The sequence below is a fragment of the Dreissena polymorpha genome, chromosome 16, assembly GCF_020536995.1.
Source record: "Dreissena polymorpha isolate Duluth1 chromosome 16, UMN_Dpol_1.0, whole genome shotgun sequence".
NCBI lineage: Eukaryota > Metazoa > Mollusca > Bivalvia > Myida > Dreissenidae > Dreissena > Dreissena polymorpha.
Window position 1 is genome coordinate 49,007,301 of NC_068370.1, and position 254,204 is coordinate 49,261,504.

General features: G+C 36.7%; 7 protein-coding genes, 2 long non-coding RNA genes and 1 other non-coding gene across 17 annotated transcripts; 2 read left to right on the top strand and 8 right to left on the bottom strand.

The window, feature by feature from the left end:
* Positions 1-8,133: 8,133 nt before the first annotated feature.
* On the bottom strand, positions 8,134-8,205 carry Trnac-gca (transfer RNA cysteine (anticodon GCA)). The gene has a single exon. It is a non-coding gene; the product is annotated as a tRNA-Cys (tRNA).
* Positions 8,206-10,442: 2,237 nt separating this feature from the next.
* On the bottom strand, positions 10,443-12,647 carry LOC127861836 (enhancer of split mgamma protein-like). The gene is made up of 3 exons (XM_052400516.1): positions 12,597-12,647; positions 11,572-11,667; positions 10,443-11,063 (listed from the first exon to the last, which is right to left on the bottom strand). Exons 1-3 carry the CDS (start codon positions 12,645-12,647, stop codon positions 10,443-10,445), a joined length of 768 nt encoding a protein of 255 aa, XP_052256476.1.
* An 11,414-nt stretch (positions 12,648-24,061) lies between these two features.
* Positions 24,062-83,146, bottom strand: LOC127861610 (intraflagellar transport protein 172 homolog). The gene is made up of 43 exons (XM_052400260.1): positions 82,964-83,146; positions 77,665-77,808; positions 76,738-76,850; positions 76,290-76,395; positions 75,859-75,938; positions 74,085-74,172; positions 73,424-73,638; positions 72,709-72,832; positions 71,641-71,898; positions 71,026-71,079; positions 70,033-70,222; positions 68,994-69,058; positions 67,099-67,146; positions 66,531-66,698; positions 65,381-65,517; positions 64,662-64,769; positions 63,819-63,996; positions 63,254-63,331; positions 62,602-62,682; positions 60,261-60,356; positions 58,510-58,660; positions 57,713-57,833; positions 56,611-56,755; positions 52,209-52,298; positions 49,139-49,236; positions 47,869-48,004; positions 46,521-46,637; positions 45,882-46,024; positions 45,295-45,453; positions 44,277-44,457; positions 43,543-43,652; positions 36,420-36,555; positions 35,705-35,803; positions 35,221-35,330; positions 34,687-34,750; positions 34,283-34,486; positions 32,314-32,424; positions 29,938-30,153; positions 29,637-29,696; positions 28,078-28,176; positions 27,605-27,758; positions 25,713-25,804; positions 24,062-24,865 (listed from the first exon to the last, which is right to left on the bottom strand). The coding sequence occupies exons 1-43, from the start codon at positions 83,006-83,008 to the stop codon at positions 24,776-24,778; spliced, it is 5,262 nt and encodes a 1,753-aa protein (XP_052256220.1). The 5' UTR covers positions 83,009-83,146; the 3' UTR covers positions 24,062-24,775.
* On the bottom strand, positions 49,776-51,436 carry LOC127861627 (uncharacterized). Its single transcript, XR_008040300.1, has 2 exons — positions 51,001-51,436; positions 49,776-50,699 (listed from the first exon to the last, which is right to left on the bottom strand). It is a non-coding gene; the product is annotated as an uncharacterized LOC127861627 (long non-coding RNA).
* A 2,240-nt stretch (positions 83,147-85,386) lies between the features above and the next one.
* LOC127861611 (E3 ubiquitin-protein ligase Topors-like) lies at positions 85,387-104,933 on the bottom strand. Its single transcript, XM_052400261.1, has 7 exons — positions 104,797-104,933; positions 102,279-102,900; positions 101,258-101,808; positions 100,348-100,537; positions 95,388-95,656; positions 95,041-95,112; positions 85,387-91,275 (listed from the first exon to the last, which is right to left on the bottom strand). Exons 2-7 carry the CDS (start codon positions 102,896-102,898, stop codon positions 87,860-87,862), a joined length of 5,118 nt encoding a protein of 1,705 aa, XP_052256221.1. The 5' UTR covers positions 102,899-102,900; positions 104,797-104,933; the 3' UTR covers positions 85,387-87,859.
* Positions 104,934-104,970: 37 nt separating this feature from the next.
* Positions 104,971-183,119, top strand: LOC127861613 (uncharacterized). Of its 4 annotated transcripts, none has more exons than XM_052400263.1 (22): positions 104,971-105,223; positions 122,609-122,770; positions 134,350-134,566; positions 134,684-135,328; positions 135,811-135,929; positions 138,103-138,180; positions 139,639-139,733; positions 144,890-144,988; positions 149,606-149,626; positions 157,151-157,211; positions 158,523-158,590; positions 159,745-159,820; positions 166,234-166,339; positions 168,202-168,295; positions 168,608-168,752; positions 169,836-169,916; positions 170,361-170,582; positions 172,318-172,380; positions 174,012-174,230; positions 175,319-175,381; positions 175,868-176,247; positions 178,355-183,119. In XM_052400263.1, exons 3-22 carry the CDS (start codon positions 134,368-134,370, stop codon positions 178,368-178,370), a joined length of 2,850 nt encoding a protein of 949 aa, XP_052256223.1. In that variant the 5' UTR covers positions 104,971-105,223; positions 122,609-122,770; positions 134,350-134,367; the 3' UTR covers positions 178,371-183,119. The 4 variants fall into 4 exon arrangements, with proteins under 4 accessions (XP_052256223.1, XP_052256226.1, XP_052256227.1 ...); XM_052400266.1 differs by having other exon boundaries at positions 179,100-183,119; XM_052400267.1 differs by lacking the exon at positions 149,606-149,626.
* A 15,328-nt stretch (positions 183,120-198,447) lies between these two features.
* LOC127861618 (dnaJ homolog subfamily B member 5-like) lies at positions 198,448-202,289 on the bottom strand. The gene is made up of 2 exons (XM_052400276.1): positions 201,321-202,289; positions 198,448-201,083 (listed from the first exon to the last, which is right to left on the bottom strand). The coding sequence occupies exons 1-2, from the start codon at positions 202,125-202,127 to the stop codon at positions 200,850-200,852; spliced, it is 1,041 nt and encodes a 346-aa protein (XP_052256236.1). The 5' UTR covers positions 202,128-202,289; the 3' UTR covers positions 198,448-200,849.
* Positions 202,290-202,492: 203 nt separating this feature from the next.
* LOC127861620 (ribosome production factor 1-like) lies at positions 202,493-218,200 on the top strand. The gene is made up of 9 exons (XM_052400278.1): positions 202,493-202,688; positions 210,215-210,271; positions 210,843-210,920; positions 211,460-211,555; positions 212,437-212,590; positions 212,980-213,062; positions 215,312-215,490; positions 216,530-216,656; positions 217,297-218,200. The coding sequence occupies exons 1-9, from the start codon at positions 202,560-202,562 to the stop codon at positions 217,336-217,338; spliced, it is 945 nt and encodes a 314-aa protein (XP_052256238.1). The 5' UTR covers positions 202,493-202,559; the 3' UTR covers positions 217,339-218,200.
* Positions 218,201-220,937: 2,737 nt separating this feature from the next.
* LOC127861615 (cell division cycle protein 20 homolog) lies at positions 220,938-251,837 on the bottom strand. 5 transcript variants are annotated; one of them, XM_052400270.1, is made up of 10 exons: positions 251,602-251,820; positions 251,102-251,412; positions 248,833-249,090; positions 246,736-246,867; positions 243,911-244,107; positions 243,169-243,263; positions 231,524-231,761; positions 223,807-224,001; positions 222,535-222,652; positions 220,938-221,866 (listed from the first exon to the last, which is right to left on the bottom strand). In XM_052400270.1, the coding sequence occupies exons 2-10, from the start codon at positions 251,343-251,345 to the stop codon at positions 221,682-221,684; spliced, it is 1,662 nt and encodes a 553-aa protein (XP_052256230.1). In that variant the 5' UTR covers positions 251,346-251,412; positions 251,602-251,820; the 3' UTR covers positions 220,938-221,681. The 5 variants fall into 5 exon arrangements, 3 of the variants coding, with proteins under 3 accessions (XP_052256230.1, XP_052256231.1, XP_052256232.1); XM_052400271.1 differs by having other exon boundaries at positions 223,876-224,001; positions 251,602-251,804; XR_008040296.1 differs by having other exon boundaries at positions 221,718-221,866; positions 223,784-224,001; positions 251,602-251,837.
* Positions 231,794-243,162, bottom strand: LOC127861629 (uncharacterized). Its single transcript, XR_008040302.1, has 2 exons — positions 242,215-243,162; positions 231,794-240,144 (listed from the first exon to the last, which is right to left on the bottom strand). It is a non-coding gene; the product is annotated as an uncharacterized LOC127861629 (long non-coding RNA).
* Positions 251,838-254,204: the final 2,367 nt, after the last annotated feature.

Sequence of the window (254,204 nt, forward strand, 5' to 3'; positions counted from 1 at the left end):
TATCATAATAAACAAGAGTATTCTCAGTAAATGTCAATTTATTGTGTTATATTATTACTTGATGTAAATTCAAAATTTTCAAAAGTATATTGCGTCGAACAATTCAAAATGTACAGTATAATTGTGTTGTAATGTTTAACTTCTGACCTAGTTATCAAATTATATTCAACTGTCGAAGCAACATCGAAAACCAACAACGATAACACAACAAAATCAAATATATTAACTAATTTTGTATTCAAAAATAGTTAAATGGAACTTTAATCAAGATGCATTTATAATTTGGAGCATATCAATATTTAATTCATTTTACCGAAAATATTACATAAAATATATAACTCATGAAATGATGAAATAAAGAAAACATCGTTTTTGTAACATATATTTAAAACATGTACTATGTTTAATGTTTACAAACATACTTCTACTGATTGATATATGCTCTCTCCGAGCCTTTTTGAAGGTAAAGTAAAAACATTAAAGACACTGTTAAGTTTTTATCTATATTTTTACATTAAAAAATTCTTAATGGTTGTCCCTTAAAGATTGAGTCCATTTAATTACGGTTTTGAATACATACTTTTGTGCATATTTACGAATATAACGCACACGAGCAAACATTGTTACTTTTAACGTGTATACTCTCTTTAAAATAACGCTATTTAAAATGTATCATCTCTTTGATTAAGAATTCGTTTTGTGCGAAGGCTACACTAATATTTTACTGATATTTTAATTAGATAATAATAAACATAATTGTAACTTAATTTAGTTGCGTATGTGTATCTTTTCAGTGTTGATTGTTTGAATTAATTGGTTACTGATTGATCATACGCTTAAAGAAAAACTACTGACTCGTTTGACTTTAAGTGCCAATACATTGTTTGTCTCGTTTTCGATTATAAAGGAAAACTATGTGAGGTTTTGAACAAGATTTAACGGCACTCGTGTCTTTAATTGAAGACGTGAGCAGTTTGTATTTAGGAAATTAAAAAAAAATCGACATACACAATTTATGAACATGTATTTTAAAGGAATGAAAGCTGTTTTTTAAATGTTTTATCTTGTAGATATGTAATTAATCTTGCATCACGTCAAATATTTAGTAAATGTCTTTAATAAGGAAAGGACCGGCAATACCCGGCTTGGCACTGGAAACAACCGGGACTGCACCGGGAACAACCGGGACGGTACCGTCAGAGCACCGGTTTACTTATGTAACGTAGCTATAATGGGACTCTGCCGGCCTTCACCGGGGCTCCACCGGGGCGTTGCCGTAGCTCTGCCGGTGTGTGTTTGGGCCCCGGTGGAGCTAAGGTGCCGTCCCGGTTGTTCCCGGTACAGTCCCGGTTGTTCCAGGTGCCACGCAGGTCGTTGCCGGTCCTACCCGGTGACTCCCGGTTCATCCCGGAGGTATTAAACATTTTAATACTTTCCCGGTGGAGCCCCGGTCGTCCACGGTTCATCCCGGTGGAGAACCGGTTCATCCCGGTAGGGCCTCGGCTCATCCCGGTAGATGCCTGATCACGCACTGGGGCTCCGCCGGCATTATAGTGAGACTGGGCCTTAATCGCATTGTAACACGAGGTAAATTTACCGGCCGTCATGTACGCAGTTAACAATAACCTGTGACAGAAACCCACTGCCACACCTTTACAACAATATATTGATTATGCAATTGCGGATTTGTGCCATTGGGGTCCTACTTTCCACACCTTACGGCTGTTACAGGTGTGGATTTTACAGGTACAATCATGTATACGAACATGAAATTCACCTCAAAATTAGTTGACGATAACCGATTTTCAAGAAAATCGCTTTGATATATACAATGTAAAAATCAAAATCCGTATGAGATAAATAATGATCGAAGTTGGGACATGGGATTTACTTTGACATAAGCAGAGTTTCGAGATAAGCGAGTTGGGGATAACGAGAATCGAATGTCATTTGATAAAGAGTACCGTATGCTGAAAACCTATCGTCGGTCTCTATCAAAATGAACGTATAAGGAATTGTCACGAGGAGAAGATGAGTCATTTTTATTGAGACCTACGACATTAGGTTCTCGACTCTCTACTGTCATCTTATATATGGATTTTCGATTTTAATCGTTTCCTTTGTCCTAGTCGTGAATGTAATTATATCATAATACTGTGCATTACCATGTCGACTGTGCGCTTCGGATCATGTTGTGCCGTTGTTACTACCTCTGTCTCAAAGGAAATATCCAGCCACTCCATGACTCTGTATTAATTTTTTTTTCTTTATTTTGCCTTTGAGAGATAACCAATACGTCTTCTGTGAGAAACGCATGCACGCTAAAGCGTTGTCGTAGCGAGGCATATACGTATACTGTCAGAGACATGATCATGCCTTATTATAATATTTAGCCTTTATCTCTGATAACTGGGTCACCCTACACATTTCTAAACACACCAGTGGCTTAACAATACATAGATCAATATGGAAATTGTTAAATTGTGTCAATTAAACACAGTTGTAAATCTTAATTGCATTTTTTAAGTGAAACTTGACTTCGGTAAATCAGCGGTATATTTCATGTTTAACAGCATAAACCAGACACATCTTGGATTATAATTTGATGTAACAGACCTATGAAATGACATTGTGCTTAAATTCAGAGTTTTGTTATTACAAAATCATAATCTTACATGTTTTAAACACAATGTTCGACTAATCCGTTCTCGATGTCATGTGTATTTAAACAATGTTTTCGTAGTAAACCATATACTCGACGTCGTAGCGAAACGGACTACGCTTTGACCTCGTCAGCCCCCAGTGGTTGTACACAAGTTTGTTCGAAGATATCCTTTGGTCGAACTAATCGAAACAATTGGAGACATCTTTGGTGTATAAAAGGAAGATGACGTCATAAAACTGACGTCACTGTTTCTGGCTGGAGTTGAAAATAAGTGATTTTCGGTACCTGTACTTGCTTTGTCTTCATTTGGATTCAGTCTTCTTTTCTTTATAAGCGTTTGATAAAGATGGTTAGGCAAATTATTGGCCGAACTGACGTCTGTTTCCTTGCAAGCTGATAAGTAGGTCATGACCTCTCTGACACAGTCCTTGAACCAATGACTGAAAGCTGCAGCCTACGTAACCATTGTAGCTGAACGTTGCTGTTGATGAACCGTTGTCAAGTGAAACACTGTGAGCTCGAGAATATCGGCCTTGTCTACACGTGTCATAGGTGCGACCTTAAACGACACCGGCGGTTTAAGAAAAGTTATTGTATATAACAACATGATATGTATACAATTTAATCGCAAAAACGAAAAATGACAATAGTGTTGTTTTCTAAACATATTTATGATTTATTTATAAAAAATAAGAATTTTTAAGAGCCTATTATAAACTTAAGTGTCCACATAAAAATCATTTACGTTTATTCAATAGTGTTATTGTTAAAGAGACCGTCAACCAGATTGACGAAAAAAAGAAAAGTTCTAAAATACCGTATTTTTTACAATATTGAAATAATATCACGACCAGTATATTACATTACTTGAAAAAGTTGTTAAGTTTTCATATTTTCAGTACATTCGGTAATAAAATTTTAGTGGGTATGTGTACCAGCTAGGTAACTACCAGTTTACTATAAATAACGCAAGTAGATTGATTATCGTCGTCACATGGTAAACCAAGGAATGCAAATTGTGCATGCGTAGTAAATTGTATATATTTTATATATAAAATGATCAATCTACTTGCGTTATTTATCGTGTGTATATATTTATGTCACCTATTTTCGCTATGTACTATCGATTTCACATCGCGAATTTTAAATACCGAATATACTGAAAATATGTTTTTTTTCAAGGAATGTAATATACCAGTCGTAATATTTTAATCAATTTAAAATCTAACATATTTAAACCTGTTCGTTGATTGTATCTGCTATGAGCAGCTTCACTCGGTCGATACTTTTGTTCATTCTCTCCCGTCGCTGTTTCTCCACCAGCGGCTTCCGGATCTTTAAACAATAAAAAGTATGATTGTTGCTTCATAAAGAATGGACAATTAGAACCATAGCTTAAGAGGCATTTATAATTCACAATCATATTAAAGTTGTATTCATGGCACACCAGTACTTAAATATATGGTAAACAAGCATATTCCATTTTTAAATTCTGATATTTCATTTAATTGTCATGCTCAGAAATAAATTAGTAAGTTGTGTGTGAGTTTTTAGAAAATACAAAAATGCAATGTTAATAAATTTTATAGAGTGCAAAATTGCATAATTTATTAATCCCACGAACTGGTGTACCTTTCTGAGGATGCTCTGGTCGCAGTTATTTGAGCAATATAGCATGAAAAATTATCTTACAATAAATTTTGTCTAGGGAAATATCTTGTAATATTTGGATTTATTTCAGCTTTTTGTATCACTATTGATAATTTTTTGTTTAAAACTTTGGGTTTGAATCCAAATATTCTGACGAATAAAGCTGCAAACTTGTCTTTAATAGGCACAGTTAACACGTGTTAATTATAAGCACGAGTAAATAAGTAGTATATGACACGTAGACATCCGTAATTATCAAGTTGTAATGTATGTATGCCACGCACTTACTTAACTAATTAAGTTTTAATTAAGCAATTTTCAATCACTTAATTCACACATGATAATGTATAGCCACAAATTTGTCCAAACTCAACAAATTATCGTAAATTATAAGGAGTTATTTAAGTAATAAATTAGCGGTTTATTAATATACCATTCGCAATTCTAATGTCCGAGCCCATTATTAAATAATATCAATTGAACCTTCGATGATACCAGTGAAAACAATCAGGTTGTTCTACATAACTAGAAGGGCATTCAAGAAGTGCAGTTAACGGTGATGAATAATACAAACACAATTATATTTATAATAAAGAATTGTGTGTAATATTTTTTACTGAACGGCAATATTATTTCGACTATACGCACGTTTCTGGGGGTTTTAGATTTATTATTCTGATCTAGACATCTCCAGTGTTATTCGCGTGTGTAATAAATTTTAGTTTTAACATGGTATAATTTTGATGAGAATTAATGAAACCGTAAATACTTTATTTATAACTTATAAGAGCAAATGGACATAGAAAAATTAACAGAACTGAACATGCTTTTCATTATGACTTGCACAATGTACCTCGTCAGAATAACAAAACAAACAAAGCATGATTTAGAAGATTCATCATAATATAACATATTTTAAGGAGCTTTATTGGGAACATATTTGTCATTTGACCTGTTTTCCATTGATCTATGACCTTGTTACTTGAAATGTACTGGAAAGATCTGTAAGATACTGCATGTTCTGTGATTTAAATGACATTGAGGATGAATATCATTTTGTTTGTGTATGCCCTAGGTAAAATGAATTTAGAAAAAAATACATAAAAAACAACTATTATATCAAACCATCTGTTTATAAATACTTGAATTTGTTAAAAACGGTGGATAAAATTGAACTTATTAATCTGTCACTGTTTGTCAAAAACGCGCTATCTATACGCTCAAGACTGATAAATGATATATCATAAAATATTCATCTCCTGTATACTTATGATGTATGTAACATATTTCCAACTGCATTTGTAACAATCTTATTTTAAAAACCACGAGTTTTGCTTTTTGTGTTGTTGTTTTTTTGTATTAAACATATTTGTTCTTATTATTTATTTTTGTATAAAATCACGTGACAATATATATGTGCGATTGTATATATATATAGACGATGTACTTTGTATAAGTCTTGAATAAAATTTTTATCTGTCTGTCTGTCTGTCTGTCTGTCTGTCTGTCTGTCTGTCTGTCTGTCTGTCTGTCTGTCTGTCTGTCTGTCTGTCTGTCTGTCTGTCTGTCTGTCTGTCTGTCTGTCTGTCTGTCTGTCTGTCTGTCTGTCTGTCTGTCTGTCTGTCTGTCTGTCTGTCTGTCTGTCTGTCTGTCTGTCTGTCTGTCTGTCTGTCTGTCTGTCTGTCTGTCTGTCTGTCTGTCTGTCTGTCTGTCTGTCTGTCTGTCTGTCTGTCTGTCTGTCTGTCTGTCTGTCTGTCTGTCTGTCTGTCTGTCTGTCTGTCTGTCTGTCTGTCTGTCTGTCTGTCTGTCTGTCTGTCTGTCTGTCTGTCTGTCTGTCTGTCTGTCTGTCTGTCTGTCTGTCAGTCAGTCTGTCTGTCTGTCTGTCTGTATGTCTGTCTGTCTGTCTGTCTGTCTGTCTGTCTGTCTGTCTGTCTGTCTGTCTGTCTGTCTGTCTGTCTGTCTGTATGTCTGTCTGTATGTCTGTCTGTCTGTTACAATTTGTAATTGGTAACACACCATCTCAACGTGGTTATCGTGTATGGCAAGTATTTGGAAACTCTGCTGATAGATAATACAGCTGTGATTCGGACCAGTTGTATACAATTTCCATTTTTACCTTTGGTTAAGATCGTGAAGGACGGTAATCGGCAGCGAAAACGTGTATTTGTGTCTACTCAAACTAAAATATAAACATTTTCAAAACATGATATTTTTGATTGCGTGGTCTACGAGAGATTAACATTTCCGACAACAATTTATGACGTACGAGATAACATGCGTGAGAAAGGACGGGCGTACGGACAGAAAAGTTAATTACTTATTACCTTCAAAATAGTACACACTATTCTTGAAACAGTCGACAAATACAGATACCTTGGTATACTGTTCAACGAGAAAAATGACTATACCCATAATTGTGACACTTTAGGTAAAGCAAGCTGGGCGCGCATTAGGTAGAATTATTAATTAAGTGCATCATCTAAAGGACTTGGGTTTCAAAACGTTGGATAAACTATACAGCTCTTGTGTCATACCGATTATGGATTACTGCTCTTCAGTTTGATATAAACAGTATCAACCAATTGACAACGTCCAACACAGAGCCATGCGGTATTTTCTCGGCGTTCACCGTTTCACGCCAGTTCTCGGAATGATCGGAGACACCGGATGGATTCCAAGTGTATACCGACGTTGGCTTTCCATGCTACGGTACTGGAACAAGCTCGTATAAATGGACGATCACAGAATCACCAAGAAGGTGTTTATTGCTGACTATAATAGTCACACGGAAAAAAATAACTGGACAAAAGACTTGAAAATGGTACACAGTACGATCGGTCTCGCAAACAATTTCGAAAATAAAACAGTGGTAAATATTTCACAAGCAAAAGATCAAACGCATCTTTATTATGCCAATAAATGGAGCCAGGATATTCAGCATGTTCCTAAATTAAGGACTTATCGACTTTTTAAGAGCACATTCAAGACAGAGGAATACATAACTTAAAAAAGAATGAACGATCAATTTTGTGCCAATTAAGAATGGGTATACTGCCATTACGAGTTGAAACTGGGCCATTTGTAGGAGAACGTTTAGAACAGAGGACGTGTAGATTGTGCCACGCTGATAGTATAGAAGATGAAGTACACTTTTTGTTTGAATGTGATACTTACAATGATTTACGGCACATACACTTGGCAGATATATCACCTGAGCTGACGAACCACAATTCTATTAGTAAACTTAATATACTTATGTCTTTATGTCCGCGAAAACTAGCTAAATTTATTGTAAAAGCATATTTAAAACGACGAACTGTTATCTATGCATAGTCCTTAATTTGTATACACTCGACATTAATTCCTGTACACAATCTTTCTTTCATATTCATATTCGTTATATATTATTCATATGCACCAGTGAATGTGGTGCTATTTGTACATATTTTGAAATATTCTTACTTACTATTCTGTTTTTGTGACTTATAGGCCCATCGGGTCGGATGCAAAGCATATTTGTATAGATATTAATATGATGTTCTGTTATATTGCACATGTCACGATAATAAACAACTTACTTACTTACTTATTTACTTTTATTTCCGAGCAATGCAAGGCACTTTTGCAGCAATTTTACAAAACAACATTCACAAACATTTTCACAAAAGAAATGGGCATATTTTATATATAAAACGGTACATTTTATTAATAAAACAACGTCTTATGACAGCAAACGAAATCTATAAGTTTTTTGTTGTTAAGGTACTCATGACAGAAATAGAACAATGGTGTCCGCTTTCATGAGCGTCTTAAAAATAAGGGGACACCCGGATTCGAACTGGGGACCTCTCGATCTGCAGTCGAATGCTCTACCACTGAGCTATATCCCCATATTTTAATATGGACAATCGGTATGGATATAACAAACGTTGATTTAGGTCTACGTTTTAAACCTTTTCATTGAACAATTAGTGAATTATTTAATGAGTTTTAAATACGCGATATTGGTGTGCTAATACTTTTGCGAATGTTGTTTCTATCGTCTTTTATTTAATACATTAACGTAGGTTTTTTTCAGTGGTCAAATGTTAAAAAAACACAAACTAAAAAACTAATTTCGATGAAGTAAGCTGAAGATTTAGGCTCAAAACATAATGTTTTGAAATAGATTATTACTTATTGCAAAGTGCGTACAAGATAAGTATTGATGCAAAGCATCAAAGGGCGTCAGGAATTTCAGTGTAAAAGGCACTCAATTAAGTTACATGGAACGATTTTTTTTTTTCTACTGTAAATATTAATATATTGGCCGATTATTTTAAACAAAATAGAAAAAGATACTGGAATAACCATTATCTATGATTTTGTGTTATAACCCCCAAATAACCATTATCTATGATGTTGTGTTATAACCCCCAAATTACCATTATTTTACTGGCATCCGTGTGCAGTTTTCATTAATGGAACAGAACTGCGTAGGTTTTAAAAAATCTGCTTCATCTTGTAAGCGTAATTTCATATTTTTCTCAACTCAAAAGGGGAGATGATTCTGAACTTATTCTTACGTTGCTCATATACGATAGGGGTTGAGTACTCATTGATATGAAAACACTGTAAACGTTTTAATGTGTTTACAACCCCCCCCCCCACCCTCTCACACATATATTTCATGGGCATAATAAAAACAAAAAATGGTTACAATACAACAGCATATTTATTTAAACTAAAATGTCTACATCAAAACAAAAAGTTAACATAGAACACAAATAAAATAATTTGATTCTACTGGGGCTTGAACCTTGGGCCTCTCACATGTGAAGCAAGCGTGTAACCACTACACTACGGAACCCCTTGAAAAATCACCTTCTAACTAAGATATCAATAAGCTATTAAAAGCTATTAATAGTCGGTTTAAATGTAAACCCGGAAGTTTAAACGCTGGATAGTGAGCGGGGTTAAAGGTCCATACCAAAGGGTCCATACCACTGGCAAGATACGGGTCAGGCCTGCGGACTTCTATATGTGGTTCTTAAAAAAACTGTAGAAGGACTTGATAGTAAGGAGACTGGGGTGCTGTGATGGTGCTCCTCATTGATAAGCGGCTGCTTCGTTTATCAAGACTCATTATTACAATTCAAAATACGTGTCGCGCTTCGCGCTCTATAGCGCCTTTATTAGTAACTAGGTGGTTGCTAGGATAGTGGAACGAAGAAGTTTTGTTTTTATACAAACCAGAAAGCTTCACCGGTTCGCGTATTTGCCCAGTCCCTGTGATAGTTTATTATTGCCCAGTCCCTGTGATCAGTTATTAATTAAAACAACTAGCTTTGCATTAGTGGAAATAAATGTTGTAGTAAATGTAAACGGCACAAATGAAGTACTTATTTACACTAATTAACACAAAAAATCACCACTATGCAAGATATTCTGACAACAATAATATATATATTGATCCTTAAAATAACTTCTCCTCCCATAAGCGAACAAAAACGTATTACATACTAGTCGCCGCACTTCTGTGCGACGCCAACAAATGTCCGCGTGTAAGATAATACTTCACTTTGTGTTTTTTATTTGGTATGATGTTCCTATTCTAGATTTATCCCATGTTCTATTAAGAACTCAGACTAGGATGTAATCTTCTGATGCAAGATTAACTTTTGTATCATCAAGATTTGTCATAGTTTTCTATTTTCTGTTATCCTATTTTTATACTTCCAAAAATAATGTCTATATTCCACCTCAGATATTCTATAACATCAAGATTATTAAAATATACTATTTGAAAAAAAAATCAAAATGTGAAATCACAAAGTCACAATGTTAATCTTTAAAAAAAAATGTCTTGTTAGAATTAAAACACTTCGCTTAATGCCCAATTGTACCATATTGGTTTGTAAAATTGTAGTCATTTTTATGTTGATTTAAAAAAATACATATAGATATTAATATTGCCAATAAGAATTTCCTGTTTCGTGCATATTGTAGATAGGAATAAAATCCGCATTGACAATTCTGAAAATCAACAAAAACAAAATCAGTATAGTATTAATTAGTTTATTGATCAACCTTGAAACAAACAATGCATACAAACTTAACAGAAACAAATCATATAACAGTCAAATGTCTATAATTCGAACGGTCTCCAGAAAGAGTCCCTTATCACGTGACCAACTTTGTCATCTTGTCCGTTGCCAATGGCGACAACATCTTCTGATCCGGATGTTGCGTCGAAACTGGTAGCCATGGAGACGTCCATGCTGGAATAACATGAGTCGGTACTGCTGTCGTAACGGAAACTCATGTCGTCTCTTGTATTTCCTGGCTCTGTTGTGCACATCTTTGTTCGAAGAAATCCGTTGATTGAGCTATTTGAAACAATTGGAGACAAGTTTGGCGTATAAAGAGAGGGTGAAGTAATAAAGCTGACGTCATTGTTTCTGGCTGGAGTCGAAATGAAATTATTTGCGGTACGTCCACTTGCTTTGCCTTTGTTTGGATTAAATCTGATTTTCTCAGTAAGCGTCTGATGAAGATGAGCACTCAAATTATAGGCCGAACTGACGTCTGTGACCTTGCAAGCTGATAAGTAGGTCATAACCTCTCTGAAACAGTCCTTGAACCCAGCATTGTAGGCTGCAGCCTCCGTAGCCATGGTAGCTGAACGTTGATGATGTTGAACCGTTGTCAAGTGAAACACTGTAAGATCGAGAATATCGGCCTTGTCTACACGTGTCATGGGGGCGGCCTGGAAAAATATATATTTATTATAATTGTTATTAGTAACAGTGTAAAAAAAATACCAAAATAAAAATGAAACAAATCTACTTGAAACTAGTTTTGAATGTGTTGTTCTTTATATATATTTAATATTGGGGTGTATACAGGTATCGGATGTAAGCAAACCTTTTTGCGGACATCAAATCACACTGTTTTACGGGATTGAAGTGTAATTTTGTAACGGATTCTGACATATTACACAGAATAAGCATAAGCATATGTCGTTATATACAAACATGTGAACAACTTCTAGCCATTTATCAAGTTGGTCATGAGTCATTGGCAGTTTTTTTTTGCAGAAGTGCCGAGTTGAATGGTACACATAATATTAAGATAAGACAACCCATTCACTCAGTTTCGAATTTGTAAACTTCTATGATACGTACACATTATCAAAACGGATTCTAGGTATACAATTTTGTTGTTTGAACCATATACGAAATTCATATTAAGAATTTATTGAACGTAAGTCATACCTGTTCTTTGATCGTGTCCGCTATAAGAAGCTTTAGTTGGTCGATGCTTTTGTTCATTCGCTCTCGTCGCTGTTTCTCAACAAGGGGCTTTCGGATCTGAGAAGAGAAAATAATGAGCATTTATTTAGTAAAAGTGTGCATGTTTGTTGGATTCTTCCCCGTTTTAAATATTTAGTTAGTCAGTTTAGCTAGCGGATAACATGTACCTATCAATTTACATTTGCACATGCATATTCCTGTCAATTACAACTTTCCTACTTGAATCAGAGGCAGGTATAGAACGGTCTTAGAAATACTGCCATGACCAATCTATGTTGTGTGGCCGACTCGGGAGTAGGGCTGGTGAACCAAGGATTGACAGTCCATCTAAGACACGGAAAATTGAAGTGTAAGTTCATGCTATAAAGATTTCATGATTTAAATCATTAAAAGTTATTCTAGTAGAGCGTTCGATGTTTGCCTTTATAAATGAAAACTGAACAATACAAGAATATCGTCCAAACAAATGAATGCTTAAGTATACATGTATACAGTCCCGTTCTAAACAACAACATTTATTAGGTCTTAATCACACGAGTGATTTTTAGCCAAATAAATTTAAAACACGTGTAATGCATTGATTTAAGGAAGCATGAAAATAAGTGAATGATACAATTTAACAAAGAGTTTATTGATCAGTAACAAAAGTAGTATCACTTTAACATTTATAATGACCATTATTCGCCAAATACTGAGGTAATGATAAAAGTTTTCAAAGAATTCACTGATTAGTAACATATGCAGTTTCAATTAAACATTGATATGGAATATTATTCATAAAATTCCGACAACAAATATTTTGCATAAAAATATCACATCATTTTTCCGTAAAAAACAGTTTGCATTAATTTATTTTTTTACGATTTATTATTTCTATATATTTTGTGTTCGCGTTTACATATACAATTTATTTAACGTTGGCCACCTTTGAAGTGGGTTTTAGGTATACAGTCCCGTTGTGATTATTTTATGAAAAGATGCCTTACCTTTCTTAAGTAGCGAGTAGTATCGTGTCGCTCATGCTTTATGGCAGCCATTACGATTTTCTCTGAGTGTTTACCAAAAAAGTGTCTTGTATATAATTCATGTAAGAATTGTTACAGCAAATGAAGTGTAGAAGTCGGTGCACTGTGTATAGCTTGTTGATATAATAAAATCTATAGATCTCAACAGAAATATTTGTATAGTGCAAAACTAGCAGGCCTTATATAGTCTTTTTAATAGAAGTGTGCCAATAAAAGACACGAGTTAATCGCTATTAACACCTTGCGTGGACATCCTTAATTAGCGAGACACGCATGACAAATTGAACACTTAAAGTTAAACGAGTCAGTAATGTTTCTCAAAGTATGACGCAATTACAAACAATTAATGGTATCAATAAACTACAAATTAGTATCATAATAAATTAGAGTATTCTCAGTAAATGTCAATTTATTGTGTTATATTATTACTTGATGTAAATTCATAATTTGCAAAAGTATATTGCGTTGAACAAATCAAAATGTATACAATAATTGTGTTTTAATGTCATGCTTCTGTCCTAGTTATCAAATTATATTAAATTGTCGAAGCAACATAAAAAACCACAACGATAACACAACCACAATCAAATACCTTACAAAAAAAATATCCAAAAAATAGTTAAATGGAACTTCATCCAATATGCATTTATAATTTGGAGCGTATCAATATTTAAATCATTTTAACGAAAATACTAGATAAATATTACTTATGAAATTATGAAATAAAGAAAAACATAGTTATTTGTAACATATACTTTTTTAAACATCAACTACTGCTTTTTAATTTTTACATACATACTTCTACTGATTGTTAAAAGCTTTCCCCGAGCGTTATTTGTAGGTAAAAGTAAACATAAAAGACACTGTTCAGTTTTTATCTATATTTTTATATAAATATTATTCTTATTTGTGGTCCCCAAATATAGGTTGAGCCCATTAAATTATAGTTTCGAATAAATAATTGTTTGCACATTTACGCATACGCACACGAAAAAATGTAACTCTAACGTGTATACTTAAAATAACTCTATTTAAAGGAACCTTTTCACGTTTTCGCAAATTGACAAAATTAAGAAAAAAGTTTATGATTTGCAAATTTTCGTTTTATTTATGACATTTGCGAGGAAACAGTAATACTGAACATATACGATGCTCTAAAATATTCATACATATTATTTATTATGCATAATTTAACGAATTAAAACCTGAAAATTATAATGCGATGCAAACGCGAAACGATTAAATAATTAGGAGAGTTCTGTAAGTATCCTTATATTTTGTGACATTACGAGGATTGCTTAATATTAAGTATAAAATACACGAATCACCATGTGAGCACGAATGGCCGAGTGATGTAAGTGTTATACTTTCACCAAGGGTCAGTGGTTTGAGCCCAGTTGAGGATTATGTTTTTTATTTCTTTAATTTTATTCTTGTTTTATACGTGAGCTATTTAATTCCATTGCTTACATTTGTTAATGTCAAGCATTTAATGAGAAACTTCAATAAAAGCCAAAATCTGCGAAAAGATCCCTTTTCCTCTCTGTCTGTATGTTCGTATGGCAAGTTGTAAAGTTTTAGTTAAATGCATCGTTTTGTTTCGTTTATTGGTGAAAACGGTAAAATCGTTCCCTTTTAACTTTGATTAACTAAGTTTTACATTATGTCATAAGCACAATGATAAACACATATTAAATAGTTCGGATCAACGTTCCACACGATTACGAGAATTTCTGATCAAAAACAAATTAACGGCTTTAAAAACAATGAGCAAACGCGACTTTACATTTAAACCAACGCAGAAAACACTGGACTATGTGATAATTGGTGATTGGCAAACTGATATCGTAAACTACAATAACATAGTAACCGAAGACTGTTGCTCAGTGTCGGACCACTTCCCTATAAAAACTGTGCTGAAAATACCTGTCACAAACTTTTGACATTAAAAGTGATGATGTAATTGCATGGAATAAATGTACCCGTTTGAATTTAAACAACTATGAAGAACTATTAAAAGCATATCTCTCGTGCATTAATACATGCCAGCTACAACCACATTCGACAGACATTGAAAATCTGTACGAGCATATAGTCAAATGTATGAAAAGTGCATCTCAAGCTTTGCCAAAAAGCAAATTTAACAAAAACGCTAAACCGTATTGGAATAGCTCTGTAAAGGAAGCCCACAATGAACAACGCCGAGCGAGAACAAATTGGATCGAAAATGGAAAGTTACCCGGCAGAAACAATCCGTACTTTAAACAATACAAGGATTCAAAACGAAAATTTATTAATTTACAAAAGAAAGCCATAGCCGATACAAATGAACTGTTCTACAGTGAACTAAACACGGCTGCCGATAGCATGGACATGCGTACTTTCTGGAGAATGGTTCGCTTGAAACAAAATAAAACAAAAGAGACTATAAATGAAATAGAAAGCGGCAGTAGTACCCTACGAAACCCAAATGACATTACAAGTACCTTCAGTTCATATTATGAAGACGTGTTTACTCCTAAATACTAAAACGTTCATAATACCTATCTTCATGCTGAATTGGACAATAAAATACAAATATTCTTGCAATCAAATGACTTTTCGAAAGATAAGTGCCTAGCCAAGGATGTTTCAATTAATGAAATTGCGGAAATAGTGAAAACGCTTAAATTGAAAAAAGCACCTGGACACGACAAACTAGTTAGCGAGCACCTAATACATGGCGGGGATTGTCTGCTCCATTACATCAAAACACTGCTCACTCTGATGTTACAAGCGACGTATGTTCCATCTGGATGCAAGATTGGAATAATCATCCCTATTCTCAAGGAAGGGAAACCGAAAACTAAATGCAGCAGCTATCGCCCTATCACACTACTTCCGGTTTTATACAAACTCTTTGAAAAACTTCTCCATTCAAGAATAAGCAAGTGGTGCATCGACAATGAGAAAACATTTCCGAACCTTCAACAGAACGCCTACCAAAAAGAACTGGGTTCGATCACCGTGTCGTTCAACTTACAGGAATGTATATATTCCAATATGGAATACGACTCCTCCTCGCACGTGGCACTGCTGGACACTTCCGGTGCATTTGACAACGTCCTTCACAACGCATTATTTTTAAAACTACTAGAATTTGGAATAAAAGGAACAACGCTGCGGACGTTAATGAATTGCTACACGGACATAAAAAGCGCAGTTTGCGTTAACGGGATACTTTGCCATTTCCGGTGCGACAGGGAATCAGACAAGGCGGGGTCTTATCAACTTGGCTGTACCTCCTATTTATAGACAAGCTTTTGTGTGATCTGGAGTCATCTGGATATGGAACCACCGTTGGCCACCTACAAACCGGAAATCCAACCCTAGCAGACGATCTCACGCTCATTTCAAGCAGTGCTAAATCATTGCAGCGCCAGCTAAATATTGTAAATATTGTAACGAGATATGCGAACACATGGGAATATAGACTTAAAGAAGACAAATGCATGTATATGGTCTGTGGAAAGAGTAGAGTCTTGCCACAGACTACAGTTAAAATCTACAATAAAATACAATAAAATACTGCTCCCCGCAGAATCAACAAAACACGTAGGAATAAAGCTTCACAGATCGCTGAAGTCGTCACACGCAGTTGACGAACGAATACGGAAAGGTCGATCATCGATGTATTCCCTATGACAATAAAGGAAAGCAGATTCGACATTAATCCGCTAAAAATGGCCAACATCGTGGATAAGGTATCCATCCCCACAGCACTGTACGGTTCGGAACTCTGGGCATCACTGACGAACTATGATGTCCTTACACTAGAAAGGTTTCTGAGATTTGCAGCAAAAATGTGTCAAAATTTGCCAACGCGCACAAGAACTGACATGTCATTAAGCTTAATCGGTTGGCTACCAATAATTGCGAAAATTGACTCAAGAAAACTGATGTTCTTCCATAAACTTTGTTGTATGAACAGTAAATATCTCACAAAACAACTATTTGAGTACCGACTAGCGCTTTTTAATATCCGGGGCAAATCATCACAGCAAGGGTTTATACCAGACATTTACTCAGTAATGGAAAAGTATAGCCTTTTGAACCATTATTCAGTTTATCGCGATTCCAGTATTATCCCTCCTAAACTGATGTGGAAACGTATTGTAAACAATGCGATCCGCAACTATCACACAGAGCTGTGGACAGTGCGCGTCACAGGGAACCCAGAATTTGCGCGATTTAGTGTCGTCCATCCTCACATCAGGGCCGCCCGCATCTGGACCGCGGCGAGGACACCTCGCGAAACATCGGAAGCCTCGGCAGCTGTGCGTGTCCTAGTAAACACGCGGGAACAACCTTCCGGAAACAATTGCAGACACTGTGGTCACATAACCCTAGACAGCGACACTCATGCCATCGCCTCGTGTCAAAGATTAATAGACTATAGACTGACAATCCTACGAGCGTGTAACATTCTACCCAATACAAACTCATATGATATGGTGACACTATTGCTATCAGCGGCAAACACCCTCGATGACGAGACAACCAGGAGTATATGTAACTTCATTCATATGTGTGTTACGTAAAATTAACTGTAATGTGCCTTAAAACAAACAGACGTCTTGTGGATCTCTTTATATATAATATTCATATGTAAATTATGGTTTATGTAAATAGTACTTGATTCTATATTCATATATGTGAATGTATATTTGCTGCTTTTTTATATTGTATGTTTCAAAATCACTGAGAAGTGGAAATAAAGAGTATATGACGTATTGCAACGTTTATTTATTTATTTATTTATTAATATTGGTTAATGTATTACACCATATAAATTGTGAAAACAAAACATATTCCACCTGGTATAAAATATTTTAATTAGATAATAATTAAAATAATTGTAACTTAATTTAATTGCGCATGTGTTTCGTTTATTTTTATTAGAAACTGTTATTTTTTATGTTAAACTTAAACAAATATATAATATGTTATGAATCAGTCAAATCTTTGTTAACTTCTACCATTACTTATTTTTAATAATTATTATCATCCATGTCACCACACTTGTGTATTTTTGCATTTGGCTTAGAAGCAATTGTAATGCTTATTTAATAGCTAATAAATGTTGTTGTTGTTTCAAGGTGTGTTTTTTTATAATTAATTGGTTACTGATTGGCCACACGCTTAACGATAAACTACGTACTCGGTTTACTCTAAGTGTCAATAAGTTGTTTGTCTCGTTATCGATAATTAAGGAAAACTATGAGAGGCGTCGAAAAAGATTTACCGGTACTCGTGTCCTTAATTGAAGACCTTAGCAGTTTGTATTTAAGCACAAAAAAATCATGTTTACGACTCACACTTTGTCTAGCTGCAACTGATGTAAATCAACGCAAAATAAAATGACTAACTATATTATACAAATATAAAATATCGATACTCGATAGGTAATTGAGTTGTACATGAAACTTCGACTTAAGTGATACACGTTTCGAACCAATAGTCATCAGGCCCGTACCCAGGCCATGGGCCCGGCCCCCCCCCCCCCCCCAGCTGGCTGTCGAACTATGATTTTTTTTTAATAATCGGCCCACTGCAATTTTTTTCTCGTGCAAGGGCCCACAGTACGCTTTCCCTCAAAACAAAAGAGCATCTATGTTTAATTGTCCCTGATAAACAAGGGGATAAACGCTTGCCAATCGAGATAAGCCTCTAGGCAATGTTTTCTTATCGCCTTGTACACATCCCGATCAGACCCCCATTGTGATCATGAATGTTTCATCTATCGATGGTTGATGTAACATGTATTTTGATACGTGCAGCGAATGGAAGCAACTGCTACAGGAGTTCGTAGACTATGGTCTGATAATTGCCGACGCAAGTTTTTTTCATCCTGTGAAAAGGCCCTAGACATGTTTGTCCCTTCTAAAAGTTTAATTGTTTTTTTAACATTTTATTGGGAATTTTTAAGTCCCAATATATACTTTTTGCATTGAGAATAGGGCCCTGAATTTGAACCGGAACAAAAACACTGACAAAGGTATTAAAACTGAGTATTTATAATTTTATAATTTTTGAAAGGAAATCACTGAAAAAGACTACGATGAGATAGTTACCATGTTTGTTTAAAAGAAAAACAGATTCATAAATTTGCCGAGCAACAGATAAAATTTGGCAGAATTCAGTTTTTAAAATAATTGAGGACCGAGAATTGAGTAATATCAACTTATTAATGGCTCATTGGTAAAAAAATGAAAATTGAAACAACAAATCGATCTCATTATATAAGTTAACCTGATCCAGTGTAGAAAGATATTGTATAATTAAATTATCTCTTTCCTTGAATTTGTTTGATAACAGTAAAATATGTTAAATTGATTATTTAAGACTTTCATTATTTCACCCAAAAATTAGGCGTTTCGCGCAATTTTTTCCTCAAAAATGGCAAGGTCTTTCCCAAAAAATCAGATTAAAAAAAACCTGTGACGTTATTGATTTGTGAAAAAAAAATGATGGAAGCAATACGAGAGTTGATGTGGGTAATCGTCAGTTTCAACCTGTAAGTTTCGGAAATCTAAAGCTTTTAATATTGTTGTGAATTCACACCAATGTTTAAAGCTTAAGACTTCCGAAATGTGCTGATTTACTTGTTATTTTCCATTAATTCATATCACAAAATACGTTTTTTATAAGCATTAAAATTCACCTTGCAAAGTGCCAAATAAACAAAAGTATATATAAATGGAGGGGGGACCCCTCCCAAACCCTCCTCGGTTGGGCCCCCCTGTAAAAAAATCCTGGGTACGGCCCTGGTCATGATGGTTGTGGTATAGCATGTTGGGCACGAAACAACAAGTATTTTTAAAAGGTAAATTTAGGTTCCGTTTCTCAACAATTTATAGTATACTCGTTCCGGTTTACCTTTGTCACTACGCTAAATTTTCATACATGAAACACAGATACTCTTTCCGCCTTGGCTCATGACAATCTGTTTAACGGTCATCATACCGGGCGGGTGGAGTTTCCAACAGATACTCTGTTTGGAAGAGCACAAGACCGCTGATTAGAATGTGTGTGTGAGTTACATGCCGGATAGCTGGAAATTGTGGCAATGATAAAGGTTTGCTCCAACGTTCCATCAGTCTGAACAAAATTAGATACTCGTGATTGGACACATCCAGATTGTCACGCGATACAGCGTTAGGGCACATGGAGTTCGAAAAATTAGAAATACACAAACACACAAAGACACCAGCAGCAGGGAGGGTGGTTTTCAAATCTCATGATGTTTTGTTTTATGAAGTAGAAATTTGCCTGTTGCGCACAAAAATATGCAATTGAATTATTAATTGTTGCTTCTTTTATCGGCAGGTAAAACATAGAAAAATGAAACAACTTCTTTAAAAAAATGTCTTCATACTATTACTCAGAGATCACCTCATAGCGATAACTTCTTGTTAAGAACATGACATAAGCTTTTTGTGAGAGTTTCATTATTTATAGGTTGAAATAAAGATTAATAAAAGTGTGTCTTTAAAGATCCGGAAGCCGCTGGTGGAATAGCAGCGACGGGAGCGAATGGACAAAAGTATCAACCGACTGAAGCTGCTCATAAAAAATTCTATCAAAGATCAGGTCAGTTTATTGAGCAGTAATTATTTATGCATATACCGGTACATTTATCTGCCTATAGCAGGCGCAACTGATCGGATAATAAAACGTTAAATTATATTTGAAAATAATTAAACAATTTCCGCAAGCTTAATTTATATATGTCGCAGTTTAAATCCACCTTTCAGAATGTTTTTTCAATAATTTTCGAGTAAATCGTCTACGAAATGTTTCTTTTCTATACCTTTTTCCAGGTCGCTCCCATGACACGTGTTGACAAAGCCGAAATTTTCGACCTCACAGTGTTTCACTTAACAGCGGTACAACAACAACAACGTTCGGTTACCATGGATACGGAGGCTGCAGCTTACAGCGCCGGGTTCAAGGACTGCGCCCGTGAGATGACCTTCTTTAGCGCTCACAAGGTTACAAACTCGTGTGCGATTCAAGGACTGATTGACCATATTCATATAAAGCGCACGCCGTTGGTTTCTAGCGCCGGAAGTCGTCAAATGTATACGCAAATAAAAGTCAATGACGTCACAAACATGGCGTCATACTTGTCCTACGCGCCCACAGTATCGCCAATTACAGCTCACTGTGTCGTTGTCGACAGAGAGTTACGTTATTTCCGAATCATAATTTTTTTCTAATGGGCATGATGTCCAAATGGGAAACGCGATCAATGCTTCTTTATGGCGACCGTTTTAAGTTGCAGAAACGTTTTTGTTGAAATACCTAATTGTTAAGTGTGTTACATAATCAGATATGTGAATCAATAATAGTTAATTTAAACACTCTTTTCTTTTTACTTAATTGGATGCTCCTCAATAGTTCTATAGATCTGCATTCCTTTACCACTAAGATAATTATTTTGACGAGTTTGTTGTCCTTTAGAAAGTTTAATTTACTAGTAATTAAAGACATTTCTTACTAGATTCAAGTTTTAAAGGCACATTTGCAAGCCGCAGATACTGATGAGCAGCAAACAGCATAAAACCTGAACAGTCATTATACTGTTAATTGCTTTGAATGTTGACTTAATTTTACATTGCTTCATTAAATGAACTCAAATGCAACACCTAGAATGAGACAATACGCCTGCGTTTAACAAAAGGAGTGGTCGGATATTGCTATTTATCACATGCTATACCCTGTTTCCCATGTAATACAACCATTACATATTTTTTTATATTACACATGTGTTATACAACATTTTTAAGCGTTTTCATTGGCTTAGTTTTCGTTTATTGACCAATCGCATTTTGTTATTTTGCTGAAATGACGTTGTAACGTAAAATGAGTCACGAAATGTAAACAACATTCGGGATTAATCATTATGTTTGCGTAAATATTTATTTAATTTGCTCATTTAAAAGCATGTGATAAACAAGATGGCCCTATTTCGCTCACGTGAGAGGAGTCGGTTCATTCAATCTTTACCAAATGTCAAACTTGACCTAGATATTGTCCAGACAAACATCCTGGTCAAGTTGCGTCATTATTTCATCTGCGAGTCATGATCAATGTACCTATGAAGTTTCATGATCGTAGGCGTAAGCATTCTTGAGTTATCATCCGGAAACCATTTTTCTAAGTTGAGTCACCGTGACCTTGACAGCCATTGTGTGAATACGTTTTTTGGCACTGTGACCTTGACCTTTGACCTAGTGACCTGATTATAAATAGGGGTCATCTGCGAGTCATGATCAATATACCTATGCAGTTTCATGAACCTAGGCATAAGAGTTCTTGAGTTATCATTCAGAAACCATTTTATTATTTCAGGTCACCGTGACCTTGACCTTTGACCTAGTGACCTGAAAATCAATAGGGGTCATCTGCGAGTCATGATTAATGTACCTATGAAGTTTCATGATCCTAGGCATAAGCGTTCTTGAGTAATCATCCGGAAACCATTTTACTATTTCAGGTCACTGTGACCTTGACCTTTGACCTAGTGACCTGAAAATCAATAGGGGTCATCTTCGAGTCATGATCAATGTACCTATGAAGTTTCATGATATAAGGCATAAGCGTTCTTGAGTTATCATCTGGAACCATTTTAGTATTTCGGGTCACCATGACCTTGACCTTTGACCTAGTGACCTGAAAATCAATAGGGGTCATCTACGAGTCATGATCAATGTACCTATGAAGTTTCATGATCCTAGGCCTAAGCGTTCTTGAGTTATCATCCGGAAACCATTTAACTATTTCGGGTCATTGTGACCTTGACCTTTGACCTAGTGACCTGAAAATCAATAAAGGTCATATACGAGTTATGATCAATGTACCTATGAAGTTTCATGATCCTAGGCCCAAGCGTTCTTGAGTTATCATCCGGAAACCATTTTACTATTTCGGGTCATCGTGACTTTGACCTTTGACCTAGTGACCTGAAAATCAATAGGGGTCATCTGCGAGTCATGATCAATGTATCTATGAAGTTTCATGATCCTTGGCATAAGCGCTCTTGAGTTAACAACCGGAAACCATCTGGAGGACGAACAGACCGACATGAGCAAAAAAATATACCCCCTCTTCTTCGAAAGGGGGGGGGGCATAATGAAAAAACTGCCCCCCTCCCAGCAGCCATGTTATTCAACTGACCGGAACCATTTTTTAACTCAACTCTGGTATCAAGGAAACAAATGTTCTGAGCAAATTTCATGAAAATTGGGCCAAAAATGTGACTTCTACTGTGTTCACATGTTTTCACTATATACATATAGAGAAAAATGCCCCGCCCACTGGCGGCCATGTTTTTTTCACCGATCCGGACCATTTTCAAACTAGTCCGAGATATCAATAAAACCAATGTTTTGACCAACTTTCATCATGATTGGGCAAAAATTGTGACTTCTAGAGTGTTTACAAGGTTTCTCCATAGCCAAATAGGGAAAACTGCCACTATATACAAATAGAGAAAAATGCCCCGCCCACTGGCGGCCATGTTTTTTCACCGATCTCGGCCATTTTCGAACTCGTCCGATACATTAATTGTACCAATGTTTTGACCAACTTTCATGATGATTGGGCAAAAATTGTGACTTCTAGAGTGTTTACAATGTTTCTCTATAGCCAAATAAGGAAAACGGGGCAGTTTTCCTTATTTGGCCCACTGGCGGCCATGTTTTTCAATGGATCGGAACCACTTTTGAACTCAACCAAGATATCATTAAGACAAACATTTTGACAAAGTTACATGAAGATTGGGCATGAAATGTGACTTCTACAGTGTTTACAAGGTTTTTCTTTTTTTTTAACCAAGTGACCTAGTTTTTGACCCGGCACAACCCAGTTTCGAACTCGGCCAATATTTCATTGGGACAAAGCTTCTGACCAAGTTTCATGAAGATGGGACAAGAAATGTGGCCTCTAGAGTGTTTACGAGCAAATGTTAACGGACGGACGGACATACGACGGACAAAGACCGGTCACAAAAGCTCACCTGAGCAATCAGGTGAGCTAAAAAGATCTGACACTCGTCATGTCATACCATATTTTATTAAACTCGTCCGGGAAATTCATTAGTAAGCTCGCCAAAGGCTAACTAACAAAATTCCTGCACTCGTTTAATAAAATACGGTATAATATGACAACTCGTGCCAGACCCTATATTTATCGTCTACATTTGAGTGTGATATCATAAAAAATTATTTCTTGAAGTACTCATTTCATATAATTGATCCATACAAAAATGATTCACTTTTTAAACAGCCTCGTACCTGATAATGTTCCCATCATTAAACAGGCAAGCTCCAAATTACAATGAAAGGACTCATACTGCAGTAAAAGTAGAATAACTAAAAAACCAAGAAATATATTTATTCGGATAGCAGAAACATACAAAAATAATAAATACAGCTATTGAGAAAATGAAACATACAAAAATAATAAATACAGCTATTGAGAAAATATATAATCTTGGACGGAATGTGATCGAAATTTAAGTTATTATACTTTGTTGCTTCAAAGGTAAAAACTTTAATTTAATATACAAACAAAAGCACGGTATCATGTTTATCAATATTTCTTTAACATAAGAAAGTCCTGTTCTGGGGGAAAGTACTGGCAAATACATCCACCATAACACTCTGGACTTGTAAAATAAATGGATATTTATAACAATTGTCATTAAAACATGTTCTTTCTTAAAGAAATAGTCACACCATTCATTTGTATGATAAATAGTAGATCTTAGATAGAACTATTTTCAAGACAGTAAATATCACAAAACAAAATAATCAGCAAACAAAAAACAACCACTGTGTTGATAAACATATAATCAATAATTAATGTTTGACCAAATTGTACCATTTTATGAAAGATGTATGCACAACCACTATACTTGAAATTAAGAATATTCACTTAAGTGTGTTATTTCTTTTTTTGTCACTACAAAAACTGCATGTAGCGTAGAATGAAAGTTCAAAGCATGTTATCTAAAGAGCAGTTACTGCTGTGTAATTCAGGATTTGTTAAGTTTTTTCTATGTATTTTTTCCAAATGTTCTCTGCCAGAGACATCTACTGGAATGAATAGCTGGGGTTTGGGGTGGCCCCACACCATGTCCCTATGAACTTCAGCACATCCTGCAGCTCGGAACTGTGTGAAACCTGGTTGTAAGAATATCAGATAATGTTGGATACGAGCCTCGTTCTGTGAAAATGGGGTTTAATGCATGGGAACAAAGTGTCGCCAGGCTAAGCAGCCTATCATCTGGGTAAACACATGTTGTGTTTTTTTTTACATACATGCTTTATGTTCCCCAATCAATCGGTAAAAAACAACTGCACAGAAATAATTTCTGTATTACGCTGCTCCCTAGTGTTCCAATTCCGTATTACGATACTAGCCAGACTACTTTTAATGACTCCACTTTGAATGCAGAAAGTTATATGAGCATTCTTGGTTAATTATTAACGCTTAAACTCATTTTTTTTACTTAAATGATTCAAAGTTGTATATAATAAAAGGAATATTATGCAAGTCAATTGTTTGTATGAGTCTCGTAGCTTGCACTATTTTGTATCACACTCGAGGCTCGGCCTCTCGTGAAATACGTCATCACACAAGCCACTGGACTGATACAAACACATGGAACAATTGACTATATATATTCTGTATGTATGAGTCCCCGTTTCCCAGAGTAGGGCTCACATCATTCTCAGCCCCCGTAATGTTACAGGGAGCTTCCTAAACTGTTGTGGAGAACCAGTGTTGTGCTTTTGTTTTATTTTTAGGACTGACAGTTAAACCGTTGTATCTCCTAAACATTCTTCAAAAGTTTCAGTAGTTTTACATTCAATACTTGATATGCTTGGTATCTTTTGCTAAAACTATACTAGTATTTACTTCCAGTAAATAGCAACGATACAGCATTGAAAAGGTTCAGAAAGTACCATGTTCATTGAAACAATTTAGAACTAGATGTAAACAAGTTATGACAGACGACAGACGTACCTTGGTTGCCATGAGATACTTGTTCCAGTCATCCTTGTTGGCGACCTTGCCTGGGGACTTGAACTCCATTTTGTCTGTCAACACTGGATAGCCTGGAGGAGACAGAATAGTTAGCACTCAGCTGGGTTTTACATTATGCATTGATCACAGATTATTTGTCATATTTATTGCCAATTAATAGATTAAAACACTCAGTGCTCATTTCATCAGGACTTTTGAGTTTTCTAATAACCATTTGTATGAGTTATTGCCTAAAGCAAACCAATTTCCATTTTACCTAAAATAACCTTTTTACATAATTTGAAATGTACCATGATAAAATAAAAGCTGCGCCATGAGCGCATGATACGCCCGTCGTTCGCCAATGAAGTAGTAAGGTAATAAATAACCCTTTGAATCATTTTTTTACTTCAGTTTATTTGTATTTGAATACATGGTTTATTTTATAAGTACATGAGCATGGAAATCACGAAATTTTGACGAACAAAGTCCCATAACTCTGGAACGACAATTCAGAATTCCGTCAAAAACGAAAGGGGATCAGGGTTTATCAATATTAAGATTGTGTTGAAATTTGAAAAAAATCCATCGAAGGACATTTGAGCTACAGTAGGACATTCAATGAAATCACGAAATTTTGACAAACAAAGTCCCATAACTCTGGAACGACAATTCAGAATTCCGTCAAAAACGAAAGGGGATCAGGGTTTATCAATATTAAGATTGTGTTAAAATTTGAAGAAAATCTGTCAAAGGATATTTGACGTAGCGTACGACATTAACAGACGGACGGACGGACGGACGGACAGACGGACGCGGGGTATACCATAATACGTCCCGTCATAGACGGGCGTATAAAAAATCCATCGGGGGATATTTGAGCTACGGTAGGATACATGAACAACAATAACATTTAAGGTCACAGTGACCTTGACCTTAGAATGAATGACCTTGAAATGACCAGTGGTCATCTAAGTGTGCTTGCAAACCTTCATGTCAAGTTTGAAGACTCTATGTCCAAGCATACCAAAGTTATAACAATTTTAACATTTTAACATTTAAGGTCACAGTGACCTTGACCTTCAAATGAATGACATTGAAATGACCAGTGGTCATCTTCTAGTACTGGCCAATCTTTATTTCAAGTTTGAAGACTCTAGGTACAAGCATACCAAAGTTATAACATGAAATAAGAACTTTAACATTTTTACATTCAAGGTCACAGTGACCTTGACCTTCAAATGAATGACCTTGAAATGTCCAGGGGTTACTTACTAGTTCTGGCCAACCTTCATGTCAAGTTTCAAGACTCTAGGTCCAAGCATACCAAAGTTATAACAACTTTAACATTTTTACATTCAAGGTCACAGTGACCTTGACCTTCAAATGAATGACCTTGAAATGTCCAGTGGTTACTTACTAGTTCTGGCCAACCTTCATGTCAAGTTTCAAGACTCTAGGTCCAAGCATACCAAAGTTATAACAACTTTAACATTTTTATATAGCTACAGTAGGACATTCAATGAAATCACGAAATTTTGACGAACAAAGTCCCATAACTCTGGAACGACAATTCAGAATTCCGTCAAAAACGAAAGGGGATCAGGGTTTATCAATATTAAGATTGTGTTAAAATTTGAAGAAAATCTGTCAAAGGATATTTGACGTAGCGTACGACATTAACAGACGGACGGACGGACGCGGGGTATACCATAATACGTCCCGTCATAGACGGGCGTATAAAAATGCGTATGCACAATTACATAACATAAGGATGACATAAATAAGCCAATTGAGATTTTAAGTTAGTTTTCAACCTTTACTTTGTAAAATTAGGTATGACCAAGACTTTTGATAACACGTAGTTATTATGTCCTGAGTAATACTTTTACCTGTGATCACACATGGCAGGGACTTGATGCCAGAGTCTGCAGCCACGAGGGAGGCAGCATAACAGCCCCTGCTGTCTGTGGGCAGCACCTGCTCTATCTGCTGGTCCATGGAGATTGCCAGAACCCACTCACGGATCTCCTCATGCTGCTGAGACTATAAATAGAAATCAGGGGCTATAAATAGGATGGGCTATAAATAAGATGGGCTAAAGCCTCTATGAACAGAACAAAAGTTAGCTATCAAAAGAATTATTGGCAATAAGTTATAGACTGCAATGGGTAATGTACCCAATGTACCTAAATAACATCAACGCCCAAATATTAAGACCCTGATATTAATGCACCAATATTTTGGTAGTGCAGTGTTTAATGGTAATTTAAGAGTCAAATGCGAAACTACTGTATGTCATGTAGAGATGTTAAGCTCATACAACAGTTTCCCTTTCTACCCTCGGTACAGAAAGCTGCCTTACAGAGAGATGAGGTTTCTCTGGCAGGGGTATCTCAAACGGGATGTCTGTGTTCTGGAAGTCACTGTGGTCTATCATGTCAAGGCTGCCTTCCTCTATGGCCTGTAGCAAACACAAACATATCATGAAACAAGAGGGCCATGATGGCCCTGAATCGCTCACCTGACAAACCTTGCTACATCAATATAAATTCTATCAGACCCATATACAATCCAAAGCCAGATTTCATTAATTAATACATTCTAACAAAATTTCATTAAGACATGATGAAAACCGTGACCTCTTTCATCTACACAAGGTTTTACTAGAACTGGCCCAATGACCTAATTTTTTACCTTTATATACGATCCAAAATCATATATTATCAAGATAAACATTCTGACCATATTTCATTAAAATCAGATGAAACTATAACCTCTATTGTCTACACAAGGTTTTACTATGATTTGACCTAGTGACCTAGTTTTTGACCACAGAGGACCCAAATACAATCCAAACCCAGATTTCATCAAGATAAACATTCTGACCAAATTTCATAAAGATTGGATGAAAACTGTGACCTCTATTGTCTACACAAGGTTTTTCTATTATTTGACCTAGTGGCCTAGTTTTTGACCCCAGATGACCCAAATACAATCCCAACCCAGATTTCATCAAAATAAACATTCTGACCAAATTTCATAAAGATTGGATGAAAACTGTGACCTCTACTGTCTACACAAACAAATTGTTGACAGACGCACACATGCACGCACGCACGCACAACGGATGCTGGACATCACACAGTCACAAAAGCTCACCATGTCACTTCATGACAGGTGAGCAAAAAAAACTCACTAAACATGTGTTTGTCTCAAACCTCTTCACTAATTGTCAAAAGAACCTGAACCAAATTATTCAAAATAGCAAGTTCACATGCTAATTAACCCTTTACCACTGAGATATGTATTTTGACACAATTGTAGTCCTTTACAAAGATTTTCATTAAACACCTTTCTTACTTAATTTAAAATTTGAAGGCTTCGTTTCCAACCCTGAGATACTGATGAGCAGCAAACAGCATAAAACCAAAACAGAGTTGTTCTGGTTTCACTTTGCTACTGAGTGGGAAAGGGTTCATATATCTGTAAAGTTTCATCACTCTAGCAGCAATAGTTATGGAGCTGCATGTGACAAAAAATTCAACAGACAGATTAACATTAGGGTCACAACAAAAAACATGTTATTTGAACGCTGGCTTTGATACATAATTGAATGAAAATGAAATTCTTTCAAAAAATTGAGTGTACATCACTGGTGTTATAGAGTTGTATAACAAAATACTTTCTATCTTGGCAATAATAACTTAACAAATAAACTAAAGTACTCATTTTATAACGAACAATAGTTCTAGTTTAATCATATTTCATTTGAAGACACCAGCTTATCATAAGTTATGTATGCATGTTATGCATTAATCAATCCATAAAAAGCAACTACATTTTTTCCCCTTTTATTTCCAACATTTTTGTTTGATGACAACAACAAATAATTGCATGTACGGTATGCATATTAGACCCTACCTCTGACACGTCCAGGTATCTGTTCAAGAACACAAAGGCCATGTTGTCCCAACCTATTGCCTGTAAATGACAAAATCAGAGTGTATTTTATGGAAAAAATTATCACAATAATTTTCAATTATCATAATAACTTAAGTAATCAGCATATAATGTGTTGTTGCTGTAAAGACATCAGCGGGGGGGGCCTTTTAAGATTCAGAAGGAGTCTGAATTTCGGCCCCACAGTAGACAAAAAAAGGTACTGGTTATGAAAAACGTGCAAAATAAAAAATTGGTCCATCCTTCTCAAACTTCAACTCACCCTGCACATCATGCCTGCCTCAAAGAAGGCCTTGTCGGCGGGGACGATGTCTGTGTGACGTAGCAACGACACCGCCAACTTTGTGGCAATGGAGTCCAGGGACTTGTGGGCCATGGCGGAGGACCGTGTTGCATAGTAGTGAGAGATCAGCAGATACTTCTCAAAGTCCTCGTGGTCTGGACCATTGGCTTCCGGGGACTTGCGAATGTTCTCAGTCTGTTATCGGTACAGTAATTATATGAGTCTTAACATTTTAGACATGTATTTTATTGCATTTATGGTACAAAACTGTAATGTACTTCACTGAATGCTAGGTTACAACGGGAAGTAATCCAGAGGCACAACCAGCTATCTCCTACATAGAAACAATATATGCCTCGCTCTAGCGAAACGGGGTTTAATGCATGTGCGTTTAATGTCGTCCCAGATTAGCCTGTGCAGTCTGCACGGTCTAATCAGGGACGAAACTTTCCGCGTAAAATGGAATTTTGCTCAGAAGAGACTTTCGTTAAACAAACAAATCCCAAAAAGCGAAAAGTTTTGTGTGACACTCATGTGACTGTCATAAATATACAATATATACACTTATATATATATACAGGGCTTTTCTTTGACCCGAGCTCCTGGGTTTTGACACTTGAAAATTACAGAAGACCCTAGTTTGACTATTACGTCATGCGTCATATTTGACCCGGGAGAATATACCGACTTGCGTCAACGAGATCAAAAGTTGTTAAGACTAAGTGATAATTGGCTTGGGAAGGAGTATCTCTTTTGGTAGACGCTAACCGTTATCGCCGGTTTCCAATCATTAAATCACAAGTCCGCCCAGTAGGCAGAGTTTAGCCCATTGAGAAATCTAGTAATGACCAATTAAAACACTGCTGGTTCGATGACGCGTGTATCAACGTTCATTACTTATCTGAGCTTTTGTTAGCAGCTGTTTGCAGAAAAGACATGTATTAAACCCACCAAAACAGAATGGACTCACCCGCATCTGTTTTAATAAAATATATAATACATGTAATAACATCCATATCCACGATACACTGTAAAGCATATTTTGAGAAATACTTCCACAATATGTCAGACTGTATTCCCAAAGCTGAATAGCTCTACACCCAACCCTGTTTTACTTCATGTTTGCTCCGTTCAAAGACGCGCGAAAGTTATGCTGGCATATGTACTGTCTACAACGTCACATTACACGCTTTGTATAAGAGTTGCTAAAAATAACCATAGAACCGGTATAACTGATCTTGTGGCAAAGTGACAAATCTGGATGCTGCATGTGCTTATTGATTACAACATAGGCGTAATAATTGACCATTTGAGACGGCATAGAAACGGCGTGTTCGTCGCACGTCGTCGGTAAAGATGGCACATGAAATAATTAAATCCGGATTGGAGCCGTCCAGGCAGGGTCGATTTTGAGATTAATGTTAATCCGATGAATTAGTTTAAGGCGGGGGAGGGGAGTATTTATTTCTGGCACTGACATGAGCAGTAAATGACAAAACATCTTTGCTTCTTTCCGAAAACCGAACCATTCTATGAACGTTGCTTATGTCCGCCATCTAAAAATTATCTATAAGCAAAGTAAAGCACTGCAATATCATATTTTAAAACAATATGTCAACCGAAATATATATTGATTGCGTATTTGCTAGGTTACTTATAACTGGCTTTCATTTTCTGCAGTCAAACAAAATGCATATTTTATTTTATGTGCAAAAGACATATCTCCACATGTTTTCGGACAGTCGTTTTCGGATACGGTATGGTTCGCCGATTATAATTTATTTTCAACGATCTTTATAACATTTTTATAGAATGACGAACATACATGCGGTAATATGGATGGTCTGATTGATAAAATTTCGCATTGTACTCACAAGAAATTGCACATAGAAAGAAAATAAAAAATAAGAAGCTAGGGCTCGAGGGGCTCTGCCCTCTATTCCCTTTATCTTACGGTCTCAGACTCTCTGCTTAATTTTCCGGATTTCGAATTTGGGACATTTGACACCCCTGATATATATTATGTCAGTACCAGTGCGTGTGTTTTTTTTCGTTTTGATTTCACTATGCTCACAATGTTGGTCACAATGTATGTTGACATTGTGTCTTTTATTGACAGGAATATAAGAAATAAATGTTTAGATATATGTTAATTTGTTGCTTTTTATATATTATATCTCAGTAATTTGCTTAAAGTACAAAAGATCATTGACTCTCCTGCGTTATCATTATGACTCATACAAATTTGATTTTGACTCTTGAAAATATGATCCCAAAAGTCATTGACTCTTGAGATTTGAGGTCTAAGGAAAGCCCTGTTATATATATATATATTAATGTAGAACATGTGCTCACCAGGTCATGCATCATATCTCTGAGATCTGCCCATGTCCGGAAAGCCTCAGGTTTGTTTAGATCCTTCATGTTGATCAGGTCATTGAAGATACGCTTGTAGATATTGAAGTTCTGAAATAAACACAAATAAATAGACAATTATGCTGCAATTTTTTTTTTTTTAGAAAATCATGCACCAAGAAAAGCCTAAGTCTAATTAAATAACAAGAGTGCCAAACTGTCACAAGATACGCCCGTTCGAAGGTTTTGGACACCATGCTCAATGCTTGAAATGCACTAAGTGACCTCGAGACCTAGTTATTGACCCCGCATGACCCATATTTGAACTTGACCTAGATATCATTTAGACGTAACATCTGACTAAATTCGGTGAAGATCAGATGAAAACTATTTCAATTAGAGAGCGGACACCATGCTATATGCTTGAAATGCACTAAGTGACATTGTGACCTCGTTTTTGACCCGGCACAACCCATATTTGAACTTGACCTACATATCATCTAGACACAACTTCTGACCAAATTAGGTGAAGATCGGATGACAACTACTTCAAGTAGAGAGCGGAATCCATGCTAAATGCTTGAAATGCACTAAGTGACCTCGTGACCTAGTTTTTGAACCCGGCATGACCCATATTTAAACTTGACCTACATATCATCTAGACACAACTTCTGACCAAGTTTGGTGAAGATCAGGTGAAAACTACTTCAATCAGAGAGTGGACACCATGCTTAATCATTGAAATGCACTAAGTGACCCTGTGACCTTGTTTTTAACCCAGCATGACCCATATTCGAACTGGACCTAGATATTGTCTAGACACAACTTCTGACCAAGTTTGGTGAAGATCGGATGAATACAATTTGAATTAGAGTCCGGACAAAGTGGCGCCGTTGAAAATGCACTAATTGACCCTATGACCTAGTTTTTGACCCGGCATGACCCATATTCGAACTTGGCCTATATATCAACTAGATGCAACTGCTGACCAAGTTTGGTGAAGATCGGATGAATACAATTTGAAATAGAGTCCGGACAAAGTGGCCCCTTTGAAAATGCACTTATTGACCCTATGACCTAGTTTTTGACCCGGCATGACCCATATTCGAACTTGGCCTAGATATCAACTAGATGCAACTGCTGACCAAGTTTGGTGAAGATCGGATGAATACAATTTGAATTAGAGTCCGGACAAAGTGATGCCTTCCGCCCGCCGCCCGCCCGCCCGCCCGCCAAGGGGTTTCACATAATACGTCCCGTATTTTATACGGGCGTATAAAAAGCCTTGAGCTTATAGAGACACTCTCAAGACCGTTTCTTGGGTGGGGCCAGCACTTGTGATCTTTGAAAGATCTTAAGAACGTTCTCGAAGTGGGGATCAAACCGTGATCCAGGATGGGCTAAATATCTACTACAACATTAGGACCTTGAATGTTCAATAACTGGTAGAATTGACTATAAATGATCAAACTACTTATCATATGAAGATGGAATTAAAGAATCTAAAGAATCGGTTACTATAGTAACATGGAAAAAAACATAGAGTTCTAACTTTAAAGTTTTGGAAATCATGCGACAGGTTCTATTGGGGTTGAGAAAAATTAACATAACCGTATTTAAAAGTGAGTAGGCTTCAAGAGATACCAGAAGTAACCATAATTTAATAAAGACAAAAGCCTTCTTTATGAAATAGCAAATGCTAAGAATATATTACCCCTATTATTAACCCTTTCCCACTCAGAAACAAAGCAAAAATAGCTATAAACAACTAGCATAAAACAATAACAGCCTGCGAGTTACTCCCAGTCTGTTCAGATTTTATGCTATATGCTTGCTCATCTGTACGTTTGGGTTGGAAATGAAGACTTGAAAACTTGAAGCTAGTAAAAAAGTCTTGAATTTAATTTGATTTTCCAAGGGGCCAAAAACACCTCAAAATGTGAGCAGTAAATGGTTAACATAAACTCACCTGTGCATTAGCCGGGGCCCCGTAGCGCACGTATTGGTCCATGGCCCGCAGTGTGTCACCTCCCTTGATGAGGTGGGTGGCGTACAGGGCCACATACTTGTGCAGAACCTTGGGGTTCTGCTGTTCTGCCGTGTCCAGGGCCTTCTGCCACTCCCCCTTCTCAATGTACATGTCCATGGCTCCCACCACGTCCACACTGGCCAGCTGGGTGAAAGAGGAGGGCAGAGAAAATGTAGTTATTGGTAATTGTTTTTGGCAGCTACTGTACTTAAAGTAAAATCATGTCAAAATGGTTTTTTTTACAATTAATAGGAGAAGTACATTGTCACTACAACAAAATCCTCAGTGGATATAAATGAGATTTTACACCAAAATCAACTGATAACATCTAAGCATGCACTCACCACATCAGCCCTGCCCTGGCTCTTCAAGGATTCTTTGTAGCGCTCCTCCACATACGGCTCATACCTGTAACACAGGCACAAAATGATTCATACAATTATATATAAGCAACGTCATGCAAAAATGGGTCTTAAGTATCTGCAGCCAGAGAAGCTCCCTACCAGCCTGTGCATCTCGGCAGTCTGGTCAGGAGCTACCCTGTCGACTAATATGACTACAAAACATTGTGTGATTTTCATAGCAGACAGCATTGCCCCTTACCAGACTACAGAATTGCGCAGGCTGCCCTGGAGGTAAGCGGCACTATGGTCACATATGGCATAAGACCCAGTTTTGCATGACACGTCATCATATTGCTGATAGAGATTATCTTTAAGCTAAGTTTAAAGAATATTTGTTATTGGAACATTATTAGGGGCAGTGACCACAGTCACAGTAAGTTTGTTTTAACAGGAAGAATGGTCACTTTTCTGGAATACAGGTGAATACAGGTGACATAGAAAACCCAACTGTAGTTTCAGAAATCAAACCCCTACCTTGGTTCTAGCTCCTTGGCAACCTTTCTTGCCTTGTTCCACTCCTCGGCTGCTATGAACATGTCAATGGCGTCCTTTGTCATGTCCACATTCAGGTACAACTCTGCAGCCTGAAAATATATGGAGAATCTTGTCTGCTAACACAAATTTATTACAGATTATTTCAAACAACAAAATGAATATAATAATAATACGGTTTATCAAAGCAATCATAAATAATAATAATATGGTTAACCAAACCGATCATTAAATAGTGTTTTGCTTTGTTTGCATATTAAAATAATAATTTCATTTTATATTTTCTAGTTTTACCTGTAAACAAAAAAGTACTGAACAGTAATTCAAATTAGGATTAAACTCACTAATTTTGTTTCAATGTTTCATGTCTATGAATATAATAAGTATCTTTTCTCCACATAAGTTGATTTTCACTTGTTAAAATGTTTGTTAAAGCCGCAGATCCAAATATAAAGTGTGGACTTACTGATGTGTACTTTTTCATCTCTACCAGTCGTGGACAGACAATCTCCACAACCCGGGTGGCCTTGTCCTGTCCCAGAAACTTGATAGCCAGGTCAGCCCCCTGGAGAAATGGGAACAGAAACATTACAGTAAAGGTAACACCACAGTCAATCATATATCACGTTCTCCAGTTGAGGACAGAGCATCTCCAAAACACAGATGGCATCTTCGAGCCTATGTGACTTGATAGCAGGGTCAGAACCATGGGAAAATGAGAAGAGAAACAGTGGAGAATAGGTTACGACACAGTCAATAATAAATCATGTCCCCAGATGAGGAAAGAGCATCTCCAAAATCCAGATGGCATTTTTGAGCCCATTGCCTCATGGGAAGAGCTCACAGGAAGTTTGGTGAAAACACCATAAGGTGGGCACACAAGTTCCAAAACTAATTAATACTGTTTGCAAATAGCTGTACATCAACAACTTTGCAATACTTACTGAATTATTATCAGCCTTGCTCAGGGAAAATGGGGCTTCATGCATTTGTATAATGTGTCATCAAAGATAAGCGCGTGTAGGACAACACTTACCTCTTTCATTGTTAATTTCGTTGAAAGGAATCTCTTCTTAGCGAAAATCAAAGATTTGCACAGGCTAATCTGGGAGGTCTTTTACGTACATGCATTAAACCCTGTTTTACCAGAGCAAGCTCATCTAAATGTTACAATGTCCTACCTTCAGCCAGCACTTTGTGAGGAGCTCCTTGTCGTTGGTTAGTTCAGTGGTGACCTTCAAGTAGCACTCCACTGCGCGGGCGTACTCCCCAGACGACTCCCACTCTCGGGCCTGCTGCAGCATGGACTCTGAGCCCCTGGGAACAATGAGAGAACATTTGAAACTTGTTAAGGAAGAACTGGGTTAAATGCATGTGCATTAAGTGTTGTCCCAGGGATGACATTTCCGCCTCAACTGGATTATTGTTAAGAAGAAACTTCCTTTTAATTAAAAATTCAACAAGGGCTGTTTGTAAAACAAATTTTCTTAAGTAAAATTCATTTTAATTATTAAATACTTACCTGTTATCTCTAGCTTACCCCTTTCCAAGGTAATTATTTCATCCGGAAAATATTCAAGCGCTGGGAATCGTCCACCTCTATAAGAATCCAAATCAGGTTAAACATAGTACAATGCAACCTAACAGGAAATCAAGAACCACAACTCATCTTTCCTTTACGCAAACATAAAAAGGCGATGAGCGGGGTGGGAGGTGGGACTTACCGATAACAGGTAAGTATTTAATAATTAAAATGAATTTTACTTAAGAAAATTTGTTTTAATATCATAAATACGTTACCTGTTATCTCTAGCTGATTTTGCAGCTGCGGCGGGAAGGTTCGCATATTTTTTCCCATCACAGCAAAACCCATATAGAGGGTTTACAGCCAGAGATAGTAGAATCAAGTCCTCTTATAATCTTTGTTAGTACAGTATAGTACTTAATTCTCGGATGGCACCAGTGTACTTACGCCATAGAAGAAACTACAGTTTGAGCCACTACAAGAGGACCCAACTTATACAAATTGTCTTGTTGGCACTCAAGAGAACGAAGATAAAAAGAGGAGAAGGTGGTCGGATTCCTCCAGAAAGCAGCTTGAAGCACTTCAGATAGTGGGGTCTGATTAATATAAGCCCACGAAGCCGAAAGAGCTCTTAATTCATGCGGTCTTATCTTAAACAGGGATAAATCCCTCGATGAAAGAGAAGAATAAGCTTTCCTTATAGTCGAGGCTATCCAACGAGAAATAGAAGCCGCAGACACATCGCCCCCCCCTTTTAATGGAATGAAAAGTCTCTTGCGAGAACCTCGAATAGACTTTACCTTTTTAAGGTAGAACTTCAAAGCCCTGACCGGGCAAAGGAGTCTATCATCCTCTTCATGTCCACAAGTTCTAGATAGACTTGGAACTTTGAAGGGTTTGGAAGTCATAGAGGGGAGTTGATTTTTAGCAAGGAATCCTGACTGACACAACAATGTAACAGAACCATCAGAAGAGTCAAAACGAAGATGACTATCCTCGATAGAAAGAGCATGAATTTCACTTCTCCGTTTGGCTGAAGCCATAGTAAGAAGGAAAACGGTCTTCCATGTTAGGAATTGTAATGAAGCCTGATCAAGAGGTTCATAGGGAGCCTTAATAAGGGAACCAAGCACACAAGCTAAATCCCATTTAGGAGCAAGTGTACGAGATACAGGACGACTAAGTTCCATAGCTCGAACAAGTTCTGAAATAGCTGGATCAGCACAGACTTGTGAAGACTTAGTGAAAGCCAATGTATGCGAAATCATAGATCTGTATCCTTTGATGGAATTAAGAGAAAGTTTCTTATCATCAAAAAGATAAATGAGAAAATCCGCTATTCGTCTAGCAGAGGGATTGAGGGGATTAATTTTCCCTCGAAAACACCAATTGGAGAAGAGTTTCCAACGAGCATCATAGACTGCTCTGGTGGATTTTCTCCTTGCCGAAGCAACGAGGGTTGAAGCCCTGACAGAAAAACATTTCTTCTGCAAAGATTGCCTGATAACGGCCAGACGTGTAAGTGGAACATTTTTGGGTCCGCATGTAGTCTGCCGCTTTGAGACAGAAGATCTGACCTGTGAGGAAGATTCCTGGGATAATCGTACAGGAGACTGAGAAGATCGTTGAACCAAGATCTTCTGGGCCACCAAGGGGCAATCAGGAGTATCCTGCAAGAGCTCACCCTGATTTTCCCCAATATTTGGGGAATTAGAATGGGTGGGGGATAGGCGTAAGCGTCCAGTTGGTCCCATGCGAACGAAAGCGCGTCGATTGCCCACGCTGCTGGATCGTAAACTGGACTCACATACAGAGGAAGTCTGTGATTGTGTCTGGTTGCAAAAAGATCGACCAGGGGATAACCGAACTTGAAAAAGATCTGGTTGGTCACTTCTTGATAAAGTGTCCACTCTGATGGAAGTAACTGGTGTTTGCGAGACAAACCATCCGCCAGGGCGTTGAGGCGACCTGGTATATATTTTGCCAGCAGATGAATGTTGAGTGTTTTGCAAAGAACAAGTAATTTTCTGGTTTCCAGATACAGGGATTGAGAATGTGTCCCCCCCTGTGCCTGGATGTAAGCCACCACAGATGTGTTGTCTGTTGACACCATCACACAAGAGTCTCGAAGATGTGATTGGAAATGAGATACAGCTAGAAATACTGCTCGCATTTCTAGATTGTTGATATGAAGGTGAGATTCCTGATGAGACCACAACCCTGAAATTATCAGACTGAGAGGTTCCAGGTGAGCACCCCACCCTTCCTTGCTCGCATCCGTTATTAGATATAATGACGGTTGCGGAGGAAGAAGGGGTACTCCTGCCAACAGAGTCTCCTCGTCTAGCCACCACTGAAGATGAGACCTTAAGGAGGGAAGGATTGGAATCTGTGTTAATAGATTGCCTGGAGACCATTTCCAACAAGCTGAGAGATAGTGCTGAAGAGGACGTAGGAAGAGACGTCCCAACTGCACAAAGTCTGCTACTGAGCTCAGGATACCGTTGAGAGAGAGGAATTCTTGAGCTGTTATATGAGATTGGGACAAAACCCAGTTGACCTTCATCAGAAGGTCTGATATACGTTGAATAGACACTCTGACCCGATTGATGTGGGTCAAGAAATTCATTCCCACAAACGTAAAGTCCTGTGAAGGAATGAGGTCTGATTTGTCTGCATTGAGAAGGAGCCCTAACGAGAGGAGCTCCTTCCAAGAGAATTCTAGGTTGTACAGAAGCAATTGACGATCGAGCTGGTGTAAGAGCCAGTCGTCGAAATACTGAAGAAGAATAATCCCGTGAACTCTGAGGTGTGATCCGACTGCCGACATTAGTTTGGTAAAAACTCGTGGGGCTGTCGCCAACCCGAAAGGCATAGACCGGAACTGGTAGACTTGGCCTTGAAAGGCGAATCGCAAGTACTTTCGGTAGTTGGGATGTATAGGAACATGGAAGTAAGCATCTTCCAGATCCAAAGACACCCCCCAGTGCAGGGGTTTGATGGATTCCCGTATGAAAGAAGGAGTCTCCATTTTGAAAGTTGGTTTGAGGAGATACATGTTGAACACTTTTAAATCTATTACTGGTCTCCAGGAACCATTTTTCTTTTGAACAAGAAAAAGACGACTGTAAAATCCTGGAGAATAAGGATCTTGAACCCTTTCTACCGCCTGTTTTTCCAAGAGCCCGAGAATGGACTCTGGAATATGTGGATGCCGAGATACCAGCTCTATAGGGACGCGAGAAAGTGGAGGCCTTTTTTCGAATTGAAAAGTCAGGCCTTTGTCACAAGAGAATGAACCCATGCGTCTGAAGTAATTTGAAGCCATCGATTTGAGAAGTGGAAAAGTCTGGCCCCGACTGGTATTTCCGGCATCGGAGGTTGTGGCGGTAGAAAGGGAAGGGACCTAGGGCTGATAAGCAGGAGGTGCGCCCCTGCCGGTAGAAGGTTTGAAATTCCTCTGTCCCGGCTTGGGTTTGCCCTTTTTCCCAGAATCTTTATTAGAAGACTTGTGTGACAAAGAAGGTCTGTTATAGGAAGACTGCCTATTAGGACCTGACCGTGGATTAAAAGAAGGCTTTTTAGAGAAAAGGTTATTTCTCTTAGCCGTCTTGAATGCTGGAACTGCTGGTGGCCTAGAAGCAGGATGCTTAAAGACCCCTTGGCGTTGTCCAGAGTTGTTTCTAGCTAAAGAAGCATGAAGTTGGTCATCCTTGTCAGCTGTGATTGCTTCTTGTATCCTTCCACCAAAAAGAAACCCTGATGTGAGAGGAGCTGTTCTGAGCGAGTTCATACCAGGTTCCAACAGAAAATCTTTAGGTAAAGAAGTAAGGATAAGATCTCTACGAATCCTTAGCATCTCGGACATTGAAGAAGCAGAAGTGTGAGATAAGGCCAGTGTGGTCCGTGAGAGATGAATTAACAAATCACGGAGTTCCTCCGGAACAGATTCCGACCAATCACACACCATTTGTAAAATTGTCGCTAGCATGAAGTCAATTTGGTTAGTCAAACCTAATGATCTACGTTCCCTCATTTCCCAAGTTTCCAACATTGAAAACGGAACAGAAACTGAATTGGAACCACTTGGCATTACAAGAGATAGCTTGCTTATGTCCGGATCTGGAACCGGAAGTTTTGAAAAATCCAACCCAGATGTTGCATGTGGTACAGGAGGTTTGTAACTTTTACTACCTTCCTGGTGTTTTGGATCAGCTAGTTCCTTAGGAATTTTCCATGTTTCTCCTCGTTTTGGAATAGTCTTAATAGCTGATTCCAATGATTGAAGAACAGATAGAACAGTAGAACCAATGGGAAGTCGTGGGTCAGGACGAGCCGTCGACTTAATAACCCTGTTGGGATCAAATGTACGAAAAAGTTGTTCTGTCACAGAAATCGTCGCATTTGAAGACAGTTTAGCAGGTCTTGGACAGTAATCTTCACCAAGAGTACGAAACATCAGTTCATAGATCTGACCAATCGGAGCTAAATATTGATCCGTCTCAACATTAGATTCTGCATCTGAATCAACCTCACTCTCTACAACACCAGCGGTTTGTATAGAATCAGCAGGAACAGAAGTGAGAATATCTTGTACCGGATTGTAATTGTCTGGTAACAGCGAATGATCATCCCCGACGTCAGTAAACTGATAATGTAAACCGGAAGAAGGTAAATTATCAGCATTGACCGGTACAAAATGTCCCGCCGAATTCTGTATCCATAGTGTATCAGGATTCGACAGGGTAGCTGTAGGGGGTACACGACTAGATACTGTAGATGATACCCGTGGTGTTGACACTGACGCCGTAGTAGTGAGATGAGCTCCTGAAGATGCAATACGTGTGGCAGTCAACGTTGGAACCGACACATTTGGCATGGAAACATGCGATTCCATAACGGAACACGATGGTGAACGACTATACGTATGGTAAGTTCGATGCTGTCTACGTGAACGTTGCCGACGTCCTCGTTTCCTGCAATGTCGAGATCTGGATCGGCTGCGCTGTCGAGATGTGGATCGGCTGCGATGAGATCGAGATTTTTTGGAATACCGTCTCCGTGAGTGACGACGTGATCGCTTATGAGCGCCGCGACGATGATAACTGCTCGACGAAGAAGAGCGTGTCCGATGTCCACTCCTTGATGAAGACGATGTATTCGACGACGAATCGGATGTAGAAGAATACGCCGATGATGAAGACCGAGTTCTTCTTGACCGGCGATTGGTGTTATCGGTGACCGGACCGGTGATCAATGACCGGACCGGACCGGACCGGTGACATGACCGGCCCGGACCGGTGACATGACCGGTGACCGGACCGGTGACCGGCCGGTCATATTATGACCGGTTACGTAACCGGCCAAAGACCGTAGAATGGCGGCTGCCATGTGGTCTGACATTGATCCAGTCGTTCCATGATCAATGTCGCCGGTATGCATGGTGTGAGTCATAAGATCTGATGACGATCGACTGACAACAACACCATCTTGCCCGGTACCCAGTGACTGACAAAACTGCTGGTCATCCTTGACCAGTGGAGTCACTGGGTAATCAACGTCGGATGGAGGTTCGTTGCGTTTGCGGCTGATCGACGTCCTCTGGCGACCTGCTTTTGTCCATACGTCGTAAGCCCACAAATCGCAAACCGCACATTTGTTATTAAATGTGCAACCGGTACATGCCAAGCAAGTATCGTGGGAATCCCACCTTGCTTTGATATGACCACAAGAACCTCTATCCTGTAAGTTCATTCTGAAATAAAAGAAACAGAAAGAACCTACAAAAGACAAATTAATGATTATAAATTCAAATAAAAAGTTAAACCACAAAATGTAAACACAAAGAACGCTGTCCAATTGACCTCAATTACTTATTGGGGAATAGGCACGAATTCCTCGTGGTTCACGTGCTCATGACGTCATGTACATGAGCGACGATGCAAACAAAGAAACCCAGCAAAAGCAGAAATATGACAATTACTGCAACAAAAAGTATAGAAATATAAACCGAATGATACAAATAAAAGATAAATAAACTTTATCCTTTTAAACTCCGCCAAAAACACAGTGAAAAGAACACATAAGTCCTGAGCCTAAAATAGGCGTGCACATGGTTTTATCCGGAAAGGAAAGATGAGTTGTGGTTCTTGATTTCCTGTTAGGTTGCATTGTACTATGTTTAACCTGATTTGGATTCTTATAGAGGTGGACGATTCCCAGCGCTTGAATATTTTCCGGATGAAATAATTCCCTTGGAAAGGGGTAAGCTAGAGATAACAGGTAACGTATTTATGATATTAAAACATGCATTCCCCCCATATGGGCTGTCAGTTGTAGTGGCAGCCATTGGGTGAATACGTTTTTTTTTACTGTGACCTTGACCTTTGACCTAGTGACCTTTTGTCACTGTGACCTTGACCTTTGACCTAGTGACCTGAAAATCAATAGGGGTCATCTGCCAGTCATGATCAATGTACCTATGAAGTTTCATGATCCTAGGCCTAATTATTCTTGAGTTATCATCAGGAAACCATTTTACTGTTTCGAGTCACTGTGACCTTGACCTTTGACCTAGTGACCTGAAAATCAATAGGGGTCATCTGCCAGTCTTGATCAATGTACCTATGAAGTTTCATGATCCTAGGCCTAAGCGTTCTTGAGTTATCATTTCCAAGGATTGGATCAAAGTCCTCCCATGAGCAAGATGGGCACCAATCTAAAAATTTAGAACAAGAAAAAATATCAAATGTTACTCAAGTCTTCAGCTAATGCCCTACCTGGTGGACTTGTCAGTCATCTCACGGTCATACTCGTCCTGCAGCTGCTGCAGCTTGTGTGGCACGTACTCCTTGCAGACCCGTAGAGCGTCCTGCCACATGCCAGAGTCCTGAAAACAACACACAAAACACACTGTGAACTTTTATGGGTTTTTTTGTTTCAAGAAAGACTCCTCTAAAGCAAACTCCAGTTTAGGCAGAAAGTGTCATCCCTGATTAGCCTGACTACTCATATGGTAAATTTAGTATCATCAACATTCCTTTGTATAAAATAAATCATATACACCTCTACAGTTCATAACTTGAAATTACTTAGTTCATCTTCTGCATGATTTAACACAATCCTTATCAGTAAAAAGCAATTTTATACAGCCTGCAGTATTTATCCGTCTGTTCAGGCATAAGATTTCAGATTGTTTTACGTTTCTTTAAAAAAAAAACATTTACATATTAGGAAAAACAGGGCTTATTTAGTGATTACAGTGTTGTTCCAGATTAGCCTGTGCAGTCAACACAGGCTAATTAGGTACAACAATTTCCCCTTTTTGGGGTATTTTTCGTGTCAAGAAAGTATCTTTTTAGCAAAAATCCAGTTTAGGCGGAAAGTGTTGTCTGTGATAAGCCTGTGCAAACTGCACAGGCTAATCTGGAACCATAATTTAGACACATGTATTAAGCCCTATTTTCCCAAGAGCAAGACTGCAATACACTCAAATGCATAGTTTCCACAGTACCCTGTAGTACTTGACAGCCAGTTCTGGCCTCTGAGCTCGGAGCAGGTAGGTCTCCGCCTTGGCGTACTCTTTGGCCTCGAAGGCAAATCTCGCCTGCCCCACGAGAACATCGGCCACTGAGTCCGGGTCGTGAGCCTCTGCTACGCGCTGGGCAGAGTCCCAGTCCTGGTTGTGCACGTACCTGCAGTCAGAGGAATCATGCGAAATGAGAGCTACTTTGAGTCTCATTCTTAGAAAACCGAGCTTAATGCATTTTGCCTGTTATATCTGCATGAAGAAAAATAAATCTACGTACATTTCTATCTGATCTCAATTTGTTAAATCAATTGAACCTCATTTTGAGAAAAATATGCCTTAATGAATGTTCAATAAGTGTCATCCCTGATAAGCCTTTGCAGTCCCCACAGGCTAATAAGGTACAACACCTTCCTCCTAGACTGGCGCACCGTTTTGCAGAGACTTCCTTAAAAACGAAAAATTCAATAAAAGCTGGGATGACACTTTGTGCACTTGTATTTAGCGCATTTTTCTCAGAACTTACCTCATTTGAATAAAGAAATAGGGATGGGATAACATGTCTATATGGGCCTTTTTGCTTAATTAAAATTACAAAATAAGCCTTTTTTGTTAATTGCATTATGCTGGAGAAAGAGGGGTTTAAGGGAAAATTTATGACTTCAGAGAACTTTCTCTAAGAGAGGTAGTGTTCACTTCCCATAAAAAGAGAAAACGATTTATTGTAACCTAAATATGCTAACATTTGCAGTCCAACATCAATACTTTTGGAGTTATACATGGCACAAATCAAAAGGAATTGTTTACAGTTTGGAAAAATGAAAATTTTTAAACAAAACATGTCACAGATTCAAAAACAGAATGTATCCATTATATTCAAACAACACAAAGAACACTCCTGCCTACAAAAATTGTTAAAGATAAATTATAAACAGAAGGCATCAAAAGATTTTGCAGACAACCAATTAAGGCCATAAACATTCAGAGCAGATATGTAACACACATGAGAACCGCCTCCTTTGGTTTCTTTGCGTTGATGAACTCTGCTTCAGCGTCTGCAAACCGCCCCTCGTCCTCCAGGTACATGGCGTGCTTGAGGAAGATCTCTGGCAGCTTCTCCTTCATGGCAATCTTAGACAGCTCAAACGCAAAGTCAAACGCACTGAAAACAAACAACGCAAAGTCACCCGCACTGAAAACAAACAACGCAAAGTCAATCGCACTGAAAACAAACAACGCAAAGTCAATCGCACTGAAAACAAACAACGCAAAGTCAACCGCACCAAAAACAAGCAACGCTATGTCATATTCACTGAAAATACAAAATAGACAAATCTAATGCTCTGAAAACAAAGCATCACCAGAATAGTAATGAACAAGCTCAAACACAACAAAGAAACTCATTGTGACAGGAAGATCATGTTTGAAATTTGTTCATTTTCATGCTTATCATTATCTTAGGGTTGGAAATGAAGCCTTAAAAACTTGAATAAAAAAATTCCTTTCTTTCATTTGATTTCCTATGGGACTACAAACGTGTTTAAATGTGTATTTAAGCGGTAACAGGTTAAACAATAGACTGATATTCACCAGTTTTCAGCAGCATAATCGATGGCGGCATCTAGAAGACCAAATTTGTTGAGGAGTTTCACTGCCGAGTCCCCTCCTAGGCTCTTGGCCCATAGGTAGGCTACCTGCTTGCTGGCGTTTGCATTCCCCTGGGCTTTGGCAACCTGAGTTGCAAGAAGAAAATTACAAAATGAGCCGTGTTCATGGAAAACCAGGCATAATTCATGTACATAAAGCGTCGTCCCAGATTAGCCTAATCAGGGACAACACTTTACGCTTTTATGAAACTTTTTGTTCAAAAGAAGTCTTTTCTAAACAAAAATACATTTTAAGTAGAAAGTGTTATCCCTGATTAGCCTGCGCACAGGCTAATCTAGGAAGGCATATAAACATAAGGGATTTCTAACGAAACTATCATACCTAATTTTTATAATTTTTCCAGTAGTTAATTGATAATTTCACAAGTTTTGAACAACTTTACCTCTAAAGACCATATATCAGTGTCTTGCACAATAATAATAAAGAATACAATTAACACATTTTTATTATACAGGATCCTGTATCATAAATACCACAACATGGGACAAACTCCTGTGATCATGTGTTTGCTGTCCCATTTTCCACATCAATGCCATGAACTCTCTGACCACTTGTACTCACCCTATGTGCCTCGTCCCACATGTCCTGTGAGCGGTACATGTTCACAGCAGCCTTCCAGTCCCCAGACTCCACGTAGTACTGCTCTGCCTGACGCAGGTTGCCCTCCCCTTCACACTCCTGCAGAACATGAGCAGCAGTAAAGTATATGAGCCTTGTTCTGGGAAAACAGGGCTTATAGCATGTGCAGGATTGTTTTCCAACATAAGCCTGTGCAGTCAGAGACAACACTTTCCACAGTGTGCAAACAAATATCCAGTTTAGGCTGAAAGAGTCATCCATAATGAGCCTGTGTGGACTGAACAGGCTAATCTATGATGACACTTATGCATTACGCCCTGTTTCCCAAGAGCAAGGATCGTATGTCCAGTTATCTTTTTTACTTTGATTTAAAAGGACCAATTGCCAGAACCATACATCATTCCTCTCCACTCACAAATATTTGAGAACTTCAAGAAACTAAGTGGGTACATTGACTTGACTGTCTTCTCTTTTTTTCGCAACGATTTTTGTTACACCAATTTAAAAAATATCCTTTAGTATCCTTTATTAATGTAAGAAATGATATTTAATTAAATTTGTAATTAATTAAGCTATGTGTATAGCTGTTAAAAAATATAATAAATGTCTTTATACTTTCAGAATTTACCAAACAATTTGCTATTAAGAAAACAATTGGTTTAAAGCTATTGACAGAGATATTGTGTGTACAGTAATTTATGGAGATTGGCCTGCCTCTGAAGGTGTGGTTTTCATTAAAAAAAGCAACCTATTAATAAATTAACATAATTTTTATTTATTAAGTTCACACTTACACATGAGTTATAAAACAAATAACAAACTCATACTCAGAAGATTATAAAAGCAAACTCGGCTTAACAAGTCACACAATGGTATTACTTTTCAAAACACCTATGCTTTAACCAATCTTTGACTTTAGAAGAGCTTTAGGCCAGAATATTTCAAAGTTCAACTCTGAGATTGTGTGTGCCTATGTTCCAGCCCCCTACTGTGGACACAGTGCAGCTGACCCATTTCAGCTGAGATCTATACACTGCTGAGATTGCAACAGTCCTGGAGAGCAGTGGTTTTATAAAGACCCTGCTATTTTTCCAAAATATATAGCCTTGCAATCGGAAAATAGAGCTTAATGCATGTGTGTAATGTGCGTAATGTGTTGTCCCAGATAAGCCTATGCAGACTAAACAGGCTAACCAGGGATGACACTTTACAAGCATGCATTAAGCCCTGTGTTCCCACAATGAGGCTCATATGGGATGAAACTTTATGCACATGCTATGTCCACCATTTTCATAAAGAAAGTCTAATATAGATGTGAATTCCCACTCACCTTGGCCAGGTGGATGTATGTGTCCTCTAGCAGGTCAGGGTGGTGCACTTTCACAAGGCGCACCATGTCGCTGTACATCTTCTGCTTCTTGTACATCGAGATGGCCAAATCGGGCTCCTTCACTGCCACAAACAATCTGAAAAAGACAAGCCAGGCCGATGGATGAAGGTACTACATGGATTTTAAATATACAAACAGTCTGTAAAAGGCACGCTGGGTCAGTGGATGTTAGTTCTTAATTGGGTAATTAAAAAAACAACTTTCAGTACTTTCATTGAAATACTTAATTTTGATTTGATCATCCCACAATGTGATCTGTCATTAAGACCCCAACTAAACCCACAGTGAAAGCAATTAAACTCATGACTACCACTACCGTGTGCATTCAATAACATACAGCATGAGTTTCCCACAGTAATATAAATGTTAAAAAATTACAGTAAAATTGGATTTATCAGCTGATTTATTTACACAAAAAATCTCTCAGCAATATAACTGGACCTACAAAATGTACAAAACTTTCTTTCTAAACCTTTCTGAACCAGCCCCAATAAGACTGCTCCCCTCTTTTCCATGCTTTTTAATAGTCTTAAACCACAAATCAAACACAAAGTTTGTAACAAAAATGACAAAAGCAAAGTCTTTTATCATACATTATACAAAAATACACAAATTTAACTTCCAACAAATATTCCATATTTCACAAATCCACAATATTATATTTTAACAAAACAAGAGCACCGCATAACGGGTGCCAACGCTAGTTTTTTTTTTTAGAGGTCACAGTGACTCAAAAATGGGTGTTGCATGTAGAACTCATCAAGGTGCATCTACATATGAAGTGTCAAAGTTGTAGGTGGAAGCACTTTGATTGTAGTGACAAATGTCAAGGTTTTAGCACGACGCGGACAGGGGACGATGAGCTGGCTATGACAATACCTCGGGTTTTCTCTGAAAACAGCCGAGCTAATAAAATGAATACAAAGAGCTCGGGTATCCACACAGCCACAGCTGATGAAAAATGAATTCTGCACATCAACACTTCAAATTTGGTATTTGTGGTTAGGCACATCAGAAATGTGGAAGGACTTTACCCTACAAAGTTTAAATATTTCAGACTGACCAACCGACAAGCCATCTGACATAACGATTTTTAACATTTTATGCGGACTGACCGAACAAAAAACCAACGGAAAGAGTGACCAAAATATTCCGCTCTTAAACTGCGTTGTTAGAAACGGGTCAAGTCACTTCAATGTCAAAGACATACTTCTCTGCCTCCCTGAACTTGCCCTGTTCTTCCAGCTGTCGGGCCTGAGAGATGTACATGGCAGACACGTCATCAGACTTCATGTAGCTCGAGGCCATCTGACAGGAGAGAAAATTTGTATTTTTTTTTTAGAAAACTGGTCTTAATGTATGTGCGTAAAGTGTCGTCCCAAATTTACCTGAGCTGTCCACGCTAATCAGGGAGGACACTTTCCCCCTAGACTTTGTTAAATCAAAAAATATCAAAAAAGCAGAAAGGGACGTCCTTGATTAGCCTATGCAGATCAGGAAGAATAAGAATGAACATTTCATTTCAACTCAAACAAAAAAATTCTGCATCAGATTTTTAGGATTTGTCAGGTACAATATTGATATATGTCTACCATAAAAAACTAGAGGAATTCAGTATTTTCAAAAATGATAACAAACATCTCCTTTGAGGGACTTTTGCCCACTTGCTGGTTTATTTGCACTTAAAGGGATCTTTTCACGCTTTGGTAAATTGACAAAATTGAAAAAAGTTGTTTCAGATTCGCACATTTTCGTTTTAGTTATATTTGTGAGGAAACAGTAATACTGAACATTTACCATGGTCTAATATAGCCATTATATGCATCTTTTGACGATTTTAAAACCTAACAAGAGTTCCGCGGTCGGAGATGACCGCATTGAAGCCGGATTTTTGATTTAAATGACAGGAAAGTACCTTTCGTGTTTTTGTCAATGCAATACTTAAATTACTGAAATATTGTTCAAAGGTCAAAATGAAATGTAAGTACTTTTCAAGGCATGAGCAAACCTTGTGTTATGTTTTGAATGCATGCATATACATGAACAACAATAACATTTAAGGTCACAAACTAGGTACAAGCATACCAAAGTTATAACATGGAATAAGAACTTTAACATTTTTACCTACCAAAGTTATAAGAACTTTAACATTTTTACATTCAAGGTCACAGTGACCTTGACCTTAGAATGAATGACCTTGAAATGACCAGTGGTCATCTAAGTGTGCTTGCAAACCTTCATGTCAAGTTTGAAGACTCTATGTCCAAGCATACCAAAGTTATAACAATTTTAACATTTTAACATTTAAGGTCACAGTGACCTTGACCTTCAAATGAATGACATTGAAATGACCAGTGGTCATCTTCTAGTACTGGCCAATCTTTATTTCAAGTTTGAAGACTCTAGGTACAAGCATACCAAAGTTATAACATGAAATAAGAACTTTAACATTTTTACATTCAAGGTCACAGTGACCTTGACCTTCAAATGAATGACCTTGAAATGTCCAGTGGTTACTTACTAGTTCTGGCCAACCTTCATGTCAAGTTTCAAGACTCTAGGTCCAAGCATACCAAAGTTATAACAACTTTAACATTTTTACATTCAAGGTCACAGTGACCTTGACCTTCAAATGAATGACCTTGAAATGTCCAGTGGTTACTTACTAGTTCTGGCCAACCTTCATGTCAAGTTTCAAGACTCTAGGTCCAAGCATACCAAAGTTATAACAACTTTAACATTTTTATATTGAAGGTCACAGTGACCTTCACCTTCAAATGAATGACCTTGAAATGACCAGTGGTCATCTGTTAATCCTGGCCAACCTTCATGTCAAGTTTGAAGACTCTAGGTCCAAGCATACCAAAGTTATACCATGAAATAAGAACTTTAACATTTTTACATTCAAGGTCACAGTGACCTTGACCTTCAAATGAATGACCTTGAAATGACCAGTGGTTACTAACTAGTTATGGCCAACCTTCATGTCAAGTTTCAAGACTCTAGGTCCAAGCATACCAAAGTTATAACAACTTTAACATTTTTTATATTGAAGGTCACAGTGACCTTGACCTTCAAATGAATGACCTTGAAATGACCAGTGGTCATCTGTTACTCCTGGCCAACCTTCATGTCAAGTTTGAAGACTCTAGGTCCAAGCATACCAAAGTTATACCATGAAATAAGAACTTTAACATTTTTACATTCAAGGTCACAGTGACCTTGACCTTCAAATGAATGACCTTGAAATGACCAGTGGTTACTAACTAGTTATGGCCAACCTTCATGTCAAGTTTCAAGACTCTAGGTCCAAGCATACCAAAGTTATAACAACTTTAACATTTTTTATATTGAAGGTCACAGTGACCTTGACCTTCAAATGAATGACCTTGAAATGACCAGTGGTCATCTGTTACTCCTGGCCAACCTTCATGTCAAGTTTGAAGACTCTAGGTCCAAGCATACCAAAGTTATACCATGAAATAAGAACTTTAACATTTTCGAGCACGCCGCCCGCCCGCCCGCCCGCCCGCCCGCCCCCCCCGCCCGCCCGCCCGCCCGACAACATCAATCTATAAGCCGAGATTTTTTCGAAAAAAATCCGGCTAAAAATTATAAAGCGTTGCAACGCGAAACGATTGAATAGTTTGGAGAGTTCTGTTTTTGTCGTTAAATTTTGTGAAACTACGAAGATTGCTTATATAAGGTATAAAATACGTCAAGTATGTGTACTCAGCGGAATAGCTCAGTAGGCTAAAGCGTTTTTACTTCAGGACTCTGGCAGGACTCCAGGGGTCAGTGGTTCGAAACCTGCTCCGAGCAATGTTCTTTTCCTTTTTTTTATTTTATTCTTGATTTTTTACTGGAGCTTTTACGATCCAATGTTAACATTTATCAATATAAAGCATTTAATGAATAAGTTAAAAAATGCCAAAATCTGTGAAAAGGCCCCTTTAACTCACTTTGTTTTGTGCTAACAAACAGCAGTTCATTTACGTCTTTACAGTCTGTATTTTTTAAACAACACTTATAAAGTATAAAGCAAGCTGTATTTCAACCTTGTTAAAACAGTAAACATGCAGTTTAGTATGGTCATTATTATTAATTTATTTCCAAAACATTATTCAATGTTTTGTGTGTGAGTATTCCAGGTAAGTTTTGAATACATAATCCAAGGCTCATGGTTTTAAATGTTAAAAGCCTAGCTTTAAATCTTATATGTTTTCAAAACTTACATAGTATTCTATCTATATACACATTCACCAATCCTGGCCAATTACCTTGTGTGCCTGTTCCCACTTGCCCGCCTTTGTGTACATCTCGACCACCTCTCTAGTATTGCCAGCTTCTACGTACAGTTTCTCTGCTGTCTGGAATAGCATTCATCCTGACTATATTCAAAGCTCACGCTAAGGCGCGTACTTGGTATATTGACCAATCAACAGGTTTTGATTGACATTTCCTTCCACATTAAGACAGCCTGGACTTCACTTATTTACAAAGATGTCTTGTAAAAACATTTGTATACTTTACAATTTTGTTGTTGGAGATTGACCTGAAAATTTTCAATCCAGTCGTGGTCCCTCAATTCCAAGCTTAGCATTGATTAATATATGTGAGGGTAAAACACCATATCCATGCAGTTGCAGTTCATAATTTTTCTTGATTAGTAGTAAGCAATTTGTTTTCTAAAAATAGCGATTGCAAGAGCCATGTTTTGTGGCAATTAAAATTGATTTATAATGTTAATGTATTAAATGTAAACTTTAATAAATACACATGCTTTTTATCATCCTAACATCTTTTTTCTAGAACAGTAAAATTAACTTGCATTTTGAGTCTTTAATTTGAGGTTAATTATTTTTTATTATTCCATATTGATTAATCCAATTGCATAATGATTAATCCAAATGGCATAGTGATGAATCCAATTGTTTTAATGATTAATCCAATCAGCATAATAATTAACCCAATCTGCATAATGATTAACAAAATCTGAAAACAAGAGGGTCAAGATGGCCCTAGTTCTCTCACCTGAGAGGAGTCGGTTCATGCAATCTTTACCTTGTGTCAAACATGGCCTAGATATTGACCAGACAAACATTCTGGTCAAGTTTCATCATTATCGAACCAAAACTCTGGCATGGGAGTGTTTTTGTTTTTGTAAGATTTGAAATGGTGACCTATATTTTGAGTTGACCCCCCAAACATCAAACTTTGCTTACAAGGATTTTGTATTATATAATGAAAATTTGGACAATCTAAGGGCAATAATTATGGCATTAATTATGTGATTTTGCTCATCATCAAATTTGACTGAGATCTTTCAGCAACTTTGATAAAGACTGCTTGAGAAATGTGAATGCTAGAGTGTTTACACACCAAATGTGGACGGACAGACAGCGGACAAAGACCAATCCTAAAACCTCACCTGAGCAATCAGGTGAGCTAAAAAGTGTGTTTCACCGATCTGAGCCATTTTCCAACTTGTCCAAGAAATCAATAAAACCATTGTTATGACTAAGTTTCACGATAATTAGGCAAAAAATGTGACTCTTATAGTGTTCGATCACAAGGTTTCTCTCTATATAGTCACATAAGGAAAACTGCCCCACCACCCTGGCAGCCATGTTTATTGACCCATCGGGACCATTTGCAAACTCATCTGAGATATATATAAAACAAATCTATTCACCAAGTTTCATGATGATTTGGCAAAAAATGTGACTTCTAGAGTGTTCACAAGCTTTTTTTTACTATATAAATATAAGAACTGCCTGCCCCCCCCCCCCCCCCCCCCCCCCCCCCCCCCCCCGGCAGCCATGTTATTCAACTGACCGGAACCATTTTCCAACTCAACTCTCGTATCAAGGAAACAAATGTTCTGACCAAATTTCATGAAAATTGGGCAAAATATGTGACTTCTAGAGTGTTCACATGTTTTCACTATATACATATAGAGAAAAATGCCCCGATCACTGGCGGCCATGTTTTTCACCAATCTGGACCATTTTCTCACTCATCCTACATATCAATAAAACCAATGTTTTGATTAACTTTCATGATGATTGGGCAAAAATTGTGACTTCTAGAGTGTTTACAAGGTTTCTCTATAGCCATATAAGGAAAATTGCCCCGCCCACTGGCCGCCATGTTTTTCAATGGACCGGAACCACTTTTGAACTCAAACAACATATCATTAACACAGACATATAGACAAAAAAGATTGGGCATTAAATGTGACTTTTACAGTGTTTACAAGCTTTTTCTTTTCTTTTACCTAGTAACCTAGTTTTTGACCCGGCATGACCCAGTTTCAAACTCGATCGAGATTTCATTGGGACAAATCTTCTGACCAAGTTTCATGAAGATCGGACAATAAATGTGGCCTCTAGAGTGTTTACCAACAAATGTGGACGGACGGACAACGGACAAAGACCAGTCAAATAAGCTCACCTGAGCAATCAGGTGAGCTAAAAACAAGAGCTGTCACCATAGGATGACATATGCCCCCTATAAATGCTTTGATAGAAGTTATAGCATTTTTCGAAACCCTAAACGCAGATTTCGAAACCTAAACGCAGACCCTATGTTCAAGGTCAAGGTCACAGGGATCAAAATTTGTGTGCGTATGGAAAGGCCTTGTCCATATACACATGCATACCAAATATGAAGGTTATATCTCAAGGTACATAGAAGTTATGAGCATTTTTCGAAACCTAAACGCGGACCCTAAGTTCAACGTCAAGGTCACAGGGGTAAAACTTTTTGTGCGTATGGAAAGGCCTTGTCCATATACACATGCATACCAAATATGAAGGTTATATCTCAAGGGACATAGAAGTGATGAGCATTTTTCGAAACCTAAACGCAGATTTTGAAACCTTAACGCGGACCCTATTTCAAGGTCAAGGTCACAGGGGTAATAAATTGTGTGCGTATGGAAAGGCCTTTTCCATATACACATGCATACCAAATATGAAGGTTATATCTCAAGGGACATAGAAGTTATGAGCATTTTTCGAAACCTAAACGCAGATTTAGATGGAAAGGCCTTGGCCATATACAATGCATACCAAATATGAAGGTTATATCCCAAGGGACATAGAAGTTATGAGCATTTTTCGAAACCTAAACGCAGATTTCGAAACCTAAACGTGGTTCCCTTAGTTCAAGGTCAAGGTCAAGGTCACAGGGATTAAACATTTTGTGCGTATGGAAAGGCCTTGTCCATATACACAGGCATACCAAATATGAAGGTTATATCTCAAGGGACATAGAAGTAATGAGCATTTTTCGAAACCTAAACGCAGATATTGAAACCTAAATGCAGACCCCAAGTTCAAGGTCAAGGTCACAGAGCTAAAAAAATGTGTGCGTAAGGAAAAGCCTTGTCCATATACACATGCATACCAAATATGAAGGTTATATCTCAAGGGACATAGAAGTTATGAGCATTTTTGGAAACCTAAATGCAAAGTGTGACGGAAAGACGGACAGCCAGAGAGACGGACGGACGGACAGTCCGATCAGTATATGCCCCCTTACTTCGAAAGTGGGCATAAAAACATCCAACCTCGAATAACAATTAACACATAAATGAAACACAACTACACTGTATTATTATGAAAACATTAATAATCAAAGGGGAGTAACTACTGTATTCTTTAATGCAATATTTAGAAGAGAATTCTCACATGTTACATGACCTTAATTCATGATTGTTTGCAAGCCTTTTTACTATATAAATATAAGAAAAACTGCCCCGTCCCTCTGGCAACCATGTTTTTCAACAGACCCGAACCATTTTCAAACTTAACTCACGTATCTTATCAAGGAAACAAAAGTTCTGACAAAATTTCATGAAAATTGGGCCAAAAATGTGACTTCTAGAGTGTTGACATGTTTTCACTATATACATATAGAGAAAAATGCCCCGCCCACTGGCGGCCATGTTTTTTCACCAATCTGGACCATATTCAAACTCGTCCGAGAAATCAATAAAACCAACGTTTTGACAAACTTTCATGATGATTGGGCAAAAATTGTGACTTCCAGAGTGTTTACAAGGTTTCTCTATAGCCAAATAAGGAAAACTGCCCTGCCCACTGGCGGCCACTTTTAAACTCAACCAACATATCATTAAGACAAACATTTTGACAAAGTTACATGAAGATTGGGCATGAAATTTGACTTCTACAGTGTTTACAAGTTTTTTCTTTTTTTTGACCTGGTGACCTAGTTTTTGACCCGGCACAACCCAGTTTCGAACTGGACCAAGATTTCATTGGGACGAAGCTTCTCACCAAGTTTCATGAAGATTGGACAATAAATGTGGCCTCTAGAGCGTTTACGAAAAAATGTTAACGGATGGACGGACGGACGGACGACGGACAAAGACCGGTCACAAAAGCTCACCTGAGCAATCAGGTGAGCTAAAAAAGTTTACCAATCTGCACAGTTATTAATCCAATTGGCATAACAATTAATCCAACCGCATTATTATTAACCGGAAGCGCATAATAATTTGCCAAATTATTAACCCCATCTGCATAATGATGAGTCCAATCGGCAAAACAATGAATCAAATCATTAAAACTACAGGTCTTAAAATATACGTAATGAGAGCAAACAGTTGAGTAATGTATGCTCATTTACTGGAGTTTTTTTTCTGCTAATTACCTCATACTCTCCGATAGAAGCATAATGGTCAGCAATCTTTTTGTAGTATTTTGCAGCAAGCGAGGAGTCCTGTAGCTCCAAAATCTGTACAGCTTTGGACCACTGGCGTGAATTAATAGCCGCATCAACTGCCTTTGGAATGGACCTGAACACAACATTTCCACGTCACAAAAACATGTTCATGGAATTTTCATAAAATATTAACAGTATTAAGCTGTCTTATATGTATTTTTACACCTGAACAGAGATTTTAAGATGTCATTTTAAACATTTTTTATTAACCATTTTTCAAAATATTGTTTGTTTTTTTAATTTAAACCTTTTTATTTTTCAAAACCTCCGCCGCTCAAAAATCAATTTCCCTGGGTAGAACCAGAACTTTGTTTCCAACAAGATCATGTAAATTATCCCAATAAGGGAATCAAACCTGGGACCCCCGATCTGGAAGTAAACTGCATATCCTCTATGCCTTTGTGACTTCAAAATGCAAGACTTTCATAAAAAGGGCAGTCAATAAGTCCAGATAACCAATTACACAACTCTAAAACAATTTCTCCATGGCATGGCATTTTATTCTACTTTAGCAGCAGAAAAATATGGCCCTTCCCCCTTAAACATTTCTTTCAAATGATGCAATATTCAAAAACTTTGACATTACCCTGAAACAAGAGATGTGTTTGTCAGAAACACAATGCCCCCTATTGCGCCGCTTTGAAATACAATTTCAATACATCATTTGGCAGGTTTAGAAATTATCTCCCTTTTAAAGCTTACTACTTCCCTTGGATTGTATTTTTTTAACTTTTGACCTTGAAGGATGACCTTGACCTTTCACCACTCAAAATGTGCTGCTTCATGAGATACACATGCATGCCAAATATCAAGTTGCTATCTTCAATATTGCAAAAGTTATGGCCAATGTTAAAGTTTTCAGACGGAAGGACGGACAAACCGTTCAAATGCTTTATGCCACCCTACCGTGGGCCTAAAAAACCTTCACCTTCCACAGTTTTGTTGACAAATTATTCTCTATATCAAAAGGACAAGCCATTTAATCCAACTCAATAAAAACAGCCCTGCAACTGGACAACCCACTACCTACCCTGCCTCGATAAAATGGTTGATGGCAGCGTCGAGCTGTTTCTGAGATACCAGATAGTCTCCCCATTCCTCCTCCAGCTTCACGACCTCAGCAGGGAACGCATACCTCGCCAACTCCACAGCTGAAACAGCAATACAATGGCTGGAATTAGCTTGGTCTGTGGTTTGTTTTGTAGCTGTGACAGTGTTTAACATTAATACAGACATATACCAGCTTTCAAGTTAAGCTACTTAATTTTGCAAGTGCAAGTTTTGGACATTGATTTGTTTTATTGATTGTAATTCACACACTTATCCAGTAATTTACCACTGAACCTAAATTAACAAGAGATGTGTTTGTCAGAAACACAATGCCCCCAATTGCGCCGCTTTGAAATAAAATTTCAATATATCATTTGGCAGGTTTAGAAATTATCTCCCTTTTAAAGCTCGTTACTTCCCTAGGATTGTATTTTTTGACTTTTGACCTTGAAGGATGACCTTGACCTTTCACCACTCAAAATGTGCAGCTTCATGAGATACACATGCATGCCAAATATCAAGTTGCTATCTGCAATATTGCAAAAGTTATCGCAAAACTTTAACCAAGGTTAAAGTTTTGGGACAGAATGACAAACAGACAGACAGGCCAAAAACAATATTCCCCTGATCATTCCATCTGGGGGCAAAAAAACTTAAAGGTAGGGGGAGAGCAGCAGAAGAAATTATTGCATGAAGCGTTAAGGATCAAATTAAATAACAAAATGTCTTATAATGAATGTTGAAATTGTTCAACAACTGATGTTACCCCAAACCTACCCCTCCTGTATGCCTTTCCCTTCTTGAAGCAGCTCATGGCCTGGGTGGAGTCTCGTATCTTCTCGTACATGTCTCCAGCCCTCTCGTACAGCTCACCCTTAATGAGGGCCGAGGCAATACGGCTTATGAGGTCAGTGTTGGACATCAGTTCCTGCATTTTGAAGACAATAATGTCATGTAGATGCTTTGTCCCGTGGTCATACAACAGTTTAACCCTTCACCACTAAGATAATATTTTTGACGCATTTGTAGTCCCATTAAAAGTTAAATTTAATTGAAGACCTTTATTACTTAATTCAAGTTTTAACGGTTTTATTTCCAACACTTAGATACTGATGAGAAGCAAACAGCATAAACCTGAACAGACTGCGAGTTACTCGCAGGCTGTTCTGGTATTATGCTGTTTGCACATAGCCATTTTCACTTTGCTTCTAAATGTAAAAGTAAAAGTTACTGCTGGTGTCATTATTACCACTTCCTAGGGAGATGATTAAAACATGTAGCAAGTGATGTGCTTGCTCATAATTGTGAACGATTTTCAACTCGCTATAGTTAAATTGCCTAATCAAACGCAGAGTTACTGTCTTACAAATATCTAACCGTTGACCTCTAGGTTTGACCTTGACCTATGAACCAAAACACAGATTTGGTTGCAACATGCAAATGCTGAAAATTTGTCAATGTGGTAATTTGTTTTGCAAACACATACACTCCATTATTGAGACAGCAATCTCATGCTAAACGCAAGCGGGCACAACAATAAATTGCCATTTTAGTTCAACATGAGGGCCTGAAAGGCCCAAGGTATCCCCCGCAACATATGCTTTGTTTGAGGATGGGTGCAAATTGGACAGATGAACATAATGATAGATGGACGGACGGAGGACAATAACACAAAACTAAGACAAACGAAGGTTCTTAAGCACAAAAGTGCCGGACGGACAGCCGGACGGACGGACAACGCCAAAACAATATCCTTCCGCCTCTGGCGCGGGAATATATTCATACCAAGTTTCAAAGAAATCCGCCAAAGCGCTTCCAAGATATGGCTCCGGACACAAAAATGCCTATAGTAAAAAGCATTTTTTTCAAGATACAAAGGGCCATAAGTCTGCTTTTAACAGATGGTGTACAATGCCATTTGGCGTGCATCATCCTCTTATGCATATATATACTCATACCAAGTTTAAATGAAATCGGCCAAAGCACTTGCAAGATATGGCTCCGGAAACAAAAGTGCCTATAGTAAAAAGCATTTTTTCAAGATACAAAGGGCCATAAGTCTGTTTTTTATCAGATGGTGTACAATGCCATTTGGCATGCATCATCCTCTTATGCATATATATATACTCATACCAAGTTTCAATGAAATCCGCCAAAGAACTTCCAAGATATGGCTCCGGACACTTAAAAGCATTTTTTCAAGATACAAAGGGCCATAAGTCTGTTTTTAACAGATGGTGTACAATGCCATTTGGCGTGCATCATCCTCTTATGCATATATATACTCATACCAAGTTTAAATGAAATCCACCAAAGAACTTCCAAGATATGGCTCCGGACACAAAAGTGCCGGCCGGACGGACAGCCGGACGGACGAACGGACAACGCCAAAACAATATCCCTCCGCCTCTGGCGGGGGATAATAACTGGCTATGTTCACTTTTACCATTGTAGATAGTTAGTAATTGAATAAAGGTTACAAAAACTCCTCTCCAGATTATGCCGCCCCAGTGGCCCAGTGTACTCACATCTCTGCTTGTGGCGAGGCGTGCAGCTCTGGCAGGCAGGCCGGCCTTCATGTACAGGTTGATGGCTGCCAGGTAGTCTCCCTCCCTCTCCTTCAGCTGTAACACAGCCAATGTGAGGCAGGAGATTAAACATAGCATCCCTTTGAGTCAATCTTTAAAGAGTCAACCTTGACCTATAGGCACATGTCTCTGAGAGTGGCTCAGATTGTGTGGGTGCTTTTCTATGTTCCTTATTATTTTGACTCTTAAATTGTCAAAATTAAGTCCAAATATATATATATATATATATATATATATATATATATATATATATATATATATATATATATATATAAATCTGAGAGTAAAAGGGTCTCAATTAGAATTAAAACAAGGGCTGTTTGTAAAACATGCATGCCCCCCATATGGGCTGTCAGTTGTAGTGGCAGCCATTGTGTGAATACGTTTTTTGTCACTGTGACCTTGACCTTTGACCTAGTAACTGAAAATCAATAGGGGTCATCTGCCAGTCATGATAAATGTACCTATGAAGTTTCATGATCCTAGGCCTAAGTATTCTGGAGTTATCACACGGAAACCATTTTACTGTTTCGAGTCACTGTGACCTTGACTTCGTGACCTGAAAATCAATAGGGGTCATCTGCCAGTTATAATCAATGTACGTATGAAGTTTCATGATCCTAGGCAGGTTTTTTTGGGGGCCCGATTTTATAGCCAAAATTCGGCTATATTCCCAATCGCAAAAAGTATACTTTTTTCTTTACCAAATTTTCAATTTTCGAAGTATAAAAAGGGCACATAATTCTGCCAAAATGCACGCCAGAGTTATCTAACTTTGCCTGCCCAGTCCCCTAATGATAGTAAGTAAGTGTACCAAGTTTGAATGCAATAGCTTTGATACTTTATGAGAAAAGTGGACCGAAACACAAAACTTAACCGGACGCCGACGCCAAGGTGATGTCAATGGCTCATAACTTTTTTTTCAAATGACCTTGACCTTTGACCTAGTGACCTGAAAATCAATAGGGGTCATCTGTGAGTCATGATCAATGTACCTATGAAGTTTCATGATCCTATGCATAAGCGTTCTTGAGTTATTATCCAGAAACCATTTTACTATTTTGGGTCACCGTGACCTTGACCTTTGACCTAGTGACCTGAAAATCAATAGGGGTCATCTGCGAGTCATGATCAATGTACCTATGAAGTTTCATGATCCTAGCCATAAGCGTTCTTGAGTTATCATCCAGAAATCATTTTACTATTTCATTCACTGTGATCTTGACCTTTGACCTAGTGACCTGAAAATCAATAGGGGTCATCTGCGAGTCATGATAAATGTACCTATGAAGTTTCATGATCCTAGGCATAAGCGTTCTTGAGTTATCATCCGGAAACCATTTTACTATTTCGGGTCACCGTGACCTTGACCTTTGACCTCAAAATCAATAGGGGTCATCTGCGAGTCATGATCAATGTACCTATGAAGTTTCATGATCCTAGGCCTAAACGTTCTTGAGTTATCATCCAGAAACCATCTGGTGGAAGGACGGACCGACAGACCGACGGACCGACATGTGCAAAGCAATATACCCCCTCTTCTTCGAGGGGGGCAAAAGAAAGCTCTGCTGGCTGCATGTAGTTTTCAAGTAGATGCATGATATTCCAAAGACTGGTAGAAGGATTTATGTTTTGTTCATACTAAAGTTTCAAAAAAGTTGCCATGTATTATACAATTTTGGGTCAATATACCAGGGGGATTAAACCTCATCCAAAGTGCATCACTTTATTGTTTCAGAAAGGGTTCGGAAGATAGGAAACACAAATTAGAAATCGTGGATCATATCATTTCAAGTCTAAGAACAAAGCTAGATTGACACAAAATATAGTGTATATCATATTAGTGTATTGTTTACATGCTTGGGTAATGTTAAACACTAGAAAACTTTTAACTCAATAAAAATTTGCACATTACAAAACTAAATTTTGAAATGGTAATTGAAGCATACAAACCGTGCAACCACATGTAAGTCATACCTCAGTTTAGTACCATCACTCTGGCAATTAGACTGTTAAACCACTATGGAAACCACCAAACCCATCAGTCCATCACTATGGCAACCAGACCATGTAACCTCCATGTTAACAATACAACAGTTCAGTCACATAACTTAGTTAACAAGACCATGTAACCATTATTGAAACTGGACAACATTTCTGTCAGATCACTATGGAAACCAGACAATGTGACCCCCATGGAAACCAGAAAACAGTTCAGTCCCATTGGTATAGCAACCAAACAGTTCAACAGTCCTGTTACTATGGTTACCAGGGCACTAACCTCTCCAGCAGTTTCCTCCTGGCCAGTCTCCATCAGCCACTGGTGATAGTTGCGTCTCAATGTGTCCAGCTCAGGGTGGCTCTGTAAAGCACAATAAGCATGTACATGAAATTGGAATAATTCACAAGTTGGCTTAACTGTAGGTAAATAAATTTGTGTTCAACATTAATTACCAGAATTGAGTTTTAAAGATTACATGCTGTCAGATAATTTGGTTTCAAGCCCCGAATTTGATAAATTAATATCATTAGTGCCACATATTTAAAATTACAAAAACTCCTTATTTTATGATATACCAATACAATGTTAGCCTAATTATATTCTAGTTAGTCTTTTTTTAAACAGAGTTTGCTTAAACAATATATTTGGATCCAGCTTCATACAATTCTCTGGCATTGATTTTCAATTTCAGCTGACATTGATAATAACTTAATACATCTACTTTAGATGGGTGTGTTTCTCAAAATATAGTGTACATTGTATATTAGGAAAGTTCATAGCCAGCCATATTAAATCTATGTTATCAAAATATATTTTAAGTTAAACTCAAGATTGACACAGTAAAACTTATTGCAAGCCATCGTTCTCCCCCTCCCCACCCCTGAAGTACCTTAGCCTGCCCCCTCTCCCTGTTGTAATGGACTTAACCTACCTTGGCCTCTGCCACCTCAATGGCCTCATCCCACATGTGCATCTCCTGGTACATCTCCATGGCCTCATCTACATGGTTCTAAATGCATATTAACTCACTGTCATTAAATGTGCGAGACACTTGCATACATTCACTACGTCTACCAAACAGTGCAACTAAATGGTAAAATAATAACGTAATAATACTCTTTTGAGTTAGGCCTTGTTGAAAGTTCATTTGTTACTTAATGTATTAAATCTGGAATCAAATAACATTAAAATACCAATTTTATCTTACTTAATTTTTATATATTAGATTTTCTTCATCTAAAAAATAAAATTATGTATTTGATTCACTGCAACATCTGAGAGATACTGTATGAGCCTTGTTCGGGGAAAACTTGGCCTAATGAATGTGCGTAGAATGTGCGCTTTCCGCCTGTACTCGGTTGTCGTTTAAAAGAAACTAAACAAAAAATTCCATAAAAGCATAGTGTCATCCCTGATTGTGCACAGGCTAATCTGGACCACACTTTAGCGCACAAGCCTATGCCCAGTTTCCCCAGAACTAGACTGATATATCATACCTGTTCCAGATAGATGCTCTCTGCTTCTTTAAACTTCTTCTCCATGATAGCCAGTCTGGCTCTCACACGGTAGTTGTTGAAGCCGTTCCCGCCCATGGTCTTTGCCGCCTCCTCTGCAATCTTGAATGTTTCCTTCATGAAGCGGGCCTTGGCTACGTCTCCCAATGCAGCATAGCATCTGAAATAAAAAAACATTGGTATATTTTTTTTATTTATCAGTCAGGGACGACACTTTCTGTTTAAATTTACACAAAGTCTCTTCTTTTCAAAAATCCAGTCTAACCGGAAAATTAGTCCCTGATTTGCCTGTGCGGATCGCAGAGTTCAATCTAGGACGACACTTTCCACACATTCATTAAGCCTGGTTTTCACAGAGCGGTGCTAATTTATAAGTAAATGAAGGGACAAATGAATTGATTTACAGTGAATGCTGATTAGGTGCATCAAAATATAAGTGAGGAACTACATTACATGGCAGTCAGCCTGAGTGAGTAATGTACAAACATACTCGAAAGAATCTACACAAATAGACAAAATCTTTCACCAAACCAGAGCAACAAAATGTAATGTTTACAAAGGTTATTGTAAACAACCAACTTGCCATGCTTTTTTTCAAAAAATTGGTATGTTATATAAGCCAGAATGGCTGTGTGGTTAAAAGATCTTTTCCTTTATGACTCAAATGATAACTAGTCATGTAATTATACTTGAACTTCTGAGTTTCTGTTTCTATTATCAAATATTTTTCTGTAAAATTAAGACATTCAATTCCGTCAAAATCAATCAAACAATCTGTGAACAAGGCCCTTAAAGGTCTAGCAGCTGAACTTATCAAGCACTGACCTCTCAGCAATGTTCAGCTGCCTATCCTCCATAGCCTGCTTGCTCAGGGACTTCCACATGGCCTCTGTCTCTGACGACATCTCCAGGGTCTCCAGGAACGCTACGGCCCTGCATGACACAAGTACAAGAATGCCATAGGTCAAGTGGCAAATAGAAGAATGCAATTTAAAAGATGGAAATTTTGCTTCCAAATATTAATCTAGCTATATGCAGCAGCTCAAAGAGACAGAATAGTATGGAATTAATTAATTGTGACGGAACCATTAAAACAATGCTTAGAAATTAAATTTTTCATAAACAACCCTCCCATCTTTAACCCTTATAGCGCTGGAACTGAATTTTAAAGGCCTTTGCAAACAGTTTGGATCAAGATCAGATGCCACAAAACGTGGCGTCTGATCTTATTCCAAACTGTTTGCTATTCTGATAGTGGTCTTTGAAAAAAAGGGAAAAAAATGATGATTTTAGAAATTCAGCAGACACCAATTTAGCAGACGACAAATATCCCAGCATGCAAAGGGTTAAAATGTATGACCTAAAATGATTAACATTGACATGGATTTTTATAGTGTCTGCCAAGTAACTTAAAGGTCTCAGATACCATCACCACTATTGTAGCATTTTCAAGACATACAGGGACTCCACAGTTTCTAAAGAATCCAAATTGTTTCAATTCAATCAAGCTTTAAGATGAATACATCAAAACTGAAGCTCCTTACCTTTCGAGATCTCCATCATCAGTGGCCGTTCCAAACTCAATCAGGCCCTCGTCCAAGGTGTAGGAGATGGAGCTGACTCCTTCATTCACTATCACCTCCGTCTTGCCCTCTGTCCTCTCAATCTGAACTATCTCACCCTAGAAAAGATTCACAGGCATGCCTCTTCAACAAAACATGCACAGTACTTTTGGATTCACTAATTATTAAGGAGTTTTAATCTGTTGCGCTTTTTAGGCACTCCACTGTAGAGCCAATTTATGACCACACTGACCGTTTAACCTAGTTCATGCAAGTGACTATTTATATCAGACAAACACGTATAAAGGACTGCATAAGATGGTCTGTTATGCCAGATATGCAAACAGATGGACACAAATAAAGGCCTACATAAAATTGTCTTAATATGCAAAATGTATAACCTATCAAGTTATTCCCAGTAGTTCCAAATATCAACAGCATAAAATCCTAGCTGAAAAATTGATTTATCATGCATACACTTTTGGTTGCCCTGAACCCTTATATCAATTGTATCATGCACAATAATTGCTTTGCGGATTTTCTCTTCATTAATTATCACTGTTTCAGGGTGCTCAAACTGAATACCGATAATGTTTAATATCATTACATATGTACGCTAAGTTTTGAAAAGGTTACGTTTGGTCTTCAGTAACAAAATTTAAAAAAACCTGAATAAGTTACTACATAAATAAATAATAACATGTTCCCAAACTTAATTAGACCTTACTCGTGATGAAACATGGTGATCTTCATTGATGTTATACCAGGGCAAATATCTACAAAGCTCGTAAGTCATATCTTAACTTAAGTTAGACTTTAAGTGAAAATTTTGAATTCCATTTCTACAGGGAACTCTAATGTTGTGCACTCAAATCTGGTAAAGCAGCAGGGTATTTTGAACCTTCAACAGCATAATAGCATTAAAACAAAAAGTTCAATTTAACTAAGTATAGACTTAAGGAAATTTTCAATTTTAAGGAATTTACTTAATTTTTCACTAAGGAGCTTTGTGGATATGACCCCAGATGCAGAGATTTCCCTTGTTCTGGGACCAAAATTCAGACCAAACTAGAGTGAGACCATGGTGACCCTCTATAGAGCTTCAAGGTTGTACAAACTTTTTCAGACCTACCTTGAGAGGGAACATGGTGACCCTCTCAGGGGCCTCGATGTTGTACCAGATGCAGAGATTTCCCCTGTTTTGGGCCACAACAACGTCGCTGCCAGGCACCCACTGCACGTACGAGCAGTAGTTGAGAATGGTGGACCTCTGCTGGGACTCCACATCATACAGGTTCAACTGCACGAGAAACATGGGGCGAATGAACATTTGAGCCTTGTTCTGAGAAAACTGGGCTTAATGCATGTGCGTAAAGTGTCGTCCCAGATTAGCCTGTGCAGTCTGCACAGGCTAATCAGGGACGACACTTTCCGCCTAAACTTGATTTTCGGTAAGGAAGGACTTCCTTGAAACTAAAAATACCATAAAAGCGGAAAGTGTCGTCCCTGGTTAGCCTGTACGGACTGCACAGGCTAATCTGGGACGACACTTTACGCACATGCATTAAGCCCACTTTTCTCAGAACGCGACTCATTCTGGTTAAATTGTCAGAGAAATATGACAAGTTACAAGATATATTAAAAGATCATCTGCTAAGAACAGCAAAAATTATTGTCTACTTGTAGAAGAAATCACATACCCTGAGGCGTTTGTCTCTGAACAGAAGCTTATGACCGGTTTCATTCAGCTGAAAGAGAATAGCCAGTGTAAGAGTAAATAAAGTAAATAAAGTAAACACCATTGATAACAAGAGATTGCCAAGCAATATGGTCCCTTACCAGTGAAACTCCACCATTGTCAGTAATTTATTTTTATTTTTTTTACATTTGTTGCCATAGCAACCACAATTTTTGACATAGGAACAAAAATGAATTGACATGCATAATCTCCATATTGCCATCTGTCCATTTTGCAAGTTTCATGAAAAATATAAGAAGTTATCGCAGGATCGAGAAAAGTGTGACAAACAGACTGACACACAGAGCACAAACAATAAGTCTCCTCCGGTTTCACCGGTAGGGGACAATAAGCTGAATTTATCAACTGATTTTTTAAATGGCTATAAACTAACAAAATTTTGTGAAAACCCAGGTTCTGTTTAAGCTTCAACCATTGGACATAGACCATTGAATTTGATTACTTGCTATTCAGGTAAATACACATACAAGTTGTAAAACACTGGAAAATACAAACTTCTAAAATTGCAAAAGAATGCTTCTTTTTTTTAATTGTTTAAGTTGTTGAATCAAACAATTTCTTTCATTTTTTACCAAAAAAAAAAGTCCTATGTATTTGTAAAAACACCAATTGCAGGGGTTTTTATCTGATTTTGGGGAAAGGGCCTGGCCTTTTTTGAGGGGAAAAAAATCGCGCGAAACGTCGAATTTTGGGGGAAAAAATTGTGCGAAAAGCTGGATCTTGGGGAAAATAAGCAAAGTCTAAAATAATCAATTTAACATATTTTACTGTTTTTAAAACAAATTTAAGGCAACAGATAATTTAATTATGCAAGATTTTTCTAGTTTCTACAGTGGATCAGGATAACTTATACATTTAAAGGAAAAAAAAAAAAAATAAAAAAATAATGAAATCTAGGGGAAATTTTACCAGCTGATGGGAAAAAAATCTGAGGGGAAAGGGCCGATTTTCGGCGGGTCCCAAAGAAGGAAAAAAAACCTGAATTGTGATATGGCAATTGGTTCATTCCAACTGGGACAAAACAAATTATAGTTGCAGGCTTGGCGAAATTGGAAAAAATCTGCCGGTCATTCGGACAGGCATTTCAGATTATGTGCCGGTCCGTAAAAAATTTAGCCGGACCGAAAAAAACAACATAAAAACGACATATTGGATGATGACAAAATATGTAACAGCTAGGGCATATAATTGGTCTAACTATATTTAACTGACCAATGATATCCATTTAGGCATGATAACAATGTAAACTAAAGTATGAACAAGGATCGAAAATAAAATTGCGGCTAACGGACCCTAACTTGTACAATGTAAAATGATAACTTTTTTTGAGACCTATGATGAGTGCATGTTATAAAGATATCACAAGAACATTGTTTATTTTGAATAAACAACATTTTAAAGCCATGCATCATAAAGAAATTCATATTTAAATGTCCTTATCTACTCGAAAAATATGTCAAAGCTATCAAGATCTTTTTTGTTAGAACGCAGTTGCCGATTGTGCTACTGAGTTTGAAGTAGGTGTTGTGTAACCAGTTGGATTTGGTAATTGTACGTAACAAACTTATTGCAAACATCAAAACAATGAGCGATTTCATTTTCATGATGTAGTAAGCGGTTTCCTCTTCAAATTTTCAACTTTGAAAAAAAATGATTTGTTTGCATTTATTTCACATTTTGCCGGTCGCCAGGACCAACATTCTTGTTTAACCTGTCGGACCAAATGGAAATCTGCCGGTCAGGACCGGCAATTTCGCCAAGCCTGTAGTTGGTATTGTAAATGGGTCTCTTTGACAGAAATAGTTTTCTAATGTAAGGCGCGATTGCTTGTCATACCTCCAGCCAGTCAATCTTGGCCTCGTGGTTTATCTGGCCTATGTTGATTCCACTCACAAGGTCCACTGAAATAGAACAGGTATATGGATTATTATTTCATGGTTAAACATGGACATTTACATGTAGCAGTAAAAAACTAGAAGTCTTAGTCCTTACAAGATACAGTGAATAAAAACCTAGCACGCTATTAACTTCAGTTATTAACACTATTAGAATTATAAGAAGCATAACTAAAAATATTTATATAAAAAAACATTTAAAATAAGTTGAGTAATTGTGTAGAATAACCCACTGTTTAATAATGTTCTGTTTTATTTAAATATACATTTATATCAGCAATTATCTACTGCTTAGGGGGTTAACAAAAACCCACAATGGGAATGAGGAATGCTGGGTAAAGAACAAGCAATTATCTACTGCTCGGGGGGTTAACAAAATCCCATATGGGAAATGAAGAATGCTGGGTAAAGAACAAGCAATTATCTACTGCTTGGGGGGGGGGGGGGGTTAACAAAATCCCACATGGGGAATGAGGAATGCTGGGTAAAGAACAAGCAATTATCTACTGCTTGGGGGGTGAACAAAATCCCACATGGGGAATGAGGAATGCTGGGTAAAGAACAAGCAATTATCTACTGCTTGGGGGGTTAACAAAATCCCACATGGGGAATGAGGAATGCTGGGTAAAGAACAAGCAATTATCTACTGCTTGGGGGGTAATAAAATCCCACATGGGGAATGAGGAATGCTGGGTAAAGAACAAGCAATTATCTACTACTTGGAGATTAACAAAATCCCACATGGGGAATGAGGAATGCTGGGTAAAGAACAAGCAATTATCTACTGCTTGGAGGGTTAACAAAATCCCACATGGGAAATGAGGAATGCTGGGTAAAGAACAGTTTTTTGGGTAACAGTGCATTATTTTAAAGAATTATTCTAAATGAGATGAGGCCATATAAAGACTTCAAGGATGGAAGGAACAAAAGCCTAGTTCACACAGTTTTGAGCAATTCACTCCATATCAAGCTTGCCCTACTGATAGCGATGGTTTTCAGGTCCATCAGGTAGGCAATCTTCTTGTTGTCAGTCACACCCCGCTGCTTCCTCTCATTCAGCCGCACGCTTATCAGGTGCGGGTTCATGAACTCCGTACGAACGCACCCGAGAATCTCGTTGTTGCCGTACTCCACAAGAGTGAGCTCTCCCGCGTTGAAGATCATGCAAACCTAAACAAAGAGTGAGATTTGTTGTAGGGGGAATTCTCTGAGATGCTCAAACTATCATTAAGTAAATCAGATGAAGGCCATATAATTTAACAAATTTACCATTTGGTTAAATAAATGTGCGTTTGGTGACAATTTATTTTTTCATAGAATCCCATGAATTATTTCAAATAAAAATGATGCCATTTTGCATCTTTCTCAAACTAAATGTCTATGTCTCTAACTCAAAAGGTATACATGGAGTAAACATCGGCATACATTACATTCTAAAAAAATTGTAGATTTGAATTTTATTTCTAATTTAATATTGGTTAAACAAAAATAGCATGGCATATGAAATATATGCAGTATGCAATATTTCTGATTATACTTAAGAAAACTTGATCTTCTAATCTTGGCTCATTTCAAATAACGACTAAAACATACTTGGGAAACTTAAATCAGTATTTATAAGGATGGGCCTTATAAAATTCAAAATACGCTCGCACACAGGCAAGCGTCACACATGAACACATACAAACCAACAAAATATTTTATAAATGATTTTTCCTTGGTTAACCCTCTTCCACTAAGAAGCAAAGTGAAAATGACTAAGTGCAAACCGCATAAAACCAGAACAACTTGCGCGTAAATTGCAGTCTGTTCAGGTTTTATGCTGTTTGCTACTCATCAGTATCAGAGGGTTGAAAATGAAGCCTTTAAAATTTGAGTCTAGTAAGAAAGGACTTTGATTAAATTAAACTTTAAGAAGGACAACAAATGCATCAAAATATGTATCTAAGAGGTAAAGATTTCCAGGTACTTACACTCTCATTGTCGAAGTAGTACTTCTCATTTCCACCAGAACTCTGCCATGGGACCTGCAAGGCAGACATGATGGCAGTTCAGTGTATGTTAAAGTAATGTACATGACAATACAGTGTATACAACTTGTTAAATAACAAAACCAAGAAAGTACATGAAGAGCTTCCTGTAATCTGGCTAAACCAGAACTTATCACTACCTGTAGTAATATGTAGAAAGTTGTAAAAATGAAAAAAGTCCATAGTGATTCCAGTTTACCCACACAAAAACAATTTCACTTTGTTACAGGGGAAAATGACTTATTCAATAAAAGCATTACAGTGATAGTTTAATAATAAAAAAATTAAAAAAAATAAAAACAACAATAAACATAACACTTCATGTATGATTGATCTAATCAGCACCAAACATCTGTCATCAAAATGAGCAGTTCTATCAAGAAGCATGTAGTCATAAATTATGACTCGAGTGCAATAATGTTACAAACCAACCCATTCAAAACTGATAATCTTAGCAACTTCAGATCAAAATTCACCAGATCCAGGCTTGTGGGCATGTGCTTATTATGATCACTGGGTCCTAATAAAGATATAAACAAAACACCACCGCTTTATTACCTCACTGAGCTTGTTGTGCTGCAGATCCCCAAGCAGGATGGTGTCCGACGTGTGGGACACGAGGTATCGGTCCTTTCCCATGATCCTCACTTCATCGATCTCGTACCCATAATGAGACTTGAGCACAACGCGCATGTTGCTGCTTAGGTTCTTAACAATGACCTGGTTGGGGCCCACGTGGGTCATCTCAAACTTGTTCTTGTAGATCGTACGCTTCAGGCAGCAGTCAAAGAGCTCCACGCCTCCACACAGTGTGCCCTATTAATAGTGAAAATAAGGACTTAGATATGTATTTAGATATTACATGAGTTAAATGGAATTTATCGGAAAGAATTTTTTTTTGTATATCGTACGCTTCAGGCAGCAGTCAAAGAGCTCCTCACCTCCACACAGAGTGCCCTATTGTTGGCAAAAATAAGAATGTGAGTTAGCTAGGTAGGCCATTCTTGACTTTAAAGGTATTTTATCAGACTGATTATTTTTATATCCATAGAATTGAATTCAGGTATGTTATAATTATTAAATTAAACAAGGCTGGGGCTATCTTGCTACATAACTGAAACTCAAATCTACTACCAGAAAACAACCCTGTGACTTCAACTTACAAAACTTTTTTTTTCCACAAATCTGATGAAATCAACACAAACTTTACTATTATAAACAAAACAAGACTATTGTCAAACAATATGGTCCCCTACCGGTGAAACTCCACCAATGTTAGATTTCATTTTTTTGTTGCCATAGCAACCAGAATTTGTGAAGTTGGAACAAAATGAAATGACATGCACAATCCCCATATTGCCATCTATCCATATTTCAAGTTTCATGAAAAAATATGAAGAACTTTTAAAGTTATCGCAGGATCCAGAAAAATGCAACTGACTGACTGACTGACGGACTCACTGACAAACAGAGCGCAAACCATAAGTCCCCTCCGGTTTCACCGGTAGGGGACACAAAAAAAATAAAGAGAATATTTGTGAAAAACACAAACCTTCGTTAAATTTGCTTTATTGAAAAGATAAAGCAACGCTCTTAACTCATACTGCACAGATATGTTTAACTTACAATTGTGACCCGAGCTCCGTCCTTCTTCCAGGCCAGTGCAGTGATGGTGTACAGGTTACGAATGTCCTTCACCTTGGGGTCATCCCACATCTGGCGACGTGGACTCCAGTTCAACACCCTCAACCTGGCAAAATGATGATTGAATAGCTTATATGGCAACTATCCAACAGTTAGCTGTCATTCAAATAACAAATTTTTGGGAAACAACTACAGTTCCAACACATTTTCATCCAGGGCTTTTTCTCCTTATACAACAGTGGCCGATTAAAGGCTTCTTCCCAATGAAAAGCATGTAGTTTTCTACTAAATGAAACTTTTACCAGCTTTTTTCATTTTTCAAATTAGCTATTGCAGCTATATTTTCTTACAAAATCAATACATTTGTAGCCCAATTCCCAATGAGCAGGGAAAAAGCCTTGGTCAGTAAGCACAATAGTGCCACATGCACTTTACAAACATAAAAACTTCTATCAAATGAACTGCTTTCGTTTTCATGACATGGTATTCTGAACCAAGAGATCTAAAGGATCGAAGTGCACTAGTGCAGTTGCTTGCACTGATTATCCTAAACACTGTTCATGAAAACCCTAATAAACACCTTTATATATAATAACGTGTCAAACAAGCAATTGAATATCAATCTACATGTATCTGAAACAAGAAAATTTTGAACAACAGTTCAAAGCTCTGCAGAACATTAAATAGCCACACCAACCTGTCATAACTTCCGACCACAATGGACTGCCCACTGGGGCTACACACAGCCACAGTGAACTCATGCTCATCATCATCACGACTGTAGTCAAAGTGCTGGAAGCTCCGGCCTTCCCGACCGTACGCAATTATGCGCTTGTCACAGCCGGCAGCCACTATGGCATTCTGGGAGTAGGCCAGGGCGTAGGGAGGGCAAGGGTGGGTGCTGATCTTACCCTACAAGATACAATTAAACATTTTTATTTAATCAAAATGCTTTTATTTTTGGATCTGTTGTTGTATTTTACATCATTGCAGTCATATATACCAGCGGTTTGGTATCATGATTATGTAAAAAATTACCTGGACCAGTTTACAATGGTTTACTAGATTCAAATGCAAATAATTACTCCAATAACTGACAACAGACTTAATTGAATAAAGGGAGAAGAATTGCAGTATTAATTTCTTGTTTTAAATGACAAATCAACAAGCGAGTTATATGGGCAGACTGGGGGCATAAGTCAAAAGTCAGAAATTGCTATCCCTAACCCTTAAACAATCCTTAAATAATCCTTAAAAAAATAAAAAGACTTCTATCAACTGAGTTACCTGCATCTTAAACAAGTGTGTGAACTAACGATGCATATAATTTAAAAGAATATTTTACCAAAACCAAGTACCTGCTGGTCACCAGTGCCTTCATCATCGAAGAAGAATCTCACAATAGACCCGTCAGCATGACCAGATAAAAATCCTTTACCAGAAGGGCTGGAAAACAGGGCATGAATAGTGATGTTTGATGCCTGGCAAAACTATTTAGGTACCGCAAAAAATCAAACATAGATTATTTTCAAGTGCTAGGAAAATAGTAAAAGTCACTATAAACAAAAAAACATAAAACAGGTATTTTCATTTTGTTTAGACCAATACAAATTATAGTGAAAGTTCCATAAAAATGTATGAATTGACATAGCAACTTTAATGTATCAGATTTAAGTCAGATGTAATATTTCATTTCTATGAAACTAGAGCTTTGTCACAGACGTGACGAATACCCCCACATGCCGCATTTACACATAATATTTTGCATGTCGTCTTCACAAAAAACAGCGGACACCATGCTCAATTTTTAAAACGCACTAAGTGACCCCTTGACCTAGTTTTTGACCCAGAAAGGCCCATGTTCTAACTTGGCCTTAAGATCATCTCCATAAAACTTCTGACCAAGTTTGGTGAAGATCGGATGTATACTACTTGAATTAGAGAGCAGACACCATGCTGAATGTTAAAAAACGCACTAAGTGACCCCGTGACCTAGTTTTAGGCCCGGAATGGCCCATGTTCAAACGTGTCCTAGAGATCATTTAGATAAAACTTGTGACCAAGTTTGGTGAGGATTGGATGAAAACTACTTGAATTAGAGAGCGGACAACATGGTGAGGTTTAAAATGCACTAAGATACCCCGTGACCTAGTTTTTGACCCGGAATGACCCATATTCAAACTTGACCTAGACATCATCTAGATACAACTTCTGACCAAGTTTGGTGAAGATTGGATAAAAACTACTTGAAGTAGAGAGCAGACAACATTGTGATGCTTAAAACGCCCTAACTGACCCCGTTACCTTGTTTTTGACCCGGCATGACCCATATTCAAACTTGCCCTAGACATTATCAAGATACAACTTCTGACCAATTTTGGTGAAGATTGGATAAAAACTACTTGAATTAGAGAGCAGACATCATGGTGAGGTTTGAAACACACTAAGTGACCCCGTGACCTAGTTTTTGACCCGGCATGGCCCATGTTTGAACTTGACCTACACATCATCTAGTTACAACTTCTGACCAAGTGTGGTGAAGATCGGATTTAAACTACTTGAAATAGAGAGCAGACACTATGCTCAATGTGTAAAACGTACTAAGTGACCCCGTGACCTAGTTTTTGACCTGGCAAGGCCCATGTTCTAACTTGGCCTTGAGATCATCTAGATACAACTTCTGACCAAGTTTGGTGAAGATCGGATGGAAACTACTTGAATTAGAGAGCGGACAACATGCTGAATGTTTAAAACGCACTAAGTGACCCCGTGACCTAGTTTTTGACCCGGCAAGGCCCATGTTCGAACTTGGCCTTAAGATCATCTAGATATAACTTCTGACCAAGTTTGGTGAAGATCGGATGAAAACTTCTTGAATTGGAGAGCGGACAACATGCTGAATGTGTCAAACGCACTCAGTGACCCCTTGACCTAGTTTTTGACCCAACAAGGCCCATGTTCGAACTTGGCCTAGACATCATGTAGATACAACTTCTGACCAAGTTTGGTGAAGATCGGATGAAAACTACTTGAATTAGAGAGCGGACACTTAGTACGGACAGACCGACCGACAAGTTCACTCCTATATACCCCCCTAAACTTCGTTTGTGGGGGTATAATAAGTCACCGTACTTTGAAGCCAGAGAGACGACATATGAGTCGGTGCCATAGATGGTGGAAGACTTGTTGGTCTTCGTGTTGGCTGCTCTAACCTGCAAGACAACAAAACACACATACACATTTTTTTGAATTGTTTTCTAATAATGACAGCATGCATACGTTTTGGCTTTCATATAATCCAAAAAAAACATATAAAACCAACTGATTAATTTACAAATATACCAATACAGAATCATTCGTCTTAAAAAAAAATCAACATAAAATTGAATGATTTCTGGATTAATCGGTTAAATGATAAGGACAAAATATCCTAAGCAAATTCAACTGCCACATTACTAGTACCATAGTTAACAAATGAAGCATCAAACTTTGTAAGACAAATTAATTTCTTACAGACAATTCATTTCTTGTATGATAAGACATTATTGATCAAGATCATTTACCTTGCCATCAGCAAGACCAAATACAATGGCCTGCTCAGGAGGCCAGATGAGGCAAGTTACAGCACTCTGCTGGATGAACTTGTTACAGATCACCTTCTTCTCTCCCCTTAAAATAATAAGTTTAACATTGGTTTGTAAAGATTGATACATGCACATTTTACAAGATATTAATTTAATACAAAATTATATTATATTCATCATAAATGTTGAACAGTTCGTGACAGCTTCATGCACAAATCTTTTTGCAAGGAAATAACTATTTGTTTCTTATTAACGGTTTAATCCTTTTTTTCTATCTACAGACTAGATAGATGGGCATGGCATGTGTTCATTTCTATAACTCTACACAATATTTTAGTGATAAAATCTATAAGGATAACAAATCTAATGTCCATACTCAATCTGTATACTTGAGGTATGTAGCATTGATTTTTAAGCAAATACATACCAGTCATCACCAACTTTGTAGACATACACAATGTTGTCTGTCTGTCCAATAGCCAGCTTGGTGGAGCAGGAAGAAAAGGCAATGCCTTTTACTGTATAGCTACTTTTCCCATACTGAAATAAAAGAATTTATATTTTAAGTATGATAAACATTTATTCCTTTATAATTGACATATCTCTAAGATTTGATAGGTATAGTGTATAGCCCTAAGAATAAAGAAAGTTCATTCTTAAATATTTGATGGACAGGTCTTGAAACACCATTTGTTTTCAGGCAACTGTGTTTGTGAAATGTATACTCTTTCTGAATGGTAATGAATGAAAAATGCTTAAGGATGACCATATATGAAGATTGCATCATTTTTTCATTTTTAATTTCTTAAGACACAATAAAAAAAATTATATCAGTATTTTGATTTTATTTATAATAAAAATAAAAAAACTTTATTAAGACACAGTAAAGGTGTCTTGAGTTCTTGTTTGTTTCGGATAACTCAGTCCATTTTTGTTAATTTTGTGACACGCAGAAGGAATTCCCTATACTGTACTGTTAAAAAATATTATTATTTTACAATTATTTGGAAATTCAATCACTGCAGGTATTTTATACCCCAATATGACTATAAAACGGGCAAAACTTTACAATCTGAACAAAATTTTAATAGCCTCTGGCTTTGACTGTAAGTTTTTGGCGCAGACTGTGACATGTAACTTTTTTGGTCAAGACAAGTAAAACTTGAGTGGAACAGTCCAACCTCAAAGAAGAGTAAAAAGTAGATAATGAGCCGTGAACATTGATCGCATTCCTTTAAAAAATTGGAAAAATATGTTGTATTTACCATGGCAAATGGGTCCTTATTAAGGACCTAAAAAATGGCTATTTGTAAAGGTAATAACACAAAGATTGCGATTTACGATATACACTTACCTTTGCATCAGCAGGCTTCAAAGAAAACTTATCACGTTTTTCTCCCTGCTCATCAAACAGTAATATAACTCTGTCTGATGTACACACTGCGAACTTCAGGTTGTTAGGAGCCCAGGCCAATGCACATATCTTAGCTGCTCCATCCTTAAACACAATTTGAAATGATATACTTGGTTGCCTATTAAGGAAATGTTAGTGAATAATAATTAACAAATACAGGTTGGCTAATTTTTGCCCACAAATGCTACACTCCATATCCATTTAAACTTTTTTTCAGGCTGACTTCTTACACAATTCAAGAAAACTTTTCAAGTACATGTTTGCTTAATGTAAGGCTTGAACCCCTGTTGGAACACCAACACAGCTCTCTACTAACTAAGGCTTACTGGGCATATGGGTGTTAATGTTGAAAAATTACTTTTATATTGTTGTGAACTTATATGGCTGTCATTGGGATCAATATGATGCCACAATTTTGTTCAGGTATTTTTTTATAACTTCATAGCGTATCCTCCAGTGACCAATTATTGATATATTAAGAAAACGAAAAACAAATTTCTTAACTTATCCAAACAATTCAACAACAAACCATTGACCTTCAAAGATTTATTTAATTCCTGTTAAATCCATGTCAAATAATTATGTTTATTTATTTACAGCATATTTTTACCATTCAAACCCAACAGTTACATACACACATGACACTGCAATAGCATTTACTACTTGCATGACCTATTTATCGTCACATCACACAGAAAAAGGGAGTACTTTTAAAATTGATTCACTGAACAAATTTATATAACCTTAACAGGTAATTAAACTTTTGTATAACTTCTCTTAATAATTCAACAAGTTTATGTTTAAAATATAATGATCATTCTTCTTTTAGCAACATGGGCACATAAAACTGCTTAAGAATTTCATAAACACAAATGTTTCCATATGTTTTAAGTATCAAATACATTTGGGCATATTTGACACAATTAAAAGTCCTTTACAGACTTTAGTACATAATTTCCAATTGAGATGGGGGTATTCCCACTGAACATGCATGTATCACCTGACATGAAGTTTGCGCATAGTTCTTATGCCAGAATGATTTCGTGCAACATTTTCTGAAAATCTGGAAACAGTGAAAGTAATTTCTTTTGAAAATATATCAAACATTGTGTTTACACTAATGCAGTTGTCTGCTAAGCTTTGAAATGTATGTGGACATTTAATGAAGAGGACTTGTAAAATGTATTGAATATGGATAAATTTGGTTATTTTAAAGTAAGATTTTGAAATGCAATAAATATGCCTATTCCTCATTTTTGTTGTGTTTGTATTTTTAATGGTAGAAATGGTAAAACAAAATACTCGGACTGCACGAGTGTGACTTTATCATGAGAATCAATTATCGGTCAATGAATGATACTAATAAAATTTAATTTATTACAAAGAACTGAAGAAGCTTTAAGATAAAACTTGGACCATCGTGCAGATTTAAAAAAGACGACAATTAGTTGAAATGGAAATATATGTTTCTTCAATGTTGTCGTGCAACATTTTGTCCACAGGCACAGGAGCCAGTAAAAAAAAAATAAACAAAAATCAGTATATGTAAGAAAAAGGAATTCATTTTCCTTAAATATTTTGTTTTTTTATTTATTTATTTTTTTGACTTGACCCTGTGATTTTGTCCAACTCACACACTGTCGCTTACCTAAATGCAGCACAGGGACACTTAGTCATTTTTACCAGACGCGCAAAGAATTTAGAGATACTTTTTATATAGACTAAATTCTTTGGAACGTCTTATCGGGGAAAAATCAAATATGTGTTGGACACCTGAAAGTTTAAATTTTCACCAATTTGCGTACAACTGCAAAATAACATTACCAACTCATAAAGTTTTAGTTCAGAAATCCATTTTTACCTCAAATATCCTCGAATTGAAGTTAGAAAGGCATAAAATCTTGAGTTGAACTTTTGCTTAAATCGCATTACAATCACTGACCCCTCGACATGTTATGAAATTGATTTAAATATCAACCAAACAGAATAATGCATTACAGTGTAACTTGTACGCGTAATTTTATTTAACATGACCTTTAAACCCAACTTTTACCTCTTAGTAGATCTAGTATGCTCATCTTTTTCGATTTAATAAGCATATGTTCAAAACAGATATGGTGCAGTTTCTATTCACTCTTCTTTATTTCATAACTTGCAAATTTTTAATTGTCTCTTTAGAAAAAATCAAAAATGCTCAATTAATCCAGAAAAGTAACATAACATCGCTTTACTATATAACGCTCTGCGCTCAAAACAGACGAACCCAAACTGTATTTTCCGCAGTTTATTCTTCACATTAAAACCAGATGCTTTACATCGAGGCCTAGTTGCAATAATTCAACTCTAAGCTTTATAGCCTAATGGGCTGCTTCGAGTTGCAATGCGCTGTCTCTTGTCCATGGGTGCAAAATGTTATCAAAAATGCAAGGGTTAAGAAACACTGAAACTGCAAGAACTTATTAAAGTTCACCTTTCTAAACCACAAACTCATCCAAATGGTACCATTAAAGCAAGAAATAATTGTGTGTTTTTTTTGTTTTGTAAGTTGTATCCGCCATATTGGAAAATTGACCCAATATTGGTTAGGTAGCAGTACACCAATATTTTGCACGTCGGGTTATGTGCTCCAGCCTATAAAGTCGATAACGATGTGGTATTCGATACAGAATACACTGTTTCAAATTTAAACATAAACATGTCAGCAAAAAATTGTGTTGACACATCATCGTGTTGTTATAGGGTGCATGCAAAGGATAACATCCGTAGGTTGCCATTCAGGTAAATTTAACATGTTTATGAAGTTCATTCATTATTTTCCTCAATTTGTCTCGAACGACGTCTGTTAAGTGAAGCGCACGGATTCGCTGCGCTGAACTGCACCCATGTTTATGAAGGGGTGCATATGGACTGCCAGAGCCGCCATAGCAAAAATTATCAAAGGCTCTGGGAGTCCGTTTATATCCTTGAGTGACCCAAATCGACGCTGCCCTAATTCGACGCATTTTTTGTTTTGCCTCTGTTTGATACATAAGCGACATCTGTTGACGTCATACAATAGCACATGGTACTCTACGCACATTTTACTATAGTTATTGCTTGTTATGTGGAAAATAGCAGGTTTAAAGGTAAGATATGGTTGATCGGTTTGCAATTGATGGATTTTTATCTATTTTACTTAATGCAAAACTTTTGAACACTTTACACCCAATTGTCTTTGTTAATAAGACCGTGGGATAATGCATCGGTTTCGTCTGCAAAAGTTCACTATTTCATTCATAAGTCACGTGACTACCATTTGACAAAACATCATATAAATAGATTTATTTTCACTATGAAAAGGTGTACGCGTAAAATTTTATTTGAAGTCCCAGCGATTTTCCTTGTCCAATTGGGAAAAGTACCCGTACCGGTCCGATTGGGAAAAATTGAGTCGTGAAAACCTCAAAATTGGGAAAAATCGAGTCGTGAAATCCTGAAATTGGGAAAATCGCGTCGTGAAGTTTGGGTCTTATTGAATACATCATACAGTTCATACTTAATTGAACATACCCATTTAAATAATCATTTGCAGGCATGCCTTAATGACCATTAAGTTATAAAGTTTATATAAATAACAAAATATTATAAAGAACACACCAAATCAATTACTAGTTGTTTTAATCTCTTTTAAAGCAATGTCTCTCTCTTTCATTTTTGTGAAAATTTCAACAATCTTTGATGTTTGATCATCACTCAGTTGCTTGCATCCCTCCCTGCACAGCATCATTATTGCTGTCAATGTGTCCTGTGATAGATGGTTCCGATTGTTTTTTTTGGCATAATATTTGCTATTATGACTCATTTCAAACTACGATAAGGTTACAAACCGACGTAAAACAGTACGCTGGCTACCTGGCAAAAGAACCGGAAACAGTAACAACTCTATTGATTGAATGCGCTGAATAATAAAACCCGAAATTAATCGAGCGCGTGGTTACACACAACTATACGATTTTCTTTGTTCAGTCGCCGAAAGTTGGTTTTTTACGAAACTTTCTATCGTTTTGAGAAAAAATTCGGACGCTGATTGGGATTTTTCCAGATGCCGATTGGGAATTTGGGAATTTTCGCTCGATTGGGAAAGTACCGTTTTGGGAATTTGGGAATTTTCGTTCGATTGGGAAAGTAACGTTTACCGGTACTTTATAAAGAAGGAGGAAAATCGCTGAGTCCAGATATGTTTTTGGTTATGCTGTAATACAATTTTAACTATATGTAGCAAGTGTTTATGTTGGTAATTGCATATTATGTTTATTACTAATTTTTATTTAATTAATTATAAGTGCAGGTTCCACAAAAGAAGTACGGGTTATATTCACATATCTAATATCTTCCATTAACACAGCTTATGACAGGGTTGCTGACACAGGCCCCTATTAAAACCACTGCCAGACAGAATGGCATCACACAATTAAAAATCTTAATTGATTTAATTAATTTCAGTTTCATATTACTTTTACAGTAATTATAAATTTAAGTACAACCACCATGAGTTAATATTTTATTCATTCAGTCTCCAGAAGAGTGATATTAACATTGAAATCATGTAACCAATCAGATGCGTCGTTTTAGGGCACTCTCAACAGATATGGCCGCCGTTACATAGACTTGGGTCATTTCGTTTTTCAACGAATTTTTGTTGATAACACAATCAATTGAATTTAAAATGTGTACATAAAAGGTACATGTGTAATGAAATAACAAAATTAATTACATAAATCTCTATATTGAGCAACAAAACTTCAACAAACTGCTTGTATGCGTCGAAATTGGGCACTAGAGGATATGGACTTATCGAGGCCGTGTTATTGATTTATATCTACACAGCGAGCGAATCAAGAGATATTGAAAATTTGAATAGTGGTTGGATTTAAATTGCTCAAGCGTGCAAAAAGCAAAGTGTCATTACATAATTTTTTACAGAACATTATCGAGAAATGAATTATCTACACAGGTATGCAAATATTATTGCAATCCATTGATATTAAGTGTCTGATAGTGGGGCTTGAATGTTGCGAACAAAATCCTTGCGAGACAAAGTAGACAAAGAAGGAAAACTCTCCAACATTGTTTTGATTCTTCCCCGGTTGTACGCACCAAATATCACCAATATAAAAAGTATCTTAATATTTTAAAGCTTCAACAAGTTGGATTAAGGGACACGGAGTCTAACAGTGTCAATTTAGTTAAATTAACATACCTGTGGAGGCAGCAGCGTACGCATATGCTTTAATTGCATACTCATCTTCGAACCTTGTAACTGTCAACCTCATGCACCTTAGAAATATGAATAATCAATCTAAATTTAATATTTCCTTCTCACAGACAATTTCTGATGTTTGGAATGTCAGTTTTACGTGTTAATAATCCGTATATTCGAATCAGCGTTTGTATCATAAAGATAAAAAATTATTTATCATATATTGTTTTGCAGCACAACGTGTAAATATCTTATTAATATCAGATATTTAAATAAACAATTTCGCGAACAACATCGAAATATATAATACGAATATCTCTCAATGACGTTGCCAAGCGCTATAATAAACAACGGGCACCTGCTTGATAAGCGCGAGATTCAAAATGAATATTATTGTTAGCGCGTAGTTAACACAGGTGGTTAGCGTGTGGCTATGATATTAATTAGTGAAAACATCATTTTGAATAATAAATTATCATATTATAACGAACAATCAACTTTTCTGAAAAAAAAATCACTATCAAATATATATATATAACAAGGTATCCAACTCAAAATCACCCGAAAACGGGGTGCATCGCTTTGAACAGCCATAACTTCATCGATTGTGCAGCGATTTTAACGATCTTGGTCTTATTCAAAGCAGAAATGAATTTCCTTTTAGAGCATTTCTATAAATCTGTTGGTAGACCTTTAGTAAGCAAAAGTGTATGCCACCATTCCCCCCCCCCCACCAACTCGACTTGCAGAAAAGATCCAGTTGATGTTAGATCCGTTGATTTGAGTCATAATCCTGTATGATCATGTGATTTCCCCATGCATATATTGCGCTGTAACTGTGACTTCGTTATTTGGTAGCGGATCCGTGGTCTAGTGGTAACACACTGGCTTCACAATCCAGAGATCGCTGGTTCGATCCCCCGCTGCACCTAACCCACTAACTCGTCTTTCGCATGAGACGTTAAACCGAGGTGCAGTGTACTAGGTGCTATACACCGGGCACTTAAAGACCCAGGGTCACCTCTGGAACGGGGTGTCTCCTGTATCTTGCACTATCCCCCGTAACCAACTAACACGTCTTTCTGGGGGCGATGGCCATATGGGAGACAATCCCGGTGCACTCGATAAAAAGAAAAACAACAACAACAACCTCGTTATTTGACCAGACGACATTAATATTAATACGCATCTTTCCTTCCACCAACGAAACCAACTACCATGATCACAGGTCAAAACGTTATCAAACCTTTGCGAAGGAACAAATTGCCAGTTACAAACCCTCATTCCTTGACCTGTTGAACTCAATCAATATGCGTCATTCTGCCATACCAAGTAACCACCATACCTTAAATGATCGTTTATCAAAGCATTCTCCTGAAGTCATGAAAATACCAATTTCTTAATACACGCTCATGTGACCTTGATGATCATGACATTAAAATAAAATCGTCATTATACTCCTTTCATGAAACCACCCTACCAATATGCGTTATTGTATGTCAAAGCGTACTCAGAAATAGTGCCGAAACAAGTTTCGTTTTACAATACCATGTTGCTTTGTCCTTTAACCTGGTGACCTCAAGATCATTAAGTGTCTTCCTATCTCTGATGTAACCTCTATACCAATTTGTATGACCCTAGCTCGAAATTATCACAGGACATGGTAAGGAAACAAATTTAATGCGGCAAGCCCTGTAACCTTTGACTTCAAAATCGATTAACACTTTCCTTTGTTCCAATTTGAAGGTTTTACGTAAAGGTGTTCACACCACGTCTTGCATAGTTACAAAACCCTGTATAACCACCTGCCAGTTAATGTCAAAGCTCTGACAGAAAAGCAAAATCAGGAAATCAATATGATTCCACATTTTTGGACGTACAAGCGTTTTGACGGACATACAGACACATGCTTGGCTGATTACATATCTTGTCTGCATGCATTTACCTTTATATTCAGCAAGGTTATGATTATTTTTCTCCCTATAATAATTCACGTAACAGAACACATACTACCCGGTATATCAAACATTATCTCTGATTTTGCCTGATGCAGCTTCTCCTTCACTTCATCAGGGCAGTCAGTAACATTGTTGCCCTCTTCAGAGTCCTCCTGTTCATATACCACATCAGAGCTTGCCAAGCAATGCCCAGACACATGCAAGTCCGACTGGGTCATGTATTACTACTGTAATTTGTCTATATGATATCTTGTTCTGCAGTCCATTCTTTATGAGAATGGTGGTCAGAGTGGTCAGAAACTTTGTTCTAATGATTTCTCAACCGAGTTCGAAAATAGTTTAAATCCTTTCAAAAACAGGGGAAGGGGCAGTTTTCCATATATGGCTATTATTAAACCTTCTATTGGCAACATTTAATGTTCAATCTTTATGAAACTTGGTCTCAATTAAATAAGCAAACTAACATTGAATATATTTTTTTTATTGATTGTTTATAACAACATAATTAACTTTTTCAACAAACTGGGAGATGTGCATTAAAACATCACTCATCTTTCAACAGAGAAAAATAGCATGATTTATGACAAAAAAGGGGCAATATAATTATAATTACCTGTATCAGCTCAATGCAGTCTATTTATTAAATGCATTACTTTGAATTATTAGAAACATTAATAAATAAAGTTAAAAACCATTCTTAAAAAAAGATGTTTTACCATAATATAATTATTCATATCATTATTCAATTTATGAACAGATATGGTTGTTCAAATGCAGACTGTATATATGCATAAAGACATTAAAACAAAAATATCTGGTAAAAAAAATCTGCTTTACCTAGTACATTATGTACACTACTAAAATTTACAACTTACTGGCCACAGACTAAAAGTGATTTACACAACCTTTCAATGCATTCATATTTGTTCTGCATAAGAATAAACTGATATTTTTTTCTCACTTTCACATTTTCTTCCATATTTTTCCCATTTTTCATATTTCCCTCATATATATTGTTTTCATTTTTCTGACTATTACTAATATTGATAAATTCCGTCTGATGCATTACATCATTTGGCAACAGATGAAGTCTGGCAAACTACTGACAATCTAACGGTACATTACATAATATGTGATATGTTCATGTGTTTTTTTTACTAAATGCATATGACAAGAAATAAAAAGGAATGAAATATAAATACCAAATGCATAAGACAAGAAATAAAGAGGAATGAAATATAAGCAATACCGGTAATAAACAACAAAAGCACAACATGTAAAAGAAATTACATTAACTTTTAGTTACCGTACTAGTACAGACATTATTCAGTTTACACACATTTCATTGCTTATGGCGGCTACACAACTCTATTTTTTATTAACTTGCAGCATAACTTAAAGATAAAAGCCTGTACAATTCAGACAAACCACATGAACTGTAATTTATAGAAGATCTATACAGTTTTCCGAAGACTCATTCAAGATACCTAACAAATGGAAACAAAAAATAAAATGGTGTGCATTTTTAAAGGAATATTTAGGTATTATACTATTAATAGAATAAAATCACTGCCAAGTTTGTGATTGGTCTGGTTTTTCAATGTTTTCATTAAAAAACTTAAAAGATAAATTATTTGAGACAGAGAAAACAGTGACCCTTCAATCATTCATGACAACATGGCAGATAGTGTTAATGACCCGCACCATGCAAAAATGGGTCTAATGCCGTATGTGGGCAGTCAGTGTAGCTTCAGACCAGCCTGAGCATGTGCCAAGTCTGGTCGGGAGCTACCCTGCCTACAATAAGACCACAAGACCTTATAGCAGACAGAATGGCTCCTTACCAGACTGCAACTTGTGCACATTGGTCTAGAGCTGCTCAGGCCGCACATGGCAAAAGAAACATTTTTGACGACGCTGGTCATGAACGGTTGATATAGATATGTGAGGCTGATTAAAAGGTTCCCATAATGAAATAAATGTATAATAACAACAGATGATACAATTCAATTTCTAACACTAATATTGATTACAGCAAGTCAATCATTTGAAGAAAGTCACGTTGTGTGATTGTTCACTATTGGTAATGAAATGCAGATATTTATTCTAGACTCAACTACATCCACACATAGCATTAAATTGTACTGGTCTGTATGCTTAAATAGGCATCAACACACATTGTGTTTAACATCATCTTCATGGAATGGGCTGTATGCTTAAAAAGGCAACTATGTATGGTGTTTAATATGTACATGTTGGTATGCATAAAGGGCCAAGGGGCAGTTAAAAAACTTATGGATCAAACTATGTTTACTATAAAAAAAATTCCCTGTTCTATATTATGTATTGTTCATATTTTTTAATACTTGGAAAGCACATTTAAAATGAATGCTAGCTAATTGTTCAGCAAAAAATTGCAACCTAATAGACATAAGCTAGTAATAAAGTACATAAAAATGGTTTTGCAACCTAAACTGTAGATAATTAAATAAATTTTAATTGATTGACTAATGTTTGTCTAAAAATTTGATGGTTTCAGAATGTTTTTCCATCCTTAAATGTGAAACTTTCCATTTAATAAAATTATGTTAATTACATAGCGTTTTATTGTACTATCAAAAAGGAAGACAATCGTTATACAGAAATGAACAACACAATTTAATTGTACGACTACACAGCTTCAAAGAATGATCGTAATAATAACTGTTTAACTTTAATAATATTATTTAATGTCCTCAGTCAATCATAGCACACCTTTTTATAATCACATGTCATGCTGAAAAATAACCATTTCTGAACAGTTGAATGTTATCCAAAACACACAGTTCTATCAGCTAATTATCTTGAGACACATGCTATTTCAAGCTTTGAACAAAAAAAGAGAAGAAATCCTTATCAAAACATTTTTTTTCAACAATAACAATATATTGGTATCTTGTTATGGATTGTCCAGTGGCCTACTGACCCCCATACCAAAGTATCCCTGGTCAGAGTTCTCCCTTTCATCCATTTGAGAATTCCCCGCATCATCATTCTGTGGAGATGGTATCCTAGGAGCATTTCTTAACAAGTCAAACGAATCAAGTTGATAGGGACTGTCAAAATATGGGCTTGCATAAGAATTTCCCATCTCACTTTGTGCCTTGTCATTTTCATTCATTTCAGAGTCATTCTGGGAAGGTGTGCCTCGTGGGGCATTTCTTAGTAAATCAAACGAATCCAGTTGATAAGGACTCTTGTATTGTGAGCTTGACTGAGAATATGGGAGATCAGTTTTGTCTTGTTCATTTAATTCAGAGGTACTTGGTTCAAAAGTTTGGGAAATGGCGTCACTTGGCTCATTTCTCTTTAAGTGAAAAGAATCAAGTTGAGCTGATTGCTCCACACAGGAGCTTTCATGAGAAGAGGTCCTGTCAGAGTGTATATTTTCACTTTTGTCCGATTCACTATCCTGAGGAAGGGCACTTGGGGCGTTTCTAAGTGGGGCATTTCTAAGTAAATCAAAAGAATCCAGCTGATAAGGACTGTCAAAACATGGGCTTGGCTTATAAGAATTTGGCTCCTCCATTGACTCTACATCCACATTTTCAGAGTTTTTGTCGTGTTCAGCTTCTGAGAGATATTTCTTATTTTCAACATCTGTTTTAGAAGGAGAGTAATCTACAGTCTCAACATCTAGAGTAACTTCATCTTCTGAATACCTTAGCACATCAATATCTGGGTCATTGTGTTCATGATCAGTATCCGCATCTTCTTTGTCAGACTCGTCCAATACTTCAAATGTTTTGTGGCCCTCCACAAGTGAGCATTCGACATCAGAATCTTGTTCAGATAAATCATCAGATTTGGGACAACTTATTCTAGTCTCAACTTTACTTACTTCAACTTCATCATCACTGCTTATCTCCTCTCCTTCAATATCTACAATGTCATCCGACAGTTCACCAGCATCAACATCATGAACTTTATGGAACTTATTGTTTTCTGTGAAAAATTCTGCAGATTTTGAAAATGATTTCGCTCTATGACCATTCTTACTAAGTGTTTTTATATCAACTAAAGTCTTTCTGCTGTTATCAGAAGTAACTTTATGCAAATTATCTCCAAGTTGCTCTATGTCTATAAAAGGTTCCTCCCCATTAACAGACAAACTTGTTGAGCTTGTAAAATAAGCAGGAAAATCTTGTGACTTGCGATTTGTTACATCTACAAAAGGTTGTTCTGAATGTACATGCGAACTTGCAGAGCTTGTAAAATATGAGGGATTGGGATCTGGTGATGTCCTATTTGTTACACCTACAAAAGGATCCTCTGCATGAACATGCAAACTTGTCGAGCTAGTAAAATATGCAGGAATAGTCTGTGATTTCCTTTTTCTTACATCTAATGAAGGTTCCTCTATTTCTAAAGGCAAGCTTGTAGAACTTGTTAAATACGCTGGTATATCTGAGGGCTTGCTATCTGATTCACCTATGACGTCCACATCAGAAACATCAGAATTTTCTAAGTTCTGTTGTATTTGTCCAATTTTGTCAACTGTTCCCTCCCTAACAAGTGAAAAATAACCTTTTGATTCACATTCTTTTCTGCTATCCAACGCTTGTGAGGTCGAAGATGAAGGAATTTTTCTTGCTGGACTTGAGCTGTCATCGTGTTTTGTATCTTCAGCCACAAGACGATTGATCCTTTCATCTGATCTTTTAGAAAAACTTGAAAACGACGGCAACTGCTTTTCACTGTCCACAATGTCAGAGCATGACGTGATATCACTAGACTGGATATTGTCATCTTTTTTTTCAATCCTGTTGTCAGAATGGGAAGATTCAGAGAGAAGTTCAATTACTGGCAAAGGAATTGTTGATGTCCTACTGCTTTGTCGATCGCTACTTTTTCCTGTGTTCTTATGACCATATGGGTGTTTTTTGAAGCGTTTCATATTAAACACTTCATTTGGATTTACAAGTTTGTTTGGATCTGTGTTTAAAGTCACTACTTGCTGTGCAGAGTTCCCTGGAGCTTTCTCATTTTGATTAAAAAGTGAACCAATGTAATCACTGTTTTGCAGAGCATTGTTTATGGCTTCTAACTCCTCATCAATAATTGCTGCTTGAGAAGCATTGATCTCTTCAAAAGTCATTCTAGGACCACTTCTATCCAGAATGTTTTCATTGACAGTTTGTTTTGATTGAATCCTGTCTCGATGACCACTTACTTGAACCTTTACTGGTCTACTTGGCGACAGTTCTGCCCATCCTTCTAAAATACTGTCAGATTCAGAATCACTTGTGTAATTTAAAGTATCTGAATGAGGTAATTTGCTTGACTTGAGAGTAGATTTTTCTGCACGGTGACTTTCCTTTTCAGGAGATTGATGTTTTCGTTTGTGCCTTGATTTCTCTTTATGGTCTTTTTTCTTTTTTGACTTGTTCCTACGGGAAACCGAACTTCCTTCAGAACTTTGGTAATAATCCCTGGATTTGTCTCTCTTATGTTGTTTGTGTTTCTCTGAACTTTTGTCTTTATGCTTCTTGTTCTTCTTGTGCTTTGAGCTCGTCTTTCTGTACTCAACGATTTCAATACTAGAACGGCCAGATTTCAACCTGCGTTTACTCGATGTTATTGAATAGTAGCTCGAGTCACTGTCATGGTTGTTGTCTGATTGTCTCATCTGTAAGCTGGAACGGTGGTCCTTGAGGTATGGTGACTGATTTTTCTCGTTACCTTTGTATGCAAACTTTTTATGCTGATACCCCGAAGTTTGAATCCGTATTCTCAGCGGAGATTTAGATCTAGACCTTGACCTATAAGGAGATTTGATCTGTATTCTCAGAGGAGTTTTTGATCTAGACCTTGACCTTTGCCTATATGGAGATCGAACACTTATTTGTAAAGGTGGGGTCGGTCGTGATCTTGCAGCATATCCTGATGGTGATGTACTAAGTGTCCTTGAGGGAGACCTACTTTTACCACTTTTTTCTCTAGAATGCTTCCGTTTTTTAGAATGCCGGTCTCTTGATGACGTTGAGGACCTATGCCTCTTTCTTCTTTCTGAATCATGTCCACTCTCTCTTCTTCTTTCAGAATCATGTCCACTGTCTCGCCTTTTGTGCTTCTTCTTTTTCTTTTTCTCTGTCTCCTTTTTCATGTCATCATCCACGTGTCCCATTCCTGTGATGATCACATCAAAGTCGCTCTCCTGTCCCGATGAGAGCTGGATGGGACTACGTTCAGTCCATGGCTTCTCCACTTCAATTATCTCCACGTCGCTGCTGTCCGAGTCCGATACTGTATCCCCCTGTGATGTTGAGGGACCTTCTGCAATGGACTGAATATGTGCCGGGGAGCCTGGTCGGCCTGAAAAATATTGAGTGTAAACTTTCAAACTAGCATTTACAATTTCTCTGTTTATCACTATTTGCAGAAACTTTTAAACCATGTAATAGGGTAAAATACATAAATTGACAGTTCTCAGTCAAAAATTATATTATGAAAATAAAAGTGGTTATACAACCAATTCACACATAAAAGAACTGGGATATTAGTAAGTTTGTAAGGATTAATATGAACAAGGGCTGTTTGTAAAACATGCATGCCCCCCATATGGGCTGTCAGTTGTAGTGGCAGCCATTGTGTGAATATGTTTTTTGTCACTGTGACCTTGACCTTTGACCTAGTGACCTAAAAATTAATTGGGGTCATCTGCCAGTCATGATCAATGTACCTATGAAGTTTCATGATCCTAGGCGTAATCATTCTTGAGTTATCATCCCGAAACCATTTTACTGTTTCGAGTCACTGTGACCTTGACCTTTGACCTAGTGACATGAAAATCAATAGGGGTCTTCTGCCAGTCATGATCAATCTACCTATGAAGTTTCATGATCCTAGACCTAATCATTCTTGAGTTATCCGGAAACAATTTTACTATTTCGAGTCACTGTGACCTTGACCTTTGACCTAGTGACCTGAAAATCAATAGGGGTCATCTGCCAGTCATGATAAATGTACCTATGAAGATTCATGATCCTAGGCGTAAGCCTTCTTGCGTTATCATCCGGAAACCATTTTACTATTTCGAGTCACTGTGACCTTGACCTTTGACCTAGTGACCTGAAAATCAATAGGGGTCATCTGCCAGTCATGATCAATGTACCTATGAAGTTTCATGATCCTAGGCCTAAGCGTTATTGAGTTATCATCCGGAAACCATCTGGTGGACGGACGGACCGACCGACCGACATGTGCAAAACAATATACCCCCTCTTCTTCGAAGGGGGCATTATAAATCAAATGTATTGACCTCTAAATAAATGTTGATTACAGATGGGTGCAAATCCCTTGATGTAACATAGAATCCTAACAAAGGGCAATAACTCTTATTAACAAGAGCACCGCCTTGTGGGTGCAGACCGCTCGTCTATTTTTCTTTTAAAGGTGAAGGGACCTATCTCAATACTTCAATCACAAAGGAGGGAGGGGTGGGGTGGAGAGGGGTGTATAGTGTGGGTGTGTGGTCATTTTTTTGCATTATCTTCCAAAAATAAGAAAAACAATGCAAAAAAAAAAATTATTTTTTTGGGGGGGGGTTGGGGGGTATTCTTGGGTGGGATGGTTGGACGGTATTTCAAAAATAAAATAATATTTTATTTTTTTTAACCATGTTTAAACAAGACTATTGTCAAGCAATATAAGTCCCCTACCGGCTCCACCATTGTCAGAAATTCCACCATTTTCAGATTTTTTTAAATTTTATTTGTTGCCATAGCAACCAGAATTTTTGACGCAGGAATAAAATGAAATAACGTACATAATGTCCATATTGCCATCTATCCATGTTTTAAGTTTGATGAAAAAATATTAAGAACTTTAAAAGTTATTGCAGGATCCAGAAAACCACCATTTCAGCAGTATTTCTAGTCTATTTGTTGCCATAGCAACCAGAATTTTTGACGTAGGAACAAAATGAAATGACGTGCATAATGTCCATATTAACAGCTATCCATGTTCCAAGTTTCATGAAAAAATATCACGAACTTTTAAAGTTATCGCAGGATCCAGAAAAGTGTGACAGATAGACAGACTGACAGACGGAGTGCAAACCGTAAGTCCCCTCCTGTGAAACCGGTAGGGGACTAAAAAAAAAAATTGGAGGGGGGGGGGGGGGGCGGTGGGGGGAGGGGGTAAAGTGTGAGGGTGTAGTCATTTATTAGATGATTTAAAAAAAAATGAAAAAAAATAAATTATTTATTTGTTTGGGGGGGGGGGGGGGATTCTGGGGTGGGGGGGGGCGTGGGGATGGTTTGGGTGGAGTCTATTGTGGTATGTCAGGTAAGAGTTGTTATGTCATGTATCAATCAAATCTAATCATAAATAAAGAAGTTATGGCAATTTTAGCAAAATTTAATAATTTGACCTTGATAGTCAAGGTCATTCAAAGGTCAAGGTAAAATTCAACTTGCCAGGTACAGTACCCTCATGATAGCATGAAAGTATTTGAAGTTTGAAAACAATAGCCTTGATACTTAAGAAGTAAAGTGGATCTAAACACAAAATTTAACCATATATTCAAAGTTACTATAAGTGTTGCAAGTATGAAAGCAATAGCTTTGATACTTTAGGAATAAAATGGACCTAAACACAAAACTTAACAAAATTTTCAATTTTCTAAGTATAAAAAGGACACATAATTCTGTCAAAATGCCAGTCAGAGTTACAAAACTTTGACTGCACAGTCCCCTTATGATAGTTAGTAAGTGTTGCAAGTATGAAAGCAATAGCTTTGATACTTAAGGAATAAAATGGACCTAAACACAAAACATAACCAAATTTTCTATTTTCTAAGTATAAAAAAGGCACATAATTCTGTCAAAATGCACGCCAGAGTTATCTAACTTTGCCTGCCCAGTCCCCTCATGATAGTAAGTAAGTGTACCAAGTTTGAATGCAATAGCGTTGAGACTTTCTGAGAAAAGTGGACCTAAACACAAAACTTAACCGGACGCCGACTCCAAGGTGATGACAATAGCTCATAATTTTTTTTCAAAAAATAGATGCGCTAAAAAGTGTAGGGTTATGTTTCTTGTGAATGGAACTCTCCTCATTGGTATCCATACACATGAAGTTCCATGTTGAAATCTTGTATCATATCTGAGATATAGCCCTGACAAGTTACATCATTAGATAACAATAAGTGGAAATACATTTTTTTAAGAAAGTGTACTGTTATTGCTCTTTTAAATGGCATTTCTCCTCATTTCCTCCTCATAAATATCTATACACTCATGAAATTTTGTGTTGAAATCTTGTATTCTATCTGTCAGAGATACAGCCCTGAAAAGTGACATCATAAAAAAAAACACCAGAGAAATAACTCTTAATTAAGAGAGTGTAGGTTTATGGTTCTTGTGCACGGTACTGCTTCTCATTAACATCTATAAACCCATGAAGTTTCATTTTGAAATCTTGTATCGTGCCTGTGATATAGCCCTAAAAAGTTTCATCATCAAAAAGTTTCAAGTAATGGTTCTTTTGCATGGCACTTGTCATTATTGATATCTGTACACCTTAAATGTTTCATGTTGAAAATGAATCATAGTTTCAGAGGTAAAGCCAGACTGATAAACAGATAGATAACGCAAAAGCTATATGCCTCCACCAATGGCGGGTAAAATAATTGTAGAAAACAAAAAATGTCACACAATTCAATTTTTATGTCCCCCGGTCAATACTGGGGGACATATTGTTTTTGCCCTGTCTGCTGGTTTGTTGCTTTTTTGGTTTGTTTGCGTCAAACTTTAACATTGGTCATAACTTTTGCAATTTTGAAGATAGCAACTTGATATTTGGCATGCATTGTGTATCTCATGGAGCTGCTCATTTTGAGTGGTTAAAGGTCAAGGTTATCCTTCAAGGTCAAAGGTCAAATTTTGCAATAGAGGATAGCAACTTGATATTTGGCATGCATGTGTATCTCATGGAGCTGCACGTTTTGAGTGGTGAAAGGTCAAGGTCATACTTAAAGGTCAAAGGTCAAGGGTAAAATATATGGGGGGGGGACATACATGTAGTGTTTCACAAACACCTTTACTTTAAATTCACCTACAAGTCAGTAATACCTACCTCCGTATGACACTGTAGGCTCACTCAAGCTTCGACTGCTGGGGTTTGTCAACCCAAAATTTCCTCCTCCAGCTACAAAAGATTATAATATTTTTTATAAAATAAAAATATACAAAGATTCGATAAAGTAAGGTAGTTACCACGACCACAAAAATTCCTTTCCATCTTTATGGACGCAGTTTCTAAGCAAATGCTTCAATTTTCTAAGCCTTGAATTAACTTGTATGTCAGCAATTTATTTGAAAAGACTCCCAGCTCACAAAGTCTACGCCTTTATTAAATAGTATGATGCCAAGCAGAAATATGGTATTAAATGAACAACGTAACACATTTGTGTGCACCCTTACCAAAAAATGAAGAGGTTCTATTGAGAAAGAATTGAAAAGAATCCCATGGGTTGAATGTGTTGCTGTCTCGTGAAGACCTATCCACTGGTGGTGTGCGGCGATAAGACAGACCATGGTTGTTGGGTGACACGCGTCCATACGGGCTGGTAACCCGTGGAGATCGAGCCTGTACCACTGGGCTGTAGCTGGGACTGATGGGAGGGGAGCTGGAGGGGTTTACAGTAGGGGAATCCCAGCCAGACGCTGATGGTGGGGCAAATAGATCAGATCTGTAAATACAATGAAAATACTTCTTTAAATACAGGGCTTGAAATTAGATATGCATGCAAAGTTACAATTTAGAAAGCACTGTCGCAACACCATGAGCTCTACAATTTGTCCGTTAGGATAGTAAAATGTACTCCTGTCTCTCATCTGATATATTGACTACAAAGACATATATTGAAGTTGTATTTAGTAGCTACATTATATATGTAAACTCAAACCTGAACCTTTACAAATATAAACAGGACATAATTCTGCTTATATGCAGATAAGAGTAATAGAACTTGGTCAGTCATCTTACCCAATGACCACAAACCAGATTGAATATCTGTATTAGAAACAGTGATATAGAGAAGTTGTATGTTTACCTTAACACATTTTTTTAAGTACAAAAAGGGATATATTTCTGCTAAATTGCACAAAAGGGCTACGGAACTTTGTCAGAAACCTCACACAACTATCCTGAACACATGTCGGAATTTTAAGCGGAATATCTGATGTAGCCACAATGACATTGAGAAGAAACACATTTTCCTCATTAACCAAATTTCAAAGGACAAAATAAGGTATTATTTTGCTACATTGCAAGTCAGATAATATAACTTGGTCAGTGACCTCACACCATGACCTCATACACATGTTTAAAGTTTCAATGGAATACCTGTAGTGGAAACAGTGATATGGAGAGGATGCAGGTTTTACCTTAACAAGAGCATCATGTGGACGCCAACCTTGACATTTCAGTGAGAAATGTAGCTAGGACTAGTAGGTGAGCAGTCTAGCTAAAAATGTGCATGAATTGCTATTAACCTTTTAAATATGATTGTCAGGTGTAAAATACCATTGACAAAGGTCAGGGATGCACTACCTTTTATTATAAAACTATGCACTGTCAAGGTATATTATGCAAGTATTCTGATCCTAAACTGCTGTAATTTGACAATTGAGCTAAAAGTCTTACAGTCTCATAAAGGCTTACAGTCTCATAAAGGCCATTTGTTAAAACTTATCTTAAATGCATGATGGATAAGTTATAATCCACTTCTGTACAAACGGACTGATAAACTGACACACACACTTACGAGGCAGAGTGATAAAAATATAGCCCCAAACCTACTGAGCGTATAATAATGAGCCTTATTTAAACAAGAGGGCCATGATGGCCCTGAATCGCTCACCTGACTAACCTTGCTTCATAAACTTAAATTTTATTAGACCCATATACAATCCCAAGCCAAATTTCATTAATTAATACATTCTGACAAAATTTCATTAAGAGGTGATGAAAACTGTGACCTCTTTCATCTACACAAGGTTTTACTAGAATTGGCCCGGTGACTTAATTTTTGACCCCAGATGAACCATACACGATCCAAAATCAGATATTATCAAGATAAACATTCTGACCATATTTCATTAAGATCATATGAAAACTATGACCTCTATTGTCTTCACAAAGTTTTTCTAAGATTTGACCTGGTGACCTAGATTTTGACCCCAGATGACCCTAATACAATCCCAACCCAGATTTCATCAAGATTAATATTCTGGTCAAATTTCATAAAGATTTAATGACTGTGACCTCTACTGTCTAAAAAAGTTTTTTTTAAATCTGACCTAGTTTTTGACCCTAGATGACCCAAATTCAATCCCAACCCAGATTTTAACAAGACAAACATTCTGACTCTATTTCATTAAGGTCTGATGAAAACTGTGACCTCTATAGTTTACACAAGGTTTTTCTATTATTTGACCTAGTGCCTAGTTGCTGACCCCAGATGACCCAAATACAATCCAAACAGGGCTCCCCTGGCCCAAAAATTTCTGTAGCCAACTTTTTAGCCAAATGGAATTTTGTGTAGCCAAATTTTAGAAACTGTAGCCAAAGTTTTAGCAAAGCATTTGCAGGGGTCAAAGTTGGATATTTTGAAAATCCTGAACTTAAAGCTGCGGGCCAGGGGGCCGCAGGGCCCTCAGTGGGTCCAGGGGACAAGGGGGCCAGAGGCCCCCGCAAGCTCCTGGATTCGAAGCATTAAAAGGGTGCCTGTACCTGTTCTGGTGATTCTATTTTCTTAAAAAAAAAACATACACATATATTTGAAAATCTTCATGTATTTGATAAGGAACACACAAAAGTTAGTCAAAAGGCAATTCATTCACATGCACCCACTGTCTGGCATGGACTCGACTGCAGGTGTTGCTTTTGAAGAACCGGGTCAAACCTGTAACAGTCGTTACAAATTATTATATTTTTCACACATACTTTAAAAAGTCAATAATACATGTTTAATAAATGCAGAATCAAATGTTTGTCACCATTTATATTCACAGAATCATGCTTCCAGAAGCCTCCACATTCACCCAAGAAAATTGGGTATGGTGGCTTCTGCTCAACAGTTTAAATTGAAAATTTCAGCATGGGTTCCCCTAGTTTTTATCCCAATCGTTTTGTTTCAATGATAAATAATTGTATCCCGGTGTGACCCAAATTCGACGATGTAATGGTTACATGAAGCAATATTTAGCAAATAATTAAAGAAATAATGAAATGTTAAATAGCACAAAATAATAATTTAAACTCGGCTGTATTACTTTGAAATGATTCCAAGACAATAATCATCCATTTAATCGATAAAAATTGAACATCGTCGAATTTGGGTTACGATAGGTTGCCCATATTTGTTTTACAAAAAGTAAAAAAAAAACATTTCTTGCTGCTGGGCTCATATGTTGGGGACAATAAAACATTTTATTTAACTAAAAAAGACCTGTCCCAGTCAGCAAAAATGGCGTATTTGATCGTATTTTCAATTACTGTTAAAATTCTTTTCCTGTTTTATGCTTTATTCAAAGGTCAAAATATTTTAAACGCTCACAATCAATGAATCAAACGTTATTAATAAAAAAAATTGTCAAATTTGCTAGATCTATCTTGCTGATTTTTGATGCAAAAAAAACTAAACAATAAACTTGAGCAACAGAAAATACGACCAAATTCGGGGTGTTAGTTTACAAAAAATAAAAACCCTACCTGGTTGGTCTTGAGGGTTCTTATATTCTTTATGTGATTAGGGTCCTCTGCGTGGAAACGAAATGCCTTCTTCCCACAAGACTGATAATTTAGGGTTTTCTTACAAACTTCTCAAATCGCTTTTCCACAGGCTTCCACTTTTATCAACCATTTCCCTCACGCCCGTAGACTACAGCGTAGTCTTTCTCGTGTAACCATTCCCAGCGCCACTTATTTCATGCACCTTCAAGATCTTTCACCTTATATCCAACAGGCAAGTATCTCGTTGCCATTTTTGTCAACTTGAGTCTAAACACAGCTTCCCATTCGGCATTAAATATATGCAAAAAGTACTCAAATTGATTTAAATCGGCAGCAATCTTTAATCTTTAATCAGATGTAATTGTTTATTTAAGCCGCTACGATGTACAATTTGTTTTCACATCAGTAATTTGTCTCGATGACCGGTGTGTATGCCGACTGCGTATCAATTTTTCAGCTCAATAGCACGGCGATGTATTGAAGCACAGTCTACAGCTTAAAGCGGTTAATATCTGGGACTGCATGTCAGGAAAAAAATCAATACCGATATTTTGCATTGTTCAATAATTAAGCAACGATTAATAACACTTATCCTTTATGGATTTTCATGAAATAAAAACCATAATAAAGAAAATTTTATTCTCTTTAATCTGATTTTTAAATTATTATAATACACTTAGTGAATAAATAAATTATGCTGTTAAAGGTTTTTCTATTATTTGACCTTGTGACCTAGTTTTTGACCCCAGATGACCCATATACAATTCCAACCCAGATTTCATCAAGACAAACATTCTGACCAAATTTCATAAAGATTGGATGTAAAATGTAACCTCTATTGTCTACACAAGGTTTTTCTATTATTTGACCTAGTGATCTAGTTTTTGACCCCAGATGACCCAAATACAATCCCAACCCAGATTTCTTCAAGATAAACATTCTGACCAAATTTCATACAGATTGCATGAAAAATGTGGAAGTTTTCACAAAATAGGCAAAAACGAATAAACATGCAAAGTTCAACGAGCTCCTGCGGCCATGTTTTTTGACGAATCAAATTTCTTTGAACAACTTTTTCAGGGGAGCCTTCAAAGGTCATCCCTGTGAAATTTTTTGAAAATCTGATGAGCGGTTTCTGACAAGAAGATTTTTTAAGGTTTTTACCATATATGGTCATGGCGGCCATCTTGGTTATGTGATCAAAATTTTTTTAACAATTCTTTTGTCCCATGACCGAGGGATGCTCCACATGAAATTTAGTTGAAATTGGCTCAATGGTTTAGTAGAAGAAGATGTTTACAAATTGTTTACAGACAGACGGACGGACGGACGCCGGACGCTGAGTGATCACAATAGCTCACCCCGAGCTTTCGCTCAGGTGAGCTAAAAAACAAAGCTAAATGCAAACGCGTTAAGTGTCATCACAGATTAGCCAGGGCAGTTAGAACAGGCTTATCTAGGACGACACTTTCCACTTTTATTGAATTTTCCTTTTTAAGCAAGTCTCTTGTTTAAAAAAAATTCACTTGAGTGGAATTCACAGACGTACATGGGACAACACTTTACGCACATGTGTGTGCAATGATTTTCCAGAGTGAGGCTCTATATAGATTGGAGGTCTTGAATGGGTACCACAACCCTTACCTGTGGCCAGTAGCAGCAGTGGACAGGTCATCCTGGCCACTAGATCTGACCATGGGGGTGTATGGATTGTACATCCAGTTGCTGTGCCTTAGATAGTTGGGACTTATTGAGCTGGGTCCTGGCCGCACTGGCGGTGGGGAACTTGGCGGTGGAGGAGACACAACAACCACATCGCTGTCATTGCCATCATCTGTTAGAAGAAGTTGACAGTTTAACGTGCTTTTGTTTAAACAGCACTAAACTCTTTTTTCAATTCTCAATTCTTTAGATAACAAAATATAAGATTTCAGCAACTATGGGTGCTTAAGCTGAATATATTCTAGTTGTTCCCACACATTTTTTGAAATTATTTTAAATCACCATATTGTCAAAATTTAGAGGTTGCGTTACACAAAGTAATCAGTCTTTTTTTAACAATATTGACCATACGCATTCTAGTTTGCTTACAAAAAAGATTAAATTAAAAAATTAACTCATTTTTACAATACATGTACATTCTAATTGTTCAGCTGAATAGAGAAATGAACTTATATTTCAAATCGTAAGATTTTTTTTAATTTTGCAAACTTTCAATTTGGAATATTAGACTGTCATTTGGGGAAATTTTTTAGATTGGGAATGGGGTCTTAACGCAACCCCAAATTTGACCCCAGAAAACACCTTTACAAAAGCAGTGAACTACCGAACATGATCATTAATTTGACCTTGTAATAAGGCTTTTTACCCAGATCCACAGAACAGTTTCAGATGAGTTCATCAAAATATCTGATATATTATTTTAGGTAATTAACATCAAATTAACGACTAAAAATGACGAATATGATCAAGCTTATCAATATCAATAGGACTCTGTAATAAAATACGACGTACTATTAATACTTCAGAAATAACACACTTAGTGGTTTCTCACCGGCTTGGTGGTCTGACTCAGATCCTGAGTCAATGTTTGGCTCATTGCCTTGCTCGTAGGCAACATGTCTGTCATACGCTGCCATGTGGTATGGAGATCTTGCAAAGGCCAGAAACTCTTGCATGAATCGTCGAGTGTTACGACCCGTGTATGGATACAAATGCTGATAAAACTCTTCACTCTCAATGGTATACCTTTTGATCAGACCAATTATCATTTCAAGCACAAAGGCCACCTGCGAGCCATGGCTATGCAAAAGAGCGTTAAGTTCACGATTTAACCAAGGCACTAGTCTGTGTGTCTGTGCGGGATTTTCACGATAAAAAGAAGGCGATGTTTCCCGAACTCGTCTGCGGGTGTTAACTTGGTCTGTGCGGAGCTTCAACCTCTGGGTGTAAACATTCCTCCTGAATTCGCTATTTGCTGGCTGACGAATCCGTCGCCAGTTTGGAATCGGTAGATGAGACGACGGTCGTTGTAGTAAGCGGCTTTCAATCTCATTATTGATGTTGTTTACTAGGTGAGCATAACGGTGATCAGTAACAGTTGTCCTGTTGCAAACAAGAAATTTTAAATTATTGAAACTGAAACTGTACTGGCATTATCAGGGCACTAAATTTGCAATTCACTCTGAAATTTTGGCCTTCCCCAAACAAAAACACAATATCAGTTTTCCTATACAAAGACATAAACAAAATCGAGTTACAGTTTCCTCTTAATTATACAAGAAATCCTCTACCATGTTTTTTTGCGACGTTACAACAGTTATTGATGAAAGGTCAAAGTAATATTACTACAAGCATATTAATTAGAAATAGTTTCCCATGATGATTTTACAAACATGATGTAAAATGTATCCAGCTGAGGCCTGCAGTTGGTATCCAATAATAAAAGTTTTGTTGAAATATCAATAAATCATTAATGAAAATTGGTCTCCAACCAAACATATACAAACAATATGAACAAATACAAGCTGATAACATGCATAAAATGTGTATATCACTATGACAGTGTAACATACCTGTATCTGAATCGAACCCCTGACGGAAGAAACAGATTTTCCAAAGGGTTATTGAGACGTCGATCTTCTGGCTGAGGTAAATGGTACTGGTCATAATCCTCATAGGAGCGAACATTATGAACGATACTCTTGAATGTCTGTTTGCAGAGTGGACACTCCGCCTTTACTTTCGACCACTCCATGAGGCACACAAAGCAAAACATATGAAAGCAGCTATCGGTGAAAGACTTGTTTTCCAATTTTCCCAGACATATGGCACAGTTGGGCTCTGGTGATGATGTCCCTGACCTTGCAGGGGATGAAGCAGAGCTGTTACTTCCTACCGGGCTTGATCTTGCGTTGGACTTTCCAGAGACTTCACTGCTTCCAGCGCCGACATTGTTATTAGCAGAGTCGATGGGCAGGGATGGCATTGCTGTCACACTTCTGGATGATTTTTTAGAGTTACTTGGCACTGAATTGTCTGCTGAACTGCTCGAGGCCAGGCCATGAGGAATATCTCTACTAGAAGTAGAGCTAGAAGGCAATGAAGAACTTTTAGAAAGACTGGTAGGATGTCCGTCAAGCTGAATCCTCTTTTTACGCGCACTGTATCGCTTCTTTTGTTTTCTTTGGTCCATTTCTGAAATGGTACAAAGATTTTTCAAAATGAACGAGTATTTAATTAATTGAAATTCATTTAATATATTTGGATAAACTTTGCTTCTTTTGGATCCCAAGTTGTTGTTGAGTTCAACCAGAAGTCGGTTGATTTTTTGTCCAACTAGTTAAGAGACAAATTCAACAAACTAATTTGGTTTGCAAATAAGTTTTTAAAAGTTGGCAGTTCAGACAGTTGTATACAAACTTTGTTTTTATCTTACTAAAGAATCCAAACTGCTAAATTCCCTCCAACATTACAGGGAAACCAAAAATTTTAACTGATTCTACAGTTTGGTTTGCTGGTTGAAAAGAGAAAGCTACAACTGTTCTTCTTGCAAGGTCACAGGTTGTGGCTTTTTTTAAACTCCATGTAATTTTGTTTGCTATGTCTTGTTTTGATCTAATAACATCATGTTTTTTATTTTCATTTTATATCATTAGCAGCCATAAATTGGCATGCATGTTAAAATTGCTTTTGTTGCGCTACTTTATGTTGCTCTTCTAAATAATTTTTATTTGCTGTTTCAGTTTGTAATATTTAAAGTATCTTAATTTTTGCTGCACAAGTAATGCATATATTTGCCATGTCTTTCCATGTACTTAATGTTTGTGAGAGTGTTTTTACTATTTGTCAGGCCATTTGGTGCCATTCTAAGTTCAGCATCAAATAATTTATTTTTGTAGTGTCAGCATACTATATTCTAATTTCTAAATGTTTAGGTAATTTGATTAATTAATTTATGTGTACCTACCTTAAAATGAGATCAGCATTTATTATTTACTTAAATATATATATTTTTAAATATAACATAATTCTCATATAATTATCATCCCTCATTATGTGTGTCTTTATGTTTTAAATAACAATGTCCTTTTTATGACACCAATTTTTTTGTTTCCACAATGTTATGCATGTTACGTGATGTTATTTGTACATGGGTTGGTAAAAAGCTCTACATACATGTAGCTAATGTTGTTTGTTTTGGGCGTTACAACTGTAGCTGTTGGGCGATTTGTTAACCATCTTTCAATCCCCAAAACGACTTTCTGCCGAAATTCGATTTATACTGATATATTATATTGGTTTTTGTTTTGCGAGAACAAAATAGCCTCTTGGCACAATTACCACTTACCTCCTGTGCTAAAAATATTTGTTTGACCAATAAACAGGACTGATATGATGTGACTTAATTATCTGTTGGCAGACAGAAGGCTGAGTTGTTAAGATATGTGGTAACGCCTTTTAAAAAAGGTCAAGTAAAACAAGACTATTGCCGAGCAATAAAAGTCCCCTACCGGCTCCACCATTGCCAGAAATTTCACCATTGTCAGAGAATATTTTTATTATTTGTGGCCACGCGCCCTTCACCTGTGATCCAGTATATTTCTTAACTAACACCCAACTGATCGAGCACCTTTTTTACAGTTATCACTTTCACCCCTAAACCAATAGGCGCCGGCACAAAATCTTCTATTTAAAAAGAGTGCTGTATCCGATGAAGAAAAAGAAGGAAAAAAGGTCCAAACACAAAACTATCACAACATTACGCAACTCGAGGATAAAATGTTCCAATTAATTTCTTTATTCCCACGAGTCATGAAAATGATACAAGATTTCATGACACATGTAAGATACACCATCAAAGCAAAGTATCAACTAATGATTAAATGACAAATTCTACGCATCTGTTTTCGTTCTTTAGCGTCTGGGCATGAGAACTGACCTTGTCATGTCAGAGTCTCATAAGTTAACCAAATGACCAACCTGCCACCCTTGAAATTTACATACATGTATTACATAACTGCAAGTATAATTCAACAGGTTGATTTTGCAAGAAACAAAATATATATATTTTGCAGTATGTTGTAGTTTTACCTTTTCCGAATGTTCAAGCTATGACGAGTTTCACCGTCCTAGTTTTCAGATAATTGTTCTGACATTTTCTTGTCGATGACAATATATATTTTCATGTCATACCTTATGATTGGCTATCACTTAACTTATTAACCAATCAAAACAAATGTTTCTTAAATCTTGAACTAGCCTTTATTGTATCCCAAAATTAGAAATCAATGTTTGAATTGAAAAGGTTTTCTGTTTTAAAATACGCATTAAATGTGTTTAATATAAGTTAAAATGTGTTTTATTTTATCTAGAAAGTGTTAATTGGTTTAATGTATAATAGCTTCTCCTTAGAAAACAACAACAACAACAACACATAGGGTCTAGCAACACATACGAAATACATCAGTCTGAAGACTAAAAATAGTTAAATGGAACGTAGACATGTTGCATTTACAAGGTATTTGTTATTTTAAAATGTTTTTTTATTTTTACGGTGATTAAGGTAGGTGGTTGAATCACCATAACGTCGCTGTCGTTCTCAAAACTCGTAGCTACATGATGCCAAGTTTTCAGGAGAGAGAAAAAACCGTCTCATTTTTGTATAACGATGTTTTAGAAATAGAAATTCTGTAAAAATACCAAACAAATGAAGCTGCAAAAAATGGTATAAGCCGTAGACGCGTACGTCATACTGATGTGCAGAAATGGTAGCTACGATATTTTGTCACCACAGTTGTGTCATTTGTATGAGCACGGAGCGTCCGTGGTATGAGGGCCCACAATGCGTCCTGATAGGAAACCTCGTAGTTGCAAATATAAAAACGTTTTTGTCAAATTTGTCCAAACGAAATGACGTACCTATAGATAAAATGACGTCGCTTCGACTTTTCGCCGGAAAAAAAGCCAACAATAAAGCTACAACATTTCGTCACGTGCATTTTTCAAGGGCTCTGATTGGCGTAGAGCTACCAGATATAGCACAAAACACGCGCCAGACTTCATATATTCGGAAAAGACAAAAAAACATTTAGCTAAAATGTACAGCCGAATTTCGGCTGCTTCTAAATCGCAAAAATACACGTTTTTTCCCAAAATTTTTCCCAACTTAAAAAAAAAAAAAATAAAAAATTTTTTTTTTTTTTTTTTTTTTTTAGAAAGAAGTCTCATATAACTTAATTATGATTTCTTAAATCTAGGTCTCAACTTTATTTTTTAAACATCTTACAAAATATATAACTTGAATTTAGTCATTTTTTCCATAAATCATTCCCAAACTTGCCACTTTTATTGATAAAAAAAAAACAATTTGACCAGACTCCTTTTCTAGAAAACTCCCTGAACATGCACTTAAACACAATATCACTTCTGTTACTTATAATCCTATTTATAATGCTTAATTTTTCCCAATTTCATGGTTTATTGCGCTATTTTTCCCAATTTCACGGTTTATCGCGCTATTTTCCCAATTCAAAAGGCACAGGCTGTAACAAATTAAAGCAAAAAAAATCACTGTACGAGGTTTGTGAACGACAGCGACGATAAGCTCTCAGATTTGTTTTCTTTATTGTTTGTGTCGCGTTTACCAGTAAGCTCTTCTGCAAGTTCAGGTGGAAACAAACAGTGCATACAAAACTGAATACACGGCTAAAACACGGTATTGGTGCTCATAGTAGTCTCACTCACCAAAAAAATTGAAATTGTAGATACAGCATTTCCTTTGTGTTATTTTTAAAGCTCAATGTATCCCCTACTCAAATCAAGTTGAATTTTATTTGATCATGCATGCATTATTTTTTTATCTAACATTTTCATCCTATGGTATAATACAAGTTACAGACACTACACTAGTCATATAACATGCAAGAAAAACATAGCAGAACTTCAAAACTTCAGATATTTTCACTTGAACATCAACTACAGGTTATAAACTGTTGAAATAAAGCAAAAAACCAAAAGTGATTACTATCTTAACAAAAAAAAATCAAAGCATTTATTAATCAGGTATCAGACCAAAAGAGAACCAAGCAAGAAACTTTTCTATAACTTTTATTATAGACCCACAAGGCATAAAGCATTAAAAAATGCACTATAAAAGCAAGTTTACATAAAAACAGTGACTTGAACATTATATCAAATGATTTTTGATCTGTTAGAATTTTAGTTAAAACACATTTTTTGTGTACCTCACGGACAATATAACATCTTACGCCCCAAAAATAACAAAATTCAAATTAAAAATAAAAGACAACAAAATCAGTAACAATACATTTTATTACAATTAAATCGGTAACTGAACATAGCGTTCCGATACACGGTACGGGCCAATACAGACTTTAGAGAAAATGCAAATGGCTGCCGCGATGATTCAAAACAACTGACAAGTGTCCAACTTGGCTAGCATAAGCCCAGTAAACTCGATATTTTGAAATTTTGTGTTTATTTTCACCAGTATCTCGCTTATAAGACGCGACCCCAACTGTAACTTATTAATTTAAATCTCAAAAATGCGTCTTATAAGCGCACATATACGGTATTCTTGAAAAGTTGTTATCACCTGATTGTCTGCGCGCGACGTCGTTAAATGCCATATAAATTGGCAATTATAGTATACGTGTGTAAGCGGCAACACGATGCCAACATGCAAACAAACAACAGCAAAATCAATTCTCAGTTTGAAACTGTCAATTGTTTAATTAACACACTGCCGATTACAAATGCTATTTGACAAGTTTGTATCACCTGATCGTCTTTGTTGCACGTCGTTAATTTTCAATTAAGACATAATTGGCAATTAAGGTATCCTCTGAAATAAGTTACCAGTTTGCAACTGTCGATTGTTAAATAAACACGTTTATTCAGACGACCCACTAATGCCGATTACACATTATTTATTAGGGGCCAACAACGACGGGAGCAAAGAGCGACCGCATGCAATTATCCGCATATGGCTTTCTTCTTGAAATGTGATTTCGATCTGCGCTTCGGAGTCTATCAGTCTATCACGCGATTGGCTAATTTTATGAAAGTAGGCGTTACCTATTGTTGATAGACAATGGGCGTAAAATTTGCATAATCTAGGTAATAAAACTAAACGCTTTTAAAATATCTGCCTATAAGATTTCAATACCTGTCAAACAATACAATTAAGATGAATGACACGATCAATTTTGCTTGTGCATTGATATTACGAACGTAATATGTTTGCAATTGTTTGCAATTGTTAGGGCAAATGATTAATACGCAATTGTTAGAAATTTTGTCAATTTGATAATTATTTTTATTGCATGAATAATACTTGAAAATAAATTAAAACCCACTAAAATATCATAAAATAAACAAATATTATTTACTTTGTTGTTTGATTGTTTTATTTTTCAGACTTGAGTGAATTACTAATTGTATGCAGCGCGAGTTTGAAAAATTCTCAATGTTTTACTAATTGATGATTTTCTTTAACATTCTGCCATTTTTCGGCCGATAAATAGGGCAAAATTTGACCGCGTCTTACACGCGGGTCAGTCTGAAATCCACCCATAAAAAGGCCGAAGTTGGGGTGCGTCTTATAAGCGAGGGCGTCTTATAAGCGCACGTATACGGTAATTGAAAAAATGACAGTTTATAGAAAGCTACACTATGAAGACAATTTATTTACATTATTATGATAAATATTTCAAATTTCAGACAGAAAATGTCTAAATAATGCACCTTAGACATCAGCAATGTAATACAAAATACAATTTTGTTTCATTTTACTCACATAAAACAAAAAAGGTTTAAGGCTTACAGAAGGAAGTTAGTGGTTACAGACACTACGAATTTTAGCGTAGCATAATCAAAATGGTAGATACATACCTGAGCCATTACAAGAGGTTTGCTCTTGTCTTCTCTCCATATTAAAGGGTTGTATCATCGTAAAGAACACAGACATATTTAGATAAATCATTTTAGAAAAAGAAAATCAGGTTATATTGTTCCTAAATAAATTGTTCATAAAATAATTCCACAAGAATGCTTACAATATTTAATCCCAAGAGGTCTTGCTTTACCTTTATTGCACATTAATCTATTGCACAATGTATGATGTAACATTCCAACATAAAAGATGGAAGTTTCTCATAAGTAAAACAAAATATTTATGAGAAATAGAACAGGGATTTTTTTCCTTCATTTTTTACACATTTTTGTAGTGTCTGTAACTTTTTTTTATTGAGTTGCTGTTTTTTAATGGTACAATACAGCACCACCAATTTTGGCCAACTTGGACATCACATGGATGCACATGAGCCAATGTAGGATTTATACTTTTCCATAATGAAACAATAAAATTATTGCCATATAAACTTGTAAAGGTTACAGACACTACAAAATTTAGAACTGGAAAGCTTGACAAAGAACAAGCTCTCATTCGAATATCTTTGCTATAAATGTGATTTAAATGGTTTAACTACTTATTATAATATACAGTCGAGTTCTAGATGTCAATAAAAGTTATTATTAATGTCATTTTGTACACAATGTTGGCATATAACAACAGATTAGTGTTTGAATTTCAGTGTTGAAACAAAACTTCTACTGACTGTATTTTGCTTATAAAATCCATAATATTTTACCGATTTCTTTAATTCAAGAAGCAACATTTGCAGGATAGAATTCTTAATAAAACCAGACCAATAAATGCACAATTTCAGTATGATATTTCGAGAATTCTCTATTTTATATTCAAGCTTTTTTCGAGTGAGACTGCATAACGCTCAAAAATGGCCATTTTTAGCTCATCTATTTTTTGAAAAAAAATTATGAGCTATTGTCATCACCTTGGCGTCGGCGTTGGCGTCGGCGTCCGGTTAAGTTTTGCGTTTAGGTCCACTTTTCTCAAAAAGTATCAATGCTATTGCATTCAAACTTGGTACACTTACTTACTATCATGAGGGGACTGGGCAGGCAAAGTTAGATAACTCTGGCGTGCATTTTGACAGAATAATGTGCCCTTTTTATACTTAGAAAATTGAAAATTTTGGTTAAGTTTTGCGTTTAGGTCCACTTTTCTCAGTAAGTATCAATGCTATTGCATTCAAACTTGGTACACTTACTTACTATCATGAGGGGACTGGGCAGGCAAAGTTAGATAACTCTGGCGTGCATTTTGACAGAATTATGTGCCCTTTTTATACTTAGAAAATTGAAAATTTTGGTTAAGTTTTGTGTTTAGGTCCATTTTATTCCTTAAGCATCAAAGCTATTGCTTTCATACTTGCAACACTTACTAACTATCATAAGGGCACTGTGCAGGCAAAGTTTTGTAACTCTGACTGGCATTTTGACAGAATTATGTGCCCTTTTTATACTTAGAAATTGAAAATTTGATTAAGTTTTGTGGTAGGTCCACTTTATTCCTACAGTATCAAAGCTATTGCTTTCATACTTGCAACACTTAAGAACTATCCTAAGGGGACCCTGCAGGCAAAGTTATGTAACTCTGACTGGCATTTGGACGGAATTATGGGCCCTTTATACTTAGAAAATTGAAAATTTGGTTAAGATTTATGTTTTGGTCCACTTTACCCCTAAAGAATCATAGATATTGCTTTCATACTTGGAACACTCACAAACTATCATAAGGGTACAGTAAAAGGACAAGTTGCATAACTCTGGTTGTCATTGTTACGGAATTATGGCCCTTTTTTGACTTAGTAACTTTTAATATATGGTTAAATTTTGTGTTTCGATCCACTTTACTTCTTAAGTATCAAGGCTATTGCTTTCAAACTTCAAATACTTTCATGCTATCATGAGGTTACTGTACCTGGCAAGTTGAATTTTACCTTGACCTTTGAATGACCTTGACTCTCAAGGTCAAATTATTAAATTTTGCTAAAATTGCCATAACTTCTTTATTTATGATTAGATTTGATTGATACTTTGACGAAACTACTCTTACCTGACATACCACAATAGACCAATAGACTCCACCCAAACCATCCCCCGTGCCCTCCCCCCTCCCCCCTCCCCCCCCCCCCCTAATATTTTTTTTTTTTTTTTTTTTAAGATCATCTCTCAAATGACCACCACACCCTCACACTATACCCCCACCCCCCCCCCCCCCACCCACCCCCCCCCAATTTTTTTTTTTTTTTTTTTTTTTTTTTTTTTTAAGATCATCTCACAAATTACCACCACACCCTCACACTATACCCCCCCCCCCCCATTTTTTTTTTAAAACGGTTATGTTTGAAATACCGTCAAACCATCGCACCCAAAAAATACCCCCCCCCATCGCCCCCCCCCCCCCCCCCCCCCCCCCCCCGCCCCCGATTTTATTTATTTTTTATTTTTTTTTCGCTTTTTTGGAAGATAATGTAATAAATGTCCACAACCCCACACTATACACCCCTCTTCACTCCACCCCTCCCTCCTTTGTGATTGAAAATGAGAGTCCCTTCACCTTTAAAAAGAAAATAGATGAGCGGTCTGCACCCGCAAGGCGGTGCTCTTGTTAGAGCTTGTTTCCATGCATATCTCAAGAATGGGTTACACAAATCTCTTGAAATTTTCAGGAAAGTAAGAGAGGTATATGCCAGGCTTACCAATCTTTAATATTGGTTCTTATTGTGTTTACTTTTTCTTTTTCATGCATATAACATGAAAATTCCCTTATGAGCACCAATACAGTGTTTTAGCCGACACTGTCTGACACAGCTTACTTACCTGACAACCTAACGGAATTATTGTCGAGTTGGGACAAATAATTCTGGAATATTGAAATTAGACCATGTTACACGAGATTAGGACAATATGGGCGATATTTTAATAATAAAATATCGTGCATCGCTTTGTTTGCCACACAGTGACCCCGTCACTTCTTGTTTCATGTGTCTTCCTTTGAACGCAAGACACAATATTTTGCGTGATACTCAAATCGGCACACGATATTTTGCACGATACACGAAGCGACACACAATATTTTTCGCAATACATGATATTTACCACGATATATCGCCTTTAGGGCTACCTACACAAGGGTGATATTTCGTGGTACATTCTCTCGCGTAGGTTTTTGTATCGCTCAAATATTGTGTGTCGCTTCGTGTGTGTTGCGCAAAATATAGTGTTTCGCTTCGTTTGTTGTGTGTCACCCTTGGTGAAAGAAGGGGAGATTAAAGATAGCACTATCCTTAGAAGTAATATAGAATGGTTCATTTTGGGTGATTTTAACATCTGTCAGTTGAAGAAAAAGAACAGTCTTCTTTCTAAGTATAGTCAATTGCTTAACTTATTCACTCTTACACAACTGATAACTGATCCTTCAAGAGTAACAGACACCACTCAGTCTTTATTAGACCATGTTCTAGTTAGTCATACAGATAAGATATCTCAGTCTGGCGTACTTCCTTTGAATTTAAGCGATCACTTTCCGATCTTTTGTACTAGGAAAGTGAGGAAAGGGAAATTATTTAAACATAACACTGTCAATGTTAGATGCATGAAGAACTATAATGCCGACGATTTTAACACAAAGTTAAAACAAAAGGATTGCGATAAAATGTTTACTTCCGAATCTACACAAGAGTCTTGGAAAATATTTAGAGACACCTTTTTATCAGTTTTGAATGAGGTTGCACCAATTAAAGAAGTGCACTTAAAACAACAAACAGAACCATGGATTGACTCACACATTTTAGATCTAATAAAAATAGAGATCAATATATGTATAAATTCAAGAAATATGGGGAAAAAGAATTTTATAAACAATTCTGTTTTTATCGAAATAAAGTCCAAAAGGCAGTTAAAAAGGCAAAAGCAACCTATATCCACGAGCAGCTAGAAGAAAGTTAACACAATCCAATCACTCTGGGCTCATTTAAAATCATTAGGATATAGTGACACAAGTAAATCTTCACCAAATGTTGTCCTTAAAATAAAAGACCGTCTTTGTTTTGAAGCTTAAAATATAGCTGATCATTTTAATCATTTCTTTACCACGGTAGCCGCCGTCTTGGTAGACAAACTTCCAGCTGCTCCAAATTGTTTTCATGTAGCCTCTGATGCTTTTAAAGCTTTTTACATTAAAAGAAATCCTGAAGCTAAGTCGTTTAAACTCCGTACAATCTCCGAACAATTTGTTCACAAGGAATTACGTAAGTTAAATTGTTCGAAAAGCACAGGCTTAGATGATATACCTGCCAGATTTTTGAAAGATTCATCATCCTTTATTAAAATTCACATTACATTTTTATGTCCCCGACTAAAGTAGTGGGGGACATATTGTTTTTGCCCTGTCTGTTGGTCTGTCTGTTGGTCTGTCTGTTTGCGCCAACTTTAACATTTTGCAAAAACTTTTGCTATATTGAAGATAGCAACTTCATATTTGGCATGCATGTGTATCTCATGAAGCTGCACATTTTGAGTGGTGAAAGGTCAAGGTCAAGGTCATCCTTCAAGGTCAGAGGTCAAATATATGTGGCCAAAATCGCTCATTTTATGAATACTTTTGCAATATTGAAGATTGCAACTTGATATTTGGCATGCATGTGTATCTCATGGAGCTGCACATTTTGAGTGGTGAAAGGTCAAGGTCATCCTTCAAGGTCAGAGGTCAATTAAGGTCAAGGTCATCCTTCAAGGTCAGAGGTCAATTATATGTGGCCAAAATCGCTCATTTTATGAATACTTTTGCAATATTGAAGATAGCAACTTGATATTTGGCATGCATGTGCATCTCATGGAGCTGCTCATTTTGAGTGGTGAAAGGTCAAGGTCATCCTTCAAGGTCAGAGGTCAAATATATGTGGCCCAAATCGCTTATTTTATGAATACTTTTGCAATATTGAAGATAGCAACTTGATATTTGGCATGCATGTGTATCTCATGGAGCTGCACATTTTGAGTGGTGAAAGGTCAAGGTCAAGGTCATCCTTCACAAGGTCAAGGTCATCCTACAATGTCAAACATCATATAGGGGGACATTGTGTTTCACAAACACATCTTGTTAATTAATAGCTCTATTGTAAATAATTCTGTTCCAGATGCTATAAAAAGTGCCAAAGTTAAGCCTCTTTTTAAGAAGAATGATAGATCTGATCTTTGTAGTTATAGGCCAGTTAGTATATTGTCAATAGTTTCAAAAATTCTTGAGCGCGCCGTATACAACCAGCTGGAGTCTTTTTTCGTCAAAAACAACATTTTGTACAAATATCAGAGTGGGTTTAGGGGGAGGTACTATACCGACTCCTGCCTTATCCATCTTACAGATCACATTCGTGTACAGACCTCTAGGGGTATGTTCACGGGTATGATTATGCTTGACCTTAAGAAGGCTTTCGACACCGTGGACCATGACATCATTTGTCGAAAGCTCCTGGAAATGGGCGTGGAGTCGGTTGAGTGGTTCTGCTCATATTTGTCTGATAGGACTCAGTCTGTTCACGTAAATGATGCAAGGTTGGACTTCCGGTCGGTTGTGTGCGGTGTCCCACAGGGCAGTATTCTTGGGCCTTTATTGTTCCTGGCATATATAAATGATATGAGCACAAGCATTAGTTCGTTTTGCAAACTTATTTTTTATGCAGACGATAGTGCCATTTTGTTTTCCCACAAAGATCCATCTTATATTAGCCAGGTTCTAGGCAAAGAGCTAGAAAATTGCAGTAAATGGCTAATTGATAACAAACTGTCTTTGCATCTTGGGAAAACAGAATGTATTCTTTTTGGATCCAAGAAAAAGTTAAGCAAAATCCAAAATTTTACTATTTCATGTAATGGCCAGAAAATAAAATCTACAAGTACAGTTTAATATCTCGGTTCATTTTTAGATTCAGATTTGTCAGGTACATCTATTGTTGATAGTATTTTAAGTAAAGTTAATTCAAGAATTAAATTTTTATATCGTCAACAAAGTTTTTTAAATAAGTCCCTTAGGAAGACTCTTTGTAATTCCTTAATACAATGCCATCTAGACTACACATCATCTTCCTGGTTCTGTGGTCTTACACAAACTTTAAAAAAGAAACTGCAGGTAGCTCAAAACAAAGTTGTACGTTTTATTCATAACTACCATTGTAGAACATCACTTCGTGTTGCAGATTTTAAGGATCTTACATTTCTGAATATTGAATATAGATGTAAACAATTGTGACTTAATCAAATATATATATATATATATATATATATATATATATATATATGTGTGTGTATTATTATCTATGATGGTGACTATCTGTGATATTTCTGAATTGTTAATAACTGTTCATATGGATTGTAATATTATGTTATGTGCACAAATAAAATTATTATTATTATTATTATTATCCGAACCGTAGTTTTGTGTAATGAATATAAAGAAAATTCTGTTTTGTTTAACACTTTAGGAGTTGAATACATGTTTTGAAATAACAATGCATGAAATGCATAATTTTGATGATTAGGCCTAAAAAAAAAATGTTGTGGTTCGGATAACATTTACAAAATTTCTAGGTAGGGTAGGTCGGTTTATTATTTTTATTTTCTCCACACAAAGTGCCTTTTTTTAAATGTCATTCTATTCATATGGTTTTCACATAAAACCACTATGTACACCATAAAAAAGCGTTCCCATTATTGTATAGTGTAATACCCACATAGATACTCATAATCCCATCTCGATCGATTCCTTAATACATCGTACCAACCATACTTTCTATCTATAACTGCATATAATTAGGCCTAAAAAAAATATGTTTGTTTCCACTGACATGGCCTAAAAAATTAGGGTAGGTAGGTAGGCAAATAATTTTATTTAAAAAAAAAAAAATCAGAAAATGTCATACATGGTCCATCTTCTTCTCATTTTTATGTCCCCCACTATAGTAGTGGGGGACATATTGTTTTTGCCCTGTCTGTCTGTTGGTCTGTCTGTTTGCGCCAACTTTAACATTTTGCAATAACTTTTGCTATATTAAAGATAGCAACTTCATATTTGGCATGCATGTGTATCTCATGAAGCTGCACATTTTGAGTGGTGAAAGGTCAAGGTCAAGGTCATCCTTCAAGGTCAAAGGTCAAATATATGTGGCCAAAATCGCTCATTTTATGAATACTTTTGCAATATTGAAGATAGCAACTTGATATTTGGCATGCATGTGTATCTCATCGAGCTGCACATTTTGAGTGGTGAAAGGTCAAGGTCATCCTTCAAGGTCAGAGGTCAATTATATGTGGCCAAAATCGCTCATTTTATGAATACTTTTGCAATATTGAAGATAGCAACTTGATATTTGGCATGCATGTGCATCTCATGGAGCTGCTCATTTTGAGTGGTGAAAGGTCAAGGTCAAGGTCATCCTTCAAGGTCAGAGGTCAAATATATGTGGCCCAAATCGCTTATTTTATGAATACTTTTGCAATATTGAAGATAGCAACTTGATATTTGGCATGCATGTGTATCTCCTGGAGCTGCACATTTTGAGTGGTGAAAGGTCAAGGTCATCCTTCACAAGGTCAAGGTCATCCTACAATGTCAAACATCATATAGGGGGACATTGTGTTTCACAAACACATTGTGTTTCACAAACACATCTTGTTTTGTGTACAACTGTATGTACAATAAATTTGATGATGTATGTAATGCTATATGGCTTTATTTAAATGCTTTAATGAAATAAAAACTTGCTGTTCATTAATTTTGCATTTGTTGCTTTCCTTATTTCCGAGTTTAATGTTGACTTCTGGCAACGGCTTTAATACATGTAGTCCATTTTATGACCAATAAAAGGCATAACTAAAGTCGCAGTAAGCTTGACCCTCAGTGTCTATAGGGATTCAGTGTTGTTATACTTTCTGTTCCTTTGGGATCATGGAGTATAAACTAAATTATTTATAATGTATAATATATTAAATAGCCCAAAAGCCATGCTAGGGGGACGCGAGTGGTGTTGCATGAAACATTATCACCACAGTGCTCCAGCTAGGATTTGAAAAGGGCAGGGGGGCTTTTTTGTCAAAAGGGCACTTTCGACGCGCAGTATTTTGTCAAAAGGGCACTTTCGACTCGCAGTATTTTGTAAAAAGGGCACGTACAAGCGCGCGGGTGTTTCTGGAATGCTTACTATTGCATGTTTTAATTTATATGTAATAAATAATTGTATTATTCCCATTATCATTAAACCATTCAAATATAATGTCTACAATGAGGATTAAAGTAATTACAATGTAATAAGAGATTTATGAATAATCATATGTAAAAAAAAAAAAAAAAAAATTTTTTTTTTTTTTTTGGGGGGGGGAAGGGGGGGCAGGGCGGAGGTTCGGGGGGGCAGGGCGGAGGTTCGGGAGGGCAGGGCGCGGCGCCCTTCGATTTAGGCCTAGCTGGAGCACTGTCACCATGAACAGACCCAATCAAACTGGGTGTGCTATTATATTTCTTGGATGCAGTTTATGCTTCCAAAGGACCACATTTTCAGATTATATTATGTACTGGTGTCGTGGGGTCTATCTACTAGGGCTAGCGCTGTCCCAAAATTTCTTTGAGCCAACCAGGTTTTTGTTTTTCGATGCGCGAAAACTGGTTTTAAAATAATTATATATACATTTACTATCAACTTGTTTATATTTCTTTTAATGACAACAAGGGCATATCACATATCATAATGTAAAATGCATTTTTCAATATAGAAATAATTAGTATATATTTGGTCAAGTAGATATTGCTTTGATCTTAAGAATGGCTAGTTGCAGTTACTGAAAAATGCACTAATTGGTAAATTTCAAGGGACCCGGGAACTCTGATTTCAAAGTTCAAGGAGGGACAGTTAAAAGGCCTGAGGAAAGCACTGACCTGTATACTTTAGATGTTGAATTTCTACTGAATGTTCCATAAATATTTAAACCTTAATTATTCCATACCTCAACAACTGAAATAAACACATATATATATAAAAATAATTTTTAACTGATTCTCTCTAGTCTTTTGATTTTAACCTTTATTGGAAAACTGTCTATCGTAGTGAGTATTGAGAGGAAATGGATCATTCTAATTGGTTAGATGGAAAAGATTATATGTATTGATAAGCATACCGGTAGTCATCACCCCATCAGTGTATAAATTAAACCCATAGGTTTAAAAAAAAAGAAGCAATGTCACTATATTTACTTCATGTACAGGTATTCCATTGAAACTTTACACATGTGTTAGGTCTCTGACCAAGTTTGATGACTCTGACCTGCAATTAAGCAGAATTTAATGCTCTTTTGGACTTTTTTTGGAAATATTTTGCTAAGTGAAGCACCTCCTTATTAATCTTTCTTCTATGGGTATTTATTTGTAAAGGTGTTCTTGGTCATTGTGTGAGGTCAGTGACCAAGTTTCTGTTTGTTTCTGTTATGTTCAGACTAACATTCGAATTGAAGAAGTACATTTATGAAAGCTCACAACACTGCCAAGGCAGCTGATCCATTGATTGTGTTTTGCAATAAAAAGACTTTTGATTGATTATCTTATTCTTATCAGCATGTGATTGTTTTGCTTCATATGCATTGTTACCTGTGTCATGCAACAATTTATGTTATGCATTGCCATAGTGGTCAACGTAGCACCAGACCAGCCAGCACATCTGCTCAGTCTGGACAGCTATACAGATACACAAGGTTTTCACTCAAGAAGCCTTATTTTTTTCTCAATCTTGATAAAACTAATGGCCATGATGACAATATTTAAATCAAGATATCGTAAAAAAGAAATATCTTTAAAAAGATATACGGCGTTGATTGTGGTCCGTGTTTATGAACAATCAAAAGTTATATCTATGAGATCAAAAATAGCGAATGCCTTTATTTGCACAGTCCTTAGCTGCATCACACGCAAATCAATTACAGGGTGTTGCGCCAAATTTCGTGGCTAATTTCGCATTATTAGATATTATTACTCAGATATCTATATTTACAGAATATAAAAACACAACAAGCATGAAAATAAATGAAAGCATATAGGTCAGCTGGCAACACTCAAATCTTATTTGATTCCATTATTAATAGCATCGTTAAACATCGTGCTCATGCTTTATAAATTGGTCTAAATGGATAAATATTTCTAATTGAATTAACCAAAATTGGTCTTTATCATGTGGTTGTTGAAAACACATACAATATCTATTATTGGCATACCATAATAATATCGTTGTATATCTTTATTTAGTATCCTTCTGATCAAAATAAACTTCAATTGCACATAGTTTACGCGATAATGCTTATGTAACGATTTCTGTAACTGACCGCAAACTGACCTTGATACCTTACGGGTTGGAATGCAATGCATTAAAGTAAGGTAAAAATTCCACTGCTGGAACGACGGCTTGTATAGAGCTTGAAACATTTAAGTGTTTAATGGTCAATTTTGAAAACAATTTAAAATATTTTCTTCAAAACGTACATCACATCACTGAACAACAATACTTAAATGATCTAAAATTTATGAGTGCACAGAATGCATTATCATAGTAATTACCAAATATGAGAACACAGCCTTTAAGTACAAATGCTCTCATTCTTCTAAATATAAAGTGGCACACACTCTGTATTGATGTCAAGAATTGAGTGTGAAACTGCTCTATCTCTTAAACCTTATCATAAGAGATACAATTGTCTCATGCTGAATACGCAGTTAACATCGCTGCTAAACTAACTGTAGTATCTCATTTCATACCCTATACTTCCCAAAAATAGAAAGTCGATTGTATAACATTTTAATGATAATGTGTAATCTGTTTGTAGATTGCACGTTTTCTACTGCGAAAAGTTTCCAGCTTACAAAGGTCAGGCTAAGGTGAAAAGCTGGCGTATACAGCTACGCCGAAAAAATAGTCAACAAATGAAATCTTTGAAAAACCTTTTAAACACTCTAGTAGCGTTATTTGTAGTCTGATTAAAAAGATTGTCTGAGTGTTTGTATGTACAATATCTTTGCTAAGTTAAAAACTTTACAAAGTAAAAAGTTGGAAGTAAATCTTTGAATATCTATATGAAACTCTACACTTTGGAATATTTTCAAAAATGTAATTGTAAGAAAAATTGAAAGAAATTAATGCCATTTTTGACATTTTATAGGTTAACTTCACATGATAAAGACTGTGTGGACTCTCTTAATTGGTAGCGCACTGGACTTCAAAAACCAAGATTGCTTGTTCCGTCCTGGACCTGGTCATATAACTAATCGAGTGATTGGTCATTTATATGTTTTTATGGCTTATCTCTGTCAAAATCTGCTCATAAGTTACAGTCATAAGTATTTGCATGACGTACAAGTAAACTTACTATAGCTTGCCAATACATCTTAACACAGCACTGCATGAATAAGTTAAAATGCTGTTGCTATGAAGATATGTGTTTACTTTAATTGTTCCTTATATGGCCTTATTAAACTATTGCAAACTTTGCAGGAACACAATCAAGTGCAAATATAAAAAACAATCCATGTGTATAACTTTTGGACATTTAGTGCACGAGTGCTAAATCAATTTTGTCGAGCTATAAAACAGAATGGTTGTGAGTAGGTTTACTTACGCTGTGATATGACTGAAATACCATAAAAACGGTGAAGATTCTAAATAAACAAAACTACATAGATTGTTCACATTTTTCTGAAAACCAAAAATATGGTATGTCAAATGCTTGTGTGCTTTACTCTTGCGGAATATACATGCAAGTTTTTTTTTTTACCCTTATAACGGTAACCCCCACCTCCTCACCCATGGCACAATATCCCCAGTAATATTCCTTGTGGACACGTAGACACAGAAAAAGCCTATGTCTTATTGCGCAATCAAGCCTTAGGTATCCAATACCTGAGGTCTTGATAAGCATTTGTGAAGTCAAGAAAATGATTCTGTAGGTCAGTACACAAGCCTAAGAAGCGAATGAGCTAAAAACCCTAGCTGATTATATGGAAATGAGATTTAAATAACATTAACAATTACAAAGCTATTTGCTTAAATACATGTTAGTACCTACAAAGACACAGACAAACTAAATATAACTTATCAGGTGATTTAAACACAAACAATAGTCAGTTTATTTGCAGAAAATTGACTTTCACTTTTTCCTATTTTCAGAAAAAGATTTTTGCGCGCATCAAATTACACGATTTAGGCATGCTTAGTGGGAACAACCCTGTCCTTGCCAGTGTTGTGATGCTCCCCATATATAAATGGGGAGCATATAGTTGCCAGTTTGGGGCTCCTTACTTATTTCCGTCACACTTTTGTTACCAATTCTCATAGCGCCTTCAATATTTTACCGATCTCTTACATATTTGGCATGTAGGTACCTTGCATGGACTTCTACCTTTTGATGTTGTTTGAGGTTACTGGGGTCAAGGTCACTGAGGCTAATAATAGATTTTTCCGTCACAATTTTGTTACAGTTTCTCATAGCACCTTCAATATTGGCATGTAGGACATTTTTAGGTACCTTTCATGGACCTCTACCTTTTGATGAGGTTTGAGGTCACTGGGGTCAAGGTCAAGGTCACCGAGGCTAATAATAGATTTTTCTGTCACAATTTTGTAACAGTTTCTCATAGCGCCTTCCATATTTTACTTCTCTTACATATTTGGCATGTAGGTACCTTGCATTGCATGAACCTCTACCTTTTGATGAGGTTTGAGGTCACTTGGGTCAAGGTCACCGAGGCTAAAAATAGATTTTTCAGTAACAATTTTGTTACAGTTTCTCATAGCGCCATCAATACGTTGGTAGTTTACCGATCTCTTACATATTAAATTGGCATGTAGGTACCTTGCATGGACCTCTACCTTTTGATGAGGTTTGATGTCACTGGGGTCAAGGTCAAGGTCACCGAGGCTAATAATAGATTTTCTTAATGTCACACTTTGGTTACAGTATCTCATAGCGCCTTCAATATTTGACCGATCTCTTATATATTTGGGATGCAGGTTCCTTGGATGCATGGACCTCTACCTTTTTTGATGAGGTTTGAGGTCACTGGGGTCAAGGTCACTGAGGCTAATCATAGATTTTCTCAAGGTCACACTTTTTTCCACACAATTAAACCATATATCGACAAAGCATCATTGGGAAGCATCCAACAGTTTTACTGATATCCTTTTTTTGTTACATAATTTACATTCCTATAATTATGCCTATAAGATAATCATATGTAATGCTGCAAAAAATTATTAGTTACAGTAATGACTTATCATAGTGAGCATGTTGAGGCTATCCTCACAGCAGCCTTCATTTGCTTATTAATTTGTTGTGCTATTAATTGTGTTCTTTATTTAGTCAGATTTCCTGAGTATTTCTGCTGGCACAGTGACAAACTCCAGAGAAATTATCGGTGGATTTTTAGGATCATTAGCAGAAAGAGATACACTTATAAAGAGCATAAAGATGAGATGAAATTTTGCAGATAAACCTGTTAAAAATGTTGTTCTTTGTCTGTGTCACTTTTAACATTTATATCAACTTTTAAAATACAATTCCAGAAGAAACACTTTTTTTCACCCATGAAGAGCAACTTCATGCTCTTAAATGTAAGGCCCCAGGCCCCCAGTCCACCAGTTGTGAAAAAACTGATTTGTGTTTAAAAATCAACATTCCACTCTATAGCAGACATCACCAGCCATTGCATGTTGGCCTGTTGAGTCACTGTTGCTTAAATCAGAGAACAAGATCTTGCTCAATTACTGAAGTCTGAATGGTGAAATTGTTGTATAATTTTGTGTGAAGTAAGCTCATTAATTCCAGACCTAAGGTATGATTGTTTTGGGTGGCCAGATTTCCAGTTGCCCAGACTCCGGGGTTAGTGCTGGCCATGGTGCAAGATCAGTTGATAGTACTGATTGTTTACTTTCAGTTATCCAGACAGATCTATTGCATGATCAGCCATGCTGATACTTGCTGTAGAATCCTCCAGCAGTGTTGTTGGAAGTCGTTTAGCAATGGCAGGAATTCCTTTGATTAGAGAGGTCTCAGTGTCTTGGAGTATATTAGTACCTGTATATCAACGCTGACAGTGGTAAGTAAAGATAGTGCGCTTCTACTTATGCTACATTGTACTTCTGTAATTATTGTTGCCTGAATACAATAATAATAAAAATAACAAATGTGAGAAAAAGACAATAAAAATGAAATACCAATAATATTGATACTAATTATAATGATATAGATAATTCATCATTATTAAATATGTGAAGCAAAGTGGTGAAAATAAAGAATAGGTAAGATGCACAACTTGGTTGTTTTTCTTGTTTTAGAACACATTACTCACAAACAAAAACATGTCTTATATAGGCAGTAAAGCAATAGCAAACCTAGAGAGTTTATAGTATATATAGGGCATGAGTGCATATACATAATTATGTAAGACTAAGAATACTGGATTAATATTTAAATAATTATATATTCTAATTGTTTACAGACACATTTAGTGTGTAATAAAGTTAAAACTCATGTTATAACTTGCTACTATCAGGGGCTTACTCAGGGCAGGGCCCTCGTTTGACCGTTTTTGGGGCCGAAATTAGTAAACTTTTTTCCCCTATTTCAGCTAAAAATTCCCCTCTCCAAAAAAAAAGTGTGTTTTTTTTTACTTTTATACCTATGTTGGCAGCTGGTATCATGCTATTAAACTTTGATTAAATGTATATTTATGTAAATTACATTAAAATATAGCAATTTTAAGTGTTGAATGGTTGGTGAAAGGATCTTCTAAAATTCCCCTTTTCGCCCAAAACGACGCGAAATTCCCCCCTCTAAGGGCCCCTGCCCCAATCCCCCAAAGTGTAGCAAGAGCCCTGCAGGGAAGTATAAACTTTAATTTGCTCTTATACTGTTAATGTATAGAAATTTGTCGGTATGAAATTTCGTGGTTTAATAAAAAACAACTAATTCGTTGACACGTAATTTCGTGGATTTCCAAATTTTTGGGGAAGACTGACGGTCAAAATAATTAAAACAACCAGAGTAATAACGAAGCATAATCTGCTAATCTGTGTTGACAGCAAGACTTGAGGTTAATGTGCACTGAAGCATGAAAGTGTTGCTGATAATTGTCGATAAGAGAGATAAAGCGGCGCACTTGTGGGTCCCCGCTTGCCATCAATGTTGTTTTGACAATATTTGCAATTCTCAGCGCAATCGGTCCCCTAGTAGTAACAATTGAGTAATAAGGTCCCAAAAATACACGTGTGAAAACCGTTATGTCTCGTTTAACTTTAATTAGCACTAATTGAAATATGTGATAAATCTGCAAACTGTTAATTTGAGGATGTCACGTAAAAGAGAACAATGGTTGAAGTACAGTTTAAATACCGTGCTTGATTTTAAATTGTATGATACCTAAACACTTATCAAGAAAACAACATATTGCATTAACAAGCATAACTCAATAAAAACAATTTTTCTTTCAAAATGGTTAAAAATAGGAACAGTTCAGACAACAAAAGAAAATGTCGGAAATGGCATTCGGAAATGACCGATTTCGGATTAAAAATGTAATAATAATCGTTGGTACTTGAATTCGTGGTTCAGCAGACCAACGAAATCCACGAAAATTCGTACCACACGAAATTTAATGGTTTTACAGTAATATACTAGTGTATCCAGTGTGACTGCTCAACACTGAAAAATAAACTGAATAAAATAGATTAAAGCTTCAATAAAATGTATCAAACAAATCCAGACCACTTTTATTTCCTAATTTTGGAGGAAATAATGACAGTTAAAAAAAATGTTTACCCCTCACTGAACTTTGTTATTAGGTTGATGAAACTTGTTATGTGTTGATACCCCTTGAATTCCCTCCCTTTGTGGGTAGAATTTGAGCTTAATGGATTTAAATGTTTTTGTTTATTTGCATGCCCTATCATGTTTCTTATACATGTACCTGGGAGATATTTATTTCCTTTTATTGGCAGCACTAACCAGCAAGCATTGGTTTAGTTTTACAATTCTGCCAACGTATTAAAAATAAACTAGTAAACACTATGTAAATAGATCAAGGAGCACTAAAGGAATAATCCTTATGTTGTGTTAAATACTATAAACCAATTGGGATAAGAGTTGTGTACAATACTATAAACCAGCTGTGATAAAATATTGGCTTAACTGGTGGTGGTGTGCACAATACTATTGGATTGCAGGATTACTATGTTTAATATAAGCTTTATTTACAATTTACAACAAAGGTATGGTCTTCAACTTTGATTTTATTTTATCATTTTAAAGGGATCTTTTCACAGATTTTGGCATTTATTGAAGTTTGCCATTAAATGCTTTATATTGATAAATGAAAACATTGGATCTAAAAGCTCAAGTAAAAAAACTAGAATAAAATTAAAAAAAAAAAAAAAAGTAACCCTCATCTGGGCTAAAACCACTGACCCCTTCAGTAAAAGTCTAACGCTTATACCACTTGGCCATCCATGCTCATACAATGAGTGATGTATTTTATAATTTATTTTACTAGTAATGTCACAAAATATAACGACAACAACAGAACTCTCCAAATTATTCAATCGTTTCGCGTTGCAGCGCTTCATAATTTTCAGGTTTTTAAATCGTCAAAAGATGCATATAATGGATATTTTAAAGCATGGTAAATGTTCATTATTACTGTTTCCTCACAAATGTCATAACTTCAACGATAATTTGTGAATATGAAACAATTTTTTTTATTTTGTCAATTTACCAACACGTGAAAAGGCCCCTTTTAAATAAACTTTTCGAGAGATACTTTCCTACCCATGCAATGCACCAAAATTGTTGGCATCTGCATAGTCAATGTTGTTGGTGTCGGCGTTATGCTTAGGTTAGGGTAAACATGCAACATCCATTTAACTGTTTCTACTACAGGTATTTAATTGAAACTTCATACATGTGTTTAGGTTCTTTGCATGAAGACACCAAGCAAGTTCCATAACTCAATTTAGCGAAATTGTGCCCATTTTTTACTAAAACAATTCTGGTTAACATGTGCATGCAATTACTCCATGGCTCAATATTTACTACAGAAGTTGAAATAAAAGTTTACATTTTTGTTCAGGGTATTTATGAACATTCAATAACCAAGATCTTATAATACATGTGACCAACAAGTACATATCTTTGTTACTTTACTACAGATATTCAGTTGAAAAGCCCTCATGTCTTTGGGATCATTATGGGAGGTCACTCAACAAGGTCAATAACTCTTACCTGCAATTAAACAGGATTCATTTGTAGTTCACTTAACTTCAGCTAGCAATAACTCAGTATGTCTATGTCTACGACAGATATTGAAATAAAACTTAACATGTGGGTCGATTCTTAATCAAACTTCAATCCCCTTAATATAAACGTTGACCAACCTTTCAGTATGATTTTTACCCCATTTGCACTATGTAATTTTCTATATTGGGCCGATTATCAAGATTCCCTGTACCAATAGTTGCCAATTTTGGACAAAAGTGTCTATTTATAGGCAAAGAAGGGTAAAAGTAAAACTTAAGCTAAAGGATTATCATTTAATTTGATAGCTTAAGCTATATTGCAAATTTAATTTACTCCAAACAAAACATTTACTTGTATGTGTCACTTTCATAACTGTTAAATCATTCTTTAACGCTGTATCTTGAGACAAATTGTTTAAGTTTATGACTAATAATTTATTTCAGTGTTAAGAATGTTTTATTATTCTTTTGTTCATTTAAGTAACTTATTTGACATTATTTATTACATGTATGTAAAAAACTTGCCTGGTTGTTTGTATTTTCATTCATTGTTGAGAACCATAGGTATTTTATTGTTTTATTTGACTGTAATTTACATGAATTCTTCAGTCACAATTGAGCGTTGAGTTGAAGTAGTGTTTCATTGCTTTCATGTTAACTTTGCTATCAAATAAATGCTTTATTAAAAAAAATATGTTGTAACTAAAAAGGATTATATAAATATGTAAATTGCCCTTCAATAGCTGTAATAAAACTTCATCTCCATAAAACTTTCAGATCTCAAAAATGATTTTTGTTAGAAAGATTTAATTGGATAAAAGGTGTACACAGGCATAAGGACTTGAACACCTCCATATTTTGGTGTTGCTTTTTTGTGCAATGTCCATTTTGTGTCGTCAACATTAACCTTGTTAACACTATAGAGGCCACATTTATTGTTCAATCTTTTTGAAAGTTTGTCAGAACATGTGTCCTACTGATACTTTGGACAAGTATGAAAATGGTTCCGGTTGGTTGAAAAACATGGCCAACAGGGAGGGGGCAGCTTCCTTGTATGGCTTTAGTTAAACCTTGTTTATACTCTAGAAGTCACGTATTTTGTCTAATCTTCATAAAAACATAGCTTGAGTCACAACACTTGAGTTCTAAAGATATCTTGGATGAGTTGGAAAATGGGTTCGGCCTGTTTTAAAACATGGACGCCAGGGGCAAAGCATTTTTCCTTATAATAATAAGGGTATATTAAAACCTTGTTGACACTCTAGAGGCCTCAGAACATTTTTTATGCTCCCCCCAAACATTTTTTGGGGGGAGCATATAGTCGCCGCTTCGTCTGTTAGTCCGTCCGTGTGTCCGTCCGTCCGTGCACAATTTTTGTCCTGGCTATTTCTCGGCAACGACCGGAATTCAATTAAACTTTATGGGAAGCTTCACTTCCAAAAGGAGATGTGCATATTATCAGCCGGTTCTGGTCGGATGATTTTTCACAGAGTTATGGCTCTTTGAATTTTTCCTTTAACTGTACATAAAGTGCAATTCTTGTCCGGGCTATTTCTCAGCAACTAATGACCGGAATTCAATTAAACTTTATGGGAAGCTTTACTACCAAAAGGAGATGTGCATATTATTAGCGGGTTCTAGTTGGATGATTTTTCACAGAGTTATGGCCCTTTGAAATTTTCCATTAACTGTACAAATAGTGCAATTCTTGCCCGGGCTATTTCACAGCAACTAATGACCGGAATTCAATGAAACTTTATGGGAAGCTTCACTACCAAAAGGAGATGTGCATATTATCAGCCGGTTCTGGTCGGATGATTTTTCACAGAGTTATGGCCCTTTGAAATTTTTCATTGTACATATATAGCAATTCTTGTCCTAGCTATTTCTCAGCAACTTATTACGGGAGTTCAATGAAACTTTATGGGAAGCTTTACTACCAAAAGGAGATGTGCATATTATTAGCAGGTTCTAGTTGGATGATTTTTCACAGAGTTATTGCCCTTTGAAATTTTCCATTAACTGTACAAATAGTGCAATTCTTGTCCAGGCTATTTCACAGCAACTAATGACCGGAATTCAATGAAACTTTATGGGAAGCTTCACTACCAAAAGGAGATGTGCATATTATCAGCCGGTTCTGGTCGGATGATTTTTCACTGAGTTATGGCCCTTTAAAATTTTTCATTGTACATATATAGCAATTCTTGTCCGAGCTATTTCTCAGCAACTTACGGGAGTTCAATGAAACTTTATGGCAAGCTTCACTACCAACAGGAGATGTGCATATTATCAGCCAGTTATGGTTGGATGATTTTTCACAGAGTTATGGCCCTTTAAAAATTTTCATTGTACATATAGTGCAATTCTTGTCCGAGCTATTTCTCAGCAACTTATCACGGGAATTCAATGAAACTATATGGGAAGCTTCACTACCAACAGGAGATGTGCATATTATCAGCCGGTTATGGTCGGATGATTCTTCACAGAGTTATGGCCCTTTTAAATTTTCTATAAACTGTACATACATGTATAGTGCAGGCTTGGCAAAATTGGAAAAACTATGCTGGTCATCCGGACAGGCCGAAAATGTGCCGGTCCGGAGAAAATTTAGCCGGACCGAAAAAAACAACAACACAACTATGTACATTAACATAAACCCTTTATTTTAGCTCAACAAACCACTGCCAGTGCTTTATCCTAATAAGATAACAGTTTTTTGGTGTTCATCAATTCGTCTTGATAGTCTGGACAATCTTCTTCAATTTCCATATCTTCTTCAGTGTCACACAGTTTAGCAATCTCCTTTTCGAATAAAATTGCAGTTAACTGACACTAACTTGTACAATGTAAAATGATGACATTTTTGGAGACCTATGACGAGTGCATGTTATAAAGATATCACTAGATCATTGTTTATATTTTTATAAACAACCTATTAAAGCCATGCTTTATAAAGAAAATCATATTTTAATGTCCTTATCTACTCGAAAAATATGTCAAAGCTATCAAGATCTTTTTTGTTAAAATTCAGTTGCCGATTTTGCGACTGAGTTTGAAGTAGGTGTTGTGTAACCAGTTGGATTTGCTAAGTGTATGCAACAAACTTATTGCTAACATCAAAACAATGAGTGATTTCATTTTCATGATGTAGTAAGGGGTTTGCCTTAATTTTCCATTGTACATATAGTGCAATTCTTGTCCGAGCTATTTCTCAGCAACTTATCACGGGAATTCAATGAAACTTTATGGGAAGCTTCACTACCAACAGGAGATGTGCATATTATCAGCCGGTTATGGTCGGATGATTTTTCACACAGTTATGGCCCTTTTAAATTTTCTATAAACTGTACATATAGTGCAATTCTTGTCCGGGCTATTTCTCCCCAACTACTGACTGGACTTCAATGAAGCTTTATGGGAAGCTTAACTACCTTGAGGAGATGCGCATGTTATTAGTGGGTTCTGGTTAGATGATTTATTTAGTGAGTTATGGCCCTGTGAAATTTTTAAGATACTGAACCATCCATCGTATTAATTTGTCCAAAGTTATGCCCCTCAAGAAGTTTCCTTTTATCTGAATATACAGTCCAACCCCTCTTAAGCAGCAAGTCAAGGGAAACGGCCAAATTGGCTGCTTAAGCGGGGTGGCCTCTTAAGAGGGGGTTGGGTCATAGGGAGTCTGGAGTTGATGAGTGCATGGCCAACTGTTCAATTTTTGTATAAACAAAATGGTAAATATGTGTACATATACTAAACAATGTATAGACTTAAAATAATTGTATTTCTTCCTTTCTAAAATCAGCTATAAAACAAAATGTTCATTCAAAAAAATAATATTCATCTTTCTTATCATCATCAATATCATCATCATCATCAGAATCAAGTCAGTGAAAAAGAATCATTCTCATGATTCCTTGTTTACACAATGTGCGTTGTATGGGCCCAATGAACTTAAGATGGGAACAGTTGTGAATCAGTTATGCGTGAATAACTCCCGTGTCTCTATCAATCGATAATTTAATTGGTTTATTGCAGTTTTATGGCTTTGTAATACCTACCGCATGAATTGGTCCCGACAGTGATCTCCTCTACGATAAAATCGTGGCCAGTTACTGATTATAGCAACCGTGTGTAATCCTCCTGGCAATAGTGCTTTCCATGCATAAGTTATAAAAACATTTTTTCGCCGCGTAAAGGGTTTTATCAAAATTAATATATTGAAATAATTGTAAATATTAAAACAAATATTAATGCTTTGTTTGATTCCCAAATGAGAATACCGTAATAATTTGTTATCCGAAACACACTCCCGATTGTTTTATGTTTACGAGACATTTACAAATTCCAGCATCAAAAAGTCCTCATAAATTTCCTTTGTCCCAACAAAAGCGCTTGAAAATTATTCACCAATGTACAATGTCACGTGAAAAGCGTGCGTGTATTGATTTTTTGATAAAAACTTTGTAGCACAGAGAACATGTAGATCAGTTGATTTCAGCTAAAAGTTTCGTTGTTCTTTTTAACTTTTAATTGGCCGATAATTGTCATAATGTGTGCTTGAAATAGTATGATTCAACAACTACAAATAATAAATTGTAAATTCAGTGCTCACTCTGGCCTTCAGAAAATAATAGCCATATTTTTTTTCCTTAAAAAAATAATAGCCAAAACATGTGGACTTTTCCGCAAAACGGTACTGAAGGCAAAAAAAAAGAAAAAATCATGAATCTCATTTTATCTATGTTTTATTAAATGTATATCTATTGATTTAAGTTATAATATATATATATACTCAAAAACAAGCATAATATCAGTGTGTCATTTTCTTATAAAATATTATCATGGCTTTACAATAAAGAATACAATCAATGTTGTGGGTGTGACTTAACAAACCAGATCTCAGCTACAGTAACATACACATAAGAAATAAGGGCAGAGGCCCCAACCCAGCCAGAGCACTAACTATACTATTTTTTATAGTTTTTCCAATTGCAATTTTTGGTGAATACTCGAAATATTATAAATCACACCTTCCGTATCACCGCATGTGTATTCGTCATTCTATTTTTGCTGTTATTAACTTCGAAAATAAATCATAATGGACGAAAAAATACAGTATCCGAAAACGGTAATCCGAACAATTGTACGCGTTTTGCACATGACATATGCATAATATAAAATATTAATATGCATAATCTAAAATGTGCATATCGTTCGACTACTTTATCTCTTAATACGGCGTTTGCCATCGGCCGCAATATTGTAGGCAGAGGCCAATATCAATTGTAAATGATTTATTCCAAAAATAACACTTTCGCAATGCCGATCATGTTTACATCAATTAACTTCACAGCGCGTGAGTTAAAATACACCACCTTAGTGTAATTCCAAACACGTGTTTCGTGAAAATTAGCTGACCATGGCATATGCCGGGTCCCTTTGAATTGGGAAAACCAGGTTACCTGGTTAAAAATTGGAATCATTATGTTAAAGCAGACGACAAACAGCGGTAATTACGGGGATAATTAGTTGATGGCGATTAAATAATTATTTCATCAAGCAATGTTCAACGTAATCTAATTGCAGAAAAAACGGCGTGCAAAACAAAACCAGCCAACAATATTAGCGGCGATTTTCAATAATGACGATTAAATAATAATTGGCGAAAAATTAACAAAGATCTAACAGTTACCGATAATTGGTAAAGCACAGGGAGATTAAAGACGTTTTTTCTGAAATATATCACTGCTGTCGGACACTGATTGAGAAAAATGCTCTGGGCCACAATGTTGCAGAAGTTATTGACGCGTGTATGACAATACACAGGGTCGAGTGTGTACACAGGTAATCTCGTTATCGATTTTTCCTGCTTGATGGCCCGATTTGCAGGCGTTTCGCAATCGCGGGACAACATTTAGTGGCAATTTGTTTTTTATGTAGGCGGATAAAATAATCGCCATTTTTTCTAGACAATTTTAAGAAATAATAGCCAGTTGGATAAAATAATCGCCATTGGCGATAATGTCTGGCAGCAGCGTGAGCACTGAAATTAATAATCTCTTTTCCAGTAATAATAGGTGATATTCGCTCGTGCGGAAACAAAAAGATCAAACGGTCGCATATTGCTTTTAACCCGATAACCCGATAATCCGCCGCTAATTTATTGCAATTTGCAAACTGGCTGTCAAAATGTTTATCACACAACACGCTTCAGTACTACAGAGCCTAAACTAAATTCGAAAATGGTTATGGTTTGTCGAAAAACATGGCCGCTTGTGGGCTGGGCATTATTCCTTATATATGGCTATAGTGAAACCTTGTTAACACTCTAGAAGTCACATTTTTAGTGCAATGTAAATGAAACTCAGTCAAAAACTTTTTCTAATGACTTCTCGGGCTAGTATAAAAATTATTCCGGTTTGTTGCAAAACATGGCCACCATGGGAATTGGGCAGTTTTCCACATATGGCTATAGTGAAAACTTGTTGATACTATATTTGCCACATTTATTGGCCGATCTTCATAAAATTTTGTCAGAACATTTGTCTAACTAAAATAAAATCTCAACTGGAATTAAAAATGGGTCATGTGAGCTCAACAACTAGGTCACTACATGTAGGTCAAATAAAAAAAGCATGCTAATAGTCTAGAAGTCCATGTTTTGGTCCAATCTTCATTAATCAGCTGGCACTTGCTTAGAATAGTCTAGTTCCTTTGGGTCTCAGGTTAGCGCCTTAGGGCCTATGGCCCTCTTGTTTCAAAATGACCCCTTTTAACTCACATGTGTTCATTTCTGTTCATTGTTAACCCTTTGCTATTTCAGTGACTTTGAGGTAGGTTTTAGCAGCCATGTACCCATTCCTGTTCATCTCATTCACTATTATTTCAATGGTACATTGCTTAGGATGTACAGCCATGTCCTTTGTCCTGTTTATTATGATCACCCTGCTATTTAATGTTTCAGGGGTAAGGATCTACAGCCATGTCCTTTGTCCTGTTTATCATGATCACCCTGCTATTTAATGTTTCAGGGGTAAGGATCTACAGCCATGTCCTTTGTCCTGTTTATCATGATCACCCTGCTATTTAATGTTTCAGGGGTAAGGATCTACAGCCATGTCCTTTGTCCTGTTTATCATGATCACCCTGCTATTTAATGTTTCAGGGGTAAGGATCTACAGCCATGTCCTTTGTCCTGTTTATCATGATCACCCTGCTATTTAATGTTTCAGGGGTAAGGATCTACAGCCATGTCCTTTGTCCTGTTTATCATGATCACCCTGCTATTTAATGTTTCAGGGGTAAGGATCTACAGCCATGTCCTTTGTCCTGTTTATCATGATCACCCTACTATTTCAACGTTTCAGGGGTAAGGATCTACAGTCATGTCCTTGGTCCTGTTCATCCTGATCACCCTGCTATTTAACGTTTCAGGGGTAAGGATCTACAGCCATGTCCTTTGTCCTGTTTATCATGATCACCCTGCTATTTCAACGTTTCAGGGGTAAGGATCTACAGCCATGTCCTTTGTCCTGTTTATCATGATCACCCTGCTATTTCAACGTTTCAGGGGTAAGGATCTACAGCCATGTCCTTTGTCCTGTTTATCATGATCACCCTGCTATTTCAACGTTTCATGGGTAAGGATCTACAGCCATGTCCTTTGTCCTGTTTATCATGATCACCCTGCTATTTCAACGTTTCAGGGGTAAGGATCTACAGCCCTGTCCTTTGTCCTGTTTATCATGATCACCCTGCTATTTCAACGTTTCAGGGGTAAGGATCTACAGCCATGTCCTTTGTCCTGTTTATCATGATCACCCTGCTATTTCAACGTTTCAGGGGTAAGGATCTACAGCCATGTCCTTTGTCCTGTTTATCATGATCACCCTGCTATTTCAACATTTCATGGGTAAGGATCTACAACCATGTCCTTGGTCCTGCTTATCCTGATCACCCTGCTATTTCAACGTTTCAGGGGTAAGGATCTACAGCCATGACTTTGTTTCTGTTCTCGTGATCACCCTGCTATTTCAATGTTTCAGGGGTGAGAATCTACAGCCATGACTTTGTTTCTGTTCTCGTGATCACTCTGCTATTTTAATGTTTCAGGGGTGAGAATCTACAGCCATGACTTTGTTTCTGTTCTCGTAATCACTCTGCTATTTTCATGTTTCAGGGGTGAGGATCTACAGCCATGACTTCGTTTCTGTTTCTCGTGATCACCCTGCTGTTTCAATGTTTCAGGGTTGACGATCTACAGCCATGACTTTGTTTCTGTTTATCGTGATCACCCTGCTATTTTAAAGTTTCAGGGGTGAGGATCTACAGCCTTGACTTTGTTTATGTTTATCGTGATAACTCTGCTATTTCAATGTTTCAGGGGTGAGGATCTACAGCCATGACCTCGTTTCTGTTCATTGTGATCACTCGGTATGGAGAGGAGGAAGGCCTGGCAGAGTCTGGCGTACAGACTGACGGAGAGGAAGAGGTGGAGGAAGGAGACGCAGATGAGCATGATGATGATGATAAAAGTGATAAAAAGTCTAATAAAAGCAATAAGGGCAATGCAGATGTTGGTGTAGAGAAAATTATTAATGGTAAACTTCTTTCTATTTTTAGGAAATTTTTCCTAAGTGTAATCAGTGGAAAGTAACCTGAAAATGCAAATTTCTTAACAAATTGGTTGATAATTATGTATGCTTGATTTATTTCAGATGATAACTCCACAATGACATTGAAAGCAGGCCTAGGGAAGCGTGATGGGAATGATGCACTGCCAACAGCTTATCATGAAACACCTCAAAACAAAACTGCTGAAAACAAGAACCAGGTGAAAACAATTAAACATGAGCCAAACAGTGAACAAACTACCATTGGTGTTGAGCCAACTGTTGGAATAAATCTGAAGTCATGTGCGAAGGCTGCTGTTGTTAGTAATGATCATGACATTGATTCTATAATTGCACCAGAAAATATTCATTTACAGGGAATTAGCGATATAACACAGAAACCGACCGGTACGTGTGTTGATCCAGTTTCTGTGAGATTGGAGGAAAGTGGTAACGGAATGACAAACAACTTAAAGAGTGAAACAAGCCTTGATGGTTATATCAGTTCAGACAATGATAGCGAAGCTGGTGGCAGTTCTGAATCTCCAAACAGAGTACACAAAAAATGTCGTTTTAAAGTAACCAAACCCAATCAAAATCTGACTGCAGATGAATATGCGGCTTCAGATAATGACACTTCGGGAGATGTGAACAAGAAAATGGATTCGCTGAATGGAGAGATTGTAATGAAAGGGAGGTTTAATGTTTCAAAGATAGCACTGAATCAGGAATCTAGTGCCAGTTTAACTGGTAAGTGTACAGGTAGCTCAGGAAGTTTATTTTGTAAGATTTTATGATTTCATTAAAAACTCCACTTTTTTATCATCAGTTTAAAGCAGATTGTACCGTGCAATTGGGTCAGTTTCATACTTATTTAATGATTTATACAAAACAAAGTAATTTTCATTTAATTAAGCTCACAGGTGAAAATCAAAATAAAATGTTGATGTTTTAAAACTTTTTTGTATTGTTTTAAAGAAATACAATATTGTGTCTTCCATTGAACTTTTATGCATTGTTCATTTTTAATAATCTACCATTGAATGCATGACAGTATCAGAATTATCAGAATAATGTGAACGGTTGTAGAAGAAAACGCATAGCTGTATTGACCTTTTTGACTGTAATATTTTACATTGTTCAAAACAGACAATTGCAATAAAATGCTAGAAACACTAAAAGGGAAGTCAATAGCAGTGCAGTTCCAAACAATATCAAAACATCTGCTGCAGGATTTGCAGAGAAAGTGGATGAAAAGAAGGAGGAAGAAGAAGCTAAAAATGAGGAAAATGATGACAACTTAGAAGATGAAGTATTGACTCCTTTGGTTGAGGAACTTCCACTCTATAAGGTATCTCATCTTAATACATGTAGATTATTTTAGAGTTAAAGTATATTCTCATATGGGCAAAAATAGCTTATGTTGGCTCTGCTGTCTCTCACAGGATATTGTATGTATGTTTGCTTGGTCAATGTGGACAAGATGGACATGTGCTTAACATGGTTCAAAATGTAAAACAACTTACATTTGAATAATCATTATTTTTATCTCACCTGAGCATTAAGTGCTCATGTTGAGATTTTGTACAAGGTGGCTGTTTGGCGCCTGTCACACGTGTAATGAGGTATTGGTGTCCTGTTGGCCTCTTGTTTATAGCTTATGTGTTTTATACTACTTATGCCTATTGTACTTAACAAAACTTAATATATGTATGTATGTATAAGAAAAAACGTATTTCAGCCTTCTTCATCATATATTGGTACGCTGTGGAAATAATTGCTTATTTGACTAATTTTGCAATGAGTTTCGGTACGTACAGAATTGGATGGCAAAAGTTATATTAAACAGACAATTTTAGAAAAGAATGGTGTTCAGATAACTAGTTTCACTATTTAATTCTTTGAAGTATCTTTGCCTAATGTTTCATATGGGTTCACAAATCACTCCTATGAATACCACATGCTTGAAGCAATAACAAAACTTCTAGTTTTACCAAAGCATGTTGATAAATACTTGTATAGTTGTTCAGTGACATTTAATGATGACAATGTTGTATAGCCAAAATAATGTTATGGGATTAGTCAATCAACCAATTTGTGACAGATGAAAACTCTGAAAAAAAAACACATGTGATAACAAATATATTCCTTTTCTCATTATTTCATGGAAAGCAACATACAATATGTGAACAATATTTTTTCTGGATTCAATAAAGCTGCATGTTAGCTGGCAAAAATCACATAAACAGAAAGTTTTATAGAAATTTTAAATTGTTCTCTCTGCTGTAAGAACGGAAATCAATACAAGAAGGTGTGAACTATTTTATTTTGTTTTATTGATTGACTTTTATTTGCAAGCTGTAAGCATGCTATTCTGCAACTAGTGATTTCGCAGCTTATTAATTGTTTTGAGATAAGCACTGTATGGCTCAGAGAAGAATCTCATTATGTATTCATTGACGTTTTACTCTGTAAAAGCCCCTACTTAAGAGCATGGATATGCCAATAGGTTTATAGGTCACCATAGTGTAGTTGAAATGGTGTCCGCCTAGCAACCTGGAGGTCATGCGTTCAATCCCGACTGTGGGAGCGTTCTTTGGATCTCACCCATAGACACCAAGTACTGGTTCTGGTCCTAAGAAAGGATCTTGAGAGCGTTTCAAATAAGCCTTAAACTTTCCATGCTGTCAAGCTAAAATAAATAAGTTTAAAACAAAACAAATAAGTTTTCTTGGTAGGACCTTTTTTGTTGTGCCTTCATGATTTTTTAAGGATCATCAAAATGATGTTCAACATATTTTTATTTAAAGGGATCTTTTCACGCTTTGGTAAATTGACAAAATTGAAAAAAGTTGTTTCAGATTCGCACATTTTCGTTTTAGTTATGATATTTGTGAGGAAACAGAAATACTGAACATTTACCATGGTCTAATATAGCCATTATATGCATCTTTTGACGATTTTAAAACCTAAAAATTATAAAGCGTTGCAACGCGAAACGATTGAATAATTTGGAGAGTTCTGTTTGTCGTAAATTTTGTGAAACTACGAAGATTGCTTTTATAAGGTATAAAATACGTCAAGTATGTGTACTCGGTGGAATAGCTCAGTAGGCTAAAGCGTTTTTACTTCAGGACTCTGGCAGGACTCCAGGGGTCACTGGTTCGAACCCTGCTCCGGGCAATGTTCTTTTTCTTTTTTTAAATTTTATTCTTGATTTTTTACTGAAGCCTTTACGATCCAATGTTTACATTTATCAATATAAAGCATTTAATGAATGAATTAAAAAATGCCAAAATCTGTGAAAAGGCCCCTTTAATATTTTTGAAAAGAAAGATCACAACATTTTGATATTTAGTCTTCCAACTGTTGTTTTTGTTTTACTTTTCCATATAGAACTAAATAATTTCTAGATTTTTGCTCTCTTTTGTTACAATTTTTACTAGAAACCAGATATTGTGTTATTTGTTGAAATCAAAGCTTTACATTCTTCTAATTACTTTTCTTGTCTTTTACCATTGAAGAAAGTGCAAAACACTCTTGAAGCCATGGGTGTGTTGCACGCAGACCGTGAGATGATTGGTCAGCGACGCTTCCTAAAGGTATTTCAGTTGTTTACTTGTTAATCCTTTCAGTGCGGGAACCGAATTTGAAAGGCCTTTGCAAACAGTTTGGATCCAGATGAGACGCCACAGAACGTTCTGATAGTATTCTTTGAAAAAAATTGAAGAAAATGCTAATTTTAGAAATTCAGCAGAGGACATTTTAGCAGAAGACAAATTTCCCAGCATGTAAAGGGTTAACCCCAATTTGGAGCAAAAGAGAGTCTTACTGCCCAGGCGATGGACAAAATGTTTTTAAAAAGTCCATATTGGGAAACTAGAAAAATAATATTGAAACTCAATGATTTCATTTCAAATGAAGTGGGAGGAGCCTATTTGTTAATGGTGCCTGTTTTAAGCTCACCTAAGCCAGAGAGGGTTATCACTTGATAGTCAAAATGGGGACGTCCCAGAGGGGGTAATCACTTGATAGTCAAGATGGTGACGTCCATGCTTGTAGATACAGGTTATTTTCGCCGTTCTATACCCATTATAAAAAATAAAAAAGTCGCTTTCTTTCCAGCCATATCAAAAAGAAAGTGAATAGCGTTTATTTTGTATTTATATCCACTTTATATCTTAACTTTATTTATTGCTACAAAATTTCTTAGCTGGATCACAAAATTACAGCTCCCGCTAAGAAAATTTGTTGAGAGTAATGTGGAGATATAAAGCAAATATTAATGCAAAATCTCTCTAATCACTTTCTTACCGGAAAGCTAGGGGCATTTAAAAATTCAATAAAAGTTTAAAATGGGGAATAATACCTCTTTCATCAAGGATGTGGTGATCTTGAATTTCTTTTGTTCATCACGTGATTACCCCCTCTGGATGCACAATGTGCTTATGGTGAGCATTTGTGACCACCTTTTGAATGACTATTTATTCGTTGCACGTCGTTTGTAGTCCATCCAAATTTTCCTTTTGAACACTTTGGAGGCCACATTTATTTTAAATCTTCGTGAAAACTGATAAGAACATTTTGCCAATTGATACATGGACCGAGACTGAAACTGGGTCCTGTAGGGTCAACGTCAGTATGTCAAGCTACAGAAAAATCTTGTGAACACTCTAAAAGTGTTTTTTTCCAATCTTTATAAAAATGATTAGCTTTAGCCAAAAAAAATTCTAAAAACATCTTTGCTAAGTTGGAAAAAGGTTTCAACCATTTAAAAAACTATATCAATATTCTTAATAAAGCTATAGTGAATTCCTGTCAATAACAGTTGTAACATGTTTGTGTTCAATCTTAATTACCCAGAATCTTTGTTCTAATGATATCTTGGCAGAGTTTCAAAAATATCACTGCTTCAGATAAAAGCCCTTATACGTTTGTTCTTGTTTGCAGCTCTCGTTTATTCTGCTACCGATAAAAGCCCCTATACGATTGTTCTTGTTTGCAGCTCTCATTCATTCTGCTACCGATAAAAGCCCCTATATGATTGTTCTTGTTTGCAGCTCTCTTTCATTCTGGATGACAGTAAGACCTGTGAGAGAGTGCTCAATCGCCTGAAGGGTCTAGGAGTCGGGTCAGAGCGCGACTCCTCTGTCAGGTAGCAATAATGTCTTTGACTACTGTGTGTCTTCAATTCTTTATGTATTCATGATCCAATATTTGTATGCCCCCGAAGGAGGGCATATAGTGATCGGACTGTCCGTCCATCTGTCTGTCCTCCTGTCCGTCACACTTTGCATTTAGGTTTCGAAAAATGCTCATAACTTCTATGTCTCTTCAGATAGCAATTTCATATTTGGCATGCATGTGTATATGGACAAGGCCTTTCCATACGCACACAAATTTTGACCCCTGTGACCTTGACCTTGAACTTAGGGTCCGCGTTTAGGTTTCAAAATCTGCGTTTAGGTTTCGAAAAAAGCTCATAACTTCTATGTCCCTTGAGCTATAACCTTCATATTTGGTATGCCTGTGTATATTGACAAGGCCTTTCCATACGCACAAAAAATTTGACCCCTGTGACCTTAACCTTGAACTTAGGGTCAGCGTTTAGGTTTAAAAATCTATGTCGCTTCAGATAGCAATTTCATATTTGGCATGCATGTATATATGGACAAGGCCTTTCCATACGCACACAAATTTTGACCCCTGTGACCTTGACCTTGAACTTAGGGTCAGTGTTTAGGTTTCGAAATCTGTGTTTAGGTTTCGAAAAATGCTCATAACTTCTATCAAAGTGTTAATAGAGGGCATATGTCATCCTATGGTGACAGCTCTTGTTTCTAAGTTAAATTCCTCCTTCAAGTAAAATATTAGTGACAATTTTGTGTTCAAAATTCATCCTGTATTTATGTTTCCATTTTTAGCTTGACTTTTCAATGTACATTTATGCGTTACCCATATTTAAATTATCCCCATGTGACAGGTTTGGTAACGCAACTTGATTTTTATGGCCACCACCCACTATAGTGGGGGACATATTGTTTTTGCCCTGTCTATATATTGGTTGGTTTGTGTGTTTGTTTGCCCCAACTTAAACATTTGCAATAACTTTTGCAATATTGAAGATAGCAACTTGATATTTGGCATGCATGTGTAGCTCATGGAGCTGCACATTTTGAGTGGTGAAAAGTCAAGGTCAAGGTCATCCTTCAAGGTCAAAGGTCAAATATATGTGTCAAAATTGCTCATTTAATGTACACTTTTGCAATATTGATGATAGCAACTTGATATTTGGCATGCTTGTGTATCTCATGGAGCTGCACATTTTGAGTGGTGAAAGGTTTTTATTCATAGAAATAAGGAAAATTAATTTTGTTGGAAAGCTAGTTTTTTTAGAGTGGCTTAAAGGATTTCATTCAAACTCAAAACGTTAAAACATGTACATTTATCAATAAATAACTACATAAGACATGTTTGGTTACTTTTATTTGAAATGTGTCCTGAGAGCTTTTTTCAGGGGAGAAATAAATTTCTTTGAAAATCCTGTCATGCTTAAAATCATATTTTAATAAAACAGCTTTATCTGTTTGCTGAGGAGAATGTTTCATGATGGTATTTCATTTACAATGATACCATGGTTTTGATGTTTGAGTTATGAGATTTGATCTTGGTGAGCTTCACAGTTCAGGATGTTGCTATATGAATAACAAAACTTAATAAGTATTGTAAAATCTGTAATAAATTCTCCTACCCTTATAAGCTTTTCCTCTCACCAATTTTTTGGTTAATATACATACAAAGTTTATACCAAGGTAATGCTTTTGTTAGCTTGGACAATCAATGCACATACGCATAAATCTTTGGATAATATTTTTCAATTATTAGAGACTTATTATTCTGATCTTCTTATAGCTATAAGTATGTATAAAATAATGCCATTATTTTCACCTTATAAATTCTGTCCCCCCCTTCCCATCCCCCCAACCCCCTAGCAAAATGTTAGCCCTTGTTAGAGAATATTATGGTATTTACTTACAGCAATAGGTAACCTAGGTATGCAATGTTCAGCAACTGCTTGATATAATAAAAGTATTTTAAAAGTTCTTTAGATTAAAATTTCCGTTTATAAGTGCTGGTTGCTTGAATATTCATTTGCCATGATTTATCATACAGACAGATTTGCTTTTATTATAATTGTGGTCAATGTTTTTAGTTTAAGAATTGAAAAGCATTTTTCTGCATTTCATCGGTGTATGAACTGTCGGGGAAAATTACGCCTAATTTGAATAAACGCTGACGGCGTTTCTGCATAAATTAGGTGTATTTTTCCCGACAGTTCATACGCAGATGAAATGCAGAAAAATGCTATTCAATTCTTATAATTGCAACACAAAATTATCTTAAAGCTGAAATTTTATTGTGGTTGGTCATAAAAGTAATTTTTAATCTAGCGTATGAATTTATTTTCAGTTTCCGTTTCATCTCTATCAAACGGGAATATTGTTGAAGTTCGCGCAATAAAGTATTACCTCATTTCGCTATTGACCAATAAAAAACAACACTATTAAGTTTCGCGCAAAACATGACGTCATTTTGGCAACTTGTTTATGACCAGAAAGTAGCGCCATGAATATTCATGTTTAAATTTGCATACGAATTGGGTTCTTCGGAAAATGAAAAAACGGTCTCGTGAACAAATTATCCAATAAGAATGCAGCATTCATATGAAAGTGACAGAAGTTGTAATTATTTTATATTGAACCTGTTCAGTAAATATCAAACCAAGATAATTCATTTTTAGAAGTGTTTTATATTCTATAGATTAGATAATAACTGAGCTAAGCCTTACAAAAAACATGATGCCATGATCAATATATTTGACTTGTATTTTAAAACATCATGGTAATCAAGAGTTTTATGACTAGCGGAAAACTGATTAAAATCCCATAAATATATGAAATTTGTAAAATAAAAAACAACGTTTCTATTATACAAATTAGTTAAAACAAGACTATTGCCAAGCAATATATGTCCCCTACCGGCTCCACCATTGTCAGAAATTCCAACATTGTCAAATTTTTTTTAACTATATTTATTTCCATAGCAGCCATATTTTTTGACGTAGGAACAAAATTAAATGACGTTCATAATGTCCATATTGCCATCTATCCATGTTTCAAGTTTCATGAAAAAATATTAAGAACTTTTAAAGTTATCGCAGGATCCAGAAAAATGTGACAGACAGACTGACCGACTGACTGACAGACTGACAGACAGACAGACAGACAGACAGACAGACAGACAGACAGACAGACAGACAGACAGACAGACAGACAGACAGACAGACAGACAGACAGACAGACAGATGGAGTGCAAACCATAAGTCCCCTCCAGTGAAACCGGTAGGGGACTAATTACTGGTATTAAACAAACAGGGTTTATAACATGTTTACATGGATGAATATCGGCAGTAGGCCACTTTTATTACCCGTTAAATTATTGAACTCAAAATAAAACCAATCTTAATTGATCTGTTTGCGCTAAATTACATGTAGTCTATAACACCAGCCTGGTACAAGTGTTTGCTTGGTATGGTATAAACCACTTAACAAACTGTTTTCATTGACACTTAAATAACAAAAAAATGCCTTTTCCTTGACTGTTATTCTCTATCGGTTGTTATCGAAGTGAAGTGCAATTACTGTACACAATTCTATAACTTATTTAATAATATAAAATAGTGAATCAAACACGTCAAACTGGGAAGGGAGGGAAATGAGTTCAGTATGCAAACCATATTGGCAAAAAGATATATTTTAGTTTAACACAAAAACTACTACCACTACTGCTACTTCTGCTGTTGCTGCTACTTTTACTGCTACTTATACTACTTCTTCTACTATTGTTAATACTATTGCAACTAATTACTACTACTACTTTTAACTTGTGTATTATTTATCTTGATAATGCAGATATCCAATCAATTAACAAATGGTGCTGTAGTCCAATCTAGCTTTAGTGTTCAGCAGTATCAGCACCAAAGTAGATTCACTTTTTGGTTAAAACTGAAGTGTGTTTCACTTATTAAAAGCAGTCTCCCAAAAAGGTGCATGTAGGCCTTTGAAGCATTTCTGAAGACCTTATAGTACTGACTGTTAAGTGCTTCCTTACTTACAAAGCATGTAGATCACTATTGGCCACCATTTTAGCCAATAAGGGTCACTATGGGCCTCCATTTTAGCCAATACGGGCCATTATGGGCTTCCATTTCAGCCAATAAGGGTCAATATGGGCCTCCATTTTAGCTAATAAGGGTCACTATGGGCCTCCATTTCAGCCAATTAGGGTCACTATGAGCCTCCATTTCAGTCAATAAGGGTCACTATGGGCCTCAGTATTAGCCAGTAGAGTCACTATGGGCCTCAATTTTAGTCAATAAGTTTCACTATGGGCCTCCATTTCAGCCAATAAGGGTCACTATGGGCCTCTATTTCAGCCAAATAGGGCCCCTATTTCAGCCAAATAGGGCCCCTATTTCAGCCAAATAGGGCCCCTATTTCAGCCAATAAGGTCCACTATGGGTCTCCATTTCAGCCAATAAGGGCCACTATGGACATCCATTTCAGCCAATAAGGGCCTCTATTTCCACAAATGAGGGCCACAATGGGCATCAGTCAATTAGGTCACTATGGGCCTCCATTTCAGCCAATAAGGGTCACTATGAGCCTCCATTTCAGCCAAAAAGGACCTCTATTTCAGCCAATAAGGGTCACTATGGGTCTCAATTTCAGCCAATAAGGGCCACTATGGGTCTCAATTTCAGCCAATAAGGGCCACTATGGGTCTCCATTTCAGTCAATTAGGTCACTATTGACCTCCATTTCAGCCAATAAGGGTTACTATGAGCCTCTATTTCAGCCAATATGGGCCTCCATTTCAGCCAATAAGGGTCACTACTATGAGCATCCATTTCAGCCAATAAGGGCCACTATGGGCCTCCATTTTAGCCAATAAGGGTCACTAAGAGCCTCCATTTCAGCCAATAAGGGTCACTATGGGCCTCAATATTAGCCAATACGGGCCAGTGAAGTCTACACAGGCTAATCAGGTACAATTTCTCCATCAGACTAGAGTTCCATTTATAAGAGACTTCCTTTGAACAAAAATACCGCAAAAGCAAAGTGTTGACTCTTATCATCTTGGGTAGACTGCACAGGCAAAACTGGGATGACACTTTTATGCTTATACATGAAGCCTATTTTTTCCTAGAACGTGGTTCATATGTTTATCAAGTCTTGTGTATGTTTCCAGCGTATTCCCATCCACTCTTTACCACGGCTACCAATACATGGGGGATGAGACAGACGGTGACTCCTATGGAAGTAAAGAAACCATTCCTGAGAAAAAGCAGTAAGTGTAGTAAATGTAATTGCAAATGCATGCAATACTGTGTTCTTTGCTAATAGCATTTCCTTTCTTCCAGTATGAATGGCGTTGATGAGTTGCTTCTTTGAAGTTATAAGTTTAAAATTATAATTTTGGTATATATTTACCCTAAAGGCTTTTTTTTCAACACTAGTGGTGATTTTGGTTGCCCTAATTTTTTGGAGAAATAGGGTTTTGCATTTTGTGGGGAGTCCTGTGTTGCAGTGAAAAGAAAAATCCATTGATCTGTACATATGTGCATCCATACAATTTACATCTACACTTTACCTCTATTAAAGAAAAGTGTCAAAACTGACCTAACGGTCACTTGAGAATAATGGTCAACAGCAGACAACGGTCAGTCTGGATTCCCTCCGACTAAAATAACTATATATTACACTTGTGAATAACGGTTAATTGTCCATAACAGCTAACGGCCAGTATATTCCACTCCAAAAGTCATGTTTTTACTGAAAATACCGGTAATGCGTCAGTCGTTAGAGTCGTGACGTCAATGACATGTGACAATCTTTACTTAAAAATACAACCCAATGAATGTAATATGAACTCTAGGATTTACTGATTGAATGAGATGCATGAGTAAACAACAATAATATTGTTGATAAAGTCTTAGATTCAGTTTCAAAATAGTTGTGAAATTAAATCAATTTATAAGACATTATTCTGTATTAATTAATAGAAATAATTTATGTTATTATGCTTAGGCCTAGTTATCTGCAATGAGCTTTTGTTTTACACTGTTTGCCAATGACTGGGTGGGGAAACGACGTGGCAATACTACGAACTGACCAACCATCTAAAAATTGGTGATCCGAGAATAGCGGTCACTCGTCGAAAACAGTCACTTTGGTCATTTCCCTTGACTGACCGTTGTTCTCAGTCTTGACAGTACATTTCTAAAGCAAATTGCAACTTTCTGTCATTCAGTTTTGTCTGCCAGTGACATGTTCCCATAATATATAGTGCTTTTGCTGAAAATGTACGGTTTTGTAAACAACAAAGTCACATTGCCTGATTTTTAAAAGATCTTAAATGAAACATTCATATAATACTACGACACTGTGAAATGGCTGCGATAAGGCGTTGCTAAGAGATTCGTCAAAATTCTATATCTGATTGGGTGATCTTGGGCTTATCAGCTACCCAAGACTGAATCAAAACATTTTTTCTGTCATCAGGGTATGGATACATATAAATAAGTACTATTAATGCATTATCAGCTACATAAATAATACACAACAAAGTGCATTCTTTGTTTAGTTATGTGTTATGTGTATAACTAGCTGGCTATGACAATACCTCGGGTTTTCTCCGAAAACGCCCAGCTAAAAATTATTTGGTAAATATTTTGATAAGCCCAATTGGCTTATACAGTATAAGCCAATTGAGCTTATCAAAATATTTACCAAATAATTTTTAGCTCGGTATTTGGGAGAAAACCCGAGGTATTGTCATAGCCAGCTAGTCGTGTCGTCCGACGTCCGCGTCATGCTAAAACCTTAACATTTTGTTAAGGTTTTGAACATTAGCTCTAAAATCAAATTGCTTCCACCTACAACTTTGAAACTTCATATGTAGATGCACCTTGATGAGTTCTACACGCATCACCAATTTTTGGGTCACTAAGTCAAAGGTCAAGGTCACTGACATTTAAAAAAAAAAAATTCTGACAAGCTTTCATTTATTCAAAACTGCACCCGTAGCCGAGCGTGGCACCCATTATGCGGTGCTCTGTTTGAAATATTTCAACTCTGATCTGATAGGATATGTTGTTTTTATTGTGATTTAATTTATTAAAATATCTATTACAAACTTTGGTTCACTTCAGCATTTTAACTTAAATGTTTATATAACTCTAAATTTATATTTATTTTTTCAATTTAAGTTAGTTATAACCCTGCATAACGGAAACATAACATTACAATACTACATCCTACTCTCAAGAAATAGTTAATTACTTCCTGGCTGATGTACACAGAAATCTTGCACTTATTAATGACTAGTGTAGAAATTGATTGAAACCCTCTACCACTTAGATACATATCACACACATTTGTAGTCCATTATAAAGTTAACTTTAATTGAAGACGTTTCATACTATATTCAAGTTTTAAAGGCTTCATTTCCAGCCTTTAGATACTCATGAGCAGCAAACAGCATAAAACCTCGCCGGCTGTTGTGGTTTTATGCTGTTTGCACAAAGCCATTTTCACTTTGCTACTAAGTGGGAAAGGGTTAAAGCTGATGTGAGCCTAGGCTATAATTTGTTGTTTAATTGCGTGTGTCTCTCTGTCCGATTGATTGATACCATTTTTCTGGACTATCAAAGGAAAATAAAATGACACAAACTTTATTGATGAATGTATTTGAATACTTTCTTTTATTGAGAATTAATATAATTCTAAGAAAGATATGTTATAATTGTAAATGTTAATAAACAGCTTATTGATAGATAAACTTGTTCTTTTTTGTGTTATTTTCAATTAGTGTTTTATAAATATCACATGTTTGTGGAAAAGGTTTTTGCTTTATTTTACAAAGGATAAATTTACTAAAAAAATATAGTTCAATTGTAAGGTTTCCTTACAGAAATATTATTTCTGAATTGACAGTAAAATATGTGGAAACCTGCTCACAAAATAACCATAACTAAAAAAGGTGCGGCAGAGGCCGACGCATATCCCCACGCCGCATGTTTGACCCAGGGGCGCCCCATGGTTGGTAATGGGTCCATGCATAGTTGAGATTGACCGTATTGTCATAAGAGAAGTTCAGTATCAATTAGAAGTGAATCAGTGTAGAAATGAAGAAATTATAGTCAAAGACAATTTTGGGTGGGTGTGGCCTATTATGGGAGGGGCGCCCCAGGGTTGTTAAAGGGATAATACATGGTTGAGATTGACCTTATTGTCATGAGAGATGCTCAGTATCAATTTGAAGTAAATCAGTGTAGAAATGAAGAAATTATAGTAAAAGGCAATTTTGGGTGGGCGTGGCCTATGTGGGCGGGGGGCCCCAGGGTTGGTAATGGCGCCATGCATAGTTGAGATTGACTGTATTGTCATAAAAGAGGTTCAGTATCAATTTGAAGTGAATCGGTGTAGAAATGAAGATATTATAGTAAAAGGCAATTTTGGGTGGGCGTGGCCTATGTGGGCGAGGCGCCTCAGGGTTGGTAATGGGGCCATGCATAGATGAGATTAACTGTATCGTCATAAGAGAGGTTCAGTATCAATTTGAAGTGAACTGGTGGCGAAATGAAGAAATTATCGTAAAAGGCAATTTTGGGTGGGCGTGGCCTATGTGGGTGTGGCCTATTATGAGAGGGGCGCCCTAGGGTTGGTTATGGGGCCATACATAGTTGAGATTGACTGTATTGTCATAAGAGAAGTTCAGTATCAATTAGAAGTGAATCGGTGTAGAAATGAAGAAATTATCGTAAAAGACAATTTTGGGTAGGCGTGGCCTATTATGGGCGGGGCGCCCCAGGGTTGGTAATGGGGCCTTACATAGTTGAGATTGACTGTATTGTCATATGAGATGTTAAGTATCGATTTGAAGTAAATCGGTGTAGAAATGAAGAAATGATAGTAAAAGGCAATTTTGGGTGCCATGGCCTATGTGGGTGGAGCGACCCAGGGTTTGTAATGTCGCCATGCATAGTTGAGATTGACCGTATTGTCATAAAAGAGGTTCAGTATCAATTTGAAGTGAATTGGTGTAGAAATGAAAAATTATAGTAAAAGGCAATTTTGGGTGGGTGAGGCCTATGTGGGCGGGGCGCCCCTGGGTTGGTAATGGGGCCATGCATAGTTGAGATTAACTGTATGTCAAAAGAGAGGTTCAGTATCAATTTTAAGTGAATCGGTGTAGAAATGAAGAAATTATAGTAAAAGGCGATTTTGGGTGGGTGTGGCCTATGTGGGCGGGGCGCCCCAGGGTTGGTTATGGGGCCATGCATCGTTGAGGTTGACCGTATTGTCATACGAGAGGTTCAGTATCAATTTGAAGTGAATAGGTGTAGAAATGAAGAAATTATAGTAAAAGGCAATTTTGGGTGGGCGTGGCCTTTGTGGCCGGGGCACCCAAGGGTTGGAAATGGAGCCATGCATATTTGAGATTGACCTTAGTGTCATAAGAGAGGCTCAGTATCAATTTGAAGTAAATCCGTGCAGAAATGAAGAAGTTAATGTAAAGTTACATAAAAAAAGAGTGAAAATCTTTGACCCGGCCCCGCCTCAACCCCCACAACTTTTGACCCAGGGGTCAGATCAAAATTCCGTCACTGTCACCATCGCACATATGCTCATAGCTACCATGTATGTAAGTTTAAGGTTCTAGCGCTAATAGTGTTGGAGGAGCAGGTGGCCAGGACGGACAGACGCACATCAATACAATATCCACACTTTTTTCCAAAAAACGTGTGGATAACAATGCAAAAAAAATGTTAGTTTCTATTTGTTTGCAGTGGATTTGTGCATGTAAACCTCAATTAACTTGCAGTGAGTTAAGTCCTTTGGTACAAGGATTTGTTTTCACACTGAATCTGTGTGCCCTTTCATTTTACCCATCTAATTTCAGGGTTGTAATTTCAGATAGCAGGTAAATTGATGTTGTATGCATGTTGGGTACAGATTGTGTCTGTCTGTGATTGGATCAGCTCACATGAAACACTTTAATCAGAATCAAAAGTTTGAAATGTAATGCCATCAAAGTTGATGAATAAGCTGGTTTTAAAGTTTCAGGTATTTAACCACTTTTGTTTCTACAGTCTAGCAGCCTTTATGCAATTATGATCAACTGTGATACAAGTGTTTGTGTTTAAAATGTCTTTCCAAAAATGTAAGGTTAAACCAAATTAACCTTTGAACTACGGGAGTTGTGGCCATTGGTTTCTCAAAAATGTTAGTTTAACTGGTCCTCCTTCTATGTATCTAATCTTCACTTAAATTATACCAAGGCTGCTTATAACTTAAGATTGTGTGTGGGACAGGAAGGCATAGCAATTATGAAGCGACATATATATTTTCTTTAATAAATTGTTAGCTCATCTATTTTTTGAAAAAAAATTATGAGCTATTGTCATCACCTTGGCGTCGGCGTCGGCGTCGGCGTCGGCGTCGGCGTTGGCGTTGGCGTCGGCGTCCGGTTAAGTTTTGCGTTTAGGTCCACTTTTCTCAGAAAGTATCAATGCTATTGCATTCAAACTTGGTACACTTACTTACTATCATGAGGGGACTAGGCAGGCAAAGTTAGATAACTCTGGCGTGCATTTTGACAGAATTATGTGCCCTTTTTATACTTAAAAAATTGAAAATTTTGGTTAAGTTTTGCGTTTAGTTCCACTTTTCTCAGTAAGTATCAATGCTATTGCATTCAAACTTGGTACACTTACTTACTATCATGAGGGGACTGGGCAGGCAAAGTTAGATAACTCTGGCATGCATTTTGACAGAATTATGTGCCCTTTTTATACTTAGAAAATTGACAATTTTGGTTAAGTTTTGTGTTTAGGTCCATTTTATTCCTTAAGCATCAAAGCTATTGCTTTCATACTTGCAACACTTACTAACTATCATAAGGGGACTGTGCAGGCAAAGTAATGTAACTCTGACTGGCATTTTGACAGAATTATGTGCCCTTTTTATACTTAGAAAATTGAAAATTTGATTAAGTTTTGTGTTTAGGTCCACTTTATTCCTACAGTATCAAAGCTATTGCTTTCATACTTGCAAGATTTATGAACTATCATAAGGGGACGGTGCAGGCAAAGTTATGTAACTCTGACTGGCATTTGGACGGAATTATGGGCCCTTTATACTTAGAAAATTGAAAATTTGGTTAAGATTTATGTTTTGGTCACTTTACCCCTAAAGTATCATAGATATTGCTTTCATACTTGGAACACTCACAAACTATCATAAGGGTACAGTAAAAGGACAAGTTGCATAACTCTGGTTGTCATTGTTACGGAATTATGGCCCTTTTTTGACTTAGTAACTTTTAATATATGGTTAAATTTTGTGTTTCGATCCACTCGAAGTATCAAGGCTATTGCTTTCAAGCTTCAAATACTTACATGCTATCATGAGGTTACTGTACCTGGCAACTTGAATTTTACTTTGACCTTTGAATGACCTTGACTCTCAAGGTCAAATTATTAAATTTTGCTAAAATTGCCATAACTTCTTTATTTATGATTAGATTTGATTGATACTTTGATGAAACTACTCTTACCTGACATACCACAATAGACTTCACCCAAACCATCCCCCGTGCCCTCCCCCCCCTCCCCCCCTCCCCCCCCCCCTATTTTTTTTTTTTTTTTTTTTTTTTTTATAAGATCATCTCACAAATGACCACCACACCCTCACACTATACCCCCACCCCACCCCCCCCACCCCACCCCCCCCCCCAAATTTTTTTTTGATTTTTTTTTTTTTTAGCTCATCTATTTTTTGAAAAAAAATTATGAGCTATTGTCATCACCTTGGCGTCGGCGTCGGCGTCGGCGTTGGCGTTGGCGTCGGCGTCCGGTTAAGTTTTGCGTTTAGGTCCACTTTTCTCAGAAAGTATCAATGCTATTGCATTCAAACTTGGTACACTTACTTACTATCATGAGGGGACTAGGCAGGCAAAGTTAGATAACTCTGGCGTGCATTTTGACAGAATTATGTGCCCTTTTTATACTTAAAAAATTGAAAATTTTGGTTAAGTTTTGCGTTTAGTTCCACTTTTCTCAGTAAGTATCAATGCTATTGCATTCAAACTTGGTACACTTACTTACTATCATGAGGGGACTGGGCAGGCAAAGTTAGATAACTCTGGCATGCATTTTGACAGAATTATGTGCCCTTTTTATACTTAGAAAATTGACAATTTTGGTTAAGTTTTGTGTTTAGGTCCATTTTATTCCTTAAGCATCAAAGCTATTGCTTTCATACTTGCAACACTTACTAACTATCATAAGGGGACTGTGCAGGCAAAGTAATGTAACTCTGACTGGCATTTTGACAGAATTATGTGCCCTTTTTATACTTAGAAAATTGAAAATTTGATTAAGTTTTGTGTTTAGGTCCACTTTATTCCTACAGTATCAAAGCTATTGCTTTCATACTTGCAAGATTTATGAACTATCATAAGGGGACGGTGCAGGCAAAGTTATGTAACTCTGACTGGCATTTGGACGGAATTATGGGCCCTTTATACTTAGAAAATTGAAAATTTGGTTAAGATTTATGTTTTGGTCACTTTACCCCTAAAGTATCATAGATATTGCTTTCATACTTGGAACACTCACAAACTATCATAAGGGTACAGTAAAAGGACAAGTTGCATAACTCTGGTTGTCATTGTTACGGAATTATGGCCCTTTTTTGACTTAGTAACTTTTAATATATGGTTAAATTTTGTGTTTCGATCCACTCGAAGTATCAAGGCTATTGCTTTCAAGCTTCAAATACTTACATGCTATCATGAGGTTACTGTACCTGGCAACTTGAATTTTACTTTGACCTTTGAATGACCTTGACTCTCAAGGTCAAATTATTAAATTTTGCTAAAATTGCCATAACTTCTTTATTTATGATTAGATTTGATTGATACTTTGATGAAACTACTCTTACCTGACATACCACAATAGACTTCACCCAAACCATCCCCCGTGCCCTCCCCCCCCTCCCCCCCCTCCCCCCCCCCCCTATTTTTTTTTTTTTTTTTTTTTTTTTTTTATAAGATCATCTCACAAATGACCACCACACCCTCACACTATACCCCCACCCCACCCCCCCACCCCACCCCCCCCCCCAAATTTTTTTTTTGATTTTTTTTTTTTTTTTTTTTTTTTTTAAGATCATCTCACAAATTATCACCACACCCTCACACTATACCCCCCCCCCCCGATTTTTTTATTATTTTTTTTTTTTTTCGCTTTTTTGGAAGATAATGTAATAAATGTCCACAACCCCACACTATACACCCCTCTTCACTCCACTCCTCCCTCCTTTGTGATTGAAAATGAGAGTCCCTTCACCTTTAAAAAGAAAATAGATGAGCGGTCTGCACCCGCAAGGCGGTGCTCTTGTTTACATATGCATTCATACAGATAAAATATTCTTTATTTTTTTTATTTCAGTCCAAACACTATTGAACAAATTGACAATATAATTTGAATTATGTTGCTGGTCCCTCTATATTAGGCTAAAATTTAGCTGATTTGAGGAAACTTCATAGTGGTATAATGAAAGATTCTGTGGTGTAGTGGATATTGTGTCTGAATCGTGACCTGGCGGTCAAGAGTTCGTTCCACACTGTGGGAGCGTTTTTTTTAGATCTCCCTAAAAGAGTACTGGTTCTACACATAAGGTTGACTTGAGAGCGTTTCAATAAGCTTAAGGCTTGTAATGCAATCATGCTCAATAAGAATAAAGCAAATCCTTATCATTATGCAGGCTTGTTTTATTTAAAAAACATGCAAATCCTTTTTCACATAAGAAAATGACATATGCTTCAAAATCTGAAAGATGCAATACTACAAAAAAGGATACTATGAACAATTTGGTTTCACCCGTTAGGTTTTGTTGCAGAATGTTTGGAAGGAAGATTGTGGACAATTGATGTATTAATTTTGTCTTAACAGAGAAATAATAATACAGAGAAAACCATATGCTGTCCACTTTTTACCTTTGGTTCATTTTGATATTGAAAATTTTGAAATGTGTAATGCTGACAATAAGTTTCATGTGAGCTGTACTCAAGAATCTTTAGAAACATATGCAATGCTAGCTTACCGGTATATATGAAGTAGTTTAGTATAGAAAATAGTAAGGGATTTGATTGCATGACCTGTGTAGGATGTTTGTCGGAGCTTTGTTTTGTAGCATTTATCAGAAACCATTTTGGTTCCATATAATTCCAAATATTGTTTAGCACATTTTTGTTGTACATGTATATTGTTCACTGGAACAAGTTATCTTATGCCAAAAAAAAATACTTGGGTTCTATTCCTTTCAAATATATATCAATCAGAAAATCATTAAAATAATGTTTAAATGTATGTAGGATTTCACAAAAGCAAAATATATTAAATACTACAATTATAATATTCTTATTAAATTTACTTGTCTTATTTTAGAATTTGCTCAGATAGTCTCTGGTTTACCGATATAGTTGCTTTTTTAATGCTTAGTGTGGTAAATGGAGAAATAATGGTGATTTAAAATGATGATTCACTTTTTCTTACAGTCAAAATGATTGATAATTTTGACTTTAAAACTATAAAACAAAGTTGTAGTTGTTTTAAGCAATAGCTTCATTATTGTAGCAAAATTTACCAGTGTAACTCTCAATTTAAAATGATTTTTTTTTTATAGGAAACAGATTTTAAAGAAACTTAAAGTTAATTTGTTAGTTTTTATAAGGTTATTACTGGTGATTATACTAAATCAATATTAATTTCTCATATCACTCTTGAACTACTGGTAAAATATATGATCTACTTAAGACAACCAAAAAAAAATTATATTAACAAATACAACTAAAGAAAGTGATGACTTTAGCTTCAAACTGCTTCAAAAACTGCTTTAAGTTTGTACACAATTACATCTCTCTGAATGTACATTTTTTTATGTTTTGCCTAAAAGAGTGACAGCTCAATTACTTTTGTCAAAGTTACTTCCTTTTAAATGTTTACAATTTTTAACTAATGCCTTACATGATTTCTTTTTTTACACTTTGGTATCATTCAATGTTTTCTGGAAACCATTTTATCATGTTTATCATTGGAAGAATCCAGTTTGAATAACAATCTTCAATACAAGTTATTTCAAATTAATTCACATTTCGTATGCAACTTTAGGAAAAATACCTCAATGCTTTTTAGTAACCTACCGGTTTCATCGGAGGGGACTTATGGTTTTGTCTCCGTCTGTCCGTCACACTTTTCTGGATACTGCGATAACTCTAAAAGTTCTTAATATTTTTTCATGAAACTTGAAATATGGATAGATGGCAAAATGGACATTATGCACATCATTTCATTTTGTTCCTACGTCAAAAATTCTGGTTGCTATGGCAACAAATACACTAAACATACTGCTGAAAATGGTGTTTTTTTCTGGATCCTGCGATAACTTAAAAAGTTCTTAATATTTTTTCATGAAACTTCAAACATGGATAGATGGCAATATGGACTTTATGCATGTCATTTCATTTTGTTCATACGTCAAAAATTATGTTTGCTATGCCAACAAATAGACTAGAAATACTGCTGAAAATGTTTTTTTTCTGGATCCTGCGATAACTTTAAAAGTTCTTAATATTTTTTCATGAAACTTGAAATATGGATAGATGGCAATATGGACATAGTGCACGTCATCCTACCGGTTTCACCGGAGGGGACCAATGGTTTTGTCTCTGTCCGTCCGTCCGTCACACTTTTCTGGATCCTGCGATAACTTAAAAAATTCTTAACATTTTTTCATGAAACTTGAAATATGGATAGATGGCAATATGGACATTATGAATGTCATTTCATTTTGTTCCTACGTAAAAAATTCTGGTTGCTATGGCAACAAATACACTAGAAATACTGCTGAAAATGGTGTGTTTTTTCTGGATCCTGCGATAACTTTGAAAGTTCTAAATATTTTTTCATGAAACTTAAAACATGGATAAATGGCAATATGGACATTATGAATGTCATTTCATTTTGTTCCTACGTCAAAAATTCTGGTTGCTTTGGCAACAAATACACTAGAAATACTGCTGAAAATGGTGTTTTTTTCTGGATCCTGCGATAACTTTTAAAGTTCTTAATATTTTTTCATGAAACTTGAAACATGGATAGATGGCAATATGGACATTATGCACGTCATTTTATTTTGTTCATACGTCAAAAATTCTGGTTGCTATGCCAACAAATAGATTAGAAATACTGCTGAAAGTGGTGTTTTTTTTCTGGATCCTGCGATAACTTTAAAAGTTCTTAATATTTTTTCATGAAACTTGCAACATGGATAGATGGTAATATGGACATTATGCACATCATTTCATTTTGTTCCTACGTAAAAAATTTTGGTTGCTATGGCAACAAATAGAATAAAAATACTGCTGAAAATGGTGTCTTTCTGGATCCTGCGATAACTTTAAAAGTTTATAATATTTTTTTATGAAACTTGGAACATGGATAGATGGCAATATGGACATTATGCACGTCATTTCATTTTGTTCCTTTGTCAAAAATTCTGGTTGCTATGGCAACAAATAGAATAAAAATACTGCTGAAAATGGTGTTTTTTTCTGGATCCTGCCATAACTTTAAAAGTTCTTAATATTTTTTCATGAAACTTGGAACATGGATAGATGGCAATATGGACATTATGCACGTCATTTCATTTTGTTCCTATGTCAAACATTCTGGTTGCTATGGCAACAAATAAAAAGAAATATTCTGACAATAGGGGAATTTCTGACAATGGTGGAGCCAGTAGGGGACTTTTATTGCTTTGCAATAGTCTTGTTTAATTTGCATACATACATAGACTTTCAGTTCTTATAGTGTGGTTATCCATATAGTATGCAGAGCGCAGAAAAAAATATTGTAATAACTAAAAATCATGTTTTACATAAGAAAACATTTGTTGCAGCGTCAACAAAACTGTAGTTAAGGAGTAGTTTTATAGAAATTATGGCATGAATATGTATGTATATGACAGACCTTTCTTAAAAGTTGTTATTGATTAAAGTCATCTAAGTGATAATTTTATGAAAGAAAGCCAGTTAATTATTTACCCCCACATGATAGTTTTATTTTACACTGTCAAATGAAATCATTCAACCAAACTGTCATTTTAAAGAAAATCTGCATGTGTGTTCACTTAATTACATTAGTCATACTTTGCTAAACAAAGTTTGTTTAACAAGTTTCGACAATTTTCAGTTGAATTAACTCTATTATTCACTGACAGAATATTTGGAATGACTCTCACCCAAACTTCTACAGCTCAATTTTTGCACAAAAAAATCAAACTTCCTCCCATATTGCGAATAAATCATGAAAGCATGTTCATACTTTTTATATATCCACACATATTTTTAAACTACCTGTTTATTTTTTTTTTCTTTTAGGGAAAGTCGAGCGCGGCATGTTTTTGTCAAGTCCATCAAATCCAGATTGGTTGTTCAACAGGTTATTTTATTTATCGTCTTCTTTTTTTTACCATATCATGCCTTGCTAATTGTGGGATTTTCATATATCATTTGTCCATGGTCAACATTTTTTAACCTTTGTTAACCATCTTGAGGTCACATGTCTTGCCCAATTTTCATACCTTGGTCAAAACATTTGTCCTGATAATATCTTGATGTAACTAGCCACTTGATCATGTGGGGTCAAAAACTATGTCAAATTTAAAGAAAAAGCTGTTTGGAAAGAAAAAATGCCAAAGGTCTTAAAAGGTTTGAATTTAACTAAAACTTAAGTGTTAAGAACTAATTGCAATAAGTTTTAGGTGCAAGTCTTGGTGTCCGAAAAATTTGTTAGAGGTACCAAAATTATTATTATATAATTGGCTGAAAAAAATAATTTCCACAAATTTAGAGAGTCCAAAACCAAATTTAACTAATTACAGTATAACTTAATTTATTAATTTTCTTGAGCATGTTCATGTTTTTGAAGCATGAGAATAAATGGTTTACACTTGAATCAAATAACTAAGTACCATTGTTATATGAAAATCAAATCTTTGAGTCGACATATTTATTCCTCCCTTCGAAGAAGAGCGGTACATCTGTGTATATTGTTTTGCACATGTTGGTAGGTCGATCCGTCGGTCCGTCCACCAAATGGTTTCCGGATGATAACTCAAGAACCCTTAGGCTTAGGATCATAAAACTATATAGGCACATTGATTATTAATGGCAGATGACCCCTATTAATTTTCAGGTCACTAGGTCAAAGGTCAAGTTCACAGTGACTCGAAACAGTAAAATCGTTTCTGGATGATAACTCAGCAATGCTTAGGCCTAGGATCATGAAACTTCATAGGTACATTGATAATGACAGGCAGATTTTCAGTTCACTAGGTCAAAAGTCAAGATCACAATGACTCAGAACAGTAAAATGGTTTCCGGATGATAACTCAAGCATGCGTAGGCCTGGGATCATGAAATTCATAGGAACATTGATCATAACTGTCAGATGACCCCTATTGATTTTCAGGTCATTAGGTCAAAGGTCAAGGTCACAGTGACTCTAAGCAGTAAAATGGTTTCCGTATGATAACGCAAGAACACTTAGGCCTAGCATCATTAAACTTAATAGGTACATTGATCATGACTGGCAGATGACCCCTGAAGAAGTAAAATGGTTTCTAACGTGTTCACACAATGGCTGTCACTACAACTGACAGCCCATTTGGGGGCCATGTGTGTTTTAAAAACAGCCCTTGTTAATTCAGATTCTATATTGCTAATGTGTGGTATGTATATATGATTTCAGGTGGTAAACACTGTTACAGCTAATGCTTTGTTCACATTTGACTACCTGCTGCTGCTGATATTGGCTGGGTAACAATGTTTATATGATTAGATTACTAGAAACATCATTACCATTGTTGTTCATGTAATTTTACATTCTGCTCATTGAAGATTAAATATTTTTTTGTTGTAATCATTATCAATCATGATGAATTTTATTGATGTCCGTTGCTTATGATAGCATATAGATGTATGTGACTTTGTACAGTACTGCACTTTATATGCATGAATCACACATTATTTATTTAAAGCCTTCAGTTGCTACTATTTTATGCACTGACTGAAGTGTGGAGATACAATAAATCAGAAATGCTGTACAAAATACTGTGTGTGGCTGATAAAAATACAACATCCAGGAAAAACACAATACAAGCAAGCCCTTGGCAGAAAGGGGTGGTAACAGTTAGCGCTAATCTTTACTTGTGTACTTCAACAAAGTTTAACCTTAACTGCATTAGCAATTTACTGGAACTGTCAAATGTACTTGTGTAATGATCTCTCAGTAGTGTATAATGGATTCCAAAAAATGTGTGTGTTGATAAGTTTGGATATTAATGTCTTTCTTGTCTACAGTAACTCTGCCTGTAAAAAATCAACATTTGGAATTATTCTGCCTCAGGATCTTACATTTGTGGATACATCTACCCCCATCTACCCCCTGAATTCAACAAATGTTAATGTCACATTAATAGAATTATCCCTCGCCATAGGCGGAGGGATATTGTTTTGGAGTTGTCCGTCCGTCCGTCTTTCCTTCGGTCCGGCACTTTTGTGTCCGGAGCCATATCTTGGAAGTGCTTTGGCGGATTTCATTGAATAGGTATGAGTATATATATGGATAAGAGGATGATGCACGCCAAATGGCATTGTACACGATCTGTTAATAACGGAGTTATGGCCCTTTGTATCTTAAAAAAATGCTTTAAGTGTCAATTATAACACTTATGTGTCCAGAATCACATTGGCTGGGGATATAAATTCAATGAATTTGCTTTTTTTTTTACATGCGTAATACAGTATACTATCGAAACAGAATTATAGTCAAGCGCATTGTCTGAAGACAGCTCTTGTTATTTAGTACAATTTTAACAGCAGTTGCAAATATTTCCAAGTTCAGTCAACACGTGACCATTTATTCCTTTTTTTTTGGCTTCGCATGAATTTCGCAACGAATTTGTTTTCAGTTTTATAGCCTGTGTGGGTCTAGCTGAGAACAGTTCCGTTGCACTTGTAGCCAGTATGCTTATCTCACCACTCATGGTATGTACCCCACTCACAAAAATCATCCCTAAAAATCTGTGACTGGACAGTCTGTGTAACTGATTTATTTATAATAACCAGCCCCCCCCCCCCCATCCCATCCTACACCACCCTCTCCCTCCCAAATGAAGTGTGGTGTAGATTATTTTATTATAGCAATCTCAAAGTCAGGGACACTTGTACAAGTGCAGAAATGATGATAAATCAATATCATCATGTCAGATTGTTATGAAAAAAAAGTATATTGAAAAAGACTTTGATTGTACTGATAATGATAAACTGGCTATACTGAATTACCAATATGTGTCTTGTTCTGAGAAAACTGGGCTTAATTCGTGTGCGTAAAGTGTCGTCTAATCAGAGACGAAACTTTCCGCTTTTATGGTATTTTTAGTTTCAAGGAAGTCCCTCCTTACCTAAAATCAAGTTTACACTTTACGCACATGTATTATGCCCAGTTTTATCAGAACTGGACACATATAGTCTATAGTAATTGAATTGCATTCATAAGTTATTGTACTATATATTTAAATCAATTATTGTAATTTTATATAATGTAATGTTTCTTTAATGTCTTCTGTGCTTTAATAAATTGGAATTTAATATAAACCACTTTAAGCTCACCGGACACCCAGTATCTATGTTACAGTTGTGCAATTTATTTCGATATATAAGTATGCATGGCTAGTCAATATATTGTAGTGTCATAGAAAGCTGCAGTTGTTTAGACATCGTATACAGACATGCTAATCTTAGTTTATATGCAGTCTTTAAACCAAGGCAATTTACTGGTAACTTTCAATTTATAAGCCCTGTTAGATAGAAACCCTGCAAGTAGGTTTTAATAGATCTTGGGAGTTTTTACTAGTGCAGGTTGTCTGTTTAGGTCATAGTTTAATGCTCAAAGTTGCTAATTTTATTAATAAATTGCCTTAACACACACATAATGGTATTATAGGAGCTAATTAACAAGTTACACTGTAAATTCACATTTGTAAGGAACACTACAGTTTGAAATATATTCTGTATTATAAGACTCAAGTCTAATATTTGGTTGGTGAATGCTCTGTTTACTCCGGAACTCTGTTTAACCCTGTCCCTCTCAAAAGCAAAATGAAAATGGCTTTGTGCAAACAGCATGAAACCAGAACAGTCTGTTAGAAATTTACAGTCTGTTCAGGTTTTATGCTGTTTGCTGCTCATCAGTAACTAAGGGTTGGAAATGAATCCTTTAAAACTTTAATCTAGTAAGAAAGGTATTTAACCCATTTATGCCTAGCGTCTAGAAAAAAGGCCTTTGCAAACAGCATTGACCCAGATGAGACATTGCATGATGCGGCGTCTCATCAGGGTCTGCACTGTTTGCTTAAAGGAATTTCTCTCAGAAATATTCTAAATATAGAAATAAATATACTAGACATCCCTAATTTTGGAAATAAATGGATCCAATTTAAAAGGGTGGGAAAGTCCACTAGGCATAAATGGGTAAATTCAATTTAACTTTCTAAGTGACTACAGATGCGTCAAAATACGTATCCTAGTGCTAAAGGGTTAATGAAAAAAACAAGCTTTATACTAGAACATACATGTATGATCCACAACTGTCATCATGGTACTGAAAACATTTTACACCTCTGGTGACTAATGAACGGGAATTTTGTGTGCAAGTTTTCAGGATTTTCTTTTCCGACAAAATATTTTGGTACAGAGTGTCCGTTATATTCCTGGCATCTGCTTATGGTACATTTCTTCTGGGCCCTTATTCACCAACTAATTCTTAGGCTTAAAGGGGCCGTTTCATGTTTTGATCCATTGACAAAATTGAACAAAATAGTTTCACATATACAAATTGTTGTTGTAGTTATGTTTTTTTGGCTAGGAAACAGTAATACTGAACATTTACCATGCTCTTAAATATCCATTTTATGCATCTTTTGACACATTACAAACCTGAAAATTATAAAGCGTTACAAAACGAAACGTTTGTTAAATTTGGCTTATAATACAAAATACACCCTAAACATTGGTAGTCAGACTAAAACATTGGATGCATATCATTTGACCTGAAATATGAATATATTGTAAATTACATGTAAATTACAATAAATTAAAAACCGTCATGATATAAAACATCGTCTTAACATTACATAGAAACATTTCTCCTTAGTTTACGCAGCAGTATAGCATTAATCACATGTCTGTACAATTAAAAGAATCTATTGTTTACATGCCATAGCGGCCACACTAAACACTACAAAAACAGGCTAGATTGCACTTTACCGATACGCAGTTGTTTACCACTATCAACAAAGCGGGGGTTTGGGGGCGGTAACCCGCGATACTAAGGAAATATATAGGTGTTGGAAAAATATCTGTTTTGATTTATTATAATCCATATTTGTGTTTATTAGTGTAAATATGTTTCTCTGTACTTTGTTTTGTTCATTTTTAGCTCGGCTGTTTTCAGAGAAAACCCGAGCTATTGTCATAGCCAGCTCGTCGTCCGCCGTAGGCGTCGTGCTAAAACCTTAATATTGGCCATAACTTTTTAAATATTGAAGATAGCAACTTGATATTTGGCATGCATGTGTATCTCATGGAGCTGCACATTTTTAGTGTTAATTTCAAGGTGAACATCATCCTTCAAGGTCTAGGGTCGAAAAAACAAATTCAAGGGAAGTTATAAGCTTTAAATGGACATACTTATCTGACCTGCCCACGTATATATTTTTGTTAAATAAATCACAGCGGCGCAGTAGGCAGCATTGTGTTTCTGACAAACACATTGTGGTAAAAGGTCAACGTCAAGGTCATCCTTTAAGGTCTACGGTAAAAAATACACATTTAAGGGAAGTAATAAGCTTTAAAAGGTGATGATTTCTATACCTGCCAAATGATAAATAGAAATTTTATTTCAAAGTGGTGCAGTAGGGGGCATTGTGTTTCTGACGAACACATCTCTTGTTGGGTCACTAGGTCAAAGGTCAAGGTCACTGTGACCTCTAAAAAAAATTTAAAAAATTCTGACAAGCTTTCGCAGCCAAGCTTGGCACCCGCTATGCGGTGCTCTTGTTTATATAAAGTTCTGTTTTTCGGCAAAAAATTCATATCACTATGATGCTTGCAATATTGAGTCTTTTATGTTTACATTCTACTAACATCTGTACACATTATGACACTTTATCTTTTATTTCATTTCAACATAATGTTCATAGTTTTTCAGTTGCGAATATGTTTTCTTTTCCTATTGAAACTAATGTATTACTTGTTCAATTATGAAAACCTAGTCATTACAATACTTATTGCATTAAAACATACAATTTCACCTCTTCTTGTTCTTCATTTTTATTTGTTAATACATTAAAATATATTATCTTATTATCACTACCTACATTAAAATAAATGGTCACTTCATTCCATCTCCTTTCACTGGTCGCAAACATTACAACATCAACTCCGTATATCTTTTTAAAGGGATCTTTTCACGCTTTGGTAAATTGACAAAATTGAAAAAAGTTGTTTCAGATTCGCAAATTTTCGTTTTAGTTATGATATTTCTAATATAGCCATTATATGCATCTTTTGACGATTTTAAAACCTAAAAATTATAAAGCGTTGCAACGCGATACGATTGAATAATTTGGAGAGTTCTGTTTTTGTCGTTAAATTTTGTGAAACTACGAAGATTGCTTATATAAGGTATAAAATACGTTAAGTTTGTGTACTCGGCGGAATAGCTCAGTAGGCTAAAGCGTTTTTACTTCAGGACTCTGGCAGGACTCCAGGGGTCACTGGTTCGAAACCTGCTCTGGGCAATGTTCTTTTCCTTTTTTAAATTTTATTCTTGATTTTTTACTGGAGCTTTTACGATCCAATGTTTACATTTATCAATATAAAGCATTTAATGAATAAGTTAAAAAATGCCAAAATCTGTGAAAAGGCCCCTTTAAAGATATTTCTTGTTGGTGTTATTATTATATTATGTGACATTAAAAGGATATCTTTTATTACGAATAAAAGTCGAAAAGTGTTATGTCAGCACAAATGGCCAAGTGGTTTGAGCGCTAGACTTTTACTCCAAGGTTGGGAAGTTCGAGCCAAAGATGTGGATTACTTTTTTAGCTCGACTATTATATATGAAATATATATAGTGGAGCTATCCTACTCCCGTGTCCATTTGCGTGCAAATGTTAAAGTTTGCGTACTACCCCAAATATTTTCAATGTCCTTTGACATATTGCTTTCATATTTTGCATACTTGTTTACCATCATGACTCCAACCTATAAACAAGAGCAGACAACTGTATCAAGCATTTTGACAGAATTATGGCCCCTTTTATACTTAGAATATGCATATTATTGATAAATCTATGTTAAAGTTTGCGTACTACACCGAATATTTCCTGTGTTCCTTGACATATTGCTTTCATATTTTGCATATTTGTTAACAATTATGACCCCAACCTATAAACAAGAGCAGACCATTGTATCAAGCATTTTGACAGAATTATTGCCCCTTTTATACTTAGAATATGCTTATTATTGATAAATCTATGTTAAAGTTTGCGTTCTACCCCAAATACAAAACAACACTTACCTTACATACCACAATGCACTCCACCCAAACCATCCCCCCCCCCAGAACCCCCCCAACCCCCCCCCCCCAAAAAAAAAACATCAAAAAAATGTTTTTTTTCTTATTTTTGAAAGATCATCTATTAAATGATCACCCACCCACATTATACCCCCCCCTCACCCCCCCCCCCCCCAAATTTGTTTTTCTTATTTTTGAAAGATCATCTATTAAACAAGGGACAAAATTGTCACAAAACCAGGCTTTCATTGTGAAAAAAAATCTGATAAAGGGAGAAAACTCAAACTGAACTTTTGAAATGAACAAACAAAATTAACCCCCTTTGTAAGTTTTTTTTTTTTTTAAATCTATTTTTAGTCGTGGCGACCTTGACATTGGAGATATTGACGTGATTCTTTCGTGCGACACACCGTCCCAAGATGGTGAACAAATGTGCCAAAAGATTTAAAAATCTCACAATGAATGACATAGTTATGGCCAGGACAAGCTCATTTATGGCCATTTTTGACCTTTGAACTCAAAGTGTGACCTTGACCTTGGAGATATCGACGTAATTATTTCGCGCGACACACCGTCCAATGATGGTGAACAAATGTGCCAAATGATTTTAAAATCTGACAATGAACGACATAGTTATGGCCCGGACAAGCTTGTTCCGCCCGCCAGCCAGCCAGCCAGCCAGCCCGCCCGCATTCGCCAATCTAATAACCAGTTTTTTCCTTCGGAAAACCTGGTTAATGATCACACACCCACATTATACCCCCCTCTCCATGATGGCTGACGTTATACTGTCAAGCACTCGAATAGTCGAGCGCGCTGTCCTCTGACAGCTCTTGTTTATGTCCCCCACCACTATAGTGGGGGACCTATTGTTTTTGCCCTGTCTGTTGGTTTGTTTGTTGGTTAGTTTGTTTGCCCCAACTTTAACATTTGCCATAACTTTTGCAATATTGAAGATAGCAACTTCATATTTGGCATGCATGTGTATCTCGTGGAGTTGCACATTTTGAGTGGTGAAAGGTCAATGTCAAGGTCATCCTTCAAGGTCAAAGTTCAAATATATGGGTTTAATTTGAAAGGTGTTTGAAACTACTTCTAATTTTTTAAACAGAACATTTACGCCAAGATTGTATTTTGCTCCCCTAAATAAACAAATATAGTAGAATATAAGATGTTACTTGAAACATATGTAATCTTTCATTTAAGTCGTGTTATACTTTTCATACTTATAATTTTGAGCTAGAGTGTAGAAGATAATTTTAAATTAGGCAAAAAAAAAACAACACCAATTTGCATACCACTACATTTCTAAAGCAACCTGCATAAGATAATCATTTATGGCACTTATTATTTCTCAACATATCATTATTCAATTTACAAGGTCACTCTCCGTAATCGGTTGAAACAATTGTTTATTGCACATACCATATAACATGTAACAGCCGACTGGTTTTATCACTTTAATCAGGTTATTTAAGCGTCAATGGATACAGAAAAACAAGTTAGAATACATAAAAAGGGTGGAATGACATGTCAGATTTTTTTTTACTCTTTTATTATGGGCAAAAATCTAAACGTCTCATAATAAAGTCTCCAAGCATTATTGTTTAGGCAAAAAACTAGAAGGTCTGAAAATGTATGTTGTCCGAAAACTGACTTATTACGTTGGAAAGGCATTACATGGAAAAAGACAAACCATTGTGACCCTAAGATTGACATTAATGGACTGTAGAGGCGATGTATTTTACGATAAATGCTTGCCATGCAAGTTTTCAATGCATTTACAGAATGTATTTTACTTCTAGGGCTTTCATTTCAGGGACCTATTCTTGCAGCAACCTTTGGTCAGGTCATCAAAAACAATGAGCTACGCAATTTAGGCATCACTTCGGAACTGAAAGGACTTCTTATATGCTTGCTCACTGGTAAGAGATATGAATTACTGCCAAATCAAATTTGTTTGTAAACTGTTTGTGCCCTCTGCATTTACTGATGCATGGGGGCTTGGAGAGATTTTGCCTGTTTGTCTGTCCGTCTGTCCGTGCGTCTGTCAGTTGGAGATTAGCCTGAAATGACATATTTTGTTTAACCCTTTGCATGCTGGGAAATTTGTCGTCTGCTAAAATGTCGTCTGCAGAATTTCTAAAATTAGCATTTTCTTCTTTTTTTTTTCAAAGAATACTATCAGAATAGCAAACAGTTTGGATCCAGATGAGACGCCACGTTCTGTGGCGTCTCATCTGGATCCAAACTGTTTGCAAAGGCCTTCACAACTCGGTTCCCGCACTGTAAGGGTTAATTCAATCATGCTTCTTACAAACATGTATGTTGTCTTTAAACATTATCACACCCACGCCACCTTTTACTCATTTAGACCTTTACACACCTACTGATTGACTTCAGAAGATCCAAATTTTTGGTAAACCCTAAGTGGCGTGATTCTTTAAACAACAATTATGCTTCCTACAAAGCTTTGCTATCAGGTGCTACAGAGTTTGACTTTTTCTAACTGATCCCTTTCAAAGACATCAAGTACTTGTTTTATTCAAGACTTAAAATGTTGACACAAACCTACAATTTTGATCATTTTAATGAGGTAGATAATAGTTACACTTTTTTGTCGGAATAAAATGTTCCTGCATTGCATCAGCAATACAAAAACTTAGTGTGAATAAAATAGTTTGATGCAAGTAATACTAAAGAGACTAAATTCTAGATAATCAAATTGTCACACACACAAATTTGTAAAAAATAATTATTTTGTAATATTCTTAACCCTTTCCCTCTCAGGAGCAAAGTTAAAATGGCTAAGTGCAAACAGCATAAAACCAGAACAGCCTGTGAGCAACTCGCAGTCTGTTCAGGTTTTATGCTGTTTGCTGCTCATCAGTATCTACGGGTTGGAAATGAAGCCTTACAAATTTGAATCCAGTAAGACAGGTCTTAAATTAAATATAACTTTCCAAGGGACTACAAATGCGTCAAAATACGTATCTAAGTAGTAAAGGGTTAAAGCTGTCGCAATGGCCTGAATAGTTGATGTGCGTACACTTGTACGCAACTTCATCTGAGCTTTTCAAGACTGTAACATAATCACTCAGCATGCAATTATAAGTGACTTTTAAAAAACCTCAACATGAAGGGATGGCATAACAAGTGTTAGTTTCCTATTCCAAACTCAAAAGTCAAGGTCACACTTAGACGTCAAATGTCAAATTTTGGCATCATTTATCTTAAGCTGACTGTAACTTAATCATTGTTCATGCAATTATAACATAACTTTAAAAAAAACAAGAGCTGTGTTTGTGAAACACAATGCCCCCTACTGCGCCACTTTGAAGCCATATATTTGACCTTGAAGGATGACCTTGACCTTTCACCACTCAAAATGTGAGGCTCCATGAGATACACATGCATGCCAAATATCAAGGTGCTATCTTCAATATTGCAAAAGGTTAAAGTTTGTGACACATACAATGACATACAGACAGACAGACAGGCCAAAAACAATATACCCGGGATCGATCCGGGGGCATAAAAAGATTACAATTGTGAGACAGCTTATCACATGATAAACCCCTTTACCTTTCTCAAGGTCAAGGTCCCATTGAGAGGTCATTTTTAAATAATTAGAAAATGAATGACATTCATGACAACAAACTGGATATGCAGGCAGTTATCTAGTGTATGATAATCTTTATCAACATATAGACAATAATAAAAAGAGAAATCATAATATTGATTTTGATTTAATTGAATGCCATGACATGTGTTTTTATTGCTCCAGGTTTCCTATTTGGCCTGGTCACTGGAGGGATCGGACTGAAAGGGGCCTTTTGGGGCAGCACAACAGAATGGCCCACATCAGAAATGGTCTCCAGGTACTGTCATTGCATTTTGTGTTGTATACATTTGGAATATCTTTAAACACACATAATTGCCATGGTCTTACATTTTAGTATGCCTATGGGATATTTCAAATAATTGGTATTTCTACCAGATAGCAAGTTTATTACTCACCTGAGCAAAGAATTGCACATGTTGAGCTTATGTGATCACATTCTTTTAGAAAATTTGTCCTAGAATTATAAAAATATGTGTTATAAAGCTGGAAAATTGTTGGTTTTAGAAACCTTTTTCTCCCACCTATTCAGCTGAGTCACTGCCCTTTTAAAAATGTTCATGTGTTTTAGGGGTATGCTGCGAGCCCTGTGGGTGGGTGTTCTCATCGCCGTGCCCTCTGGAGCTGGTGTGGCCCTCTCTGTGCTGGGCGGGAACGCAGGGTCACTGGTGGGCGTGGCTATATCAGCATCACTCCTCCCACCTGCCTGCAATGCGGTGAGTATGATTAATACATATGCTAGCTCACTCCTCCCACTCGCCTGCAATGATAAATACATATGCTAGCTCACTCCTCCCACCCGCCTGCAATGCGGTATGATTAATCCATATGCTAGCTCACTCCTCCCACCCGCCTGCAATGCGGTGAGTATGATTAATCCATATGCTAGCTCACTCCTCCCACCCGCCTGCAATGCGGTGAGTATGATTAATACATATGCTAGCTCACTCCTCCCACCCGCCTGCAATGCGGTATGATTAATCCATATGCTAGCTCACTCCTCCCACCCGCCTGCAATGCGGTGAGTATGATTAATACATATGCTAGCTCACTCCTCCCACCCGCCTGCAATGCGGTGAGTATGATTAATACATATGCTAGCTCACTCTGCCCACCCCCCCTGCAATGCGGTGAGTATGATTAATACATATGCTAGCTCACTCCTCCCACCCGCCTGCAATGCGGTGAGTATGATTAATACATATGCAAGCTCACTCCTCCCACCCGTCTGCAATGCGGTGAGTATGATTAATACATATGGTAGCTCACTCCTCCAACCTGACTGCAATGCGGTGAGTATGCTCAATACATGGGTTAGGCAAAACACTGTAGCAAATGCTCGGTCTAGTGGTAATTACCTTGGGTGGAACTCATGGTTTCCAGGGTTGATCCTTCACTCAACCTTTACCTTCTAATTTGGAATGAGACGTTACGTTACTTTGCGCACTTAAAAAAATAATGAAAATCTTTGGAACAGAAACTGTATCTCATATAATGTCACACTATCCTATATAATGCATCTTGCTACCTTGCCATTATTAAGAATTGCAGTGCAAACTAATTTACTTCACAGGGCAAAAGTTAAATGTTAGGCTCATTCAAAGGGTTCACAGAGGTTTTTATTTAATTTTTACCCCAGCAAAAGGTGGAGGGATATAGTTTTGGTGTTGTCTGTCCATCTGAAACTTCATAGGTGTATAGATATTAATCAGGAGAAGTGCAAGGCGCAACACCCATAACCCTGACTAACTTATGTATCTCACGAAATGCTGCTTTAAAACTTGTAGCCTCTATTTCAGGGAATGCTGTGGGGATATGCTCTGTTAGCTGCTTTTAGTCCTCCTGAAGTGGTTGGTGGGCATAATGCACTGGCAACTACAGTAGGTATTTAGGGTAATATATGGCTAAACTTGAATCTTTTTATCCTTGTTACAGTTATTGTTAGGTTAACGTGTTATGCTGATGATGGTGTTGGTGATCATTATTAGTGGTGACAGGCTAGAGGTGGTAGTGTGGTGATGCTGCTGATGATGATGATGATGATGATGATGATGATGATGATGATGATGATGATGATGATGATGATGATGATGATGATGATGAATATGGTAATTACGATGATTATGGTGATTATGATGCACATGATGACCATGATGATAAGGAGGAGGACGATGAAGATGATGAAGATTTGTTTGAGAGACCAATTTTATATTGTCATCCATGTTTCAGGGTTTATAGCCTAAATATTTAATAAAGTTGTTATTATTTACATAGTATATCGTGCATTTATTTAAATAAAACATGCAACTTCCACATGTCCTCAGATTTTACCCAGTGACGCAAAGAACACGACCTACTTAACCACAACGACAGCCCTTCCGCCGTCTGCCTCCCTGGGGACGTGCCCTGCCTTGGTGAACAATGAATACGTGCCCACGTACTCGTGCAACATATCATCAGACGCAGCCATTCTAGGCATTGTGAGCCTTGGTCTTACTGTGGTCAACATTATTTGCATCATGATCATGGGTGTCCTTGTGCTGAAGGTTTGGAGAAAAACGTTAATTCTAACTATCCTATGAGTTTTAAGCTCACCTATGCAAAACATGCTTTGGGTAAGCTTTTGGCATTGCCTTTTGTCTGTCATGCGTTGTAAGACATTTGTTTTGCATTGTCTGTAAGCTTTTAATAGCATGACATCTCCACCTAAACGGCTAGGCAGATTTTAACGAAACTTCACAGGAATTTTCAAGTTGTTCCAGTCTGCTGCATATGTTCGAAGTCTTGCACTGGACTACAAATCTGAGGATTGCAGGTTTGATCCATAGACCGCCCACACAACTTGGTGGTTATTAAACCATTTTGTACTGTCATGCTTTCCCTACCTAGGATTAAGTTGTTAGTTACTGACGTAAGTCATAGGGTGCCATGAAATGACTGAAATACTGTTAAAAATGGCAAATATTTTGTTTGTTCAAATCATGCCCAGTGGGTCTAATTAATTTTTCCCTGCCTGGGTCTTGGGGGTGGCATGGTTTATTTTAATTATTAAGCATAATAATTTACCTATAAAGAAAAATTCTATTGAATCATAGCACAAAGCTATGATATTAGATATGTGGCATCAGAATGTGCAAATCATGCCTTTCGGTTCAAGACTGTCCACATCCCTTGACACATATGAAGAATAAAGGGCCATCATGGCCACCACTAATATTTATTTTTATCTCTTCCTTGCTATTGTTTTGCCCACTTACCTGCCTCTCATGGAAAATTATCACTATGCCATCTTTCCCTATCAAACTTATTTGTCTTTCTTTATGTGAACAAAGAGGTCCCTTTGCAACTTACTACCTAATGAGTTCATAGTTGTGTGATTCTTTGGAAAAACTGGGCTCAATGCATGTACGTAAAGTATCGTCCCATATAAGGCTAAACAGGGACGACAAAACTGGGCTCAATGCATGTACGTAAAGTATCGTCCCATATAAGGCTAAACAGGGACGACAAAACTGGGCTCAATGCATGTACGTAAAGTATCGTCCCATATAAGGCTAAACAGGGACGACAAAACTGGGCTCAATGCATGTACGTAAAGTATCGTCCCATATAAGGCTAAACAGGGACGACAAAACTGGGCTCAATGCATGTACGTAAAGTATCGTCCCATATAAGGCTAAACAGGGACGACAAAACTGGGCTCAATGCATGTACGTAAAGTATCGTCCCATATAAGGCTAAACAGGAACAACATTTTCCACCAAGACAAGATTTTTGTTGAGAAGAGACATTCTTTAAACGTAAAATGTCATAAAAATGTGAAGTGTCATCCCTGATCAGACTGTGTGAACTTCACAGGCTCATCTGGGACAATGCTTTGCGCAAATGCGTTAAGCCTGATTTACTGGGGCAGGGCTCTTAAGTATGTTGAACTCTGTGTAGGAACGAAAAATCTTCTTTTCATACCAAGGCAGATATATCCAGTGATGTCACTTTACAGCTGTGTTTGTGTATTTCGCTATTGTATCGATCGTGTTGTAAGGCTGATATTTCTATATCTGACTTGAAGGTCAAAAGGGTCAAGGCAAAAGGTGTCGTTTGGACTGGCTTGTCAATATTGTAACAATTATCAAATTGTGTAGCGGATCTGTAATGGTAAAAACAACAACCATATTTGCATTGAGAATGGTTCAGATCTCTTGACCTGCCATGTTTTGTGTACATATATAGACCATTCCTGCTGAATTTGCTCATAAACATGGATAACTCTTTACCCATCAGATCAAAGAAGTGGCCCCGGAGACAGCGGGTCCTAGTAAATCATTCTTCACGGAGGATATAGAGGTATTTGTTTAAATTATATAATTAAATATGCAAACAGTTATAAGCAGATTATATTTTACAAATAGAATAACGTGTATTGCGCCATTATTGTGTCTTTAAGGTTGTTTGAGATATAAATTTAGTTATGCAACCATCCTCTATAATATATTAGTCACAGCATAGCATAAAATAAATATTATAGGTGGTAAGAATTCATACCATGGTGAGAGTCTATACTATGGTAAGAGTCTATACCATGGTGAGAGTCTATACCACAATGAGAGTCTATACCATGGTGAGAGTCTATATCATGGTGAGAGTCTATACCATGGTGAGAGTCTATACCATGGTGAGAGCCTATACCATGGTGAGAGTCTATACCATGGTTATAGTCTATACCATGGTGAGAGTCTATACCATGGTGAGAGTCTATACCATGGTGAGAGCCTATACCATGGTGAGAGCCTATACCATGGTGAGAGCCTATACCATGGTGAGAGCCTATATCATGGTGAGAGCCTATACCATGGTGAGAGTCTATACCTTGGTGAGAGTCTATACTATGGTAAGAGTCTATGCCATGGTAAGAGTCTATACCATGGTGAGAGTCTATACCATGGTGAGAGCCTATACCATGATGAGAGTCTATACCATGGTGAGAGTCTATACCATGGTGAGAGTCTATACCATGGTGAGAGTCTATACCATGGTGAGAGCCTATACCATGGTGAGAGCCTATACCATGGTGAGAGCCTATACCATGGTGAGAGCCTATACCACGGTGAGAGCCTATACCATGGTGAGAGCCTATACCATGGTGAGAGTCTATACCTTGGTGAGAGTCTATACCATGGTGAGAGTCTATACCATGGTAAAGAAAGGCAGTATGATCAAATGTTTTATCTTTCTCTTGCCAAATCAGCCAATCAAAACATGCAAATTAGTCTGATAAGCCCTTTTAGCTTTCTAGTAGCATTTTATCCCCACAGAGAGAAGCCACATAGCAGTCTCTCTATTAGTTGGTCTTCTATTGGTTTGTCTGCATAAAACATTTTTAGTTTTTCGATGAAACTAATTGCACATTTGTTTAATGATCAAATTATACTTAAAATATGTAATTACCCTGGAGTGTCACTGTGCATGACCTTGTTTCATCCACATTGATTCACACAGTCCTGAGTTACTTGCCCAAAATATGTAATTACCCTGGAGTGTCACTGTGCATGACCTTGTTTCATCCACATTGATTCACACAGTCCTGAGTTACTTGCCCTTGATGCATTAGTCTGACAAGCCTCTAGTTTTAGTTTGCCTTTTGGTTCCAAGGTGGCTTCAAACTCTAATGTGAATAAAATATTTCTTGACAATGTGCATGACATTTTGTCACCCCTATTGAAGCACACATTCCTGAGTTACTTGCCCCTGATGTATAAATCACTGTTAGTTTAAGGTTGCCTGTTATTTCTTAAGTGGCTAGAAACTAAAATCTTGTACAATCCTCTAGTTTTAGCTGGCCATTTTGTATTCTAAGGTAACTAGAAACTACAATGTGGTACAACCCTCAAGTTTTAGCTCGCCATTTGTGTTCTAAGGTGGCTAGAAACTACAATGTGGTGCAAACCTCTAGTTTTTGTTTGCCTGTTATTTCTAAGGTGGCTAGAAACTACAACGTGGTACAGAAAGGCAAGAAAGGCATCACACTGGGCAAGCAGCTGCTGGAGGAATACAAGAAGATCAAGGACACCCACGGAGGTCATATCAAGGTCAAGGATGGAGAGGAGATCGACACTGAGACCTCAGACACGGGATCAGACAATGATGAGTCTCTGGACGCGGATGTGGCTGTTGTTGATCTCGTGAAAACTTTGAAGGTGAGATTTGTCAAATATGAGCCGCATTCTGAGATAACAGGGCTTAATGCATGTGCTTGAAGTGTTGTCCCAAACAAGCCTGTAAAATCTGCTAAAATAGTTTTTGTTTAAAAAAGGTCTTTTCTTAGCGAAAATCCAGTTTATGTGGAAATTTTTGGCTGCACAGTCTAATCTGGGACGGCACTTTATGAATATGCATTAAGCCCCGTTTTCTTAGAGCCAATCTCATTTCTGTAGCTATATTGACTGATCACGATGTTTCAGAGATTGTGGTCAGTACTTTGAAGGTGCTTTGTGTACCCTCACAAAGTGGGAGTTATAAAGAAATGTACTTGTCTTTCCGTTTTGTCCATATGTATGTCACAACATTTTTTATCCCCCACATTTGACTGATTTTTGTGGATCTGGCCTTAAATGTTCAGGCATTGACACAAACATTTTAGTTGAGGAAAGATGAGGATGACTCAAAGTCAAGTTCATACTTTAAGGTTAAAAGTTCTATGACAAAGGAAGACAAAAATTGTTTAGGGAAAAGGGCAATATTTCGCGGGTCTCAAAGAAGAAATAAAAACTGCAGTGCACTGTAATGGATTAAAGGTACTATATTACAATACTCTGTTGGACGCTTTTAGGGTAAATCATGCTCAGTAGAAGGGTCGAAAACTGTGGTAGTGGCTGTTTTTGCTGACATTTAGGCTACCAAGTTTGCAAAAGAGGCAATTGAAATCATTATTAATAAGGGCACATATTGGCTTTTACTTTTGAAAGAGCAATGCAGTGCTACAAAACAGCGGCGCAGCCCCACACAAAAAAGGCTTGGGTAGGTAAAACATTTGTCATGTCTGAACAGTGTATTACTCCAGATATACCTCAGCATGCATATTCTCTGATGAGGAATCATGATGACCGTTTATGAGACCAGAAAATCTTGAATGACTTTATAAAAAAAGGGTAGATCCTCATCACACTGCGAATGCGTAGGCGGTTCTTGAGCTGCCCTGGCGGCATCTGACTTACCGGTAGTACTGATTTGCACACAATGAAGCTCATGTACAAACTATTGATGTACATTTATTTGTTTTATTTAGGATGTCCAGCAGTCGCAAGATGTCAGAGCTGTGCTGTCTAAATTGCCTCAATTCCCAGCAGAGGTAAGTCACTTTTTATGCCCCCAGATCGATAGATCAGGGGCATATTGTTTTTGGCCTGTCTGTCATTCATTGTGTGTGTCACAAACTTTAACCTTGGTTAAACTTTTGCAATAACTTTTTGAATATTGAAGATAGCAACTTGATATTTGGCATGCATGTGTATCTCATGAAGCTACACATTTTGAGTGGTCAAAGGTCAAGGTCATCCTTCAAGGTCAAAAGTCAAAAAATACAATCCAAGGGAAGTTACAAGCTTTGAAAGGGAGATAATTTCTAAACCTGCCAAATGATATGTTTAAATTTTATTTCAAAGCAACGCAATAGTGGGCATTGTGTTTCTGACAAACACATCTCTTGTTAACCTTTTGTTTTTTGTTAAGTTTTCAAGAAAAAAAGGGACTTATTTATAAAGAAGTTGGATGAAGCTTCCACTCAAACTAAAAGGCGCATAACTTGTTTAACAATCAGCTCTTGTTCTCCTCACAGGACATCACAGATGACTTGGATGTAGACTACAACGAGGCAGTGAACAAGTTCATGAGGCACTATTCCGATCGCTCCAGCCACTACTTCAGACACGGCAAGAAAGATCAGCGCTTGTTAGAAGTCTACAACACGATCCACAATGTAAACATGTCGAGATCTGTAAGCAGTAGAACATCGGGACTGGCAGATCTGTTTGTGGCAAATCCCACTTTTCAGGCTCCGATACGTCCAAGACACAGGCGGATCTATTCCCATGGACAGGAAGGTCAAAGTACAACACCCCAGGAGCCAAAAGACAGTGTGCTGTACCAGAAACGGCGTGGCACGATGGACGCGGGTCGGGAAGTGAGATTTCATGACGAGGAGCGGCAGAAACTATTGTAATTAGTTATTTTTCTCTTGATTTATGCTAACAATGCAAAAGAGAGTTGTGTAAACCACACTTGTATCGCCACAATCTAGCTTTAAAGCTGACCGTATAAAATGCACAGTTGTACAGTGTACTACAATATAATCCACCATTTGTTCACTACAATCTGGCAATGAAAACAATAAGGAAGCTGTCGAAACATTCTGTTTAGCTATCAAAGCCACACTTTTCTGAAAGTTTCATGGGATATGAATCTATTTTAGTTTAAACCTATTTATTTAAGCCCTATTGCATCAAAAGCCTAAGGCTAATAGTAACGCTGTCGAGTCTGTTTCCTGGGCCTATAACCAGTACTTGGTGTCTTTAGGGGAAATCTTAAGAACGCTCCCACGGTGGGGATCAAACTCGTGACCTCCCTCGCTAGGAAGACACCAGATCCACTACACCACTGCCGACTTAAATCTATCAAAATCTCTTAAGTCCTTGAATCTATTTTAAGATTGATTGTAATTGCCTTTCAATATAGACAGGGATATTTCTCATTGAAGATGTGTCAACATGTAAATTGATGTGCACACATCGGGCTGTGTTTGTATTAGTCCACACCAAGTGTAACCCAAGGACACTACAGGTTTACTTCTGTCCGTTCATGTGTCCGTCCGTCTGTCCATCCCAATTGGTATCCTGTCATAGTTCATAAGTAGCCTAGCTAGGTTTATGTTTTGTCCTATTTTATTTGTAAAACAAACAAACAATAGCTAAAAAAAATATTTTACAGTCGACTCGTTATCTCATAGTCGGGGGGAACAAAAACAAATATCGAGATAACCAGAGTTCGAGATATCCGATTAGGTGTTTTCAAAGAAAAAAAATAGACGAAAAGTTACCTTGTTTTTAACATCTAAATACCTGCTAAGTGGTATTACTAAAGCCGTCATCGTGTGGCATAACTACCCTATCTTTTACCTAATATATACGCGTTTTTATGAGGCACCATTTAATTTGCTATTTAATTTAAATGCTTAAAATGATGTTTTAAGTGTTACAGAATTGCATGAACACATGTGGTTATCATTTTTCTAAACTGTAGAGTAAACATTCGGTAATGTTGCTATTTGAAGTTATGATGCAATTGACGTCCAATCAAGACGAGGGTTTTCCATCTGAACATGCGTAAATCACGTTCCGGAATACTGAACTGTACATGTACATTTTGTTATTTGAAATGCAAAGTTCAATCGATTATTAGTACAGGATAAAATAAAAATGAAAAGCCATTCTGAGTCTTATATGTAATATTTTTATTATCATTCTGACCAATTGCCATGCAATAACAGAGCAGCACATAGACATTGGCATTCATTAAAATCCAAATTTGCAACGGTTTATATACGCAAAAATATAACTCTATGCATTATGGAATGTTGTTTGTAAAAACAATTAGTCTTTTGGCCTTTCGGCAGGCTGTGTATTAATTGCAGTTAAAGTGACAGGCCTTACTCAAGTGGTAATGGCTAACGACATTACACACGTGTGGTCATTGATGCAATTAACGAATCAATTATCTACCGCACATTATCGGGAGCAACCGGGCGAAGCGGGACGGTGAAGAATCCAAGAAAACATTTCTCACCTTTGCCGACATTGGGACAGGTTTTCGCACTTCGAGATAAACCACAATAAATACATGTAAAATCGAGACTCGGGACAGATTTTTATATCGAGATATCGAATTATTCGACATAACGAAAATCGAGATATGCGATGTTTATTAATATAGATAAAGAAGGAAAAAAGTTGGGACATTGAGCTTACTTCGACATATCGAGAATATCGAGATATCCGATGTCGAGATAACGAGAGTTGACTGTATATTGATTTTACAGTCTTGAAATGATTCCTTTTCTTAACTTCTTATTTGATAATTATTTTTCTCCATCGAAAAATCACCCGATATTGTGGCCCGAGAATTTGTTTCATGCGATTTTCTTCTAAATTATTTCAAACAAAACATTGCAAAACCATGATTTTAATTGATTTGTGGGAACGGTAGCTTGTGTTTGCTCATATATGCAACATATGTGTGATTATTGTGTTTGTTGTGCACTTTGAAATAGGCCCTATGAAGTGTAAAGGTAAACACATGCTTATTTGACCTTGCTCTGAACTGTTTTGGTAGCAAGCACCCAGTGAATGTCTGATTGTTAAAGTTCTAGTAAGGTTTCATCCATCTGCATGTAGTTTCGTCCTGGATTGGCCTGCCAATACTAATTTTACTAATCCACTTAACATTTACTTTTTACTTACTTACTTGTTTGTGTATATTTAATAGTCATATCGTAATACTCATTCATTAACTGCGTATGTAAAGTTGCATAATACAATATATACTAAATATATTAATAATTTTAAGTTTTTGTATTTCTTGAAGAAGTATTCTCGCTCTAGTACCCTGTATTTCCCTATTTCTGATAAAATGTTATGAAAGACCCTCTGCAACCAAAGTATACAACATATAAATTCTAGCTAAAAATATATGTAGACCAAAAAATTGTACTTTGTTTAAATTTCTTGTGCAAAGTATCATTATAAATATGATATTGATGCTAAGCAAACATCATATATCATAAGAAGACAATAAAATGTCAGTTTTTAAATAAATAAATTTGATTTTGGGGTGTTGGGCACTAACAGTGATTTTGCTTGTTTGTTCTGAAATATATTTTATACAAATATATTAATGATACAAAATACATGTATATGCATGTGTGCATTAGTATGTATAGATATAATGGATTCATGCATATGCACTCATGCATTATTAGTGAATGTTATTCATGTTTCTAGTTGTTTTTCTTGTAGCAAGTAATGGTGACATGGTGATGAACATGTGGAGTTGGTGTGCACAGTGTTGTTGGATGTTGCAACGTTGCCACTCATGATCTTGGCTTGCAGAAGGAGGCGCTTACCTGGCTCTTGCAGCTTGCATGTGACCTATGTGGCATCCATGATCTCAGCTTGCAAAAGGTGGAGAAGGCTTGCCTTGCTCTCCCAGCTTGCTTGTGACCTATGTGGCACTCATGATCTCGGCTTTCAGAAGGTTGAGAAGGCCTGCCTTGCTCTCCCAGCTTGCTTGTGACCTATGTGGCACTCATGATCTCAGCTTGCATAAGGAGTAGAAGGCTTGCCTTGCTCTCCCATTTTACTTGTGACCTATGTGGCACTCATGATCTCAGCTTGCAGAAGAAGTAGAAGGCTTGCCTTGCTCTCCCATCTTGCTTGTGACCTATGTGGCACTCATGATCTCAGCTTGCAGAAGGTGGAGAAGGCTTGCCTTGCTCTCCCAGCTTGCTTGTGACCTATGTGGCACTCATGATCTCGGCTTTCAGAAGGTTGAGAAGGCCTGCCTTGCTCTCCCAGCTTGCTTGTGACCTATGTGGCACTCATGATCTCGGCTTGCAGAAGGTGGAGAAGGCCTGCCTTGCTCTCCCAGCTTGCTTGTGACCTATGTGGCACTCATGATCTCGGCTTGCAGAAGGTGGAGAAGGCTTGCCTTGCTCTCCCAGCTTGCTTGTGACCTCTGTGCCACTAGATATGAGTCTTGCTCTGGGAAAACAGTCTTAAATTTATGCGCGTAAAGTGTCGTCCCAGATTAACCTGTGCAGTCTGCACGGGATAATCAGCGACAACACTTTCCGCTTTTATTGTATTTTTCATTTAAAATGGAGTCTCTTCTTAGCGGAAATCTAGTATAGCTGGAAAGTGTCCTCACTGATATGCCTGTGCAGACTTCACAGGCTAACTGGTATGACACTTAATGCACATGCATTAAGTCCCGTTTTCCCCAGAGCCTGGATCATATAGATTTGCTTAAAATTATATCATTTTAAATGCTTCCTCTGCATCTGTGATATTATTGTCATCTCCGTCTTTTACGTGTTTTCATTATCTGAAATTTCAATTTTAAAAATGTATTATGAACTTAGTTCTCTGGCATTATAGATCTGATTTTTAGCACAGCGTTTTCCGAGAAAACCCGAGGTATTGTCATAACCAGCTCGCCATGTCGTCTGCCGTCCGCTTTGTGCTAAAACCTTAACATTGGCTCTAAAATCAAAGTGCTAAAACCTACAACTTTGAAACGTCATATGTAGATGCACCTTGATAAGTTCTACACGCCACACCCATTTTGGGGGGTCAAAGGTCAAGGTCATTGTGACCCCTTAAAAAAATTGAAAAAAAAAATTTCTGACAAGCTTTTATTTATTCAAAACTGCACCCGTAGCCGCGCATTGCACCCGCCATGCGGTGCTCTTGTTTTATATCAAGTATCATGTTTTTAATTTTTAGATTTGTCCTGACAGTTGATATGCGTGTACACTTGATGTATACCGGTATTTAAAAGTTGACAAAGCTTGCATTTGTTGATATACATTTATTGTAATAAAATTTTTTGTAAATGTCTGGCCTGTATCTAAATGCTGAAGAAACCGTCCCAAAGTCAAAATATTTTTGTCAACGGAGGGGACTTAAGGATTGTGCTCTGTGCGTATGTCTGTCTGTCACTTTTTTCTGGATCCTGCGATAACTTTAAAAGTTCATCATATTTTTTAAAGAAACTTGAAAAATGGATAGATGGCAATATGGACATTATGCATGTCATTTCATTTTGTTTCTGCGTCAAAAATTCTGGTTGCTATGGCAACAACAACAAAAAATTCTGACAATAGTGGAGCCGGTAGGGGACATATATTGCTTGGCAATAGTCTTGTTTTTTCTGTTTTGAGGAAAAAAACGGTTATTAGATTGGCGAATGCGGGCGTCTCATGTAAACTAATCTTCTGCTTAGTCTTAGCTTAGCAGTAATTAACTATTCCTGAATGCTCTAAGCAATTAAGCTTTTATTTCATCTTGTGATTTATGCTGCAATGTCATTGAATTGGAAAGCAAACAAAAAATTAAAACATTGTTAAAAAAAAATAATAAAAGAACTGGGGAAATATTATGATTAAGGCATATTCAATTTTTTTAAGAGTCCACGATGTCATATTTTCAAAATCACTGGTTTAATTGTTTCAACAAATTCTTGTAACTTTTGAGTCCATTAATTAATAGCCTTTTCCAGTTCTTGTGAAATTAGCACGTGTGTGAAACTAGCCTAATCAATCCACTTCAGGAGCTTGGTTGTCTGCAAATGAGTTTGAAATAAGAACCCTTTCAAGCTATGATTGCATGGTGAGAGCATAAAATTGCCTCACATACAAGGACCCAGGTTTAATATACACATGCTCTCAAAAGCTGAAGAAATAGTCAATGGTATTTAAACATCATTTGCACCAAATTGTTTAATATATCCCATTGCTAGAGCGATCAATAAATATATGTGAATAAAATGATCTAACATATTATTAAGCTTTTGGAATAGCAACTTACATAATCATTAACTGCCAATGAGAGCATTATCCAATCACATATCAAAGAGACCTATTCTGTTTGTAATAGTGATGCTTAATTGACTTCCTTTGATGAGAATTATTTTCAACATAACAAGCAAGTTTTTGTTTGTCTTCTTTGTTTTCGCCTTGCCATCTTTAATGTAGCAACTTCAGGACTGGTATTGAACTTTTACATGAAGTCTGAGCATTCTTTTGTTGTCACATATTAAACGGTACTTTGTTTTGTGAAAGATATATAAACTCACATGAAGTCACTTTGGTCTTTTTTCTGTTAAATATGTACATTTTAGAGATGCCAGATATGCATCAAGTTCAGCTACTATTTTAGGCTTCCTAAAATCTATGGAAGTCATGATAATTTGAAAATGTGTGTTATTGTTTTGTTGTTAAGTATGTATTATTTTATTATTAGTTTGAATATAGCACTGTGTTTATGTATTACTTAATTATAGTTCCTATTAAACATGAAATATGAGATATGCTGTATTGTTACTTGCTTGAATAAAACTTATGTGTCCATTCATACTATGTTGTGATAGTAATGCTCAAATGGTTTTAAACATTTAATTCAACTAATACTTCGCAGCAAACCCATGCTTGCCTGTATTGTTAACCACAAGTTGGATTGTTATACTGTATACTTTGAAACTTAGTGAACCATTGTCATTCTGGATGAAGAAAATTACTGTTTATTATCCTCTATTAAAATTTAGAAGAGTAAAGCCGCTTTTTTCAGCTTTGACATTCCATAAAATCATGATTTTCCTCATAAGTCATTTAATGGTAAGTGTTATCTTTTTTATTGTCACAGAGTTTAACCAAATTGTGTGTTTTATCTATTTTATGTGTCAAGCCTTAAAATCTGCTGAATACCTTTTGGCCTCAAACTTCCAGTTTGAACTTAAAAGTTGACATTATTTAATACATTTCTTCTGTTTGGTTGAACTAAGGTGTAGGTCGCATTAATCATTATTAATAAAAATTGTATTCTTTTTAACTGTTCATATATATTTAGTTATTTGAAAGAAGTTTATATTATTATTTTAACTTTTGTTTCGAATTGCATGCGGTATTCAGTACAAAATGTGTTGCTAAACGGCATTTAATCAGTTGGTATAATATTTGTTGTTGTGTAGCTCAGTTATTTCCCTTAGGCTGCCATCGTCTTCAGATAAAACGACGAGTCGTAATATGATTAATATCTGAACATGTGATAATAAAGCATAATGGATTGCATCGGTTATTCCACTGCGTTTTCGGTCAATTTTTTCCGAAACAGCGTTGTTTTTTGTATACCATTTTTATCAACTGAGCTTGAACAATTAGATACATTTTCGTGTGTTACTTATATTGTTGAGGTATTCTCATATTTAAGATGTGTTACATTAATGTATTTTATTTGCGAGATTAAAGTCAACCAATAGTGTGGGTATTGTTTTATTTTGCTTTTGTAATAGACGAGGGGCTTATTTTGTTTTCATATTTGGTGAATAAATATGAAGACTATAGTAATAGACCCGCGTGTGTTGGATTTAGGGGTCCAAACCAACGCCCATGTTTTATATATAATAATTAGGTAAATCTCAAGAAGTGATTATTTTAATAATAAAAACCTGAAAACTAATTATGATGAAGGCGGAGTCTACATTCGTCCAAAAACAACTAGCGAAAAGGTAATCAATTTGAAAAGATGCACAACAGATTGATCGCACGAACCCAAATGAAGCAGTGTGTCGGACGGCGCCCGGCAATTTTTCTTTAACCCTCAAGCACCATTGAGCATGCGACGAAATCTTCGAGACCCCGTAACACCACCTTGGTAACACCAAGCCAATATTTTAATATTATGTGCGCTTGATTGTTGTTGTTTTTCTGCCGTTATCATACTTTATTTTGGGTATCTACCTATTTCATCATCTAGGAAATATCAAAAATAAGTCAGTTGTCAGCCTTGTGAAATTATTTAACATTTCCTTCCCCCATCTCAACAAAGCCCGGAACCCGCGCTTGAAAATTAACGTGCGTTCGCGGACACTCGGAGATACGCATGTTTTTAGTGTGAATAATTTTAAGATTACGAGTCATTGCTGTGCCTTTCGTTTATAGATTCATCGACTATCACGCGTGAGGAAAGTAACATCATTTCCTCTTGTAATGACGTGGTGTTTAATCCAAATCACCTGGGTGCTACCTAGCGGTGTATCAAACACTTCTATAGTGCGCCTGTGCTAGTCACGTTCTGTGCGTCATTTACGTAATTAAACGAATAAGCGATGTAAAATGAGGTATCATCTTTTATTATCAAATCCTCCGTAAAACGCATATAGGCTAATCCGCAATACAGACAATAGTAAAAAGGAAATCAAATCGGTATATATCAAAACATTATATTGTTGTGACGGGTTCAGTAGTCTTAGGTAAAACCGTGCAAAGAACTTCACAAAATGGCATTGAAGAAAATTAGTAATAGCGACAAGGAAACGATTGAGCATCACAATTAAATAGTTACCAGGTTTATAACAAACCACTTACTCATCGGCATAAGGTCACTGAACTAGTTTAAGATGAGAACGTTTATGATGATAACATCATTCCAAATATGAGCTCGACAGAAGATATTTATCCAATTTATTTATTATGCCCCCCTTCGAAGAAGAGCGGTAATATTGCTTTGCTCATGTCGGTCGGTCTGTCGGTCCGTCCACCAGGTGGTTGTCAGACGATAACTCAAGAACGCTTGGGCCTAGGATCATGAAACTTCATAGGTACATTGATCATGACTCGCTGATGACCCCTATTGATTTTGAGGTCACTAGGTCAAAGGTCACGGTGACCAGAAATAGTAAAATGTTTTTTGAATGATAACTCAAGAACGCATACGCCTAGGATCATGAAACTTCATGGGTAGATTGATCATGACTTGCAGATGACCCCTATTGATTTTGAGGTCACTAGGTCAAAGGTCAAGGTCACGGTGACCCGAAATAGTAAAATGGTTTCCGGATGATAACTCAAGAACACATACGCCTAGGATCATGAAACTTAATGGGTAGATTGATCATGACTCGCAGATGACCCCTATTGATTTTGAGGTCACTAGGTCAAAGGTCAAGGTCACGGTGACCCGAAATAGTAAAATGCTTTTCGGATGATAACTCAAGAACGCATACGCCTAGGATCATGAAACTTCATAGCTACATTGATCATGACTTGCAGATGACCCCTATTGATTTTGAGGTCACAAGGTCAAAGGTCACGGTGACCCGAAATAGTTAAATGATTTTCGGATGATAACTCAAGAACGCTTTTGCCTAGGATCATGACACTCCATAGGTACATTGATCGTGACCCCTATTGATTTTCAGGTCACTAGGTCAAAGGTCAAGGTCACAGTGACAAAAATCGTATTCACACAATGGCTGCCACTACAACGGACAGCCCATATGGGGGGCATGCATGTTTTACAAACAGCCCTTGTTTTTCTTATGTGCCACAGTGCGGTGAAATGGTTCACAATAGTAAGAGTCTCTTTATCATTACAGTCGTTATTGTCGGTCAGCAGTTGATTGTTCTGTTCTGTTTGGCGTTTGAAAACAACCGGTATTCATAAACAAAGAATACGAAGGCGCCATATAGAACAGTTGTCAAGTACTGTTGGTGTTAAGAAAATTAATTTCTGAAATCAGACAATGACATTAAATGAAATATTTAAAAAAATCTGATCGGACATGCAATTAAGAGATCGTTTTATAACGTGGGTCGGCTAAACGTTTTTTTATTCGAGTCATCGATACGCCATGACCAAAAAATAAATCTTAGTCTCTATTTAACATTTTTTAGGTATATATTTAGGTATATATTTTGTTGATTTAAAGTAAATGTAGCAAATATGATCAAATATAGGGGGAAACCGCCAACATAATAATTCATTCAGTGAATATGGTCACATAAAAAATAGGGTTGATCGGGTAAGAGGAAGTGAGCACCTTTTTTACGCCTTCTTAAAATTTCTAAAGATAGTAACCGCGCCGGCATTTAAAATAAAAACGATCGCTAAAATTTTAGTAAAAGACCGTTACATAACTGCATGTTACACACTGAAACTCAATTTGCGGCGAATTATTTCCAGGCGATGTAAAATGTCATGTGTAAGAGGTGGGCGAAATAATAAACCACAACCAACCGTTCAAAGGCACATCAAACTACTCAACAAATATATCAGTAACGTGCGATGGACAGAGACACATATCGTTTTTACTGTGCATGTCTGGACGATATACTTTTTATGCTCCCCCAAAAAAACATTGGGGGGGGCATATAGTCGCCGCTTCGTCTGTCCGTGCGTGTGTCCGGGCTATTTCTCAGCAACTAGTGACCGGAATTCAATGAAACTTTATGGGAAGCTTCACTACCAAGAGGAGATGTGCATATTATCAGCCAGTTCTGGTCGGATGATTTTTCACAGAGTTATGGCGCTTTCAAATTTTCCATTATTTGTACATATAGTGCAATTCTTGTCCGGGCTATTTCTCAGCAACTAATGACTGCAATTCAATGAAACTTTATGGGAAGCTTCACTACCAAGAGGAGATGTGCATATTATCAGCCGGTTCTCGTCGGATGATTTTTCACAGAGCTATGGCCCTTTGAAATTTTCCATTGATCATATAATGCAATTCTTGTCCGAGCTATTTCTCATCAACTTTTTTCGGGAATTCAATGAAACTTTATGGGAAGCTTCACTACCAATAGGAGATGTGCATATTATCAGCCGGTTATGGTCGGATGATTTTTCACAGAGTTATGGCCCTTTGAAATTTTCTATAAACTGTGCATATAGTGCAATTCTTGTCCGGGCTATTTCTCACCAACTACTGACTGGAATACAATGAAGCTTTATGGGAAACTTGACTACCTTGAGGAGATGCGCATGTTATTAGTGGGTTCTGGTTAGATGATTTCCTCTTTGATGCGCAAACTTGCTGGAACAAATGCGCAAACTTGCTGGAACAACATGGGGTGCTAATGAGCAAATATTGAAAACCATATACCAGGGCACAGTGAGACCCACAATGGAATATAGCTCAGCAGCATGGTCCACTACAGCCAAGACCAACCAGCAAGCCCTCGACAAGGTACAGAACCAAGCACTGCGAATCATAACAGGGGCCACCAAGTCGACACCCATTGCCTTCATGGAAAAACTTACTGGTATACAACCACTGCATGAAAGAAGACAAACTAAAGTATTACTACAGGCTGAAAAGTTCAAATCCCTACCTGACCATCCAATAAAAGCTAGACTTACTGAAGGTACTAAAAACCGGCTGAAGAGAGGTAGCTTTGTACACCAAGTGAAGACACTTAACAGACAGTTTGCACAACAGCTGGACACTCAAACAACTCAGCTCTGAAAACATTGTTAATCCAACAGCAAATGATCTGTCAAAAGTACAAATCAGACTTACTGTCCCCCTACTTGATTCAGAAGCACAAAATGAAATCCTGAAAAGAAGTCATACCTTAGCCATGATAAACGAGGATTTCCCATCAGATCTGTGGACACATGTATACACAGACGGATCAGCTACTAGAGCCGTTGAAGACGGAGGAGCTGGGATCCTCATCAGATATCCATCAGGCAGAAATGAAACACACTTCATGGCCACATGAAAGAGGTGCAGCAATTACAAAGCTGAGACAGAAGCACTCATGAAGGCAGCCTCTATGATTGAGAACTCACCTGAAGATACCACCTCAGTAGTATTCCTCACAGATGCAAGATCAGTCCTTGAAGCTCTGACAAACAACACCTCCTCAAAACTAGCAAAACTTATGACAAGACTCAGCAATAACCTCAACATAGCACCTCAACATAGCACTCCAGTGGATACCTGCCCACTGTGGAGTGTCAGGAAACGAGGAGGCTGACCAACTAGCTAAACAGGGAGCAAAAACAGAGCAACCAAATACCCAGGTTACATACAGAGAGAAAGTCAGCATCATAAAGGCAATCACCAGGCCCCAGCAAGAGCAAGATGCTTATCACCTGCTTAACAGAGCAGAACAAGTAGTGATGGTTCGACTACGCTCAGGACACAACAGACTGAATGCCCACTTGTACAGAAAATACAAGCTCTCACCACTCTGTCCATGTGGAGAAGAGGAACAAACTGCTGAACATGTTCTTAAAAGATGCAAAAGACACGAACAGGAGCGAGCTGCGGAGTGGTCCGAAGACACAACCTTCAACAGAAAACTGTATGGAGGTCTGGAAGATCTAAGACGGACTACAACATTCATTGCAGAAACTGGCATGATTGTGTAGCGCGAACGCAAAGAAGAAGAAGATGATGATGATTTCCTTTTATCTGAATATATAGTGCAATATTGTGACAAAAAAAACTTTTGGGAGCATCACCCGTCTCCGACGGTTTCTTGTTTGTTTCTTTTTGGGTGCATCACACACGACACTTTTAGGATTTGCTTGCTCTTGTTGTTCTTTTATAAGAAGTATGATATTGTTATTCCATTCAGATAATAAATTATTGTTCTTATTTATTGTTTGTTTAACGAGAGTTATGTACAACAGAAAATTCAAAATAATAATTAATACTTTACCGTACATTAACTTCACAAATCACCATACATAGTTAACACTGCAATAAGTAAGCGTGATTGAAAAAAAATCCAATCTTGGACAATTGTAGCGGAGGAGGGCGCGGCGTTTCCACCCCTTCTAAACCAGCCTATGCTCACTATCCGTAAAAACAACAACTTATACAATGCAAATGATACGATAAGTAACAACCGTTGTTCCAGTGCCAGGAATCGAACCCGGGCCGCGTAAAACTCTGAGAAGCGTGAGATCACAACTTACGCTAAGTGCTTAAAATGAATCAGTGATGCTTTATCATAAAATGCTCTTATCTGCGAATCCCGTTAACGTATTTCACCAATGATAAAAGTAATTAAAGCGTTTTCTGTTTCCCGAAAAAGTGAGTAATGAAACCACCTTCTTTTGAGTAATAATAGCACAGCACCCGTGTGTGATGAGAGAATGCACCACAGGCATGCAAAGAATTTACAAACCGCTTGAAATAGCAACCGATGAAAACCAATATAATTAATATTCTGTAATTGCATAATTAGAATGAAAAATAGTATGTATGTTTTTAGAACTAGTTGCTTTGAAGCCTTTGTCGGTTTTGCCTAACAGTTATCGAACGAAGATATACTTTACGATGCTTAGATAAGAGTCGCGTTCTGAGAAAACTGGGCATAATGCATGTGCAAAAAGTGTCGTCCCAGATTAGTCTGTGCAGGCTAATCTATGACGACACTTTCCGCCTTAAGTGGATTTTCGTGTGGAAGAGACTTCCTTTAAACGAAAAATACCATAAAAGCGGAAAGTGTCGTCCCTGATTAGCCTGTGCGGACTGCACAGGCTAATCTGGGACGACACTTTACGCACATGCATTATGCCCAGTTTTCTCAGAACGCGACTCATATGATTAAAGAACAGGAGATACTTTATACGCGTCCACAAAGGATATTCTTTTTGGTATAATGGCAAGGATTTCTGGATTTTTTATTTCCAACACGGGCATCGCTTTTTTTTATTTTAAAGGATAGAGCGATAAATCTTCTTTTTTTTTGTAACAGATATTAGGATTGAGTGTGAAGAAACGTCACGATTACACTAAGTCACTTAAAGTGGCCTTTTCACAGATTTTGGCATGTTTTGAAATTTGTCATAAAAAGCTTTATATTGATTAATGTAAACATTGGATCTAAAAAGCTCCCGTAAAAATAAGAATTAAAATAAATTAAAAAAAAAACAACAGAACTCCCCAAATTATTCAAACGTGTGGAATTGCAACGCTATATAATTGTGATTTTTATAATTTTCAGGGTTTTTAATCGTAAAAGATGCATATAATGGATTATTTAGAGCATGGTTAATGTTCAGTATTACTGTTTCCTCACAAATATCAGAACTACAACGAAAATTTGCGAATCTGAAACAATATTTTTTAATTTTGTCAATTTAACAAAACGTGAAAAGGCCCCTTTAATTTGTTCAGAGCGGGAAAATATGCCATGACAAATCGGCCCTTCGAGCCTTCCAATTCGGTAAGGACCATATATGTTCTTTGCAGAAGGTAAAGACGAGTTACAGTATGGTTTCAATCGGCGAGTATAATGCAGAAATGAGCTTTAACGTAGAAAGGCACACTCTTTGAAAAGGAGGTTAAATGCATGTGCGTTAAGTGTCGTCCCAGACTACCCTGTGTAGTTCGCACAGGCTTATCAGGGCCAACACATTCCGTCTAAACTGGATTTTCCTTTAAACGACACAAAACTATAAAAGCGCAAAATGTCGTCCCTGATGAGCCTGTGCGAACTGCACAGGCTAATCTGAGACGACACTTAAAGCACATGCATTAAATACCCTTTTCACAGAGCGAGGCTCATATGTATTACTTTAATGAAATCAACATAAAAGAGTCAATATCCTCATAGGTAAACGGCCCCAATGATTATATCGGTCAGAAGTAAAGTGTGTTTGTAGATAGATCTATTGCGTGCTTGACGTCTACAAAATATTTCATACAAAGAAGACAAAGCTTTACTGAGAAAATTTGGATGTTACTGATTCATCTGTGGAATGATAAGTTACTGGTGATCAATTTGTCGGTCATCACTACAGAACGACAAAGAAACAATGCTAAGACATGGTTTCATGTAAACATGAGCTTGTGGGTATGTTTTAAATCCAAATTTAAGTATTTAAAGAGCTTCAGTCCAAAATAGCTTGGAATAGCTGGACTAAAAACCAACTGTACTTTAAGCAACTAATAGGAATAAAGCACTCCGGTGCAAGGAATCGAAGCCCGGCCGTCTGGGTGCAAACCCGGAACCCCAACCATTAATCCACACCAGATGTGAAATGTATTAAGAATAAATAAACGCAACATAAACAATGACGGAGAAAAACATAATGCCATTTTATGACAACGTTCTATGAAAACTGTCGTATTTTCTGTCATATCTATTAATTTTGATCTACGTATACTTTGGTATGTGCCTTATTTTATGAGCATCTGTACACAAACTGACCAAGTCGTGTCATTATTCTCTTTCTTCGCACTCGGAAACAGGTGCTCATACGGCTCTCGAGCCCTGAAATATCTTAAACATACACAAATGTTAATATTTGACATGATCATAAATGGATACATTAATTGAGGACATTTTATTATTAGTTTTTTTTTTATTCCGTAGGGATTACTTTTATCTAAAGCTTGTTCGCGAAAGTATCCCTTTTATCATTTCAACAATTCGGTCCTGGCCCGTTATTTTCTTTTCGATTGTCCGTGAGTTTCTTACCAACTGGCCATTATTTTCTATTTGATTCTCCGTTATTTTAATTTTGATTGTCCATTTTTTTATTACCGATTGAGTTGTTGTTTTCTTCCCAAATGTCCATTATTTTCTTCCCGACTGCTCATTATTTTCTTCAAGACTCTCAACTTATGTGTTCCCGACACTCCATTGTTTTCTTCCCGACGTTCAGTTATTTTCTTCCCAATTGTTCATTATTTTCTTTCCGACTGACTTTTCTTCCGAGCATCCATTATTAATTTTTACTTCCCGACTGTCATTTTCTTACCGACACTCAATTATTTTCTTCCCGACTGTCCGTTATTCTCCCCCCCCCCGGACTGTCCAGTATTTTCTTCCCGCCTGTCTATTATTTTCTTTCCGTCTGTCAAATAGTTACTTCCCGACCGTAAGTTAATTTCTTTCCGACTGTCAGTTATATTCTTCCAGACTGGCGATTAATTTTCTCCCGATTGTCATTTTTTCCATCCCTACAGTAAGTTACTTATTTCTTCGCAACTGTCTAATATTTTCTCTCCGACTGTTGATTATATTCTTCCCGACTAAACTTTTTTTATTCCCGACTTTTTCATAACGTGCGTGCTTCTTCCCGAATGTTAGTTTTCCTTTTTTTCTTTCCGACTTTCAGTTACAATTATTTTCTTCTCGACTGACCATTATGTTCGTCCAGCCTGTAAGTTATTTTCTTCCCGATTGTCCTTTTTATTCCCGACTTTCAGTTATTTTCTTCCCGACTCTCTAGTATATTATTCCCAACTGCATGTCCATTAATTTCTTCACGACGGTCAGTTATCTTCTTCCCGACTTTGAATTATTTTCTTTCAGAATGTCCATTATTATTTTCTTGCCGACTGTCAATTATTTATCTTTCCGACTGTCGGTTATTTTCTTTCTTACTGTCCGTTTTTGTTCTTCCCGGATGTCCATTATTTTATTCCCCACTGTCCATTATTTTCTTCTCGACTGTCCGTACTATCGTTTCCTTGTTGAATAGTTGCACGTTTTTTTATCACCGCATACGATTACACAACAAAAGCGACTGACTGGGCGAACATATGAACACCAACGAAACGAAATGATGACGCTCTTTAATGCCCTCGATCTGCATGTATGCAGTTGTTTATACATAAGTATACAGTAAGTTTATTGTAAACTCGCAACGTTAAGTCATATATTCGATTAAAATTATCTTCTTCATTATGAAATGCATGAAAACATATAATGCTGGCAACAATTGTGTTTGGCACTCATTGCGCTGTCTAAATACGTTGAAGACACGATCACTCTTACTAACATAGCTTTTTGATGAATACAGTCCCACTATTGGGAAGATAATTGCGTACAAATTAAATCTTGAACAATGTCAAAATAAAATAAAAGAGCAATATATACATATATAATTTTGAACAAGTGAGCCTCGTTCCGTGAAAACAGGGCTTTATGAAGTTTTTATTGTATTTTTAGTTTTTAGAAAGCCTTTTATAAGCGAAAATCTGGTTCAGGTGGCATGTTTCGTCCCTGATTAGCTTATGCGGACTTCACACTTCACATAATAGTCTGGGTCGACATTTTACGCACATGCATACAGCCCTTTTCCCCAAAACGAGATTCAAATATAATTGCTTAATGTAGCACCATTACCCATGATTTAATAATTTCAGTCATTCTATTCAACTCATGTCCATCTTTTTCAGGACACTTACATAAAAAATATTGGACATACAATATGGATAAAAAAAGAGCGGCTCTTGACTTAAATTTGTTGTTATATCTTTGATGACAGACTCGTACCTCGCCGTATCTCAAATACGATTGGTGGATTTAAAAGCTTATACATGGTTGAGGTATTATGGTTTACATTTTATACAATCATGTAACTTGTTACTCTGTAAACGCTGTATGAAAGGCTTGCTAAGCCTTACTTTTGCTACCAACAGCCGGAGGGATTTCGACAAGACATGTGTGAATGGTCGTTTGTAACTGTCATATCCGGCAATTAATCACACCGCTGTAATGACCTCGCACTTTTGTATAGAGAAACACCGGCGGACGTTGCGAGGGCGGTTACTGGCTTAGTTTTTTTAAAGATCCGGAAATATCCGTTTGCTTTATTGGCAAATTCAAATCATGCACTGCATGAACACGTAAAATAAAGAAGAGCAAAGACAGATTTTTGTTTACAACGAAAGGCGCGCATTCCAATACAATATGCGATTTTTGTGCGCTTGTAACTATGCATGTGCTGATCGTGATGTCGGGTACTGGTCAGACGCTTGGACGAAAAATAAGCCTGCTTAACTTTGAATAATATCATTCCGGAGCTCATCTCCGAAATTCCCTGATAATATACTTGAGCCGTGCTCTGTGAAAAGGGGGTTTAATACATGTGCGTAAAGTGTCCCACCCAGATTAGCCTGTGCAGTGCGCAAATGCTAATAGGACGGCACTTTTCGCATTAATTTGATTTTTTTTCGCTAAGAAGAGCCTCTTTTGAAACGAAAGATATCATAAAAGCGGAAAGTTTCGTCACTGATTAACCTTTGCGGACTGCACATGATAATCTTGTACGACACTTTACGCACATGCATTAAACCCCTTTTTCACAGAGCACGGCCCACTTTTTTATTGTAGTTATCATATGATTATATCCACAAAGAAGCATACACGTGAAGTTGATCGATTGTGGGTGCCGACAACGTCCAGCCCAGAAGTTGCCACGCCCACCCCCACCCCGACCAATTTTGATAGGCCTTGCTGTACTTAATAAGATATTTGCCTACTGATACACGCATGCATTTCATTAAGTAAAAAAAACAACAACAGAATCTGTGCATTTTCAGATATATGCAAAACATGTATACATACTAGAACATGTATTACGTTTGCTAAAATAATATTGAAACTTTTTTTTTCAAATTCCGGAAAGTATGAATTATTCTCTGTTGAAAATATTGACAAGTAAAACATGCGAAAACGCCTCGGATGAAAACGGTGCCTGTATTTTCTGGCTTTTTTTATTCAAATTTTCGCTGAAAGATTATTTTCGGAGATTGCAAAAACGGAAAGTTCCGAAGACTCTAGTATTCATCGACAGCAATCGATAACCAGCGAAATGTAAACAAACATTAAACTTGAAGGACCAAATTGTCAATAAAACTAGGTTTTAAGATTACTTCAAATCATTTATAAAGAGTAATTTAAAATGTGGTTGTTACAACAAGTATTCGTCCATTTGAAAAACAAGGCTAATAAATTTACAATATTGTCTACGTTTTACGGTGATTTTCTATAAAAGAATGCAATGAGTTACAGTTAACCGACACTTAATTTGGCAAGCTTACACCGAATCTATTTCATTACAACAGCGTTCACAGAGACCCATATTGGTCACGATGTCGTCAACTGCCAGCGGGTGGTGTCAGGTGTGAAGGAAAGTTGGACGCGACTGATACTAGTATCTTGAATGCGCAAATAAAACAGTACTAAAAGGTGATTTTGCGAGACGTTCGGGGATTTTGGGCCATGAAAAAGATTTCTGTTTCACTTTTTTTCAGTTGTGACGATGATAGTTTGCTCGATAGCTACAGGCAATTAACGTTATATGTTCGCGTACAAAAGTGTATGACATTAGTGTATGATGTGCAATTACCATCCCACTTTGTATTTCGATTGTTCAGATAGATAGCTCCCATATATAAAATTACTATTTCAAAACATCTTGTTTCTTGTAAGAAAACGCTGTAAGAACTGATACGTTCAGTACTTTTTAATTCATTCATAATTTGCATCATTAAACAAGTTCTTTGTTCGATTGAAAGTGTTAATGGATGCTGTTTTTGTGCGTTTATTAGAAATATTTTGAAAACCTTTAAAACCAGTGTCAAAGTCGATCCTGTTCACAAGCACAGAAACTTAGGGAAAAACTCGACGTTACTGGAAAATTAAGAAACCTGAATTATTTTTAAATATTCTAAAATCATGCTTGATAAGATTACAGATTATTTATAGATTTCAGACACTTAGTCATCAGATCGTGCGCCTGGATATGATGTAACTTTCATCCACTCTCCTTTGTGCTGTAAATGATAAGTAATGTTGATTTCCAAAGTACCAAACATATTCACCTTATGGCGCACGGCCAGGTTTATGGATATTATTGACGCACGCGGAACCCATGCATATGATCGCGCGCGGGCGCGTTTTGCACGATTCTGTTAGTAATGATGAATAAATAAGCGTGCGGGGGAGTTCATGGGAGACTGATGGAATTAGGTTGACGACTTTATCTGGAGCCTTTCATCCATACCTGCATAATTAACCTGTATGTAGGTACATGTGAATGTAGGTGTTTTCTAGTAAATGTCACTGTCGATGACGGCACTGCATACTTCATATGTAGGCTCCTTCATACAGTTTGTTATTCCACATGTTCATGGAAGTAAACTTTAAGGTTCATTTCGCAGTAGCTGATTCTTCCAACTTTACATAAGAATACGGCCGTAACACGGCCTGTATATTTGCCTTTAGAAGACTTAGTTATGGGCATTATTAGTTAAATAACTACTCTCCTGGACAAATGGTGTATGGACCGATCATGCGGAACGTAGTTCGAGTCGAACGAGATTTGATAGATAATTGTTTATGTACAATAAGAAATGTGTTAAACGCAGAGCTCAGGATTGTTAATGAGTAGTATTAGTTTTTTACAACTTTCATTTTGTTGTTTTTCTATTTAAAAAAATCAGAGAGTATAATTATTAGATTATTCTTATTTAGTACTATTTTTGCAATTACGTTCAATGAATCGATGACTAATACCAATAGTCGATGTTTCTTTTTTAGCTAACTACTTACATATATTATATCCGTTGATTCCCACGACCGCTTTTCTGCACGGGACGAAATTAGATACATGTTTGCGCGCATATTTACAGGACGCTACACCGGTGGTTACACGCAGTCCACAGGTATCGGGAACACCGTTCATCATACTGACAAATCGCCGATAAGCTCGCTTTGCTTCTTTCATTAAAACTGACGTCAACACGTGCATAATGTTAGAAAACAAGTGGATGACTCAGCAGTTATGGATAATATCCGAGAATATTCGCATATTTAGAGGCACGTGGAAGTGGCATCATCTTGCAAGTAGAGATCGGTTTATTGGTACTTTTTGTAGCATAATAATTACGATATTGCATTATTTGTGAATTGTGTTTGAAACCTATTAAAAAAGTCCTTTAGAAATACTGGAAATAAAGGACGCCTCCTGAACTGAGGTGCCCATAAGAGCCCATCATCATCGTGTTTTTTTATATATAAATATTTACAATCATTATATGTCGGATTCGGCATTTAGAAAACATTCAACTGGGTATTTCCAACTAAAGCACGAAGGTTATTCGATCTCGACGATGTTTTCAAAATGTTTATTGTTGGTTGCCTTGTTTTAGAAAAAAAGCCAATTTACCATTATCATATCGCGTTGTTTTAAAGACAAGTTTTAAATAGCATTTTAACCCATTTATGCTTAGTGGACTCTCCCATCCTTCTAAATTGGATCAATTTATTTCCAAAATTTAGGGATGTCTAGTATATTTGTTTCTATATTGAGAATATTTCTTACAGAATTTCCTTCAAGCAAACAGCGCAGACCCTAATGAGACGCCGCATGATGCGGCGTCTCATCTGGGTCTTCGCTGTTTGCCAAGGCCTTTTTTCTAGACGCTAGGCATAAATGGGTTAAACAAGAGTTCCGCGGTCGGAGACATCTGCCCCCCAAATAGCGCTTTGAACTAGTGACCCCAATTTCAATAGGGGTCATCTACTGTCCAAGACCAATGCGTGTGTGAAGTATCAAACCAATCGGTCAATTCGTTGACGAGTTAATGATCGGAAACAATTTTCACACTTATTGTGACAGTGACCTTTAACCTAATAACCCCAATTTCAATAGGGGTCATCTACCGTCCAGGGCCAATTCCCATGGGAAGTATGAAGCCAATCGGTCGATTAGTTGACGAGTTTTTGATCAGAAACGAATTTTCCACTTCTTGTGACAGTGATCATGACCTAGTGACCCCAATTTTAATATGGATCATCTAATGTCCAAGGCCAACGCACATGGGAAGTATCAAGCCAATCGGTCGATTAGTTATTGGTCAGAAGAGATTTTGCCACTTATTGTGACATTGACCATAACCTTTGACCCCAATTTCAAAAGGGATTATCTACTGTCCAAGTCCAATTCACATGGAAAGTATCAAGCCAATCGGTCAATTTGTTGAGTTATTGATTGGAAACGATTTTCACACTTATTGTGATGGTGACCTTTGACCTAGTGACCCAAATTTCAATAGGGTCATCTAATGCCCAAGGCCAATTTAAATGTGAAGTATCGAGCCAATCGCTCAATTCGTTGATGAGTTATTGATCGGAAACGATTTTCACACTTATTTTGACAGTGACCTTGACCCCAATTTCAATAGGAGTCGTCTACTGTCCGAGGTCAATGCACATGTGAAGTGTCAAGCCAATTGGTCAATTCGTTGAGGAGTTATTGATCGGAAACGATTTTCACACTTATTGTGACAGTGACCTTAACCCCAATTTCAATAGGGGTCATCTACTGTCCAAGGCCAATGCACGTGTGAAGTATCAAGCCAATCGGTCAACACGTTGACGAGTTGTTGATCGGAAACGAACTGGTCTACCGAAAGACATCCAGCAAAACAATATACCCATCTTCTTTGAAAGAGGCATAAAAAGGAACCAGAGAAGATATACCCAATGCAATTAAGTCACATCAGATCTGCATAAATAAACCAGGTCGCATAAGAACCATTTGCTTGAAGAACATTGGCTCGAAATCAATCCATTTCAATTTACCTACCTACACATCCCAATTTCAAAACCTTAAAATATCACCTCTAGCTTGACCATGAATAGTATTTCCGGCAAATGTCTTGTTTACCATGTAAATATAACAAACAAGAGATGTGTTTGTCAGAAACACAATGCCCCTTTTGGGCTGCTTTGAAATAAAATTAAAATATATCATTTGGCAGGTTTAAAAATTATCTCAGTATTACTTCCCTTGGATTGTATTTTTTGACTTTTGACCTTTAAGGATGACCTTGACCTTTCACCACTAAAAATGTGCAGTTCATGAGATACACATGCATGCCAAAAATCAAGTTGCTATCTTCAATATTGCAAAAGTTATGACCAATGTATCAGTTTTCGGACGGACGCACAGACTGACGGACAGTTCAACTGCTACATGCAACCCTACCGGGGGGACATACCGGTAACAACTTCATGTACATTAACAGTACAATAAACAATTTGTAATAAAATATATTTTATTTCAATCTTCATGAAAACAACCCACATATTTCACATCAACAAAGCTGATGAATGGAGGCACATTTTCATAAAGCCAACAACATGGTGAGCTAAAATGCTTACATTTATAAACAATATATCAATCCCAAATGTTAAGATGCCTTTCCTATAAATACACTAAATATGGCAGTGAGATAAAGTCTAATAATTCTATTTAAATGCGAGAAAAATCATTGACAAATAAATTACACATTCCAACCAGGAGTCCATAACACTCCCAATTAAAAATGGCTCAAAACGTATTATTCATCACAATAAAACAATTGTTCCTGTATTTTACATTGAGGAGTATTTAAATACTTAATAACGCCTTAAATATTGTTCAGTTGACATAAACAAAATTAAAGTACGCTACTGGTTTCTACTGGTTTTGATGTCACGTTTGCATTACAAAGACATCAAACAAAAATTATAAACAAAAATCTGGCTCAATGGGAGATTGGTATTTTTAGAAGGGTTTGACAATGTGTATTATTGAGCCATTCATGATATACACAAAATAATAATCAATATTACATGAGCCACATTGCCAATAGGGCTGTCACGATACGCCGTGAGCGTACCGCGGTATATCGTGGTACGGCAACACTGTATCGCGGTACGTACCGCGATATTTTACAGAATATGTATCTGTGAAGAAAACAGCAGAATAACAAGTTTTACAAACTTTATTAAACTCAATAATCAGAAAACACTGGTATCATAGTATGACTAGAAACTGTAAAAGAAACTGTAATAAACTTGATAGAAGTAGTCATTGTTATTGTTCGCGTCTTTTTCTCAAATGTCCGCCATGTTGTTTACAATAGCTGTGACTACGATCTGTGTACATCGAACACTTCAAGGGCATGTTCAAAATGCGGAGTCAGCGGGCCCAGTATTGAAAATCCGTAGCGTTCTGACTCTTCCTCGACTTTCAGAATCTTAAGATAACATGATTCGGAAGTGCCATGCTTTGAACGATCGATATACTAAAGAAAGAAAATAAGAAATAAAATAAACATCTTTTGGATAATTATGAACTTATTTGCAAAGGAAATCTGTCCCTAATTCCAAAAAAGGTATGGACCCATACATCGCCGTATTTTAAACGTGAAAGTTAAACATCTACAAGTGGAAGCGCTTGCTTGACCTGGATATTAACGGATTATTTATTTAGCCCTTTTGAACCGCTTCTACAATTTTCAAAACGATATCTATATCAAAATAATTATGTAATGTATTTATATATGTGCTAATATAATAATATTAAAAAAACCGGTGCGGCAACGCCGTACCGCGGTGCGATTTTTTTCACGACATGCACCGCGATATACCGGTATACCGGTGAATCGTGACAGCCCTAATTGCCAACATATAAAATAACATGTTGATCTTACAGAATAGTAATAAATCAAATGCTTCAAATGGACAATTTACCATTTAGGCATTAACATATAATTTAATGACCCTTATGAGACCAAGTCCACATAAATAACTCAAAATTACATTAAAAGTAATGATTAATACATGATGGTATTAGATCATCTACTGGGTTAGGTATTGCAAACTGAAATAACATGACAGTTCAATTGCTTGTCATGCCCATTTCATAATCTGACCCAAGAGATTCCCCGCATTATTTGAAAAAACCTGACACATACATGAACAAGTAAAAAAATAAGTGCTCATTAAATACATGCAAATAGAAGGTTTTGTGGGGGTCGGATTTTCCCTGATTTAGTACTTAGGGACAACACAACATTAAGTTAAATTGAATGCCCAATTTACAGATTTTTACTTTCACCCTTAAAACAATTATATTTATACATCGTAACCATACAATTGTCTTAGGAATGTCTGGAGTTAGACTTTACTAGAGACATTTGTACAGAAAAGAATGTGTTGTACGAAATCTCTGGCTTTCATGTTATATTGTAACAAATTACTATGTTCACAACCAGGTACACGAAAGATACAACTAAAAGCCAGATTCATAGACTGAGATGTCAGCATCTTGTTACAGCATGATGCTGTAAAACTTGTCGCAGATGCAAATCTCCAGCCTAGTTCAGTCTAATAATATCATAATGCAGATCCTCATAACCTGAACAAAAAATTATTCAATCATACACTTTTATGGCAATACAAATGAAAAGCTATTAGGTTCTACAGTGCGCAGTTTTTCTCCAATGTCAGTTCGTTTCTGGAACTTCCTTTTCTAAAACTGTACTCAACAAGTATTTAAATGTTGCTATTCACAATGAAAAATTATGGAGTGAATTCAATCTAACACAAGACAAATAATAAATGACACTTTGAAAAAAACTTAAAAACAAGAGGTTGATGATGTTAAGATCCCTCATGAATCTGGCAAACAGTCTGACAGAATCTCCTTAGCACTGGAAGTCATTTTGCTTGGAAATGCAATATCAAATTCTACAATCAAGTCCCCTCGTCTTGTTGTCTGCTTAGGCTGAGGTAGACCTTCTCCTTGTATACGCTTCACCGAATTTGGCTTGATGATTTCGTTCAGTCGAAGAGGTATTTTGCGCCCATCTATGGTTGGTACTTGCAAAGTTGTTCCGCAAAGTGCCTAAAAGAGTTTAAAAATGTTAAAGGATCATTGTTTTCCCCATAAAAACTGCTTCATGAAGTGTAAGAAAACCAAGAAGGCGTTTAAACAGTTAAAATATCATGTGTATATTAACATATATCTGTTTTACTAATGTTAAATACATTTTTACCACGTTCATTTTAACAGGGTTAAGGAAACATAAAACAGGGGTAAGGAAACATATAATAGAAGCACCTATTACTTATACAAACTTACCTGTTTTAGTGATATTTTTGCCTTGTATTTGATGTCGCTTCCATCTCGTGTGAAAGTTGTGTGTGGTTTGTCCTTTATCACAAAAACTATGTCAGCCGGCACGTTATTTGGTGTCTGGTCTCCCTCTTTGGGGAAAGTAATTTTTGTACCAGCTTTCCATCCTGGCTTTATATCAATAGTCAATATTTTATCCTCGTTTCTAGTCGAGCGTCCATCAGGATTTAACACTTTTCGGGTAATCTTCAATTTTTTCGTGCACCCTTGATGAATGTCTTCCAATGACACTTGCAAGTCACGCACAACTGCATTATCCTGTTGCTTCCTGTTTGGTGCACCCTGTCCATAACTGAAACTTCTACCACCAAATCCGAAAGGATCATCGTCAGTTTCCATGGTTTCGTGACTGCCTGGCATTCCAGAAAAATGCGTCCGGAATCCTGGCCCACCTCCCATTCCTTGATTGAAACCAAAGAAGTTCTGGAAAGGGTTTTCATCCCCGAAAAACATTCTAAAAGTTTCCCTAGGGTCGCCCTGGTAACTGTAGTGGAATGATGGCCCGCTGCTGCCACCACCTCCACCACCCCCTGCTTTCAGGCCCTCCTCCCCATACTTATCGTAAACCTCCTTCTTGTCTTTGTCACTAAGCACGTCGTACGCTTCGGATATCTCCTTGAATTTATCTTCTGCGTTCGGCGATTTGTTTTTGTCGGGGTGGTATTTCAGAGCCATTTTTCTGTAGCCCTTTTTAATTTCATCTTGCGTTGCATTCCTTGCGACGCCCAAGGTCTTGTAATAATCCTTACCCATGTTCGTTGTCTACAAACACTACAAGTTGCACACGATGGGAATATCTACTACTGATTTCTAAGTCGTGTCGAAATATGTTGAATATCTACGTAAGCCCTGCAGGTATTTAAAGCTCAACGGAAGTTTCGCCGTCAAGCTCGAAGTTTCTCGAGTGTTCTAGACGTCAAATATCAGCCAATGAAAACAGACCAAAATAAAACATTAACCAATCAGTTCTAGCGTAACATAATCTATTTTTAGCTGTAACAAATTAAATATCTACTTTCAGTTTAAGGGACTAGTTAAAATCATGCACATAATTTTAATTAGTTCAGCCTTTTTACGTTAAATATAAAACAATAGCAACAGGTTTGTTTAAAAAAAAAAGAATTAATAGGATTAAAGAAGGTATATCATGTGCACATATTTTTATAATAAACACTCATTTTCAAGATGGCATCGAGAAAGCAAGAAAGCATGAGTGATGGGGAAGAATTGCATCCAAAGCCTAACATATCGGCTATAAAGAATAAACAAATGCGCCAAGAAATGTACCGCAAAATGAAGCTAGAAAAGAAAAAGGTTTAAATTTAGTTTTTCATAGAGTTAACAAATTGTTAGTGGTTTAGTTAATTGACATAATTCGGATAATAATTTAAATTCGGATCAAAACGCTGATCACCCAAGAAATACTTAATGTTCAAAGATATATCATTAGTGTTCTCATTTTTCGTTAAGAAGTTTTAACAAATTATCAAACACAACAACTCATACTGTGAAATGGCATTCAGTGTCTAGGCATACATGCCATATTTTTTCAGACCAATTCCGGGACAATGAGTTAAATTGTCCGGGACTTTTGCCGATTTTCCGGGACATGTATAAAATGTAGCGATATTTATAGACATATGCATTTTTGGTACGTTTTTTTTCTTGTTCCGCATCGTTAATTGCAAAAGTTCGAAAGCCTATCCGAAATACGCTTGATCTATTACCGTCAAATTAAACATTACTTCTTCCGTTACTAGATACAAGCCACGTGTTTTCAGTGTAAGCGTTCTCAACATAGATTGTGACGTCACTGCGTTATTGTAAGACCGGTGTGTAACGCGTAGTTGTTGATACGCCGTTATTTATTTATAACATATATATAATAAAAAATACAACAATACAGTACCGTTAGATTGTCAACACAAATCAATTCACAATACATACAACCAATCACAATAAAACAAATACAACAAAACAGTACCGGTAGATCGTCAACTTAAAATCCGGACAGTCACGCATTAGTTACACACTTGTTTTACTCAACTTCTTTGTCGGTTAAACGTGCGAACATAACTGCTTTTTACTCAGCGATGTTGGACTTCATATGTGTGAACAACTATCATTTGCCCTTACGCAGCGGGAAATAATAACGTAGTAGATTAAAGTCAATTAACAACCACATTAAACAATGCCACCTTTTTGGTTTAACCGCTAACGTGAGACAATCGATATGATAACAGGACCCCTGTTAATTGATCGATTTTGACACGTAACGTAGACTGCCTATTCGGGTAGGCATTGTCATGGAGACGCTGCAGATACACACAGATTCGAGGTGCAGTTAAGCCTAAGATAAGGTACATGTATATATGGATTTTGTAAATACCGGGACATTTGACAGATTTCTGGGACAGCGGGACAAGTTCTTCATTTCCGGGACTGTCCCGGACAATCCGGGACGTATGGCATGTATGGTCTAGGTTGGCGCTAAGGAAAAAACTTAGTAGCTCCCACGGAAAATTGTTGGAGACTAGACTGTCTGTGGTGCGTTTTGGGGGGTTTCCGGACGTTTCACCCCCAAGACGTTTCCTCCCCTAGACGTTTCTCCCCCAAGACGTTTCCTCCCCAGACGTTTCTCCCCCACTTTGGTTTAAGTGCAGACGTTTCCCCCCCAATAAATGTATGATTGTTTGGTTGAAGTTTTTTCTTGATTTATTATCAAAATAATTATTTTGTTTATGAAGTTTTCAATTAACTTTATTCATGAAGCAGCTTGTTTGATTATTTGTTTGGTTTAACTGTGAATGGAATGCATGTAAATCATTAGTGTTGAGGAACTGTAGTTGTTTGTTGTTTTTAATCCAATTAATCCAATTAAATAGGGTCAATTGGTAAATTGATTAAATGGTTAAATCACATTTATATTAATTTCAAAACTGTTTTCCTTGTAACAGTTAAATATGATAAATAAATAAACTATATAATTGTCAACAATTTTATTTTTTTTCATGCATTTATATGTATGTATATAATAAAATGATTGGATGTCACTGTGAAATACAACAGATGCATCTATGACTACCATAGTTTGGATTCAAAACCAATTATAGCACTGTGAATGCTATTTTCCTACTAAAGGCTTTTATAGATAAACATTTAGTACTAAAAAGAAACTATACTGTTGCTATATCAACCTTATGAAATGTTATGATTCAATATATTGAAATGGACTATGGTACAAGCTTATTAAGAGCGATATAAACGGTAGATTGTTAAAAATTATTCGGTCTATGTATGATGAAGTGAAATTATGTGTAAGACATATGGGGACGTTGTCAGATTTCTTTAATTGCGAAGAGTTCACAGAAGATTTTTGAAACGAATACTGGGTGTCAAAATGAGTACTGCTAATTCAGCTGTGTACGGGGAACTAGGGCGATACCCATTATATATAAATCGCTATGTACGAATAATAAAATATTTCATAAAAGTGTATACTGTTAAACAAACTAATTGTATATTATATATAACACCTTTTAATGTACTAGTTTGGTCACTTTCGCATTACTATGCATGTGCTTATTGCTTATTATATTGTCAGTTTTGTATATGTAACGATGAACTGTAAATGTTCAAGTTATATGAATAAACTATCTGTTCTGTTCTGTTCCATATATAAAACTATAAATTAAGTCAAATCAAATCTATTCATTAATAATATTTAATACAGTGATAAACTATTTAAAAACGTTTTTTTGCATAATAATGTGCTAATCTCATCTTATCCCCCTGTCACCTAATCTCATCAATGCTGATTAAAGGGCCTGTATATATTGCACCCATAATCTAGCTGTTATCTGTTGTACTACACTTGCTAATCTAATCAATGCTTGTTTATTGCACCCTAAGAGCCTAATATCTTGTATAATGGTAGGTGTGGTTGTTATTTAATATTAGCCAAATGATGAAAATGCTGTCACATTTTTTTGGCTTCAAATTAAATTAATTTTTAAATTGGAAGGTAAATGGTATTAATAAAGATCTATGACACACTGATAGTTATTTATCAAAATTATTTTTGAGAACTACAATTCAATACTGGCTGTAATAAATTATAATTTTAATGTCATATAACAACTTTATTTACTCAAAAAAAAAAAATATGTTATAGTTATTATTCATTCTTAAAAATCATAACTTATGGCTTATCTTCATTATAACACTGCATTATGTGAATTGGGAATAAGACATCAATTTGGGAATAAATTGTGTTTTATCAAAAGTGCATAATATGCAGTTTTATATGTTGTATTTATCTAGTTTTACAAATTATAATTAAAACATATCGCCTACTGAATGTAATAAGTCATGTAACTGACATTTTTATACATTTTTACTTTTTTCATTTTTCCATTTTTGTGTTTATTAAGGTGACATACATCAACTGATAAAATATTAAGTCAACCTTTTTGGTAAAAATAATGTTTTTATCCAATTTTCGAAATTGACATAACAAACGCGTGTCATTTTCTGAATGTAAAAAGTAGCGTAAGTGACATTTTGTTAAATTTTCACGAGAAGCACAAAGATATTTTATTAAAATAATAAACATTTTTCCGTATTCAAATTTTCTGATTATAATAGCATTATTTAAATTGATTTTACTTCAAAACTGGATTTTTTATTAATTAAAAAAAAATCCTCATAAAATGAAACTGTGTCCATGCCGTGCAAAAATACACTTTAAATGAAAAAAATTCAATCACTGTTAATGAACAAGTAATGGAAAATATCTTATTAAACTTAAATTATAGATTTGTTTGTAGCAACATGAATTCATTAATTCAATAATAGTAATTCTTTACTTTGTTACATACCATTCCACTTAAAATGATCATCAAAAAAAAAAAGGTGTTTGTTTACTCAATTGATTTATACAATAGTTATAATTGTTTAATTTGTAGCATACCATTCAACTTACAATGACCATCAATGACCATCAAAGAACATCATAGGTGTGCTTTTACTCAATTGATTAATACAAAAGTTATAATTATTTTAATTTGTAACATACTTTTCCATTTAAAATGACCATCAAAGAACATCAAAGCTTTGATTTGACTCAATTTTTCAATGAGCTTAATTAATGCAAGAACAATTTAAGGCACTTATAAAATCAAGTATAATTAGATCTATTTAATTGTTAAATTTGTTAGAGGCTTCCCTAAACAACCATATAAAATCATTAATTAATATTTCAATTAGTCAGGACTCAACTAACATCATTTTTTACACATAAAATGCACTCAATTAAAATACTAATACTTTATTTTCACTTTATTACAAATAACTGTTGCTAATATACATTTACATATTATGCAGACGTTTCACCCCCATTTTGGGGGTGAAACGTCTGGGGAGGAAACGTCTGGGGAGGAAACGTCTTGGGGGAGAAACGTCTGCCACCCGTTTTGGGGCTATTTCCTGAGCAAAATTATGACTTTTTTTTTCCTGAAATTAGCCCTTTTTTGCTTGAAGTTTTTTTCGTGGCTGGTGAGCCACTTGCTGACATTTTGCAGCTGATTCTTTTTGTTCACATAGACAACGGTGGGTCATTGGTATTGTTCATTGTAAGACTTTAAAATCATTTGGCACTTTTGTTCACCATCATTGGATGATGTGTCACGCGAAAGAATTGTGTAAAAATCTCCATGGTCAAGGTCACACTTTGAGTTCAAATGTCAAAATTGGCCATAAATGAGCTTTTCCTTGCCCTAACTAAGTCGTTCATTGTGAGATTTTAAAATTATTTGGAACATTTGTTCTGTTCACCATAATTGGACAGTGTGTCACGGGAAAGGATTACGTCAATACCTACAAGGTCAAGGTCACACTGAGTTCAAAGGTAAAAAATGGCCATGAATGAGCTTGTTCGGGCCATAACTATGTCGTTCATTGTGAGATTTTAAAATCATTTGGCACATTTGTTCACCACCATTGGACGGTGTGTCGCGAAAGAATTACGTCAATATCTCCAAGGTCAAGATCACACTTTGAGTTCAAAGGTCAAAATTGGCCATAAATGAGCTTGTCTGGGCCATAACTATGCCGTTTGTTGTGAGATTTTAAATTCATTTGGAACATTTGTTCACCATCATTGGACGGTGTGTCATGGGAAAGAATTGCGTCGCTATCTGCAACGTCGAGGTCACACTTTGAGTTCAAAGGTCAAAAATGGCAATAAATGATCTTGTTCGGGCCATAACTATGTCATTCATTGTGAGATTTTAAAATCACTGGGTACATTTGTTCACAATCATTGGACGGTGTGCCATGGGAAAGAATTACGTCAATATCTCTAAGGTCAAGGTCACCCTTTGATTTCAAAGGTCAAATATGGCCATAAATGATCTTGTACGGGTCATAACTATTTCATTCATTGTGAGGTATGAAAATGATGCTGTACATTCATTTTGTTCACAGTCATTGGAGGGCATGTCATGCAAAAGAATTCAAGAGTTCAAAGGTCAAAATGGCCATAAATGATAATTGCATAATAATTCTTAAAAATCGCCATAAATTAGCTTCTCTTGTCATTTGTGAAGACAGCATGCAAAATATTCTGTGTCAATGCAGCATGTGGTGGTATACGTCATATCTGTGACAAAGCTCTAGTTTTAGGCCTAAATTAAAATTAAGTTTGTTTGCCCTTTACCCACCGACCCACTTTTTACCCCCCGACCCAAAATTTTTTATTGCAATTTCTGAAAACGTATTTTTTTATTTTTGTTTTTTTTCGCCAATCATAAAAGAGCCGACTGCAATATTTATTTGTGCGCCTATTTATATCCCTGTCCATTCTTATCGCCCCTGACTGATCTAGGTCACTCCGATGGTTGGAATTTTATATGCCCCAGAATAGACAGTAATGCAAGTGTCTATAAACAGCATCGCGATCGGCGGTGTTCCGTGAAAATGGCCGAACGACATCATACCAGTGGACATCATACTTAACTATTGGTTCGCGAAAGTAGTCGGACATATACGAGTTTATGTTCGTTGCACTCATGTTTTTCACGTGATCCAAGATGGCGGACAATTAAAAGAAATAACGATGCTCGGCGAGGACAAATAACTATCGAATTTATGACGGACATCATATAATTAGTATGGATTAATGAAAAGAGCATGTCATTCTACGATGGAGCATACGTTTTAGATACAAATAAAACTCTTTTTTTTGGAAATGTATGAACTGAATGTCACAGAACAAGTGTCTGAAAATTGAAATGCAGTCTACTTGCAAAGAAAAATACATCTAACATTTACAGGAATATTGTTCGAAAATGCAAAATAAAAGACAAACATGATTAGATTTATATGCAAGTGGATCTGTGTTTATTCAGATTCATGTGCATATTCTGCTTTATTATGTTTGCCACTCTAAACAGTTTACTGTAACTGCATGTTATTGAAATCAATATTTAAAGGTAAACTTATTTAATATATTAATGTCTCTTAGCTAAATACATCGACAGCACTCAATTATATATGTTTAAAGCGTTAATATATCCACAAACTGAAACTAACACGCTTAATTTATTTCCCCAAATCAAGTTTTCATGCTTATGTTAGTTGCAATAATACAACTCCCAGCTATTGACCCTCTGAGCTGTACGTATGTACTCATAAAAGCTCAGAGCATTCAAGATGAACAAATGCTTATGTTCAGTTTGCCCTTATGTGAATTTACTTTGCCATGCCGAGACTATGCACTAACCGGTCAAACACTTTTAATTGAGGCCTGTAAAAATTTCAACTGGCCTGTGAATTGTTTCTCCTGGTAGGCAAGTCTGGCCTGTAAAATGTGACAGTCTTTCGCCATGTCTGAATTTTTCCATTAAAGGCTTTGGGCTGTCTTTCTACACTCCTTGAATGCTTGTTGCATGCTAATTAAGCCCAATTTAAGGGAAAGGTTTAAGTTAAAAATAAAAGCTGTCTGGCAGTTAAATAATGACAAATGCATTTGAGCAATTACCATCATATAATGAACACATATTTGATGTAATAACACACAAGCATGCATTTGGTATTAATATATGCAAGAAACAGCAAACAAGATAATGTTAAGCTACATATGGCTTCGTACACTGCAACAGTGCTTTAATAACAGTGTTTTAAATATTCATAGACTATTAGTGTATTAAAAATATAATTTCTCAAATAAAATAAAATAATTTTCCAACCTACCTACCCACCTGTAAAATTTAGGGTCGGTAAAGGGCAAACCAACAATATTTTAATTGTGGCCTTAATATATGTTACTATGCACAAGCTATTGATTGTCATATCTGTTCATCTGTTTTTTAGTTATATTGTATGATTCTCTGTCTTGGCATTATTTCTTTTGCGTATATGTATTTGGCCAAAGGCAGCTTTTCGGTATGCCAATAATCTTTGAAGCATGTTATAGAAGATATTTGCTGGTTTTGAAATATTTTTTCTTTTCATTCATGATTTATGATAAAAAAAAATTTTTTTTCAAGCCTCGGTGAAAAATATTTTTTTTCTATTATTTTGAATGAATAAAATTGTGTGTTTATTTAATGCTGTAATAACATTTTATTTATATCTGTGTCATTTCACAGTAAAACATTGACAATTATTGGTAGTTTTCAACACTATTTTTTTACTGTTTTAAACTGTGAATTATAGTTTGTAAATCACTGATATCCTGATAATCTCCTCCAAAAGCATTAAATACATTGTGCCATTTGAAGTACTGGCATGTTGATTTCTAGTATGGTATTAATAGCTTCACTGTCTTCTATTTGTAGACAAAACTAAAAGAAAAGAAAAGAAAAATGAAGGAAGCCAAAGAATCTGGTGAAAAGGTTTGTCCTATTCCTAAAATGTTCAATTGTACTGCTCAAAAACACCAAATATTAGTTACAGTCTTTTTGAAACAGAAAGTTTGTCAGACTTGAGTTAAAGTAAGTAAAATTCCAATTATAAAAGGTTCAGGGCACTTACCAATACTGGTCGTATTAGTTGGTAACAAAGACTGGTTTTAAAATACACCGCCTACTTTCAAGTTACTGTTATCTAGCTGGTATTTATATGATTTTTCATGCCAATAAACATTGAGTACTTTCGTAAAAACTATTTTTGATAAGTTCTACTCTGCTGTTGAGGCCTTATATTACCGGTAGATAAATACAATCAGTAGTTTCTGTGGCTGTATATATTATTGCAATTATTGATGTTAAATCATTTCTCCTTTCTTATATAAAAGAATATGAACACTTAGCATTTTAAAATATCAAGGCTTAAATACCTTGAGCAATTGTTGCAAGTGATTGCATGATTATTTCAACTCATTTTTGTTTACATGCGTTGATTATTTTAAGCACTTTAGTATAAATGGATACTTTTATGATAAATACTTTGCTGTTTTGTGATCAGGTGGTGAAACAGGTCCCTAAGACAATTGAGAGCATGCGTGTTCCTGATGAGACCATGGTCAGTCCCGAGGATGAAGAGGTACTGTAAGACGTACAGTTTTGTAATGTAAAATGCATAGATTTTAACTATATATTTGGATATATATTTGTCATAATTTGAGTAAGCTGGTATAAAACATCTAACAATTTCTGTGAATCCTATACAGAGGTGTCAATTTTCAGGATTATTCCTGAATTCAGGATTTAAGCCCTCAAGGAAAATTTTTGATATTGATATAAAACAGAGGATTGTTTTGGTTATTTTAAGCATTCTTGTCACAAAATGTCATCTTCAACACAAATGATTGACCTTTGGCATATTGTTTACAAAGGAAACATAATTTAATGAACAATTAAAACTCTTTTGACTCCGTCCCCCAAATTCTAGGATGATTTTCAGGATTTAAGATTTAGGCCAATTGACACCCCTGCTATATCATCTCCAGCTGCCTTACAACAGTATTCATGACGATTAACTCTCAACAAACTTCAAAACATTTTAATATAAATGTTTAGACCCACTTATAGGACCAGCCCCCTATCTATCTATCAATATATCCATCCATTTATCTGTCACAGGTGCAGTTAGATGAAGCCCAAGACGAGATGTCCACATACTTCAACAGAGAGACCACTCCAAAAATTCTCCTTACCACCTGCGATCGACCTGGAGCAGTATGTCCATCTATTAAGCATAGTTTAACCCATTTATGCCTAGTGGACTCTCCCATCCTTCTAAATTGGATCAAATTATTTCCAAAATCAGGGATGTTTAGTATATTTACTTCTATATTTAAAAATTTTCTTACAGAAATTCCTTTAAGCAAACAGCGAAGACCCTGATGAGACGCCGCATCATGCGGCGTCTCATCTGGGTCTACGCTGTTTGCAAAGGCCTTTTTCTAGATGCTAGGCATAAATGGGTTAAGTACTAACATTTATGAACAATTATCAATAACGCCTTTCAAAATAATTAAAATAACACTTTTATTTTGTATTCACATGCAAACAGTTTTAATGTCACTCAACTTTCATCACCAAAAAGCAGTGATTTTTTCATTGATGTTACAATGACTAGTAATAGTGATGCATTATTTTGGTCCAGTTTAACTAATAATCTTGATAACAACTGAATATTTTGTGCGTACATGCAATTCCTTCCAAGTTTGTTGTGCACAAATAAGTTTGAATTATTGCACACAAAAATATATACCAGTACTGCTGAGTGTAGCGCTTTGCTTGTTACTTGTTAAGTTTGGTTCTGTCCGCCTGATCCCCACCCCTCCCTCCCCTCCTTCCCACTCCCCACCCCTCCCTCCCCTCCTTCCCACTCCTGCCCCTTTAGCCTTCTAGGTTGGTAAAAAAACTAATGTGAAAATCTGTTGAAATTCAATATAATTGTTCCTGTATTCAATGATAAAAAAATGTCACAAGATTGGTCTCACTTTCCATATTGTATGTTTTAGAAGCATCTGTATACTATTTCATCCCAGGTCTTTCTCAACATATAGTAACTAGGCAGTAAGACAGGGTGCATGTTTTCTGTTCACTTTCAGCGAACCAATAAATTCTGTAAAGAGATCAAGAAGCTTTTACCCAACACGACCTTACTGTACCGAAGAGGGCTGGATCTCAAGAAGGTGATACCGCAGGCCTTGTCTAAGGAGTACACAGACCTGATAGTGATTAATGAGGACAAGAAAACACCCAGTATCCTTTGTTTTCAACTTCTTCATGTGTAGAACAAATATAATTTTGTTCTTGACTGATCAGCAGAATTTTATTTACAACGCATTTTGTTGTTCATTAGGTAAGGACTTGAATTGAGTTGTTTTATACACATATGTACATGCTATGTAGAGAGTGGAGTGAGAAGCTATAAAATTCCAAAAACATTGTGTCATTAGGTAGTTGAAAATATCAGAAATAGACTTGTGCACTTTTTTGCTTCAATGTCATTTTTTGTTGTTGCTTTTTTTGTCTCAGATTCCTCAAGAAAATAAGACATTTAATTGAAATTCTGATCATGATTTATCAGTTGAAATGGATAGAATAAAATGTCAATTATTGCATCAAATGTTTCCTTAGCCAGTCACTAGATGGTTTGGTATTGACACATCTGCCAAATGGACCAACTGCCCATTTCAAATTGTCCAATGTCCGCCTTACAACCGAGATAAAGGTATTGTTATTTAACATGCAAGTAATGTAGATTGGTTTGCATCAAATACAGCTGACAATAAAGATGGTTGATAAAAATATCAATTGTAAAATTCAGCTTAAACATAGGCTTTACCATAATCAATATATAATAAATTCAAAAAATTGTTGCATGGCACATTCAGCCTGCAGCCTATGTGAATTGTTCTTATACCGGTACTTAGAATCTGAACTTTATGGCGTTATAATTTCAACATGATTGACGAGTTTATGAGGATTTAGTAAGATTCATAATTCCTGCACCATTGTTTGGTTTAAATATTTGTAAGTCTATTCTAAGGATCAGAATTAAACTGCTTGATTTTGTTGTGCAATACTAATGGGCATACTATTTGTGGACAATTTTGCCTGAAGCAAATATTATAGTAAAAATACCCTGGTGCAGTATTTTCAACATTGGAAGAGTGAAACCTCCATATTTGCATGGAAGGTTGAATACAATACTGAGTAAATATGTTTTAAGAGTAATGTTTTTGTTATGTCCCCCACCCACTATAGTGGGGGACATATTGTTTTTGCCCTGTACGTTGGTCTGTGTGTTGGTTTGCTCCAACTTTAACATTTGCAATAACTTTTCAATATTCAAGATAGCAACTTGATATTTGGCATGCATGTGTATCTCATGGAGCTGCACATTTTGAGTGGTGAAAGGTCAAGGTCATCCTTCAATGTCAAGAGGTCAAATATATGTGGCCAAAATCACTCATTTTATGAATACTTTTGCAATATTAAAGATAGCAACTTGATATTTGGCATGCATGTGTATCTCATGGAGCCGGACATTTTGAGTGGTGAAAGGTCAAGGTCATCCTTCATTGGACCTTCAAGGTCAGAGGTAAAATAAATGTGACCAAAATCGCTCATTTTATGAATACTTTGGCAATATTGAAGATACCAACTTGATATTTGGCATGCATGTGTATCTCATGGAGACGCACATTTAGAATGGTGAAAGGTCAAGGTCATCCTCCAAGGTCAGAGGTCAAGTACACGATAATTGGTGGCATGAAGACACCTGCAACTGTTGACAGTTTGTATTTACACGGATTAACTTTAAATGGGTACAAGTGTCAGCAGTCGATTTACTATTGTTCTTAGCAGACAGCGGGCGATGTATCAATAGACAAATTGCCATGTATAATTTTCACCACTTTACCGTATGTCACAAATGTTTAATATTTTCGAAGTTATTTTTACATGTTTTTATTTGGACTTATTACGAAGATTAATGAATTAAAAACCAATGTAAACATGAATATTTTGTTATCGGCGGACATATAAGTAAAAGACGAGTCGGCCTTTCCGTAAACAGTCATCATTCCTCCGCTTCAGAGATTTATTACTTTACAAAAACGGTACAGAAATATGTTTTTTTATTTTTTTTATTTAGTACCTCATCCATAAGTCGAGTTGACTTATAAAGTCAATTTTGGCAGCGTTTTTAGGTCGACTTATGGCTGCAAATTTACGGTATATGTGGCCGAAATCGCTCATTTTATGAATACTTTGGCAATATTGAAGATACCAAGGTCAAAGGTAAAAAAAAAAATTCAAAGCGGCGCTGAAGGGGACATAGTGTTTCTGACAAACACATTTTTCAATATTGAAGATAGCAACTTGATATTTGGCATGCATGTGTATCTCATGAAGCTGCACATTTTGAGTGGTGGAAATTCAAGGTTAAGGTCATCCTTCAAGATCAATAAAAAAAATTGATTCAAAGCGGCCTTCTCATGAAGCTGCACATTTTGAGTGGTGGAAGTTCAAGGTCAAGGTCAACCTTCAAAGTCAAGGTCATCCTTCAAGGTAAAAAATAAAATTTAAAAAAATCAAAGCGGCGTTCTCTTGAAGCTGCACATTTTGAGTGGTGGAAGTTCAAGGTCATCCTTCAAGGTCAAGGTCATCCTTCAAGGTCAAAGGTCGAAAGAAATAAAAAAATTCAAAGCGGCGTTCTCATGAAGCTGCACATTTTGAGTGGAAGAAGTTTAAGGTCAAGGTCATCCTTCAAGGTCAAGGTCATCCTTCAAGGTCAAAGGTAAAAAAATAAGAATTTTTTTCAAAGCGGCGTTCTCATGAAGCTGCACATTTTGAGTGGTGGAAGGTCAAGGTCATCCTGCAAGGTCAAAGGTAAAAATAAATAAATTTCAAAGCGGCGCAGAAGGAGACATAGTGTTTCCGACAAACACATTTCTTGTTAATTTATACATTCAGAACGCGGGTGAGTTAACAGGCCACAAGCCAGAGGTGATCTTAAACAACTTCAACACACGACTTGGTCACTCGGTGGGTCGGATGCTGGCATCCATATTTCCACATGACCCCAATTTTCATGGTCGACGTGTGGTCACCTTCCACAATCAACGAGATTTTATCTTCTTCAGACATCATAGGTAAATAGCCAGCTATTTTACGTTGTTAAAAAACATTTCTTAAGACAGTTAAAATTCTACTTGTAATCCTTGCTGTAAAACATGATGAAGCATAGCAATAAACAAAAGTTCCAACTGCAAGGCAGGTTTTAAAATGCTTGAAAGCTGATAGTCTGAAACTTCCTTGGCCTCAAATTTTGTAGTACATTTGCCAAAAATTATTTATTTAATTAGAATTGATAGTGCAAGACATGCAACCTGACTAGTTCCTAATTAAATTAATGTTTTAAGTCGAAGTCTATTTAAGGTTATCATTTTTCAAGTTAGTTATCTTTTGCCAATTATCTTCAAACTTACTCCCGAAAATATACTGGGAATTCCTTGAATTCCATCACTGCAATTTCAGAAGTCCCGGAACTTCTATACGTGAGGTAGTTTTGGAACTGTTATGAAAAAAATCTGGCAATAAATTTCTCCCACGTGTATTACTATATTTATTGAAGAGTGAACAGTAAACAAACCATGAATTTTTTTTAATATAAAGATATATTACATAAACTTTGTATATTATCCTTTCCTTTTTATGCCCCCGAAGGAGGGCATAGAGTGATCGGACCGTCTGTCTTTCCGTCACTTTTTGCATTTAGGTTTCGCATTTAGGTTTGAAAAAAGGCTCATAACTTCTATGTCACTTCAGATAGGAACTTGATGTTTGGCATGCATGTGTATCTCATGGAGCTGTACATTTTGAGTGATGAAAGGTCAAGGTCATTCTTCAAGGTCAAATATATTGCTTAAAAGCGGCTCAGAAGGGGGCATTGTGTTTTTGACAAACACATCTCTTGTTTTATACATCAAAACCAACATTTCGAAAGCAATTTCATGTTTCATCATTTTAATTAGAAAATTCCCAGTAGTTGTATGGCCTTGCATAGTTTTGGGTTTATTAAAGAGTTCTCATTCAGATAAGAATCTACCAGTACACAATGAACAACTTTTAACTTGAACTATCAATTCCATCTCTTAATAATGAGTACCTCTGTGAATGGCTGCCTTTCAGGTACATATTCCGAAGTGCCCAGAAGGTTGGCCTACAGGAGCTGGGGCCACGCTTCACTCTGAAGCTGCGCACTCTACAGAAGGGAAGCTTTGACTCCAAGTATGGGGAGTATGAGTTCGTACACAAGGTCAGTGATAGAACAGTTCTTGGTGAGGGGAAATCGGGAATATTATTTACTTAAGACGATCAATGAACACCCATCATTCCATTTGCCAATGGTTCTTGTCTGTCAACATATTTTTTGGAAAGTCATACAGGGTACAGCCAAACTTCTCTTAACTCTGTTTTAAGAATAACTGAGTTATGCAACACTATCAGTTTTAAAATAATAATATGAATCCAAGAAATAAGCAATATAAGCTGTTTATTTCTTTTATTCATATTGCTATAAAAAATATTGAAAAATGATAGTATTGTAATGCACAAATATGATTTAGGACCAGTGTTTTTCTCCCCTCAAAATGGGAATAGTTCTAAATGCTACAGGATGGAAAACAAATACAATTTAAGATTATATTTGTAGAAAAAGTCCCACTGATTCCCACTTTATTACATTGAATCGTGCCGTCAAACATTCAAATAAGGGTACAAAACTTGAAAATGTTCCTTACTTCTGTAAGGGAAGTATAATTATAGATAAATTGTTTTTTCCACATGCAAAAAAGCAACTGTGATATGGTTTGGTTCAAGCTAATTGGACAATACTGCAAATATACATATGAAGTTACTCAAAACATGACCCTACACTTGAATAATTTTCTTTTCAGCGCCATGAAATGGATTCCAGTAGAAGAAAGTTCTTCTTATGATGACACTGAACGGTTTTTAGTGTGAAGAGAAAAAATTGTGAAAACTTTTTAGATGGGTGAATTACAAATGTATAATTTCATAATTGTGTTCAGTTATTTGTACGATTGCCTTATGTCTAACATGGATTGCCTGTTGTGGTTTTAATATTTGCCTCATGAACACTCTACAGGCCACATTGATCACCCAATGTTCATGAAACTTGGTCAAAATAGTTGTTCCTTAGCTGAATTTCTAACTTAATCATAGAGGTAAAATAATCAGTCATTATGTCAAAATTAAGATAAAGCTATTTAACATTTCAGAAGCCAAATTTATTGTCAAATCTTCATGAAACTTGATTTGAACATTTGTCTCTGCGATGTCTTGCAGGAGTTAAAAAATGGGTCATTTTCTAGGTCACAAGTAAGGTAAAATTGAAGGAAAAACTTGTGATTACTCTTGTAGTAATGTTTGTTTGTGCAATCTTCATGAAACTTTCTCTGAAGCCGTTATTATGTCTCCGAGTGAGAAATGGTTCCTTGCCGTTGGAAATCATGGCAGCCATGAGGCGGGGATTATTTGTAAACACCATTTGAACACTAAAGAAATGATATGATTTACCCACCAATCGAAAAATTTGCTCAGAACATTAAAAAATGTATATATCTTGGCTGATTAAGAAAAGGTTTGTTTAAAAAATGGCACCCAGATATCGGGGCAGTTGTACTTACAAGTATATTGTGAAACCTTGTGAACACCACCTGCATAAAAGTCGCAGGCCTTTGGTCAACTTGTTTGTGCATAGGAAAAGATATTTGTTTTATATTAATGTTTTTGTGTAAATACATGTATATAAGAAATAAAAATTGTGTTGCCCCCGTGTTATTTTGTTTTATCTTATTAATAATCATCAATCAGAATCGTAATAGTAATTTAGCATCAGTTTTCATCTCTTATTAAGTTCAACATGTATTACCGACACAGGGTTTTAACTGCATATTAGATACAAAAGCCTAACTTGGTGTAGTGGTAGCAAGGTAACTTTTGCTTATGTGTCTTGTTCTGAGAAAACTGGGCTTAATTCATGTGCATAAGTGTCGTCCCAGATTAGCCTGTGCAGTCAGCACAGGCTTATCAGGGACGACACTCCGCCTAAACTTGATTTTCGGTAAGGAGGGACTTCCTTAAAACTAAAAAAAAAAAAAAGCGGAAAGTGTTGTCCCTGATTCGCCTGTGCGGACTGCACAGGCTAATCTGGAACGACACTTTACGCACATGAATTAAGCCCAGTTTTCTCAGAACAAGACACATGGGGTTTGATCCTCAAGTCAGGCAGAAATTCTCATTATTCATCAATTTCTTAGAATACCCAATGTGAAACTTTACCAACCTTCACATAAAATTGTGTATACTTTATCACATGCCATACCTTGTTTCACATGTAATATAACCATAACAAATATTTTTATCTTAAACGTGTGTGATATACTTTTTAAGTGTTTTCATTGGCTTAGTTTTCGTTCGATTGACCAATTACATTTTGTTATTTTGCTGAAATGATGTTGCAACGTCAAATGATGTCACGAAATGTAAACAACATTCGTATTTATCATTATGTTTGCGTAAATATTTATTTTATTTGCTCATTTAAGAGCATGTGATAAAAAAGATCTGACAATCGTCATTTCATACCATATTTTATTACAATTGTCCAGGAAAATGGTTAGTAAGCGAGCCTTTTAAACAAAATTCCTGACCTCGTTTAATAAAATATGGTATGATATGACAACTCGTGCCAGATCCTATATGTATTTTTTTAAATCTAGTAACAAAATATCAGAGAACGAAATCAAACAAATGTATTTTAAACATACAGAGGGAGGAGAATCAAATTTCTTATTTTGGGACAATTTTTATGACCCCGGTAGGAGTCTGTCCCTCACACTTTGCGTTTAGGTTTCGAAAAATGCTCATAACTTCTATGTCCCTTGAGATGTATGCTCATAATTTCTATGTCCCTTTAGATATAACCTTCATATTTGGTATGCATGTGTATGTGGACAAGGCCTTTCCATATGCACAACAATTTTGACCCTTGTGACCTTGAGGTTGAACTTTGGATCTGCGTTTAGGTTTCGAAATCTGTGTTTAGGTTTCGAAAAATGCTCAATACTTCTATGTCCCTTGAGATATAACCTTCATATTTGGTATGCATGTGGACAAGGCCTTTCCATACACCCACATATTTTGACCCCTGTGACCTTGACCTTGAACTTAGGGTCCGTGTTTAGGTTTCGAAAAAAACTCATAACTTCTATCAAGCAATTATAGGGGGCATAAGTCATCCTATGGCGACAGCTCTTGTTCATATAAACATTGAATACAAACAAGGGCTGTTTGTAAAACATGCATGCCCCCCATATGGGCTCTCCGTTGTAGTGACAGCCATAGTGTGAATATGTTTTTTGTCACTGTGACCTTGACATTTGACCTTGTGACCTGAAAATCAATAGGGCTCATCTGCCAGTCATTATCAATCTACCTATGAAGTTTCATGATCCTAGGCATAAGCATTCTTGAGTTATCATCCGGAAACCATTTGACTATTTTGGGTCACCGTGACCTTGACCTTTGACCTAGTGACCTGAAAATCAATAGGGGTCATCTGCGAGTCCTGATCTATCTACCTATCAAGTTTCATGATCCTAGGCATAAGCGTTCTTGAGTTATCATCCGGAAACCATTTTACTATTTCGGGTCACCGTGACCTTGACCTAGTGACCTCAAAATCAATAGAGGTCATTTGCGAGTCATGATCAATGTACCTATGAAGTTTCATGATCCTAGGCCGAAGCGTTCTTGAGTTATCATCCGGAAACCATCTGGTGGACGGACATAGGGACATCCGGACCGACATGAGCAAAACAATATACCCCCTCTTCCTCGAAGGGGGACATAAAGATGGAAATAGGAACTTTTTAGCGTTGGTCATCTGTTAATAACCAAACGTTGAGTTCTGAGAAACAAGACCATGTAAGCAAGAGATGATAATAACAAAACATGAACAAAGATTTTTTTTTACCAATACATAAACACTTTTTGGGGACTTTTATATGAATGGTTAAATATACCTGCAATTTATAGCAATAGCTGCATTTTTGTTTATAATGGTGTGATCAGGTTCATGACATTCATTGCGTGTTTAATGTATCCAGTAAAAAAGTTGGACAAAATATTATCCCTTTTCATCCTAATGTCCATACTGACAAAATAGCAACCCTCCACTTAAATTTTGGTTTGTTCAACATGTACAGTATCATGGTGTCATTTGATGTTTGGTCATGAAACATTTGATGTTTCAGTAGATGTTTTATTTAGTTTACTGTGGGAATAAAGACAGGAACATGCAGAATAGAAATAATGGGATAAATCAAATACTCGGCAAGAGGTTTATCAGCTTGTAACAAAAACCTGAACTACTCTATAAGGCTCGTTGTTCAGGTTTTCTTTGCCTCGCTAAATAAACTACTCTGTATTCAACAAAAACATTGTATTCTCTTGATAAGTAATGCTCTAATAATACAGACAGTCGTCTTGAAATGGGTACACTATAAAACTATTCATGATCACTTTTATTCAAAAATATATCAAAGATACTACAATGGCATGTTATTACATTCATTGCACATGATTTGAACAATAATTAACACATAATACATAACATAATATAAATGGTTCACATACCACCAGTTTAACCTTCAAGACATTTCATAAGGAAAATATAATCAACATGAAAAAAACTTACAGAAAAGATATCCAAAGTTATTAAATATAGGTTTTATTGAGAAAACATGTTCAAACATACTTTAATTTCTTTTGATTCGTTTTTAAAATTTAAAATTTTGATATACAAGAAACCCTGTTCGAACCTCTACTAGCACTACATGTCATACCAAATGTGTGATGTGACATTCAAGCATATAAATGCAGCCAATACTAGTGTATGTAACAATAATCAACAACTCAACAAACTTGGCAATCCAAAACAAATACTGGTACATACATAACAACTTCACTACATACTCTATAAAAACAAGCCGTGTCCTGGGGGCAATGTCATCCACACTACCTAGGCACATACCCTATGAGGTTCCTTATAAGGAAACATTCTTTTTCAGAATAAAGAAAATGGCAAGCAACAAAATGGAAAATTTACAATAGCATTTTAAAACCTTTTAATTAGTTCCATATTCCTTCATTTTTAAACTTGTTGAATCACCAAACTGTGCCACACCCCTTTCCCCATCCTGAATGTGAGCCTTCAAACAAAACATGATTTCGCAACAATTTCACAACCCTCCCCTCATCTGATCTTTGACAGATGTGTAATAGTATGGTCCTTGGCTATTAAAGTAGACTTCTGAGACTTCTTCTTGTCCTTGTCCACAGCAAAACACTTCCACAGCCTCAACGTCTCGTCCGCCCCAGCAGAGACCACCGTAGTGCCGTCTGGGGACATGGCCATGTGCAGCACACGAGAAGTGTGCCCTGCAAATACAACAGATACATTTAATGCATTTCAGATGTACCATATTACATGTTTAATTCTAAATAAGTTGTTAGTTTTTGGTAGAGCAAACCTATTATTCTAAGCTTTTCACACAGTGGAATATACAATTCCATCCGCAAAAACTGGATCTCGTTTCAAGTATTTTTGTAACTGAGCATGAAATAAAATTGGATGTTTCACCAAGAGCAACAAAAATATATTAATTGCAGCTAGAAAGCTCTGCTAGTAAATAAACTCTCTTTGGAGTCTTCTTTCTGGGAAGAATCCGTCCTTGGTGTATTTAGAGGTCTTATGAGCACTCTAAGCTTGGATACTTTACCTGGATCTTATTCATCCAAAGAAGACATTATATTTATTACATCATAATCAACTTAAACTAAGAATAAGAGATGTTGGTCATTGAAATCATTTTCTTAAACCAAAATATAATAATTAGCTGCTACAATTTGTTTGCTTTTATGGAATTTTTTGACAGGAAGTCTCTTCTAAACAAAAATCCAGTTTAGACTGGAAGAGTTGTCTCTGATTAGGCCCTTGTCTTGGTTGACACCTGATGCACATGCATGAAGCAGAATTTTTCCAGGACACAAATCCATAGGGATCTGGGTGTGTTTGAATCTAGGCCACTGTACAGCGTGTCACCTACCAGTGAGTTCTGCCACTTTAGTCATGCCAGGATACTTCCATATGGTAAGCTGGTTGAGTGCAAACCCGTGACTGGATATCAGCTCCTTGTACTCCTTGGACCACAGCAGAGCGCACACCTGTACACAAGCAGTGGTCATTGAATAGTTACCATACCAACACACGGTGCAATTAAGTTGAAAAACAAAAATCAATCTTTATTTTAATCTTCTACCCAGAAACATAGCCAACTATTTGCAGGAATCCTATATAATAACAAGATGCGTTTGTGAAACACAATGTCCCCCTATATGATGTTTGACCTTGAAGGATGACCTTGACCTTGTGAAGGATGACCTTGACCTTTCACCACTCAAAATGTGATGCTCCAGGAGATACACATGCATGCCAAATATCAAGTTGCTATCTTCAATATTGCAAAAGAATTCATAAAATAAGCGATTTGGGCCACATTTATTTGACCTCTGACCTTGAAGGATGACCTTGACCTTTCACCACTCAAAATGTGCAGCTCCATGAGATGCACATGCATGCCAAATATCAAGTTGCTATCTTCAATATTGCAAAAGAAATCATAAAATAAGCGATTTGGGCCACATATATTTGACCTCTGACCTTGAAGGATGACCTTGACCTTTCACCACTCAAAATGTGCAGCTCCATGAGATACACATGCATGCCAAATATCAAGTTGCTATCTTCAATATTGCAAAAGTATTTATAAAATAAGCGATTTGGGCCACATATATTTGACCTCTGACCTTGAAGGATGACCTTGACCTTTCACCACTCAAAATGTGCAGGTTCATGAGATACATATGCATGCCAAATATGAAGTTGCTATCTTCAATATAGCAAAAGTTATTGCAAAATGTTAAAGTTGGCGCAAACAGACCAACGGACCAACAGACCAACAGACAGACAGGGCAAAAACAATATGTCCCCCACTACTATAGTGGGGGACATAAAAAGGCATCTAGTCTGACTGTGTTAGCTGCATTTAGCCCCAGGTCATTGGGCAGGTGTTTAAAACTTAAATAGGATTGATTAAAATGATTTACACTAATCAAAACAAGACATTTAATAAACCAGTCCACATTTTTATAACTATGAAAGGGAGATAATGTCAGAATAAACAAAACATACCAATTTACAATAAAAAATACACCTACTTTAACTGAAATATTAAGCCTTTTACTAATGAAATCTTCTTTAAAAGGTTACTAGAATAATACACAAATTCAATGTACCTGAGACTTTGTGTCCACCATACCTGAGACTTTGTGTCCACCGTACCTGAGACTTTGTGTCCACCATACCTGAGACTTTGTGTCCACCGTACCTGAGACTTTGTGTCCACCGCGTTGAGACTCGAGCCTACGCTGACATTCCAGAAGCGTATGTGTCTGTCTGCAGTGCCCCCTCCGCTAGCCAGCACGTTGTGTTGCCATGGACACCAGGAGACAGCCTACGCAACAACATATGGTATGTTTCATTAATATTATGTGTGTCCATTTGAATCTTGTTTTTTTGGTGCATAACCCACACTTAGGAGGATAGAGGTGTAGGAACTAAATTTAGAGTGCAAATGTATTCAACAAGTTATAAAATATTTTTGTTTGATTCTAGAGCAATCTTTCTAAGTTTGTATTCTAAAATCTTTTGCTTGAGTAGTGCATTTATCTTAACTCAATCTTTCTACAACGTGCATTTACCATCAATGGTAACATTTAATCATAAAAAAATGGTATGAGATTCATTTTATATTAAACAATTGATCTTATGCTCTTCGATTTTTTTATACTGTAGGATTCAATATGACGTCAATTTATCAAGGCAATACTGCAGTGAACTTAGCATTCTATTAAATGAAGCTTAAATACAAGTTAAACAAGCAAATTTGGTCAAATGATATCCCCTCATAAGTTTGTGACAGACTGACAGACAGACTAATAACACCATAACTATTACCTCCACCTTTGGCCATGGATAATAATGCTTCAATTTTGTGTAAATGTAATTCAGGGCTCGAATTTAACTTTTTTTTCTACTTGCAAAACATTGCGAGCAGCTTTAATACCAACTCGCAAATTCAAAAACATTCTCGAAAATTTTGCTGGAAACATAATTAAACTTCGTTTTTTGTACTCAACGGTTAACTTTGCTTTATCTTTCCTATTGTTATTTACGCCTGTGGGCAAAAAGAAACTAGTTATTTTTCGCTTTGACGCCATGTCTGTTCAAGTTCAATGAACACGTGTGAATTAGTAGACTGTTCAACTTTCTCTGTACCAATACAATCCGCGTATCTGTACTATAAGTATACCAGTCTACATACAAGGTGTGGGCTTCCGCATACGGGTATATGGACGTTCTATGACTTACGGTTTAGCGTTCAGAAAGTCGAGCACATTAGCGATATTACTTTTTTTCACTATTTCTTTACTCGCAAAAAATTACTAGTGGCTTAAAACTTAACTCGCAATCCGTATTTTTCACTCGCATTTTGCGAGTGTGCGAGTGTTAATTTCGAGCCCTGGTAATTGTAACTTCAATTATACAATATTTTTTATTTTGGTTTAAGATTTTGTACAAGCATAGCAAAATATGTTAAAATTGTTTCATGATTGTGCATATGGAACTTATATTAATTCTTAAGAACTATTTTAAAACTTAAACCGCTGCCCATATAGTTGTGTTATATGCGGAGAGGTTTTGCAGGTCACAGATATTTCGGGTCGACTATGACACATGCCCGCGGAATCGGTCGTACCCCCTCCTTCATTTTTTAACGTATTTACGCGAATTGCGGAAATGACCCCCGGACAACCCAACCCACGGAAATCCCTGGATCTGCAGAAAAATCACACCCCTCAGGGCCCTCAATCCATTTTAGGGGAAGCGGGTCGCTACCAGGGGGAATTTTCGCGGCGTTTTCCCTTTTGGGAGGATTTTTTACTAACTATCTAATTATTACATTTGTACATGTTTGTACTATATTCATTGCTTATTTCATAATTTAGTATGTTTGACAAGATTAAATTAAAATAGAATTGAGATATAATAATCATGAGACATCTATCTATATAAAAAAAAATATATATATTTTTTTTTTTTTTTTTTTTAGGGGGAATTTTCCCCCCAAAAGGGGAAAAAAGTATACTTTTCAGGGGGGGAATGCAGCCTAATTTCGGCCGTGGATTTGACAGATTGAGGGCCCTGCCCCTGAATAATGATTTCAGAATCACTCTCATTGGATTTCCTTCTTTGTCTTTAAAAAACTAGCCATAGGTTGTGTTACAATTTCACTTTAAACCACATTAATTCTGCTCTTTCAAGCTCTTCTGTAGATTACTAGTAGTAAGGTTTTTGGAAAGAATGAAATACAGTTATACTGACAGTCTCCACAAAAGTCTGCCAACAATGCCAATAAAATGCACAAGGGCCAGTAAATTTAACTATAATACTGACCATCATGGCAGTGAATAACTCTGGTGAAGACCTTATTTACAATTGACTGGCAGGGTAAATAAAATATAGGCAAGTAATAATTACAGGTTTTCCAGCAGCACCTTTGAAAAAAGCTAGGAAAATTATTTACAAAAAACTAGGAAAATGTAGGAAGGTTGAAACAAAAACTACTAAGAAGTTTACTACCTTTTCATCTTTTCCCTACCTGATGACCACAGTAACTGTACAGATTTCATACTTGTAACAGGACTGTTAAGCTGACTAATGGCTATATTCCAGATAGTCACTCAACCTCCACCTCGACTCATACCTGACTAAGGAAGCAGGAGTGTGATTTTTCCGCAGATCTGCGGATTTCCGCGATCGGGTGTCCGGGGTCATTTCTGCGATTCGCGTAAATTCAAAAAAATGGGTGAAAGTACCACCGAATCCGCGGGTGTATTTCATAAGCGGCCCGAAAAATCCGCAGCCTGCAAAACCTCTCCGCATATTACACTGGTATTCTGTCTTAGCATTTTTTGAAACAAGCGATGTCATTGGCTGTCGTTTCCCAATCTTCCAATTAAAATAGGTCTTTTAAAATGTGTTTCATATTTCTTTGCTGATTCGATTGCAAATGGCGACTTTGTGAGGCGTTAATGAAGACGAACGAACGAATCTCACAAAATCTTGGAGATTTAACACTTATTGAAAAAAAAATTAAATGGGAAAGGGAAGAAACAACAATGGATATAAATCAGAAAGCAATACCACTTTCTGAATGGGTACCGAAGATCGACTGTCTTGGTAAGGATGAAGTCATATTCTATTCATGTGAAAAAATCTTGAACTACATAAGCTGTGGTAAATTGTTGTTAGTTGAACACTGTAACATTGCTGACCTTATGTATTATTTAAAGGCATTGAGCTCAAACGAAAGATGGCTGTCATCTTTCACAGGTATACTATCGGAACACTCATTGATTTTGATCACAATTAAATTTACTGGTAACTTTGCATAACATGTTAAGAGTAGAGGAAGAGATTGGTATTCACAGTGTTTTCTAAGTCAAGGAGAGCTGGAGGAGTAGACAAAGCGTGAATGTGTTTTGTTGGGCACCTATTGTATACAATCCGTTTAGTAGCAAATGTCAAAATAATTGGTTTATAACTATATACATGAATTGCGTAAATTACATTTTAATAGGTGTTAAAAAATGTTTGATTTGAATAACACGAGCGATATATTTTTGTTGCGACCCTAAAATTTGCTTTGCTTTTTTGAATTGACTTTGTATCAGAAAATTGTTTGTTTGAAACGTTGATAGGCAACGATCCTCGCATTAAAATATTACCATTCGAAACAATAATTAAAACTCTCACCTGAAAAAATGTCACAAATAGCAATTTTTAGTACCGACATAAGTGGGTTTCCTCAAATTAAATGTTGTTTACCATCTTGTACTTCAAGATTCAAGTGGTATATAAAACTAAAACAAGATATACAGCGTATTTTTCAGGTTACCCACTCTTTGAAATAACTAAAACTAACAAAATAAACATTAAGTTGTACGAGTTGTACGAGCTTTTGTTTCGGTATTCATAAAAAACACGTTGAGTGATGCTCAAGGAACAACTTCACTACCTCACCACATCCTCCCTCAGGCGAGGAACCTTTAGCTGTCCCTTCGAGGGGACCGTTAGATAAAATCACGTGTGTAATTATACTGATCAAATTTAACTGAGGTTGGGTTAAGTGGAGGAACGTTTCAGAATATAGCCATAAGTTTTCATTTTTAGTCATCACAGAGCAGGGTTCCCGCTGTCCATCACCATTGGCGCCAATGGTGACAACAAAAATATTCTGGCGACTAATTTTCGCAAATGGCAATTTGTCGAAAATCGCTTTTTTTCTGCTTCATATTTCCTTCAAATGACATAAGACGCTCTGTTTACCAGCCGCTTAACGGCAGTCGTTATGCAATCAATTTCTGTGATGCAAGCAACATTGCTGAAATCAATGGAGCATGCAAATGTCGCAAAGTGGCATGCAATGGTGATAATTGCATTCTATACATAGATGGTAACGTCACTACGTTATTGTCAGAAAGACCGGTGTGTACACAATGTGATAATTGCGATTATCTGGGGTGTTGTTACAAGTTAGCTTAATTGGTCGGCAGTTTTATTGCTTCAGAGATAAGGCAACATTGAAATATAACGACAAAGCGCTTCAATATGAAGTGTTTGTCACAGTGTTCACAGCCGATTCAAGACCGCTACTTTGACAACCATGACAATCAAAAAGGTAAGTATCGATTGTTTTTAGAAAAATCGGTGTAATTATAGAAAATAATTAAACATTTTACATGAATTGGTTCTATTTAAAAGTGACATGATACTTCTGTTTTACTCGCCAAAATGGCAAGTTCAAAGAGTAAAACGACTTTAAGAAAGTGAACATATGATTCTGATAATGTTGGGACTCATTCAAAAATGAAAACGGTCCTCCGCTAACATTCACCAGCTAACAAAGAAAAACCAAACAAAGACAATTGTTAATCAGAATTTCCTTTCCTTCAATATGTTTTCCAACACACAATCTATGCTGTGTGAACTCTTTATATCAATTCATTCACTTCCAGATGTACTGTTTAAACAAGAGGGCCTGAAAGGCACAAAGTCGCTCACCTGAGATAACAAGATATTATTGGGACAAATCTTTTGACCAAGTTTCATGAAGATCGGAAAATAAATGTGGCCTCTAGACTGTTAACAAGGTTTTACTATAGCCTTATAATAAGGAAAAATGCCCCGCCCCCTGGCAGTCATGTTTTTCAACCAACCGGCATCATTTTTGAACTCGTCCAAGATATTAACGGGATGAATCTTTTGACCATGTTTCATGAAGATCAGACAATAACTGTGGCCTCTAGAGTGTTAACAAGATTTTACTATAGCCATATAAGGAAAAATGCCCCGCCCCTTGGCAGCCATGTTTTTCAAGCAAACGTAACCATTTTCGATCTCATCCAAGATATCATTGAAACCAATCTTCTGACCAAATTTCATGAAGATTGGACAATAAATGTGGCCTCTAGAGAGTTAACAAGGCAAATGTTGACGCGGCACAACGGACAAAAAGCAATCACAAAAGCTCACCATGAGCACGTTGTGCTCAGGTGAGCTAAAAACGATGAACATAATTAAGAACATGAAAATCAATTTGACATTTGATATACAGTCAAAACTGACCTAACGGCCACCTGAATTTACCGGTCACCTGCAGACAACGGTCAGTCTGGAATCCCCCCGACGAAAAACACTCTATATTACACCTGAATTTAACGGCCACCTGTCCATAACGGCAAACGGCCACTATATTTAACTCCGAAATTTATGTTTGAACTGAAATCAACGGTCACGTGTCAGTCGTCTCGAGTCGCGAAAATTAAAAAAACTGCACATCATTTGTCCGTCTATTTTGCGGTTAAAGCGTTTGGTAGCGGTAATTGCCTTTGATATTATAAATACAGCCCGCTGCGAGTAAACAAATAATAAGGTGTTGAGAAGGTTTGTTTTCCGGGGATCATTGTGGGGGTTTCTTGAACAAAAAATATGTCAGAGTTTTTGACACGTTTAAAGTAATAATCGCTAATTATATGACCGCTAATTAGTACATTGTACTTACAACATTGAGTATCGATTTTAAAATAACATTTTCGGATCATTCTTTAAAAGAGCTTTCTAGCGTTCACAACACTTTTAAAAGCAATCGGAATAATAAATCACGGAATAACAATAAGTGGTAAACTTAAGTTCCTCACATTAGAGGAGCGAGTCAAATGTTTGAAACTATTTGCATCTGGAAAAAAATTGCGTGTAATAGCAAGTGAGCTCTGTGTTGGACGTACGCAAGTATAGAGTGTGCTTAAGCGTAAGCGAGAAATTATGGAGAAGTATGAATCGAATGCAAATGTGAGTTTGAAGCGTTGTATTTTGTATGAGGTTGTTAAATTAAAATGCCTTTTGTGTGATGTTTGCGTACGAATAAATTTTAACAAACTTTTTGCGCCTTTTTCTTTGAATTAGAACGGTACAATATCACCGTAATATCTGAATATGAAAGCGAATCCGCTTTTTAGACTTGTACGGACGTGACGTAAACGGCACGTCACAAGTTTTATTTACTGAATGATCGAGATGCATGAGTAAACAATTATACTAGCGTTGATAAATTCATTGCTTTAGATTAACAACAATATGAAATTAAATCAATCTATAAGATGTTATTATGTATTATTCAATGTAAGTAAATTCTGTTATCATGCTTAGTTAACAGCAATGAGCATCTGTTCAACACTGTATGCAAACGACTGGGTGGGGCAATGAGGTAGCACTACTACCAACTGACAAACCATCTTAAAATTGTGATCCGAATTCAACGGTCACCTGTGGACAACGGTCACTTTGGCCATTTCCCTTGACTGACCGCTGAATTCAGGTTTGACTGTACACAAATGCATATTTTTTTGACTGTTGTGCTATGGGCTCTATGTGGTAGGTCATGTGCTAGCACACATTAATATTATTTATATACTACACATTTATTGATTATTATTAGTACTATATTAATATTATTTCCTGTGTTGTATTTTCAGATTACCAGAAAGCTGCTGAAGCTTCCAAACTGTGGCAACATATTCAGGCTGCTAAGAAGGTGTCAATCAACAAGACTTACAACTGATTGAATGTGTCTTTATAAAATGAACACTGTTAAATGTGTTGTTATTATTAATAATACTGTTATTAAATCAATTCATTTAACATACTGTAAAATGCTCAGTTTTTGTTTGTATTATAATAATATGATCTTCATTGCCCAAATGTAGCCCCAGTGTGGCGAGAACTTTTTTTAATTTGGCAAAAGCAGTGTTTTTTTCACCATTTTGGGAATGGGGCCGGGTCCCTTTGGATTGGGAAAATTCGCTGCGTTTTGACTAAATTTGGGAAATTAGTGCTGTTGTTGTTTTGCTAACAAATGCTTCAAAATTGAAGATACAAGTGTGTCCAGTATTATATTTACTACGGTTGCTCTTATATGGATGCAGAGCTCAGTCCAACTTTCATGTATCAGGTGACCAGTGACACCAGAACCCACAAAGACTACCAAATATTGTTAGCTCAACAACCTGAAGGTCCTATTTTGAAACAAAATCTCTAAAACACATTAAAAGACAGTTTTACCTTATCCCAAAAAGTGCCAAATTAATGAAAAACTAGGAATAATAGGAGGTTTTAGACAAAACTAGGGCACATTTCAAAAACTAGGAAAACTAGAAAAACTAGGAAATACTAGGAACGCTGGAAAACCTGTAATTAAGATATTATCAGACCTTGAGGTCACAAATGGACTGGTGACTTTGAGATAGACTATACTAAAATTGTCTTTGTTACAGTCTCATTCCTATAAACAAAACAATTGTAAAGTATACTTAAGGAATTAATTTCCAGTCAACAAATCAGAGCCCCTAACTCACCTTGACAGCGGCCAAGTGTTGTGAGAAGCAGTGGACGGGCTGGGGTGCAGTCTGCGTAGACTGGACATTCTGCGCGGACCACACATTAAGGATGTTGTCGTTGCCACCGCTGGCGAGGTACTTGTTGTCCGGGGACCACTGGAGGCCACATACCTCCTGGGTGTGACCCGCGAAGGTGCCCACATGATGCTGAGGTACACGTACATCATGGTTGTGGATGTTACCACTACGGGAACCACTGGGAATAATCAGAGAAGAAAAAAGTAGATCTTAGAGACTTGATGAAGAACGTTATTACCAATATGGATCAGAAATAAAAACTTAACAAAAGGTGGAAATAGGTATATACTACATGTATTTGTCATGTTTAATTTTGGTAGATAAAGTAACCTCCAATTATAAAATTGTTATTTTGCGAAAATAAGTTGTATGTTATAATGTTCACAATATTTTATTAAGTACAGAAAATGTTACATCAAAATATTGAAATCAATATTATTACTGAGCCCTTTCACCATGCATGAGTACATAGATCCTAAAAAGGCTTCAAATCTGAGCAAACCTAGTTACAAATATACCAGTGTATGGCTTAATGCCTTAAAGATTTTCAAACAATGTACAAAGTATCTGATTGAATGTTGTTTTATGGCCATATTCCGTCACTTTCCCCGCTTATTATAGTATTTTTATCTTAGAATTGTTTGTTCATTGTTTGTTTTTTTTGAATTGTCAAGAAATGAATGCAATGTTATTAAATTAAAATATAACAAGAGCTTGTCACAGTAGTGCCAAATCCCTGCCGAAATGTGTTTTCTTGTATGAGAACATTTTGTTTTAGGGAGTAGAATAATATATTTGTAAAACATGGCACCTGTGTCATCTACCCGGTATTTATATTTCAAGGATCAATTAGTTACATAGTGTTGGAGTTATGCTGTAGAGAATATAATATATGGAAATGAAAAAAGGGAGGTAATTAAAAAACAAATTTTCTTAAAATAAAATTCATTTTAATTATTAAATACTTACCTGCTATCCCTAGCTATACCTTTCTAGGAGCGTTAGCTTCTCCAGCAATCTTCAAGTGCCGGAATTAGGCCACCTCTCTTACTGAAAACAGATCAGGTTAAACATAGTACAATGTAACCTAACTGGAAATCAAGAACCGTAACTCATCTTATTTGTCATGCAATTATGAAAATATTAAACAATGAGTGGGGTGGGAGGTGGGACTTACCGATAGCAGGTAAGTATTTAATAATTAAAATGAATTTTATTTTAAGAAAATTTGTTTTAATGTCATAAATACATACCTGCTATCCCTAGCTGATTTTGAAGCTGTGGCGGGAGGTACTCGTTATATTTTCCCATCACAGCAAAAACCCATAACCAGGTTTTTCAGCCAGAGATAGTAGAAATATGTCCTCAGATAATCTTTGTTAGTACAGTATTGTACCTTAGTTTCTGGATAGCGCCAGCACAAATACGCCATGGAAGAAACTACTTTTTGAGAACCGCAAGAGAACCCAACATATATAAATTTTGTTGTTGACACTCAAGAGAACAAAGATAGAAAGAGGAAAAGGTGGTTAGATTCCTCCAGAAAGCAGCTTGAAGCACTTCAGAAAGTGGAACATTATTAATATACGCTCAAGAAGCCGAAAGAGCTCTTAATTCATGCGGTTTAATCTTAAACCGGGATAAATCCCTAGATGAGAGAGATGAATAAGCTTTCTTAATAGTCGATGCTACCCAACGAGAAATAGATGCAGCAGATACACCCCCCCCCCCTTTTAATGGAATGAAAAGTCTTTTGCAAGAACCTCAAATAGACTTTACTTTTTTAAGATAGCACTTCAGCGCCCTGACCAGGCAAAGAAGTCTATCATCATCTTCGTGTCTACAAGTATTAGAAAGACTTGGAACTTTGAAAGGTTTAGAAGCCATAGAGGGGAGTTGATTTTTAGCAAGGAATCCTGGCTGACACAACAACGTTACAGATCCATCTGAGGAATCAAAACGAAGATGACCATCCTCGATAGAAAGAGCATGAATTTCACTTCTCCTTTTGGCTGAAGCCATAGTAAGAAGGAAAACGGTCTTCCAAGTTAGCAACTGTAAAGAAGCTTGATCTAGAGGCTCATATGGAGCCTTAGTAAGCGACTTAAGAACACAAGCCAAATCCCATTTAGGTGCCAGTGTACAAGAAACAGTACGTTTAAGTTCAATAGATCGAATCAGTTCCGAAATTGCTGGATCAGAACAGAATTGGGATGTTTTAGTAAAAGCCAATGTATGAGAAATCATAAATCTGTATCCTTTGATGGAACTAAGAGAAAGTTTCTTATCATCAAAAAGATAGATGAGAAAATCCGCTATGTGTCTAGCAGAGGGATTGAGGGGATCAATTTTCCCTCGAATACACCAATTAGAGAATAGTTTCCATCGAGCATCATAGACTGCTCTGGTGGATTTTCTTCTTGCATAAGCAATGAGGTTTGAAGCCCTGACAGAAAAGCGTTTCTTCTGCAGAGAATGCCTGATAACGGCCAGACGTGTAAGTGGAACATTGCTGGATCCGCATGAAGTCTGCCTCTTTGAGACAGAAGATTTGATCTGTGATGAAGTGTCCTGGGATAATCGTACAGGAGACTGAGAAGATCGTTGAACCACGATCTCCTGGGCCACCAAGGGGCAATCAGGAGTATGCGGCACGAACTCACCCTGATTTTCGCCAATATTTGGGAAATCAGAATGGGTGGGGGATAAGCGTAAGCGTCCAGTTGGTCCCAATCGAACGAAAGCGTGTCTACTGCCCACGCTGCTGGATCATAAACCGGACTCACATACAGAAGAAGTCTGTGATTGTGTCTGGTTGCTTATAGGTCGACTAGTGGATAACCGAACATGAGAAAAATCTGATTGGTCACTTCCTGATGAAGTGTCCACTCCGATGGAAGTAATTGGTGTTTGCGAGACAACCCATCTGCCAGGGCGTTGAGACGACCTGGAATATATTTGGCCAGAAGAAAAATGTTGAGCGTCTTGCAAAGAACAAGTAATTCCTTGGTTTCCAGATACAGGGAGTGAGAATGTTTTCCCCCCTGTGCCTGAATGTTAGTCACAACTGATGTGTTGTCTGTTGACACCATCACACAAGAGTCTCGAAGATGTGACTGGAAATGAGATACAGCTAGAAATACCGCTCGCATTTCTAGATTGTTGATATGCAGATGTGACTCCTGATGAGACCACAACCCTGACACTGTCTGACTGAGTGGTTCCAGATGAGCACCTCACCCGTCCTTGCTCGCATCCGTCATAAGATACAAAGACGGTTGAGGAGGAAGAAGGGGCACTCCTGCCAAGAGAGTCTCCTCATCTAGCCACCACTGAAGATGTGGTATTAACTCCGGAAGAATAGGAATCTGCGATAACATTGTAGACAAGTCTGCTACTGAGCTCAGGATACCGTTGAGAGATAGGAACTTTTGAGCTGTTATATGAGATTGGGACATAACCCAATTGACCTTCAGCAGAAGGTCTGATATACGTTGACGAGACACTCTGACCTTGTTGATGTGAGTCAAGAAATTCATTCCCACAAAAGTGAAATCTTGAGCTGGGATGAGGTCTGATTTGTCTGCATTTAAAAGGAGCCCTTATGATAGGAGTTCCTTCCAAGAAAATTCCAGATGTTGCAGAAGCAATTGACGATCAAGCTGGTGTAACAGCCAGTCGTTGAAGTACTGAAGAAGCAGAATACCGTGAAATCGGAGATGTGCTCCTACTGCAGCCATAAGCTTGGTAAAGACTAGAGGAGCTGTTGCCAACCCAAAAGGCATCGCTCGGAACTGGTATACCTGGCCTCGAAATTCAAAACGAAGGTACTTCCGGTAGTTGGGATGTATAGGAGCATGGAAGTATGCATCTTCCAGATCCAAGGACACCCCCAGTGAAGATTTTAATGGAATTCCTTATGAAGGAAGGAGTCTCCATCTTGAAAGTTGGTTTGAGTAGAAACATGTTGAAAACTTTTAAGTCTATTACTGGTCTCCAGGAACCATTTTTCTTTTGAACAAGAAAAAGACGACTGTTATATCCTGGAGAATAAAGGTCTGTTACTCTTTCTACCGCCTATTTTTCCAAGAGACCGAGAATGGACTCTGGAATCTGTGGATGCGGAGATACCAGCTCTACAGGGACGCGAGAAAGTGGAGGTCTGTTTTCGAATGGAAAAGTCAGGCCTTCTTTAACTAGTGAATGAACGCAAGCGTCCGAAGTTATACAAAGCCAACGATTTGAAAAATGTAGAAGTCTGGCCCCTAATGGTATTTTCGGCATCGAAGGAGAAGGCGGTAGAAAGGGTAAGTACCTAGGGCTGATAAGCAGGCGGTCCACCCTTGCCGGTAAAAGGTCTGGAATAACTCTTATCCCGCTTAGACTTGTTCTTCCTACCAGATTTCTTAACAGAAGATTTCTGAGAAACAGAAGGTCTGTTAAATGATGACTGTTTGTTAGGAACTGACCGAGGATTCAAGGAAGGCCTTTTAGAGAAAAGGTTATTCCTCTAATCCTTCTTAACTACTGGATTTGTCATTGGTCTAGAAGCAGGTCGCTTAAAGGCCCTTTTGCGTTGTCCAGAGTTGTTTCTAGCTAAAGAAGCATGAAGTTGATCATCTTCGTCCGCTGAAATTGCGTCTTGAATCCTTCCACCAAAGAAATCCTGATAAGAGAGGTGCCGTTCTGAGAGCATTCATACCCGGTTCTAATAGAAAATCTTTAGGTAAAGAAGAAAGGATAAGATCTCTATGAATCCTTAGCATCTCCGACATTGCAGAAGCAGCATTATGTGAAAGAGACAATGTCGTTCATGAAAGATGAATTAACAAATCACGAAGTTCTTCAGGAACCGAGTCTGACCAATCACACACCAACTGCAAAATAGTTGCTAGCATGAGATCTATCTGGTTGGTAAGACCTAGAGATATGCGTTCTCTCACTTCCCAATGTTCCAACATTGAATAAGGAACAGAAACAGAAGTTGAAGAAGTAGGCATATTAAGCAACAGCTTATTGATGTCAGGATCCTAAACCGGTAATTTGGCAAAATCCAATCTGGAGGTTGGATCTGGTACGGGAGGCTTGTAGCTTCTAGTACGTTCATTATGCTTAGGATCAGGTAAGTCCTTAGGCACCTTCCACAGTTCTCCTCGTTTTGGAATGGTCTTATAAGCTGATTCCAACGATTGAAAAACTGATCAATGCGAGACGTAGCCTTAGAAAGCCTGTTGGGATCAAAAGTACGAACTAATTTTTCCGTAATAGAAATCGTCGAATTAGTACACATCTCCGCAGGTCTTGGGCAATAATCATCACCAAGAGTTTGAAATATCAGTTCATATATCTGATTAATTGATGACAAATATTGATCAGTGTCATCATTGGGATCTACCTCCGAATCGGCCTCATTGTCTACAACACCAGCTGTGTGCATAGAATCAGCAGAAACCAAAGTGGAAATACTAGGCCGATTATCATGCACCAGATTGCGAGTATCTGGTAATGATGAATGACCATCTACACAATCAACACACTGATAATTAAAACCGGAAGATGACGGTAAATTATCAGGATTGACTGGAACGAATTGTCCATAGGAATCTTGAAGCCATAAAGTGTCCGGATTATACGATGTCGCAGTAGGAGGTACCTGAATAGGTAGCGTAGCCGCAACTTGTGGAGCTGAGTGAGTATCTGTAGTGGTGAGAACAACACCAGAAGACAAAGTCTGCGAAGTAGTACCAGTCACAGCAACATTTAATAATGTTAAACTGGAAACTGGAGCTGGTACATAGGATACAGCAACATTACAATCCGAGACAGGATAGTACTGTGTAGGATAATTGTAGTCAGAGGGACACTGTTTACGTGAAGCATAACGACGAGTTTTATCCCTACAATGCCGAAAAACAGATCGGCTTCGATGGGAACGACGTCTCCTAGAATAACGTCTCCTAGAGTCTCGAGATGATCGATACCGATCATATCGACGCCGTGAATGAGGGCTACACGATAAAGGTGATCGGTTAAGACGTCTAGCTCTATTGTCAGTACTAGTTGACGACTCAGATGCCTTTGAAGAAGAAGAGGAGGAGGAATAGTCTGATGAAGATGATCGATGTCTCTTTCTCGATCGATGACCGGTGAACTGTGACCGTTAACCGGTAGTACTGACTGTTGACCGTTGACCGGTAGTATTGACCTGTGACTGGACTGGTCCCTGGTGATCGATGACTGGTGGTATTGACCAGACCGGTGGTTGGTGACCGGTGGTATTGACCGGTGACCATACGTATTGACCGGTGACCAGACCGGTCCCTGGTGACCGGTGGTATTGACTGGTCACTGTTGATAGAAGACCGGTGACCAGACCGGTCCCCGGTGACCAGTTTCATGGACCGGTGACCGGACCCGTCCCTGGTTCAATGGACCGGTGACCGTACCCCGGTGACCGGTACCACAGACTGGTAAACGGACCTGTCCCCGTTGACCGGTTTCACGGATCGGTGCCATGGACCGGTGACCAGACCGGTCCCCGGTAACATACCGGTCATACTATGACCAGTGTTGTCACCAGGCAATGACAGTATGGCGGCTGCCAAATGGTCTGGCATTGGCCGTATTCCTTGACCAATGCCATCGGGCATAGACCGGCTGACGGTTGTCACCATATGGTCTGATGTTTATCGACTTTCTTATGAAGTTAGCATAGAACGAACTCCATCTTGCCCTATACCCAGTGACTGATGCAGCAATTTCTCGTCCGAAGTCTGCAAAGTCACCGGGACTTTCTCATCTGATGAAGTTTCATCTGTCCGTTTTCTGCTTAGAAACGTTCTGCAACGGATTGCTCTCTGCCACGTCGCATCATCCCAAGCACTGCAAACAGAACATTTATGTTCAATGGTACAATTAGTACAAGACAAACAATTCTTGTGGGAATCCCACGAAGCCTTAATGTGTCCACAAGAGCCTCTTATTTGTAAATTCATTCTTAGAAAGAAAGAAATCTACGTAAGAGAACAGTTACTTTGAACAAAATAATCAGTGTTTTTTTTTCAGTTTTGGGGGAAAGGGGTCGGGTCCCCTGAGGGAGAAAAAAATTGTGCGTAAAGGGGAAATTTAAATGCTTAGCAAGTAACAGAACAAAATCAAGTTTTAATAATTTAATTCACCATACATAGAGAAAAACATTATTCCAACTCTTTTTTTCATCAACATGTTATGTTCATGTTCAAAGATCAATTTTTTTTGGCTTTTCTGTGAATTATTTAAATGAGGCATTGATTAAAATTGAATTACACTTCCGAGAGGGGAATTTTTCAAATATTTGGGGGGAAAATATATTCTCTACAGATGGGGGAATGGGTCCGAATAACGCCGAATATTTCATAAAAAAACAACAATGATAATTGAAATAAACAGTAAAGCAAAGCAGAAATACTGTACAATAAAGTCAATACTTGTTGACAAAAAAGGCCACGAAATGCACGTGCACAATTCATGAGCACATGTAAAAACCCGGCAAAGTGTTGATAATCAATTAAATAATAACAAAATAATACGAAAAAAAGATTTCTGAATAAAGCAGAAACGATAAATTATCTAATTCATCAATTTCAAACCCATATACCACGCAGAATATAATAAAAACAACCAAATTTCAGATCCGATGAAAAATGGCAAACTGCACGGCGTTCTCAAGAAAAGTAAGATGAGTTACGGTTCTTGATTTCCGGTTAGGTTACATTGTTCTATGTTTAACCAGTTCTGTTTTCAGTTAGAGAGGTGGCCGAATTCCGGTACTTGAAGATTTCTGGAGAAGCTAACCCTCCTAGAAAGGTATAGCTAGGATAGCAGGTATGTATTTATGACATTAAAACTATGGCCGATAGAGTTATGGTTCTTGGTCACTGCACTTCTCCTAGTTGCCATCTGTTTATATTACAAGTCAGGGCTTTTTTTCCTGACTTTGTGAAGCGGCCCTGGCCCCTCACCTTGTGAAAAAATGAGTCGCGAACTTGTCAAAATTGTGAAAAATTGAGTCGCGAACTTTTCAAAATTGTGAAAAATTGAGTCGCGAACTTCTTAAAATTGTGAAAAAACGAGTCGCGAACTTCTTTAAATTGTGAAATTCAAAGTTCAATGCATTAGCATAGCTAAAGCATGTTAAACACTTGAATATTATCAAAATTTCCTTAAATCATGCAATAAAGGCATATTTTCCTTCTATGAATACTGTATTTGATACAATAACAACACATATACATATATCTGATTTGCAAAACATTCATGTACCAAATGCAACTAAAATACCTGGTCCCAACAATTCTTTACCACAGGAATAACATTTATAAACATAGAACATTTCAAGGGCACATAACTCAGACATGTTCTGGACTTTACAGCTTTAGAACTCTGTTCTTTTTACTCTTGAAAATGTCAATAATTCTCTCAAAATCTGAAGAGGAAAATTCCTTCTTCATGATAATTTTCATGTTCTGTGAGCCTGACCCTCGCCAGTGTATGATGATCTCCCTGGGAGGTTGTCATTTGATCTGAAACATTAGGTATACATTGAAAAACAGTACTTTTGTAAGAAATGTAAACAAGTTATTTTATTTTTCACATTTTTTCACAAAGCATAAATAGACTACATACAAAGTTTGAATCATGAATATGTGTCATGAATATGCATTTAAATGAAAAAAATATATATGAAAAAACCACATTATTACATGTACTTTAACCGAGATTTCCAATCGTAAACAGATACGAATAACAAGTCTCGGTCATCAATACTAGGGGACGTTTTGACTCTACATCTACATTGTACATCGCTGCAATCACGCATGATTATTATGCGACGGGTGGTGAAAGAGTAAGAATAAAGAATGAGGGACAGTAAAGTAAGAAGAGCTTGATAGTTAAAAGACAGAAGGAAAGTAAAGCAGAACACCAGCTACGTTTCGCCCTTCTCCCTCATGCCTCTCCGGCTACGGTGGCCGCTGAGAGGATTGATCCTCAGCCGGCACAGCCACGAGGGGTCATTAGGAGTTACTTTGTAGCTGGAGCTGACAACTTATTCAGAATCTGGTTGTTGCTAGCCCCCGCTTGAAGGATACCAAGTCAGGGGATTCAGCAATGGAGGCTGGTAGGTTGTTCCAGGTGGCAATGATACTTGGAAAAAAGCTGTGGCGATAGTATGAAGTGGATGTCGATAATGGCAGGAACTTGATGGTGTGGTTTGCTCGTGTCCGGCTTGAGCCAGGGGAAAGGTATTTCGAGACTGGTATGTCCACGAGGTCGTTGGTTATCTTGTAGACCATTGTCAGCTTGGCTTTGGTTCTTCTGGACTCTAGAGTTTCCCACTGTAGGTGTTCGAGCATTGATGTGACGCTACTAGTATTGTGATATCTGTTCGTCACATAGCGGGCTGCTCGTCTTTGGACCATCTCCAGGTCGTGGATCTGCTCCTTATGGTATGGGCTCCACACAGTGCCGCAGTACTCTAGGTTGGGGCGAACGAGGGAAAAGTATGCTGCGCTTTTTACCTCTTCGTTGCCTATCCGTAAGTTCCTGCGTAGGAAGCCAAGGGAACTGTTGCCTTTCTTGATCACTTGTTGGATATGTGGCTTCCAGGACATGTCCTTTGTTAGCTCCACCCCAAGGTATTTGGATGCGTCTTCACATGCAAGCGTGTGGCCTTTGAGAGTGTAACTGTACAGGAGTGGTGATCGCTTTCTGCACACTCGCAAAATGCAGCACTTCTCTGGGTTGAAGGACATACCCCAGAGCTTCTCCCAGTCCCATAGGCGACGGAGGTCTTCCTGAAGCACTTCACTGTCCTGCTCCGAGGATATTTCTCTGTACACTACACAGTCATCTGCGAAAAGCCTGGTCTTGGAGGAGACTGTAAGGGGTAGGTCATTAATGTAAACAAGGAAGAGGATCGGTCCCAGAACGCTTCCCTGGGGCACTCCGCTGACTACTGGGGCGGGATCTGAGATTGCTCCGTCGACAGCAACTCTCTGTGTTCTGTCTGTAAGGAAGGCTCGGATCCATTCCAAGGTCTGGCCGCGTATGCCGTAGTGGTGCAGCTTGGTCAGCAGACGCTGGTGTGGAACTTTGTCGAACGCTTTGCTGAAGTCCAGAATGGCAAGGTCATGTTGTTTCCCTTTGTCTAGTGACTTCAGGAGTTCGTCCGACAGAGTTAGGAGTTGCGTTTCACAGCTCCGCCTCCTTCTGAATCCATGCTGACCGTCAGTAAGGATATTGTTCCTGTCCAGGTGTCCCATGACATTGCTGACAATGATATGCTCCAGCATTTTACAGCATATGCAGGTGAGTGATACTGGGCGATAGTTGCTTGCTTTGTACCTGTCTCCCTTTTTGAATATCGCAGACACTGTAGCAGTCTTCCATATATCTGGGATGGATCCAGCTGACAGGCACTTTTGGTATATGAGGGAGAGGTATGGGGCGCACTCGTTTGCCAGTTCTTTTAGTACCCTTGCTAAGAGCCGTTTTGACTAGCTTCCATCAATACATAAGCCGCGGCAGATACTTTCACTTTTATCAAATGACTTTCCTTATAATGTTATCAATTTGCATGTTTCAAATCTTACCCTTCTGTAGAAAGCTTTTGTTTCTTTACTGTTATCCCAAATTTTAATAAATCGGGATTATTTTGCGTTTTTTTTTTATTTTCTTCGTGTAGTAGAGAGCGTTCGGCGTCGCCATTTTTTATAGTGACGTTGCTGGGCAGAGCTTTTACTATTTACGCCGGTTTCACCGGTTACACAACACTTTAAAATCGATTAAAACAAACAAACATCGGTAACGCGAGTCGACAGTTTTTCGCGAATTCGGAATTAAAAACGAGGTTATGAAACTTATATTTCTGTTCCGAAATGGCCGTTTTTGACAGTTTTGAGCACAAAAAGTCCGTTTTTCACGATTTAAAACGGCCGTTTTTGTAAATATTCACGGCCATGTCAGGTTTGTGAATTGGCCGTGTCAAAATTGTGAAATGTCCGTCCACGGCCAATCGCAAAGAAGGAAAAAAAGCCCTGCAAGTTTCAAGTAAATCCCTTCAGTAGTTTTAGAGTTATGCTCCGGACAAAGGTTTCGGATAGACGCACAGACGGACGGACAGGACCAATTATATCCCCTCCGAATTTTTTTTCGGTGGGGATAATAAAAACATAATTGTGATAAATATAACAAAATCTACTATCCTTGGGTTGATAGTGTGTAAGTAGGACGCTAAAAGATCTTCAAATTACTTAAATAATTATAAAATTTAGATTAGACATTATTTACGTCCATTACATTATGCAGATGATTTTATTGTATTTATAAATTAAAAAAATTGCATATTGACACAGACAAAATTCCCCAACTTAACCATTAACACGCACTTGTTCCCCACCCTATGGGCAATGACCCTCCTTCCCCAAACACTGGAAAGAAACACTGAATTGTCATCAAACACCCATGAATAAGAACATTGCATATATTACTTTGACGGGCATTCATGTAATATTTCAACCAATGCACCAGAATCTATGTCGATGTACCTGCTCAGTATGTACGAGTTCCAAGACATGGCACCCACTCTAGCAGTGTGACCAGCCATATTGCGCAAACGCTTCTGCTGGGACACATCCCACAACTGAAAACATAACATGCACATTAAAGGGACTGTCAACCACGACGACGAAGAAAAGGAAAGTTGTGAAATACCGTAATTTTTACAATTATTAGTTTAAATTGATTAAAATATCACGACTGTTATATTACATTACTTGAAAAAAGTTCATATTTTCAGTATATTCGGTAATACAATATCAGGATGTGAAATCGAAAGTACATCGCGAAAATAGGTGACATAACGATATACACACTATAAATAACGCAAGTAGATGATCATATAAGGATTTGAAATTAAGCAAAGCTGGTATATTTGTATAGTCCAGTCAGACTATGACCTGACCAGGGAAATCAACTAAAGTCTGACCATAACTTTTATATCCTCTGGCCTGGCCTATATGTTGTTTGACCTGGCCGTGATAATTGAATCCTTGAAGCCCCTACCTGGACCTCCCCTTGCAGCCCCTACCTGGACCTCCCCTTGCAGCCCCTACCTTGACCTCCCCTTGCAGCCCCTACCTGGACCTCCCCTTGCAGCCCCTACCTGGACCTCCCCTTGCAGCCCCTACCTTGACCTCCCCTTGCAGCCCCTACCTGGACCTCCCCTTGCAGCCCCTACCTTGACCTCCCCTTGCAGCCCCTACCTGGACCTCCCCTTGCAGCCCCTACCTGGACCTCCCCTGAACTGGTGCCCACGCCCAGGATGTTGCCCTCTGGGACCCAGGCCACAGCGCCAATGTAGTCCCCCTGGGTGTCAAGCTGCATGAGCTGGGTGATCTCCCCTGAGCCTGCATTCCACAGGTACACGTTGCTGCCCAGGGCCACTGCCAGGAGGTTGTTCACAGACCAGTCCAACAGATTCAGGTCTGAAAAGGTTGATTAAATCAATAAATTCTAATGGTTGTGATGATCATATAGTAAGATGGATTCAGAACTATTTTCCCCAGCTTTTATTAATTAACCCATAGTTTTTGGCTTACCACTTATATACACATGTTTAGTTCCTTAGAAAATGAGAGTAAGTTTTAGACCTTTCTTTATTTACTTGATTCAGATTAAAAAGGCTTCATTTTCAACCTTTAGATACTGATGAGCTACAAACAGCATTAAACCTGAACAGTCTGCAAGTTGGCTGTTGTGGTATTATGCTGGTTGCAAAATCCACTTTCACTTTGCATCTGAGTGGGAAAGGGTTAATGGCAATAGTTGAAATGAAGTTATATGGATCTTGAATTTATCGTGAGAACTACACTCTTTAGGCTTCCGCTGCTATTGTTAAAGGATTTTTTTGTATTCTTCAAACCACAAACACCACCATGTGCTTCAGTGTTTTTTTCAGTTTTGGGGAAAGGGGTCGGGTCTCCTGAAGGGGAGAAAATTCGCGCGTAAAGGGGAAAAAGGGGAAATTTAAATGCTTAGCAAGTAACAGAACAAAAATCAAGTTTTCATAATTTAATTCACCATACATAGAGAAAACATTATTCCAACTCTTTTTTTCTTCAACATGTTATGAAATCAAGTTTTCATAATTTAATTCACCATACATAGAGAAAACATTATTCCAACTCTTTTTTTCTTCAACATGTTATGTTCATGTTCAAAGATCAAAATTTCTTGGCTTTCCTGTGAATTATTTAAATGAGGCATTGATTAAAATTGAATTACACTTCCAAGAGGGGAATTTTTCAAATATTTGGGGGAAAAATATATACATGTACCCTACAGATGGGGGAATGGGGCCGAATAACGCCGAATATTTCATAAAAAAACACTGTGCTTTATTTAAAATCACATACAAAATGAAATTTCACAATATATTTTTTAAACATGCCTTAACAGGTAACATGTGCTACCCACAAGCAGTAAATGGATAATAATCGAGCATGAACTTAAATACAAGTCATATAATTACAAGGAAGCATCAATAGATGTGGAAAGTCCTTCACATTTTGAAAAGTGTGCTTTGATCTTTAGCATCAAAATCATATACTACCAGTGTTTCTTGAAGCCACAAATATGTTATCAGCTTGCCAACATTTACATTTTACATACAAAAGTTTTCATAAAAATGAAAATTTGAGCAAACTGCACTCTACGAATTAGCCTATAAGCCCGAAGCCCGAGTCGATTCTTGGGCCAGTCGGTCGATCCTTAATGCTTATAAAATAGCCCGACCGGTCGATTAAATATTTGAGCGTAATATCAATAACATGATTTACACGCGCTTTTAAGAGACACGCTAAAATTCGCTGTTTAAATGCCTAAAATGACGTTATACGTTTTAAAGCATGCGGCCGTCATTTTTCTAAACTGTCGTGTAAACACACGGGTATGTTGCTATTAAAGTAATGATGCAATTGACGCCCAATCAAGACGAGTTTATTCAAACTGAACATGCGTAGATCACATTCCGGGATGTTCGCGCATCGCGGCACTTCGTAGTGTTTTAAAATAATGACCAATCTAGAAGCGTATTTAATTTTAGAAGCGTTATCCGAAAATGTATTTATAATTCATGAAAAATGGACGAAGTAAGTTTTCTAAAAAAATAAAAGAGTCTGTAACGGATATTGTACGCATTGGGTTAAAACAAACTGATCCTTATTACAGTTTGATTTCCATGTGTTTTAATCAATTATTATTGCGTATTGAAGACGTTTGTTCAACTTATTATTAATAATTGTAGTACTTGCGTTTATTCTGTAATCTTATTCTGCTACGTGACCGACTTTGCTACTTATCATTTGTTTACGAATATACAATACTTTTCACGGTTGACGCATGATACTTATCAAAACACCGGGAGTAAATTACAGAAGCAGACATTGTCACTTGGTAGATTGGGCAATTAACACACCCAGTGGCCTTTTGTTCTGAAGCCACATGCCGACAATTCAGAAATTCACCGGCGATTGTCCTAGTAATAATACTATAATAATCTGTTATTTTAATAGGCTGATGCAATTTTAAAGTTCTTTGGATATTTTTTAAACATGATAGTAATTGAATATGCATTAAAAAAACAAACACCGGTCAAACTGATTAATGGGATCATTGAATGAGAACATGCGTAATAATAAAGTTACAATAAACAGCATACTTATCTGGTGCATATTGTAAAAAATGCATTTCAAAAGGAAACAGAATACCCTTTATTACTGTAATCACATGCATCTGTTTTTACTAATGGAAGTAGATTTATCTGATTGTTAATAACTGTATTGGTGTGTCTGGCCAAAACAGTCATACAATTTACATACAATTTAAATTGACATCTTCGGGCTATTGAACATGTCTTCGGGCTATTCAAAATTCCATCTGATTAGCCCGAAGGGCTATTTGGCTAAAATATTTAGCGTGAAGACTGAAACTGGGTTCACACTTTTTCAGTGCAGAGATTTGAAGCCAAATTTAAAATCAGGAAATGAAATGGTGACAGTAGTGCATGAACAACTTTAACATTCACTGAATCGCAATAGCCTTAATCAACTCACAATAGTCGTCCATAATTTCTGGCGCATCCAAGATGCGCTCAGGAACCTGTGGAATGTTTCTTGTAGTCTTCTTGGCAGTACTGGACGGTGTCTTGCATGTACTGTACAGGACCTGTAGTGGATTCTGATGTCCTGTTTAATAGCAAGTTGGAGAAAAACATTATCATAATGCCAATGTTTAAAACAACAACTTTACTCAATACTATGAACTATGCTCTTTGTATGATTGTGTTCTTTGTACCTTTTTAGAAGACATTGTCATTACGGCATGCTTCTGACACACATTTTTCAATGGATCTGAGCAATTAGGTACCAAGAATTTAACCCATAATTTCCAATTTGAAGATTTCACAACACCATTTTTCCCACTTTCAGGATTTTACTGGCTATATTTTTCCCATTGAATTTAACAGGTACATGTACCAATGATTTTCCTGTCTGGGCAAAACAATTGCTGACTTGAATAGCAAGTCTCCCATCTAAAAAACTAGTTTGCCGACATAGAATTTGTTGTTTCTCAAGGTTTCGCATTTTCACATCCACAAAGACATGATTTTTCTCAAAATAAATTAAAGAAAAAAAAAAGAGTCAATATAAATATTCTACCTACAACTGTAGAAATTGATAGGAATTTTGTTATCCCCACGCTTTTTGAAAAAAAGGTGGGGATATTGTGGTTATCTCCGCCGTCCGTCCGTCTGTCTGTCTGTCCGTCCGTCCTGGCCACTATCTCCTCCTACACTAAAAGCACTAGAACCTTGAAACTTACACACATGGTAGCTATGAGCATATGTGCGACCCTGCACTATTTGGAATTTTGATCTGACCCCTGGGTCAAAAGTTATAGCGGTTGGGGTGGGGCCGCGTCAGAAATTATCACTCATTTTTTTAGGTTATTTTACATTTACTTCTTTATTTCTACACCGATTCACTTCAAATTGATACTGGACCTCTCTTATGACAATACGGTCAATCTCAACCATGCATGGCCCCATTCCCAACCCTGGGGCACCCCGCCCACATAGGTCACACCCACCAAAAATTTCCATTTACTATAATTTTTTCATTTCTACACGGATTCACTTCAAATTGATACTGAACTTTTGTTATGACATTAGGGTCAATCTCAACTATGCATGGCCCCAATCCCAACCCTGGGGCGCCCGCACACATAGGCCACACCCACCAAAAAATTCCATTTACTATAATTTTTTCATTTCTACACGGATTCACTTGAAATTGATACTGAACTTCTCTTATGACATTAGGGTCAATCTCAACTATGCATGGCCCCATAACCAACCCTGGGGCCCCGCCCACATAGACCACACCCACCCAAAATTGCCTTTACTATAATTTCTTCATTTCTACACCGATTCACTTCAAATTAATATTGAACTTCTCTTATGACAATACAGTAAATCTCAACTATGCATGGCCCCATTACCAACCCTGGGGCGCCCCGCCCACATAGAACACACCCACCCAAAATTGCCTTTTACTATAATTTCTTCATTTCTACACCGATTCACTTCAAATTGATACTGAACCTCTCTTATGACAATACGGTCAATCTCAACTATGCATGGCCCCATTACCAACCCTGGGGCCCCGCCCACATAGACCACACCCACCCAAAATTGCCTTTTACTATAACTTCTTCATTTCTACACCAATTCACTTCTAATTGATGATGAACTTCTCTTATGACAATACGGTCAATCTCAGCTATGCATGGCCCCATTACCAACCCTGGGGCACACCTAGGTCAAACATTCGGCGTGGGGATACGCGTCGGCCTCTGCCGCGCCATTTCTAGTTAAAAAACAGTTTGATCAGTACATTATCAACTGAATGTTATCCTCTTCCAGGGAAACATAAGTACCAAAATATAGGCTTTCACTGATATTAAAATTGGGGCTCAATTGGGTGATTACATCAGACATAATAGTTGTTCTGAGCAAAATTTTAGTCGTCAATTTGAGTGGACAAGTGGAATTTTACACCCTAGTGTTGATTATTAATAGTTTTGGTGTGTCAAACAAAAAATAGTCGATGCTACAAGTTACAACTATATATAAACATAAAATGTATTACCCTCTGGTCCATTTGGAACCTTTGCTTTGTATGAAATAATTTTCTTGTTGGCCAAATCCCCATTGAGGTTTTCACTCATAACCTTTTGGTACTCCAACTTGCTTGGACTCATCATTTCAGCACCTTCGGACACAATAGGTCCTGAGTTCTCTTGTGTCATTAGATACTGGCCAAGTTCAAACTGTGTTGTACTTCTGTTTGGAATAAATCTGTCACCACCAGCAGGGGTTTTGGCACCTTTTCCAGGAGTTTTCTTTGCTGAAAAAATCAATGTCCTGACTAAAAGCATTCGAAATGAATGACTTAATGACAGGGCTCAACATTAACCTAAAAACCAACTTGCCCTGCCGGGCAAGTACTTAGAAAATCTACTTGCCCTGAACGTAAAGCCACTTGCCCAAACATGAAATATCACATTAACTGTAAACCATTAAATGTAAACCTCATATGTTTTAATAAAGATCAAAATGATACACCACAAAACCTTTTTTTATTTTTGCACATTTAACAAAATAATTACAGTAATTAAAGTCTAATTAAAGTCTAAATGTAGATTTGTGCCAATATTTGATTATTAAACATTGCTCCTAACGATTCATGACATATCTCAACCATTCAAACTCACTTTTCCATTGTGGTAAAAAGTTGCGTTTTCGTTTCTATTCGCACTTTTTGGCACTTTCGGATGATTTTTCTGTGCACTTTTCATTGGATTTTGCAGACTTAAAGTTAATACTTGTAAAGCCGAAGCTAAATAAACTAGACATTTCTCGTCTGCTAACAGTACTGTAAACAACATTGAACATGTCAACCGTAACAAAAATGTCAATTGACGTAAAGTAAAAGATTGTTGAAACTGTATGTCGCAAAATATGAAATATGTATATACCGAAGCTACTTGCTGTTGTTTTTATATAGTTATAATTTTAGTTGTTTTCTTCATGACTGAAAAAACAAACGATGTTATTTAGTATAGTATACTGAATAGTAATGAAAAAGATAAACACAATAGCATTTGAAAGCCGATGTTTGGAATCCCAAGCCATTTACGGTGTTTCTTAAAATAAGTTTGGAAATGCAAGCCCACCATGCTTAGTTAGTTCAGACTTCCGCAAACAACAATCGCCGAGGAAAATTCGTGCATCAGACAAATCATTTGTGATTATTTGTACTATTTAACCACAGAAACACACGTTTTTCTTTGTTCTCTTTTTCACTTGCCCGGGCGGACAACTAGATTATAAAATAACTTGCCCGGACACAACTTTTACTTGCCAGGGGCAATCGGACAACCGTTAATGTTGAGCCCTGTTAAATGATACTAGAAAATTGAACATCAACAAGCTCAAAAACAATGAAATTTAATCACCTTTTTCTATTTCAATAATTGAAAACAGGAAGGACCTAGAATCTGATTGTCATTAATTGTCAGACAGTAGTTTATGAACTGATAAAAGCACTATTAGTGGCGATCTGGTTGACGATAATATTCCTTTAAATAAATCTCAACATTAATCTCCCATCCAGCTCTATAAATGGAACCTTAGTAAATAAAATATTGACCAAACTTTATTGAATTATTCTCCTTTTAAAAGTATGTGTTAGCAAAAACATTTAACACTTATTTCCCAATATCTGTCATAACGACAAGATTTTCCACAACCAATAGGGCCCGGGCCCCATTCCCTGAATGATGAGAACACAAACCAGGACTTTTTTTCCTTCTTTGCGAGTGGCCGTGGAAGGACATTTCACAATTTTGACAGGGACAATTCACAAACCTAACATGGCTGTGAATTTTACAAAATCGGCCGTTTTTCACAATTTTAACAATTTAACGACTTGGTTTTTCACAATATTAAGAAGTTCGCGACTCAATTTTTCACAATTTTAAGAAGTTCGCGACTCAATTTTTCAAAATATTGGAAAATTCGCGACTCATTTTTTCGAAATTTTAAAAACTTCGCGACTCATTTTTTCACAAAGTGAGGGGGCCAGGGCCGCTTCACAAAGTCAAGAAAAAAAGCCCTGCAAACTGTTTCTATGTTTCCACCAAATGAATGCTTTTAGGCCATTGAGACATTCAAGCAAATAACTCTCAATTGGCATTACATTTATCATTTATAAAACTATAATTATAAAGGTACTCCAAAAATTACTTTTCAAAGATGGAAAAACATAAGAATGTTAAATACTCATTTTGCAAAAAAACTTATTTGGAGCTCTGTGTGAAACCTTTAAAACGTGAAATGAATTAATTAAAACCAACCTGATCTGGGGGTCTTGTGGCTGTTTGATCCATTGGAAGATGGTGTTTTTGACAGCGACTTATTGCTTGTGGTTTTCACCGGTGTTTTTCCAGGTGCATAGCTGACATTAAGAGAGGCATTTACAGACTGGTTAGGATCACAATCCCCTTGTTTTCTCTGCCATCTCATAGTTGGCCCCTTGCTTATTGGTCCATCCATTCGCAAAGCGCTCGATAACTCCGATTCCAATGAAAAATGTGACATAGTACACTGTTATACTCTTTTCTGTCGATCACTCATACAACTCTGTATTGTATTTGTTCGCTGAAATCTGACAAAAATGTATGTTGTTAGAAAAATACAATCGTGATCTCGCGAAAACGTATGACCTTTATATGTACATGTGAACGTATTTATAGCTTGTGGGAACAATATCGATATTATTCAGCATAAAATTTTAATACATGGATTTAATTACAAGGTAAAACGGCCATTTAATCGCATAAACAATGTTGTTTACCTCAGGTTTGTTTGTTTTGACAGGTTTCTGCTTGACTCTGTAAATTCAAACTTCGATTAATTTGATTGGTAGATTGTGTGTATCAACAAGCAGCTGATTGGCTTAAGAGGTTTGACAGTTTGGCTACAATCCACACAGTGTTAATAGACGTTTGATGTGTATTGGGATTACCGGTGTGATAAGCGTGTTCATCCGACATTCCTCTTTAGTGGACTTAATGACTTATTCAAAGTTCCAAGAAAAGAATACATGCGTTATATTTAAACAATAAAAGCATGACTCCCGCATAAAAAATGTTAACAGTTGCTGGTAAATCCTCGATAGAAATGCTCGGTAAATGATAAAGAACTTGAGGTCCAGTGGCAGTTCTTAAAATAAAGGTCCCGCGTTCGAGTCCCGGTGAAGACCCATTTTTGTAATCCAAAATTTATTTTGCGCTATTCTAATTTATCAATGATTACAAATATACAAGTGTTGCAATTGAAAACTGTATAGATGGTGCTTTTTTTTCAAAAAAATCAAATCTGTTAAAAAGTCCTGCTGTCCAACACTTGTTCGTGTCTAAAGAGTATTATTGTACGCAAATATTTCCCATAGCATGTTTGTGCATAATTTATTTTAAACAAAACATTTGTTTTTGATGTCGCTTTGACATCCACATCGTTTTTTTCAAATAAACCATAGTATTTTACTCACAACAATCATGAATTTGCTTCTATATAGTCCACACAGAGAAAATTGTTTGTTTGCTGTTGTTTTATGGAATTGCTACTTTTTGTGTTGACCAACTCATTTTTACATAACAAAGTGTAGATGCACATTCTTGTGGTTCTTTCATCAGACGTATGCACTAGTTTTTCTACTGTTCGCTTTTGTACCATTAATTAGGTTTAAACTAATTTATCGATAAATATAAAGTACAACATAATTATTTTGTGCACATTGTTGAAATTTTGTCACTGAGTGAATGTTACCATTATATCGCGCATGTAGGTTATATTGTGCGGATAATTGTGGTTTAAATGACTTTTTCGATTACGAATCTCGTGTTTTTTTTTGGCGAAATAATAATACATTAGTTTTATTTGGCTATTATAATTTCATGTGTTTGAAACAATTTAAAGTGTTGTATTTATTTTACTGAAGATACACATGCCCAGCCAAGCTTTGTAACTTTCCTTCAACAACCTGATTGCGGCTTCTTCCTGCGAGAATGATCTGAATGTTAACGGATCTCACTTGCTTGATTTTGCGGTGGTGAAATGTTAACCTACATTAACTAGTGGACTGGGTTAATCTGCCAGTGATTTGCTGATAACATTAGAGTGTTTATACAGAAACACGTGTTTGAGCAGACAACAATTTGGTATAGTGTTGAATCTGTATTTACATTTATACTGCTTCTTGTTTAATCATTCTGGATCAGCAGACGATTTATTCCATATATCTTACGGAGGAGGAGTCCGGAGATAGCCGATGGATCACGATTAAAATTCATTAATATCATTGTATTCATGATGCAACGTCTCTCAAGAGATGAGATGTAGTTCATGCTCTTTTTGTTTCATTGCATCGCACTTAAGAAATTTATAGTTCTGGTACTCTGGTCTGTATATAACGATTGAGAGATTACATTGGTATTACATCAAATTGTTTCCTCTTTTATTTCTGTTAATTTTGAATCGTGCTACTTTTAGGTTAACTTTATTTACACTTACATGTGTAATGAATGTGTCTGGGCCAAGTGTTAGGTTAGGTTATAATATTTTTGTCTTGTATGTTATGTATTTTGCATTTTACTGAATAGCTATATATGGACTAAGTGTGATATCTAGAATTACATAAAACCTGCTTACGCCCTTAAAGTTTTTGCGATGACCGTTACAAGCCGGTGACCTCAATTTTATTTATATTTGTGAGTTTTTTTTATGTACACGTGTGTCTTGTTTGGTGCATTTGTGCTTTACTGTTTGGCCATTAGTTCATTGCCATAAATAGAGGACCGCATCGTAAAATAAGGTTTCAATTTATGTGTATTTAATATCCAAAACTAATTGGCCTGATTTTTCCCGATAAAATCACTTGACTCCAACGGTTTGAAAATCTGTTTTAATTTTGTTTTGCGAAAATGAAATATAAAATAAACAATACTTTTTAATGTTATCTCTTAACGTATTTTTTAATCAAACCTTCATAATAATATCAAAGCGCCGACGGCGAAAGAAGGTATGTTGGCAAGATACAGGGGAGATTCTGCTGAAGTAAATGTAAAAGGAATAATTGGCTGAATGAAAATCTAAAAGGGTATCTGAGAGAAATAGTTTTTTTTTCAGAAAACGTACAAATAAATCATACTAGAACTAGAAGTGATGGAAATAGCAAAACACCCTATATCATTCGGAAAATCAGAAACACGTATCAAGTGAGCTTAGTATTTTGCGAGCAAGTAAAATCCCGGATGTAATTGTTATTTCTGATTGGCTTGACGTTTCTTTATGCTTAAGAAATAATCGACGGTTAACCGTTGGTTATTGCGGTAATAACCAACGGTATGGAGTTCCGATGCGTAGGAATTAAACCACGAGGGCGTAGCCCGAGTGGTT

Coding starts and splice junctions, on each gene's coding strand:
- LOC127861611 (XM_052400261.1), bottom strand. CDS start 102,898: ATGGACCAAAGAAAACAAAAGAAGCGATACAGTGCGCGTAAAAAGAGG. Junction 101,809..102,278: donor GGGGTTCGATTCAGATACAG/GTATGTTACACT, acceptor TGTTTGCAACAG/GACAACTGTTACTGATCACC. Junction 95,657..100,347: donor ACTGCTGCTACTGGCCACAG/GTAAGGGTTGTG, acceptor TTGTATTTACAG/ATCTGATCTATTTGCCCCAC.
- LOC127861618 (XM_052400276.1), bottom strand. CDS start 202,127: ATGGGTAAGGATTATTACAAGACCTTGGGCGTCGCAAGGAATGCAACG. Junction 201,084..201,320: donor CAAAAATATCACTAAAACAG/GTAAGTTTGTAT, acceptor AAACTCTTTTAG/GCACTTTGCGGAACAACTTT.
- LOC127861836 (XM_052400516.1), bottom strand. CDS start 12,647: ATGGCTGCCATAAAGCATGAGCGACACGATACTACTCGCTACTTAAGA. Junction 11,668..12,596: donor CTACTCGCTACTTAAGAAAG/GTAAGGCATCTT, acceptor TTCTCTTCTCAG/ATCCGAAAGCCCCTTGTTGA. Junction 11,064..11,571: donor CGGACACGATCAAAGAACAG/GTATGACTTACG, acceptor ATATTTTTCCAG/GCCGCCCCCATGACACGTGT.
- LOC127861620 (XM_052400278.1), top strand. CDS start 202,560: ATGGCATCGAGAAAGCAAGAAAGCATGAGTGATGGGGAAGAATTGCAT. Junction 210,272..210,842: donor CCAAAGAATCTGGTGAAAAG/GTTTGTCCTATT, acceptor TTTTGTGATCAG/GTGGTGAAACAGGTCCCTAA. Junction 211,556..212,436: donor CCTGCGATCGACCTGGAGCA/GTATGTCCATCT, acceptor GTTCACTTTCAG/CGAACCAATAAATTCTGTAA.
- LOC127861613 (XM_052400263.1), top strand. CDS start 134,368: ATGACCTCGTTTCTGTTCATTGTGATCACTCGGTATGGAGAGGAGGAA. Junction 166,340..168,201: donor TCTTATATGCTTGCTCACTG/GTAAGAGATATG, acceptor TTATTGCTCCAG/GTTTCCTATTTGGCCTGGTC. Junction 168,753..169,835: donor TCCCACCTGCCTGCAATGCG/GTGAGTATGATT, acceptor CCTCTATTTCAG/GGAATGCTGTGGGGATATGC.
- LOC127861610 (XM_052400260.1), bottom strand. CDS start 83,008: ATGAGTATGCAATTAAAGCATATGCGTACGCTGCTGCCTCCACAG. Junction 58,661..60,260: donor GCCTCGCCACAAGCAGAGAT/GTGAGTACACTG, acceptor TTCAAAATGCAG/GAACTGATGTCCAACACTGA. Junction 27,759..28,077: donor CAGAGAAACCTCATCTCTCT/GTAAGGCAGCTT, acceptor TTCTATTTATAG/TCTCAGCAGCATGAGGAGAT.
- LOC127861615 (XM_052400270.1), bottom strand. CDS start 251,345: ATGTCACATTTTTCATTGGAATCGGAGTTATCGAGCGCTTTGCGAATG. Junction 249,091..251,101: donor CCACAAGACCCCCAGATCAG/GTTGGTTTTAAT, acceptor TGATTTTTTCAG/CAAAGAAAACTCCTGGAAAA. Junction 246,868..248,832: donor GGTTCCAAATGGACCAGAGG/GTAATACATTTT, acceptor GCTATTAAACAG/GACATCAGAATCCACTACAG.